At 46.0% G+C, this 243,793-nt stretch overlaps 1 protein-coding gene and 4 non-coding genes across 8 annotated transcripts; 4 read left to right on the forward strand and 1 right to left on the reverse strand.

Annotated features, from left to right (window-relative positions):
* The first annotated feature begins 1,365 nt into the window (after positions 1–1,365).
* TRNAV-AAC (transfer RNA valine (anticodon AAC)) lies at positions 1,366–1,438 on the forward strand. The gene has a single exon. It is a non-coding gene; the product is annotated as a tRNA-Val (tRNA).
* Positions 1,439–8,290: 6,852 nt separating this feature from the next.
* On the forward strand, positions 8,291–8,363 carry TRNAV-AAC (transfer RNA valine (anticodon AAC)). Its single transcript has one exon. It is a non-coding gene; the product is annotated as a tRNA-Val (tRNA).
* Positions 8,364–10,445: 2,082 nt separating this feature from the next.
* TRNAV-AAC (transfer RNA valine (anticodon AAC)) lies at positions 10,446–10,518 on the forward strand. Its single transcript has one exon. It is a non-coding gene; the product is annotated as a tRNA-Val (tRNA).
* A 63,340-nt stretch (positions 10,519–73,858) lies between these two features.
* LOC134936470 (LIM homeobox transcription factor 1-alpha-like) lies at positions 73,859–243,281 on the forward strand. 4 transcript variants are annotated; one of them, XM_063931512.1, is made up of 10 exons: positions 73,859–74,063; positions 75,116–75,261; positions 77,581–77,672; positions 81,257–81,437; positions 186,362–186,594; positions 196,617–196,774; positions 208,035–208,112; positions 216,373–216,490; positions 241,758–241,910; positions 242,746–243,281. In XM_063931512.1, the coding sequence occupies exons 3-10, from the start codon at positions 77,588–77,590 to the stop codon at positions 242,892–242,894; spliced, it is 1,155 nt and encodes a 384-aa protein (XP_063787582.1). In that variant the 5' UTR covers positions 73,859–74,063; positions 75,116–75,261; positions 77,581–77,587; the 3' UTR covers positions 242,895–243,281. The 4 variants fall into 4 exon arrangements, with proteins under 4 accessions (XP_063787582.1, XP_063787583.1, XP_063787584.1 ...); XM_063931513.1 differs by lacking the exon at positions 73,859–74,063 and adding an exon at positions 74,090–74,175; XM_063931511.1 differs by lacking the exon at positions 73,859–74,063 and adding an exon at positions 74,250–74,635.
* TRNAE-CUC (transfer RNA glutamic acid (anticodon CUC)) lies at positions 92,482–92,553 on the reverse strand. Its single transcript has one exon. It is a non-coding gene; the product is annotated as a tRNA-Glu (tRNA).
* Positions 243,282–243,793: the final 512 nt, after the last annotated feature.

A 243,793-nucleotide genomic window follows, 5' to 3' on the forward strand; every position in this document is an offset into this window, starting at 1 on the left:
TATACTGGTGGTCAGCAAACTGTGCAAAACTGAAATGCACCATAGGTATGGATGGATAGTATACTTGACGACACAGAGGTAGGTAGAGCAGTGGCCTTCTGTACCGTACTCCTATATATTATATCTTGGTGGTCAGCAAAATTATGCACTGTACTCCTACTATATACTACAATGCAGCACAGATATGGAGCGTTTTTCAGGCAGAGAACGAATAATACTGGTTATCACTGGTCAGCAAAACTCTGCACTGTACTCCTCCTATATAACACTGCTGGTCCCCAGTCCCCATAATAAAGCAGTGTGAGCACAGATATATGCAGCACACTGAGCACAGATATGGAGCGTTTTTTAGGCAGAGAACGTATAATACTGGTGGTCACTGGTCAGCAAAACTCTGCACTGTACTCCTCCTATAATACTGCTGGTCCCCAGAATAAAGATATTTGCAGCCCTCTGAAAGTTCTGAAACAAAGTGAGAGGACGCCAGCCACTCACTATCATTTCCAATGCACGAGTGAAAAATGGTGGCGACGCGCGGCTCCTTATATAGAATCCGAATCTCGCGAGAATCCGACAGTGGGATGATGACGTTCGGGCGCGCTCGGGTTAACCGAGCAATACTGGAGTATCCGAGTATGCCTCGGACCCGTGTAAAATGGGTGAAGTTCGGGGGGGGGGGGTTCGGATTCCGAGGAACCGAACCCGCACATCCCTACTCTAAACCTATTTATTCCATAATTGTAACTCTTCTTTTCCATCTCTATTCTGTCCTGCCCCAAAAAACTGCTTCCCTCTTTATGTCCATACTGATTTCCTTTTTGACTTTGCCCCTGTTAATTACTTACAAACTTAGATGATCCAAATCACAACTGTAATACACTAAAATGACCTGCTACCTTTAAGAAAATCGATGCACCATGATAGAGCATTGCAGACAATCCTACTCACTCTTTGACTTCCTTCTTTTCAAATTCAAGTTCTCCACTCACAGCTCCTCTCTTTCAAAACAGTCTTACTTCAAATCTGTTATCTCCTCCCAATTCTCCATGCTTAGATATAATTTTGTTAACATCAATGTCCACCTTTCCCTATCCTCCCTCCTCTGTTCCCTAATAAACCTAGTTATTTCAATTAGCTTTTTATTCAAAATTGTTCTAGCCATCGATTTCTATCTTCTTTAAATTCTTGTCCTGCACAAACATTTAATTATGGCCAACCTACCCCTTCATCCTCTTTTGTCACTGGTGACAAATTGTGTCCCCTTTCCATTTGCCCTATTGACCCTTTTCCCTCCCACTTACTCTATTTCCACATCCATGCTAAATACTTGCTACCATTTACAAGAATGCAAAAACTGGGCCATGAGTTTCTGTAGTGTAGTGGTTATCACGTTCGCCTAACACGCGAAAGGTCCCCGGTTCGAGACCGGGCAGAAACAGTTTTTCTTTTTGTATCACAACCAGGCATGTGCTCATTATTTTATTGTATAGATTCGTTCTCATATACCTAGCCTCAATAAACCATGCAGTGCAAGACACATGGTGTTGGTATGCTGCCACATCACGTGCAATGCAACTTACGTTGAGTGACTTTTTTGCATCTTTTTTGCCTAAAAATGCATCTTAGTCACCAGTAAATGTGACAAGCCACTTCATGAGACCACTGGTTAATTTGATATTGGACACTTGCGTATTTGTGTGCGTCTGAGTCTGTATATAAAGCACAAAAGAACATGACATGAAAAAAGTCACAGCTGCTGCATTATGGAACTTGATATACAGGTTCAGACTCAGTCAAATACAGATATACAAGTGTCACATAGCAAATTAATCAGTGGAGTGTCAGGAAGTGATTTGTTGCATCCATGTACGACTAAGCACATTTTCTGATGCAAAAGATGCAAAAGTAATGCTCTTTGCAAGTTGAGTTGCATGGAATCTGGTGCACCGAAAAGGCCTGGTTTACACAACTGCAGCAATTGTGTATCAGGCCACATCTGTATGTAGTGGATTTGAGTGTATGCAAAACAGGGTGCATCAAAGTTAACATTACAATGTCAGTGTTGGCTTACAGCATACTTGCCTACCTGACCCTCTCCATGAGGGAGAAAATGCTCTGTTCCAGGACTTTCTTGGTAATGTATGATTGCCATCACCCATGGTGAGCTAGTTAATTGATAAGAAAGGTGTTTGACCACAGGTGATGGCAATCATACATTACCAGGAAAGTCCAGGAACAGAGCATTTTCTCCCTCATGGAGAGGGTCAGGTAGGAAATTATGGCTTACAGTTTCTGCTACATATTGATAAGGGAGTGGAGAGAGCTTGGAAGCAGCAAGGACCTCAGGGATTCCATGAAACAGCAATGTCAGATATGGTAGTATCAGTCAGCTCCCAGCATTGCAAAACACTTTCTCCTCTCATGCCACAACCCACTCTTCTAGGACTTATCTCACGTGGCGCACCTTCATTGCCCTGGACTCTAAACTAGTGATGTGCACCGGACATTTTTCGGGTTTTGTGTTTTGGTTTTGGATTTGGTTCCGCGGCCGTGTTTTGGATTCGGACGCGTTTTGGCAAAACCTCCTTGAAATTTTTTTGTCGGATTCGGGTGTGTTTTGGATTCGGGTGTTTTTTTACAAAAACCCCTCAAAAACAGCTTAAATCATAGAATTTGGTTTTTTTTTATCCCATAGTATTATTAACCTCAATAACCATAATTTCCACTCATTTTCAGTCTATTCTGATCACCTCACACCTCACAATATTATTTTTAGTCCTAAAATTTGCACCGAGGTCGCTGGATGGCTAAGCTAAGCGACCCAAGTGGCCAACACAAACACCTGGCCCATCTAGGAGTAGCACTGCAGTGTCAGACAGGATGGCACTTCAAAAAAATAGTCCCCAAACAGCACATGATGCAAAGAAAAAAAAAGGTGCACAAAGGTCGCTGGATGGCTAAGCTAAGCGACACAAGTGGCCGACACAAACACCTGGCCCATCTAGGAGTGGCACTGCAGTGTCAGGCAGGATGGCACTTCAAAAAAATAGTCCCCAAACAGCACATGATGCAAAGAAAAATGAAAGAAAAAAGAGGTGCAAGATGGAATTGTCCTTGGGCCCTCCCACCCACCCTTATGTTGTATAAACAGGACATGCACACTTTAACAAACCCATCATTTCAGCGACAGGGTCTGCCACACAACTGTGACTGAAATGACTGGTTGGTTTGGGCCCCCACCAAAAAAGAAGCAATCAATCTCTCCTTGCACAAACTGGCTCTACAGAGGCAAGATGTCCACCTCCTCCTCATCGTCCGATTCCTCACCCCTTTCACTGTGTACATCCCCCTCCTCACAGATTATTAATTCGTCCCCACTGGAGATCCACCATCTCAGGACCCTGTGTACTTTCTAGAGGCAATTGCTGGTGAAAGTTCTCCACGGAGGAATTGATTATAATTCATTTTGATGAACATCATCTTCTCCACATTTTCTGGAATTAACCTCGTACGCCGATTGCTGACAAGGTGAGCGGCTGCACTAAACACTCTTTCGGAGTACACACTGGAGGGTGGGCAACTTAGGTAAAATAAAGCCAGTTTGTGCAAGGGCCTCCAAGTTGCCTCTTTTTCCTGCCAGTATACGTACGGACTGTCTGACGTGCCTACTTGGATGCGGTCACTCATATAATCCTCCACCATTCTTTCAATGGTGAGAGAATCATATGCAGTGACAGTAGACGACATGTCAGTAATCGTTGGCAGGTCCTTCAGTCCGGACCAGATGTCAGCACTCGCTCCAGACTGCCCTGCATAACCGCCAGCGGGTGGGCTTGGAATTCTTAGCCTTTTCCTCGCACCCCCAGTTGCGAGAGAATGTGAAGGAGGAGCTGTTGACGGGTCACATTCCGCTTGACTTGACAATTTTCTCACCAGCAGGTCTTTGAACCTCTGCAGACTTGTTTCTGCCAGAAAGAGAGATCCAACGTAGCTTTTAAATCTAGGATCGAGCACGGTGGCTAAAATGTAGTGCTCCGATTTCAACAGATTGACCACCCGTGAATCCTGGTTAAGCGAATTAAGGGCTCCATCCACAAGTCCCACATGCCTAGCGGAATCGCTCTGTTTTAGCTCCTCCTTCAATGTCTCCAGCTTCTTCTGCAAAAGCCTGATGAGGGGAATGACCTGACTCAGGCTGACAGTGTCTGAACTGACTTCACGTGTGGCAAGTTCAAAGGGTTGCAGAACCTTTCACAACGTTGAAATCATTCTCCACTGCGCTTGAGTCAGGTGCATTCCCCCTCCTTTGCCTATATCGTAGGCAGATGTATAGGCTTGAATGGCCTTTTGCTGCTCCTCCATCCTCTGAAGCATATAGAGGGTTGAATTCCACCTCGTTACCACCTCTTGCTTCAGATGATGGCAGGGCAGGTTCAAGACTGTTTGCTGGTGCTCCAGTCTTCGGCACGCGGTGGCTGAATGCCGAAAGTGGCCCGCAATTCTTCGGGCCACCGACAGCATCTCTTGCACGCCCCTGTCGTTTTTTAAATAATTCTGCACCACCAAATTCAATGTATGTGCAAAACATAGGACGTGCTGGAATTTGCCCAGATGCAATGCACGCACTATATTGCTGTGGTTGTCCGATGTCACAAATCCCCAGGAGAGTCCATTTGGGGTAAGCCATTCTGCGATGATGTTCCTCAGTTTCCGTAAGAGGTTGTCAGCTGTGTGCCTCTTCTGGAAAGCGGTGATACAAAGCGTAGCCTGCCTAGGAACGAGTTGGCGTTTGCGAGATGCTGCTACTGGTGCCGCCGCTGCTGTTCTTGCTGCGGGAGGCAATACATCTACCCAGTGGGCTGTCACAGTCATATAGTCCTGAGTCTGCCCTGCTCCACTTGTCCACATGTCCGTGGTTAAGTGGACATTGGGTACAACTGCATTTTTTAGGACACTGGTGACTCTTTTTCTGAGGTCTGTGTACATTTTCGGTATCGCCTGCCTAGAGAAATGGAACCTAGATGGTATTTGGTACCGGGAACACAGTACCTCAATCAAGTCTGTAGTTGCCTGTGAATTAACGGTGGATAACGGAAACACGTTTCTCACCGCCCAGGCTGCCAAGGCCTGAGTTATCCGCTTTGCAGCAGGATGACTGCTGTGATATTTCATCTTCCTCGCAAAGGACTGTTGGACAGTCAATTGCTTACTTGAAGTAGTACAAGTGGTCTTCCGACTTGCCCTCTGGGATGATGATCGACTCCCAGCAGCAACAACAGCAGAGCCAGGAGCAGTAGGCGTTACACTCAAGGATCCATCGGAGGAATCCCAGTCAGGAGAGGACTCGCCAGACTTTCCAGTGACATGGCCTGCAGAACTATTGGCGTTCCTGTCTAAGGAGGAAATTGACACTGAGGGAGTTGGTGGTGTGGTTTGCAGGAGCTTGGTTACAAGAGGAAGAGATTTAGTGGTCAGTGGACTGCTTCCGCTGTCATCCAAAGTTTTTGAACTTGTCACTGACTTATGATGAATGCGCTGCAGGTGACGTATAAGGGAGGTGGTTAACGTCCTTACGCCTACTTATTACAGCTTGACAAAGGCAACACACTGCTTGACACCTGTTGTCAGCATTTGTGTTAAAATAATTCCACACCGAAGAGGTGATTTTTTTTTGTAATTTACCAGGCATGTCAATGGCCATATTCGTCCCACGGACAACAGGTGTCTCCCCGGGTGCCTGACTTAAACAAACCACCTCACCATCAGAATCCTCCTTGTCAATTTCCTCCTCAGCGCCAGCAACACCCATATCCTCATCCTGGTGTACTTCAACAGTGACATCTTCAATTTGACTATCAGGAACTGGACTGCGGGTGCACCTTCCAGCACTTGCAGGGGGCGTGCAAATGGTGGAAGGCGCCACCTCTTCCCGTCCAGTGTTGGGAAGGTCAGGCATCGCAGCCGATACAATTGGACTTTCCTTTGGGATTTGGGATTTAGAAGAACGCACAGTTCTTTGCTGTGCTTTTGCCAGCTTAAGTCTTTTCATTTTTCTAGTGAGAGGATGAGTGCTTCCATCCTCATTTGAAGCTGAACCACTAGCCATGAACATAGGCCAGGGCCTCAGCCGTTCCTTGCCACTCCGTGTCGTAAATGGCATATTGGCAAGTTTACGCTTCTCCTCAGACGCTTTTAATTTTGATTTTTGGGTCATTTTACTGAACTTTTGTATTTTGAATTTTACATGCTCTCTACTATGACATTGGGCATCGGCCTCGGCAGACGACGTTGATGGCATTTCATCGTCTCGGCCATGACTAGTGGCAGCAGCTTCAGCATGAGGTGGAAGTGGATCTTGATCTTTCCCTATTTTACCCTCCACATTTTTGTTCTCCATTTTTTAATGTGTGGAATTATATGCCAGTATCAATAGCAATGGCCTACTACTATATATACTGCGCACAACTGAAATGCACCACAGGTATGGATGGATAGTATACTTGACGACACAGAGGTAGGTAGAGCAGTGGCCTACTGTACCGTACTGCTATATATTATATACTGGTGGTCAGCAAACTGTGCAAAACTGAAATGCACCACAGGTATGGATGGATAGTATACTTGACGACACAGAGGTAGGTAGAGCAGTGGCCTACTGTACCGTACTGCTATATATTATATACTGGTGGTCAGCAAACTGTGCAAAACTGAAATGCACCACAGGTATGGATGGATAGTATACTTGACGACACAGAGGTAGGTAGAGCAGTGGCCTACTGTTCCGTTCTGCTTTATATTATATACTGGTGGTCAGCAAACTGTGCAAAACTGAAATGCACCACAGGTATGGATGGATAGTATACTTGACGACACAGAGGTAGGTAGAGCAGTGGCCTACTGTAATGTACTGCTATATATTATATACTGGTGGTCAGCAAACTGTGCAAAACTGAAATGCACCACAGGTATGGATGGATAGTATACTTGACGACACAGAGGTAGGTAGAGCAGTGGCCTTCTGTACCGTACTCCTATATATTATATCTTGGTGGTCAGCAAAATTATGCACTGTACTCCTACTATATACTACAATGCAGCACAGATATGGAGCGTTTTTCAGGCAGAGAACGTATAATACTGGTGGTCACTGGTCAGCAAAACTCTGCACTGTACTCCTCCTATATAACACTGCTGGTCCCCAGTCCCCATAATAAAGCAGTGTGAGCACAGATATATGCAGCACACTGAGCACAGATATGGAGCGTTTTTTAGGCAGAGAACGTATAATACTGGTGGTCACTGGTCAGCAAAACTCTGCACTGTACTCCTCCTATAATACTGCTGGTCCCCAGAATAAAGACATTTGCAGCCCTCTGAAAGTTCTGAAACAAAGTGAGAGGACGCCAGCCACGTCCTCCCACTATCATTTCCAATGCACGAGTAAAAAATGGTGGCGACGCGCGGCTCCTTATATAGAATCCGAATCTCGTGAGAATCCGACAGAGGGTTGATGACGTTTGGGCGTGCTCGGGTTAACCGAGCAATACTGGAGTATCCTAGTATGCCTCGGACCCGTGTAAAATGGGTGAAGTTCGGGGGGGGGGGGTTCGGATTCCGAGGAACCGAACCCGCTCATCACTACTCTAAACCTATTTATTCCATAATTGTAACTCTTCTTTTCCATCTCTATTCTGTCCTGCCCCAAAAAACTGCTCCCTTCTTTATGTCCATACTGATTTCCTTTTTGACTTTGCCCTGTTAATTACTTACAAACTTAGATGATCCAAATCACAACTGTAATACACTAAAATGACCTGCTACCTTTAAGAAAATCGATGCACCATGATAGAGCATTGCAGACAATCCTACTCACTCTTTGACTTCCTTCTTTTCAAATTCAAGTTCTCCACTCACAGCTCCTCTCTTTCATAACAGTCTTACTTCAAATCTGTTATCTCCTCCCATTTCTCCATGCTTAGATAGAATTTTGTTAACATCAATGTCCACCTTTCCCTATCCTCCCTCCTCTGTTCCCTAATAAACCTAGTTATTTCAATTAGCTTTTTATTTAAAATTGTTCTAGCCATCGATTTCTATCTTCCTTAAATTCTTGTCCTGCACAAACATTTAATTATGGCCAACCTACCCCTTCATCCTCTTTTGTCACTGGTGACAAATTGTGTCCCCTTTCCATTTGCCCTTTTGACCCTATTCCCTCCCACTTCCTCTATTTCCACATCCATGCTAAATACTTGCTATCATTTACAAGAATGCAAAAACTGGGCCATGAGTTTCTGTAGTGTAGTGGTTATCACGTTCGCCTAACACGCGAAAGGTCCCCGGTTCGAGACCGGGCAGAAACAGTTTTTCTTTTTGTATCACAACCAGGCATGTGCTCATTATTTTATTGTATAGATTCGTTCTCATATACCTAGCCTCAATAAACCATGCAGTGCAAGACACATGGCGTTGGTATGCTGTCACATCACGTGCAATGCAACTTGCATTGAGTGACTTTTTTGCATCTTTTTTGCCTAAAAATGCATCTTAGTCACCAGTAAACGTGACAAGCCACTTCATGAGACTGCACTTGTTAATTTGATATTGGACACTTGTGTATTTGTGTGCGTCTGAGTCTGTATATAAAGCACAAAAGAACATGACATAAAAAAAGCCACCGCTGCTGCATTATGGAACTTGATATACAGGTTCAGACTCAGTCAAATACAGATATACAAGTGTCACATAGCAAATTAATCAGTGGAGTGTCAGGAAGTGATTTGTTGCATCCATGTGCGACTAAGCACATTTTCTGGTGCAAAAGATGCAAAAGTAATGCTCTTTGCAAGTTGAGTTGCATGGAATCTGGTGCACCGAAAAGGCCTGGTTTACACAACTGCAGCAATTGTGTATCAGGCCACATCTGTATGTAGTGGATTTGAGTGTATGCAAAACAGGGTGCATCAAAGTTAACATTACAATGTCAGTGTTGGCTTAGCGCATACTTGCCTACCTGACCCTCTCCATGAGGGAAAAAATGCTCTGTTCCAGGACTTTCCTGATAATATATGATTGCTATCACCCTTGGTGAGCTAGTTAATTGATAAGAAAGGTGTTTGACCACAGGTGATGGCAATCATACATTACCAGGAAAGTCCAGGTACAGAGCATTTTCTCATTTACTCCTATATAATACTGCTGGTCCCCAGTCCCCACAATAAAGCAGTGTGAGCACAGATATATGCAGCACACTGAGCACAGATATGTGGCGTTTTTCAGGCAGAGAACGTATAATACTGGTGGTCACTGGTCAGCAAAACTCTGCACTGTACTCCTCCTATATAATACTGCTGATCCCCAGTCCCCACAATAAAGCAGTGTGAGCACAGATATATGCAGCACACTGAGCACATATATGGAGCGTTTTTCAGGCAGAGAACGTATAATACTGGTGGTCACTGGTCAGCAAAACTCTGCACTGTACTCCTCCTATAATACTGCTGGTCCCCAGAATAAAGATATTTGCAGCCCTCTGAAAGTTCTGAAACAAAGTGAGAGGACGCCAGCCACGTCCCCTCACTATCATTTCCAATGCACGAGTGAAAAATGGCGGCGACGCGCGGCTCCTTATATAGAATCCGAATCTCGCGAGAATCCGACAGCGGGATGTTGACGTTCGGGCGCGCTCGGGTTAACCGAGCAATACTGGAGTATCCGAGTATGCCTCGGACCCGTGTAAAATGGGTGAAGTTCGGGGGGGTTCGGATTCCGAGGAACCGAACCCGCTCATCAGTACTCTAAACCTATTTATTCCATAATTGTAACTCTTTTCTCCATTTCTATTCTGTCCTGCCCCAAAAAACTGCTTCCCTCTTTATGTCCATACTGATTTCCTTTTTGACTTTGTCCTGTTAATTACTTACAAACTTAGATGATCCAAATCACAATTGTAATACACTAAAATGACCTGCTACCTTTAAGAAAATCAATGCACCATGATAGAGCATTGCAGACAATCCTACTCACTCTGACTTCATTCTTTTCAAATTCAAGTTCTCCACTCACAGCTGCTCTCTTTCAAAACAGTCTTACTTCCTTCAAATCTGTTATCTCCTCCCATTTCTCCATGCTTATATAGAATTTTGTTAACATCAATGTCCACCTTTCCCTATCCTCCCTCCTCTGTTCCCTAATAAACCTAGTTATTTCAATTAGCTTTTTATTCAAAATTGTTCTAGCCATCGATTTCTATCTTCCTTAAATTCTTGTCCTGCACAAACATTTAATTATGGCCAACCTACCCCTTCATCCTCTTTTGTCACTGGTGACAAATTGTGTCCCCTTTCCATTTGCCCTTTTGACCCTATTCCCTCCCACTTCCTCTATTTCCACATCCATACTAAATACTTGCTACCATTTACAAGAATGCAAACACTAGGCCATGAGTTTCTGTAGTGTAGTGGTTATCACGTTCGCCTAACACGCGAAAGGTCCCCGGTTCGAGACCGGGCAGAAACAGTTTTTCTTTTTGTATCACAACCAGGCATGTGCTCATTATTTTATTGTATAGATTCATTCTCATATACCTAGCCTCAATAAACCATGCAGTGCAAGACACATGGCTTTGGTATGCTGCCATATCACGTGCAATGCAACTTGCGTTGAGTGACTTTTTTGCATCTTTTTTGCCTAAAAATGCATCTTAGTCACCAGTAAATGTGACAAGCCACTTCATGAGACTGCACTGGTTAATTTGATATTGGACACTTGTGTATTTGTGTGCGTCTGAGTCTGTATATAAAGCACAAAAGAACGTGACATGAAAAAAGCCACAGCTGCTGCATTATGGAACTTGATATACAGGTTCAGACTCAGTCAAATACATATATACAAGTGTCACATAGCAAATTAATCAGTGGAGTGTCAGGAAGTGATTTGTTGCACCATGTACGACTAAGCCCATTTTCTGGTGCAAAAGATGCAAAAGTAATGCTCTTTGCAAGTTGAGTTGCATGGAATCTGGTGCACCGAAAAGGCCTGGTTTACACAACTGCAGCAATTGTGTATGAGGCCACATCTGTATGTAGTGGATTTGAGTGTATGCAAAACAGGGTGCATCAAAGTTAACATTACAATGTCAATGTTGGCTTAGCGCATACTTGCCTACCTGACCCTCTCCATGAGGAAGAAAATGCTCTGTTCCTGGACTTTCCTGGTAATGTATGATTGCCATCACCCTTGGTGAGCTAGTTAATTGATAAGAAAGGTGTTTGACCACAGGTGATGGCAATCATACATTACCAGGAAAGTCCAGGAACAGAACATTTTCTCCCTCATGGAGAGGGTCAGGTAGGCAATTATGGCTTACAGTTTCTGCTACATATTGATAAGGGAGTGGAGAGAGCTTGGAAGCCGCAAGGACCTCAGGGATTCCATGAAACAGCAATGTCAGATATGGTAGTATCAGTCAGCTCCCAGCATTGCAAAACACTTTCTCTCTCTCAGTCCACAACCCACTCTTCTAGGACTTATCTCACGTGGCGCACCTTCATTGCCCTGGACTCTAAACCTATTTATTCCATAATTGTAACTCTTTTCTCCATTTCTATTCTGTCCTGCCCCAAAAAACTGCTTCCCTCTTTATGTCCATACTGATTTCCTTTTTGACTTTGCCCTGTTAATTACTTACAAACTTAGATGATCTAAATCACAACTGTAATACACTAAAATTACCTTCTACCTTTAAGAAAATCAATGCACCATGATAGAGCATTGCAGACAATCCTACTCACTCTTTGACTTCCATCTTTTCAAATTCAAGTTCTCCACTCGCAGCTCCTCTCTTTCAAAACAGTCTTACTTCAAATCTGTTATCTCCTCCCATTTCTCCATGCTTAGATAGAATTTTGTTAACATCAATGTCCACCTCTCCCTATCCTCCCTCCTCTGTTCCCTAATAAACCTAGTTATTTCAATTAGCTTTTTATTCAAAATTGTTCTAGCCATTGTGTCAGGTCTCAGGTTTTTTCTGTCCCTGGAGGGGGCACTAGTGGGTCAGTGTTGGTGCAATGTACAAAGCGTGGAGGCAATATGAATGTACTGTGCATATGCGCTGATGTTTATTAGCACAGAGGTAACAAAGCAGATAGTATAATAATGAATAGTAACTGAAGACCGGCAATGTAGCAAACAATGATTGATAACTGAAACCAAAAGTAACTGAAAGTCTCTTGCAACAAAATATGAAATAACTTAATTGGCTGAATCCAGATGAATAAACAAAACTCCGATAATACTTGAAAGCACAGTCTCTGTATAATATGAAATGAATGGATAACTGAATGCAGATGGAAAAGGCAGAACTCCGGTATTATTTGAAAATACACAGTCTCTATATAGCATTAGTCCTTATGGCCTCACTAGGCCCAAGCAAGAGACAGTCTCAATGCAATTAGTTGGTATTACTGCTGAGATGCACAGGTTGATATACTGATAACGAAGTGCACAGGTAAGGAAATGGATGGAACACCTGAGGAGAGTCTCTTACTGCTGATGAGCTTATAGCTGTGGTTTGAAGTCCAGAGTAAACAGGAGAATTGCAGAGTGATGAATGATGAGAGTAACCACGGTGAATAACTGGAGACAGGAACACGGTAACAACAACGGAGGAATCACTGGAGACAGGAACACGGGAACCAGGAGAACTAGACACACCATATGTGACTTGTTGTCCGAGGCCATGTGAGTGAGCCCCGAACAGGAACTTATACCCCTTGCTCTGCAGTGATTGGTCACAGGGCCCTGGCTAGAAACACAGCGCTGGATTGGATGCCGGGATCAGCTGAGTGTTAACTGGAGCTGGTGATTAACCGGGAGAATAATTCTATAGCATACTTACCGACTTTTTGGCTGATCTCTCCGGGAGAGAGCAGCCAGGTCGGTTCGGCAGGGGGGCGGGCTGCGATGTGAGTGAAGAGGGGGGCGGACCAGAGGCGTGGCGTAGGCGGGCCTGGGGCGTGTCGAAGAATAATTCTATAGACAGTTAATGCAATGCAGTGCTGGTTGCTGGCTGGGATCAGTAGTGCACCGGGAGTTAATGCTGTTTAGCTAGAAGCACTGTGTACTCCAGGCTGCTGGCTGAAACTAGTGGTTACCAAAAGATAGAACTGGTTAGGTGGAGCACAGTGAGCTGTGGGCTGCAGGAGACTGAAGACTGGAACTGCTGGGACCTGTAGTTCCACAGGTCCAATTCACAGGGAATACTCTGAAAACAGAGGACTGAAGCCAGGAGACGCCTGTTCACTGGAAGTGATGCAATGGAGAATGCGGATTCCTGATAGTGCCCCCCCTTTTATGGGTGGGCACCGAACACCCATGCTGGAACTTGGAGGATCCTTGAAAAAGAACTTAGGAATACACAAAATCAGAGGTCCTCAAAAGTCTTCCCAACTTTCATCTTCAGAAGACAGATTTTCCTCGTCAGAACAAGTAGACCATTCATGGTCATTTGAGACAGAATTTACTTCCTGGGAAAAGGCATAGCTAGGAAGGATAGAACCTCCCGTAATGTAACTTGAGTCTTCATCAACAAACTCACTTTCAGAGTCAAAGTCCAGGTCTAGTGTGGTCATGGGAGCCTTTTGTTTAGGAACAACATTATCTGAGACAACCTGTGGACCAGTGAATTTGAAGCTATATGAGACACCAGGACTAGGGGTAACGGCAGCATAGCCAACACTTACATCAACAGATGGTAGACTTTGGACTGGTTTTTGAGCTCTCCAATTCCTGTAATTCTTGAAATCTCTGATACATTGATTAAACAGAACTTGATCATGTTTGGAAAGCGTTGAGTCGAAAAACTGAGAACTGGAAGACTGATCAGAAGACTGAGCAGATGTTGAATCCGGGGAGTCAATACTTTCAGAAGTGTTGCTGTAGGATGGAGACACGGAAGTATATGCAACTTCCAAATCTAAAGTCTGAGAACCTTGTCTTGACTTTGCAGCTTGGAAATCTTTAATAGCTTGGTCTAATGTATCCTGATTTTGCACAGACAGAGATGTTGGAGAGGATTTAGCAGTAGGCCAACTGTTGACAAATTGTCCAGAATACCCAGATGACTTCGAATGGACTAAATTTGGAGCAAACTCCTGTTTTACTGCTTCAAAGAAGGCGGGAAGATCACTCAGTAGCGGATCCTTAGACTCAATGAGAGGATTCGCCCAGTCGAGTGCTTTACCTTTGAAGAACAGGAGGAAGTATCTGATTGCATTGGCTGGAGTAATACTCGCTGAAGATCCTGATTTAGTAAAAGTGAGGTATTGGCTCGCTAATGAACGGAACTGAGCATAGTCACCATCAAAGTAGACTGGAGCTTGTGTATCAAGTGGACACTTGGAAGGCTGAATGTCAATTGAAGTCTCAGAAGACAATGTAGGACACTTGAGAGTAGAGGACTGGAATAAGCATTCATATGCAGGAGTAGAATCAACTTGAAATGCTCTAGGGTGGAGAGAGGACGTCATCTCCTGAATTGACTGCCGGGAGTTCCCAGCTGAGGTTGACCGAACACTAGAAGCTTTATCTTGGGGTGAGATGCTTAGAGCCTCCATCTGAGTTGAGGCAACTGCAATATCTGCAAGAACTGTGGACTCTGGACATAGCGACAGGAGTTGCTTACTTGAAACACTGGAGAGAACCACACCGGGTTCGGAGGAACTGGAATCGGTAGGAACCGACGGCAACTCTGGACAAACGGATGGAACAGGGATTTGTCCAGGACTACTTGAATTGACTTGAACTGAAGGAGGCTGATCTGGACAGACGGATGGGACCGGATTGGGTCCAGAAAAGCTTGTACCGGCTGGAACCGGAGGAGTCTTCGGATTGACGGATAGGACCGGATTTGATCCGAAGATGCTGAAATCGTCTGGAACCGAAGGAGGCTGATCCGGACAGACAGATAGGACCGTATCGGGTCCGGAAGAGCTTGAACTGGCTGGAAACGGAGGAGTCTTCGGACTGACGGATAGGACCGGATTGGATCCGAAGATGCTGGAATCGGCTGGAACCGAAGGAGGCTGATCCGGACAGATGGATAGGACCGGATTGGGTCCGGAAGAGCTTGAACCGGCTGGAACTGGAGGAGTCTTCGGACTGACGGATAGGACCAGATTTGATCCGAAGAGGCTGGAATCGGCTGGAACCGAAGGAGGTAGCTCAGCATTGGAAACAGAGCTACTCGGGCTGGCTGGAACCAGAGGAGGCTGATCTGGACAGACGGATGGGACCGGATTGGGTCCAGATAAGCTTGAACCGGCTGGAACCGGAGGAGTCTTCGGACTGACGGATAGGACCCAATTTGATCCGAAGATGCAGGAATCGGCTGGAACCGAAGGAGGTAGCTCATTGTTGGAAACGAAGCTACTCAGGCTGGCTGGAACCAGTGGAGTCTTTGGACCGACGGTTGGAACCGGGCTAGGTCCATTGACACGTGACTCTGTATAGATAGAATCCGGATGTTCCGATGATCCCTCTTGGAGTGGTACTGAGCTGGTAGCACTCTCTGAAGTTGGCAAACAAAAGGTCATGTCTGTATCTGTGGCTTTAAGAATTCCTCCTGGGATCTTGGCCCTGGATTCCTCTCTTGAGGCTGAAACTCCAAAGACCCCTCCTGGGGTTAATAGATCAGACACACTTCTTTGAGTTGCATGCCCGGATGCCACTTCTGGAACCTGAACATCAGATACCCCTTCTGGGGTCACAACATCAGATGCCCCACCTGGGGCTGTAGACACAGACGCCCCTTCTCGGGCTGTAGACACAGATGCCTCTTCTCGGGCTGTAGACACAGATTCCCCTTCTCGGGCCATAGACACAGATGTCCCTTCTAAGGCCGTAGACACAGATGTCCCTTCTCGGGCCGTAGACACAGATGTCCCTTCTCGGGCTGTAGACACAGATGTCCCTTCTCGGGCTGTAGACACAGAAACAACTTTTTGTTATGGGTAACATAGATAGTCTCTTTTGATTTCCGTACTTGGGATTGGGTCTATTTGTCACAGGACCCCAATCGTAGACTTTTTGGACACTCCTGTCCGAGGTAAAGGAACTTGAAACTGTAGAGGATACGCTGGAAGGTTTGCAGGTGAAAACTCTGTGATGTTGGGACCTGTCACCAACTTTTGAGTTGCAGAAGGAACAGTCCTTAATAAGATGACTAGAATTCCCACAGTAAAAGCAGAGGTGAAGCTGCTTGCGATGCCGGCGTTCAGCTTCCGTGAGTTTGGAGCGCGGCTAGCTTTGGAATCTGCCCTCTCTCTGCATAGGAGAAGAGACTTTAGTTTGAAGGAAGCTTGACACGGAGGTTGCACTAGTCTCAATACTTTGAGCAGGACTCTTGACTGCGTTTAAAGCACCATCCAGGATTTCTGGCATTATTGGAATGATTTTTGTTAGGAGACTTTGAAGTTGTTCCAATAGATGATAAAGAGTGCTTATTGGTTCAGAGTTCACAGCAGACAACAAAGGAGTCTTGAAGCTTTCAAAGGAGGAAGTCGCTCTCTCAGGAGAATTAGCTGTGAAGGGACTGCCATAGGACTGACTTGAGCAAGATCCATCCACAGGAACGGATTGTGCAGGGAAAGTTGAAATGACTGGAGCAGGAGTGGCATGAACAGGAACTGGAGAAACAACAGAACTTGGAAGGGATTGCTGCAAGGTATCCAAATGGATAGACATTCCCTGTAGAAACAGGATCACTTGCTGTTGTGCAGCCTCATAATCATTGAGCCGTGACACCAAACTCTGGAGTGACCCTGACCCTACACTCTGACCACCGTCCGGGTCCATGGGCCTCGGACAAACTGTCAGGTCTCAGGTTTTGTCTGTCCCCGGAAGGGGCACTAGTGGGTCAGTGTTGGTGCAATGTACAAAGCGTGGAGGCAATATGAAAGTCCTGCGCATATGCGCTGATGTTTATTAGCACAGAGGTAACAAAGCAGATAGTATAATAATGAATAATAACTGAAGACCGGCAATGTAGCAAACAATGATTGATAACTGAAACCAAAAGTAACTGAAAGTCTCTTGCAACAAAATATGAAATAACTTAATTGGCTGAATGCAGATGAATAAACAAAACTCCGGTAATACTTGAAAGCACAGTCTCTGTATAATATGAAATGAACGGACAACTGAATGCAGATGGAAAAGGCAGAACTCCAGTATTATTTGAAAATACACAGTCTCTATATAGCATAAGTCCTTATGGCCTCACTAGGCCCAAGCAGGAGACAGTCTCAATGCAATTAGTTGGTATTACTGCTGAGATGCACAGGTTGATATACTGATAACGAAGTGCACAGGTAAGGAAATGGATGGAACACCTGAGGAGGTCTCTTACTGCTGATGAGCTTGTAGCTGTTGTTTGAAGTCCAGAGTAAACAGGAGAATTGCAGACTGATGAATGATGAGAGTAACCACGGTGAATAACTGGAAACAGGAACACGGGAACAACAACGGAGGAATCACTGGAGACAGGAACACGGGAACCAGGAGAACTAGACACACCATATGTGACTCGTTGTCCGAGGCCATGTGAGTGAGCCCCGGACAGGAACTTATACCCCTTGCTCTGCAGTGATTGGTCACAGGGCCCTGGCTGGAAACACAGCGCTGGATTGGATGCCGGGATCAGCTGAGTGTTAACTGGAGCTGGTGATTAACCGAGAGAATAATTCTATAGCATACTTACCGACTTTTTGGCTGCTCTCTCCGGGAGAGAGCAGCCAGGTCGGTTCGGCAGGGGGGCGGGCTGCGATGTGAGTGAAGAAGGGGGCGGACCAGAGGCGTGGCATAGGCGGGCATGGGGCGTGTCGGAGGCGGGCCGGGGGCATGACTACGGGATCGTCCCGTGTAAGCCCCGCCCCCCGCTGTGTAATGCCGCTATTACCGGCATTATACAGCAGGGGGCGTGGCTATGATGACGCAATTCAACAAGAATCGCGTCATCGCCTGCCCAGACCGCCCACTTTACTCGCTAAGTGGGCGGCCGGGCAGGGGGGGACCCCTGTAATCGGGAGACTTGCCTGCTCTTCCGGGGGGCCGGGAGGGTCACCCGATTTTCGGGAGCCTCCCGGCCATTCCGGTAGAGTAGGCAAGTCTGTTCTATAGACAGTTAATGCAATGCACTGCTGGTTGCTGGCTGGGATCAGTAGTGCACCGGGAGTTAATGCTGTTTAGCTAGAAGCACTGTGTACTCCAGGCTGCTGGCTGAAACCAGTGGTTACCAAAAGATAGAACTGGTTAGGTGGAGCACAGTGAGCTGTGGGCTGCAGGAGACTGAAGACTGGAACTGCTGGGACCTGTAGTTCCACAGGTCCAATTCACAGGGAATACTCTGAAAACAGAGGACTGGAGCCAGGAGACGCCTGTTCACTGGAAGTGATGCAATGGAGAATGCGGATTCCTGACACATCGATTTATATCTTCCTTAAATTCTTGTCCTGCACAAACATTTAATTATGGCCAACCTACCCCTTCATCCTCTTTTGTCACTGGTGACAAATTGTGTCCCCTTTCCATTTGCCCTTTTGACCCTATTCCCTCCCACTTCATCTATTTCCACATCCATGCGAAATACTTGCTACCATTTACAAGAATGCAAACACTCGGCCATGAGTTTCTGTAATGTAGTGGTTATCACATTCGCTTAACACGCAAAAGGTCCCCGGTTCGAGACCGGGAAGAAACAGTTTTTCTTTTTGTATCACAACCAGGCATGTGCTCATTATTTTATTGTATAGATTCTAGTGATGTGCACCAGAAATTTTTCGGGTTTTGTGTTTTGGTTTTGGATTCGGTTCCGCGGCCGTGTTTTGGATTCGGACGCGTTTTGGCAAAACCTCCCTGAAAATTTTTAGTCGGATTCGATGTGTTTTGGATTCTGTTTTGTTTTTTTTTTACAAAAAAACCCTCAAAAACAGCTTAAATCATAGAATTTGGGGGTCATTTTGATCCCATAGTATTATTAACCTCAATAACCATAATTTACACTAATTTTCAGTCTATTCTGAACACCTCACACCTCACGATATTATTTTTATTCCTAAAATTTGCACAGAGGTCGCTGGATGGCTAAGCTAAGCGACACAAGTGGCCGACACAAACACCTGGCCCATCTAGGAGTGGCACTGCAGTGTCAGGCAGGATAGCACTTCAAAAAAATTGTCTCCAAACAGCACATGATGCAAAGAAAAAAAGAGGCGCAATGAGGTAGCTGTGTGACTAAAGCTAGCCATACACCAGGACGATATATTTCCAACCAGCCAACTAGTTGGCTGGTTGGAAAGATAATCTGGCAGTGTGTGGGAGCAAACGATTATCAGCCGTTTGCTCCCACACGCTAAAAAACGGTCAGAAACGGTCTGACCAACTAGTTGGAAAAGGAAAAGATAAATATTGTGATATCTGCGCAAAAAATACAGTGTTTGAAGAGCAGCATATACACTTAGAGAAAAAATCACCAAATTTTTCAGAAACAATACAGTACGTGGTAAATAAAATGTACAATTGCGCTTACACTGTATATGATGAAACGGTTCTAGATGTAGAGTTCACATGTAGTCAAACGTAGGAACACTGAATTATAAGGGAATGAACCCTTATGGAATATAACTATAAAAAAGAATAACACAATAGTGCAAATAGGCTAGTAAAGGGTGAGATTTCCTTTAATAATCTGTATGTTCAACTCACAGACACAGGTTTTTAGAGAGCGTGTCACAATAAAGATGGTTCACAGCTAAGGATAGTCAAAACGAATCCATAATTCTTTCTTGTGGTAAGATGGAGACGACTGTAATGGAACAAAAAAGTGCAATAGTGCAAAACCGAATGTGCAAATGAACAATTTAATTAGCACCAAGTACACTCACAAACAAAGATTTTAAAAAAGCTTGTAGAAAACTGGATGGAAGGAGTCACATATACTTATCAAAAGATAAGCGTCCACAGATGTCCCACAGTGTTCCGGATACTAAGGGGAATTTTCTCAGGGATGCTCCGATTCCAAACAGTTCCAGGATAGCCACAGCTGCTTAATGCATTTCGAACTGACGGGTTCTTCCTCAGAAGCGTTTAGTGGCTAGATTAGTTTAGAGGGTGTATATATACCCCCTTTGGTTTCTTTGAACAATTTCAGGTGTTTGCCAAAATGATATCAGGTGTATATTAACATCCATCCCCTTAGTATCCGGAACACTGTGGGACATCTGTGGACGCTTATCTTTTGATAAGTATATGTGACTCCTTCCATCCAGTTTTCTACAAGCTTTTTTAAAATCTTTGTTTGTGAGTGTACTTGGTGCTAATTAAATTGTTCATTTGCACATTCGGTTTTGCACTATTGCACTTTTTTGTTCCATTACAGTCGTCTCCATCTTACCACAAGAAAGAATTATGGATTCGTTTTGACTATCCTTAGCTGTGAACCATCTTTATTGTGACACGCTCTCTAAAAACCTGTGTCTGTGAGGTGAACATACAGATTATTAAAGGAAATCTCACCCTTTACTAGCCTATTTGCACTATTGTGTTATTCTTTTTTATAGTTATATTCCATAAGGGTTCATTCCCTTATAATTCAGTGTTCCTACGTTTGACTACATGTGAACTCTACATCTAGAACCGTTTCATCATATACAGTGTAAGCGCAATTGTACATTTTATTTACCACGTACTGTATTGTTTCTGAAAAATTTGGTGATTTTTTTCTCTAAGTGTATATGCTGCTCTTCAAACACTGTATTTTTTGAGCAGATATCACAATATTTATCTTTTCATTTGTCTTATTATCACTGTTTGTGCCTCTGCTGCAAAGATGTTTACGTACAGGGAGGATAGACAAGAACTCCTCAAACATACTTTTTCACAGACAAATGATATTAGCATATGTGATGAAAATTTAGAGTCTGCTTTTAGAAAATTAGAAACTGTTATGTTAAAAGAAAATAAAATATTCTGGGAAATATCTACGTTAGAGCAATATCAAATGTCCAAAATAATCCCTAAGGGATTAAAAATTGTTAAACCACCATCATTTGCAGTGTCCAGTGATAACTTTAAGAAAGATTGGGAGACTATTTTGGACAATTGCTCTTGCGCTCTCATAGACTTAGTCTTGAAGGAAAGGAGAGAAACACTCAAATCCCTAAATATAGAAATCTCCAATCTACATACAATCGTCCACCCATTTCGGGAATTGGACGACTTTAGAAAGGCGGAGAGTGAATTATTGTATAAAATAAAAAGAAATACTAAAGAGCTTCGTGATAAAAAAAGCAAGAAATACCAGAGGGACTTAAAACTCTTGAATAAAGATTGTGACCAAGAATCTACCATACAGGAAGTAGAACCAATCAATCCCCCAAAAAACTTCAGAACACCCGTTCCTTCAAAGCCAGTAAAATGAGAATAGAACCAAGTCCCAAATGGGAAAGGACTCCCAGAAATTATCAACACAATGATAGATTTCAGTATAACAGACCTAATTTCAATAGAGGGACAAAACATACTCATTGGAATAACAATAGGTCCCAGTATAGAGAAAACTGGAGAACGAATCGTTATCCAATTAATGATACTTATGAGCAGAATACTAAACCGCTGAGAACCTATAATAGGTATCAGTCGTTTAACCCCATCACTCCTCCACGTAACCAATCCCCTTTTCAGTGGGATCAAAGACCGATGAGAATAAGATAAACCATAATCAGACACAAAATATTAACATTCCAAAAATAAAGAATAAAAAAACTAAACGTGGAAAAAGAGCTGGCAAAAAGAAAGTCCAAGTAAAAACTATAACAAAAAATAAAAATAATATATCCAAACAGTCAGAATGTTTAGGAAAAATTTTCAATCTGAGTAGCCGAATTCTAACCCCAATAGAAATAAGGGTATTACAGAAGGGACTCAAATTTGCCCCAACTGGACAGATTGACCCGTTCAATCTATACATAGACACCCAGAAATACATCAGAAAGGTCACCCTAAAAAAGTTTTTTGCATATAAAGAGAATACTTCAGATACCAACACCCATTCGGGCAGGGACAAATTTAAAAATAAATCAAATTTTAACCCCACCTTCGAAAGAGGTAAATTTATTAATTGTTTTAATGAAATTATTAATGATGAAATTGAAAAGTTACTAAAAAGAAAGAAAAGGGTAAAATGTAATCTATCAAAAAAAGAGTATGAAGCAGTTAGGGCTCTAAAGGATGACAAAAATATCATCATAAAACCGGCTGACAAGGGTGGGGGGGTGGTCCTTATGAACAAATCAGACTACGTAGCAGAGATTATGAAACAGCTAAAATCAGGCAATACATATAGGAAATTAAAATCGGATCCAACACAGAAAATTAGCGACGCACTACTTGTGCTAACCACCAAAGCACTACAAGTTGGTGTAATAAATGAAAAGGAACATGAATTTCTCAATATAAAAGAACCTTCTGTTCCAACCATTTACGTTTTGCCTAAAATCCACAAGGACCCCCTCCACCCTCCTGGTCGCCCTATTATATCGGGCTGTAACAGCCTGACTTCTAATTTGTCAGCACTAATTGACTTCTTTTTACAGCCCTTAGTATTAGAAACTCCAGCATACTTAAAAGATACTGGTGATGCCTTGAGAATTATTGATAAATTTACTTACACCGATTCAAGTATTTTGTGTAGTGCTGATGTCAGCACATTATATACGATCATCAGTAAGGAAAAGGGCATTCAGGCTGTGTCCTATTTCCTTAATAAAAGCAATTATAATGAAGTAACTAAGAAATTCATTTTAGATGCCATCTCGTTTATTTTAGATAACAACTATTTTTACTTTGATGGAACATACTACGTCCAGCAGGTGGGCACTGCCATGGGTACCAGATTCGCCCCAGTTATGCCAATCTCTATATGGCATATTGGGAGGACCTTACGATCTTCAAGGAAGACCAACTGGGGACGAGTCTGGTATCCTGGCATCGATATATTGATGATATCTTGTTCCTATGGAATGGCAGTGAAGAAAGCCTTATTGCTTCTCAGACCAACTAAATACTAATGACTATAACATTTGTCTAACTTTTAATAATAGTGTTGATAAAATCTCTTTTTTAGATCTATGTATCTATGTAGAAAATGGCGTCTTTAAAACAAAGACGTTTAGAAAAATAACTGATTCAAACAGTTACATAGAAAGAGAAAGTTCTCACCATCATAATTGGCTGGAAGGTATTCCTTTTAGCCAATTTATGAGAATAAAAAGAAATTGTACTGATTCAGTGGTATGTGAGAACCAAATAAAAGAAACCTCCGAGAGATTCTTATCCAAAGGTTACTCTGAAAGATTACTTGAAAAGGCACAGAGCAAAGTTGATAACATAAAGAGAAGATCTGCTCATACAGAAGCCCAAACAAGTAACTGTTGATGACAATAAGACTAACTGGGCCTTTATAAGCCAATATAATCCTCTTTTTAAGGATATTGAAAACATTTTTAAGAAAAATTGGCATCTTTTAAAAAAGGACCCAATTTTAGGAAAAATGATTCCTGAAGGTCCTACTTTTATATACAGAAAAGCTCCATCGTTGCAAGATAAATTAGTTAGAAGCACACTTGATGATGGGTTTCGAGTCAGCAACAGAACGAAGGGTTTCCATAGGTGTGGACAATGCCTAATGTGTCGGACAGTAAAAAGCCCACAAAATAAATTTGTTAATTTTACTATAAATGGGGAAACCCACAATATTCAAGATTTTATCACTTGCCACTCTAAAAATATTATTTACATTATTGAGTACACTTGTGGTCTTGCATATGTCGGCAAGACAAGTAGGAATCTAAAAACACGTCTTGCCGAACATATATACAATATTCGTAAAGGTCTTGAATCTCATTCACTTTCTAATCATTTTAAAAATCATCATGACAAGAAAGAATGTTTTATAAAAAAATGTTTAGGTATTCAACAGATTAAGCCAACCTGGAAAACTAGAGATATGGAAAGCAGGCTGGCGAAGTCGGAAATTAGATGGATTTTTAATTTAGGTACTTTGCAACCTAAGGGTTTAAACACAGATTTCGAAATGAAGTGGTTTTTAACCTGAAATTTTTATGTGTTTTTTATGTGTTTTAACAAAAAATGTTGTACCTTAGTTTTATTCATTGCACTGTATGTTTTTTCCATCTTGTATCTGAGACCTGTTATTTATTTCTTCTTTTTTGGGTACCACCTACTCGGATACATTGGACTTTCTAACAAATATTTGAGATATGTGGTTCTATCTCTAAATGCCGCTCAGCCACCCGTTTGGAATATCCCTCGCTTTTTTGAAACGCATACATCAGGATACGTGGACATTACCGGAACACTTAACTATATGAGTTAAAAGTATATTTTTGTATTTGTATTGTGTAGTTTTCCCGTAAATTAACAGGATGTGACGCGACGTACGATGGAACGCACACTTTCCATCTGCACTGTGTTCCACGATGTACAGGAAGTGACGCGCCACATGAAGGAGCGCGTCACGTGGGTCCGTAATTTGGAACGCATAACTCCCACCTGCATTGTGTTGTATGAATGCAATGCACAGGAAGTGACGCGCCGTATGAAGGATTTCGTCATGTGGGTCCCTGTGTAACTTCCTGGTACGCCGCGTCTCTGGCCCTGACTCCTGGACAGGAAGTGACGTGTCATGCTGTGGAACGCATGCCGCCGCTTCCTGTCCATGTTATCGATGGATGTTAATATACACCTGATATCATTTTGGCAAACACCTGAAATTGTTTAAAGAAACCAAAGGGGGTATATATACACCCTCTAAACTAATCTAGCCACTAAACGCTTCTGAGGAAGAACCCGTCGGTTCGAAATGCATTAAGCAGCTGTGGCTATCCTGGAACTGTTTGGAATCGGAGCATCCCTGAGAAAATTCCCCTTGGTATCCGGAACACTGTGGGACATCTGTGGACGCTTATCTTTTGATAAGTATATGTGACTCCTTCCATCCAGTTTTCTACAAGCTTTTTTAAAATCTTTGTTTGTGAGTGTACTTGGTGCTAATTAAATTGTTCATTTGCACATTCGGTTTTGCACTATTGCACTTTTTTGTTCCATTACAGTCGTCTCCATCTTACCACAAGAAAGAATTATGGATTCGTTTTGACTATCCTTAGCTGTGAACCATCTTTATTGTGACACGCTCTCTAAAAACCTGTGTCTGTGAGGTGAACATACAGATTATTAAAGGAAATCTCACCCTTTACTAGCCTATTTGCACTATTGTGTTATTCTTTTTTATAGTTATATTCCATAAGGGTTCATTCCCTTATAATTCAGTGTTCCTACGTTTGACTACATGTGAACTCTACATCTAGAACCGTTTCATCATATACAGTGTAAGCGCAATTGTACATTTTATTTACCACGTACAACTAGTTGGGAAAATCAAACCTGTTTGATTTTCCCAACCAATCGTTCAGGTGTAGGGGAAAACTTCCCCCCAACTGAACGATAAGTAGGCGGACACTGGTTGCTAGTGTCCGCCTACTTTTGTCTCGTGCTGCAGGTGACCCTCTGTGCTCCATACCCCTCCGGCCACCTCACCGCCCCAGCCGCAGTGACCCGCCACTGCCCAGCCGCCAGTCCCACCGCAAATTAACCCCCCTCCGCCCGCCAGTCCCTTTCCTCCGCCGGCCGCCCCATCCATCCCGCCAGACTCCCTCAGCCCTGCTCAGCCCGCCCGCCAGCCTCCCTCCGCCTGCACCGGCTGCCACACCGGTAATTCACCGGCCGCCAGCCAGCCTCCCTCCCCCGCATCGGTAATTCACCGCCAGCCAGCCACCCTCCCACCCCCGCACCGCTAATCAGCCGCACCCCCCCCCGCACCCGCACCGCTAATTCGCCGCACCCGCACCGCTAATTCGCCGCACCGCTAATCAGCCCCTGCACCCGCACCACTAATCAGCCGCAGCCCCCCCCGCACCCGCACCGCTAATCAGCCGCACCCCCCCCACCCACCCCGGCCGCCAGCCTCCCTTCGCACCGGCTCCCGCACCGCAAATTTACACCCCGCCCGCCAGCCTCCCTCCGCCTGCACTGGCTGCCACACCGGTAATTCGCCGGCCGCCAGCCCGCCCGGCCGCCAGCCAGCCTCCCTCCCCCGCATCGGTAATTCACCGCCAGCCAGCCACCCTCCCACCCCCGCACCGCTAATCAGCCGCACCCCCCCCCCCCCGCACCCGCACCGCTAATTCGCCGCACCCCCCCGCACCCGCACCGCTAATTCGCCGCACCGCTAACCAGCCCCCGCACCCGCACGGCTAATCAGCCGCACCCCCCCCCCCCGCACCCGCACGGCTAATCAGCGGCACCCCCCCCCCCGCACCGCTAATTCGCCGCACCCCCCCCCGCACCCGCACCGCTAATTCGCCGCACCCGCACCGCTGATTCGCCGCACCCGCACCGCTAATCAGCCGCACCCCCCCCCGCACCCGCACCGCTACGGTAGCACATCACTGCTGCCGGGCTGCCGCTGTCACAGGACACCCAGCAGTGGCACCCCTCCCGCGATACCCCACGATCGCGGCACCCCCCGCACCCCACCCATGATTGCTGCACCCACGCACGCCACCCCCGATCACTGTCACCCCACCTGCGGTTGCGGCACCCCCGCACCCCACCCGCGATCGCGGCACCCCCCGCAGCTTACCCGCAATCGCGGCACCCCCCGCAACTTACCCGCAATCATGGCACCCCCTGCAGTTTACCCACAATCGCGGCACCCGCCGCAACTTACCCGCGATCGTGGCACCCCCCCCCCCGCGATCGCGGCACCCCCCGCTTATCACCCACGATCGCGGCACCCCCGCATATCACCCGCGATCGCGGCACCCCCCGCATATCATCCACGATCGCGGCACCCCCCGCATATCACCAGCGATCGCGGGACCTCTGCTCCCCTCCTGCAGTCACTGCCCCCCAAGATCGCGGCACCCCTTCCCCCTCACCACCACCAGGGCCAGCTCCAGCCCGCACCGGCTCCCGCACCGCTAATTCACCCCCCCGCGGCCCCCCTCCGCCAGCCTTCTGTCACTTCAGACGCGCACGGAGACAATCAGGTGAGTGCCACGGAGTGGCGCTTCCTGATTGGCTGAAGAGACACTTCTGTGACAGCTGTGACCGGGGTGTCTCTGCATTCGTGGAAAGGGTTCCCATGTGTAAACATGGGACCCCTTTCAGTCCGTTTGGTCCGGGTGTTCGGTTTGTTGTTTTGCCAAGTACGTGGATTATAATCTGGACCCTGGATCAGGTGAGTATAATTATCTTTTATTTTCAGGTACCCGTGGATTCTACTTGGAGAAGAGGACCGACTGCTTTGTGTCAACATAGGTAAGTATGTGTGTGTCGACATGTGTGAAATAAAGTTTTACTGTCACGGTGTGTGTCTCCTGTTTTTATTTGGGTATTTTTTTCCCATTAGAACTACAGGTACCAGCGGGCCCGTTTTTCTCCCGCATGCTGGTACTTGTGGTTCTCCAAGTACCAGCTTGCGGGGGAGGCTTGCTGGGACTTGTAGTACTACTGGAAAAAACAATATTCTTTTAATTTTCTCAAGGCTATCAGCCCCCCATCCGCAGCCTTTGGATGGAGGGGACAGCCTCGGGCTTCACCCCTGGCCCTTGGGTGGCTGAGGAGGGGGACCCCTTGATTGAAGGGGTCCCCACTCCCCCAGGGTACCCCGGCCAGGGGTGACTAGTTGGATATTTAATGCCACGGCCGCAGGGCACTGTATAAAAGTGACCCCCGGCTGTGGCATTATCTGTCCAGCTAGTGGAGCCCGATGCTGGTGTAAAAAATACGGGGGACCCCTACTCCTTTTGTCCCCCGTATTTTTTGCACCAGCACCAGGCGCAGAGCCCGGTGCTGGTTTTAAAAATACGGGCGATCCCCTGTCCGTTTTCCCCCCGCATTTTTAGAACCAGGACCGGCTCGAAGAGCCCGAGGCTGGTTATGCTTTGGAGGGGGGACCCCACGCAATTTTTTTTCAGGTTTTTCCCATTCCATTTAAAAAAAAAAAAAAAAAAATAATAATAATAATAATAATAATAATAATAATAATAATAATAATATTTTTTAAAATATATAAATAATACTTGTGCCTCCAAAAAAGACAAACCAAGTACCTAATCCCTTCTAATATAAATAGATATGCTATTACCCACCCCAAAAAAAACATGTTTTTAAAATTTTTTATTAGATTCCGCCAGCAAAGTGTGGCGGATTGAAAATGACCGAAACCGAAACGTTAAGCTGTCAGAACAGGGTCACGTATGTTCTTGATTTTTTTAAAGTCCTAGAGTGCCGCCTATCGTTTGTGATATGTTTGCTTTTTGAAGCTCAGGAGGGCACCAGGCAAGCTGTACATTTTACTACATTGGGAGTGCCGAATATCTACATCTGATATATATATATATATATATATATATATAATTTGCCTTGGCAGCCCAACCATGCTGGTATCCATAGTTCAGTATAAAAACAAGTAAATCTAATAAATGTATGGCGGTGAAAGAAAAGCCCAGTTTCACTGAAAAAAAGACAATTCTGCATGTTTTGAAATGAAAAAAAAAAAAACAAAACTGAAGAACTGTAGGAAGGCACTGTCCGCCTACTTCGGTGACATCACAAGTTGGACAGAAGTTGGTAGGTTGGTTGGTCTGATGAAAAGTTGGTTAGATGTGTGGAGCACTGGTAAAAAGTTGGTTAGATGTGTGGGGCACTGTTTTAGTTGAACAGACAAGTTGGATGGTTGGAAGTTTGGAGTGTTGGAGAAAAGTTGGTCTGAAGTTGGTCTGATGTATGGCTAGCATAAGCTAAGCGACCCAAGTGGCCGACATAAACACCTGGCCCATCTAGGAGTGGCACTGCAGTGTCAGACAGGATGGCACTTCAAAAAAATAGTCCCCAAACAGCACATGATGCAAAGAAAAAAAGAGGCGCACCAAGGTCGCTGTGTGACTAAGCTAAGCGACACAAGTGGCCGACACAAACACCTGGCCCATCTAGGAGTGGCACTGCAGTGTCAGACAGGATGGCACTTCAAAAAAATAGTCCCCAAACAGCACATGATGCGAAGAAAAATAGGTGCACCAAGGTCGCTGGATGGCTAAACTAAGCGACACAAGTGGCCGACACAAACACCTGGCCCATCTAGGAGTGGCACTGCAGTGTCAGACAGGATGGCACTTCAAAAATATAGCCCCCAAACAGCACATGATGCAAAGAAAAAAAAAGGTGCACCAAGGTCGCTGGATGGCTAAGCTAAGCGACCCAAGTGGCCGACACAAACACCTGGCCCATCTAGGAGTGGCACTGCAGTGTCAGATAGGATGGCAGATTAAAAAAATTGTCCCCAAACAGCACATGATGCAAAGAAAAAAAGAGGCGCAATGAGGTAGCTGTGTGACTAAGCTAAGCGACCCAAGTGGCCGACACAAACACCTGGCCCATCTAGGAGTGGCACTGCAGTGTCAAACAGGATGGCAGATTAAAAAAATTGTCCCCAAACAGCACATGATGCAAAGAAAAAAAGAGGCGCAATGAGGTAGTTGTGTGACTAAGCTAAGCGACCCAAGTGGCCGACACAAACACCTGGCCCATCTAGGTGTGGCACTGCAGTGTCAGACAGGATGGCAGATTAAAAAAATTGTCCCCAAAGAGCACATGATGCAAGGAAAAAAAGAGGCACAATGAGGTAGCTGTGTGACTAAGCTAAGCGACCCAAGTGGTCGACACAAACACCTGGCCCATCTAGGAGTGGCACTGCAGTGTCAGGCAGGATGGCACTTCAAAAAAATTGTCCCCAAACAGCACATGATGCAAAGAAAAAAAGAGGCGCACCAAGGTCGCTGTGTGACTAAGCTAAGCGACCCAAGTGGCCGACACAAACACCTGGCCCATCCAGGAGTGGCACTGCAGTGTCAGGCATGATGGCACTTTAAAAAACTGTCCCCAAACAGCACATGATGCAAAGAAAAATGAAAGAAAAAAGAGGTGCAAGATGGAATTGTCCTTGGGCCCTCCCTCCCACCCTTATGTTGTATAAACAGGACATGCACACTTTAACGAACCCATCATTTCAGCGACAGGGTCTGCCACACGACTGTGACTGAAATAACTGGTTGGTTTGGGCCCCCACCAAAAAAAGAAGCAATCAATCTCTCCTTGCACAAACTGGCTCTACAGAGGCAAGATGTCCACCTCATCATCATCCTCCAATTCCTCACCCCTTTCACTGTGTACAACCCCCTCCTCACAGATTATTAATTCGTCCCCACTGGAATCCACCATCTCAGGTCCATGTGTACTTTCTGGAGGCAATTGCTGCTGGTGAATGTCTCCACGGAGGAATTGATTATAATTCATTTTGATGAACATCATCTTCTCCACATTTTCTGGAAGTAACCTCGTACGCCGATTGCTGACAAGGTGAGCGGCTGCACTAAACACTCTTTCGGAGTACACACTGGAGGGAGAGCAACTTAGGTAGAATAAAGCCAGTTTGTGCAAGGGCCTCCAAATTGCCTCTTTTTCCTGCCAGTATACGTACGGACTGTCTGACGTGCCTACTTGGATGCGGTCACTCATATAATCATCCACCATTCTTTCAATGGGGAGAGAATCATATGCAGTGACAGTAGACGACATGTCAGTAATCGTCGGCAAGTCCTTCAGTCTGCACCAGATGTCAGCACTCGCTCCAGACTGCCCTGGAATTCTTAGCCTTTTCCTCACACCCCCAGTTGCGGGAGAATGTGAAGGAGGAGATGTTGACGGGTCACGTTCCGCTTGACTTGACAATTTTCTCACCAGCAGGTCTTTGAACCTCTGCAGACTTGTGTCTGCCGGAAAGAGAGATACAACGTAGGTTTTAAATCTAGGATCGAGCACGGTGGCCAAAATGTCGTGCTCTGATTTCAACAGATTGACCACCCGTGAATCCTGGTTTAGCGAATTAAGGGCTCCATCCACAAGTCCCACATGCCTAGCGGAATCGCTCTGTTTTAGCTCCTCCTTCGATGTCTCCAGCTTCTTCTGCAAAAGCCTGATGAGGGGAATGACCAGTGTCTGAACTGACTTCACGTGTGGCAAGTTCAAAGGGTTGCAGAACCTTGCACAACGTTGAAATCATTCTCCACTGCGCTTGATTCAGGTGCATTCCCCCTCCTTTGCCTATATCGTGGGCAAATGTATAGGCTTGAATGGCCTTTTGCTGCTCCTCCATCCTCTGAAGCATATAGAGGGTTGAATTCCACCTCGTTACCACCTCTTGCTTCAGATGATGGCAGGGCAGGTTCAGGAATGTTTGGTGGTGCTCCAGTCTTCGGCACGCGGTGGCAGAATGCTGATAGTGGCCCGCAATTCTTCGGGCCACCGACAGCATCTCTTGCACGCCCCTGTCGTTTTTTAAAATAATTCTGCACCACCAAATTCAAGGTATGTGCAAAACATGGGACGTGCTGGAATTTACCCAGATGTAATGCACGCACAATATTGCTGGCGTTGTCCGATGTCACAAATCCCCAGGAGAGTCCAATTGGGGTAAGCCATTCTGCGATGATGTTCCTCAGTTTCCGTAAGAGGTTGTCAGCTGTGTGCCTCTTCTGGAAAGCGGTGATACAAAGCGTAGCCTAGGAACGAGTTGGCATTTACGAGATGCTGCTACTGGTGCCGCCGCTGCTGTTCTTGCTGCGGGAGGCAATACATCTACCCAGTGGGCTGTCACAGTCATATAGTCCTGAGTCTGCCCTGCTCCACTTGTCCACATGTCCGTGGTTAAGTGGACATTGGGTACAACTGCATTTTTTAGGACACTGGTGACTCTTTTTCTGAGGTCTGTGTACATTTTCGGTATCGCCTGCCTAGAGAAATGGAACCTAGATGGTATTTGGTACCGGGGACACAGTACCTCAATCAAGTCTCTAGTTGCCTCTGAATTAACGGTGGATACCGGAACCACGTTTTTCACCGCCCAGGCTGCCAGGGCCTGAGTTATCCGCTTTGCAGCAGGATGACTGCTGTGATATTTCATCTTCCTCGCAAAGGACTGTTGGACAGTCAATTGCTTACTGGAAGTAGTACAAGTGGTCTTCCGACTTCCCCTCTGGGATGACGATCGACTCCCGGCAGCAACAACAGCAGCGCCAGCAGCAGTAGGCGTTACACTCAAGGATGCATCGGAGGAATCCCAGGCAGGAGAGGACTCGTCAGACTTGCCAGTGACATGGCCTGCAGGACTATTGGCTTTCCGGTGTAAGGAGGAAATTGACACTGAGGGAGTTGGTGGTGTGGTTTGCAGGACCTTGGTTACAAGAGGAAGGGATTTAGTGGTCAGTGGACTGCTTCCGCTGTCATCCAAAGTTTTTGAACTTGTCACTGACTTATGATGAATGCGCTGCAGGTGACATATAAGGGAGGATGTTCCGAGGTGGTTAACGTCCTTACCCCTACTTATTACAGCTTGATAAAGGCAACACACGGCTTGACACCTGTTGTCCGCATTTGTGTTGAAATAATTCCACACCGAAGAGGTGATTTTTTTTGTATTTTGACCAGGCATGTCAATGGCCATATTCGTCCCACGGACAACAGGTGTCTCCCCGGGTGCCTGACTTAAACAAACTACCTCACCATCAGAATCCTCCTTGTCAATTTCCTCCCCAGCACCAGCAACACCCATATCCTCATCCTGGTGTACTTCAACAGTGACATCTTCAATTTGACTATCAGGAACTGGACTGCGGGTGCTCCTTCCAGCACTTGCAGGGGGCGTACAAATGGTGGAAGGCGCAAGCTCTTCCCGTCCAGTGTTGGGAAGGTCAGGCATCGCAACCGACACAATTGGACTCTCCTTGGGGATTTGTGATTTAGAAGAACGCACAGTTCTTTGCTGTACTTTTGCCAGCTTAAGTCTTTTCATTTTTCTAGCGAGAGGATGAGTGCTTCCATCCTCATGTGAAGCTGAACCACTAGCCATGAACATAGGCCAGGGCCTCAGCCGTTCCTTGCCACTCCGTGTCGTAAATGGCATATTGGCAAGTTTACGCTTCTCATCAGACGCTTTCAATTTTGATTTTTGGGTCATTTTACTGAACTTTTGTTTTTTTTATTTTACATGCTCTCTACTATGACATTGGGCATCGGCCTTGGCAGATGACATTGATGGCATTTCATCGTCTCGGCCATGACTAGTGGCAGCAGCTTCAGCACGAGGTGGAAGTGGATCTTGATCTTTCCCTATTTTACCCTCCACATTTTTGTTCTCCATTTTTTAAAGTGTGGAATTATATGCCAGTATCAATAGCAATGGCCTACTACTATATATACTGCGCACAACTGAAATGCACCACAGGTATGAATGGATAGTATACTTGACGACACAGAGGTAGGTACAGCAGTGGCCTACTGTACCGTAATGCTATATATTATATACTGATGGTCAGCAAACTGTGCAAAACTGAAATGCACCACAGGTATGGATGGATAGTATACTTGACTACACAGAGGTAGGTACAGCAGTGGCCTACTGTACCGTACTCCTATATATTATATACTGGTGGTCAGCAAAATTATGCACTGTACTATATACTACAATGCAGCACAGATATGGAGTGTTTTTCAGGCAGACAACGTATACTGGTGGTCACTGGTCAGCAAACTCTGCACTGTACTCCTCCTATATAATATACTGGTGGTCCCCAGTCCCCACAATAAAGCAGTGTGAGCACAGATATATGCAGCACACTGAGCACAGATATGGAGTGTTTTTCAGGCAGACAACGTATACTGGTGGTCACTGTCAGCAAAACTCTGCACTGTACTCCTCCTATATAATACTGCTGCTCCCCAGTCCCCACAATTAAGCAGTGTGAGCACAGATATATGCAGCACACTGAGCACAGATATGGAGTGTTTTTCAGGCAGACAACGTATACTGGTGGTCACTGTCAGCAAAACTCTGCACTGTACTCCTCCTATATAATACTGCTGCTCCCCAGTCCCCACAATTAAGCAGTGTGAGCACAGATATATGCAGCACACTGAGCACAGATAACGGATAAGGAGCGTTTTTTTCAGGCAGAGAATGGATAAAACTGGTGGTCACTGATCAGCAAAACTCTGCACTGTACTCCTCCTATATTAATAATACAGCTGCTCCCCAACAATGAATAAACGGAGAGGACGCCAGCTACGTCCTCTCCCTAACATTTCCAATGCACGAGTGAAAATGGCGGCGACGCGCGGCTGCTTATATAGAATCCGAATCTCGCGAGAATCCGACAGCGGGATGATGACGTTCGGGCGCGCTCGGGTTAACCGAGCCATACGGGAGAATCCGAGTATGCCTCGGACCCGTGTAAAATGGGTGAAGTTCGGGGGGGTTCGGTTTCCGAGTAACCGAACCCGCTCATCACTACCTATTTACCTAAATAACACTATGTCAAGGTTTTCCTCTACTGCCCACATCACTCAGTGTCTACCTAATCATGTATCTTGCCCCCGTTCACACCTCTATCCTTCCCTCCCCAGTCCCCTAAACCTCTTCCTCTCTCCCCTCCATCCCTCTGTTTCCTTCCCCCTCCTTTCCTGTTACCCCACTTTCATTCACCTCTGCTCCATGGTCCTGCTACTCCACAACTCAGCCCTGCTCCCTCCCTCCCTTTCCTGTCATCTCCCCACACCCCCACCTACATCACACTGACCTCATTCCATGCCCACCTCCTGCAGTTTCCCCTCCTAGCTCAGGCACCCGCACCATCACTACTCTCTCATCATCCTTGCCCTCAAAGTTATCAGCAACCCTGATAATCTCATTCACATCTCTCCCACAGACTCATACCCCCTATCCTGTGCCCTCTGGAATGCCAGATCTCTTTGTAACAAACTGGTCCCCACTCATGACCTTTTCATTTCCAACTCCCTGCATCTCCTAGCCATTACTGAAATCTGGATTACGCCCTCTGACACTACTTCTCCTGCTGCTCTCTCTGCTGGGGGCCTCACATTCTCACACACACCCCGACCTGGGGGTCGCCATGGGAGTGGTGTTTTGAACCTTTTACCTTCTAGTTACTCCTGCCAACTCATACCACCAGAACCGTCCCTTACATTCTCGACATTTGAGGTCCATACTATACGCCTCTTCCAACCAGTCCATCTTAGAGTAGCTGTCATTGCCTCCAAATTCATCGACAACTTTGCTTCCTGGCTTCCTCACTTTCTATCTTCTGACATTCCCTCCATTATCCTAGGTGAATTTAACATCCCTATCGATATCCCCACACAACCCCCTGCCTCTAAACTTAACCTCACCTCTTCACTTGGTCTCTCCCAGTGGACCTCCTCACCCTCCCATGTGAATGGGAGCTCACTAGATCTGGTCTTCACTCACCTTTGTGATATTTCTGATTTCTCCAACTCCCCATTTCACCTCTCTCACCACCACCTGCTCTCCTTTAACCTATCTCTCTCTCTGCTTCCCCATCTCTACCTCCTAAGGCTACCATCACTAAGCGTAACATTGAGGCTGTTGACACATTCCTTTCCTCCCTGTTTGACTCACTTCTCTCTCCTATTCTCTCTCTCATGCCCTGAACAAGCCACTTCCATCTACAATGTATCCCTTACTTCTGCTCATGACTCTGTTGCTCCACCAACCACTATTCACCCTCGCAAAATTAACACCTCAACCCTGGCACACCAAATGCACCAGATTTCTGCAAAAATGCTCACATACTGCTGAGCGACACTGGAGGAAATCACGCTCTAAGGCAGACTTCCTCCATTTCAAACTTATGCTCTCATCCTTCAGTGTTGCCCTTTCCCTTGCTAAACAGTCATACTTCAAGAACCTCATCTCCTTCCAGTCTTCCAACCCCTGGCGCCTCTTTGTCACTCTCAACTCACTCCTCTGCCCACCTCCACCTCGTCTTCCCTCCTCACTCTCTGCTCTTGACTTTGCCACTTACTTCATGTCCAAAATTGACTCCATACATCAGGACATCACATCACACCAGACCATCAGCAACCAGCCTCCTCCCATAACTTACCACCCCTCCCCATCCCTCTCACCAAGTCTTACATCTTTCTCCCATGCATCTGGTGAGGAAGTCATGGCCCTCACTCTCTCCAACTACCGACCTATCTCTCTTATTCCTTTTGCCTCCAAACTCCTTGAGCATATTGTCTACAACCGCCTTACCTCATTTCTTTCCTCACAGTCACTGCTTGACCCATTCCAGTCTGGCTTCCGTCATAACCACTCCACTGAAACTGCCCTTACAAAAGTCTGCAATGACCTCCATGCTGCTAAATCTAAGGGCCACTACTCTCTACTTATTCTTCTTGATCTCTCTGCTGCTTTTGACACTGTGGACCACAGTCTCCTACTGCAAATCCTTCACTCCATTGGTCTGCGAGATACTGCTCTCTCTTGGCTTTCTTCCTACCTCTCTGACCGTTCAGTCTCTGTCTCCTCTCATGACTCCACCTCCCCCTCACTTCCACTAACTGTAGGTGTACCCCAAGGCTCTGTCCTTGTTCCTCTTTTCTCTGTCTGTACATCCTCACTAGGTAAGCTCATTAGCTCTTTTGATTTCCAATATCATCTCTATGCTGATGACACTCAAATCTATCTTTCCACTCCGGACCTCTCCCCTGCTCTCCTCACTCAAATCTCCAACTGTCTCTCTGCTATCTCTGTTTGGATGTCCCAGCGCTTTCTTAAACTTAACGTGTCTAAGACTGAGCTGATCATCTTCCCTCTCTCCTGCATAACCTCACCTCTTACAATCTCATTATCTATTGATGGCACCACTATCTCCTCTAGCCCCCAAGTGCGCTGTCTTGGAGTAATCCTTGACTCCTCCCTCTCCTTCAAACCACATATTCAGCACCTCTCACAAACCTGCAATTTCATCTAAAAAATATTTCCAGGATCAGACCCTTTCTGACCAAGGACGCTACTAAGACCCTTATCCACCCACTGGTCATCTCTAGACTGGACTTTTGTAATCTCCTCCTGACTGGCATTCCTGACAAATACCTCTCTCCATGCCAATCTATCCTCAGTGCTTCTGCCCGGCTCATTTTCCTCACCAAACACACTATATCCACCTCTCCTCTCCTACAAGACCTTCACTGGCTTCCCTTCCCTTTCAGAATCCATTTCAAGCTTCTCACACTCGCTTACAAATTCCTCATCCACTCCTCTCCAATCTACATCTCTGACCTTATCTCCCTTTACTCTCCCACCTGTCCTCTTCGCTCTGCTAATGCACACTGACTCTCCTGCCTATTGATTACTTCCTCCCACTCCTACCTCCAAGATTTTTAATGTGCTGCTCCAATTCTCTGTAATTACCTACCTCTCTCCCTCAGACTCTCCACCTCTCTACAAAACTTCAAACGGGCTCTCAAGACCCACTTCTTCACTAAACCCAGCCAAATCTTATCATAACCCTCTGTTCCACGCTCTTTATGTACCCCGTCAGTGTCACCCCTGTCTGTCTACCCCTCCCCTTTAGAATGTAAGCTCTCACGAGTAGGGCCCTCTTCCCTCATGTGCTTATCCTTTCTCTTACTTTAATAATCTCCAACTGCATCAACCCCAGCAGTCTTCTGCCACCTGATACTTATTTTAGTGTCATCTGCTGATGTAGTTATGTTTATTTACCCTGTATTGTCCTATATTGTCTTTAACTGTAAGTTGCTGTTTTCCTGTTTTGATTATTTATGTACTCTGTAATTGGGTGCTGCGGAACCTTTGTGGTGCCATATAAATAAAGGATAATAATAATAATTTAATATATATATTATATATATATATATATATATATATATATGGCCTCTAACCATCACCCTTCACCCAGCAATTCAGATCACAGCAGCAGCCAGCAACACCCATTACCTCTCAGAAAAGGGGAGAGAGGGATAGAGAATGAGCAGTGTGAGAGAGTGAGAAAGAGAGTGGGGAGAGAGAAAGGAGTGAGGGGGTAGAAAGATAAAAACAGACAGCAGAGTAGAGAAAGCAGGGTGAAAGAGGAGAGATGCAGAGAAATAGAGAGAAGGAGAGAGAAAAAGAGGGGGAGTGAGAGAAGGGGAGCAGGGTGTAAGAGAGAGAGGAAAAGAAAGAAAGAAAGAAAGAAAGAAAGAAAGAAAGAAAGAAAGAAAGAAAGAAAGAAAGAAAGAAAGAAAGAAAGGTGAGACAGAGAGGAATGATGAGAGATAAGGTTGAGAGAGAGAGAAAGAGAGAAAGAAAGAGGTGAGACAGGGCCGAAAGAAAGGGTTGAAAGCAGGAGATGGTGTGGGGGAAGAGAGAGCAGGGCAGAGATAAAGCGTAACAGAAAGAGTGAGAGAGAAGAGAAAGCATGAAAGAGAGAGAGGGGGAGAGAGAAGGAGCTGTGGGAGAGCGGGCAGGGGAGATAGGTGGGGAGAGAGAGAGGGGGGGAGAGAAAGAAAAAGAAAGAAAGAAAGAAGGGGTGAGAGGGTTGACAGAGAGGGGGCGGGCAAGGGGTGAGAAAGAGTGGGAAAGAGAGAAAGAAAGAGGTGAGATAGAGTGGTGGTAACAGTGAAAGACAGAGGAGAAAGAGAAAGGGGGGCAAGAGAGAGAAAGGGTTGGCAAAGAGAGAGTGAGTGAGAGAAGTGAGACAGCCAGCAGGAAAGAGAAAGCAGTATAAGAGTGCAGAGAAAGAGGGAGAGAAAGATAGAGATGGAAGGAGAGAGAAAAAATTACAGAGGTGAGACAGAGAGGGGGTGTGAGAGAGAGGGTTGATAGAGTGGGGGAGCAGAGTGAGGGAGATGAGAGAGAGAGGAAAAGAGATAAAGAAAAAGCATGCAAAAGAAAGAGGAAAAGATGGGAGAAAGAGGAATCGAGAGAGAGAGAGAAAGAAAGAAAAAAAGAAAGAAAGAAAGAGCTGAGACAGAGTGAGGGTGAGAGAGAAAGAGAGAGAGGTGAGACAGAGAGCGAGGATAAGCGATAAGGTTAAGTGAGATGGGGGTGAGAGAAAGGGTTGAAAGAGGAAGAGGGGGCGGAGGAGAGAGAACAGGGCAGAGACAGGAGGGGAGGGCAGAGAAAGAGAGAAAAAGCAAGAGAAAGAATGAAAAACAGAAAAAAAGAAAGATAGAGACAGGGGGTAAATTTAATAAGATGGGAGTTCTATTTAAGATGGGATGTTGCATATAGCAACCAATCAGATTCTACTTCTCATTTATCTAGCACCTTCTAGAAGATAATACCTGGAATTTGATTGGTTGCTATGGGCAACATCCCATCTTAAATAGAACTCCCATTTTAGTAAATTTACCCCAGGGGGTTAAATAGAAAGAAACACACAGCCTGTCCCCTTCAGTCACCCGCCACAAGTCCCCCCTCCCACCCACCCACTTACTTACACATACACACACATGCACACACACAAACATACATGCATGCATTCATACTTACATACATGTTACCTCCAGGTCCCGCGGAGGTAGCAGGCAGGGCTGGGCCACACACAGACAAAAGGCAAAGTTGGAGGCGTTGCCTAATCATGGACCTGCGTGACCATGCCCCTTTAATAAAAAACCACTAACTGCAGCAGGGGCACCTGGGCTGGAAGCGGTGCTGTCACGGAAGAGGAGTCACCGAAGTTGGGATCTGCTACCCAGCACTAGAAGTCAGGTGCCTGCAGCAGGCACACTCATATAACCACTGCACCTGCACTACCGAACAGCACTGCATTTGCCAGGACTGCCAATCAGGAGCACATAGCGCAAGATGCGCTCCCACCGCAACTGCGCTGTGTGTCAGGCACACTGAGCACACACCTAGTTATGGCCCTGCTGTCACGATCCGGGTATCTGGACGCCATTTCTTACCCATCAGATGCCTCCTAAGGCTGGCTCAGCGCTCCAGGACCGGATCCCATCTGTTATCCTGATGTGTACATTCCTGTATCCTCTCCTGTCACTCTGGGATGCTGTCACAGTAAACGCCATATTACACCTGGCATGGCGTCTCCCGCGGCCTCCGCCGCCGTCCCTGAACTTCTGCATGCAGAGTGTCTGAGTGGCGATTACGTCAGCCGCGGCCTCCGCTGTGTCCGCGTGGTTGGATGTGCATCTGTCAGCCTGGCGCCTCCTGTCTCCGGTGGCCGGCGCCGCCATTACTGTTTTCATTACCACATGGATTACAAACCAAACTTCCCTCCAAGTGTCTGCATGGGCGCAGCCATCTTGGATTCTGTCAGCTGATCATTTCCACCAATCTGTTCTCAGTATTGATAATCTGCATAATTGCCTAGCCAATCCCTTCCTTGCTGCAGGTATAAATACACTGTGCCTGAGCAAGGAAGGCGTCAGTGCTTTGGTTGTCAAACCTAGTTCCTGTTTGTCTCTCTCCTGTGATTGTCTTCCAGGTTCCAGCTCCTGTCTCAAGACTTCCACCATAGAGACCCGCACCAGCATTCCACCTGCGGTGTAGCCTGACTCTCCAATCCATTGTGGATCCATCTGTTTCCAGCTACAACTTTACCTGCTTCCAGCTCAGCTTCCAGCAGAGTACAGCTTCCCTTAAAGGGCCGGTGTCCTTTCTACACTTTACCACTCTCCACCGGTATTATTATTTCTCCGCTCTCAAGTTCTACATTTCAGTTCATATTTCATCGCTCCCAAGTTCATTTATTATTTAACTGGTTCCAGCCAGTATCCACTCCGTGCTAACAACAGTCTGGTTCCAGCCAGTATCCACAGCAGCTGTTTTATCTTCAGCAACCCAGCTTTTCCTGGAACACCAGCTGGCACAATCCTGGATTATCTCCATTGCTACAGTCGGGCCTGGTAAGGACTTTCCATCTAGAAGATCATAAGAACTATCTCACACTACCAGTGCCCTGTGGCTCCTGCCATCCTGTAGTACCCAGGAACTGTATTTATTCTTTGCTGACTTTTTACGTTTTCTTTTACTGCTGCTGTGTTGCGGAGTTGTCATAATAAACATCATTGACTTTTATCCAAGTTGTCGTGGTCACGCCTTCGGGCAGTTATTATTCATGTTACTTACATGTCCAGGGGTCTGATACAACCTCCCAGGTTCCGGTACATCTCAGCCCCTACAACTGAGGCTGCCTCCCGTCAGCTCAGGCCCTCAGTTGTGACACCTGCTTTGTATAGAGGTTAAGGGGGTCATTCCGACCCGATCGCACGCTGCAGTTGTTTGCAGCGGTGCGATTGGGTCAGAACTGCGCATGCGCTGGCGCCGCAGTGCACCAGCACATGCCAGATGGCCGAAGGCCATTGTTGCCTAGCGATCCACTCTGCCTGATTGACAGGCAGAGGCGGTCGCTGGGCAGGAGGGGCCGGCAGGGCGGCGTTTGGCCTGCCATTTAGGGGCACGGTCTGGCCAAAGCAGGTGTGGCCGGACTGTGTGGGGGGTGGGCCGCAGTGGCTACGTGATGTCACACGCAGCCGCTGTGACCCAGAGCAGTGACGAGTAACTCCCAGCCAGCCGCAGGAGCTGCGTTGGCCGGGAGTTACTCTACAAGTACAAAAGCATCGCACAGCTTTTGTACTTGTGGGGGGAGGGGGGTGGCCTGACAAGCGGAGCGGACTAGCCCTGTGCTGGGTGTCCCCCCGCATGTCAGTGTAAGTGATCATAGCTGTGCTAAATTTAGCACAGCTACGTTCAGGTCAGAATAACCCCTACGACTCAGTCGAGTTCAGATATACAAGTATCGCATAGCAAATTAATTAGTGGAGTGTCAGTGATGTGTTGTAACCATTTGCGACTAAGCACATTTTTGGGTTCAAAGCAGAGGTTACAGTGGGCCGGAACGGGGTGGAAATGAGTTCCGTCACTTCTAATTTAAGGCAGAACCAGTACTGCCTCTTCCTGGCCACCTCCATTGGGTCCCGGTTGCAGTGTTTTTAAAGCTGGCTGTGGCCGCCAGCCAATCCTGGACCGCAGGCGGACCGACTGCCAATTAAAAGAAGGGGAGGCTTTTTTTTAAAAACTGGCATGAGCTTCTCATTGCTAGGCGGTCTGCGAGCCTTGATTGGCATGCGATTGGCACCAGATTATTTTGATTGGCAGCCAGTCCGCAGGAATGGCTGGCGGCAGCTGACAACTTCAAACAGCACTGCAGCCGGGACCTAGCCAATGCTCCATGCTCATCCACCGTCCAACTCCCAGTGCAGACAGAGGTGTGTCTCAGGGAAATGACAAGAGCAGTGGGTGAGCTGTGGGCGTGAGGCACAGGGGGAGAGATGGGGGAGTGAGGCACAAGGATTGAGATATTGGAATGAGGGTGCAGGGGGTAAGATAGAATCAGAGACTGAAGGGGTAGCAGAGAGTGAGAGGTGCAGGGGGTGAGATGGGGGAGTGAGAGGTACAGGGGGTGAGATGCAGTGGCGTAAGTTCGTCCCAGTTGTCCGGAGGCAAGATAAATATTGGTGCCCCCCCTATTTATTATATTAAGATAAATATATTATATATATATATACACACACACACACACACACACACACACACACACACACACACACACACACACACACACGTGTGTGTGCTGAAAAAAATGTATATACTGTATTTATCTTTTATTTTAAATCACACATTTCTGAGCAGTCATACCCAGGATTAGAACCCATGACCTGTTACACTAACAGCATACTAATGGAGCTATTTGCTCCTGTAGAGGAAGCATGAAAATTCTAACTATATGAAGTTACGTGTAATTGTCAGAGAAGTATTTTCATATAGTTAAAATTCTCATATTTCCTATACAGAACAAATAGCTGCATCAGTAAGGTGTCTGCTTCCTGTGTAATAGGTTGTTGTTTCGGGTTCACTACAATCTGCCGGCGACGAGCATACCAGCGCCGGGAGGCCGGCCGCCGGCTTACCGACAGTGTGGCGAGCGCAAATGAGCCCCTTGCGGGCACGGTGGCGCGCTACGCGCACCACACTATTTTATTCTCCCTCCAGGGGGGTCGTGGACCCCCATGAGGGAGAATAAGTGTCGGTATGCCGGCTGTCGGGCTCCCGGCGCCGGTATGCTGGTCGCCGGGAGCCCGACCGCCGGTATACTGAAGACCACCCGTTGTTTCTAATACTGGGTGTGACACTTGTAAAATGTGTATATTCAGTATAATAAAGAGGCTTTGGCGTTTCTATAATGGGTGCAGGTCCAGGGGGGCCCACCCCGCACACACTGCACCCATTTGCTTAATACGTACGTTTCTGAAGTCCCCCGTCGATGCCATCCCTTTTCGACAGCGCAATAGAGTTTGAACACTAGGGGGTACAAACTCTATTACGCCTGCTGAAAACTCCAGAAAGATGGCACGGCGGCCATTTTTCCGGAGTTTCGCGCATGCGCATTAGCAAAATCTTCGGGAAAATGGCCACCGCGCCGCGTTCCCGGAGGTTTGCGCATGCACAATAGCGTCTGGTCTCAGACTCTATTGCCGCTGCCGCGGAGAAGGATGGCACCGCCCGGGGACTCTGGAGAGGTAAGTATTAAATGCTGTGCATCAGTCAGAGAGGAGGGGGCCATGAAGCAGAAGGCTGCACACGGGCCTCCTCCTCTCTTAAAAAGCACCTGTAAAGAGGTAGAGATGTGCACCGGAAATTTTTCGGGTTTTGTGTTTTGGTTTTGGGTTCGGTTCCGCGGCCGTGTTTTGGGTTCGAACGCGTTTTGGCAAAACCTCACCGAATTTTTTTTGTCGGATTGGGGTGTGTTTTGGATTGGGGTGTTTTTTTCAAAAAACCCTAAAAAACAGCTTAAATCATAGAATTTGGGGGTCATTTTGATCCCAAAGTATTATTAACCTCAATAAGCATAATTTCCACTCATTTTCAGTCTATTCTGAACACCTCACACCTCACAATATTATTTTTAGTCCTAAAATTTGCACCGAGGTCGCTGGATGACTAAGCTCAGCGACCCAAGTGGCCGACACAAACACCTGGCCCATCTAGGAGTGGCACTGCAGTGTCACGCAGGATGGCCCTTCCAAAAAACACTCCCCGAACAGCACATGACGCAAAGAAAAAAAGAGGCACAATGAGGTAACTGTGTGACTAAGCTCAGCGACCCAAGTGGCCGACACAAACACCTGGCCCATCTAGGAGTGGCACTGCAGTGTCACGCAGGATGGCCCTTCCAAAAAACACTCCCCAAACAGCACATGACGCAAAGAAAAAAAGAGGCGCAATGAGGTAGCTGTGTGATTAAGCTCAGCGACCCAAGTGGCCGACACAAACACCTGGCCCATCTAGGAGTGGCACTGCAGTGTCAGGCAGGATGGCCCTTCCAAAAAATACTCCCCAAACAGCACATGACGCAAAGAAAAAAAGAGGCGCAATGAGGTAGCTGTGTGACTAAGCTCAGCGACCCAAGTGGCCGACACAAACACCTGGCTCATCTAGGAGTGGCACTGCAGTGTCAGGCAGGATGGCCCTTCCAAAAAATACTCCCCAAACAGCACATGACGCAAAGAAGAAAAAAAAGAGGCGCAATGAGGTAGCTGTGTGACTAAGCTCAGCGACCCTAGTGGCCGACACAAACACCTGGCCCATCTAGGAGTGGCACTGCAGTGTTAGGCAGGATGGCCCTTCCAAAAAACACTCCCCAAACAGCACATGACGCAAAGAAAAAAAGAGGCGCAATGAGGTAGCTGTGTGAGTAAGCTCAGCGACCCTAGTGGCCGACACAAACACCTGGCCCATCTAGGAGTGGCACTGCAGTGTCACGCAGGCTGGCCCTTCCAAAAAACACTCCCCAAACAGCACATGACGCAAAGAAAAATGAAAGAAAAAAGAGGTGCAAGATGGAATTGTCCTTGGGCCCTCCCACCCACCCTTATGTTGTATAAACAGGACATGCACACTTTAACCAACCCATCATTTCAGTGAGAGGGTCTGCCACACGACTGTGACTGAAATGACGGGTTGGTTTGGACCCCCACCAAAAATGAAGCAATTAATCTCTCCTTGCACAAACTGGCTCTACAGAGGCAAGATGTCCACCTCATCATCATCCTCCGATTCATCACCGTGTACATCCCCCTCCTCACAGATTATCAATTCGTCCCCACTGGAATCCACCATCACAGCTCCCTGTGTACTTTGTGGAGGCAATTGCTGCTGGTGAATGTCTCCATGGAGGAATTGATTATAATTCATTTTAATGAACATCATCTTCTCCACATTTTCTGGAAGTAACCTCGTACGCCGATTGCTGACAAGGTGAGCGGCGGCACTAAACACTCTTTCGGAGTACACACTTGTGGGAGGGCAACTTAGGTAGAATAAAGCCAGTTTGTGCAAGGGCCTCCAAATTGCCTCTTATTCCTGCCAGTATACGTACGGACTGTCTGACGTGCCTACTTGGATGCGGTCACTCATATAATCCTCCACCATTCTTTCAATGGGGAGAGAATCATATGCAGTGACAGTAGACGACATGTCCGTAATCGTTGTCAGGTCCTTCAGTCCGGACCAGATGTCAGCATCAGCAGTCGCTCCAGACTGCCCTGCATCACCGCCAGCGGGTGGGCTCGGAATTCTGAGCCTTTTCCTCGCACCCCCAGTTGCGGGAGAATGTGAAGGAGGAGATGTTGACAGGTCGCGTTCCGCTTGACTTGACAATTTTCTCACCAGCAGTTCTTTAAACCCCTGCAGACTTGTGTCTGCCGGAAAGAGAGATCCAAGGTAGGTTTTAAATCTAGGATCGAGCACGGTGGCCAAAATGTAGTGCTCTGATTTCAACAGATTGACCACCCGTGAATCCTTGTTAAGCGAATTAAGGGCTCCATCCACAAGTCCCACATGCCTAGCGGAATCGCTCTGTGTTAGCTCCTCCTTCAATGTCTCCAGCTACTTCTGCAAAAGCCTGATGAGGGGAATGACCTGACTCAGGCTGGCAGTGTCTGAACTGACTTCACGTGTGGCAAGTTCAAAAGGTTGCAGAACCTTGCACAACGTTGAAATCATTTTCCACTGCGCTTGAGACAGGTGCATTCCACCTCCTATATCGTGCTCAGTTGTATAGGCTTGAATGGCCTTTTGCTGCTCCTCCAACCTCTGAAGCATATAGAGGGTTGAATTCCACCTCGTTACCACTTCTTGCTTCAGATGATGGCAGGGCAGGTTCAGGCGTTTTTGGTGTTGCTCCAGTCTTCTGTACGTGGTGCCTGTACGCCGAAAGTGTCCCGCAATTCTTCTGGCCACCGACAGCATCTCTTGCACGCCCCTCTCGTTTTTTAAATAATTCTGCACCACCAAATTCAAGGTATGTGCAAAACATGGGACGTGCTGGAATTTGCCCATATTTAATGCACACACAATATTGCTGGCGTTGTCCGATGCCACAAATCCACAGGAGAGTCCAATTGGGGTAAGCCATTCTGCGATGATCTTCCTCAGTTGCCGTAAGAGGTTTTTAGCTGTGTGCGTATTCTGGAAAGCGGTGATACAAAGCGTAGCCTGCCTAGGAAAGAGTTGGCGTTTGCGAGATGCTGCTACTGGTGCCGCCGCTGCTGTTCTTGCGGCGGGAGTCCATACATCTACCCAGTGGGTTGTCACAGTCATATAGTCCTGAGTCTGCCCTGCTCCACTTGTCCACATGTCCGTGGTTAAGTGGACATTGGGTACAACTGCATTTTTTAGGACACTGGTGAGTCTTTTTCTGAGGTCTGTGTACATTTTCGGTATCGCCTGCCTAGAGAAATGGAACCTAGATGGTATTTGGTACCGGGGACACAGTACCTCCAACAAGTCTCTAGTTGGCTCTGCAGTAATGATGGATACCGGAACCACGTTTCTCACCGCCCAGGATGCCAAGGCCTCAGTTATCCGCTTTGCAGCAGGATGACTGCTGTGATATTTCATCTTCCTCGCAAAGGACTGTTGGACAGTCAATTGCTTGGTGGAAGTAGTAAAAGTGGTCTTACGACTTCCCCTCTGGGATGACCATCGACTCCCAGCAGCAACAACAGCAGCGCCAGCAGCAGTAGGCGTTACACGCAAGGATGCATCGGAGGAATCCCAGGCAGGAGAGGACTCGTCAGAATTGCCAGTGACATGGCCTGCAGGACTATTGGCATTCCTGGGGAAGGAGGAAATTGACACTGAGGGAGTTGGTGGGGTGGTTTGCGTGAGCTTGGTTACAAGAGGAAGGGATTTACTGGTCAGTGGACTGCTTCCGCTGTCGCCCAAAGTTTTTGAACTTGTCACTGACTTATGATGAATGCGCTGCAGGTGACGTATAAGGGAGGATGTTCCGAGGTGGTTAACGTCCTTACCCCTACTTATTACAGCTTGACAAAGGCAACACACGGCTTGACAAATGTTGTCCGCATTTCTGTTGAAATACTTCCACACTGAAGAGCTGATTTTTTTGGTATTTTCACCAGGCATGTCAATGGCCATATTCCTCCCACGGACAACAGGTGTCTCCCCGGGTGCCTGACTTTAACAAACCACCTCACCATCAGAATCCTCCTGGTCAATTTCCTCCCCAGCGCCAGCAACACCCATATCCTCCTCATCCTGGTGTACTTCAACACTGACATCTTCAATCTGACTATCAGGAACTGGACTGCGGGTGCTCCTTCCAGCACTTGCAGGGGGCGTGCAAATGGTGGAAGGCGCATGCTCTTCACGTCCAGTGTTGGGAAGGTCAGGCATCGCAACTGACACAATTGGACTCTCCTTGTGGATTTGTGATTTCGAAGAACGCACAGTTCTTTGCTGTGCTTTTGCCAGCTTAAGTCTTTTCGTTTTTCTAGCGAGAGGCTGAGTGCTTCCATCCTCATGTGAAGCTGAACCACTAGCCATGAACATAGGCCAGGGCCTCAGCCGTTCCTTGCCACTCCGTGTGGTAAATGGCATATTGGCAAGTTTGCGCTTCTCCTCCGACGATTTTATTTTAGATTTTTGAGTCCTTTTTTTACTGATATTTGGTGTTTTGGATTTTACATGCTCTGTACTATGACATTGGGCATCGGCCTTGGCAGACGACGTTGATGGCATTTCATCGTCTCGGCCATGACTAGTGGCAGCAGCTTCAGCACGAGGTGGAAGTGGATCTTGATCTTTCCCTATTTTTGGAACCTCAACATTTTTGTTCTCCATATTTTAATAGGCACAACTAAAAGGCACCTCAGGTAAACAATGGAGATGGATGGATACTAGTATACTTATGGATGACGAGCGACTGCCGACACAGAGGTAGCTACAGCCGTGGACTACCGTACTGCGTCTGCTAGTATAGACTGGATGATAATGATATAAAAAATATATATATATCACTACTGCAGGACAGGTATATATTGTATAATGACGGACCTGCTGGACACTGTCAGCACTGCAGACTCCTAAACTACTAGTATGAAGAAGATAGAAAAAAAAAACCCACCACAGGTAGGTATACAATTATGGACGAGCGACTGCCGACACAGAGGTAGCTACAGCCGTGGACTACCGTACTGCGTCTGCTAGTATAGACTGGATGATAATGATATAAAAAATATATATATATCACTACTGCAGGACAGGTATATATTGTATAATGACGGACCTGCTGGACACTGTCAGCACTGCAGACTCCTAAACTACTAGTATGAAGAAGATAGAAAAAAAAAACCACCACAGGTAGGTATACAATTATGGACGAGCGACTGCCGACACAGAGGTAGCTACAGCCGTGGACTACCATACTGCGTCTGCTAGTATAGACTGGATGATAATGATATAAAAAAATATATATATATATCACTACTGCAGGACAGGTATATATTGTATAATGACGGACCTGCTGGACACTGTCAGCACTGCAGACTCCTAAACTACTAGTATGAAGAAGATAGAAAAAAAAAAACCCACCACAGGTAGGTATACAATTATGGACGAGCGACTGCCGACACAGAGGTAGCTACAGCCGTGGACTACCGTACTGCGTCTGCTAGTATAGACTGGATGATAATGATATAAAAATATATATATATATCACTACTGCAGGACAGGTATATATTGTATAATGACGGACCTGCTGGACACTGTCAGCACTGCAGACTCCTAAACTACTAGTATGAAGAAGATAGAAAAAAAAAAAACCACCACAGGTAGGTATACAATTATGGACGAGCGACTGCCGACACAGAGGTAGCTACAGCCGTGGACTACCGTACTGCGTCTGCTAGTATAGACTGGATGATAATGATATAAAAAAAATATATATATCACTACTGCAGGACAGGTATATATTGTATAATGACGGACCTGCTGGACACTGTCAGCACTGCAGACTCCTAAACTACTAGTATGAAGAAGATAGAAAAAAAAAAACCACCACAGGTAGGTATACAATTATGGACGAGCGACTGCCGACACAGAGGTAGCTACAGCCGTGGACTACCGTACTGCGTCTGCTAGTATAGACTGGATGATAATGATATAAAAAATATATATATATCACTACTGCAGGACAGGTATATATTATATAATGACGGACCTGCTGGACACTGTCAGCACTGCAGACTCCTAAACTACTAGTATGAAGAAGATAGAAATATAATGAATGACGGACCTGCTGGACACTGTCAGCAGAATGCGTTTATAGAATAAAAAAAAAAAACACCACACGAGTGTTTAACTTTTTCAGGCAGACAATATACTGGTGGTCACTGCTGGTCAGTCACACTGGCACTCTGGCAGCAAAAGTGTGCACTGTTAAATATGTACTCCTGCTATAACTGCTCCCCAGTCTCCCCCACAATTAAGCTGTGTGAGCAGTGAGCACTACTCAGCACAGTCAGATATACATAGATGATATTATCATGCAGCACACAGAGGCTGAGCACAGATATGGTATGTGACTGTGTATCGTTTTTTTTCAGGCAGAGAACGGATTATATTAAATAATAAATAAAACTGGTGGTCACCACTAGTATAACTATCAGCAAAACTCTGCACTCTCTGAGTACTCCTAATGCTCCAGTAAATCAAGTGTCTCACTCTCTATCTAAACGGAGAGGACGCCAGCCACGTCCTCTCCCTATCAATCTCAATGCACGTGTGAAAATGGCGGCGACGCGCGGCTCCTTATATAGAATCCGAGTCTCGCGATAGAATACGAGCCTCGCGAGAATCCGACAGCGGGATGATGACGTTCGGGCGCGCTCGGGTTAGCCGAGCAAGGCGGGAAGATCCGAGTCTGCCTCGGACCCGTGTAAAAAGCGTGAAGTTCGGGGGGGTTCGGATTCCGAGGAACCGAACCCGCTCATCTCTATAAAGAGGGTGTGATTTGTAAGGTGCAGGGACCAGTGAGGAAGTCGGCCACTGAAAGACAGTGGCAACTATCAATTAAATGAATACAATGGTGTCACAGAATGGGAGGAGAGGTGCCCCCCTTCAGAGCAGGAGCCTGGCGGCAGATGACTCCGTTGCCTCCCAGAGTTCTGCCTCTGGTGAGATGGGGGAGTGAGGCACAGAGAGTGAGATGGGGGAGTGAGAGGTGCAGGGGGTAAGATGAGGGAATTAGAGGTGCAGGGGGTGAGATGAGAGGTGCAGGGGGTGAGAAAGATGCAGGTGATCAGACACAAAGGACAGGGCCGATTCTTGCCCTTGTTGCGCCCCAGGCAAAGTATAGGGGTGTGGCTTCCAAATGGGGGCGTGGTCAGTTACGCCCCCATTTGTGCCCCCTGTAGCGCTGAAAGAAAAAATAAAATAAAAAAAGTATACTTACTATCCCCGTTCCTGATCCAGACCGCTGCAGACCTCCTCCGCCGGCGCCACTCTTCTCTCCTCTCCTCTCCTCGATCTATGGGAGAAACGTTATTACGTCTCTCCCATAGAACAGCATAGATACTAGAGGTCAACTATGACCCCTAGTGTCTGTGCCACTATGTTGTGCGGTGCGCGATGACATCATCGCGCACCGCACAGCAAAGGTCCTCTCCATGAAGGGAAACTAGACCGTAGTGTCTAGTTTCCCTTCATGGAGAAGACCTTTGCTGTGCGGTGCGCGATGATGTCACCGCGCACCGCACAACAAAGGTCCTCTCCATGAAGGGAAACTAGACGCTATGCGTCTGGTTCCCTTCAAAGCAGGGGGCACAGCGGGGCACTGCAGGGGGCACAGTGGCGGATCTTGCCATGGTGCGGCGCCCTCCGGAAGGCGGCGCCCCAGGCAAAAGTCCTGCTTGCCCGTGGCAAGATCCGCTACTGACAAAGGAGAGTATATAGGGAGTAAGAGGGTCACCTAGGATGAAGATATGGAAACATGAGGAGAGTGACAGACAAAGGAAACAAATGAAAGCAGAGGGGACATATGGAAGATGTAAGAGGGATGAACAAAGGTTGTTCGACAAATCCTGCTACATTGTGCATCACATCTAAAATTGGGGGGCTGGCACTGCTGCGGGCACTGTTTGTGTAAGCAGTGCTACTACTGAGGGCATTGTGTGTGTAAAGGGCACTAATATGTGAAGCAATGTGAATAAGACTGTGATACTTTGAGGTGTTATTTTGAATTGGGGGTACTATTGTGTGGCCACACCTCCTTTATGTTGGTGCATGCCTTCTGCGTGCTGGTGGCGACGTAGATGAGTTCCCCCACCTCTCCAGGACCACTTGTTCAAAGGATGAAAAATTATGTTCTGTGCAAGTTAAGTCGCATGGGATCTGGTGCACTGAGAAGGCCTGGTTTATGCAGCTGCAGCAATCATGTATTTGGACACATCTGTATGAACTGGCTTTGAGTGTACGTAAATCACTGTGGGGCAGATTTATTAAGCTTGGTGAAGTGGTAAAGTGGAAGGTGATAAAGGGCCAGCCAATCAGATCCTAACTACCATGGCACAGGCTGGGTTTGAAAAATGACAGTTAGGCGCTGATTGGCTGGTCCTTTATCACCTTCCACTTTATCACTTCACCAAGCTTAATAAATCTGCCCCTTTGTATCAAAGTTAACATTACAATGTCAATGTTGGCTGACATACAAGGGGTAATTCAGACCTGATCGTAGCAGCAAATTTGTTAGCAGTTGGGCAAAACCATGGCCCTCATTACGAGTTGTTCGCTCGCTAGCTGCTTTTAGCAGCATTGCAAATGCTAGGCCGCCACCCTCTGGGAGTGTATTTTAGCATAGCAGAAGTGCGAACGAAAGATTAGCAGAACTGCTACTAAATAATTCCTTGCAGTTTCTGAGTAGCTCCAGACCTACTCCTAGATTGCGATCAGCTCGGTCCGTTTAGTACCTGGTTTGACGTCACAAACACGCCCTGCGTTCGGCCAGCCACTCCCCTGTTTCTCCAGCCACTCCTGCGTTTTTACCTGGCACGCCTGCAATTTTTAGCACACTCCCTGAAAACGCCAAGTTGCCGCCCAGAAACACCCACTTCCTGTCAATCACACTACGATCACTCGAGCGTTGAAAAAACATTGCTCGAGCTTGTGTAAATCTCCAAAGTTTTGTGTTAAATTACTAAGTGCATGCGCGCTGCGTACCATGCGCATGCGCATTTTCCACCTAATCACTGCGTTGCGAAAAAATGGCAATGAGCGAACAACTCGGAATGACCACCCATGTGCACTACAGGTGTAGCAGATATAAAATTTGCAGAGAGCGTTAAGGCTCTTACACACTGGCTGATATATCGGCCGTTCTATTGAACAGCCAATATATCGCGGGTCCGTCGGCCAGTGTGTACGGGCGATATGTCTGTGAACTCCATCGTTCACAAACATATTGCGCCGGCCCTGCAGCACAGTCGACGGCCAATATATCTACCGACCGACCGTTCACATGCTGCGGCAGCCAGCAGTGATTGACAGCTGAACTGCTCAGTTCATGACATCAGTCCCCGACGGATCGGGCAGTGTGTATGCATAGCACACTGCCCGATCCGTCCATAGATATATCTGCAGATCAATTGATCTGCAGATATATCTATCAGTGTATACCCACAATTAGATTTGGGTGGGTTATTTTGTTTCTGTGCAGGGTGAATACTGGCTGCTTTATTTTTACACTGCAATGTAGATTTCAGTATGAACACACCCCACCCAAATCTAACTCGCTCTACACATGTTATAACTGCCCCTCCCCCCCCCCCCAGAGCCGGATTAAGGCTATGGGGGGCCCGGGGCACTTCAGACAATGGGGCCCCTAATAAAGAGGCAGGCAGATGAATTATATATATATACATACATATATATAATACACACACACATATACAGTGGTCGAAGTGAGGGTATGGAAAAAATTTTGGGGTATAGTGTCCTCTCCAGGGTGTACTGTTGCGCACATCAAAGGCGTGCGCTCTGAAAAAGGGCCGTGTCCTTAAGAGGCACTGGATGAGAGGGAGGACACATGGCGGAGGAAGGACTGAGGGGGAAGGGGGCATTGGCTGAGATGGGGGATACAGGGTGGGAGGAGGACATATTGGGGATAGGGACACTGGGTGGGAGAGGGACATATTGTGGGGGATTGGGACACTGGGTGGGAGAGGAACATATTGGGGATAGGGACACTGGGTGGGAGAGGAACATATTGGGGATAGGGACACTGGGTGGGAGAGGGTTGCAGGGTGGGAGAGGGGCACCAGGTGAGAGGGGGGATGCAGGGTGTGAATAGGACATATTGGGGAGAGGGAAAGAGGAAGAGAATGGGAGAGGGGCACCAGGTGAGAAGGGGTTGTGCAGGATGAGAGAGGACACAGGATGAGAGGGGTGTCTGCAAGGTGGGAGAGGACGCAGGGTGATAGAGGGGTGGGAGAGAACACAGCGTGAGAGGGGGGTGTGCAGGGTGGGAGAGGACACAGGGTGAGAGGGGGGTGTGCAAGGTGGGAGAGGACGCAGGGTGATAGAGGGGTGGGAGAGAACACAGCGTGAGAGGGGTGTGTGCAGGGTGGGAGAGGACACAGGGAGAGAGAGGGGGTGTGCAGGGTAAGAGAGGACGCAGGGGGAGAGAGGAGGTGTGCAGGGTGAGAGAGGACACAGGGTGAGAGGGGGGTGTGCAGGGTGGGAGAGGACACAGGGTGAGAGGGCAGTGTGCAGGGTGGGAGAGGACGCAGGGTGATAGAGGGGTGGGAGAGGACGCATGGTGAGAGGGGGGTGTGCAAGGTGGGAGAGGACGCAGGGTGATAGAGGGGTGGGAGAGAACACAGCGTGAGAGGGGGGTGTGCAGGGTGGGAGAGGACGCAGGGAGAGAGAGGGGGTGTGCAGGGTAAGAGAGGACGCGGGGGAGAGAGGGGGTGTGCAGGGTGAGAGAGGACACAGGGTGAGAGGGGGTTGTGCAGGGTGGGAGAGGACACAGGGTGAGAGGGGGGTGTGCAGGGAGGGAGAGGACACAGGGTGAGAGGGCAGTGTGCAGGGTGGGAGAGGACGCAGGGTGATAGAGGGGTGGGAGAGGACGCAGGGCGAGAGGGGGGGTGCAGGGTGGGAGAGGACGCAGGGGGATAGAGGGGGTGTGCAGAGTGAGAGAGGATGCAGGGGGAGAGATGGGGTGTGCACGGTGAGAGAGGACACAGGGTGAGGGGGGTGTGCAGGGTGGGAGAGGATGCAGGGTGATAGAGGGGTGGGAGAGGACACAGCGTGAGAGGGGGATGTGCAGGGTGGGAGAGGATGCAGGGTGATAGAGGGGTGTGCAGGGTGGGGGAGGATGCAGGGTGAGAGGGGTGTGTGCAAGGTGAGAGGGCGGTGTGCAGGGTGGGAGAGGACGCAGGGTGAGAGGGGGTTGTGCAGGGTGGGAGATGATGCAGGGTGAGAGGGGGGTGTGCAGGGTGGGAGATGACGCAGGGTGAGAGGGGGTGTGCAGGGTGGGAGAGGATGCAGGGTGATAGCGAGGTGTGCAGGGTGATAGTGGGGTGTGCAGGGTGAGGGGGTGTGTGCAGGGTGAGAGGGGGTGTGCAGGTTGGGAGAAGATGCAGGGTGATAGGGGGGTGTGCAGGGTGGGAGAGGAACATATATGATGTTTTTGATTTAATATTAAAGCCTACCAGTAAGTTCACTGTGTGGCTCCAGTGGCAGCAGAAACCGGGTGCACCGTGCACCGTGCACCCCATGTGAGAGCCCGGCGGCGGCAGGAAAAAGAACAAGAAGCACCGTGGGAGGCCGGCAGCAGTAGATACGAGTGCCGGGCTCATCGCACGTGGGCGCCCGGCGGAGCTACAGCAGGGACAAGAGCAGCATCTATGAGTCCTGTCCTGACTTCTATGCGGCGCCGGCGGCTACGAGTATGCCTGCCAGTGCTGAGGGGATCCTGGAGCGCTGCAGATCGGATCGGTAAAGATCCGACCTGTGGCGGATGGCAGGGGGCCCTTTTAGAAAGGGGGGCCCGGGGTACTTACCCCCAGGAACCCCCCCCTTAATCCGGCTCTGTCCCCCCCCCCCCCCCCCCCCCATGGTTTTGCCCAACTGCCAACAAATTTGCTGCTATGATCAGGTCTGAAATATCACCACAGTTTCTGCTACATATTGATAAGGGAGTAGAGAGAGTTTGGAGGCAGCAAGGACCTCAGGGACTGCAAGAAATAGCATTGTCAGACATGATAAGCATCTGCCAGCTCCGAGCATTGCAAGACACTCTCTCTCTCATTCCACCACCCACTCTTCTAGGACTTATCTCACATGGCGCAACTTTGTTGCCTTTTACTCTGAACCTATTTCTTCCTTAATTGTCTCTCTTTTCTTCATCTCTACTCTCTCCTTCCCCAAAAAATGGCTACTCTCTTTAAGTCCATACTGATTTCCTTTATTACTTTGGGCCTAATTCAGATTGGATCGCAGTGTGCGCTCTAACTGCACATTTTGAGAAAAAGATGCGGGCGCATGCACAGCGCCCGTCCTGCGCATGTGCCCACTTTCTGCGGGGGGGCTGCAAAAAATGCGATCTCGCCTCTGCCTGTCAATCAGGCAGAGGCGATCACGAGGTGGGCAGCGCTCCATTTCCAGGGAGGAGACGGAGCGTTGCGGCGCAAATGGGTGGGGGGCGGATACGGGCAAATGGGGGCATGTCGGGGACGTGATCACGGCGGCTGCTTGATGTTACACACAGCCATCGCGATCAAGAACATGGCTGCGGGTCTCTTGAGGGCGCAGCTAACCTGTGCCGGCAGGAAGCTTTCTCAGTTTCTGTTAACAAGCAGAAATTGTGATGCGTTTGCAATTTCTGCTTGTTCAACAGGGGAGGCATCGGTCAGCATGCTGGGCAGCCTTGCCAGCGATGGGCGGCCCACCAGCATGCGATCCAAAGGATAGCAAATTCTGCTAATTAACAGAATTTTCAATCCTTACTGAATTAAGCCCCTTTGCTCTTTTGATTACTCACAAACTCAGATGATCCTAGACTGACCTGCTACCTTCAAAAATATTGATGCACCATGATATCATAGAGCATTGGAAAAAATCCTGCTCACGCTCTGACTTCCTTCTATTCAAAATCAAGTTCTCCCCTCACAGCACCTCTCTTTCTTTCTCAAAATAGTCTTACTTAAAATATGTTATCTCCTCCCAATCCTCAATGCTCAAACAGAACTTTGTTAACTGCAATTTCCATATCCCCCTACCCCCCTCCTCTGTTTACTAATTGCCCTAGTTATTTATATTTACATTTTCTCCAAAATTGTTCTATCCAGTGCTATTTTTGTTGATAAATCGATTCAGGATCTGTTGGCGGGGCAGAAGTGAGTGGTGATGTGGGTGGAGCTACAAAAGGGGTGGGGCATCAGTTGCTGCATAAACTTTTTTTTAAAACACATAATGCCCGAAGCAATGCTCGATATACACATAATGCCCTCAGCAGTGCCATATATAGACATAATGCCCCCAGCAGTGCCATATATACACATAATGCCCCCAGCAGTGCCAGATACACAATGCCCCCCAGCAGTGCCAGATACACAATGCCCCCTAGCAGTGCTGTATATACACAATGCCCCCAGCAGTGCCAGATACACAATGTCCCCCAGCAGTGCCAGATACACAATGCCCCCAGCAGTGCCAAATTCACAATGCCCCCCAGCAGTACCATATATACACAATGCCCTCAGCAGTGCCAGATGCACAATGCCCCCCAGCAGTGCCAGATACACAATGCCCCCCAGCAGTGTCAGATACACAATGCTCTTAGCAGTGCCAGTTACACAATACCCCTGCTGCTGCTCCTCCTGCCACTGCTTCCTGTGTCTGAGGGGGGGGGGGGGGGGGAGCGCAGGGGGCATCTGTCCTGCACCCTCACTGTGTCCCTGTTTCCTGCAGCTATTTAAAATGTTGCTGGGCTGTCAGCCAATCAGATCTTGCGGGCCGGTGCCTGATTTGCTGCCGGCCCACGAGCTCTGATTGGCTGACGGCCCAGCCACATTTTAAATGGCCGCTGGAGACCTGGACGCAGTAAGGGGGCAGGAGAGATGCACGCTGTGCTCTCCTCCCCTCTGACACGGGAAGCACCAGAGGTGGTGACAGCGGCAACAGAAGGGCAGGCCAGGTAGCAGACATCCCGGAAAGCCATTTCTGTTGATGTCATTTTAGAAGAGACCTTCAGGAATGGCATTCTGGGGCATTCCAGCCCCAAAATAGCCAGAGTTCTATCCATCAATTTATATCTCCCTTAAATCCTTCTCCTGCACAACATATTAATTATGGGCAACCTACACTTTTATCCTCTCTTGAAATTGGTGTCAAATTATGTCCTCCTTCCATTTGCCGCTTTGACCCTATTCCCTCTCACCGCCTCTATTTCCGCTTCCTCTGCAAACACTTTCTGCCACTTACAGGAATGCATAAAACATGCAATGAGTTTCTGTAGTATAGTGGTTATTGTGTTTGCCTAACACATGAAAGGTCCCCGGTTTGAAACTGGGCAGAAATGGTTTTTCTATTTTTATTACAACCAAATATGTGCTCATTATTTTAATTTACAGATTCGGCCTCATATACCTAGCCTCAATAAACCATGCAGCGCAAGACACATGGCGTGGGTAAGCTGCTAGAATACATGTGATTCGACTTGCTCCAAATGACTTTTTTGCATCTTTCTTGCCTGAAAATACATCTTAGTCACCAATGGATATGACAAGACACTTCACGAAATTGCACTGATTAATTTGATACTGGACACTTGTGTATTTGTGTGCATCTGAGTCTGCATATGAAGCACAAAAGAACTTGACCTGAGATAAAGCCGCAGCTGCTGCATCATGGCACTTCATATACAGGTTCAGACTCAGTCAAATCCAGATATACAAGTGTCACATGGCAAATTAATCAGTGGAGTGTCAGGAAGTGATTTGTTCAATCCATTTGCAACTAAGAACATTTTTGGGTGCAAAGGTTTAAAAAATGATACTCTATGCAAGTCGCATTGCATGGGATCTGGTGCGCCGAGATGGCCTGGAGTGCTCGACTGCAGCAATCGTATATGAGGCCACATCTGTATGTAGTGGATTTGAGTGTATGCAAATCACTGTGCATCAAAGTTAACATTACAATCTCAATGTTGGCTGACACCAGTGGCGGAACTACTGCCAGTGCAAGCGGTGCCATGCACTGGGGCCCGCCACTGTCAAGGGGCCCAAAGCTAGCGCAGCATGTAATGAGTCAAACTGACTCATTAAATGCCGATGTGTGCTGCGGGCCACCGCCTCCCGCTGAGGAGAGGAGCAGCAGGGACGCAGCGGTCACAGGGGGGAAGGAGGAGGAGGGAGGTGGAGGAGGGAGCAGCAGCAGTGCAGTGTAATTGGTGGTGGCGCTGCTGCAGCTGTCCCTCTCCTTCCACATAGGCTGTCCTCCACCGCTGTGAATGCTGGGATGCGCTTCCCTCATCACAGCGGTGGCGGGCAGCCTATGTAAAAAGAGAGGGACAGCTGCAGCAGCGCCTCCACCAATTACAACGTGCTGCTGTGGCTACCTCCTCCACCTCCCTCCTCCTCCTTCTCCTCTGCCCGGGATCTGCCAGAAGAAGCTGCAACGAGGAGTCTGACTGCCAGCGGAGACAGTAAGTATAATCTATTATATCTTTCTGTCTATCTATCTATCTATCTATCTATCTATCTATCTATTCTGTCTGTCTGTCTTAATGTGTAAAAAGGGGACGCTGTCTGCCGTTATGTGTAAAAAAGGGGACGCTGTCTGCCGTAATGTGTAAAAAGGGGGACTGTCTGCTGTAATGTGTAAAAAGGGGACTCTGTCTGCTGTAATGTGTAAAAAGAGGAAACTGTCTGCCGTAATGTGTAAACAAGGGGACGCTGTCTGTCGTAATGTGTAAAAAGGGGAAGCTGTCTGCCGTTTTGTGTAAAAAAGGGATTCTGTCTGCCGTAATGTGTAAAAAGGGGACGCAGTCTGCCGTAATGTGTAAAAAGGGGACACTGTCTGCTTTAATGTGTAAAAAAGGGGATGCAGTCTGCCGTAATGTGTAAAAAGGTGGACTCTGCCATAATGTGTAAAAAGGGGGCGCTGTCTGCCGTAATGTGTAAAAAGGGGACTGTCTGCCGTAATGTGTAAAAAGGGGACGCTGTCTGCCGTAATGTGTAAAAAAGGGGAATCTGTCCGCCGTAATGTGTAAAAACAGGATGCTGTCTGCCGAAATATGTAAAAGGTGGACTCTGCCGTAACGTGTAAAAAGGGGACGCTATCTGCCGTAATGTGTAAAAAGGGGAATCTGTCCGCTGTAATGTGTAAAAGGGGCCCTACCTGGTGTAGTGGTGCTACTGTAAGAGGGTGGCGATGCGGTGTAGTGCCTTCTGCCGTGCAGGTGTAGACTCACTACTTACCAGCGCCTACTCTCTCACCTTCAGGTCACGGAACCTTCAACGGTCCTGGAACCTTCAGTCGGACCCGGACACGATGACCTAGGGGGAAGGAGATTGCTGAGTGCCGTTCCTACTAACTGTGGACCGAAACGCCATCAGAATCCAAGGAAAATAGAGCTATCTGGCTGGGTGAAGGTCATCCTGGGCGCACGGCCTCAGAGCCCGAAGTTCACCTATCGGTACTCTCGCACCAGGTGTAAATTCAACCTTGCACCTTCGTGCAAGGTTCACCGTTCGCCCTGAAGGAAGGGAGACAGATAGAGACCAACACACATCGAAAGGGACACACGGACAGAGGTGTTACTCACCACTGCAAATCTTGCACTGCGATCTTCACCACTTACAGGTCCCTATAAGGAGGCAAACAAACAAACAAACAGCCGTGCAGGGCCTAACTCTATCCTGGTGTAACACCACTACACTAACCAGGGGCGGATCCAGAAAAAAATTACAGGGGGGGCACCATAAGGGGCGTGGCTTCGTTGGAATGGGTGTGGCTTCATTGGAATGGGCGTGGTATTGCAGGAAAAGACTACCTTATACCCCAGTTTTGCAACCTGCACGCCCAGACGTTGGCCACCACAGGAAAGAAAAATAATCCTGATTCATGCCCCTTACATTATTTGTCATTTTTCCTCCTTATAGAAATGCCCAGTATACATTATGCCACATACTGCAATGGCCCTTAGACATTATGCCACACACAATAATGCACATGACACAGTATGCACACACCGTAATGCCCCCGACACATTATGCCACACACCGTAATGCCCCCGACACATTATGCCACACACTATAATGCCTGTGACACATTATGACAGGAATTGCAATGCCCGTTATACATTATGCTACACACTGCAATGCCCCTGATACATTATAGCACATACAATGTCTGTGACACATTATGACACACACTGCAATGTCCGTGATACATTATACCACACACTGCAATGCCCGATACATTATAGCACATACAATGCCTGTGACACATTATGCCACACACTGCAATGACCTTGAGACATTATACCACAATGCCCGTGATATAGTATACCATACACCGTAATGCCTGTGACACATACCGCAATGCCTGTTATACCCTATGCCACACACCGCAATGCCCGTTATATATTATGCCACACTGCAATGACCCTGAGACATTATACCACATACCACAATGCCCGTGATATAGTATACCACACACCGTAATGCCTGACACATTATGACACACACCGCAATGTCCGTGATACATTATGCCACACACTGCAATGACCCTGAGATATTATACCACATATCACAATGCCAGCGATATAGTATACCATACACCGTAATGCCTGTGACACATTATGACACACACCGCAATGTCCGTGATACATTATGCCACACACCGTAATGCCCATTACACATTAAGTCCTACAGTAAGGCTTCTAATTACTTTTCAAATACCTGCTCGTTGTCAGGGTGTCACGATCCGGGTATCTGGACGCCATTACTTACCCTTCAGATGCCTCCTAAGGCTGGCTCAGCGTTCCAGGACCGGATCCCGCTGTTCCTGAGTTTCCACATGCAGAATATCAGAGTGGTGATTTCATCAGCCGCGGCCTCCGCTGTGCCCGCGTGGTTAAATGTGTGCTTGTCAGTCTGGCGTCTCCTGTCTCCTGTGGCCGGCGTCGCCATTACTGTTTCAATTCTCACATGGATTACAAACCAAACTTCCCTCCAAGTGTCTGCATGGGCGCAGCCATCTTGGATTTTGTCATCTGATTATTTCCACCAATCTGCTGTCTGTATTGTTGATTTGCATAATTGCCTAGCCAACCCCTTCCTTGCTGCAGGTATAAGTATGCTGTGCCTGAGCAAGGAAGGCGTCAGTGCTTTGGTTGTCTAACCTAGTTCCAGTTTGTCTCTCTCCTGTGGTTGTCTTCCAGGTTCCAGCTCCTGTCTCCAGACTTCTGCTATAGAGACCCGCACCAGCATTCCATCTGCGGTGTAGCCTGACTCTCCGATCCATTCTGGACTCACCTATTTCACCGCTCTCAAACAATCACCTGCTTCCAGCCCAGCTTCCAGCAGTGTATAGCTTCTCTTAAAGGGCCGGTGTCCTTTCTGCAGTTTACCACTCTCCACCGGTATTATTATTTCACCGCTCTCAAACAATCACCTGCTTCCAGCCCAGCTTCCAGCAGTGTATAGCTTCTCTTAAAGGGCCGGTGTCCTTTTCTGCAGTTTACCACTCTCCACCGGTATTATTATTTCACCACTCTCAAACTCCAAACTTCATTATTATTTCATCGCTCTCAAGTTCGTTTATTATTTAACTGGTTCCAGCCAGTATCCACTCCGTACCAACAACAGTCTGGTTCCAGCCAGTATCCACAGCAGCCATTTTATCTTCAGCAACCCAGCCTTTCCTGGAACACCAGCTGGTACGATCCTGGGTTCTCTCCATTGCTACAGTCAGGCCTGGTAAGGACTTTCCAACTAGAAGATTACAAGAACTGTCTCACTCTACCAGTGCCTGTGGCCCTTGCCACCCTGTAGTACCCAGGAATTGTATTTATCCTCTGTTGACTTTTATGTTTCCTTTACTGTTGCTGTGTTACGGAGTTTGTCTTAATAAACATCATTGACTTTTATCCTGGTTGTCGTGGTCACGCCTTCGGGCAGTTATTCTACATGTTACTTACATGTCTAGGGGTCTGATACAACCTCCCAGGTTCCGTTACATCTCAGCCCCTACAACTGAGGCTGCCTCCCGTCAGCTCAGGCCCTCAGTTGTGACACAGGGGTTTCATGCACTGGGTGTCATGCTCGTTGCCAGGGGTTTCATGCTCTTGGTTCCATGCACGGTGCCAGGGGTTTTCATGCTCAGGGTGTCATGCTCGTTGCCAGGGGTTTCATGCACTGGGTGTCATGCTCGTTGCCAGGGGTTTCATGCACTGGGTGTCATGCTCGTTGCTAGGAGGTAGTCCTTGTTGCTAGGGCTGTGCTCCCTGTGCCACATATGTCCCCAGTGCCAGATATTCCCCCACGGTGCCAGGTACTCACATGCCCCCAGTGCCAAATATAGCCCCCCCCCATGTGCCAGGTACACATATACCCCCCCAGTACCACATATGCCCCCAGTGCCAGATATTCCCCGACAGTGCCACATATGCCCCCAGTGCCAGATACCCCCCCCAGGGCTATATATGCCCCCAGTGCCACATATGCCCCAGTGCCAGATATTCCCCCCCAGTGCCACATATGCCCCCAGTGCCAGATATCCCCCCCCCCCAGTGCCACATATGCCCCCAGTGCCAGATATTCCCCCCCCCAGTGCCATATATGCCCCCAGTGCCAGATATTCCCCCCAGTGCCATATATGTCCTCAGTGCCAGATATTCTCCCCCCCCCTCCCTGCCAAATATGCCCCCAGTGCCAGATATTCCCCCCCAGTGCCAGATATGCCCCCTCAGTGGGTCCCCCCCGCTTCCTCCGCCGCCGCCACTCCCCCCGCTCCCCTGCTGTTAGGAGGGACACGGAGGGCACAGTGCACGCCTCTCTGTGTCCCTCCTGTGTCTCCGGCGGCCGCGGGTCACTCTAATAAAGGAAGTGCTCACGAACGGCACTTCCTTTATGAGACCCGCGGCCGCCGGAGACCCAGGAGGGACACAGGGAGGCGTGCACTGTGCCCTCCGTGTCCCTCCTAACAGCAGGGGAGGAAACGAGACCACAGACTGACATGCGGACGCTCGTCCGCATGTCAGTCTGCACTAAATCAGTGGTGCCCCCGCACTGCCCGCAGCAATACAAAAATCAACTAAAAATGACAGGGGGGGCACGTGCCTTGGTGCCCCCCCCCCTAAATCTGCCACTGACACTAACTACAACAGTAGAGCCCTCAAACTAGCTCTGTGTGTGTGGTGCGTCAAAACTAAACAAACTATAGACAACCTTGGCCCTGCACGGAAACAACATACATCCCAAATATCACAGTACAAGGTTAAACGGTGCTGTCCCTTTAAATCCCTACCTGCTCTCTGTGGGCGCCGTACAGCTTACCCACCTCCTGTACACTTACTTTTATGGGGCTCAGGCCAAGCGGGCCTGCCTATCTATACACCTCAGGGTGTCCTGGGCCTAGTGCCCAGTGCCAACTTTATTCACCTTGGGGGGGAAGTAACCCTCTATTTGCTGGGCCTAGTGCCCCCTATTTATCCATAGGCCCGAGGCCAGACTTTACCCTTGGGCCTAGCACCAACCTAACTTGGGGCCCATTGGGTGACCTGGGAATAATGCCCAGGGACACCTTATATCCCTAGCGGCCGCAAATGAACTAGGGCCTAATGCCCTCTAATATCCCCGCAGGCCTAATGCCTGATGTTGCACACGGGCCTAGTGCCTGCCTACAGTGCCACAGGCCTGTGGCCTGACTGTGCCCAAGGGTCTAATGCCTGAACACCCGGTGGTCTAGGAAGGAGAGAGGGAGGGGGGGGGGGGGGTGACAGGCGCCCTCACCAGGGCCTACCTGTCCTTTGGGAGAGGCACCAGGGGGAGCTTCGTTAGCTCTTTTGCATTCCTCCCCTGGTGTCCTCTCCAGATCTTCAGCCGCACTCTTCTGCCGCTGGCCCGTCCGTTCTTCTCAGCATCCGCCGCTGGATCCACCACTGGATATCTTCTCCCAGGAGCCCGGCGTCTTCTGGCCTCTTACGCGGCCTCAGGAACTCCCTCCGCAACGTCCTCTTCTTCCTGGCGCCACCTTACTCTTCACCGCTCATCGGCGTGGCATCTTCTGTCTTCGGCTCCTGCCCGGCGTCTGACGTCACACGCCGGTGGGCGGAGCCTATGACACTCAAGCGCCAATTGGCTCGCCGTGCCCGCCTCTGATTGGCTAGTGCCTGGCAAGCCATGATTGGCTCGCGGACGGCGCTGGATTTAAAATCGGCGCAAAGTTTAAAGCACCGCTGCTGCGGCGCTGCCCGACGGCGCTGCCAGTCTGGTGCAGGGAAAAATCTGATCCCTGCACCGGAAACCCACCACTGCACTTCTGATGTGCCCTGTGACACATCTCTACACTACTGTGTGGCGTAATTCCCCATGAAGCCACGCCCCTATGTTTTTTGTGCGTATCATAGGCGCGCACTGCCCCTGTTTTACATAGCTCCGATGCCGTTTCTTGCACACAGCGCTAAAATGTCTAGTTACGGCACTGTTGCTAGGTATCCATTTCCCTGGCCCTGAGCAGGTCCCCCCCACCAGAACCTCTCCAGGGGTGAGGGGGTGGACTTGGACGGGATTGGGGGGGGGGGGGAAAGCATTTTGTCGCACCTGCGCCCACCGCTCGCTAGTTCCGCCACTGGCTAACACACAGTTTATGCTATATATTGATAAGGGAGTGGAGAGAGCTTGGAGGCAGCAAGGACCTCAGGGACTGCATGAATCAGTAGTGTCAGATATGGTAGGCATCTGACAGCTCCCAGCATTGCAAGACACCCTCTCTCTCTCTCTCTCTCGCTCTCTCTCTCTCTCTCATTCCACAACCCACTCTTCTAGGACTTTTCTCACGTGGCGCACCTTCATTGCCCTGGACTCTAAACCTATTTCTTCCATAATTGTCTCTCTTTTCTCCATCTCTACTCTGTCCTGCCCCAAAAAAACTGCTTCCCTCTTTATGTCCATACTGATTTCCTTTTTGACTTCGCCCTGTTAATTACTTACAAACTTAGATGATCTAAATCACAACTGTAATACACTAAAATGACTTGCTACCTTTAAGAAAATCGATGCACCATGATAGAGCATTGCAGACAATCCTACTCACTCTTTGAATTCCTTCTTTTCAAATTCAAGTTCTCCCCTCACAGCTCCTCTCTTTACCTCTTAAAACAGTATAAAGGGGGGTACACACGAGAGATCTGTGCGTAAATTCTAAGCAATCTGACCAGATTGCTTAGAAATGAAGCACACATCTCTCAGTGTGTATGCCCTATAGTGATAGCGATGCGCGGCCCGGTTTGTCACTATCGCTGATTGTAGATTGGCCTGCATGCGGCTACAATCTAGTTAGATCGCTCACTTCACCGCTGGGTGAAGTAAGTGCCCCCCTGTCCCCCCTCACTCAGCACACTTCGCGCTGTGTGCCGCACGGGGGGAGAGATGTGTGCTGAGTATACCGTGCTAGATCGCCCAGCACGCATCACTACGTGTACCCCCCTTTACTTCAAATCTGTTATCTCCATCCAATCCTCCATGCCCTGATACAACTTTGTTAACTTCAATTTTCACCTCCCCCTACACCCCTCCTCTGTTCTCTATTAACCATAGATACTTCTGTTTACTTTTTATTCAGAATTAATCTATCCATCAATTTATATCTTCCTTAAATTCTTGTCCTGCACAACCTTTTAATTATGGCCAACCTACCCATTCATCCTACTCTGTCCCCCTTTCATTTGCCCCACTGACTCTATTTTCTCCCATTGCCTCTATTCTGTGATAAACACTTGGTACCACTTACAAGAATGAGGAAACCATGTCATGAGTTTCTGTAGTGTAGTTTTTATCATGTTCACCTAACATGCAAAAGGTACCTGGTTTGAAACTGGGCAGAAAAAAGGTTTTTTTTTATTACAACCAAACATGTGCTCATTATTTTATTGTAAAGATTCATCCTCATATACTTAGCCTCAATAAACCATGTGGCACAAGACACATGGTGTGGATAAGCTGCCAGATCACGTGTGACTCGAACTGCGTCAAGCCAATTTTTTGCATCTTTTTTGCTTGAAAATGCACCTTAATCACCAATGGATGAGACAAGCCACTTCATGAGACTGCACTGATTAATTTGATATTGTACAGCTGTGTATTTGTGTGCATCTGAGTCTGTATATGTAGAACTTGATTGAAAAAAAATCCAAAGCTGCTGCATCATGGCACTTAATATACAGGTTCAGACTCAGTCAAATACAGATATACAATTGTCACATAGTAATTTAATCAGTGGAGTGTAAGGATGTGATTTGCTGCAAACCATCCGTTTAAGCACATTTTCGGGTGCAAAAGATGCCAAAATGATGATCTTTGCAAGTTGAGTCACATGGGTTCAGGTTAGTGATGAGCGGGTTCGGTTCCTCGGAAACCGAACCCCCCCGAACTTCACCCATTTTACACGGGTCCGAGGCATACTCGGATACTCCAGTTAACCCGAGCGCGCCCGAACGTCATCATCCCGCTGTCGGATTCTCACGAGATTCGGATTCTATATAAGCAGCCGCGCGTCGCCGCCATTTTCACTTGTGCATTGGAAATGTTAGGGAGAGGACGTGGCTGGCGTCCTCTCCGTTTATTAATGTTGCTGCAAATATTTGTGCTTATTGCTTAATTGTAGGGACTGGGGAGCAGCTGTATTATATAGGAGGAGTACAGTGCAGAGTTTTGCTGATCAGTGACCACCAGTATTATACGTTGTCTGCCTGAAAAACGCTCCATATCTGTGCTCAGTGTGCTGCATATATCTGTGCTCACACAGCTTTATTGTGGGGACTGGGGACCAGCAGTATTATATAGGAGGAGTACAGTGCTGACAGTGACCACCAGTATATATAGCAGTATGGTACGGAAGGCCACTGCTCTACCTACCTCTGTGTCGTCAAGTATACTATCCATCTAGATTCTATACCTGTGGTGCATTTTAGTTTTGCAGTTTGCTGACAGTGACCACCAGTATATATAGCAGTACGGTACGGAAGGCCACTGCTCTACCTACCTCTGTGTCGTCAAGTATACTATCCACCTAGATTCTATACCTGTGGTGCATTTTAGTTTTGCAGTTTGCTGACAGTGACCACCAGTATATATAGCAGTACGGTACGGAAGACCACTGCTCTACCTACCTCTGTGTCGTCAAGTATACTATCCATCTAGATTCTATACCTGTGGTGCATTTTAGTTTTGCAGTTTGCTGACAGTGACCACCAGTATATATAGCAGTACGGTACGGAAGGCCACTGCTCTACCTACCTCTGTGTCGTCAAGTATACTATCCATCCATACCTGTGGTGCATTTCAGTTGTGCGCAGTATATATAGTAGTAGGCCATTGCTATTGATACTGGCATATAATTCCACACATTAAAAAATGGAGAACAAAAATGTGGAGGTTAAAATAGGGAAAGATCAAGATCCACTTCCACCTCGTGCTGAAGCTGCTGCCACTAGTCATGGCCGAGACGATGAAATGCCATCAACGTCGTCTGCCAAGGCCGATGCCCAATGTCATAGTAGAGAGCATGTAAAATCCAAAAAACAAAAGTTCAGTTAAATGACCCAAAAATCAAAATTAAAAGCGTCTGATGAGAAGCGTAAACTTGCCAATATGCCATTTACGACACGGAGTGGCAAGAAACGGCTGAGGCCTTGGCCTATGTTCATGGCTAGTAGTTCAGATTCACATGAGGATGGAAGCACTCATCCTCTCGCTAGAAAACTGCAGTGCCACTCCTAGATGGGCCAGGTGTTTGTGTCGGCCACTTGGGTCGCTTAGCTTAGTCACACAGCTACCTCATTGCACCTCTTTTTTTCTTTGCATCATGTGCTGTTTGGGGACAATTTTTTTGAAGTGCCATCCTGTCTGACACTGCAGTGCCACTCCTAGATGGGCCAGGTGTTTGTGTCGGCCATTTGTGTCGCTTAGCTTAGTCACACAGCGACCTTGGTGCGTCTCTTTTTTTCTTTGCATCATGTGCTGTTTGGGGACTATTTATTTGAAGTGCCATCCTGTCTGACACTGCAGTGCCACTCCTAGATGGGCCAGGTGTTTGTGTCGGCCACTTGTGTCGCTTAGGTTAGTCACACAGCGACCTCGGTGCGTCTCTTTTTTTCTTTGCATCATGTGCTGTTTGGGGACTATTTTTTTTAAGTGCCATCCTGTCTGACACTGCAGTGCCACTCCTAGATGGGCCAGGTGTTTGTGTCGGCCACTTGTGTCGTTTAGCTTAGTCACACAGCGACCTTGGTGCGTCTCTTTTTTCTTTGCATCATGTGCTGTTTGGGGACTATTTTTTTGAAGTGCCAACCTGTCTGACACTGCAGTGCCACTCCTAGATGGGCCAGGTGTTTGTGTCGGCCACTTGTGTCGCTTAGCTTAGTCACACAGCGACCTTGGTGCGCCTCTTTTTTTCTTTGCATCATGTGCTGTTTGGGGACTATTTTTTTGAAGTGCCATCCTGCCTGACACTGCAGTGCCACTCCTAGATGGGCCAGGTGTTTGTGTCGGCCACTTGTGTCGCTTAGCTTAGCCATCCAGCGACCTCTGTGCACATTTTAGGACTAAAAATAATATTGTGAGGTGTGAGGTGTTCAGAATAGACTGAAAATGAGTGTAAATTATGGTTATTGAGGTTAATAATACTATGGGATCAAAATGACCCCCAAATTCTATGATTTATGCTGTTTTTGAGGGTTTTTTGTAAAAAAAACACCCGAATCCAAAACACAGCCGAATCCGACAAAAAAATTTCAGGGAAGTTTTGGCAAAACGCGTCCGAATCCAAAACACGGCCGCGGAACTGAATCCAAAACCAAAACACAAAACCCGAAAAATTTCCGGTGCACATCTCTAGTTCAGGTGTACCGAGAAGGCCTGGTCTCCACAATTGCAGCAATCGTGTATGAGGACACATCTGTATGAACTGGCTTTGAGTGTATGCAAATCACTGTGCATCAAAGTTAACATTATAATGTCAATGTTGGCTGACTTATACCAATTATGCTACATTTTGACCAGGAGCGGTTTTCGGTGTGGGCAAGCAGGGCGGCCTCCCAGGGTGTGCGGTCACAGTCACCCTGCAGGTACCTGTCACCTGCACCCTACAAACCAGATGCAGCAGGCGCCGTGTGCCTCGTGGGAGCCCACTGCAGCTGACAACATTGAGGGAGACAGTCAGATGCTAGAGGTCCCACTTGACCTCTAGCATCTGAAAGAAGCAGGGATGCAGATGATAGAGGTCAAGTGGGACCTCTAGCACCTGACTGTCTCCCTCAATGGTGTCGGCTGTCATGGGTTCCCACACAGCCCACGGCACCTGCTGCAGCTGGTTTGTGGGGTGCGTGTGGACGGGTGGCAGAAGATGCTCAACACCGTGACAACAGGTAGGAATCCCCTGGCAACAAGAGCATGAAACCCCTGACAATGAGCATGAGATCCCTGGCAATAAGCATGAAACCCCTGACAATGAGCAGGAAACCAGTGGCATCAAGCATGGAACTCAGAGCATGAAACCCCTGACAACAAGCATGAAACCCATGGTAAAGAGCATGAGACTCCTGGCAACAAGCAGGAAAGCTCTAGCAATTAGCATGGAATCCAGTGCAGGAAACTCTTGGCAATGAGCATGAGTCCCCTAGCTATGAGCATTAGACCCCTGGCAATGAGCATGGAACCCAGAGCATGAAACCCTTGGCAATGAGCATGACGCCCCTGGCAATGAGCATTCGACCACTGGTAATGAGCATGTAATTTAAAAGTAATTAGAAGCCTTACTGTAAGGCATAATTTGTAAGGGACATTATTGTGTGAGGGGTATAAAATGGTATCAGGGGCATAACTGTATGTGGCCTAATGTGTAATGGGCATTACAGTGTATGGCATAATGTGTGACATTATGTGTAGTGGGCATTACAGTGTGTGGCATAAGTTGTAATAGGCGTTACAGTTTGTGGCATAACATGCAATGGTTATTACGGTGTGTGGCATAAGTTGTAATAGGCATTACGGTGTGCAACATAATGTGGAATGGGCATTATGATGTGGGGCATAATGTGTAATGGGCATTACGGTGTGCGACATAATGTGGAATGGGCATTACGGTGTGCGGCATAATGTGGAATGGGCATTATGGTGTTTGGCATAATGTGAAATGGGCATTATGATGTGTGGCATAATGTGTAATGGGCATTACAGTGTGTGGAATAATGTGGAATGAGCATTACGATGTGTAGTATAATGTGTAATGGGCATTACTATAAGGAGGAAAAATGACAAATAATATAAAGGGCATGAATCAGGTTTTTTTTTTATTTCCCTGTGTTTTTGTTTTTCCTGTGTTGTATAAGGAGCTCTACCTGGCGTAATGTGTATAAGGGGTATGACTGTGTGGTGTAATGTGACTGACAGACACTACTGTGCGGTGTAATGTGAATTGGTACTAATATGTGGCCATGCCCCTTTCCCATGAAGCCACACCTCTATTTTTGATGCACACCTTTGGCACACACTAACCCTGTATGGAAGGCTTCACAGTTGGAGCAGAACAGTGGGTTTGGTTTAAGTATGAATCCATTTTAACCAAATGAGCGCTCATCCTCCTCACAAATAAAAATTTCCCAGGTGATTGCCTGACATTTTTCCTGAACCTTTCAGCAGAGCTGTACAATAGGTGAAATTGCAGCTGCAGGCTAACTGTCTACTGTACATCTACATACAGTAGCACAAACAGACAAGTGTGGCATGCACATGAAAGAGCACTGTAGGTAAACATGAGGGATACTAGAAATGGCTCATTAACATTGACGTCATTACGCAGGCGCTGACATTGTTGAAAACACACGGACTGGTCCAGGGGTGCTTTCACAGAGAAGGAGGCCCATGTGCAGCCTACTCCATCTGCTCCACCCTCCCCCTTATCTGCCATCAGCGCTGTAAAGTCTAAGCTCTAGAGGGCTCAAACTCTAGTGCGCATGCGCAGATCTCTGGGAAGATGATGCAGCGGCCATTTTCTTAGCAATTTCTCTACTGTGTATGTGCAAAACTCTGTGAAAATGTGATTGTTACAGCTCTGGAATCCGAAAGGGTAAGTATTCAAGAAATGGGTGCAGAGTGTGTGATGTGGACCCCAGTGCCGTAACTAGGCATTTTAGCGCTGTGTGCAAGGAACGGCATTGGCGCCCCCCATGCAAGATAGGGGGCGTGGCTTTGTGGGGGAAGGGGCGTGGCCACAAAATAATACCAATTCATACTACGGTGCACAATTGTCTCCATTATCCAAATTACGCTGCACAGTAGCGCCACTACACCAGGTAGAGCCCCTTTTACACATTACGGCAGACAGCGTCCCCCTTTTTACACATAACGGCAAGCAGCGTCCCCCTTTTTACACATTACGGCAGGCAGCGTCCCCCTTTTTACACATTATGGCAGACAGCGTCCCCTTGTTACACATTACGGCAGACAGCGTGCCCTTGTTACACATTACAGACAGATTCCCCTTTTTACACATTACGGCAGACAGCGTGCCCTTGTTACACATTACGGCAGAAAGCGTGCCCTTGTTACACATTACGGCAGACAGCGTGCCCTTGTTACACATTACGGCAGACAGCGTGCCCTTGTTACACAATACGGCAGACAGCGTGCCCTTGTTACACATTACAGACAGATTCCCCTTTTTACACATTACGGCAGACAGCGTCCCCTTTTTACACATTACGGCAGACAGCGTCCCCTTTTTACACATTACGGCAGACAGCGTCCCCTTTTTACACATTACGGCAGACAGCGTCCCCGTTTTACGCATTACGGCAGACAGCGTGCCCTTGTTACACATTACAGACAGATTCCCCTTTTTACACATTACGGCAGACAGCGTCCCCTTTTTACACATTACGGCAGACAGCGTCCCCTTTTTACACATTACGGCAGACAGCGTGCCCTTGTTACACATTACGGCAGACATCGTAGAGCGCAGAGTAGGGAGCAATGTTGGTGGGTGAGTGAGGGTAACAGAGAGGGTGTAGGGATCAGTGAGGGTGAGAGTAGGGAGTAGTGAGGGGAGCAGAGAGTGGGTGTAATGAACAGTGAGGGACATCAGTGTGGACTGTGAAGGCGCTGAGCAAAGTATGTGTTCCCAACTTCCAGCTGTAACCACCCCACCCCACTCTGTGACTCACCCCATGCTGCCTCCGCTCCTGTGCTGGACTTTTCCTCTGGCAGGCCATGTGAGCGACACTGCTGAGTGCAAGGTCGCACAGCAGTTCTCTCAGGTGGAAGTCAGGAAGGGGGGGATGCAGTGCCGCAGCGTTTGTAGCCACTCCCAACGCCGAGATGTGCTGCTGCAGTGAGCTGCTGGCTGCTCCTCTTCTCCGTTCTCCCGCTGCTGCTCCCAGAATGCCATGCGCATCCCCGGCTTGAAACGCTGGGAGCGCAGCGTGGCACTGCTGTTTCCAAATTTGTCTGACAGCGACGGGGGATGACGGCGCCTACAGGGTAAATACTAATACCCTGCTTGCCCGCTTCCTGTGTGTGCTAGCGGGTGCGCCCCCAGTGCACATGAGCTGTGTGCAACGCACCGCCAGCACACACCTAGTTACGGCACTGGTCGGGGGTGCTACGGATATAGAAAGGGAGGGGGGGGTTAGAGCTGTGAAGAGAGAGAGCAGGAGAAGGGAATCTGGGTGGGGGACAGGGGGGCGGGGATTCCGCGGATGGAGGAGGGGGTTGGAGCTGTGAGGAGAGAGAGCCAGCAGAAGAGAGGAATCTGGGTGGGGGACAGGGGGTCGGGGGTGTTATGGATGGAGGAGGGGGGGAGAGGGCGTTTAGACATGTGAAGAGAGAGAGCAGGAGAGGGGAATCTGGGTGGGAGACAGAGGGTCGGGTGCTACGGATGGAGAAGGGGGGGTTAGGGGCTGTGAAGATATTGATTTGGGGGGTGCATACGATAACACACACATATACATATATATATATATAGTACATGCATACACACACACACACACACATATCAATATACCATACACACATACATATATAACACTCACACACCTCCTCACTCACCAAGCAGGGGATCAGCTGCGTCCAGGTCAGGACAGGACACCATTCGATTAGGCTCCGCCCCCAAAATGCCGCGATTTTCGGGTCTTCCGAAATTTGGGCTGATGGGACCACAGAGACTCTGCTTCCTGTCACTGATTGTGGTGCTGGCAACTCTGGAGTCGATGCTGGGGGGACTGGTGACTGGAGGAGCTCCACAAATTCCTCCAAACTGCAGGCCTCTGGAAGCTGCCGGCATACTGTATAGCATGGTGACTGACGTGCTACTGGGGGCGGGGCCACATATAGCATTCGGTCCCTCCATCCTGCTGGCTTCTCCTCCTATAATTCCGGTAAGGGAGAAGGGGGGGCAGTGAGGGGAGCCACATGCAGTGGGGGGAGCCACATGCAGTGGGAATCCGGGGGTTGCTCGGCACTCTGACAAAACACGGGAGCCTCCCGCCGGTAGGCAAGTCTGCTTGGTGGGTGGTGTGACACTCCGGAGTCCGGCAGCATTTCCCCCCCCGCAGCCCGCCCCCTTTCCTTTACAGTCTGCGCTGCCGCTGATAGAAGCTCTGCCCACGCTGTTACACAGCAGACACAGGCCAGCCAGAGTGCTCACCTGATCCGTAGCTGCTGCCGGCTGCCTCTCCCCCCCAGCTAACCCCACAGACCTCCCGGGCGTCCGCACCCGCAGCGGAACACACGTCTGCCCAGCGGGGGACTCGCCAGTGCTGCCACCTTAATACACAACAGGGCAGCCAATCGGGGGTCAGCGCACATTGCGCCTCCTTCACAAGTGCGCTGTGTGCAATGCCCACTCTGCACACACGTGGTTACGGCCCTGGTGGACCCCACTGGACTCTGGGGTCTGTGTGCAGTGTACCACACACACTGCACCCATTATAAATACGCCAGTGGACTGGTCAGTATAGGCCTTATCTGGAGATGAACATACAGTATGCCAGTTTTCAGAGTGTTCTGGTGTTTTTGCACTGCGCATGCTGCAGATATGAGCTGCTGCTTTCCGTCTCTGCCTCAGGCCCAATGGGCATAACTAGAATCGACCAAACATATCTACACATATATAGTTATTCTGTATGGCTGGATACATTTATCATTCTTACCGATCTGTTTTGCTCAAATGAATAAACACATGATAAACAGCTGTCTGTATTGTAAATGGGGTTTGCAGTGTAAAAAGCACAATTTAAAATGGTGTATATATGCACTTTTATCGAATAGAAATGACATTGGAAGATGATTACCAATTTTCTATACGTTATCACTGATCTCTGTGATTAACCCTCTATTGCCTAGAGAGCAGTGAATATCTGAACTGCACTTCTAACCAGCCCTGTTTTATCCTTCACTCCTCCCATTTCTTTTCTCTGCTTTTCAAAAGGATCAGTCAGATGATGGATGCTGCAAGTTCTTATGATGAACTGGTAAAGATTTCTGCTTTTGGGAAAGAATATTAAATACCTGGCAAGAAACGAAGATCAGAACTTACATTCCAGAACTAAAAAAACAGCATATCTGGGGAGAAAGGTAAGAACCATACCCTCACCAGTCTTTCATAGTTCTTTTGTCACTATTACTGATGCTTCTGACTGCCATCATATGTACATAGTTCATACTCACTAATTAAAATTTGTAAATGAGTACTTTTTTGTGTGTTACACACAAACTTCCTCTAACTCTTAAATTGTGTTGATTTCAAAATACAAAGTACATTCCTTTCTTTCTGTTTTATAGATTGAGTAAAATGTGTAAGGTGTATGTTTTATCTTCTTAAATCTTCAATTTAACAAACGTTCACAAAGAAATTATGTTCTCGTGTGTTAAAGTTGTTGCCATTTGAATGCTACATGCTTTGGGTGATATAGTGCCATTCACACTGTCTTGCTGTAGTAGATGGTTGTTATTGTTGAAGTGTGAGATCAGACTATACCCTAGGGCTAATGTGTTTTAATCAGTGAAGAGACAACAACGCAAAATAATACTGAAATAGATTCTTTGTGAAAATACTGAATAGGTAGTTAAATAATAAAACAGGACTATTTGGCAAAATAGATGGATTCTGTGATGTTTGTACAGATAAGAGCAACCTAACATGTTATCTAAAATTATTGTAACAACACTGACAACTATAAAATATATAAATAAAAATAAGATAAAACTACTTTATTGTGTTATATTTCAGATCTATATTTTATGCAAAATGTAAAAAAAAATACATCAATGGATTCATATTCTGACAATTCTAAAATATATTTAGAAATACTAATAATAATTTACAGCAACTAAAAACTACCACAGATTAAATAACCAGCTCCGATACCAATCGTAATCATCTGAATGATGAGAATTGTAGCTAATGTGTAGCAAAGCAAAAAATAAAAATAAATGTGACTATACACAAAATGCATACATTATTGTACAGATTCATTAATTTAAAGATGGATTCATGTTTGTACATTCTTACATTTACATATTTAATATGTAATTTTACTTCATCCAAATCAGTAAATGTAAAATATCTTATACATTTATGAATACATATAACGTAACAATATCAACCTACATCCAATGCATGTTATCATCATCATCATTTAAAAAAAATAAATTAAATTTCCAGATTCCGTTTTAGCGATTGCTTTGTTGTTCACTGGTATGTAAAAAGATAATATAGCTAGCACATATTATTTGGATTTATCAAACATTAAGAAAATATTAAAATATAGAAAAATATGCTTGTATAATGCTGTATAATGATGATGATAATGATTAATATTATCATAATTTTAAAAGTCAAACATTGTAAAAGATGTTCAGTGCCTTCAGAAAATACAGAGAAATAAAAAAAAGATCTTTCTTTAAATTATCATCCTTCAGAAATTAATTTTGTAATGATAAACTTTTTTTTATATAAAATAAACAATTTGATATGTTAAAATTAGAAACATTAATGGTGTAAATATACAGTGTTACTATTCTGTAACAGCCTATATATGTATTTAACAATGTATATTACATTTGGAAAAAGGGTTCTAATAGCATTACTTTAATTTTTAGTATCATCCATAATGGACATTTCATGTAGCCTACAAGATTTGTATTTGAAAATCCTAGCATAATAAGAAACACTAGCAAGATTTCACTAGTTCGTACTTTGGGATACAGGTGACATATTAAGTGATTTCTTTTAAAACTACAATATACGAATACATTATTTTTAGTGCAGCTATTTCCATTTTATTTTGCACATTACTAATGGCTGGAAAAAAAGAATTGAAATAATTTTTATGCAATTAAAAAAAGAAATAATTGATACTGAATGAGGCTTCAGTGGAGCATGATTTTTTTAAAGTAATGCAGTATTCTTTATTAATGGGTTCTAATTCATACTGATTTATACATTATTTACTCCATACTAATTGTATGCATATCTTCTTTTGTATTTATGTATGTACACATTTTTTGATTGGAGCTCCTAGATGTGTAAACACATTAAATTCTATCTATCTATCTATCTATCTATCTATCTATCTATCTATCTATCTATCTATCTATCTGTCAATTATCATATACCTATGTCTTCCCTGATTGACAACACAGAGGGATATATATGATGACCTACCGATAAAGTACTATGTTAGTGCTCATACAGACTGCAATATAGGCGTTTCAGGGCGTACAAGAAAATGTATGCAGAGTTTATATTAGGTTTTATAAGCAATAATGAAAAGCCTGTCTATAATATTAATGCCAAACATTATACAGGTATTACCAAAACACCTGATCTGAAACATTCAAATGGAGTATATCCCGTTTATCTTCTTGCCCACATACTGCACTATTTTTCAGGTGTTGAATGTTATCACCGCATGAATACTTTATCATGAAGACAGAAAATACACCCTCGTCATGCCAAGGACATTCACCTTATCTGGGGCTTGGTGAGTAAATTCCTCACAATTTAATACTTCATCTGTAAAATATAAATTATATTAATACTGTCATTTATTTATGATATCAGTGGTAGACTCACAGCTTATGGTCAATCTATCCTTGGTTAATTTGTCTGTTTTTATTATATATATATCAATATATATATATCAATATATATATATATATATATATACTGTATATATATATATATATATATATATATATACTGTGTATATATATATATATATATACTCTGTATGTATATATATATATATATATATATACTGTATATATATATATATATATATATATATACAAGCTCCATTGGATCGGCACTCACCCCATCCACAGTTGTCGTGCTCCGGTGCTCTCTGGAAAACATGTTTATACTATATCCAAGCAAGCATTGGCACTCAGAAACTTGTAACGGTAAATAAAAACCTGGTGGTTTAGTTCATAACAAAGCAAAAACAGGCCAACGTTTCGAGGCACAACCACCCCTTTGTCAAGGTGAAGCAAAAGACTATATTTATATATAGAATAGATAGATAGATATTTATATATAGAGCTATGTTACATATGCAGTCATGCTAGAAGTGTTTCTTCTGTAAACACTTTTACATTTCATTGATCGCTCAATTTGAGATCATCCTCTCCTCTCTTATATACTGTTTATCATGTTTAGTGTCACACTACTGATCATTAAAATATGGGTATACAACTTTCTGCTCAGTAAAACTTCACACAATTCCATATTTGTACAACATTTTGGGTTAACGTTCTCTAGCACTAGAAGAGTGCAAGATATTGATCAAGCTGACAAATATGCCCTGTACGAAGTTGTTTTGTTCTCTAGACATATAATTTTACAGATATCTTCACTTTATTTGCTGAGGTATTTGGGAAATATAAACATAATGTCCAAGTATCTTACCTGACTGACTAGTGTTTGCAGTCAGGGATTGTAAATAGACTACAACACAATATAGAAATATTCACTTATTGGCATGATTGATTGCAGAATACACAGTTTATAATAATTTTGAGAAACAATCAATTGCACTTAACGAGACACTTTGCAAAACTAGAACTGGAGTGAATTTTATGGAGGGCTGATATTTGCCTTATCTGACAACACCAAATGTGGTGTTTACCATAAAAGCCACAGATCCTATGTCAGAGGCTCTTGGATATCTTTTGGCACAAGAACTCAGAATAAGTATAGTAGAAAAGCTTCAAGACTCATGTTTCAGTTTTCAGTTTATTATGTATGCTCTATTAATTAATATACTGTGTCAATTAATATACTATTAATAGGCTAATTTAAAATAAAACCAACTGTGAACAAATGTGGTTTTCATACAATCAGATTATAAATGATTGCAATGTTTATGAGCTGGATTTAATTTTGCAAACAGACATTTATAGAGTTCCACCCACGGACACGGTTATCTGTTGTTGGGTACTAACACATGTAATGAACCCCTTAGCTGACTAGGTGAAAACATGTCCCACATTAACCATGTTAAGCTTGGTCCACCTAAATTCATGCAAGGGTTATCATTACATGATCTGCCCACACTCCCCATGAGTTTGACAATCAATTTAGACTGAATTGGCAACAAATTCATGAGTGCCTGTACCCAAAATATACAACAATCGTCATGAAGGCTTGATTAGGATCACTTAACAATCGTAGCTTAGCTGTGAGCACTGACCATGATGGGACAGTGTTTGTGGTCTTCATTTGACTTTCTGATTTTATACACCATGTATGGACAATCTGCGTATGTATAGACAGATTGGATAAGGATTTGTCAACAGGTGCTTGGGCAGGGTTTACCCTTCAATGTAATAACTAGTTACAAATATTACAAATATTTTTATATTAAAACTTCATCAACTCATGTGATGACTTTTTTTAAATTAATAAACACTGTTTTTACAAAAATATCACCTACATATAATTTTTGCAAATCATCATCATCATCATCATCATCATCGTCATCATATCAAGACTATGTACAATATTTTCGATTTCATGCTTAATCAGAAACACAATAGAAAATAAAGAATTTAGGGGTCTGTTTACTAAGCCCTGGAGAGAGATAAAGTACCAGCCAACCAGCTCCTAACTGTCATTTTTCAAACCCAGCCTGTGACATGGCAGTTAGGAGCTGATTGGCTGGTACTTTATCTCCAGCCACTTTATCTCCATCCAAGGCTTAGTAAATAGACCCCACACTCAGTTAATCCCTATTGCTTGGCAAATAAAACGCTGTATGAATGCAACAAAAACATGTTTGTGTCAGTGCCTACCCAAACTATTGCAAATCTGTGTGTACTGTATCTAGCAAAATTAAGGTATGAGGTATTTGTTCATATTTTGATGGGAATATTTAAGCATGGAATCCACCGTATGGATCGCTCCCCTTATTGGTTACTATTATGAAATCAAAATGCCTGTATTAAATGCAGGCAGTGCAAGCGGCAATCCACTGCACAGCAGATGCTTCAAGGAGTTAACAGTCCCGGGGTTACAAAGTTGAAACTCACTCCAGTTGTGTTTGCACTGAAGATTGACTTTATGAAGGTCAAGTTTAGCCTTGTGTACATAGGATGGATAGTCTCTCTGCCTCCACATTTCAAATGCTTAATCGCTAACTTTGAAGGAGTGCCAGAGATGAACTAGCAGATAAAATCAGATACAAACCTACATGCTCTTATTTCCTGTGGTAAACAGATGTGTTTGGGTTTTACATTGAGAACCAGAGAATAATATAAGGAGAGTGAGTCCTGGGGAATACTTCTTGTGCAATGTATTAACAGATACAGTCTGTCAAGGATGGCATGCAAGTCTACTGTCCCTAACTTCAAGGGACAGTACCAGATTTTAAATATGTCTAGAATGTTCTGATTGTTCAGTATTTTATCATATTCTGTAACATAAAGACAACTATAACTACATACTGTATCTTCTGTTCTTCTCTTTTCAAGTTATGTATTATTGACTAGGGGAATTTAAAATGCGAACTAAGGGCATTATTCAGGTTTGTTAGCAAACCCAAACAGTTAGCAATTGGGCAAAAGAATGTTGTGCTGCAGGTGGGGCAGATGTAACATGTGCAGAGAGAGTTAGATTTCCATGGGGTGTGTTCAAACTGAAATTTAAATTGCAGTGTGAAAATAAAGCAGCCAGTATTTACCCTGCACAGAAACAATATAACCCACCCAAATCTAAATCTCTCTGCAAATGTAACATCTGCCCCACCTGCAATGCAATATGGTTTTTGCCCAATTGCTAACTTTTTTGGTTTGCTAACAACTCTGAATTACCCCCGAAGCTAAGTATTCCTGCTATGATGTGGATGTGGATCCCCAGAAAATAGATAAATTAATGAATACAAGTCTTGATAAGCCCACAGCCAGCAAGGAAGATGAGACAGTAGAACAGACATATATGTCTGTTGCTTTATTTTTTTAAACAATGGTTTTATTTTTTATTTTTATTTGTTCCATTGAAATGAATGTCTGACAGTAGTACAAGTAAATATTGCACATTCATTGGCTATTAATCTCCATGTAATTTCAGATCCCAAAATGAATGAAATGTGTGCCGGTTGCAGCAACGCCATCTCTGACAGGTTCCTGCTAAGAGTAAATGAGAGCTCATGGCATGAGTGCTGTGTCAAGTGTACGGTGTGCTTGCAAATCCTCTCTGGGACCTGTTATTATCGGAACCGGCAACTGTACTGCAAAGAGGACTATGAAAAGTAAGTGGACAAGTGCATTGGGTGTAAACATCACCAGCACTTATTTTCGTGTACGTGAAGTTCAGCAAGACAGTCTACTCAATGTTATAAAAAAAACCGCCATATTAATAAATAAGTGGTGCCCCATAGTATAATGCTGAGTACACACTAGGCAATATACATATCTGTCATTCAAGTGAACGGCAAATATATTGCGAGGAGCGTTGGGTGTATGCAAACAATATGTCTGTGAACGAAGTCTTCAGATACATCAGCACACCTGGGTGTGTGTATGGCCGGTCTGCCAACCACCCGCACACTGGCTGCAGGGGCTGACGTCACAGCTGGGTGGCCCACCTGGATCACAGGAACTGACATATTAAGCAGCCACTCGGTAAGTGTGTATGCTTACCTAGAATGGCCGCTCTGTCTCCAGCATCAAGTCGTGATGGTATGTACCTAGCCTAATGGACACTAAATCATTACTGACCCAGTACAAGAAAGACTAATGAAACCAATATTGAGATTGACTTCTGTTAATCATCGTCCTGTGAAGGTTTTCTCTTATATACAGCCTAAACACAGCTGCAGGGCAACCATTGGGGGAGACTGCGGGGACTGGAGTCCCGGGCCCTTACAGAGAGGCGACCCCACTCCTGGCTCCTACCGCCAATACCTGAAGAGCTACACCAGGCTGCGCAACAACAGCAAGCTCATAAGACTTCTTAAAACAAACCTTCCCTGTGCATTTCCTCTCCATGAATAATTCCTGCAGTTCCTCAACGCTCCACCTGTATGTAACGTCACAATGTGTGACATCACATAGGGGTGGAGAGGTGCAGCAGTCCCGGGCCCCGCAATTTGTAATGGCAGCCCTGTTGGCTACATATTAAATATATCATTTGGGCGTCCCACGCAATTTCAGACACATAGAGCAATAATAAGTGTTATGCGACTTAGTCATTTGCATTTATGCAATTGCACCACCCCCAGTGCTGCGGGTGCCATCACTAGAAACAACCCTCACTCTTACCCCATGCTGTATGCAGAAGGTAAAATTGAAAATGGAGTGCACCTCACAGTTGCTACCCAGTTATCAGTGGCATATTTATAATGGGTGCAGTGCACACATACCCTGCACCCATTTTTTTCAAATACTCACCCTCCAGAGTCCTGCGTCTGCAGCAGCAGCGCTGTAGGAATCACCATGAAAATGGCGCAGTAAGAAAATCTGCGCATGTGCACTAGACTCTGGGACAGCACTAGGGTCCCCTAGTGACCCTAGTGCTCAGAGTTACAGGGCTGCTGGCAAGAGAGGACGGGGCCCATACGGATCCTGCACACGGCCACTGTGTCGGACTGGAGCATGTAGGGCCCACCGGGGGAATACAGTGGTAGGGGCCCATGTTTAGGGGTGTGGTCAGTCTGCAGAGGGGGTGTGGCCTGCCACCTCATTAGTTTGACTAACCATTAGAGAGTGCAACGTCTGGGCCCCTTCATAAATATATACAGTAAATTCAGCTGCTGCATGCATGGTAATGTACCAGATTAATATCAGATTAATAACAGCAATGCACTGTAGAAAATACACCATAGTTCAGTATAAGGTAACATATGTATATTGTATAATTCAAGTGCACAGTCTGGAACCTGATCCTTAGAGCAGAAAGTGGGGCCCCAGGCAGTAGGGCCCACCAGTGGTTTCCCCTGTACCCCTGCGGGCCAGTCCACCCCTGCACGGGCATCCTCCTCTCTTGATATGCCCCTGCAAGTAATGCCCACTCAGCGATCGTTGAGACGCAACTGCCATGCATAGGACTAAGGATCAGACCCTTTATGAGTAACTGAAGACATCCAGGATTACTGAAAAACATCAAGAAGAGTAGTTCCCTAAAGGTCTACAAATAGATGAAATCAGTATCTTCCAGGGACAGTGGTATTTCCCTTCATTTGAATGTTCTCAAACTAATCGTTACCTCTAGGGGAAATTTCAAACATATGAACATGATGGGGATCAATAAAGGTGGGCACATGTGCGCTTAGATTGTACGCAGAGAAAGTACACAGACATAAAAAGTATATTTACCTGAATATATACAGTCAGACACATTTCAAGATGTATCCAGCTAAACAGTAATATGTTCTATAGATGAACGTCAAGCATGCTTGTGTATGTACTTACATCCCACAATAATGTAGACAAAGCAGGGCCGGACTGGCTATCTTGCACTTCTGGCAAATGCCAGAAGGGTCGATGGCTTGTTGGGCCAGTTAGGCCACACAGAGAGCCGGGATGGCCGCGCAAAGCATGACCTGTGCTTGTTGCCTAGAAATATGGGGGCGTGCTTTAAGTCCACCCCCCCCCGACTCGCAGCATGCCCCAGTGAGCAGTGTCCATTTTGGGGGGCACATGCAGAGGCGTCACCGGGTGTGGTGACACCCAGCGTGCACCCTTCATATGCCAGTGTGCCCGCGGCGTGCTCGTGGCAAAAGGGGCATGGCTGCAAAGAAAGGGGGCGTGGCCTCACGGATCGTCACTCTGGGGGCGTGCTCAGCATCTCCGGAGATGCTGGGCTGTACTGGGCTGCCCCCGAAGACTGTCTGCAGCGCTGTCGGCTCCTCTTATAACAGGAGCCAGGTGCTGTAGGCGAATTTCACACTGCAGCACCTGGCTCCTGTCACTGCAGCGGAGCCCACAGATTGGTGTCACCCCTTCTAGGAGTCACACCCGAATGCAGGCCGCACCCCCCACACCCACCTTGTGACGCCACTGGGCACATGTACTAAGCCGTGGGGAGAGATAAAATACCAGCCAGTCAGCTCCAAACTGCCATATTACAAGCTGTGTTTGAAAAATGGCAGTTAGGAACTGATTGGCAGTTACTTTATCCCTCCCCACTTGAGTAGGATATAATGTCTGTCTAACACAGTAATAAATAAGTCCCTATACACACAGATGTGATATTTAGACATCTTTACCACTGGTCTTCAACAGCTAATAACATTGCGTATTGTGTAAAATTCTGATATTTCAGTAATTTGACCAAGGGAATTATAGTGGCATTTTTTTTCCCCTTCAAATCAAAACTAGATTGCTGTGTTAAATTCCATTAAAAAAATTGCAAAAAATTCTGCACTTTTGCAAAGTCGAACTATATTTCTCTAACGTCCTAAGTGGATGCTGGGGACTCCGTAAGGACCATGGGGGATAGTGGCTCCGCAGGAGACTGGGCACATCTAAAGAAAGCTTTAGGACTAACTGGTGTGCACTGGCTCCTCCCCCTATGACCCTCCTCCAAGCCTCAGTTAGATTTCTGTGCCCGACGAGAAGGGTGCACACTAGGGGCTCTCCTGAGCTTCTTAGTGAAAGTTTTAGTTTAGGTTTGTTATTTTCAGTGAGACCTGCTGGCAACAGGCTCACTGCATCGAGGGACTAAGGGGAGAAGAAGCGAACTCACCTGCGTGCAGAGCGGATTGGGCTTCTTGGCTACTGGACATTAGCTCCAGAGGGACGATCACAGGCTCAGCCTGGATGGGTCCCGGAGCCGCGCCGCCGGCCCCCTTACAGAGCCAGAAGAGCGAAGAGGTCCGGAAAAATCGGCGGCAGAAGACGTTCCTGTCTTCAATAAGGTAGCGCACAGCACTGCAGCTGTGCGCCATTGCTCTCAGCACACTTCATACTCCGGTCACTGAGGGTGCAGGGCGCTGGGGGGGGCGCCCTGAGACGCAATAAAACATGATAAAAATACCTTACATGGCAAAAAATACATCACATATAGCTCCTGGGCTATATGGATGCATTTAACCCCTGCCAGAATATACAGAAAAACGGGTGATAAGGCCGCCGAAAAGGGGGCGGAGCCTATCTCCTCAGCACACTGGCGCCATTTTCCCTCACAGCTCAGTTGGAGGGAAGCTCCCTGGCTCTTCCCTGCAGTCACTACACTACAGAAAGGGTTAAAAAAAGAGAGGGGGGCACTAATTAGGCGCAGTATTAAAACATACAGCAGCTATAAGGGGAAAAACACTTATATAAGGTTATCCCTGTATATATATATAGCGCTCTGGTGTGTGCTGGCATACTCTCCCTCTGTCTCCCCAAAGGGCTAGTGGGGTCCTGTCCTCTATCAGAGCATTCCCTTTGTGTGTGCTGTGTGTCGGTACGTTTGTGTCGACATGTATGAGGAGAAAAATGATGTGGAGACGGAGCAGAGTGTCTGTAACAGTGATGTCACCACCTAGGGGGTCGACACCTGAGTGGATGTACTGTTGAAAATTACGTGACAGTGTCAGCTCTGTATAAAAAAAAAACTAAAAAAAAACAGTGGTTGACATGAGACAGCCGGCTACTCAGTTTGTGCCTGTCCAGACGTCTCATAGGCCGTCAGGGGCTCTAAAGCGCCCGTTACCTCAGATGGCAGATACAGACGCCGACACGGATACTGACTCCTGTGTCGACGGTGAAGAGACAACCGTGATTTCTAGTAGGGCCACACGTTACATGATTGAGACAATGGGAAAATGTTTTATACATTTCTGATAATACGAGTACCACCAAAAAGGGGTATTATGTTCGGTGAGGGAAAAACTACCTGTAGTTTTCCTGAATCTGAGAAATAAAATGAGGTGTGTGATGATGCGTGGGTTTCCCCCCGATAACAATTGATAATTTCTTAAAAAGTATTGGCTGTATACCCTTTCCCGCCAGAGGTTAGGGTGCGTTGGGAAACACCCCCTAGGGGGGATAAGGCGCTCACACGCTTGTAAGAAAAGGGCTCTACCCTCTCATGAGATGGCCGCCCTTAAGGATCCTGCTTATAGAAAGCAGGAGGGTATCCAAAAATGTATTCACACACATACTGGTGTTATACTGCGACCAGCAATCGCCTCAGCCTGGAGGTGCAGTGCTGGGTTGGCATGGTCGGATTCCCTGACTGGAAATATTGATATCCTAGATAAGGATAGTATATTATTGCCTATAGAGCATTTAAAAGATGCATTTCTATATATGCAGGATGCACAGCGGAATATTTGCCGACTGGCATCAAGTATAAGTGCGTTGTCCAATTCTACCAGTAAAATGGTCAGGTGATGCGGATTCCAAACGGCATTTGGAAGTATTGCCTTTGAAAGGGGACATTTGGGGTCGGTCTTTTAGACCTGGTGGCCACGGCAACAACTGGGAAATCCACGTTTGTACCCCAGGTCGCCTCTCAAAATAAGACGCCGTATTATCAGGCGCAGTCCTTTGTTGGCAAGCGGACAAAGGGTTCCTCTTTTCTGCTCGTGACAGAGGGAGAGGAAAAAGGCTGAAGAGATTACCCAGTTCCCAGGAACAGAAATCCTTTCCCGCCTCTGCAAAGCCCTCAGTATGACGCTAGGGCCTTACAAGCTCAGGCACGGTGGGGGCCCGTTCTCAATGAATTTCAGTGCGCAGTGGGCTCACTCGCAAGTAGACCCCTGGATCCTTCAGGTAATATCTCAAGGGTACATATTGAAATTCGAGACGTCTCCCCCTCGCCGTTTCCAAAAGTCGGCTTTACCGACGTCTCCCTCTGACAGGGAGGCAGTTTTGGAAGCCATTCACAAGCTGTATTCCCAGCAGGTGATAATCAAGGTACCCCTCCTGCAACAGGGAACGGGGTATTATTCCACACTATTGTGGTACCGAAGCCAGACGGCTCGGTGAGACCGATTCTAAATCTAAAATCTAAAATCTTTGAACACTTACATACAGAGGTTCAAATTCAAGATTGAGTCACTCAGAGCAGTGATTGCGAACCTGGAAGAAGGGGACTACATGATGTCTCGGGACATCAAGGATGCTTACCTTCATGTCAAAATTTACCCTTCTCACCAAGGGTACCTCAGGTTATGGTACAGAACTGTCACTATCAGTTCAGATGCTGCCGTAGGGATGGTCCACGACACCCCGGGTCTTTACCAAGGTAATGGCCGAAATGATATCCCTTCGAAGGAAGGGAATTTTAGTTATCCCTTACTTGGACGATTCCCTGATAAGGGTAAGATCCAGGGAACAGTTGGAAGTCGGTGTAGCACTATCTCAGGTAGTGTTGCGGCAGCACGATTGGATTCTCAATATTCCAAAATCGCAGCTGGTTCCGACGACTTGTCTTCTGTTTCCTAGGGATGTTCCTGGACACAGTCCAGAAAAAAGGTGTTTCTCCCGGAAGAGAAAGCCAGGGAGTTATCCGAGCTAGTCAGGAACCTCCTAAAGCCGAACCAAGTCTCAGTGCATCAATGCACAAGGGTTCTGGGTAAAAATGGTGGCTTCCTACGTAGCAATCCCATTCGTTAGATTCCACGCAAGAACTTTCCAGTGGTACCTACTGGACAAATGGTCCGGGTCGCATTTTCAGATGCATCAGCGGATAACCCTGTCACCAAGGACAAGGGTATCCATCCTGTGGTGGTTGCAGAGTGCTCATCTTCTAGAGGGCCGCAGATTCGGCATTCAGGACTGGGTCCTGGTGACCACGGATGCCAGCCTGCGAGGCTGGGGAGCAGTCACACAGGGAAGGAATATCCAGGGCTTAGGGTCAAGCCTGGATACATCACTTCACATAAATATCCTGAAGCTAAGGGCCATTTACAATGCTCTAAGCTTAGCAAGACCTCTGCTTCAAGGTCAGCCGGTGTTGATCCAGTCGGACAACATCATGGCAGTCACCTACGTAAACAGACAGGGTGGCACAAGAAGCAGGAGGGCAATGGCAGAAGCTGCAGGGATTCTTCGCGGGGCGGAAAATCATGTGATAGCACTGTCAACAGTATTCATTCCGGGAGTGGACAACTGGGAAGCAGACTTCCTCAGCACGACCTCCACCCGGGAGAGTGGGGACTTCACCCAGAAGTCGTCCACATGATTAAAAAACTCGACAGGTATTGCGCCAGGTCAAGAGACCCTCAGGCAATAGTTGTAGACGCTCTGGTAACACCGTGGGTGTACCAGTCAGTGTATGTGTTCCCTCCTCTGCCTCTCATACCCAAGGTACTGAGATTGATAAGATGGAGAGGAGAAAGCACTATATTCGTGGCTCCGGATTGGCCAAGAAGGACTTGGTAACCGGAACTTCAAGAGATGCTCACGGAGGATCCGTGGCCTCTACCTCTAAGAAGGGACCTGCTCCAGCAAGGACCCTGTCTGTTCCAAGACTTACCGCGGCTGCGTTTGACGGCATGGCGGTTGAACGCCGGATCCTGAAGGAAAAAAGGCATTCCGGATGAAGTCATCCATATCCTGATCAAAGCCAGGAAGGATGTAACCGCAAAAACATTATCACCGCAATTGGCGAAAATATGTTGCGTGGTGCGAGGCCAGTAATGCCCGATGGAGGAAATTCAACTGGGTCGATTCCTACATTTCCTGCAAACAGGAGTGTCTATGGGCCTGAAATTGGGGTCCATTAAGGTTAAAATTTCGGCCCTGTTAATTTTCTTCCAAAAAGAACTAGCTTCAGTCCCTGAAGTTCAGACGTTTGTAAAAGGGGTACTGCATATGCAGCCTCCTTTTGTGCCTCCAGTGGCACTTTGGGATCTCAATGTAGTTTTGGGTTCCAAAAGTCACATTGGTTTGAACCACTTAAATCTGTGGAGTTAAAATATCTCACATGGAAAGTGGTCATGCTGTTGGCCCTGGCCTGGGCCAGGCGCGTGTCAGAATTGGCGGCTTTATCCTGAAAAAGCCCTTATCTGATTTTCCATTCGGACAGGGCGGAATTGAGGACTCGTCCTCAGTTTCTCCCCAAGGTGGTTTCAGCGTCTCACCTGAACCAACCTATTGGTGGTGCCTGCGGCTACTAGGGACTTGGAGGCCTCCAAGTTGCTAGACGTTGTCAGTGCCCTGAAAATATATGTTTCCAGGACGGCTGGAGTCAGGAAATCTGACTCGCTGTTTATCCTGTGTGCACCCAACAAGCTGGGTGCTCCTGCTTCTAAGCAGACTATTGCTCGTTGGATTTGTAGTACAATTCAGCTTGCACATTCTGTGGCAGGCCTGCCACAGCCAAAAATCTGTAAATGCCCACTCCACAAGGAAGGTGGGCTCATCTTGGGCGGCTGCCCGAGGGGTCTCGGCTTTACAACTTTGCCGAGCAGCTACTGGGTCAGGAGCAAATACGTTTGTAAAATTCTACAAAATTGATATCCTGGCTGAGGAGGACCTGGAGTTCTCTCATTCGGTGCTGCAGAGTCATCCGCACTCTCCCGCCCGTTTGGGAGCTTTGGTATAATCCCCATGGTCCTTACGGAGTCCCCAGCATCCACTTAGGACGTTAGAGAAAATAAGAATTTACTTACCGATAATTCTATTTCTCATAGTCCGTAGTGGATGCTGGGCGCCCATCCCAAGTGCGGATTGTCTGCAATACTTGTACATAGTTATTGTTACAAAAATCGGGTTATTATTGTTGTGAGCCATCTTTCAGAGGCTCCTCTGTTATCATGCTGTTAACTGGGTTCAGATCACAGGTTATACGGTGTGATTGGTGTGGCTGGTATGAGTCTTACCCGGGATTCAAAATCCTTCCTTATTGTGTACGCTCGTCCGGGCACAGTATCCTAACTGAGGCTTGGAGGAGGGTCATAGGGGGAGGAGCCAGTGCACACCAGTTAGTCCTAAAGCTTTCTTTAGATGTGCCCAGTCTCCTGCGGAGCCGCTATCCCCCATGGTCCTTACGGAGTCCCCAGCATCCACTACGGACTATGAGAAATAGAATTATCGGTAAGTAAATTCTTATTTAAACTCCCCTTGTGGTCGTCGTATAATAAATGGTATTCACGAGCAGGGCCTTCCTACCTCTATGACTGTTATCACCCAGTTTGTTATTGTTATTTCAAATTGTAAAGCGCAACGGAATTTGCTGCGCTATATAAGAAACTGTTAATAAATAAATAAATAAATAAATTCACATGCTCACAAGTGAGTGAGAAGAGTAATTGTTATCTTTGGTGGGTACTGTGGTGTAAGAGGTGCAGTATTGTTGACCTGGTACTGGGAGAAGGGGTGGCCAGGCCCCCTCTTTACAAAATATAAAAAAATACTCTTTTTTTTTTGTGCAGCAGCGTGCTCCGCAAAGGGGGGGACACCAGTGACAGATCCAGTAGGTGTGTGTGTGTGTGGGGGTGGGGTGGGGTGGGGGTGGAAATGTGCTTTCCCCTCCCCCGGCACATCACCCAGGAAGAGAGAAGGCTGACTGTGAAGTGCTGAGCTCTCAGTCCAGGTAAATAGTACCCACCCCTCCAGGGTTGGACTGGCCCACAATGGTATTGCGCCCCCCCCCCCTCTGATGGGCCCCACTGCCTGGAGACCCCCCTCTTGGTGCCACCGATTGTTGAGAGAGGTACTGTTTTGACTGTGTGTAAAATCTCTATGCAAGTATTGTAGGAAAGGGCAAATGCAGGATTGCTGGAGGGGGGTTTTCCAAATGTTTGGTTTAAGAGCATTTGTCGCCAGCCCATGAAGTAGGAATAATTATCATGTAACAAGCTATAGTCTACCCCAAATAAAGTGCAGTTTATGTAATGCAGTACATCCAACATATGAAGGCCCAATGATCATGGTAAGCCACTTACCAGATTCTCTCTCTGGTGCGATGACACACACACACGTGCACACACAGCAGACATGAACACTGGACATTTCGTCTTTCATGCTGCATGTAGTGGCTGCTGACCAGGCTGTGGGGGAAGGGGGATTCCGTAAAACTGGAAACCCCCCTGCATTTGCCTATGGTAGGGATATCTTAAAAATCACAAGAATCATAACAAAGTTTTAAATATAATTATAAATAAATATTGCTTTAAAATAACTCGGTTTAAAAACAAAACATTTTCTAAGAGTCATTAAGGCTGTCTCTCTTTTAAGTGGGAATTAAAATCTAAGAGGTGTGCAATATACAGTACTGCCGACATTGCATGTTTACCTAGGTACTGCTATGGGGTGTGAAGCAATAATTAAAATGTGGATGGATGGCCCCAACTGTGTTGAGTTTGTATATTCTCCCTGTGCTTGCCCGGGTTTCCTCCAACACTGCAAAAGTATACTGGTGAGTTAACTGACTAGTGACAAAAATGAACCTGTGTGTGTGTCACGTGGTAGAGAATATAGGGCCTGATTCTGTTACACTGCACATGTGCTGCAATGGTCTGGTGTGTAAAGTGATTGACAGCCAGGGACATTTGTGGGTGGCAACATGTGTGTGGCTACTCATACGCAGGTGTGTCATGGTCGTTTTTCGGGGAATGTCTCAGCCTGTGATCCCATATGCAGTAGAAAGGGCTCTGGTGTCTTACTTCCTGCGGCCATGCTGCATGACCATGACCGCAGAAAACCAATAATCAAATTATTTGCAACGTATGCTGCATCTTTGTGCGCAGATGCTGAGATTTGCGAGGCTGTCGGTGGATGTCTCAATATATTTCCAGGTGAATACAGCCTTAGCATATTTTCACACTTTAGTTGTGTACAAATATACAGCTGTGAATGCATTAGCATACCTTCCAATTGTACCTTTTTGGCGGGTACAGTACCTTTTTTTTATGGTCTACTCTTCCGAGTTTTGGCTCTCCAAACTTCCATTGAAAGTATCGGAAAAGGGGCACGGCCACTCCCCCTTTACTTGTGACCACGCCCCCTTTCCTAATTTGTACCGATTTTTATGTGTTAAATGTTGGAGAATATGCACTAGTATACATCTCTAAATGAGGCCCATAGACTGTAAGCTCCAATGGGGCAAGGACTGATATGAATGACTAAATATTCTCTATAAAGCACTGTGGAATATCTATGTGTCATAAAAATAGATGGCAATAAATAATGTTTTCAGGTATGTAATTAAGTCTAATGTAAGTAAGAATATATCAGAGTTTTGTCAATAGAGAAACTCATTGGCACTCACACAAAGTTACATATTTCACAGTCCCATCACTAATGCTATTTATACCGCACTACAACTATCAATCAGAGTCATGATGTTTGTATGACAGATGTAGCTCATACTTGCCAGCATATATAATATAATACGGAAATGCAGTAAAACACATATTCCCTGACCGGGAATCGAACCCGGGCCGCGGCGGTGAGAGCGCCGAATCCTAACCACTAGACCACCAGGGAAGTTGTAGCAGGCTGCAGGAGTAGCAATACTTGTATGTAATGTAGTGTGGATGCATTTTGGGTTTACATAGAAACCGAATTTGACGGCAGATAAAAAACACTTTTTTTTTATCCTTTTTAGGTAATCTCAACCCTTTTTGAACCTTAATTCATTGTAAGGATATTCATATGCCCATCCCAAGCATGTTTAAATTGCTCTACAGTCTCTTTCTTCTTGTCCTTAACTACTTGGTTTGCGAATAGTTTATTTCCCCAGAATGACAGAGGAATCATTGTAAAGTTCCTGATCCTGGTAGACTCACTGCAAGTAACTGTAAAGGCCCATACACACTGGGCGATTTGAGCTCAATGTAGCTCACTTTGGCATTTTGAGCTACTTTGAGCTCAAACTCGTCCAGTGTGTATGGGCTAGCGGTGAGCGCTGATGCGCGCTCCCGCATCATCGCTAGCCGCCACCATCCTTCGGCCTGTTTGTACAGGCGAGTGAAGCACTTTCCACAGTCTCCTACTGTGGAAAGTGATTCATCCCCCCCGCCCCGTGAACATTGCCCTTTTGGCACCCCTGGTGGGAAATAGGGGCGTGGCTTCATACAGGGGGCGTGGTCACTTACGCCCCCTGCACAGTAGAGTAGCGCCGCTGAAAAAAAAAAAAGAATACTTACTATCCCCGCTCCCGACCGCTGCAGACCTCCGCCGGCGCCGCTCCTCTCCTCGGATCTGGCATAGACAGACACTAGAGGTCAATAATGACCCCTAGCGTCTGTTTCAGTCCCACAATGCTGTGCAGTGCGTGATGACGTCATCGCGCACCGCACAGCAAAGGTCCTCTCCACGAAGGGAAACTAGACGCGTAGCATCTAGTTCCCTTCACAGCGGGGAACCAGCGGGACCTGCGGGGGACAAAGCGGGCAGCGGGGGAACAGCAGTAGTGGATCTTGCCATGGTGCGTCGCCCTCCGGATGGCTTGCCCGATGGCTTGCCCGTGGCAAGATCCGCTACTGCTTAAGTTAGCAACGTAAGCATCTATATGTACACATTTTTCTTATATACATGATTAAACAAACAAAAACAAAAATATATATATAAAAAATATATCGCTATAAAAATGTATAAATAAATAGCTATCAAATCAATGTATGTAATTTTGCTACAAATTATAAAATAATTTACTTGCCAGTCAGCAAGCATAGTAACTATTTAATTCACCGTGATACAACCTAGATAAGAAGCAAATACATTATAAAAACAAAAAAAAACTTTCTTGTGGTGTTTTGCAATTCCCAAACTGTGGTTGAATGAAGGTTTGTGGGAGGGAAACTAGGAAGATAAACCAACAGCTGCATCGTGGCCTTACAAGTAAGATGTAATGTGGGGCGATGAAATGCTTTAATCCCATACTTGGAACCCCTTCCTCTCCTTTCGTCCCAGTCCACAGACTTTCCTTGGCACCTGAATTAAAGTGCGAGATCCTTGAACGCCCAGACTGTGCCTTATCACAGTGGGAGAAGGGATGGTGGACTGTCAGAAAGCATTTGTTCATCCAGCCCTCCTCCACACTGAAATACTTTGAACACAGTTTTATTTTTTTTAACAGATCAAATTAACAATTTTTCACAGATATTATATGTTTGCCATATTTATAGAGTATAGCATTTAATTCTGTGCATATTCAATGTGCATTTTTAATGGAATCTCTAAATAAAGTATATATATACTAAATAATAGAAATAATTCCATTGCACCAGACTAGTGATAATATAGGGGGTACTTGGGGCGTATTTGCAAAGTGTCAGATTGTAAAATCCAGAGCTTCTTATTAAGTTTGAGGGCCTAATTCAGAGTTGATCGCAACAGCAAATTTGTTAGCAGTTGGGCAAAACCATGTGCACTGCCGGGAAGGGGGGGGGGGGGGGGGGGGGGGGGACAGATATAACATGTGCAGAGAGAGTTAGATTTGGGAGGGGTGTGTTCAAACTGAAATCTAAATTGCAGTGTAAAAATAAAGCAGCCAGTATTTACTCTGCACAGAAACAATATAACCCACCCAAATATAACTCTCTCTGCACATGTTATTTCTACCCCCCCCCCCTACAGTGCACATGGTTTTGCCCAACTGCTAACAAACTTGCTGCTGCGATCAACTCTGAATTACCCTCTATGTCCAAAATTTTAGAGGGCAATGATTTTGTTAGAAAAATACAGCTAGGAAAATCATTGCCCTTTTAATGTACAGGCATGAAAAAAAGCGCTTACTAAATACCCCCTTAGTTTCATAAAATTATTTCTCAGATTTTTAGAAATCTGATTTCAGCAGAAACATTATTTTAAATGCACATTCGGTCTATTGGCCTGATTCAGACTTGTATCCGATGGATAGTGTACAAGTCCGATGGTGGGGACACTGCGCATGTGCAGAACAGGACCTGAGACGGAAATCTGAGTAATCTGAAGGTTACACAGATGACCGATGGTCTCGCAGAGTGACCTGATGGTGCATCTTGAGATGCAACAGTGGATCATGGAAGAGGGCAGGAAGCGTCTATTTACACCAGACGCCACCTGCTGCATTAGAATATTAGCTGTACGGTATTGCACAGCCATTTCTCTGCGGCTGTGCAATATCGTTCAACTCTGAATCAGGCCCTATGTTAGGGGACTACTTTTGTTTATGCTGCAATAGATTTTCTGTCACCGCTATTTAAAATCTTGCTGAAAGTTCTCATTTAAAGTTAGCTGGGGTAGCCCTGTGATGAAATTGCTGGGTAACACATGGCCACTACAGTGGAAGTCAGGTCTTAGATTCAATAAAAATAAAATAATACAGGTTGAGTATCCCTTATCCAAAATGCTTGGGACCAGAGGTATTGTGGATATGGGATTTTTCCGTATTTTGGAATAATTGCATGCCATAATGAGATATCATGGTGATGGGACCTAAGTCTTAGCACAGAATGCATTTATGTCACATATACACCTTATACACACAGCCTGAAGGTAATTTTAGCCAATATTTTTTATAACTTTGTACATTAAACAAAGTGTATCTACATTCGCACAATTCATTTATGTTTCATATACACCTTATACACACAGCCTGAAGGTCATTTAATACAATATTTTTAATAACTTTGTGTATTAAACAAAGTTTGTGTACACTGAATCATCAAAAAACAAAGGTTTCACTATCTCACTCTCACTCAAAAAAGTCCGTATTTCGGAATATTCTGTATTTCGGAATATTTGGATATGGGATACTCAACCTGTAATAACAGAAAAACTAGAACCCATCCCCATAAAATAGTTGCAAGTTAGAAGACAATTAAAAAAATAAAAATAACTCATGTAAAAAAAATAAAAAAAAATGCTTTAAATGAATATGTTTTTTCTGCTCTCTACTGCCCCTTCTATGAATATCTTGAGATGGCAATAGTGATAAAAGAATTGCAGAGGTGCATATACTACCACAAAAAACGTACAGGTACCGCCGCATTCCTACTTAAATAACTTCCTTATACATACCACACAATAGGTTTGGGCGGCTTTGTCGCTTGTTAAAATAGGAGAAGTCCTATCTTCAGCGTTAGCTGCCATTCTTCCTATGATAAATAAACCCCGCAATCCAGTGACACCTACTTTAAATAACATCTGGGTATATTTACTAAACAGCAGCTTTTCGAAGCTACTGACCCTTTGTCTGCCGTATTTAAAATGGCGATAATGCTACATCAGGCTTGTGCCGCCTTCATCGCTATTACTGGTGTAAATCCATCAGTCACACTCACAGCTGCTGTTAATCGGAAACTTTGAAACTCACCGTATAGTAAATACACCCAGTTGCTGTATATGATGTGCTTAAGCTCACTTTAACTGACAGCACAGTTTAACAATATGAATTAATTGGGATGGGGGGAGGAGGTGGTGGTGGTGGTGGTGGGGGGGGGGGGGTTCGGGAGGTGGGGGGGGGGGTCGGAAGGTGGTGGTGGAGGGGTCTATTGTATATTCTCAGTAATCACACTGTATCAAATCAACCAGTGAGAGCTGCTTACTGTATATTAGGTAAAACTTAAAAAATAAATAAAAATGCTATCTATCTATCTATCTATCTATCTATCTATCTATCTATCTATCTACCTATCTTTCCAATTACTAATTGATTAAAAAATATGCACTGATTTCTTCAGCCTGATATTTAAATATTTCCTTATGATTGAATTTATTTTTGTTTGACTTCCTTTGTAACCTCTTCCAGATTTTAATCCTGCATCCTAGAAATGTAATTAAACGCTCCTCATACATGTTTAATATCTTCCCTCTCCCGCTGACTTTATTAAAGCTGTAATAAAAGACAATTTTGAGAATGGTCTCGTGGGTATCCCGTCTTCCTCATGGCAATAGCCCCTGGCATTTCAGCAGAAGGCACCTACACAGGATATTGAGTTTGTCTTAGTCCTTTATTGATATGTGGGATAAAAACGTATTTGTACATAAAATTCAAAAACAGAGCTCTGCTTATAATATAGAACAGATTCAGAATAATATATATGAGGTGTTCTGCTTACAACAGACCTTGGACATTGTATCAGAGATTCTCTGCTTATAGCCATATCAGAACAATATGGATTTGATTTAAAGTTTGAATCACTTTGTACCTAACTGTAGACAGTTGTGGTCTGGTGTGTGTATTTTGAATCGCAATCTTAAAATACACTCAGCACAATACAGAGCAGCATCCGGCATCAAGTTTTAAATATAAAAGTAGCATTAACCAATTTGTACACAGTCTAATATAATGAGCAGCCGGGAGTATTTAAAAAATTAGGAGACTTATTCTGGCCCACAGAGGTACAGGGGAAACCACCGGCAAGGAGGCTCGGACTGTCCCACAGAGGTACAGGGGAAACCACCGGTAGGCCCCACTGCCTGGGGGCCCCTCCTCCTCTAGGGATCAGGTTCTAGACTGTGCAATTGAATTATATATTATACTTATGTTACCTTATACTACACAGGATTATGATGTATTCTCTACAGTACATTGCTGTCATTAATCTGGCACATTATCATGCATGCACTAGCATTAATTACTATATAAATTATCAAGGAGTCCAGACCAGGCAGGGACGGATTAAGCCCTTGGGGGGCCCAGGGCACCAAAGACAGGAGGGCCCCCACCAGCAACCTCCCCCCGCAGGGGCAAACGCAGGATTGGGAAGGGGGGTTTCCTTTGATGCACGCACGTTTGTTTGTTTGTGTGTGTGTGTGTGTGTGTGTGTGTGTGTGTATATATTTATATATATATATATATATATATATATAGATATATAGATATATAGAATGAACGACTGCTCCGGCACTCCATATAGTCCAATGCTGGACTAGTCTTGCTCTGGTGCCCTCCCCGACCGGGAACCGGTGGCATGCAGGGAAAGAATTGAGGCGGCACTCAGAGGCTTGAAACAGCATTCATATATTTGTGCAAATAGTGCAAATCAAATCGACGTTTCGGGGACCTATTCCCCTTCTTCAGGTTCCTGAAGAAGGGGAATAGGTCCCCGAAACGTCGATTTGATTTGCACTATTTGCACAAATATATGAATGCTGTTTCAAGCCTCTGAGTGCCGCCTCAATTCTTTCCCTATATAGATATATAGATATATATATATGGTGCAAAACGACCCGCCACTCATTAGTCCCTTGTTGAAAAGTATGGTGCTCACGGTGCCTTCCCACAGGGTTGCAGCCCAGCAATACAGAAAGACAGAACGGGCGGCACTCGGAGTCTCAGTCTCAGTAATAAAAGTGCAGTTACTTTATTGTCAACATAGACTTCAACGTTTCGGGGTCGCAGCCCCGTCGACGGGGCAGCGACCCCGAAACGTTGAAGTCTATGTTGACAATAAAGTAACTGCACTTTTATTACTGAGACTGAGACTCCGAGTGCCGCCCGTTCTGTCTTATATATATATATATACATACACACAGTATATAATACACACACACACGTTACATAGAACGCATATACACAAATGCACACATAGACACATACCCTCCAACTGTACCTTTTTAATAGGTACAGTACCTTTTTTTCATGGTCTGTACCGATTTTTGGCTCTCCAAACTTCCATTGAAAGTATAGGAAAAGGGGCGTGGTCACGCCCCCTTTACCCGCGGCCACGCCCCTTTCCCGGATTTGTACCGATTTTTCAGTGTAAAATGTTGGAGGGTATGTAGACACCCACATACACACAAATACATACACATGAAACACATATGCACATATAGCAAAATATACACACATACATATAAACGAATAGAACATATACACAAATACATTTACACACAAACACACACACATATAGAACACAAACTGTGTGCACACTTACACTCCCTGAAGCCTGCCCTGAGGAAAGGGGTGAGGATGACGCAGGACATATTGCTGGGAGGGAGCCAGGGGCACAGGTCACCATTCTGCCGTGAATTGCGGCACACGACCACGAGGGGGGCGGGGCTCCGAATTCCGGTCGAAGGACCATGGCCATTGAAAAAAAAACCCCGCGCGCGCACGCACGCACACACACACGCAGACAAATCAGCGGGGAGGAGAAAGACTCCCGGCTGCCGGGGAGGGAGGATTCCGCACTGCCAGCGGGCGTGCAGTGTTTCGCTCGCGACTGTGCGTGCGGCTCCCTCCTCGCGGGCAGCACGGGTCAGGGACTGATACAGGCAGCAATCTCTAGCCTCCGCTGCTGCCAGGAGAGCTGCTGCTGGCGGTGGAGGCTGGAGATTGCTGCCTGTATCACAGCGAGACGTAGCAGCTTTGGTAGGGGGGCCCCTTATGACGGGGGGCCCGGGGTACTGACCCCCTGGGCCCCCCCCTTAATCCGGCTCTGAGATCAGGTACTCTATAATGGTTATCCAAACTTCTGTGGTGGCTGGCCATAGCCCCTTTGGTGCCTGGCCACACCTCTACCCATGGGCCCCTACCACTGCATACCCCCGGTGGGCCCTTCATGCTCCAGTCCGACACTAGGCTTGTGTGAAAGTTTTTTGCATGGACCCCATCCAGCAGGTCCTCTTCAGGCTCTGGGTGTGCACCCTACAGCCAGTGACCCACTCAGGGCATTCCTGCCCCCCCCCCCCTTCCTTCCTCTACCCGGGGTGTATATAACATCATTTCCCCCTTAGTGTATATAACATCATGATGTCACATGTCCAGATTGGTACAGAGTCCAAAGGGACAATGTACTTTGCCTTGTAGACAGATAAAGTGGAGAGAGATAAAATACCAGCCAGTCAGCTCCTAACTGCCATGTTACAAGCTGTGGGGACTATTCACGAAGCAGTGAAAAGAGTAGAGAAACAGACCAGTGGAGAACATGCCTATGGCAACCAGTCAGCATCTCCCTTAGATTTTGCAGGCTGTATTTGATAAAGGCTTCCTTCAAAGCTGATTGGTTGCTATAGACAATGTCTCCACTGGTCCTTTTCTCCACTCTTTTCACTGCTTAATGAATAGACCCCAGAGTTTGAAAAATTACAGTTAAGAGCTAGTTGGATGGTACTTTGGGGTCTATTTATTCATGAAGCAGTGAAAAGAGTGGAGAAGTGAGCTAAGATAATGCACAGTCCCTGATTGGCTGTCCGCTATTAACTAGCTTAACAAACATTGTTATAATGTTATAATGGACAGACATATTTTTAACATTGCTATGTAGAGCCCCTCTAAAAGTATATAATCATATGCTGCTAGATTAAAACAACTGGCACAGAAATGTGATTATGGTGTATTAGAAAGAGCTCATCGGGGACAGGATTCTATGTGGGACTTTGCTTGAGCACATTTACTACTTGAGAAAGAATCAATACTAGACACTGCTATGCATGCTACATGAGTAGTCCAATAAAAGTGCAATTGAGTTCAACAGAGATTCGTACATATGCAACCTCTGGCAGCACATGCTGAAACAAACACGCTGTATGAATTGCTCTAGTCACCATTCCAGTGAACACCACAAATGTCCTACTTTCAATAAATGTTGGAATGCTTGTGACACAATAATTTAGCATTGCATTCAAGTTTAAACCTTACACTAAATGTGCCAGCAGCCCACCACATCAATTACACACTGTGGATGCTCTGCCAGAAAACCCAGACACTGGTTTCCAAAGCAAAAGTATTGACCTCAGGGCAAACAATTGTGAAATATTTACCACATTAATAGATAAGGAGACAAATACTACCATCAAAATAAAAACTCACACTGGCACCAGTTGTAACATCATGTTACATGAACTCCTCCAGTGCACAAACTCCAAAATACCTATTGACTGTTATCACACTGTGCATCTAATTGCTTGACCAGGAAATCAAGACCATAAGGGGAAATGTAATAGGGTGTGAGAATCAGGAAGAGAGAGATTTTGTAAGAGTTCTACTGTTCTTTTATTTGTAAGTGGCAATCATTTACATGGCAAAAAAACAGCTTGATTTTGCCATGTAAACAATTGCACTTTAAAAAAACGAGAGATCTCACTAACTATTACATTCTAGGCCCCTAGAATCGTGGGGCCCTGGGCAACTGCCCAGTGTGCCTATACGTTAAGCTGGTCCTGTCTGGTACTCTGCATTGAACCTGTGAATCTGAACAAAGCTCTGATAAGACCACAACAACCTCTCAGTACTGTTAAGTAAGAAACAATTGATATGCGTAATTCAAGAACTGAAAAGGAATGATCCCTGTTCAACAACATTTATGTTACCGATGGGCAGGTAATCCTTCCTCCTTATGCCATACGGCATATGCACGGCCAGTGAGGTATTCCAATGTTGCATGCAGCATCTCTTCAAGAAATACCCATGTGAGAATATTGTGATGAGTCGATGACATACTTGTTTGGTGTCGTACCATGGAAGAACACAACATGCACCTCTGCAAGATCCTCCAAATAATCTGTGTAATCAAAGAGCAGTTAAATCCTGACAAATGTAATTTCAGAGTCATTGAGGTCCCATATGTTGGCCATCTTCTACCTTCAGAAGGTGTTAAATCAGATCCTGGCAAGACACAGGCTATTCAACACATGCCTATCACCACAGATAAGATAAGCCTGCAGCACTTTTTGGGTATGACCAACTACCTTTCAAAATTTCTGCCACACTACAGCGAGGTCACAGCCATGCTCTGACAGCTTTTGCACAACAACGTTAAATGGTGTTGGTTGGATTAGCATGCTGCAGCTATCTGTCGCCTCAAGGCTATGCACCCTTCCAACCAATTTTTTGATGTACATGGTCCTATTTTGATCTCTGCTGATGCCACTCAGCATGGTCTTGGTGCTGTCTGCCTGCAGCATAACAAACCCATCGGTTTTGCTTCCAGGGCCCAAATTTTTTCTTGTCAAAAGTTTCATGAGTTCATCTATGGGCATCAAGTGCTGGTTAAAAATCCACCCTGATACTGCCTCAGCACAAATTCAATGTTTCATGCTTATTCGTCAAAGGTACCATCTGGATGTGGTATATAAGAGTGGCAATTACAGTACCGCCATGTCGTTAACACCTTATCACATGCTCATCTTTTGACCTGTGAAGGTCTTATTATTATGATGACCTGGATGTCAAGGAGTTTGATGTCTACTCCAGATGTAAGGAAGAGCTCTGTTATGTGACATTCAGGGATGACTTCTGCCAACTGTTGTCTTTTTGTTGACCAGCATGGCCGGCTTTCTTCCTTTAGGACCTCAAGTATTTATTTGCCTTTCATGATGAATTAACCCTCTCAGATAGCATCATCCTGTGTGGTCAGCAGTTTGTGATACCTTGTGCCCTTTACAGTTTCTGTGCTCAGCAGGATTAATAGGAGCACCCCAGATAAGAGGCTACCATATGGATAGCTAAGAGGATGCCCTGTTTTGGCCCTCAATGGCTTCTGACATTGGGGGTAATTCTGAGTTGATCGCAGCAGGAACTTTGTTAGCAGTTGGGCAAAACCATGTGCACTGCAGGGGAGGCAGATATAGCATGTGCAGAGAGAGTTAGATCTGGGTGTGGTGTGTTCAATCTGCAATCTTAATTGCAGTGTAAAAATAAAGCAGCCAGTATTTACCCTGCACAGAAACAAAATAACCGACCCAAATCTAACTCTCTCTGCACAAGTTATATCTGCCCCCCACCCCCACCCCCTGCAGTGCACATGGTTTTGCCCAACTGCTAACAAAGTTCCTGCTGCGATCAACTCAGAATTACCCCCATTGAGCGGTTGTCTCTGCCTGTGCCGCTTGCAATGCTATATGGGCCAATCATGCCTATGAACCACTCAAATCTCCATGAGGTCACTGATCTCACTTGATAATCGATGCTGCAGATCTCTTTAAATAGAGTTGGGAAGACTACCTTGTGTAAGTGGATTCATATTTCACTTGGTTCGAGATAGATTATTTTCTCAACTGACAAGTGCTATAATCATCAAAAACAGAGACTATTCTGCACATAGCATACCACTCAAGCTACTTACAGACAATGCTATGCAGAGTGGTGAGTACCAGACTTTCACCAGTAAAAAAATAGAACATCTCACATGTCACCAGTAATCCACACTATCCACAGTGCAATAGAGTAGCAGAAAGGTCATTATGTTCTGCAAAGCACCTGTTAGACAAATGTTATAGAGATGGTACTGACATGTGTACAGTATGGTGATCCTCAATCTGAGAAATACTCAGAGCTGGACTTTCTTCTTCCACTGAATGCCTTTTGTCCAGGTGCACCTACAGCATCATTTCCACTATGAAGTTCAGCATATTGAGAACAACATGCAAGATGATCTGAAGAAGTCCATGTTGCAGCTCAAAGCCACTCATGATAAAACATCCCATCAGTTAAGACCATTGTAAGACCGTCCGCATCCTGACCCTTTCAGTTTCACAGGGTCAGGACTGTGCAGGGATTTTCCAACAGGCCCAACAGCTATGTGGTGCAATCTGACTGTGCAACAGATGCCACTTTCTAGTAAAGATGTGCGGCGGGCACTTTTTGTGTTTTGGTTTCAGTTCTGGTTCCATGCTCGTGTTTTGGATCTGGATTGGTTTTGCCAAAACCACCCTTTCGTGATTTGGTTTTGGTTTTGGATCTGGATGATTTTTGAAAAAAACATAAAAATAGCTAAAATCACAGAATTTGGGGGTAATTTTGATCCTACGGTATTATTAACCTCAATAACATTCATTTCCACTCATTTCCAGTCTATTCTGAACACCTCACAATATTGATTTTAGGCCAAAAGGTTGCACCAAGGTGGCTGTATGACTAAGCTAAGCAACACAAGTGTGCGGCACAAACACCTGGCCCATCTAGGAGTGGCACTGCAGTGGCAGACAGGATGGCACTTAAAAAAAACTAGGCCCCAAACAGCACATCATGCAAAGAAGTAAAAGAGGTGCAATGAGGTAGCTGTATGACTACGCTAAGCGACACAAGTGTGCGGCACAAACACCAGGCCCATCTAGGAGTGGCACTGCAGTGGCAGACAGGATGGAACTTAAAAAAAACTAGGCCCCAAACAGCACATCATGCAAAGAAGTAAAAGAGGTGCAATGAGGTAGCTGTATGATTAAGCTAAGCGACACAAGTGTGCGGCACAAACACCTGGCCCATCTAGGGTTGGCACTGTAGTCCCACTGCACTAATGGTGGATACCAGATGCACGTCTAACACCAATATAGCTGTCAAGGTCTCAGTTATCCGCTTTGCAACAGGATGACTGCTGTCATATTTCATCTTCCTCGCAAAGGACTGTTGGACAGTCATTTGCTTAGTTGAAGTAGTACAAGTGGTCTTCCGACTTCCCCTCTGGGTTGACGATCGACTCCCAGCAGAACAACAGCAGCGGCAGCAGCAGCAGTAGGAGGAAGTGGTTCTTGATTTTTCCCTATTTTATCCTCCAATTTTTGTTCTCCATTATTTTTCTGGAGTTATATAACAAAATGTAGCAAAGGAGAGCATACCTCTACACCACATAGGGCAAACCCTGTAAAAATTATTTGGATTAAATATTAATAACCCCTTTATTTGGAGTAAATAATATACAGCACAGGACTGCACCACTGAAGTTATATGGCAGCACCACTGGCCTGGACTTATACGGTAGTACCACTGAACATATACAGTAGTATCAGTGGATTTTTACAACAGTACTACTGGACTGGATTTATACGGCAGTACCACTGGATTTATACGGCAGGACCACTGGATTAATACGGCAGGCCTACTGGAATTATACGGCAGTATCACTGGAATTATACGACAGTACCACTGGAATTATACAGCAGTACCACTGGAATTATACATCAGTATCACTGGAATTATACGGCAGTACCACTGGATTTATACAGCAGTACCACTGGACTGGATTTATGTGGCAGTATCAATGGAATTAGACGGCAGTACCACTGGATTTATACGGTAGTACCACTGGACTGGATTTATACGGCAGTATCACTGGAATTATACAGCAGTATCACTGGAATTATACGGCAGTATCACTGAAATTATATGGCAGTACCACTGGACATATGCGGCAGTATCACTGGATTTATACGGCAGCACCACTGGACATATATGGCAGTATCACTGGACTTATACGGCAATATCACTGGACTGGATTTATACGCCAGTATAACTGGATTTATACAGCAGTACCACTGGACATATACGGTAGTATCACTGGAATTATATGGCAGTACCACTGGTCACATACGACAGTATCACAGGATTTATACGGCAATACCACTGGACATATACGGTAGTATCACTGGAGTTATACGGCAGTATCACTGGACAATATACGGCAGTATCACTGGACATATACGGCAGTATCACTGGACATATATGGCAGTATCACTGAACTTATACAGCAGCACAGGGACACCACCACTGGACTGATGCAGGACAACACAGCACCACTGCAATGTACTGGACTTATACAGCAACACTGGACATATGGCAGCAGAGGACACCACCACTGTGACTGGACTGATGCATCACACTACACCACCACTGGACTGATGCAGCACCACTGGACTGAACTTATACAGCAGCACTGGACATATGGCAGCAGAGGACACCACCACTGTGACTGGACTGATGCAGCACAAAACACTACCACTGTACTGATGCAGGACAACACAGCACCACTGGACTGGAATTATACAGCAGCACTGGACATATGGCAGCAGAGGACACAACCACTGTGACTGGACTGATGCAGCATAAGACACTACACTGGACTGAGCAGCACAAGACAGCACTGGAATCGCCACCCCACTTTCCCTCCCGCACAGACACGTCCTCTCGCTACACTCTCCAATCTCAGAGTGAAAATGGCGGCGACACGCGGCTCCTTATATGGAATCCAAAACCCACGAGAATCCGACAGCGGGATAATCACGTTTTGCCTCGTTCTGGTTTCCGAGTCAGGTGGGAAAACCCGAGCTGGGATCAGATCCGGGCTCGGGTAGTGAAGTTCGGGGGGGTTCGGTTCTCAGGGAACCGAACCCGCTCATCTCTACTTTTTAGGGGTGTGTTAGCCAACACCTCCATCTCACCTGACACAGACTGAGAATGTCAGAACAACCATCATCATCATCATAAACAAATCTGCAGAAGTACCTATTGGGGTGGGAGACAGTTAAATGCCTCTGCCTATTCAGACACCAGACACACCACTAGCCTTTGTCACCAGGTCTGATAGAATTTCCAGACCTAATCCAAAATTCCAGGACTATGGGGTCTATTTATCAAACCTTTGATGGAGATAAAGCTCCTACCAACAAGCTCCTGTCATTTTTCAAATACAGCCTGTGAAATGGCAGTTAGGAGCTGATTGGCTGGTACTTTATCTCCGTCCAAGGCTTAATAAATAGATCCTAGTTTCTTAACATCCCATTTTTTTCCAGTTTATTCTTTTGTTGAACATTTGGTCATATTTGGACTTGAAAAGCAAAGCAAAATAGGAAGCAACTGGGCAATCCATGTTGCACTGCAGGAAGGGTAGATGTAACATGTGCAGCGAGATTTAGATTTGGGTGGGGTGTGTCCACACTGAAATCTAAATTGCATTGTAAAAATAAATCCATACCTCCCAACTTTCCTCTTTATGAAAGAGGGACACACGTGCTCCCGACAAGGGGGCGTTGCCTATAAAAAGGAGGCGTGGCTTCGGGGGAGGACCCGCGATCGCGAGCCTTGCCCCGTTTTCGTCAGTGAGGGGGCATGCCCAGCGCTCCGTGAGCTGCTATCATGCCCCCTCTCCTCCTGTCTCCACTGAATAGACGCTGTGTACATGTGCACAGCGTCTATTCACTACTGCTCTGCATAGCAGAGCAGAGAGTGCAGGAGCCTTCCAACTGCCCCCCCCCCTCCCCCACCGCGGGACACTGCGGCCCACGGGTGGGACAGCAGGACTGTTAGGCGCCGAGGGTCCGCTCGTCAGTGCGGCCGGCGCCTAGCAACGGGGACGCCACTGTCGGATCGTGTTCCCCGTTGCTGGGTCTAAGTTTATATCATCACTGGTTTCCTGGCTGTGTAGCATGCAGCTGCACGGCATGTTGTAATTATCACTCATCTGTTTCCCTGGCCATGCAGCTTGTCAGCTGCATGGCATTTAATCCAATCAGCCTCCAAACAGCTGATTGGAAGACTCTCGGTTAAAAGTACTCCCAGGACTCCTCACAGACGCCGGTGATAGCTTCCTGTTTGCCCTGATTCTGCTGCAGAGAGAGTTCCCAGTCCCGGTCTGTTCGTTTGTTCCTGTTCTCAGTGATCCAGTACTCGGAAGTTACCATCTGTTCCTGGAGTCTGACCGAGCACCTTTAACATCTGGTGGTGTTCGTGAGTCGCGGCGCAGCCGTGTGTTGCGGCTTGTCCGCTACTATTTATTATTGTGTTTATTTTGAGTTCTGGTGCTTTGCGGAGGATTCCGCTTCCACAAGATCCACTCTGGTGTCCAGCGGTGCCGGATAGGAGTGTCGGATCCGTGGATCCTTGGTTGTCCTTTTCCCTGGCGGCTAGTCCGCACATACCTTTTGATTTAGTTAAGTTAGCTTGTAACCCCTGGCTTGGTTGCTTAGTCAGAGGGCCCCTTGTTATCTCCCTGTCTCGGACTTCCCCTTGTCTCCCATTAAGACCTGCGGGGGCATCGGGGTTGGGCAGACATAATCCGCCCTTCGAACGCGGCTGCCATTGGCTCAAGCAACCATAGTCTCGCAGGGGATTTCTGATAACACGGGCGAGACAACGGAGTTAGGGCGCCAGGGGTTACTAGGCTCTCCAGCTCCCACAACCTGTATTTCATTCCTGTACTCAGATCTCTGCCATAAGATCTTCTCCAGTCTGGAGTACAGGAATCGTAACATTATCACCGGCCAGACAAAAGAAAAAATTTCAACAGGAGTTAATTTTTTCACTTATCCAGTAGGGAGAATTTTGTCGGCCTCATGAATCCCACCGGTGTTGGGCCAAATCCTGGCCAGTTTTTGGTTAGTCAGATTCAGGAACTTACCCAGATGGTTCAGGATCTGTCCCTCCGGGTGAGCTCACAGGAAGATCTGTTACGGACTTCCCCGAGGGTCATCCCTGAACCAAAAATGCATCTGCCTGACCGTTTTTCTGGGGATAGAAAACAGTTTTTTAATTTTAAAGAGTCTTGTAAACTGTATTTTCGTTTAAGACCAGTTTCCTCAGGTACGGAGGCTCAGCGGGTTGGAATTATAATTTCTCTGCTTCAGGGGGATCCTCAGACCTGGGCTTTTGGTTTAAAGACAGACGATCCGGCCTTATCGTCTGTAGACGCTTTTTTGAAATCTTTAGGGCTATTGTATGACGACCCTGATAGAGAGGCATCCGCAGAAAGTCAGTTGCGTGCTCTAAGACAGGGTAGGAATCCTGCAGAGAATTATTGTACGGAGTTTCGCCGTTGGTCGAACGACTGTGGCTGGAATGATCCTGCCCTGCGCAGTCAGTTTCGCCTCGGCTTATCTGAATCTATAAAAGACAGCCTCCTTCAGTATCCCGCTCCTGAGAACCTTGATAAACTCATGGAGCTCTCTATTAAAATAGATCGTCGGCTCAGAGAGCGGAGGACTGAGAAAGGGGCATCTGTAGTTTCTTTTCCCTGTGTTTCTTCCGTTCCGATAGACATGGAGGAGCCTATGCAGATTGGTCTCTCCAAATTGTCTCCGGAAGAAAGAACCAGGAGGCAAAATTCTGGTCTGTGTTTGTACTGCGGAGGTAAGGGACATTTTGCCCGTAGTTGCCCAAACAAGTCGGGAAACTTCCTGACCAAGTGAATAGTGAGGGGGTTCACTTTGGTCTACAGCTCATCTCCTCAAATAATTCACTATTGGTTCCTGCCAAAGTCTCTTATGACAGCCTCTGTTCCTCGGTCTCTGCTTTTGTGGACAGTGGAGCTGCAGGAAACTTTATGGACTTAACATGGGCCAAGGCCTTAGGTATTCCTCAGTTAACCTTAAGTAGGTGTATCACCATGCATGGTTTAGATGGGAGTCCCTTATCCAATGGGGTTATTTCTCTATGTACACCTCCTGTTTTGCTCTCGGTGGGAGCTCTACATTCTGAAAAGATTGAGTTTTTTCTTACCCATTGTCCAGCAGTTCCTGTGGTTCTGGGTCACCCTTGGCTGGCCTTTCATAATCCCATCATAGATTGGCAGTCTGGGGAGATTCTACAATGGAGTACCATCTGTGATAAAGAATGTATTACACTTCCTATCCGAGTAGCTGCTGCCAGGCCCGCACATATTCCTGGAGAGTACCAAGATTTTTTGGATGTGTTTTCCAAGGGCAATGCGGATATTTTGCCTCCCCATAGGCCTTATGATTGTACCATTGAGTTAATTCCTGGTGCCACGTTGCCTAAAGGAAGGTTATATGCATTGTCTGGTCCTGAAACTGTGGCCATGAATGAGTATGTGAAAGAAAGTCTTGAGAAAGGGTTTATCAGGCCATCTAAATCCCCTTTAAGTGCAGGTTTTTTCTTCGTAGAGAAGAAGGATGGTTCCCTCAGACCCTGCATTGACTTTCGAGCCCTGAATAAAATCTCAGTAAAGAATACTTACCCTCTGCCTCTGATCTCTGTCCTCTTTGATCAGCTACGTTCGGCTGTTATTTTTTCCAAGATTGACCTGAGAGGAGCATATAATCTCATTAGAATCAGATCGGGGGATGAGTGGAAAACGGCATTCAGTACTCAATCAGGTCACTATGAGTATCTGGTCATGCCTTTCGGCCTATCTAACGCTCCGGCAGTCTTTCAGGATCTCATTAATGATGTGCTCCGTGAGTTTCTGGGAAGATTCGTTGTGGTCTATTTAGACGACATTTTGATTTATTCTGACTCTATAGAACAACATGTTACCCAGGTGCGTCAGGTACTTAAGAAATTACGTGAAAATCACTTGTATGCCAAACCGGAGAAGTGTGAATTTCACGTCACGGAGGTATCCTTTTTAGGGTACATTATTTCCCCTCGGGGATTCCGAATGGAACCTAAGAAGCTCCAAGCCATCCTGAGTTGGGCGCAACCCACCAACTTAAAAGCAATTCAGCGCTTTTTAGGGTTTGCGAACTACTACAGAAGGTTTATTCACTCTTTCTCTGACATAGTTGCTCCCATTGTGGCACTCACTAAGAAGGGAGCAGATCCTACCAATTGGTCATGTGAAGCTAAAGTATCTTTTCAGGCCTTGAAACAAGCCTTTGTCTCAGCCCCTGTCCTTAGACATCCCAACCCAGAATTGCCTTTCATCGTTGAGGTAGATGCCTCGGAGGTTGGTGTAGGGGCTATCCTTTCTCAGAAGGATCCAGATTCCCTTGAGTTACATCCTTGTGCCTTTATGTCCAGGAAATTCTCATCTGCTGAATCCAACTACGATGTTGGTAATCGGGAGTTGCTGGCTATTAAATGGGCTTTTGAGGAGTGGAGACATTGGCTTGAAGGAGCGACCCATACCATTTCTGTTTTGACAGATCACAAAAATCTTCAATACATTGAATCAGCTAAGCGACTGAATGCCCGACAGGCTCGTTGGGCTTTATTTTTCACTCGTTTCAAATTCATTATCACCTTCAGACCTGGTTCCAAGAATACCAAGGCAGATGCCCTCTCACGCAGTTTTCTTCCCGCTCAAGACAACAGTCCTGTTACTCTCATACTTCCGCCTTCAGTCATTCAGGCAGGTCTCACACAGGATGTTTTTTCTCAATTGAAGCTGCTTCAACATCAAGCTCCGGGAAATACTCCTGCTGGTCGTCTTTTTGTTCCTGAGTTTTTGAGAGCAACTGTTTTGGAGGAATTTCATGATAGCAAAGTTGCAGGGCATCTGGGAGTCGCTAAAACTTTTGAATTGGTATCCCGCGCAGTGTGGTGGCCTGGTCTTTCTAAAGACATTAAAGAGTTTGTTTTTTCGTGTCAGGTCTGTGCACAGCATAAAGTTCCCCGTTCTTTGCCTATTGGTCAACTTATGCCATTGAATGTTCCTCTTAGACCATGGTCGCATATCTCCATGGATTTTGTGGTGGATCTCCCTCTGTCAGCTGGATGCACAGTCATATGGGTGGTAGTGGACCGTTTTAGTAAGATGGCTCATTTTATTGGTCTTCCCCGATTGCCATCTGCCCAGGGATTGGCAGTCTTGTTCCTCCGTCATGTTTTCAGACTCCATGGGTTACCCACTGATATTGTTTCTGACAGGGGTCCACAATTCATTGCACAGTTTTGGAAGTCTTTTTGTGCTTCGTTAAAAATGAAATTATCATTAACCTCCGGTTATCATCCACAATCAAATGGACAGACTGAGCGAGTGAACCAATCCTTAAAACAATATTTGCGTTTGTACTCGGCCAAACTCCAAAATGACTGGTCTGAGTTTCTTCCATTGGCAGAGTTTGCTTATAATAATGCCTGTCATTCCTCTACCAATGTGTCTCCATTTTTTGCAGTTTTTGGTTTCCACCCCAGAGCTAATTCATTTTTCCAACATTCCTCTGTCTCCTCTCTGGCCCTGACCTCTCATCTTAAACTTATTTGGAAAAAAGTGCACATAGCTCTCAGAAAAGCAGCTTTCAAGGAAAAAGATTTTTCGGACAGGTTCCGGCGGCCGTGCACTTTTAGAGTAGGAGACAGGGTGTGGCTGTCGACTCGCAATATCAAACTTCGACAAACCTCAGCCAGATTGGGTCCTAGATTTATTGGACCATTTCTCATTATCAAAAAAGTCAATCCAGTTGCTTTCCGGTTACAGCTACCAAAAACGTTACGAATCGGAAATACCTTCCATTGCTCTTTGCTCAAACCATGTTTCATCTAGCAGATTTCCTCGTAAAAAACCTCAGGGGAGATCACCAGTTAATGTACAGGGTCAGCAGGAGTTCGTGGTTGAGAAGGTTCTCGATTCCAAGCTGTCCCGGGGTCGGCTTTATTTTTTGGTGCATTGGAGAGGTTATGGTCCTGAGGAAACGTCGTGGGTCCTAGATGAGGACCTTCATGCCCCAAGGCTCAAAAGGGCATTTTTTCAAGAATTTCCTCAGAAACCCGGATTTAGGGGTTCCTTGACCCCTCCTCAAGGGGGGGGTACTGTTAGGCGCCGAGGGTCCGCTCGTCAGTGCGGCCGGCGCCTAGCAACGGGGACGCCACTGTCGGATCGTGTTCCCCGTTGCTGGGTCTAAGTTTATATCATCACTGGTTTCCTGGCTGTGTAGCATGCAGCTGCACGGCATGTTGTAATTATCACTCATCTGTTTCCCTGGCCATGCAGCTTGTCAGCTGCATGGCATTTAATCCAAACAGCTGATTGGAAGACTCTCGGTTAAAAGCACTCCCAGGACTCCTCACAGACGCCGGTGATAGCTTCCTGTTTGCCCTGATTCTGCTGCAGAGAGAGTTCCCAGTCCCGGTCTGTTCGTTTGTTCCTGTTCTCAGTGATCCAGTACTCGGAAGTTACCATCTGTTCCTGGAGTCTGACCGAGCACCTTTAACATCTGGTGGTGTTCGTGAGTCGCGGCGCAGCCGTGTGTTGCGGCTTGTCAGCTACTATTTATTATTGTGTTTATTTTGAGTTCTGGTGCTTTGCGGAGGATTCCGCTTCCACAAGATCCACTCTGGTGTCCAGCAGTGCCGGATAGGAGTGTCGGATCCTTGGTTGTCCTTTTCCCTGGCGGCTAGTCCGCACATACCTTTTGATTTAGTTAAGTTAGCTTGTAACCCCTGGCTTGGTTGCTTAGTCAGAGGGCCCCTTGTTATCTCCCTGTCTCGGACTTCCCCTTGTCTCCCATTAAGACCTGCGGGGGCATCGGGGTTGGGCAGACATAATCCGCCCTTCGAACGCGGCTGCCATGGGCTCAAGCAACCATAGTCTCGCAGGGGATTTCTGATAACACGGGCGAGACAACGGAGTTAGGGCGCCAGGGGTTACTAGGCTCTCCAGCTCCCACAACCTGTATTTCATTCCTGTACTCAGATCTCTGCCATAAGATCTTCTCCAGTCTGGAGTACAGGAATCGTAACAAGGACAGACCCCAAAAAACGGGACTGTCCCGCGAAAATCGGGACAGTTGGGAGGTATGATAAAGCTATCTAACATTTGTAGGCTACATGCAAAAGCAGCCGGTATTAACCCTGCACTAAATAAAAATATATATATATATTGCAAAATGTTTTGTTCCATATACAAATTTACGTGCTTTTTTTTGCCTTTCTTCCAAATCCGAATCAGGCCATTGTTCAATCATCCACCAGCTGTCACACTATCTAACAACCACACACCTGTTTATTGTTATATATGATAAATAAGGGGGATGTAGATGTATGCTGTATGTGGATGGTGGACGTTACATCAAAGCATCCACTTGTTATACAGAAAGTGTTTGTTTGTTTGTTTGTTTGTTTGTTATACAGGAATTTCCATTGCAGCCATTGTTCAGCATGACTGCAGCTAGTAAAGGCACATTTCTGCAGCTCTACAGAATCTTGTGGGGATTTGCACACAGATCACTTTGCAGCCAGTTTTACGAAAATGGAGACTGCTCAGAGAAAACTTCGGTTTCTGATGGCTGAGGTCTTAGGTACAATTACATTCTCCCAGTGCTTGTGTGGGTTTCCTCTGAATCAGGGGCATAGCCAGAGCTTTGTGGGCCCCATAGCAGCAATGTGAAGGGGCCCTATACCCATGCTTCTGCCTTCTAGACACACCTCTATGCAGCAGTTGATAATTTTATGCCATATAATAGTGCCTTAGTTAATTTTATGAACCATAGTAGTGCCCCAGTTCACATTATGTCGCATTTTAGGGCACAGTACCCCCACATTATGACATATAGGGGGAGATTCAAATGTTTGAAAAGTCAGTTGGGAGTCTGTTTATTCCTATCTAATAGACAGGAAAAAAACAGACACCCAACCAACTTTTCAAACATTTGAATCTCCCCCATAGTGTCCCTAGTTCATATTATGACACATTACAGTGCATCCACTTCATATTGTGCTACGCTATAGTGCCCAGTTTATATTACAGTATGAACACTATAATGCCGCCCAGTTAATTTTCTACCTCATTACAATGAGCAGGTTCAAGGGCATAACTAGATATATTGTAGGCTCCAAAGCACCAGTTTGTAATTGTCCCTATGTACCACCCAGTGGTGAAAAATGTATATAGGCCCTCATTCCGAGTTGTTCGCTCGCTAGCTGCTTTTAGCAGCATTGCACACGCTAAGCCACCGCCCTCTGGGAGTGTATCTTAGCTTAGCAGAATTGCGAATGAAAGATTAGCAGATTTGCGAATAGAAAATTCTTAGCAGTTTCTGAGTAGCTCCAGACTTACTCAGCCATTGCGATCAGTTCAGTCAGTTTCGTTCCTGGTTTGACGTCACAAACACACCCAGCGTTCGCCCAGACACTCCCCCGTTTCTTCAGACACTCCTGCGTTTTTCCCAGAAACGCCAGCGTTTTTTCGCATACGCCCAGAAAACGTCAAGTTTCCGCCCAGAAACACTCAATTCCTGTCAATCACAGTGCGATCATCAGAACGATGAAAAATCCTCGTTATGCCGTGAGTAAAATACCTAACTTTTGTGTAAAATAACTAAGTGCATGCGCTCTGCGAACCTTGCGCATGCGCAGTAAGCGACTAATCGCAATATAGCGAAAATCGGCAACGAGCGAACAACTCGGAATGACCCCCATAGCCAGTGGCAAATGCAGGATTTCTAGAGGGGGGGTTTACAAATGTAATCCACAGTCTACCACTCTGCAGAACATGGAATACAGTATTACATTAATATGTAACACTATAGACTGTATCAAACATTTAAATAATATAAATAAGATAAGTGGTCATGAAAAAGGTTAAACTTACTATAATAAATAAACACGCAAACACAATGGAACCAGTACTACACTTTCTAAGCACACATTCTCCCACCTCATGGTAAGGCTCCTGTCTCTTCTTCCTGGTAGCTACTCTCTGGTCCAGTGCACTGATTGAGTGCTCAGATCCACACACTGCAAACTTGATAGATGAAGCTAATATCACTGGGCATGTGTAACATGCCTAATCTGTCTATTAACTTATATGATGTGGCAGCAGCTCTAGTAATCGTATTATATACCGTTGGTATTGTCAAAATTTGAGGCGAGAAGAGGGGTTTCCGGGCAACCAGAAACCCCCCCCCCCCCTTGCGTTTGCCTATGATAGCACATTTAACTGTGACAGTGAAGGTCTCTCAGCTCTGGGCCCCATAGCAGCTGCACTCCCTGCACCTATGGTAGCTGCGCCCTTGCTTCGAATACTCCAATTTCTTGTCATAATCCAAAAATATACTGGTAGGTTAACTGTATTCTTGCAAAAATTAACCCTTGTGTGTATGTGTGTGTACATCTGGTAAGGAATATAGATTGTAAACTCTAATTGGCAGGGGACTGGGCGGGGGCTTTTTAATCTGCTCATGCACCTGTGTAGCACCACGCATGCGTCCCAATGGTGTTTGGACAGATTCGGATGCAGGGAAGCAGAAATGTAAAGGCAGCATATGGGACATTCCAAGGTGATCAGGGCAGCAGAGAGCCTGGCTGGGCCCAGGTACTTTTCAGGGGCGCTGTCTAATCACAGGCAGCATGGTCATTCACCCTTAGAAAAAAATACTGAATTTTTTTTATATTTTAAGCACCGCCATGGCCACACTGCAGCCCAGCACACAGCAGCGTGTGCTGGGCTGAAGAGAAGAGCTACAGCTGCTGCTGCTAGGTAAGGGGGGTGGGGCTCTAAAAAGTGTTATATTAAGTATTGCAATTATGATGCCCAAAGAAGCCCAGTGACACCAGCCGAAGGGGCTCCACACCCCAAACCCTTTCCCAATAGTGACATATTATATAAATTGTCTAAAACTTCGGGTCACACAATTCAGACATAAGCTAGTCATTGACCTCGATCACAACACTGGCCCTCATTCCGAGTTGATCGGTCGCAAGGCGAATTTAGCAGAGTTACACACGCTAAGCCGCCGCCTACTGGGAGTGAATCTTAGCTTCTTAAAATTGCGACCGATGTATTCGCAATATTGCGATTACTAACTACTTAGCAGTTTCAGAGTAGCTCCAGACTTACTCTGCCTGTGCGATCAGTTCAGTGCTTGTCGTTCCTGGTTGACGTCACAAACACACCCAGCGTTCGCCCAGGCACTCCCACCGTTTCTCCAGCCACTCCTGCGTTTTTTCCGGAAACGGTAGCGTTTTCAGCCACACGCCCCTGAAACGCCGTGTTTCCGCCCAGTAACACCCATTTCCTGTCAATCACATTACGTTCGCCGGAGCGATGAAAAAGCCGTGAGTAAAAATACTTTCTACATAGCAAAGTTACTTGGCGCAGTCGCAGTGCGAACATTGCGCATGCGTACTAAGCGGATTTTCATTGCGATGCGATGAAAAATACCGAGCGAACAACTCGGAATGAGGGCCACAATTCAGACATAAGCTAGGTCATTGACCTCGATCACAACACAATTCAGACATAAGCTAGGTCATTGACCTCGATAGGTCTGTTGTGTCTGGCATGCAAGCAAGGGGTCGGTGGCGGGGTGGTCAGCATGTCTGGCGTATGCAGGGGTGGTTGGTGGCGTTTCCATGAATGGCCAGCAGTGAGGGAATGGCTGCAAAGCAACACCAACATCGTCCGTCATTGGTCCCTGACACGGGTGACATCAAGACATCACTACAGGGCCGGAATATTCCGTTTTTCAGGTGTCCGGACATGGGAGACCAGACCTGTATTTATTTACACAACTTGCATTGCAACATGGTTGGTCAAAGTGCACAGAAACGTGCTGTTTTTTTCCTTTTTACCTGTCTTGGAATCAGTTCCGATATGCATACAGTATACGGAGTTCAAGTTTAAACCACTAAAGGATCAAAAAAATTAAATCACTCTGTTCAAGAGGGCCACATGAGACATACAATTAATGAAAGCAGGTTTAAACAAATTGTTCTGGGAGGAGTCCAATGAGATAAAATAAAAAAACACCCAGAATGTTTACCCTTCTTCCATACTCTTTTTGCTATACCGTGGGGACTCGCTCACGTGGGGACTCGCTCCGTAGGGACAGTCATCCCCATTCCCATCTCCTCTTCCTGCACAGGGGCACACGCAGGATTTTCATGGGGGTGTCTCTGTACGTGTGTGTGACATGGGATCCGGTCTTTAGGTCGACAGCACTTAGGTCGACACTCATTAGGTCGACCGCTATTGGTCGACATGGTCTATAGGTCGACATGGTCACATGAGTTTTTCACATTTCCTTTAATTTTTTTAACTTTTCCATACTTTGCGATCCACGTTGACTACGATTGGGAATAGTAACCTGTGCCGAGCGCAGCGGTAGTAGATCAAAGCACCTTGCCTGAAGCATGGCGAGCAAAGAGTCAAACTAGTCAGAGTCAATAGTGGTCGACCTAATGACTGTCGACCTAGTTACTGACGACCCTTTGATCTACACCCGTGTGACATGTAGCAGCAAATGGAAATGGTGGCACTCTGGGCTATTCAAACCAACTCATAACACAATGAAGTGTTAAATCAACATTTCAGCTCTTTAATGCTCTTTTTTCATGTTCTATTAATCTTGAAAAAAGCTCATTAAAGAGCTGAAACATTGGGGGTCATTCTGAGTTGTTCGCTCGTTAACGATTTTCGCAACGGAGCGATTAAGGCAAAAATGCGCATGTGCATGGTACGCAGTGCGCATGCGCTAAGTATTTTAGCACAAAACTTAGTAGATTTACTCACGTCCGAACGAAGAATTTTCATAGTTGAAGTGATCGGAGTGTGATTGACAGGAAGTGGGTGTTTCTGGGCGGAAACTGACCATTTTCTGGGAGTGTGCGGAAAAACGCAGGCGTGCCAGGATAAAACGCTGGAGTGTCTGGAGAAACGGGGGAGTGGCTGGCCGAAAGCAGGGCGTGTTTGTGACGTCAAACCAGGAACGAAACGGGCTGTAGGAGTAAGTCTCGAGCTACTCAGAAACTGCTAAGAAATTTCTGTTTGCAATTCTGCTAATCTTTCGTTCGCAATTCTGCTATGCTAAGATACACTCCCAGAGGGCGGCGGCCTAGCGTGTGCAATGCTGCTAAAATCTGCTAGCGAGCGAAAAACTCGGAATGAGGGCCATTGATTTAACACACCATTGTGTTCCGAGTTGCTTTGTAATAGTCCAGAGTGCAGCCATCTCTGTTAGCTACTATATAGAGTTTATATTTGCCTACCTGCCCCGGAGGCTCCCAAAAAAAGGGGGCACATCTTCTGCAGCAGCACAGAGCCTCACAAACACCCCTCGGCTGCCCACTTACAGAGCACAAATGGGCAGTCTGTGGGGACCCGATGACGCGATTTGGCTGAATTGCGCCATTATAGTCCTTCCCCGCTGTGCAATGCCTGTCATTGCGGCATTGTATAGCAGGGGCATGGCCACAAGGATGCGACTGCAAATGCCATGTTCCCTCTAAGGCCTCTTTCACTGTGTCACGACCCCGCCATGCCCCTAAGCCATATCACGCCTGCCCGCACCGCCCCCTGCAGCACAGAGATGGCTGCTCTCTCACCTATTGTACACTACCCCCACCCCCCCTGGCAGCCAGGAGTCTTTTCTCCTCCCTGCTGCAGAGTGGGGCCCTTCCCCCCGTCAGCTCCTGTAGCCGGTGGCTGGCCTTGTTGAGGTGGTGGTGGTGGTGTGGGAAGGGGTGGGGGGGTAGCGAGCAGCACGGGCCGGGCACAGATGTTAGGGACAGAAGATAGGTGTTTTCTCTAGTTTGCTAAATAACCATCACTAGTTCAAAGAGTTTTGACACCTAGGGGTAAATTTACCTAAGATGTGAGTTCTGTTTGAGATAGGATGTTGCCCATAGCAACCAATCAGATTCTAGGTATTATCTTCTAGAAGGTGCTAGATAAATGAAAAGTAGAATCTGATTGGTTGTTATGGGCAACATCCCATCTTAAATAGAACTCCCATTTTAGTAAATGTACCCCCTAGTGTGATCTCCCCCATTCATGTTGCAAAATATATAGCACGATTTAGTGGCAAATTCAGGGCAAGACATTTGGATCAGTGTATGATAACTTTAATATGATGCCAAATCTCTCTCTGTTCATTGATGTTATATTTGCAAAAAAAAAAAATCAGTTTATTGAAAGGGATAATAACAATTATTATATACTGTTTTAAGTGCTGGTTATTCACTCGTGAGCACAGAAATTGTCTTCAATGAGTCTCCTAGGGTGGTATTAGCAGAGGACGGCATGTTTTGGTGGTAGAGACTCTCATCTAGAGCAAGTCCCAGAGGGAGAGACTTTTATTAGCATCCAGCAGCAATAAGACTGGCCGCTGAGGTTTCTGGGAAATTTTAATAAAGAAGACAAGGCTGTGAAATGTAATCAAATGTCTGATCAGATTACCTGATGCCTCAGAGTCACAGATCTCATAAAAATCGCAGGGACGTCACTTACTCAAACACTCCTGTGACAAAGGCAGGGAGGTCTGGTGCTCAGCAAAGTATTGCCCACTCCAAAGATACCCACGTTCCCTTTAGGATACCTTCCGTGATCCGCAGGTCTTTATAATTTCTTTTAACCCCTTCACAGTTCAGAGGGGTTATTAATGCAGAAAAGGGCAGAAAAGTATAAATGCATTGCAGTGCACATCCTCCTTCGCTTGGTAGAAAAGCATCACATATACAATATTAACAGTCTAAAAGGCATGTTTCTGTATGGAAAAGATACATAAAAAAACAAATGTAAACGTGAACGACTAATAAAACCATAGATAAACAGTGGCTTTTACTGTCAGGAGTTTGCAAGCTTTACAGAGGCACTTTGTAAATGTGTTTATAGATAGACGTGGAATAGAAGGAAGGATAGATATATAGATAGATAGATAGATAGATAGATAGATAGAACCTCTCATCCTAAACCTCTGTTCCATGCTCGCTGTCTACCCCATCTGTGTGACCCCAGTCTGTCTGCCTCTCCCCTTTAGAATGTAAGCTTTCACAACCAGGGCCCTCTGCCCTCATGTGCTTTCCTTCTCTTACTTATGCTGCTTTCACATCGCAAAACCTGCTTTTGAAACGGCCTCCCGGAAGAGCAGGCAAGTCTCCCGATTTGCGGGGTCCCCCCTGCCCGTCCGCCCACTTAGTGTGTAAAGTGGGCGGTCCGGGCAGTTGATGACGTGATTCTTGCTGAATCGCGTCATCATAGCCACGCCCCCTGCAGTGTAATGCCGGTGATCGCGGCATTACAGGGTGGGGGTGTGGCTTAAAGGAGGCATCACCATGACCCCTCCTAGGCCCATCCTTGCTCCGCCCCCACCCCGCCCTTGCTCCGCCCCCATCCCACCTCCGGCCCACCCCCTCCTCTACGTCACAGCCTCCCCTGCCCACCTTCTGAACCGACCTGGCTGCTCTCTCCCGCAGAGAGCAGCCAGAATGTCGGTAAGCATGCTGTGGGCGTACCATCTGGCAGCACCACCTGCACGGCCGCTGCCTGCCGCCCACTCTCATTGCCTCCCGCCGGCCGCGCTGCAGTGCTGAACCCTCCCTGAGGGAGACAGAGACACCTCTGCCTCTGTCTCCTTTAGTGATACCCGCAGCCCTGAAGGCCCCTGCACTGACCGTGCCCTCCCTGTAGAAGCCCTGTCATGTAGCCACCCAGCGGAGGCGGAGCGCAAATCAGCATAAGCGCTGCGCTCCACCCCGTGACCCGTCTCTTCCATAGGATTCTAAGGGCCTGTGTGTGTGTATGAGACACTGCTCCATCAGCTCTCTCCTCTGACTAGATTCTACCGCCACCACCCTGGACAGCCGCGCCGATAGCATCCATGCCCCCCTCCTTGCTTGGACCAATGGCTGTGCCGAAAATAGAGGAGACAGGAGAGAGCTGGTGGATCAATGTATTGGAGGCAGATGAGCGTAGTGCAGCGCAGTGTCTCACACACACACTGAGGCTGACGGAATCTGACTGAGTTGCGCCTGCACGCACAGAGCCCTGGCCGGCAGCAGCAGCAGCACCCGGAGCAAGGCGGGGGAGATCACCTCAGGGAAGCTGGTGTAGAAGAGAATTAGAGAGAAAAGCTCAAAAAGTGAGTTGTTGTCACCTGGGAAGGAGAGCTGGGGGCAGGCTGTCATTAGGCGTCAGTGCCCAGCAACATCTCTACAGGTGACCGTATGTACAACACTGCTATTTATTCTTCAATTATACTATACTGGATATACAGTAAGACTTACCATTAGCATGAACTGTGGGGCCAGTATGCGCTATGGTGGAGTGGGCAAGCAGACTGGCTACAGGTCAGTTATCCATTCCCCCCATACCAATGTTCCTTCTACCCCAGCCCACCCCGACCTCACTGCCCCTCCCCACTCATCCCATTGCCTCCCTCTTTTCCAGCCCAGCGTCCCCTACCATATTACTGACACCCCTATGAACCAGTGTCTCCCACCCTGCCAGCTCAGAGTCTTTCCCCTTCCCTCCCCAACCATCCCACTTCCCCATCTCACTGCCCCCTCACCTAGCACCCCTGAGATCCAGTCCAGTCACAGTGACCCCCCCCTCTCATTCAACCTAATAACCGCTCTTCTCCGGTTTACTTTTCTCCCTCCCGCCCCCATCTCACTATCCCTCTTCCCAAACAGTCCTGTACCCCCCTTCTCCCCATTGGAGGATGTGGTCGTAAAGATAGAACAAAGATAGAACACCCCCTACTGCCTGTGGGACATCACAGTCACCGCCGATAGCACCGTCACTCATCACCCACTGGAGGTTATTTTGTTATTTTTCATGTGAAGCCAATGGGTGTGTAAGTGGTGCTGCTGTTCGGTATAATTTGAATAATGGAGACTACTGTGCAGCGTAATATATGAATTGGCATAATTTTGTAGCCACGCCTCTATGGGGGGGCGCCGATACTGTTTCTTGCACACAGCGCTAAAATGTCTAGTTACGGCACTACGTAACTGCATACCTCTAGATCAGGGGTGGCCGGACTTTTGGGATATGGGATCTACTTTTCGTTCACTTACTTACCGGTGATCTACTAGCGTCAAATAACACCAATAATAATATGCAAATGTAAAAATGGCATTAAGAATGACAACATCAAATAACCCCCTCTGTGCAATAAAATAGCGCGCCACCGTGCCCGCAGCGTGGCGAGCGCAGCGAGTCCGCAAGGGGCTCATTTGTGCGTGCCACTCTGTCGGTATGCCGGCGCCGGTATGCTGGTCGCCGGGAGCCCGGCCACCGGCATACCATACTACACCCTAATAGACCCCTGTACAATAATTCCCGCTGTGCAGATCTTCCACCCTTTGTAGATCCCCACTTGTGTAAAAACAAAAACAACCCTTTGTGAAGATACCACACTCTGTGCAGACCCTCGCCTTTGCAGATCGCCTCCCGCTGGCTACTTCTCCTGTTGTCGCCACCGCCGGCTAGATCAAAATGGATCCAACTAGCGCTCAGGCTCCTCACATCGCGGGTGATGTCGCACAGGCACACTGCATCCCTGGGAACTGTGAAGAGAAGCAGCGGCGGCAGGTTCCTTACAGTTACTTTCTGTTATGTATGTTGTGATCTACCAGCAGATGCTCCGCAAGCTACCGGTAGACCGTGATCTACCTTTTGGCCACCTCTACTCTAGATAGATGAGATATACATGGAATAGATAGATAGATAGATAGATAGATAGATAGATAGATAGATAGATAGATAGATAGATAGATATGGAATAGATGATAGATAGAGAGATAAAGACACACAAACACACACACAGTAAAGATATTGCTGTCAGATTCCTGTTAGTGTTTAATCCTGAAATAATTTCATTGCGCTCCTCTGTTGATACAGGGTTACACAGCAGAGATTTATTATGTGCTGGCTCTGGTAATCCAGACATTATTACATCGCCTTAACTGGATTCCAGCTATATTAAAAAGAGAGGCTATTCAGGCGTTCCCGACGCTACAACCGATACAAAGGCCTCATGGCGTAATGTAGGCTGACATGGTGTTTATTAGCTGGGAGCTTCTTGTGCTGTCTAATTACAGTTGGGAAGCACATATATGCATCCAGGCATCGGAGAAGAAAGCTTTCCTTTTGTTAACCATTTTTCTGCCAGGCTCCTACAGGAACTAATAAGTATACAAAATATAGAGGACACTATTTCTACCTTAGAAGATTTTCCTATACACAATTATTTTGTAACTATTGAATTTGTAGATTTCCATACTATAAAATGATATTATCAATGCAAGTACAAAGTAAATCCCTTCTTTCCCAGGGAATTTTGGCCTAATTCAATAAGGATAGCTTATGCTTATGTAATCCTTACTGCAGTTTCCCGATGGTCGGCGCATGTGCAGAACAAGTCCAGCGATCACATAGCAGGGATGTGAACGCCTCTGCTTGATTGACAGGCAAAGGCGTTCGGAGGAACGGAGGTGGGCGGTGTTGGGGAAAACGTGGGCATGCCGCCGCCATTTTCCGGGAGTGCCGAGGCAGAGGACTGTGTCGCGTACGTAGTTTCCTTGGACCCGCAAGCCGCACTGCAATGGCAAACCTGAGTAAGCTCAGGCTTACTGAGCCTGCCATCGCAAATGAACATCGCAACCGGTGGTCGCAATGTTCATCACAGATGTGATTGCATCACAAATGCTGTAAGAAGGTTGTAGCATTTCTTCCTGCATTTGCATTGCAAAAGATGCATTTGCAAAGTTGTAGCAAGTAGCTTTGCAATTGCAATTCTTACTGAATTAGGCCCTTAATATAAAAAATACACTAGCTATTTATGAACTAGAATTACCTATCAAATTAGTTACACCACCAGGTAGGGCCAGAACTTATATGGAGATGGTAAAACTGTTCACATGTTTTGTCACCAATGTTTGAGTAGCAAAATTATTACATCAAAGTGAAGCATGTTTACATGCACCAAGGCAGTGATTCCAAGCCTTGGTCCTCAATGCATATTAACAGTCCGGGTTTTAGTCATTTATTTATTTACAGTTTCTTATATAGCACAGCATATTCCATTGCGCTTTACAATTGGAAACAATGATCAGACTTATTGGGTAATAACTAGTGATGTGCACCGGACATTTTTCGGGTTTTGTGTTTTGGTTTTGGATTCGGTTCCGCGGCCATGTTTTGGATTTGGACGCGTTTTGGCAAAACCTCCCTGAAATTTTTTTGTCGGATTCGGGTGTGTTTTGGATTGAAGTGTTTTTTTCAAAAACCCCTCAAAAACAGCTTAAATCATAGAATTTGGGGGTCATTTTGATCCCATAGTATTATTAACCTCAATAACCATAATTTCCACTCATTTCCAGTCTATTCTTCACACCTCACAATATTATTTTTAGTCCTAAAATTTGCACCGAGGTCGCTGGATGACTAAGCTAAGCGACCCAAGTGGCCGGCACAAACACCTGGCCCATCTAGGAGTGGCACTGCAGTGTCAGACAGGATGGCACTTAAAAAAAATTGGCCACAAACATCACATGATGCAAAGATAAATTAAAGAAAAAAGAGGTGCAAGATGGAATTATCCTTGGGCCCTCCCACCCACCCTTATGTTGTATAAACAGGACATGCACACTTTAACAAACCCATCATTTCAGCGACAGGGTCTGCCACACGACTGTGACTGAGATGACTGGTTGGTTTGGGCCCCCACCAAAAAAGAAGCAATCAATCTCTCCTTGCACAAACTGGCTCTACAGAGGCAAGATGTCCACCTCCTCCTCATCGTCCGATTCCTCACCCCCTTCACTGTGTACATCCCCCTCCTCACAGATTATTAATTCGTCCCCACTGCAATCCACCATCTCAGGTCCCTGTGTACTTTCTGGAGGCAATTGCTGGTGAATGTCTCCACGGAGGAATTGATTATAATTCATTTTGATGAACATCATCTTATCCACATTTTCTGGAAGTAACCTCATACGCCGATTGCTGACAAGGTGAGTGGCTGTACTAAACACTCTTTCGGAGTACACACTGGAGGGGGAGCAACTTAGGTAAAATAAAGCCAGTTTGTGCAAGGGCCTCCAAATGACTGCTGTGATATTTCATCACCCTCGCAAAGGACTGTTGGACAGTCAATTGCTTACTGGAAATAGTACAAGTGGTCTTCCAACTTCCCCTCTGGGATGACGATCGACTCCCAGCAGCAACAACAGCAGCAGTAGGCGTTACACTCAAGGATGCATTGGAGGAATCCCAGGCAGGAGAGGACTCGTCAGACTAGCCAGTGACATGGCCTGCAGGACTATTGGCTTTCCTGTCTAAGGAGGAAATTGACACTGAGGGAGTTGGTGGTGTGGTTTGCAGGAGCTTGGTTACAAGAGGAAGGGATTTAGTTGTCAGTGGACTGCTTCCGCTGTCACCCAAAGTTTTTGAACTTGTCAATGACTTCTGATGAATGCGCTCCAGGTGACGTATAAGGGAGGATGTTCCTAGGTGGTTAACGTCCTTACCCCTACTTATTACAGCTTGACAAAGGCAACACACGGCTTGACACCTGTTGTCCGCATTTCTGTCAAAATAATTCCACACCGAAGAGGTGATTTTTTCGTAATTTGACCAGGCATGTCAATGGCCATATTCGTCCCACGGACAACAGGTGTCTTCCCGGGTGCCTGACTTAAACAAACCACCTCACCATCAGAATCCTCCTTGTCAATTTCCTCCTCAGCGCCAGCAACACCCATATCCTCATCCTGGTGTACTTCAACAGTGACATCTTCAATTTGACTATCAGGAACTGGACTGCGGGTGCTCCTTCCAGCACTTGCAGGGGGCGTGCAAATGGTGGAAGGCGCCACCTCTTCCTGTCCAGTGTTGGGATGGTCAGGCACCGCAACCGACACAATTGGACTCTCTTTGGGGATTTGTGATTTAGAAGAACGTACAGTTCTTTGCTGTGCTTTTGCCAGCTTAACTTTTTTAATTTTTCTATTGGGAGGATGAGTGCTTCCATCCTCATGTGAAGCTAAACCACTAGTCATGAACATAGGCCAGGGCCCCAGCCGTTCCTTGCCACTCCGTGTCGTAAATGGCATATTGGCAAGTTTACGCCTCTCATCAGACGCTTTTAATTTTGATTTTTGGGTCATTTTACTGAACTTTTGTTTTTTTGATTTTACATGCTCTCTACTATGACATTGGGCATCGGCCTTGGCAGACGACGTTGATGGCATTTCATTGTCTCGGCCATGACTAGTGGAAGCAGCTTCAGCACGAGGTGGAAGTGGATCTTGATCTTTCCCTATTTTACCCTCCACATTTTTGTTCTCCATTTTTTGATGTGTGGAATTATATGCCAGTAATATATCAATAGCAATGGCCTACTGTACTGTACTGCTATATATATATATATATATATATATATATATACTGGTGGTCAGCAAAATTCTGTACTGTCCTCCTATATACTGCGCACAACTACAATGCAGCACAGATATGGATAGTATACTTGACGACACAGAGGTAGAGCAATGGACTACTGTACCGTACTGCTATATATATACTGGTGGTCAGCAAAATTCTGCACTGTCCTCCTACTATATACTGCGCACAACTACAATGCAGCACAGATATGGATAGTATACTTGACGACACAGAGGTAGAGCAATGGACTACTGTACCGTGCTGCTATATATACTGGTGGTCAGCAAAATTCTGCACTGTCCTCCTACTATATACTGCTCACAACTACAATGCAGCACAGATATGGATAGTATACTTGACGACACAGAGGTAGAGCAATGGACTACTGTACCGTACTGCTATATATATACTGGTGGTCAGCAAAATTCTACACTGTCCTCCTACTATATACTGCGCACAACTACAATGCAGCACAGATATGGATAGTATACTTGATGACACAGAGGTAGAGCAATGGACTACTGTACCGTACTGCTATATATATACTGGTGGTCAGCAAAATTTTGCACTGTCCTCCTACTATATACTGCGCACAACTACAATGCAGCACAGATATGGATAGTATACTTGATGACACAGAGGTAGAGCAATGGACTACTGTACCATACTGCTATATATATATACTGGTGGTCAGCAAAATTCTGCACTGTCCTCCTACTATATACTGCGCACAACTACAATGCAGCACAGATATGGATAGTATACTTGACGACACAGAGGTAGAGCAATGGACTACTGTACCGTACTGCTATATATATACTGGTGGTCAGCAAAATTCTGCACTGTCCTCCTACTATATACTGCGCACAACTACAATGCAGCACAGATATGGAGCGTTTTCAGGCAGAGAATGTAGATATTTGCAGCACACTGAGCACAGATATTTGCAGCACACTGAGCACAGATATTTGAAGCACAATGAACACAGAAACTGAGAGAACACAGCCACGTCCTCTCGCTATCATCTCCAATGCACGAGTGAAAATGGCGGCGACGCGCGGCTCTTATGATGACGTTCGGGCGCGTTCATGTTAACCGAGCAAGGCGGGAAGATCCGAGGATGCCTCAGAACCGTGTAAAATGGGTGAAGTTCGGGGGGGTTCGGATCTCGAGGAACCGAACCCGCTCATCTCTAGTAATAACAGACATACACAGAGGTAGAAAAGCCCTGTTCGCAAGCGTACAATCTATAGGGAAACAGGAAGGATACACATAGGTGCTATATATAGACAGGGCCGGTGCCAGGTCTCTCGGCACCCTAGGCAAAGCTTCGACCTGGTGCTCCCTAACCTGCAACCCTCCTGCAGGAGGTGCATCAGAGCAATGAGGAGCGGCCGTGAGGGCACCCCTTGGGAGCCATAGTTACATCCGCCTCCTATGTGCCTTCACATGACTTGATGTTACACGTGTCGGCACAGAGGAAGCGCTGAGACACTATGTGGTACTGCCTGATAGTAGGGGCTGCACATGATTAGACCCACAGAAGCAGCCAGCGCAGTGTAAAAGGAGGAGGCTGCATACAGACACATCCTTCAGTTTTTTGCTAGATTAATTCAGTGGAACCCTTCAGGGTCTGGAGCCCCTAGGCAGCCGCCTAAAGCTGCCTAATGGTAGAGCCGGCCCTGTATATAGAATAGTGGTCCCACCAGAATGCAAAGACAGTCTTGATGGGATGTAATCAGTAGAGATCTGCGGCGGGCACTTTTCGTGTTTTGGTTCTAATTCAACTTTCGTGTTTTGGATCTGGATTGGTTTTGCCAAAACCATCCTTTCTTGTTTTCGGATCTGGATGATTTTTGAAAAACAGCTAAATTCACAGAATTTGGGGGTAATTTAATTAACCTCAATAACATTCATTTCTACTAATTTCCAGTCTATTCTGAACACCTCACAATATTGTTTTTAGGCCAAAAGGTTGCACAGAGGTAGCTGTATGACTAAGCTAAGCGACTTAAGTGTGCGGCACAAACACCTGGCCCATCTAGGAGTGGCACTGCAGTTACAGACAGGATGGCACTTAAAAAAACTAGTCCCCAAAAAGAACATGATGCAAAGAAGACAACTTTTCGGGCCATCGACAGCATCTCCTGCACACCCCTCTCATTTTTCCAAAAATTCTGCACCACCAAATTAATTGTATGTGCAAACATGGGACATGCTGGAATTTGCCCAGATGCAATGCACGCACAATATTGCTGGTGTTGTCCGATATCACAAATCCCCAGGAAAGTCCAATTGGGCTAAGCCATTGTGCGATGATGTTCCTCAGTTTCCGTAAGAGGTTGTTTAACAAAAAGGGAGGTAATCTGCGCACTGGGGTGGTTTTACTGTATGGGATGTGCTGCTAGTCAAAAGGGTGTCCTTGCCCTTTGGTTCAATATGGATATCTGGTTTTCACCTGACTGCGCTCATCCCCTACAGTTTGAGTACTCGTGAAATGATGCAAATGGATACTTATATAAAGGTGTGTTTTACTTTCACATGTATCCAATATGACACTCAATATAATGAAACAGTGCAGATAATATTGTGGAACATGAAAAAGGTGGTAATCACAATGTGTGCTCCACGGGGAGCACCTTTTTAACTCAGTCCTTTAATCACTCAAATTGGTGATTAAATCCTTTAGGTTCTTGGCGTGTGTGTTCTGACACAAAGGCCAATGGGCTGGAAAAAATATATATATGTAATGATTAAATCTGGCTGTGTTGCTTTAAAAGTCAAATATAGATTTTCCAGTGGAAATGTCTCTAGTCCTGACCGGACTGTGTGGGCTTTAAAAATCTGTCTTTAGTAATTAGATAGGCTCTGTTTAGATCCTGCGGCTGAGCTCCCCCCCCCCACGCGAACACGACCAACCCAGCGAGCGGCGTAGGCACACGGGGAGATTCCTAACAGGACGAACCGGAGAGCGGGTGCGCGAGCTGAGGGACGAGTCTGTCCGGAGCCGCCAGGAGGTTCCCGCTGCCCCCCTCACCTGTACATCTTACAAGTACGGCCGCAACGATAGTGCACGAATACCTGACTTCCACACGCAGAGGTACGGGACGCCGTCCTCTGCAACTATATGAATCTAATTACTAAAGACAGATTTTTAAAGCCCACACAGTCCGGTCAGGACTAGAGACATTTCCACTGGAAAATCTATATTTGACTTTTAAAGCAACACAGCCAGATTTAATCATTACATATATATATTTTTTCCAGCCCATTGGCCTTTGTGTCAGAACACACACGCCAAGAACCTAAAGGATTTAATCACCAATTTGAGTGATTAAAGGACTGAGTTAAAAAGGTGCTCCCCGTGGAGCACACATTGTGATTACCACCTTTTTCATGTTCCACAATATTATCTGCACTGTTTCATTATATTGAGTGTCATATTTAATACATGTGAAAGTAAAACACACCTTTATATAAGTATCCATTTGCATCATTTCACGAGTACTCAAACTGTAGGCAATGAGCGCAGTCAGGTGAAAACCAGATATCCGTAAGAGGTTGTCAGCTGTGTGCCTCTTACGGAAAGTGGTGATACATAGCGTAGCCTGCCTAGGAACGAGTTGGCGTTTGCGAGATGCTGCTACTGGTGCCGCTGCTGTTAATGCTGCGGGAGGCCATAAATATACCCAGTGGGCTGTTACAGTCATATAGTCCTTAATCTTCCCTGTTCCACTCGTCCACATGTCCGTGGTTAAGTGGACACTGGATACAACCGCATTTTGTAGCCTGCCTAGAGAAGTGGAACCTAGATGGGATTTGATACCGGGGACACAGTACCTCAAACAATTCTCTAAGTCCCACTGAACTAATGGCGGATACCGGACGCATGTCTAACACCAACATAGCTGTCAAGGCCTCAGTTATCCGCTTTGCAAAAGGATGACTGCTGTCATATTTCATCTTCCTCACAAAGGACTGTGGGACAATCAATTGCTTACTGGAAGTAGTACAAGTGGTCTTCAGACTTCCCCTTTGGGATGACGTTGGACTCCCAGCAGCAATAACAGCAGCGCCGGCAGCAACAGCAGGTGTACCACTCAAGGACCCTCTGGAGGAATCCCGATTAGGAGAGGGATCCTCAGTCTAGACAGTGACATGGCCTGCGGGACTACTGACGTTCCTGACTGAGGAGGAAATTGACGTTGAGGGAGTTGGTGGTGTGGTTTGCAGGAGCTTGGGTACAGGAGGAAGAAGGGATTTAGGTGTCAGTGGGCTGCTTACGCCCTTACCCAAAGTTTCAAAACTTGACACCGACTTCTGATGAATGTGCAGCAGGTGGCGTATAAGGGAGGATGTTCCTAGGTGGTTAACATCCTTACCCCAACTTATTACAGATTGACAGAGGCAACAGATGGCTTGATACCTGTTGTCCGGATTTGTGGAGAAATAATTCCACTCCGAAGAGGTGGATTTTTTGGTAGTTTGCACGGGCATCACAATGGGCTTCTTCATCCCACAGACAACAGGTGTCTCCCCCGGTGGCTGATTTAAACAAACCACATCACCATCAGAATCCTCATCGTCAACTTCCTCCTCAGTGCTAGCAACACCCATATCCTCATCCTGGTGTACTTCAACAGTGACATCTTCAATTTGAATATCAGGAACTGGACTGTGGGTGCTCCTTCCAGCACTTGCAGGGGGCGTGCAAATGGTGGTAGGAGCCACCTCTTCCCGTCCAGTGTTCGGAAGGGCAGTCATCGCAACCGCCGACACACTTGGACTCTCCTTGGGGATTTGTGATACCGGTTGAGTATCCCTTTTCCAGAATTCAAAAACCCACATTTTGGGTCCCCTACTGAGATAATGACATATATATTATATATTATGTGTATATACAGATATATTATATAGATATGTAATATAATATAATATAATATAATATATACATATGTGTGTCAATATCTCAATAGGGGAACCAAAAATGCGTGATTTGAATTTTGGATAAGGGATACTTAACCTGTACCATCTCAGAATGCACAGTTCTTTTCTGTGCTCTTTCCAGTTTAACTCTTTTAATTTTTCTAGTGAGAAGATGAGGGCTTCCATTGTCATGGGAAGCTGAACCGCTAGTCATGAACATAGGCCAGGGCCTCAGCCGTTCCTTGCCACTCCGTGTCGTAATTGGCATATTGGCAAGTTTACGTTTCCCCTCAGACCATTTAAATTTATTTTTGGGGGTCTTTTACTGAATTTTGGCTTTTTGGATTTTACACGCCCTCTACTATCACAGTGGGCATCGTCCTTGGCAGACGATGTTGATGGCATTTCATCGTCTATGTCATGGCTAGTGGCAGCAGCTTCAGCACTAGGAGGAAGCGGTTCTTGATATTTCCCTATTTTATCCTCCAAATGTTTGTTCTCCATTATTTTTCTGGAGTTATATAACACAATATGCAGCACAAGAGAGCGTTCCCCTACACCTCACAGGGTAAACCCTGTAAAAATTATTTGGATTAAATATTAATAACCCTTTTATTTGGTGTAAATAATATACAGCACCGCTGAACTTTTATGGCAGCACCACTGGACTGGATTTATACAGAATTATATGGATTTATATGGAATTATATGGCAGGATAACTGGAATTATACGTCAGGATTCCGAGAATTATACTGAACTTTTGTTTTTTTGATTTTACATGCTCTCTACTATGACATTGGGCATCAGCCTTGGCAGACGACGTTGATGGCATTTCATTGTCTCGGCCATGACTAGTGGAAGCAGCTTCAGCACGAGGTGGAAGTGGATCTTGATCTTTCCCTATTTTACCCTCCACATTTTTGTTCTCCATTTTTTGATGTGTGGAATTATATGCCAGTAATATATCAATAGCAATGGCCTACTGTACTGTACTGCTATATATATATATATATATATATATACTGGTGGTCAGCAAAATTCTGTACTGTCCTCCTATATACTGCGCACAACTACAATGCAGCACAGATATGGATAGTATACTTGACGACACAGAGGTAGAGCAATGGACTACTGTACCGTACTGCTATATATATACTGGTGGTCAGCAAAATTCTGCACTGTCCTCCTACTATATACTGCGCACAACTACAATGCAGCACAGATATGGATAGTATACTTGACGACACAGAGGTAGAGCAATGGACTACTGTACCGTGCTGCTATATATACTGGTGGTCAGCAAAATTCTGCACTGTCCTCCTACTATATACTGCTCACAACTACAATGCAGCACAGATATGGATAGTATACTTGACGACACAGAGGTAGAGCAATGGACTACTGTACCGTACTGCTATATATATACTGGTGGTCAGCAAAATTCTACACTGTCCTCCTACTATATACTGCGCACAACTACAATGCAGCACAGATATGGATAGTATACTTGATGACACAGAGGTAGAGCAATGGACTACTGTACCGTACTGCTATATATATACTGGTGGTCAGCAAAATTTTGCACTGTCCTCCTACTATATACTGCGCACAACTACAATGCAGCACAGATATGGATAGTATACTTGATGACACAGAGGTAGAGCAATGGACTACTGTACCATACTGCTATATATATATACTGGTGGTCAGCAAAATTCTGCACTGTCCTCCTACTATATACTGCGCACAACTACAATGCAGCACAGATATGGATAGTATACTTGACGACACAGAGGTAGAGCAATGGACTACTGTACCGTACTGCTATATATATACTGGTGGTCAGCAAAATTCTGCACTGTCCTCCTACTATATACTGCGCACAACTACAATGCAGCACAGATATGGAGCGTTTTCAGGCAGAGAATGTAGATATTTGCAGCACACTGAGCACAGATATTTGCAGCACACTGAGCACAGATATTTGAAGCACAATGAACACAGAAACTGAGAGAACACAGCCACGTCCTCTCGCTATCATCTCCAATGCACGAGTGAAAATGGCGGCGATGCGCGGCTCTTATGATGACGTTCGGGCGCGTTCATGTTAACCGAGCAAGGCGGGAAGATCCGAGGATGCCTCAGAACCGTGTAAAATGGGTGAAGTTCGGGGGGGTTCGGATCTCGAGGAACCGAACCCGCTCATCTCTAGTAATAACAGACATACACAGAGGTAGAAAAGCCCTGTTCGCAAGCGTACAATCTATAGGGAAACAGGAAGGATACACATAGGTGCTATATATAGACAGGGCCGGTGCCAGGTCTCTCGGCACCCTAGGCAAAGCTTCGACCTGGTGCTCCCTAACCTGCAACCCTCCTGCAGGAGGTGCATCAGAGCAATGAGGAGCGGCCGTGAGGGCACCCCTTGGGAGCCATAGTTACATCCGCCTCCTATGTGCCTTCACATGACTTGATGTTACACGTGTCGGCACAGAGGAAGCGCTGAGACACTATGTGGTACTGCCTGATAGTAGGGGCTGCACATGATTAGACCCACAGAAGCAGCCAGCGCAGTGTAAAAGGAGGAGGCTGCATACAGACACATCCTTCAGTTTTTTGCTAGATTAATTCAGTGGAACCCTCCAGGGTCTGGAGCCCCTAGGCAGCCGCCTAAAGCTGCCTAATGGTAGAGCCGGCCCTGTATATAGAATAGTGGTCCCACCAGAATGCAAAGACAGTCTTGATGGGATGTAATCAGTAGAGATCTGCGGCGGGCACTTTTCGTGTTTTGGTTCTAATTCAACTTTCGTGTTTTGGATCTGGATTGGTTTTGCCAAAACCATCCTTTCTTGTTTTCGGATCTGGATGATTTTTGAAAAACAGCTAAATTCACAGAATTTGGGGGTAATTTAATTAACCTCAATAACATTCATTTCTACTAATTTCCAGTCTATTCTGAACACCTCACAATATTGTTTTTAGGCCAAAAGGTTGCACAGAGGTAGCTGTATGACTAAGCTAAGCGACTTAAGTGTGCGGCACAAACACCTGGCCCATCTAGGAGTGGCACTGCAGTTACAGACAGGATGGCACTTAAAAAAACTAGTCCCCAAAAAGAACATGATGCAAAGAAGACAACTTTTCGGGCCATCGACAGCATCTCCTGCACACCCCTCTCATTTTTCCAAAAATTCTGCACCACCAAATTAATTGTATGTGCAAACATGGGACATGCTGGAATTTGCCCAGATGCAATGCACGCACAATATTGCTGGTGTTGTCCGATATCACAAATCCCCAGGAAAGTCCAATTGGGCTAAGCCATTGTGCGATGATGTTCCTCAGTTTCCGTAAGAGGTTGTTTAACAAAAAGGGAGGTAATCTGCGCACTGGGGTGGTTTTACTGTATGGGATGTGCTGCTAGTCAAAAGGGTGTCCTTGCCCTTTGGTTCAATATGGATATCTGGTTTTCACCTGACTGCGCTCATCCCCTACAGTTTGAGTACTCGTGAAATGATGCAAATGGATACTTATATAAAGGTGTGTTTTACTTTCACATGTATCCAATATGACACTCAATATAATGAAACAGTGCAGATAATATTGTGGAACATGAAAAAGGTGGTAATCACAATGTGTGCTCCACGGGGAGCACCTTTTTAACTCAGTCCTTTAATCACTCAAATTGGTGATTAAATCCTTTAGGTTCTTGGCGTGTGTGTTCTGACACAAAGGCCAATGGGCTGGAAAAAATATATATATGTAATGATTAAATCTGGCTGTGTTGCTTTAAAAGTCAAAATAAGAATTTACTTACCGATAATTCTATTTCTCGGAGTCCGTAGTGGATGCTGGGGTTCCTGAAAGGACCATGGGGAATAGCGGCTCCGCAGGAGACAGGGCACAAAAGTAAAGCTTTTACAGGTCAGGTGGTGTGTACTGGCTCCTCCCCCTATGACCCTCCTCCAGACTCCAGTTAGGTACTGTGCCCGGACGAGCGTACACAATAAGGGAGGATTTTGAATCCCGGGTAAGACTCATACCAGCCACACCAATCACACCGTACAACTTGTGATCTAAACCCAGTTAACAGTATGATAACAGAGGAGCCTCTGAAAGATGGCTTCCTAAACAATAACCCGAATTAGTTAACAATAACTATGTACAAGTATTGCAGATAATCCGCACTTGGGATGGGCGCCCAGCATCCACTACGGACTCCGAGAAATAGAATTATCGGTAAGTAAATTCTTATTTTCTCTATCGTCCTAAGTGGATGCTGGGGTTCCTGAAAGGACCATGGGGATTATACCAAAGCTCCCAAACGGGCGGGAGAGTGCGGATGACTCTGCAGCACCGAATGAGAGAACTCCAGGTCCTCCTTTGCCAGGGTATCAAATTTGTAAAAATTTACAAACGTGTTCTCCCCTGACCACGTAGCTGCTCGGCAGAGTTGCAATGCCGAGACCCCTCGGGCAGCCGCCCAAGATGAGCCCACCTTCCTTGCGGAATGGGCCTTAACAGATTTAGGCTGTGGCAGGCCTGCCACAGAATGTACAAGTTGAATTTTGTTACAAATCCAACGAGCAATCGACTGCTTAGAAGCAGGTGCACCCAACTTGTTGGGTGCATACAGTATAAACAGCGAGTCAGATTTTCTGACTCCAGCCGTCCTTTAAATGTATATTTTTAAGGCTCTGACAACGTCCAACAACTTGGAGTCCTTCAAGTCGTCTGTAGCCGCAGGCACTACAATAGGCTGGTTCAGGTGAAACGCTGATACCACCTTAGGGAGAAAATGCGGACGCGTCCGCAGCTCTGCCCTATGTCGAATGGAAAATTAAATAAGGGCTTTTATAAAACAAAGCCGCCAGTTCAGATACTCTCCCGGGCGAAGCCAGGGCCAGTAACATAGTCACTTTCCATGTGAGATATTTCAAATCCACATTCTTTAGTGGTTCAAACCAATTGGATTTGAGGAAATCTAAAAACTACATTTAGATCCCACGGTGCCACCTTAGGCACCACAGGAGGCTGTATATGCAGTACTCCTTTGATAAAAATCTGGACCTCAGGGACTGAGGCCAATTCTTTTTGGAAGAATATTGATAGGGCCGAAATTTGAACCTTAATAGATCCCAATTTGAGACCCATAGACAATCCTGATTGCAGGAAATGTAGGAAAACGACCCAGTTGAAATTCCTCCATCGGAGCACTCCGCTGCTCGCACCACGCAACATATTTTCGCCAAATACGGCGATAATGCTTCGCGGTGACTTCCTTCCTTGCCTTTATCAAGGTAGGAATGACTTCTTCTGGAATGCCTTTTCCTTTTAGGATCTGGCATTCAAACGCCATGCCGTCAAACGCAGCCGCGGTAAGTCTTGAAAAAGACAAGGACCCTGCTGAAGCAGGTCCCTTCTCAGAAGTAGAGGCCACGGATCGTCCGTGACCATCTCTTGAAGTTCCGGGTACCAAGTCCTTCTTGGCCAATCCGGAGCCACTAGTCTTACTCCTCTTTGCCGTATAATCCTCAATACCTTTGGTATGAGAGGCAGAGGAGGAAACACATATACGGACTGGTACACCCAAAGTGTTACCAACGCGTCCACAGCTATTGCCTGCGGATCTCTTGACCTGGCGCAATAACTGTCCAGTGTCTTGTTGAGGCAAGACGCCATCATGTCCACCATTGGTTTTACCCAACGGTTTAATAGCATGTGGAAAACTTCTGGATGAAGTACCCACTCTCCCGGGTGAAGGTCGTGTCTGCTGAGGAAGTCTGCTTCCCAGTTGTCCACGCCCGGGATGAATACTGCTGACAGTGCTATCACGTGATTCTCCGCCCAGCGAAGGATCCTGGCAGCTTCTGCCATTCTGTTTCTTGTGCCGCCCTGTCTGTTTACATGGGCGACTGCCGTGATGTTGTCCGACTGGATCAACACCGGTCTTCCTTGAAGCAGAGGTTCCGCCTGGCTTAGAGCATTGTAGATTGCTCTTAGTTCCAGAATGCTTATGTGAAGAGACTTTTTCAGGCTCGACCACACTCCCTGGAAATTTCTTCCCTGTGTGACTGCTCCCCAGCCTCTCAGGCTGGCATCCGTGGTCACCAGGATCCAATCCTGCATGCCGAATCTGCGGCCCTCCAATAGATGAGCCTCCTGCAACCACCACAGAAGGGATACCCTTGTCCTCGGCGACAGGGTTATCCGCAGGTGCATCTGAAGATGCGACCCTGACCATTTGTCCAACAGATCCCTTTGCATGGAATCTGCCGAAAGGGATTGCTTCGTAAGAAGCTACCATTTTTTCCCAGGACTCTTGTGCATTGATGTACAGACACCTTTCCTGGTTTTAGGAGGTTCCTGACCAGGTCAGATAACTCCTTGGCTTTTTCTTCGGGAAGAAAAACCTTTTTCTGAACTGTGTCCAGAATCATCCCCAGGAACAGCAGACGAGTTGTCGGCATTAATTGGGATTTTGGAATATTCAGAATCCATCCGTGCTGCTTTAGCACCTCTTGAGATAGTGCTAAACCCATCTCTAGCTGTTCTCTGGACCTTGTCCTTATTAAGAGATCGTCCAAGTATGGGATAATTAATACGCCTTTTCTTCGAAGAAGAAATATTATCTCGGCCATTACCTTTGTAAAGACCCGAGGTGCCGTGGACAAACCAAACGGCAGCGTCTGAAACTGATAGTGACAGTTTTGTACAACGAACCTGAGGTACCCCTGGTGTGAGGGGTAATTGGGACGTGGAGATACGCATCCTTGATGTCCAAGGATACCATAAAGTCCCCTTCTTCCAGGTTCGCTATCACTGCTCTGAGTGACTCCATCTTGAACTTGAACCTCTTTATGTACAGGTTCAAGGACTTCAGATTTAGAATAGGCCTTACCGAGCCATCCGGCTTCGGTACCACCAAAAGAGTGGAATAATACCCCTTCCCTTGTTGTAGAAGAGGTACCTTGACTATCACCTGCTGAGAATACAGCTTCTGAATGGCTTCCAAAACCGTCTCCCTTTCTGAGGGGGACGTTGGTAAAGCCGACTTCAGGAAACGGCGAGGTGGCTCTGTCTCTAATTTCAACCTGTACCCCTGAGATATTATCTGCAGGATCCAGGGATTTACCTGCGAGTGAGCCCACTGCGCGCTGTAATTTTTGAGACGACCGCCTACCGCCCCCAAGTCCGCTTGCGAAGCCCCAGCGTCATGCTGAGGCTTTTGTAGAAGCCGGGGAGGGCTTCTGTTCCTGGGAAGGAGCTGCATGTTGCTGTCTCTTCCCTCGTCCTCTGCCTCGTGGCAGATATGAATAGCCCTTTGCTCTCTTATTTTTAAAGGAACGAAAAGGCTGCGGTTGAAAAGTCGGTGCCTTTTTCTGTTGGGGAGTGACTTGAGGTAGAAAGGTGGATTTCCCGGCCGTAGCCGTGGCCACCAAATCCGATAGACCGACCCCAAATAACTCCTCTACGCATCGCCTGTCCACTGTCGTGTCCATAAAGCTCTTCTGGCCGAAATGGACATAGCACTTACCCGTGATGCCAGTGTGCAGATATCTCTCTGTGCATCACGCATATAAAGAAATGCATCCTTTATTTGTTCTAACGACAGTAAAATATTGTCCCCGTCCAGGGTATCAATATTTTCGATCAGGGACTCTGACCAAACTACCCCAGCACTGCACATCCAGGCAGTCGCAATAGCTGGTCGTAGTATAACACCTGCATGTGTGTATATACCTTTTTGGATATTTTCCATCCTCCTATCTGATGGATCTTTAAGTGCGGCCGTCTCAGGAGAGGGTAACGCCACTTGTTTTGATAAGCGTGTTAGCGCTTTGTCCACCCTAGGAGGTGTTTCCCAGCGCTCCCTAACCTCTGGCGGGAAAGGGTATAAAGCCAATAACTTCTTTGAAATTAGCAGTTTTTTATCGGGGCACCCCACGCTTCATCACACACGTCATTTAATTCTTCTGATTCGGTAAAAACTACTGGTAGTTTTTTCACACCCCACATAATACCCTGTTTAGTGGTACCTGTAGTATCAGCTAAATGTAACATCTCCTTTATTGCCAAAATCATATAACGTGTGGCCCTACTGGAAAATACGGTTGATTCGTCACCATCACCACCGGAATCAATGCCTGTGTCTGGGTCTGTGTCGACCGACTGAGGCAAGGGGCGTTTTACAGCCCCTGACGGTGTTTGAGGCGCCTGGACAGGCACTAATTGAGTGTCCGGCCGCCTCATGTCGGCAAACGACTGCTTAAGCGAGTTGACGCTATCCCGTAATTCCACAAATAAAGGCATCCATTCTGGTGTCGACCCCCTAGGAGGTGACATCCTCATATTTGGCAATTGCTCCGCCTCCACACCAATAACGTCCTCATACATGTCGACACACACGTACCGACACACAGCAGACACACAGGGAATGCTCTATACGAAGACAGGACCCACTAGCCCTTTGGGGAGACAGAGGGAGAGTCTGCCAGCACACACCAAAAAGCGCTATATATGACAGGGATAGCCTTATGATTAAGTGCTCCCTTATAGCTGCTTTTATATTGATATATTGCCATTTATTTTGCCCCCCCTCTCTGTTATACCCTGTTTCTGTAGTGCAGTGCAGGGGAGAGACCTGGGAGCCTTCCTGACCAGCGGAGCTGTGACAGAAAATGGCGCCGTGTGCTGAGGAGATAGGCCCCGCCCCTTTTCCGGCGGGCTCGTCTCCCGCTATTTAGTACATTTAGGCAGGGGTAAATATCTCCATATAGCCTCTGGGGCTATATGTGAGGTATTTTTTAGCCAAATAGGTTTTCATTTGCCTCCCAGGGCGCTCCCCTCCCAGCGCCCTGCACCCTCAGTGACTGCCGTGTGAAGTGTGCTGAGAGGAAAATGGCGCACAGCTGCAGTGCTGTGCGCTACCTTAAGAAGACTGCAGGAGTCTTCAGCCGCCGATTCTGGACCTCTTCTTGCTTCAGCATCTGTGAGGGGGCCGGCGGCGTGGCTCCGGTGACCATCCAGGCTGTACCTGTGATCGTCCCTCTGGAGCTTCATGTCCAGTAGCCAAGAAGCCAATCCATCCTGCACGCAGGTGAGTTCACTTCTTCTCCCCTCTGTCCCTCGTTGCAGTGATCCTGTTGCCAGCAGGAATCACTGTAAAATAAAAAAACCTAAGCTAAACTCTCTAAGCAGCTCTTTATGAGAGCCACCTAGAATTGCACCCTTCTCGGCCGGGCACAAAAATCTAACTGGAGTCTGGAGGAGGGTCATAGGGGGAGGAGCCAGTACACACCACCTGACCTGTAAAAGCTTTACTTTTGTGCCCTGTCTCCTGCGGAGCCGCTATTCCCCATGGTCCTTTCAGGAACCCCAGCATCCACTTAGGACGATAGAGAAATATAGATTTTCCAGTGGAAATGTCTCTAGTCCTGACCGGACTGTGTGGGCTTTAAAAATCTGTCTTTAGTAATTAGATAGGCTCTGTTTAGATCCTGCGGCTGAGCTCCCCCCCCCCCACGCGAACACGACCAACCCAGCGAGCGGCGCAGGCACACGGGGAGATTCCTAACAGGACGAACCGGAGAGCGGGTGCGCGAGCTGAGGGACGAGTCTGTCCGGAGCCGCCAGGAGGTTCCCGCTGCCCCCCTCACCTGTACATCTTACAAGTACGGCCGCAACGATAGTGCACGAATACCTGACTTCCACACGCAGAGGTACGGGACGCCGTCCTCTGCAACTATATGAATCTAATTACTAAAGACAGATTTTTAAAGCCCACACAGTCCGGTCAGGACTAGAGACATTTCCACTGGAAAATCTATATTTGACTTTTAAAGCAACACAGCCAGATTTAATCATTACATATATATATTTTTTCCAGCCCATTGGCCTTTGTGTCAGAACACACACGCCAAGAACCTAAAGGATTTAATCACCAATTTGAGTGATTAAAGGACTGAGTTAAAAAGGTGCTCCCCGTGGAGCACACATTGTGATTACCACCTTTTTCATGTTCCACAATATTATCTGCACTGTTTCATTATATTGAGTGTCATATTTAATACATGTGAAAGTAAAACACACCTTTATATAAGTATCCATTTGCATCATTTCACGAGTACTCAAACTGTAGGCAATGAGCGCAGTCAGGTGAAAACCAGATATCCGTAAGAGGTTGTCAGCTGTGTGCCTCTTACGGAAAGTGGTGATACATAGCGTAGCCTGCCTAGGAACGAGTTGGCGTTTGCGAGATGCTGCTACTGGTGCCGCTGCTGTTAATGCTGCGGGAGGCCATAAATATACCCAGTGGGCTGTTACAGTCATATAGTCCTTAATCTTCCCTGTTCCACTCGTCCACATGTCCGTGGTTAAGTGGACACTGGATACAACCGCATTTTGTAGCCTGCCTAGAGAAGTGGAACCTAGATGGGATTTGATACCGGGGACACAGTACCTCAAACAATTCTCTAAGTCCCACTGAACTAATGGCGGATACCGGACGCATGTCTAACACCAACATAGCTGTCAAGGCCTCAGTTATCCGCTTTGCAAAAGGATGACTGCTGTCATATTTCATCTTCCTCACAAAGGACTGTGGGACAATCAATTGCTTACTGGAAGTAGTACAAGTGGTCTTCAGACTTCCCCTTTGGGATGACGTTGGACTCCCAGCAGCAATAACAGCAGCGCCGGCAGCAACAGCAGGTGTACCACTCAAGGACCCTCTGGAGGAATCCCGATTAGGAGAGGGATCCTCAGTCTAGACAGTGACATGGCCTGCGGGACTACTGACGTTCCTGACTGAGGAGGAAATTGACGTTGAGGGAGTTGGTGGTGTGGTTTGCAGGAGCTTGGGTACAGGAGGAAGAAGGGATTTAGGTGTCAGTGGGCTGCTTACGCCCTTACCCAAAGTTTCAAAACTTGACACCGACTTCTGATGAATGTGCAGCAGGTGGCGTATAAGGGAGGATGTTCCTAGGTGGTTAACATCCTTACCCCAACTTATTACAGATTGACAGAGGCAACAGATGGCTTGATACCTGTTGTCCGGATTTGTGGAGAAATAATTCCACTCCGAAGAGGTGGATTTTTTGGTAGTTTGCACGGGCATCACAATGGGCTTCTTCATCCCACAGACAACAGGTGTCTCCCCCGGTGGCTGATTTAAACAAACCACATCACCATCAGAATCCTCATCGTCAACTTCCTCCTCAGTGCTAGCAACACCCATATCCTCATCCTGGTGTACTTCAACAGTGACATCTTCAATTTGAATATCAGGAACTGGACTGTGGGTGCTCCTTCCAGCACTTGCAGGGGGCGTGCAAATGGTGGTAGGAGCCACCTCTTCCCGTCCAGTGTTGGGAAGATCAGGCATCGCAACCGCCGACACACTTGGACTCTCCTTGGGGATTTGTGATACCGGTTGAGTATCCCTTTTCCAGAATTCAAAAACCCACATTTTGGGTCCCCTACTGAGATAATGACATATATATTATATATTATGTGTATATACAGATATATTATATAGATATGTAATATAATATAATATAATATAATATATACATATGTGTGTCAATATCTCAATAGGGGAACCAAAAATGCGTGATTTGAATTTTGGATAAGGGATACTTAACCTGTACCATCTCAGAATGCACAGTTCTTTTCTGTGCTCTTTCCAGTTTAACTCTTTTAATTTTTCTAGTGAGAAGATGAGGGCTTCCATTGTCATGGGAAGCTGAACCGCTAGTCATGAACATAGGCCAGGGCCTCAGCCGTTCCTTGCCACTCCGTGTCGTAATTGGCATATTGGCAAGTTTACGTTTCCCCTCAGACCATTTAAATTTATTTTTGGGGGTCTTTTACTGAATTTTGGCTTTTTGGATTTTACACGCCCTCTACTATCACAGTGGGCATCGTCCTTGGCAGACGATGTTGATGGCATTTCATCGTCTATGTCATGGCTAGTGGCAGCAGCTTCAGCACTAGGAGGAAGCGGTTCTTGATATTTCCCTATTTTATCCTCCAAATGTTTGTTCTCCATTATTTTTCTGGAGTTATATAACACAATATGCAGCACAAGAGAGCGTTCCCCTACACCTCACAGGGTAAACCCTGTAAAAATTATTTGGATTAAATATTAATAACCCTTTTATTTGGTGTAAATAATATACAGCACTGCTGAACTTTTATGGCAGCACCACTGGACTGGATTTATACAGAATTATATGGATTTATATGGAATTATATGGCAGGATAACTGGAATTATACGTCAGGATTCCGAGAATTATACTGCAATATCACAGGAATTATACAGCAATATCATAGGAAATATATGCCAGTATTCCGAGAATTATACAGCAATATCACAGGAATTATACGCCAGTATCATGGGAATTATATGGCAGTATCACAGGAATTATACGACAGTATTCTGAGAATTATACGGCAATATCACAGGAATTATACAGCAATACCATAGGAATTATACGCCAGTATTCAGAGAATTATACGGCAATGTCACAGGAATTATACGCCGGTATTCTGAGAATTATACAGCAATGTCACAGGAATTATACGCCAGTTTTCCGAGAATTATACGGCAATGTCACAGGAATTATATGCCAGTATTCCGAGAATTATATGGCAATAACACAGGAATTATACGGCAATGTCACAGGAATTATACGGCAGTATCACAGGAATTATACGCCAGTATTACAGGAATAATACGGCAGTATTCCGAGAATTATATGGCAATATCACAGGATTTATATGGCAATATCATAGGAATTATACGACAGTATTCCGAGAATTATACAGCAATGTCACAGGAATTATACGCCAGTATTCCGAGAATTATATGGCAATATCACAGGAATTATACGGCAATGTCACAGGAATGATACGCCAGTATTCCGAGAATTATACAGCAATGTCACAGGAATTATACGACAGTATCCCGAGATTTATACAGCAATGTCACAGGAATTATACGACAGTATTCCGAGAATTATATGGCAATATCACAGGAATTATACGGCAATATCATAGGAATTATACGCCGGTATTCAGAGATTTATACAGCAATGTCACAGGAATTATACGCCAGTATCCCGAGATTTATACAGCAATGTCACAGGAATTATACGACAGTATTCCGAGAATTATATGGCAATATCACAGGAATTATACGGCAATATCATAGGAATTATACGCCGGTATTCAGAGATTTATACGGCAATGTCACAGGAATTATATGCCAGTATTCCGAGAATTATACGGCAATGTGACAGAAATTATACGCCAGTATTCCGAGAATTATATGGCAATATCACAGGAATTATACGCCAGTATCACGGGAATTATATGACAGTATCACAGGAATTATATAGCAGTATCAAAGGAATTATATGGCAGTATTCCGAGAATTATATGGCAATATCACAGGAATCATACGGCAATATCAGAGGAATTATATGGCAGTATTCCGAGAATTCTACGGCAATGTCACAGGAATTATATGCCAGTATTCAGAGAATTATACGGCAATGTCACAGGAATTATACGCCAGTATTCCGAGAATTATATGGCAATATCACAGAAATTATACGGCAATATCATAGGAATTATACGCCAGTATTCCGAGAATTAAATGGCAATGTCACAGGAATTATACGGCAGTATCACGGGAATTATACGCCAGTATCACGGGAATTATACAGCAATATCACGGGAATTATACGCCAGTATCACGGGAATTATACGCCAGTAACACTGGATATATGGCAGCAGAGGACACCACCACTGTGACTGGTCACTGGACTTATGCTGCACAAGACACAATCCTGGTCTAATGCAGGACAACACAGCACTACTGAAAGGGACTTATACAGCTACACTGGATATATGGCAGCAGAGGACACCACCACTGTGACTGGTCACTGGACTGATGCTGCACAAGACACTACCCCTGGTCTGATGCAAGATAACACAGCAAAAATGCAAGGAACTTATACAGCAGCCAGCAGCACTGGGGACATATAGCAGCAGAGGACATCAACACTGTGACTGTCTGGACTGATCCAGCATAAGACACTGACTACACTGGACTGGACTGAGCAGCACAACACAGCACAAGACTCACCACCCCACTTTCCCGCCCCCACACAGACACTGAGGAGGGGGACACATCCTCTCACTACACTCTCCAAGACTGGAGTGAAAATGGCCGCGACACGCGGCTCCTTATATGGAATCCAAATCCCGCGAGAATCCGACAACGGGATGATGACATTTTGCCTCGTTCGGGTTTCCGAGTCAGACGGGAAAACCGAAGCCTGGCTTGGATCCGGACTCGAATGGTGAAGTTCGGTACGGTTCGGTTCTCCGAGAACTGAATCCGGTCATCTCTAGTAATTAGATATGAATGTTTCTGAAGGTTATATGGGCGGTTCTGGAATTTGATAGGCTTATCTGAAGAGGTGAGTTTTCAGGGATTGCTTGAAAGTTTGGAGGTTAGAGGAGAGTCTTAGGGGGGAATTCGAATGTTTGAAAAGTTGGTTGGGTATCTGTTTTTTCCTGTTTATTAGATAGGAAAAAACAGACACCCAACTGACTTTTCAAACAATTGAATACCCCCTTATTGTGCGTGGGAGGACATTCCATAGGGTGGGTTCTGCCCCAAAAAAGTCCTACAATTGTGAATGGGAGGGAGTAATCCGTACGGATGAGAGATGCAGATCTTGTGCAGAGCGGAGAGGTCGAGTTGGGAGATATTTTGAGATAAGTGAAGAGATGTGTTAGTGTAGTTTGGTAATAGCTTTATATGTAAGTAGATGTATTTTATATTGAATAAGGTAGAATACGGGCAACCAATGGAGGGACTTACAGAGTGGATCTGCAGTCGAATGTCTTGCTAGGAAGATTAGCCTCACAGCTGCATTCAAAATGTATGGATTGTAGTGGTGACAGTCTCTTCTTGGGAAGACCAGTAAGGAGACTATTGCAATAATCAATGCGGGGGATAATGAGAGCGTGGATTAGAGTTTTTTTAGTGTCTTGTGTAAGATACGGTCATATTTTGGATATGTGTTTTAGATATATGCAACATGATTTAGAGACAGATTGAGGGCGGGATGTACTAAAGCAAAAATGCTGTAAAACCCCCGAAAACGGGGGTTTTGCCGCATTTTCATATTTACTAACACCCTACCGCCGCGTTTTCGGCGTCCAGGGTATCGCCATCTCTGGATGGCGATACCCTATAGAAGCCTATGGGCTTCTTTTCGCCGACCGTCGCAACCCGCCGACACCGTCGACACCACCGCAGACGCCTCCCCCCCTCCCCCCCAGCTTACCTTCCTCCTGTTAGGTTCCTGGTGCTCAGAACAAGGGAGATGTTCATGAAGTGAGTCCAGAGCACCAGGACATAACGCTGGGAAAGGGGAATGGAAAGGGAATAGCCCCTGGCGCCCTAACTCTGTTGTCTCACCCGTGCTGTCAGAAATCCCTTGCGAGACTATGGTTTCTTGAGCCCTTGGCAGCCGCGTTTGAAGGGCGGATTATGTCTGCCCAACTCCGATGCCCCCCGGTCTTAGTGAGAGACAAAGGGAAATCCGAGACAGGATGATAACAAGAGGCCCTCTAACTAAGCAAACAGGCCAGGGGCTACAAGCTAACTAAAAACCTAAAGTATGTGCGGAGAAACCGCCAAAGGAAAAGAACAACAAAGGAAATGCTGATCACACGCCGACACAATACCTTTGTGTACCGGCGGTGACAGCATAAGCAGAACCCACTGCAAAACACCAGGGACAGAAATAATAATGGAATACAGCGGCCTAGGCCAACGGACGCAGCAGAGCCGCTACTCACGGAACTGGTACGAATACTGGCAAACGGACAGGAACCCTCAATGATGCCGACACACACTCTCAGAACTGGAGGACAGGCAGAATCCCAAACGACAGACCGGTGGACACCAGGAAACCAGGAACTTGATCAGGGATAGGCAAAGCCACTGGACATCAGGGCAGGAACGCCTCACAGCAGGACACGGGCTCAGACACAGGAATCGACACAGGGACTGACACAGGAATCAACACAGGAAGCAGCTAGTCAGATACTGCTATACAGGAGCTCAGGGACTGGCAGGAACCAGGTCAGACTTCAAGCAGACTGAAAACCAAGAAATATCACCAGCATCTGTGAATTGCAAACAGCCAGCATATAACAGAGAGGCCTAATTAATAATCCCAGGCAGCTGCCCTGTTGCATGACTCAAAACTGACAAGATGCAATTAGCAGCCAGGTGAGGCTGAACACATGGGAACAAGCTGCAATTACACAGACTCACCAGCGGCAGCAGACAAGAGTATTCTAAAACAGAGCAACTGGAAATCCTGGCATGCAAGACAACTTTATAAACATAAAATAGGAATGAACCACTACCTGTGGTTCATAACAGTATCCCCTCCTTAAGGGTGAGCTCCGAGCACCCCATGACACCCACGGGGAACATAAACAGAAGTATAACATAAAATACAGAACAAAAATGCAAAACAGGAATGAGCCACAGCCGTGGCTCATAACACCTCCATGATGCCCCGGACCCAGAAGGTAATCTCCTCCTCCCCCTAGCAACGCAGCCGGACGTCCTTCCGGCTGCAGGGGGGAGGAGGAGGCGCCGGGGGCAGCCTGCTGCTGCTTCCCGGCATCTAGCCTGTGTGGGGACCCCATGGAGGTGATGGAGACCCCCCCGCAGACCACCTAACAGGTATTGCGGGGGGCCTCCGTCACCGCATCGCGATGTTGATCACATATATTAGTACATACGCGATCAACATCGCTGCGGTAACCGACGAGGTGCGGCGATGTATGTTAATACATCCCGCCCTGAATGTGGGGAACAAAGGACAATTCAGGGTCAAGGATAACACCTAGGCAGCAAGGGGGTAGGACAGATTGTCGAGTTCGTCATATCCATGCTTCAGTATAAATGGTTAAATAAAAATAACTCAGGTACTAATCCTTAAAACCTTAAAGGTGCATACACACTGGGCATTTTTGCCCAGTGTGTATGCACAGCGATGATGGCTGACATTGCTGGGCAGAGAATCGCTTAGTGCATACACACTAAGCACTTTTCCCCCCTGTCCAGCATGTCAGCGGACACTATGGAAAACCATCCACCCCGCCGTTCATCTGCTGGTGATACCAGCAGACGAACGGCGGCTAACGGCAATGAAGCGGGAGTGCGTATCAGTGCTCATCGCTGGGGCATACACAGTGGGCGGTTTTGAGCTGAAAGCAGCTCTAAACACCAAAAGTGAGCTGCTTTCAGCTCAAAATCTCCCAGTGTGTATAGGCCTTAAGTATGACTGTCCTTAAACCCTGGACTGTTACTGTGCCTTGAGGACTGTGGTTGGAAGCCCTGCACTAAGGCAGGGTTTCCCAAACTCCGCCATTAAAGTCCAGTTTTTAAGAATATCTATGCCTTGAGTTCAGATGGTTAAATTAAACGGACTGAGTTAGTAATTAAGTCACCTGTGCTCAAGCATGGATATCCTTTAAACTTGGACTGTAATGGATGAGTTTGGGAAACTCTAAACTAAGGAAGAATATGATCCCCACAGAACCTGCTACCACAGAAGCAAAATCGTGCAACCCCACTGATTAAACTTTATGTGTAGAATTATAATTATTATTAAATTTATCTGTAATAATATTTATTTAAGAAGTGAAGCCCAGATGAGAGATGCAGCTGACTGGAGGTGGGGGTGGGGCGTGCTTGCCTACTTTTGAAAACTTCTTTCAGGGAGATTATGGGGTTTATACATGAAGCAGTGAAAAGTGTGGAGAAGTGAGCCAATGGAGATGCTACCCATCGCAACCAATCGGTATTGAAGCAACATTTATAATTTGCATACTATACAATTGTATGGAGCAGGTGATTGGTTGCCATGGGCAACTTCTCCGCTGGCTCACTTATCCACTGTTTTCACTGCTTCATGAATAGACACTTCTATCCAATAGTAGAATGCACTGCAGGAAGCGACATTGAGGGGACCTTTCATGCTCTTCCCAAAGGGCATGTCTGACTCCTCCTATGGGCGTAACTATTGCTACTCAGGGGATTGTCCTGCAGTGGCAGGTGAAAACTATAGTACTATGATGAAGACATGGCTGTTGCCACTTGATAGATCTGTTGGTCAGGAGAATACGGAGGTTTTAATTAACTTTCCATGGCAGCATTAGACTCTACACTGAACCGTGAGTCTCCCGCAGGATATGGGAGAGTAGGGAAATATGCCCCTTACCCATACAGTGCCCAGCATGCACCAGTCTTACCCACACAGTGCCCAGCATATGCACCCCCCAATACCCATACAGTGCACAGCATGCACCCCTCATACCCAGTTTCCAGCATGCACCCCCCCCCGTACCCATACAGTGCACAACATGCATGCCTTATCCTCACACTGCCCAGCATATGCACACCCCATACCCATAGTGACCAGCATTTACCCCCAATACCCACAGTGCCCAGCATACAACCCCCATACCCACACAGTGCCCAGCATACACCAATGACTGAGGCTGGAAAAGCTGGCTATGTACATTTACTCTGTAATGGTTACTGGACTGCGATCATCCTGACAAAATAAAACCATGGTAAAGAAGTCCAGAGTCAGTGTGTGCTTCCACTACACCATACCTCCCAACATTTGAGCCAGGGAAAGAGGGACATCTGTGCGGCGCAGCCGCACCCGATTTTGGAAAAGGGGTGTAACCTGTAAAAAGGGTCGTGGCTTCGCGGGAGTGCCGCGATCGCGTGCCATGCCCCCCGAATCCGTCTCTGAGCTGCTTGCATGCCCCCCTCTCCTCCGGTCTCCAGTGAATAGATGCTGTGCGCATGCACACAGCGCCTACTCACCGCTGCAGAGCAGCAGTGGCAGGAACCTCCCAACTGCCCCCCCATTGCGGGACACTGTGACCCACGGGTGGAACAGCGGGACAGTCCCCAAAAAACAAGACCGTCCCGCGAAAATCGGGACAGTTGGGAGGTATGACTGCACAGCTTCTTTATCACAGGAGTTAACAAAGTTCAAGACCCCATGGAAGCATGTTTTGATGAAATTTTCACCAAAGCGCAACAAAAAAATTGCCTGGGGGAAAAATTAGCATTTTGCAACAAACACAGATTTGGGTGTAAATGTGAAATGTGGGTAGCACATTAACCATAGTTGCCTACCCTCCCTCATTCTGCAGGAGACTCCCTGAAATAGTAGCAATCTCCCTGATTCCCTGAATAGTCCCTCAATCTCCCTCATTACACCTTATCCCCATTATGCAGCTGTTCAATTTTTTGGGGGAAAAAGAAATCAGAGATACATGCATTCAAATGGGAACATCAGTGCCATTTCCCTGTATTGGTTATGAGGCACAATGATCCCTTTGGCTACATGCATTTTAAAGGTTTCTTGTGTCCACTTACAGTATATGGAACATGCTTACCGACATTCTGGCTGCTCTCTGCGGGAGAGAGCAGCCAGTTCGGCTCAGAGGGTGGGCAGGGGAGGCTGTGACGTAGAGGAGGGGGTGGGCCGGAGGCGGGATGGGGTCGGAGCAAGGGCGGGGTGGGGGCGGAGCAAGGATGGGACTGGGCGGGGTCATGGTGATGCCTCCTTTAAGCCACGCCCCCACTCTGTAATGCCACGATCACCGGCATTACACTGCAGGGGGCGTGGCTATGATGACGCGATTCAGCAAGAATCGCGTCATCAACTGCCCGAACCGCCCACTTTACACACTAAGTGGGCGGACGGGTAGGGGGGACCCCGCAAATTGGGAGACTTGCCTGCTCTTCCGGGAGGGTCACCCGATTTTCGGGAGCCTCCCGGCCATTCCGGGAGAGTAGGCAAGTATGGCCCACAGTGCAGTTGCGCTGTGTGCAATGCCCCTCTGGCACACACCTAGTTACGGCTGTGCAGTTACGTTGCCGGCAGTAGGGATCAGGGCAGTCAGGACACCGATGCCAGGATCCCGACCTCTGAAAATGCCGACAGGCTAAATCCCGGATAACGGGCTATTCCCACTTGTGGGTGTCCATGACACCCATAGAGTGGGAACTGAACCTGTAGCGAGCACAATCCACCGAGCTCGCAGCGTGGCGAGTGCAGCGAGCCCGCAAGAGGACTCGTATCGCTTACCCCGCTGCCAGCATACTGACGATAGAGATGCCGTTGTCGGTTTACTGACGGCCGGCATTCTTATTGGTTGGTAAATCCTACTGATCCCAATCTAGCTATCGTATATGTTGTTATTATTATTTATTTTTATTATCCTTTATTTGGCGCCACAAAGGTTCCGCAGCACCTAACAAATTACATAAACAGATGAGCAAAACAAGTAAACAGCGACTGACAGTGCAAGACATTGCAGGATAGGGGGGGTGGGCCGAAGGCGGGGCGGGGGCGGAGCAAGGGCAGGCAGGGGCGGACACCTCCTTTAAGCCATGCCCCCCGCTCTGTAATGCCGCTATCACCGGCATTACACTGCAGGGGGCGTGGCTATGATGACGCAATTCAGCAAGAATCGCGTCATCAACTGCCCGGACCGCCCACTTTAAACACTAAGTGGGCAGACGGGCAGGGGGGACCCCACAAATCGGGAGATTTGCCTGCTCCTCCGGGGGGCCGGGAGGGTCACCTGATTTTCGGGAGCCTCCCGGCCATTCCGGGAGAGTAGGCAAGTATGATATGGAACCTCTTGTAAAACACAATACAGAAACAAATCCTGCAAAATATCTGTGTCTTTTCTTCAACAAGTAAATCTTACTAACTTTGGGGCTCATTTACATTTGGATGTAAGTAATTTTCATGACAATCCTCTCTGATGTAGCAGTACACGTCCGCGCTGATAAGTGTTACTTTCACAATCTCCCTGAAATTCTTTTTCAAAAGTAGGCAAGTATGACATTAACCTCTTTCCCCCTGCATATAATAAGAGTAGATAGGCCAGGACAGTACGGATGGTGTAATGGTAAGCATTACTGCCTCACAGCACTGAGATCATGGGCTTGATTCTCACCATGTCCCTAACTGTATGGAGTTTGTATATTCTCCCTGTGCTTGTGTGGGTTTCCTCTGGGTACTCCGGTTTCCTACAATAATACCAAAAAATATACTGGTAGGTTAATTGGTCCTAACAAAAAAATGAACCATGGTAACATAGGGGGTAATTCAGACCTGGTTGTAGCAGCAAATTTGTTAGCAGTTGAGCAACACCGTGTGCTCTGCAGTGCGGGCAGATATAACATGTGCAGAGAGTTAGATTTTTGTGGAGTGTGTTCAAACTGAAATCTAAATTGCAGTGTAAAAATAAAGCAGCCAGTATTTACCCTGTACAGAAACAATATAACCCACCCAAATCTAACTCTCTCTGCACATGTTATATCTGCCCCCCCCCCCCCCTCCCCTGCAGTGCACATGGTTTTGCCCATCTGCTAACAAATTTGCTGCTATGATCAGGTCTGAATTACCCCCATAGCTTCTCAGGTACAAAAAAAAAAAAAGACAATTTGTCCATCGAGTTCAATCTGTTAGTGATCTCCTACACTGAAATATTTTTAAGACTAATTTCAACTGTGGTGAATGTTTAACCATAAACTAAAATACTCCTTTGATGGTTTTTTTTGTTTTGTTTTTATTACTATAGTACATGATTTACCAACCATAACCCTGTATATTCTTATCCAGTAGGAATTTATCTAGCCTATTCTTAAAAGTAATGAACAAGTCCACCATTACTACTCTCTCAGGCATGGAATTCCAAATACGTATTGTCCTTACTCTGAAGAAACCATTCTGTCTCTGTGTGCCAAATCTCCTCTCTTCTAACCTAAGCGGGTGTCCACATGTCCTTTTTGATGATCTTACCAAAAACAAATCCCCCACTAGCTCTGTGCATTGACCCCTTATATATTTGTAAATGTTAATCATGTCCCCTTTTAATCTCCTTTTGCCTAGTGTAAACATGCCTTTCCTCGTATTCTAGTGTCTCCATGCCCTTAATCAATTTGGTCGCCTGTCTCTGACGCTTTTCTAGTTCCCGGATATCCTTTTTTGTAGTATGGTTCCCATAATTGTGCACAGTGGAGGTCATTCCGAGTTGTTCGCTCGGTAAAAATCTTCGCATCGCAGCGATTTTCCGCTTAATGCGCATGCGCAATGTCCGCACTGCGACTGCGCCAAGTAAATTTGCTATGCACTTAGGAATTTTACTCACGGCTTTTTCATCGTTCTGGCGATCGTAATGTGATTGACAGGAAATGGGTGTTACTGGGCAGAAACAGGCCGTTTTATGGGCGTGTGGGGAAAAACGCTACCGTTTCCGGAAAAAACGCAGGAGTGGCCGGAGAAACGGGGGAATGTCTGGGCGAACGCTGGGTGTGTTTGTGACGTCAAACCAGGAACGACAAGCAGTGAAATGATCGCAGATGCCGAGTAAGTCTGGAGCTACTCAGAAACTGCTACGAGGTGTGTAATCGCAATATTGCGAATACATCGTTCGCAATTTTAAGATGCTAAGATTCACTCCCAGTAGGCGGCGGCTTAGCATGAGCAAATCTGCTAAAATCCGCTTGCGAGCGACCAACTCGGAATGACCTCCAGTATTCGATATGTGGCCTCACTAGTGATTTATATAATGGGAGTATAACACTCTCAGCCCTTGCATCAATTCCCCACTTAATGCATGCTAATACCATTTTTTTGCTGCATTCCTACTTTGGGTACCACTGTTAAGTTTGTTATCTATGTGAACACCTAAATCTTTTTCCAGTACAGAGGGCCTAATTCAGCAAGTATCACAAAGCAGCAAATATCGCAGAAAATGTGGAAAATCGCAAAATCTGCACAATATACCACAAAAACTGGGGTGAAAAAATGCAATTTCTGAGATGAAGCAAAAACTTTGTATGCACTATGAAAAGTAGGCATGTAGGGGGTGTACTAAAGGGCTGGACTCGCAAAAACTACGAGCAGGCCAGCAGGGTGTGTTGTGGGGCATGTTGTGGGCGTATGCTGTTGTTCGGTGGGTGGTGCATATGCAATTTTTACAACTGATCGCACATTTATGGTGTGCAGTTTCTGATGCTGCATTCAGAACGCAAATGCCGGATCCTACCCGGTAAGAGAAACGTGTACTTACCGGGTGGGATCCGGCATATGGGCTCCGTTGTTGGCTTTCCGACCCGGCAATATACCGGGTGGGTTGCCATAGCAGCGGAGGGCGCAGCAGCAGCAGGGGCGGGGGTGGAGGCGGCGCTGGGAGATGAGCTCATCTCCTACGCCGCCTCTCCCTATGCTGTGAATGGGAGCCGTGTCGCATCGGAACGGCTCCCATTCACACTGCGCCTGACCCGGTAATCAACCCGGTAATAACTAGTGATGAGCACCGGAAATTTTTTCGGGTTTTGTGTTTTGGTTTTGGGTTCGGTTCCGCGGCCGTGTTTTGGGTACGAACGCGTTTTGGCAAAACCTCACCGAATTTTTTTTGTCGGATTCGGGTGTGTTTTGGATTCGGGTGTTTTTTTCAAAAAACCCTAAAAAACAGCTTAAATCATAGAATTTGGGGGTCATTTTGATCCCAAAGTATTATTAACCTCAATAACCATAATTTCCACTCATTTTCAGTCTATTCTGAACACCTCACACCTCACAATATTATTTTTAGTCCTAAAATTTGCACCGAGGTCGCTGGATGACTAAGCTCATCTAGGAGTGTCACTGCAGTGTCACGCAGGATGGCCCTTCAAAAAACTACTCCCCAAACAGCACATGACGCAAAGAAGAAAAAAAAGAGGCGCAATGAGGTAGCTGTGTGAGTAAGCTAAGCGACCCTAGTGGCCGACACAAACACCTGGCCCATCTAGGAGTGGCACTGCAGTGTCACGCAGGATGGCCCTTCCAAAAAACACCCCCCAAACAGCACATGACGCAAAGAAAAAAAGAGGCGCAATGAGGTAGCTGTGTGACTAAGCTAAGCGACCCTAGTGGCCAACACAAACACCTGGCCCATCTAGGAGTGGCACTGCAGTGTCACGCAGGATGGCCCTTCAAAAAACTACTCCCCAAACAGCACATGACGCAAAGAAGAAAAAAAAGATGCGCAATGAGGTAGCTGTGTGACTAAGATAAGCGACCCTAGTGGCCGACACAAACACCTAGCCCATGTAGGAGTGGCACTGCAGTGTCACGCAGGATGGCCCTTCCAAAAACTACTCCCCAAACAGCACATGACGCAAATAAAAATGAAAGAAAAAAGAGGTGCAAGATGGAATTGTCCTTGGGCCCTCCCACCCACCCTTATGTTGTATAAACAGGACATGCACACTTTAACCAACCCATCATTTCAGTGACAGGGTCTGCCACACGACTGTGACTGAAATGACGGGTTGGTTTGGACCCCCACCAAAAAAGAAGCAATTAATCTCTCCTTGCACAAACTGGCTCTACAGAGGCAAGATGTCCACCTCATCATCATCCTCCGATATATCACCGTGTACATCCCCCTCCTCACAGATTATCAATTCGTCCCCACTGGAATCCACCATCTCAGCTCCCTGTGTACTTTGTGGAGGCAATTGCTGCTGGTGAATGTCTCCACGGAGGAATTGATTATAATTCATTTTAATGAACATCATCTTCTCCACATTTTCTGGATGTAACCTCGTACGCCGATTGCTGACAAGGTGAGCGGCGGCACTAAACACTCTTTCGGAGTACACACTTGTGGGAGGGCAACTTAGGTAGAATAAAGCCAGTTTGTGCAAGGGCCTCCAAATTGCCTCTTTTTCCTGCCAGTATAAGTACGGACTGTCTGACGTGCCTACTTGGATGCGGTCACTCATATAATCCTCCACCATTCTTTCAATGGGGAGAGAATCATATGCAGTGACAGTAGACGACATGTCCGTAATCGTTGTCAGGTCCTTCAGTCCGGACCAGATGTCCGCATCAGCAGTCGCTACAGACTGCCCTGCATGACCGCCAGCGGGTGGGCTCGGAATTCTGAGCCTTTTCCTCGAACCCCCAGTTGCGGGAGAATGTGAAGGAGGAGATGTTGACAGGTCGCGTTCCGCTTGACTTGACAATTTTCTCACCAGCAGTTCTTTGAACCCCAGCAGACTTGTGTCTGCCGGAAAGAGAGATCCAAGGTAGGTTTTAAATCTAGGATCGAGCACGGTGGCCAAAATGTAGTGCTCTGATTTCAACAGATTGACCACCCGTGAATCCTTGTTAAGCAAATTAAGGGCTCCATCCACAAGTCCCACATGCCTAGCGGAATCGCTCTGTGTTAGCTCCTCCTTCAATGTCTCCAGCTTCTTCTGCAAAAGCCTGATGAGGGGAATGACCTGACTCAGGCTGGCAGTGTCTGAACTGACTTCACGTGTGGCAAGTTCAAAAGGTTGCAGAACCTTGCACAACGTTGAAATCATTCTCCACTGCGCTTGAGACAGGTGCATTCCACCTCCTATATCGTGCTCAGTTGTATAGGCTTGAATGGCCTTTTGCTGCTCCTCCAACCTCTGAAGCATATAGAGGGTTGAATTCCACCTCGTTACCACTTCTTGCTTCAGATGATGGCAGGGCAGGTTCAGGCGTTTTTGGTGGTGCTCCAGTCTTCTGTACGTGGTGCCTGTACGCCGAAAGTGTCCCGCAATTCTTCTGGCCACCGACAGCATCTCTTGCACGCCCCTGTCGTTTTTTAAATAATTCTGCACCACCAAATTCAAGGTATGTGCAAAACATGGGACGTGCTGGAATTTGCCCAGATTTAATGCACACACAATATTGCTGGCGTTGTCCGATGCCACAAATCCACAGGAGAGTCCAATTGGGGTAAGCCATTCCGCGATGATCTTCCTCAGTTGCCGTAAGAGGTTTTCAGCTGTGTGCGTATTCTGGAAAGCGGTGATACAAAGCGTAGCCTGCCTAGGAAAGAGTTGGCGTTTGCGAGATGCTGCTACTGGTGCCGCCGCTGCTGTTCTTGCGGCGGGAGTCCATACATCTACCCAGTGGGCTGTCACAGTCATATAGTCCTGAGCCTGCCCTGCTCCACTTGTCCACATGTCCGTGGTTAAGTGGACATTGGGTACAACTGCATTTTTTAGGACACTGGTGAGTCTTTTTCTGAGGTCTGTGTACATTTTCGGTATCGCCTGCCTAGAGAAATGGAACCTAGATGGTATTTGGTACCGGGGACACAGTACCTCCAACAAGTCTCTAGTTGGCTCTGCAGTAATGATGGATACCGGAACCACGTTTCTCACCGCCCAGGATGCCAAGGCCTCAGTTATCCGCTTTGCAGCAGGATGACTGCTGTGATATTTCATCTTCCTCGCAAAGGACTGTTGGACAGTCAATTGCTTGGTGGAAGTAGTAAAAGTGGTCTTACGACTTCCCCTCTGGGATGACCATCGACTCCCAGCAGCAACAACAGCAGCGCCAGCAACAGTAGGCGTTACACGCAAGGATGCATCGGAGGAATCCCAGGCAGGAGAGGACTCGTCAGAATTGCCAGTGACATGGCCTGCAGGACTATTGGCATTCCTGGGGAAGGAGGAAATTGACACTGAGGGAGTTGGTGGGGTGGTTTGCGTGAGCTTGGTTACAAGAGGAAGGGATTTACTGGTCAGTGGACTGCTTCCGCTGTCGCCCAAAGTTTTTGAACTTGTCACTGACTTATGATGAATGCGCTGCAGGTGACGTATAAGGGAGGATGTTCCGAGGTGGTTAACGTCCTTACCCCTACTTATTACAACTTGACAAAGGCAACACACGGCTTGACAAATGTTGTCCGCATTTCTGTTGAAATACTTCCACACCGAAGAGCTGATTTTTTTGGTATTTTCACCAGGCATGTCAATGGCCATATTCCTCCCACGGACAACAGGTGTCTCCCTGGGTGCCTGACTTAAACAAACCACCTCACCATCAGAATCCTCCTGGTCAATTTCCTCCCCAGCGCCAGCAACACCCATATCCTCCTCATCCTGGTGTACTTCAACACTGACATCTTCAATCTGACTATCAGGAACTGGACTGCGGGTGCTCCTTCCAGCACTTGCAGGGGGCGTGCAAATGGTGGAAGGCGCATGCTCTTCACGTCCAGTGTTGGGAAGGTCAGGCATCGCAAACGACACAATTGGACTCTCCTTGTGGATTTGTGATTTCGAAGAACGCACAGTTCTTTGCTGTGCTTTTGCCAGCTTGAGTCTTTTCATTTTTCTAGCGAGAGGCTGAGTGCTTCCATCCTCATGTGAAGCTGAACCACTAGCCATGAACATAGGCCAGGGCCTCAGCCGTTCCTTGCCACTCCGTGTGGTAAATGGCATATTGGCAAGTTTACGCTTCTCCGACGACAATTTTATTTTAGATTTTTGAGTCCTTTTTTTACTGATATTTGGTGTTTTGGATTTTACATGCTCTGTACTATGACATTGGGCATCGGCCTTGGCAGATGACGTTGATGGCATTTCATCGTCTCGGCCATGACTAGTGGCAGCAGCTTCAGCACGAGGTGGAAGTGGATCTTGATCTTTCCCTATTTTTGGAACCTCAACATTTTTGTTCTCCATATTTTAATAGGCACAACTAAAAGGCACCTCAGGTAAACAATGGAGATGGATGGATACTAGTATACTTATGGATGACGAGCGACTGCCGACACAGAGGTAGCTACAGCCGTGGACTACCGCATATAAAAAATATATATATGTCACTACTGCAGGACAGGTATATATTATATAATGACGGACCTGCTGGACACTGTCAGCACTGCAGACTCCTAAAGTAAACTACTAGTATGAAGATGATAGAAAAAAAAACACCACAGGTAGGTATACAATTATGGATGGACGAGCGACTGCCGACACAGAGGTAGCTACAGCCGTGGACTACCGTACTGCGTCTGCTGCTAGTATAGACTGGATGATAATGATATAAAAAATATATATATATCACTACTGCAGGACAGGTATATATTATATAATGACGGACCTGCTGGACACTGTCAGCACTGCAGACTCCTAAAGTAAACTACTAGTATGAAGAAGATAGAAAAAAAAAAACACCACAGGTAGGTATACAATTATGGATGGACGAGCGACTGCCGACACAGAGGTAGCTACAGCCGTGGACTACCGTACTGCGTCTGCTGCTAGTATAGACTGGATGATAATGATATAAAATATATATATATATCACTACTGCAGGACAGGTATATATTATATAATGACGGACCTGCTGGACACTGTCAGCACTGCAGACTCCTAAAGTAAACTACTAGTATGAAGAAGATAGAAAAAAAAAAACACCACAGGTAGGTATACAATTATGGATGGACGAGCGACTGCCGACACAGAGGTAGCTACAGCCGTGGACTACCGTACTGCGTCTGCTGCTAGTATAGACTGGATGATAATGATATAAAAATATATATATATCACTACTGCAGGACAGGTATATATTATATAATGACGGACCTGCTGGACACTGTCAGCACTGCAGACTCCTAAAGTAAACTACTAGTATGAAGAAGATAGAAAAAAAAAACACCACAGGTAGGTATACAATTATGGATGGACGAGCGACTGCCGACACAGAGGTAGCTACAGCCGTGGACTACCGTACTGCGTCTGCTGCTAGTATAGACTGGATGATAATGATATAAAAAATATATATATATCACTACTGCAGGACAGGTATATATTATATAATGGCGGACCTGCTGGACACTGTCAGCAGAATGCGTTTATAGAATAAAAACACCACACGACGAGTGTTTAACTTTTTCAGGCAGACAATCACAATATACTGGTGGTCAGTGGTCACTGGTCAGTCACACTGGCAGTGGCACTCTGGCAGCAAAAGTGTGCACTGTTAAATATGTACTCCTGCTATAACTGCTCCCCAGTCTCCCCCACAATTAAGCTGTGTGAGTAGTGAGCACTCAGCACAGTCAGATATACATAGATGATGCAGCACACTGAGGCTGAGCACAGATATGGTATGTGACTGTGTATCGTTTTTTTTCAGGCAGAGAACGGATTATATTAAATAATAAAAATAAATAAAACTGCACTGGTGGTCAGTCACTAGTATAACTATCAGCAAAACTCTGCACTCTCTGAGTACTCCTCCTAATGCTCCAGTAAATCAAGTGTCTCACTCTCTATCTATTCTAAACGGAGAGGACGCCAGCCACGTCCTCTCCCTATCAATCTCAATGCACGTGTGAAAATGGCGGCGACGCGCGACTCCTTATATAGAATCCGAGTCTCGCGATAGAATCCGAGCCTCGCGAGAATCCGACAGCGGGATGATGACGTTCGGGCTCGCTCGGGTTAACCGTACAAGGCGGGAGGATCCGAGTCGCTCGGACCCGTGTAAAAAAAGGTGAAGTTCGGGCGCGTTCGGATTCCGAGGAACCGAACCCGCTCATCACTAGTAATAACCCTTCTTTTTTACCTGGTTGAATTACCGGGTCAGGCGACCCGCTAATTCTGAAAAGGAGCTTTCACATCGCACACTGACCCGTTTCGACACGGCAATATGCCGTGTCGATACCGGGTTTTTAGTGCGATGTGAAAGGGGTATGAGTGACTACAAGTCTACCTTAAAAACTGCACAAGCTTACCTCAGATGTAAACTGTTCGATGTATACTACAATCATTGCTTCATTACACCCAGCTGAAGAATCTTACACCTCAGACCACAAATCACTTCATTCAGCTGTATTGAAACTTCTAAACATGTAAGGGAGCTTTAAACTCTGTAACACGTTTATTTATAAAATATAGGTTAGGAACCTAATTGTTTTTACACTTACTAACAATCGAGGTTTGACAAACACACTATTTTTTAAAATCAAACATTATTTAACATTTCCAAAGATTTTGTTTTGTAGGATCTGCTTAATGTCTTTTAGCTTCCTAACAGTATTTTTAATGCTTTTAGCAACCAACACATTTTTTGTTAACAAAACATACCGACATACATTTGGGGTTTTTTTGGGGTTTTTTTTTATCGCTACACACACAAACATATGTTCAAGAACAGTAACACCATTTTTTTTCCTTTTTTTGGCCCGGAAAGTAGGTAGTGCAATATTTGGGGTTAAAATACAGTTGTTTGCAAAAATTGCAACATCAGAAACATGTAAGCAAAAAATGCGTACAATTGTAAATTTATACACAAATAATGCATATTTTTTTAGGTCTTCGCAATATTTACACATTTCACAAGCCCACCTTCTTTTTGTAACATTAAATTATTGTTGCAATTTTGCGATTGCTTGCAAATTAGTAATTTTTACAATCCTTACTGAATTGGCCCCAGAATCCCTTAGTTTCTCACCATTTAGAATGTAGGTAGTGTTCTTGTTCTTGCTGCCGAAGTGCATTACCTTACATTTGTCTATATTGAAGCTCATTCTCGATTTTGAAGCCCATGCCTCCAGATTAAATAAGTAGTTCTGAAGAGACTCAGCATCCTCCACCGAATTTATAACCTTAAACAATTTGCTATTGTCTTCAAAAACTGACACTGTGCTCTCTAGACCTACTTCTAGATCATTTATGAAAATGTTGAACAATAGTGGTCCAAGTACAGACCCTTGTGGCACACCACTGAGTACCTCAGTCCATTTTCGAAAAAGTTCCATTTTACACCACTCGCTGCTCCCTTTTATCGAACCAATTACTTACCCAAGTGCATAATATGCTCCGTATCCCAAGTTCTCTTAACTTGTAGATTAATCTCATCTGAGGTACTGTATTGAAAGCTTTAGCAAAGTCTAAAAAAATTACACCCACCTCTTTACCCTGATCTAGGTTTGCACTAACTGCTTCATAAAAGTCTATTAAGTTAGTTTGACATGATCTTTCCTTCACAAATCCATGTTGGTTCCTATTAATAACCTTATTGGTTTCAAGAAACGCCCGCATTCCATCCCTTAAAATACTGTACAGTACTATCCCCACTATAGATGTAAGACTTACTTGTCTATAATTACCCGGTTCAAATTTACTTCCCTTTTAAATATTGTCACTAAACGCCAGTCTTTGGGAACCATGCCTGATGTAAGTGAGTCAATGAAATATAGGGGTATTGCTAACTCGGAGTGTAGCTCCATGAGAACCCTTGGTTGAATTCCGTTGGGACCAGGTGACTTATTAATCTTAATTTTTTTTTAATTGGTCACAGACTACTTCCTCACTTACATAAGCATTTAGCAGTAGGGCATTCTCATTGCTGAGGTTATACATCAGTGTGTAAGTGAGATCATGTACATCTGACAGGCAAAGGCATTCAGGGAGAGGGACGGGGCCGCCAACATTGCCAGAATCAGATGTGTGACACCCTTATTTTACAAGACTGGTGAGGCCAAGGACTGCATTGTGAGATAAAGTTTCCTTGACCCTGCAAGCCATCCTGGGACGGCCAGCCTGAGTAAGTTGAGTCTTACTCAGTTTACCATTGATCGAGATGACGATCCTAGGCTGTGACGCTGTTGCAGCTCTGGGATAGCAAATGCAGCAAGGAGGTGTGCAACATATCCTACTGCATTTGCATTGGTAAGGATCGCATTTGCAAAGCTGCCTGGAAGCATCTTTACAAATGGGATCCATGCTGAATAAGCTCCTCTGTTAAGAGTAATAGGCCCTACCCACTGGGCGATATGAGTGAAAGATATGAACGATCTCGTTCATTAATGAACGAGACACCGTTCCTATATTTCAGTGTGAAGGCACCAGCGATGAACGATGCGCGGCCCCACACTTGTTTATCACTGGTGCCCCATCGCTTGTGCATCCATATTTGCCTGCACTGCTATGGAGCCGGATGACAGGGGGAGTGAAGAAACTTCACTACCCCCATCACTGCCCCCCCCCCCCTCCCCCACAGTCGGGATGCCCGATGGGCGTATCCGCTCAGTGTGTGGGGCCCATTACTCTGTGTACTGCCACTGCTATCTGAGAACTCGCACAAAGCTGGGGGAAAGCCACTCTAATAAACAGCACAAATCCTAATTTCTGGGGAGTTTGTAAGTGGTGAAGGTGAGCACGTATGAGCTCTCCAAGTCAGAAGAGAACATTTTACAGCTATAGCATACCTCCCAACATGGCCCATTCCAGGAGGGGCAAAATGCTCTGTTCCTGGACTTCCCTCTTAATTTAAGATTGCCATCACCTGTGTTGAAGCACCTTTCTTGTCAAATAACTAGTTCAATGCGGGTGATGGCAATCATAGATTAAGGCAGGCATGTCCAAACTGCGGCCCTCCAGCTGTTGTGAAACTACATATCCCAGCATGCCCTGACACAGTTTTGCTGTCAGAGAATGCTAAAGCTGTGTCAGGGCATGCTGGGATGTGTAGTTTCTCAACAGCTGGAGGGCCGCAGTTTGGACATGCCTGGATTAAGGGGTCTATTTACTAAGCCTTGGATGGAGATAAAGTGGATGTATATAAAGTGCCAGCCAACCAGCTCCTAACTGTCATTTTCCAAACACAGCCTGTAACAAGGCAGGTAGGAGCTGATTGGCTGGTACTTTATCTCCATCCACTTTATCTCTGTCAAAGGCTTAGAAAATAGATCCCTATGAGAGAAGTCGAGGAAGAGAGCAGTTTGTCCCTCTTGGAATGGGTCATGTAGGGAGGTATGGCTATAGTTTAAAATGTGCTATAGAGCAGTGTTTCTCAACCTCGGTCCTCAAAGCACACATAGGGGAGGAATTCAAATGTTATTGCCCGCAACCTCCTATCTAAAGTGACGGGAGTTCGCAGGGGGGCGATATTCCTTAGATGTTCCCTATGGTGCTGATCGCGCCCATTAGTGTTGGGTTTAGCTGAGTAAAGTAAACTAAAAGGCGCAATCTGGAAAAGGACCATTCGGGCTTCCAACCCCCAGCGGATGCGAGCTGACATGTAGATGCCGGCAGCCGATCACGCCCGAACAGAGCTATATTTGTATATCTCCGTTTGGTGCCATCTAGTGGTTACCGGCGTCTAAACGATTTGAATTCCGCCGTAACAGTCCAGGTTTTAGTGATATCCATGCTGTTAAAGCTGATTAACTTTCAGGAAGAAAAAGCAATGCCTAAATATATATCTGTTCAGGCTGCTGCGACCGCTAAGCATGTGTGAAACCCCTAACAGATGCGTACATGTTGCGTAAGCATGCTGTCACGCTGTAAGCATGTTGTAGCTACACGTGAGGCGGAGTACACTTTATAACCCCTAGCAGGAAACGAACACCACACCAATTGTTTTTAAAATGTTGGGATCCGACCCACCAACAGTTATTTACTAAAAAGGGGGTTACAACAATAATACAATTACATAAGAGATACAGGCTACAATCAATGGATACATGCGTTTGTTCGCTAGCGCCACCCGGTTCCGGTCCTCAGTCAATCTGGAAAGATGACCTTCAGAGAATGTGACTGACCGGCCAGGAGGCTTGGCTTTTATACAATATTCCAAAGCATGAAACAATAGAAACTGTATGCTCTTCTTCCATTGGTTCGGGGGTGGGACATATCCTGTGCACTGGGGATCATTGGTCAGCTCCAGCGGTGGGCGATGGCTAAGTCTTGAGATGTGATTTCTGCTGTTTACATCTGAGTTCCCACACCAAGACCAGTTAAACCCACCACATTAATCATACATAAATCCGGTATTACTAATAACTTATTGCTGCAATATGCAACAATATCCTCATACCCACCAGATTACTGCTTATGTGACCTTGAACAATATGATCCCACACATGATATGTTTATCCATTTCTATCCTTGAGATATACATATATATATATATATATATATATATATATATACACACACACACACACATATATATATATATATATATATATATATATAAGTACTGTAATACAAAGTTCTGCATGAACTTTTCCAGAAGGCACCTGAGCAATTTACTCATATCCAGGAGAGTGCCGATCCGATATCAGCTGCTATATATATATATATATATATATATATATATATATATATACATACATTCCTGCTATTACAATTTGTTATGAAATATATATATTTCCATGAGTTTAGACTATAAATGTTATACCTCTGATATCTAAATGTCTGGTATGTAATTTGTCAGCTATTTAGTAATTTGTAGAAGCAAGGCTTGTGTTTTGTGTAGGATAATGTCTTCTTGTTTGTCCTGGCTTCTAGTAAAACAATGACAGTCCAGTATCTGTTGTCTTAATGTACACTTTAAAACAATGGGGGCAACCAAAAGTATTTACCTTCCTCATAGAGTCAGGGTCCATGTTCCATGATTACAAAGCTTTGCGTAAACAAGACAGTCTGATACATTCAAGGCACTGTTTGTGATTGAGTTTCTGGAAGAATCACCTTTCTATGCGTATGAGTGGTTTGATTAATTTGTGTGTGCACAGTAACTTGCTATTGAAGGATGTACAGACAGTGGGGGAAATTTACTAAGCTCCCGATTTTGACCGAGATGCCGTTTTTTCATCAAAGTGTCATCTCGGTAATTTACTAAGCACTAATCACGGCAGTGATGAGGGCATTCGTAATTTTTTGCAAGTTCAGGTAAAAAATTACGAATGAATACACCATCGGTCAAAACGCGGCTGTTTAAGTATGAATCTCGGTCATTTACTAAGAAGTGCAAAGCAAAAAAAGAACAAACACTGCCGTGAAAAATTACAACTCGTAAAAAAGTGCTAAAAAAAAACAGACCTTTTTTTTTTATTCGTGATTGGATAGGCATGCACGGATCCATGAGATCCGTGCATGTATATCAGTGGGAAGGGGTGGGAAAGTCCTTATTTTTTTTAAAAAAATTGCGTGGGGTCCCCCCTCCTAAGCATAACCAGCCTCGGGCTCTTTGAGCCGATCCTGGTTGCAGAAATATGGGGAAAAAAATGACAGGGGTTCCCCCATATTTAAGCAACCAGCATCGGGCTCTGCGCCTGGTCCTGGTCCCAAAAATACGGGGGACAAAAAGAGTAGGGGTCCCCCGTATTTTTAAAACCAGCACCGGGCTCCACTAGCTGGACAGATAATGCCACAGCCGGGGGTCACTTTTATATAGTGCCCTGCGGCCGTGGCATCAAAAATCCAACTAGTCACTCCTGGCCGGGGTACCCTGGGGGAGTGGGGACCCCTTCAATCAAGGGGTCCCCCCCCCAGCCACCCAAGGGCCAGGGGTGAAGCCCGAGGTTGTCCCCCCCCATCCAATGGGCTGCGGATGGGGAGGCTGATAGCCTTTGTTGTAAAAGAAAAGATATTGTTTTTAGTAGCAGTACTACAAGGCCCAGCAAGCCTCCCCTGCATGCTGGTACTTGGAGAACCACAAGTACCAGCATGCGACGGAAAAACGGGCCCGCTGGTACCTGTAGTACTACTACTAAAAAAATACCCAAAAAAAGACAAGACACACACACCGTGAAAGTATAATTTTATTACATACATACACACATACATACATACTTACCTTAAGTTCCCACGCAGGTCGGTCCTCTTCTCCAGTAGAATCCAAGGGGTACCTGTTGAAGAAATTATACTCACGAGATCCAGGGGTCCAGGCTCCTCGGGAAATCCAGGGGTAATCCACGTACTTGCATAAAATAAGAAAACGGAAAGCCGAGCCACGAACTGAAAGGGGCCCCATGTTTTCACATGGGACTCCTTTCCACGAATGCCAGAAACCCACTCTGACTGATGTCTAAGTGGGTTTCTTCAGCCAATCAGGGAGTGCCACGTTGTAGCACTCTCCTGATCGGCTGTGTGCTCCTGTACTGAGTGACAGGCGGCACACGGCAGTGTTACAATGTAGCGCCTATGCGCTCCATTGTAACCAATGCTGGGAACTTTCTGCCCTGCGGTTGACCTAAAGTGACGTCACCGCTGAGCAGAAAGTTCCCAGCATTGGTTACAATGGAGCGCATAGGCGCTACATTGTAACACTGCCGTGTGCCGCCTGTCACTCAGTACAGGAGCACACAGCCGATCAGGAGAGTGCTACAACGTGGCACTCCCTGATTGGCTGAAGAAACCCACTTAGACATCAGTCAGAGTGGGTTTCTGGCATTCGTGGAAAGGAGTCCCATGTGAAAACATGGGGCCCCTTTCAGTTCGTGGCTCGGCTTTCCGTTTTCTTATTTTATGCAAGTACGTGGATTACCCCTGGATTTCCCGAGGAGCCTGGACCCCTGGATCTCGTGAGTATAATTTCTTCAACAGGTACCCCTTGGATTCTACTGGAGAAGAGGACCGACCTGCGTGGGAACTTAAGGTAAGTATGTATGTATGTGTGTATGTATGTAATAAAATTATACTTTCACGGTGTGTGTGTCTTGTCTTTTTTTGGGTATTTTTTTAGTAGTAGTACTACAGGTACCAGCGGGCCCGTTTTTCCGTCGCATGCTGGTACTTGTGGTTCTCCAAGTACCAGCATGCGGGGGAGGCTTGCTGGGCCTTGTAGTACTGCTACTAAAAACAATATCTTTTCTTTTACAACAAAGGCTATCAGCCTCCCCATCCGCAGCCCATTGGATGGGGGGGGACAGCCTCGGGCTTCACCCCTGGCCCTTGGGTGGCTGGGGGGGGGGGACCCCTTGATTGAAGGGGTCCCCACTCCCCCAGGGTACCCCGGCCAGGAGTGACTAGTTGGATTTTTGATGCCACGGCCGCAGGGCACTATATAAAAGTGACCCCCGGCTGTGGCATTATCTGTCCAGCTAGTGGAGCCCGGTGCTGGTTTTAAAAATACGGGGGACCCCTACTCTTTTTGTCCCCCGTATTTTTGGGACCAGGACCAGGCGCAGAGCCCGATGCTGGTTGCTTAAATATGGGGGAACCCCTGTCATTTTTTTTCCCATATTTCTGCAACCAGGATCGGCTCAAAGAGCCCGAGGCTGGTTATGCTTAGGAGGGGGGACCCCACGCAATTTTTTTTATTCTTTTACAGTGTTTAATTAAAAAAAATAAAAAAAATAAACCCCAGCACGGATCACACAGATCCGGCCGAGATTGATTGTAAAAAAAGTCGGCAGTGTTTTGCTAATCACTGCCGTAAAAATAGGTAAAAAACCACAAATGACATCGACATCGGAAGAAAAGAAAAACCCGAATACGACAGCTTAGTAAATCCATCGTAATCAATTCAAAAAGTTGCAGTTTTACACTGTCGATGTCATTCGTGATTGAACTTTGACCTTTTTTCGGAAATTACGAATCTTAGTAAATTTACCCCAGTGTGTGAGTTATGCACTATATGGATAAAATATTGAATATGGCTTTTGTGGCTTTTCTATGCAAATGCGTATGTTACCATATTTACTCATACCACATGCTAATACGCAGGGCTTCACGAGCCAATGTACGCAGCGTCCGGGTTTGCGCATGCACGGCTGGTACGCAACCGCACAGAGGCCACTCTTAATGGTGTTTGTATGTGATGCGTGTGGCTATAATATTTTAGACTTCAACAGTCCACCCTTTGGCAGTCAACAATAACTGCTATACATTACCAATAAAACTGAAAATATTACCTATACATTATATACAAAGTTCGGATGACCGGGGGAGAGTTGTAGGTGGGAAATGTATAGCCTAGTGGGATAGAAAAAAACATGTATGTATGAATTAATGTCTGAGGGGCATGTATCATTGTGCCATATATGTTCTAAGTAAGCTTCGAGGTATTGCAAATTATACATTAACTCCTTTCCTAGCCCGTATTAAGGGTCTGTAAATGGGCAAACAAACACTACCGAGCTCTTTCTAGGCAAGGCCAGTAGCCCTCACCTTTCCGGCTTCTTATACCAACAAATGGGGAGCACATTTATCTGATGATACATGGCGGGGAAACATATGTGTGTGCTACTATATGTAGATAATGTTTATCAACTATGTGTGCCAATAAATGAGGGTTGCAGAGATGAAGGTAAGACACATAAAAATATACATTCACATAAAGTTTGGGTATAATTGACGTCTTTTCCGGTTGTATGTTTCTGGTAGAGGGGGAAACAGAGAGAAAATGGTGAAAGAAACAGGCCATGAAATTCATTTGCAATCCTTATCATAACACTGTTTCTACAGATGAGTCATAAATCAAATCTGCTGCTGTAACAACGCCCTTGCTCCTTAGACTCATTAAATTTGTGCTGTGCTTGCGCCGCGTCAGAATTTGAACACACCTGAATATCAGACCAATAATTATGACGACACCCAGGATACACAGGAGAAACTTTCCTATACTTGCAATTACATTCTGCGCCCACTCTCCTAATCCAGAAAACCATTTGAGTGGGTTCAACCATGAGGCCCAGCCGGTCAATTCATTACCCACAGCCGTCAAGGTTAGGTTGTGTTTCCTCCTGAACTCCCACTTCAACTGCAAGATCTCGTTCATCTTCTGATCGATGATCTCCATGGGGTCATCAGTGCTATTCATAATATACATACAGCACTTCACACCATATTGAGTTGCTAGAGTAACACAGTAACCACCTGTCACAGCCGTAACATAATTAAGGACCATTCTGTGCTGGACCAGCTCCTTCTTGTAGGCTTGTAACTCCCTGCCTGTATACCTGAAGGCGTCATCATACATCTCTGTGATATTGTCTATCAAGTTCGCTAGCGCATGGATATACCTATAATTTATAGTACCTCTGGCAGTATGGGTGATGTCTAATGCAAGAAGAACTTGAATCCCGGTGGATTCATGGATCAAATCAGAGGCTGCGTGCTCTGTCCTATTTATGAGGTGTCTCTTGATGATGTGTTCATAGTGGGTATGAGTATAAGGAGTCTGCGCGTTGCGGTGAATGTCTTTCATTTTGTCGTGTGCTATGGTCATGACCTCTGGTAGTACTCTCCCAATATAACATAACCCTTCAGAGCTCAGAGTAAGCCACTTGTACGCTTTCCTCCCACATATGAAATATGCATCATCTGGGAGAACATAGGGGACAAAATGCAACAACACCATATCACATATCTTCCTTATGAAGAAACCAATCCCCAGTTCTCTCATTTGCTCAGTACAAGTATCGGGCTGGATGATGTGGGCACAATACCCCTGCGATACTTTTCCAACCCACATGGTTTTAATCCCACGTGTATACCTGTACCGAAAATACTTCCCACTGGTGGCTATCTTGCGTACAAGTTCAGAGTCGATAGGGATCTTATCAGCTCTGTGTGAAAAGGTCATTGTCTGGTTATTCCATGTCACCTCCCAATTTCCTGGTTTTCAGAAATTGGACACATTAAAACATAACAGTGACCTATCTACGTGGTACTGGTGGAGCTTCAAGCTAGGGAGCCTAGATATATTGAATTTCTTGTCCACCGGTCTCCCACCCCATAATTCGAGTACCTCATCTATCGTTAAAGGATATGGCACTAATCCCGACTTACTCTGTCCTTGAGGTACTTGAGAGCACACCCAGCATTCCGTTTGGTTTAAGACCGTACCCACTAATGAGTGGTAATCACTCAAAGGATGTCGGCCAATGTCAATATTACTGTTTGACTGACATCTCTGGATGCACCCATCTTCGACTATGTTTTCGCAATTTCTACATATACAATATTCATCAGACAATAACCCTTCACATTGCCTCTAAGCTCCGTGTCTACCAGATCGCTTACTGATACCAGCCTTTACTAGAGTGATGTGCTGCTCCTGAGATCCTGCAAATCCGTACTCGCCATCAGAACCCATTCTAGATCCTTGCTCAACATCTCTGGGACCCTCACAAAAACAGATTGTCCTGATCAAAAACGGAATCACCAGAAAAACCCGAAACACAGTCTCTTGAGGTAGATCCATTTCGTTAAGGAGCAAAAGGAAAAATAAGGAGGGGGTAAAAAAAAATGCAGTGGGGGGGGGGGGTTTAAAAAAAAATGGTACGACAACCGTCCTTGATTTTGTTGTTCTCCGCGCTCAGGTGCCGTTCAACAGTCCTGCCTCTCAGCTTTCCCGGAACAAATTCTCTAGTGATACGAGGTTCTCTTCACCTTGCTCTTTGTCACAAGTTTTCTCCGGGTCAGCAACCTTCTTGCAGTGGGACGAGTGGACCCAAGTCTCTCGGCAACCTTTAGTGCTGTTGTGCTGGTCAACAAAACTTGATACGGTCCTTCCCACCTGTCTATGAGGCAACCTGAGTGTAAAAATTTTTGAATCATCACATAATCCCCAGGCTCAATGTCATGACAATAACTGCTTGGTAGGTCAGGAATCGCCAGTTTTAGATTCCTTTGTTGATTTCTTAGTTGCTGGCTCATCCTAACCAAATATTGCACAGTTATTTCATTATTGCACTTCAAATCATCCTGGGGGTTTATCATTACATGGGGTTGTCGACGAAAAAGAATTTCGAAGGGTGATAAGTTAAGCGGTGACCTGGGAGTGGTTCTGATGCTGTACAATACTAATGGTAAGACCTCTGGCCACAACAATCCAGTTTCAGCCATCACTTTGCTCAGCTTATTCTTAATAGTGCTGTTCATTCTCTCCACCTTCGCACTTGCCTATGGCCAGTATGGAATATGCAGCTTGCTATTAATACCCATCAGTTTGCACATGACCTGAAAGACTTCACCTGTAAAATGGGTACCCCTATCACTTTCAATCATTCTAGGGATACCATATCTGCACACAAATTCCTGCACGGTTTTCTTTGCAGTGAACACAGCAGTATTTGTGGCAGCGGGGAATGCTTCTACCCAGTTTGAAAAGACATCGGTACAAACTAACATATATTTCAAATTCCTACAAGGTGGTAACTCTATGAAGTCGATTTGTATTACCTGGACAGGTCCGTCTGTAGGAGGGATATGGGATGGCTCTGTTGGTATTGCTTTACCAATATTCTTCCTCAAGCAAGTAAGACATGTCATTGCTTTCTTACCTGCATGAGAAGAGAATCCTGTGCACTCCAGTAGGCTCTTACCAGTTTGCACATACCTTCCTTACCCAGATGAGTCAGATCATGTGCCGCCTCAGCTAGACTTGGGATATATGCTCTGGGGGCCACTGGCTTACCGTGTCCATCTGTCCAAAGTCCCGAGGACTCCTGACCATATCCCTTCACCTTCCAGACTGTCTTTTCCTATAGGGAACACAAATTTTGCATTTCAATTTTTTTAATGTTGTGTATTTGTTTTGTGGAGTAAAACCATCTCTAGAAGAGAGAAGAGAAGAGAGAATAAGAAAAAGAAAAATGTCAGGTTTGCGTTCACCAACAGGCTGTCACACCATCATGCATATCAGTGTCCGTACACAATCTCCCTTCACCAGTATTCCCATTATCCACCCTTTGTGCATGACAAGGCACACTGCAGTCATACTGGTGTCAATATGCTGGTGAGATATACTGGATTCAGGCAGCACTCTGAATCTCCGATAAGGTGTATGACTTATAATCGGGTCCATGTATTGTACTCTCCTGTAGGTGAATGCAAGCAATGAAAAAAAAAACTTTGGAGGAAAACCACATATAGGTTGGTATTTGGTAAGTTTTCAGAGGTAAAGATAATTTTATAAAATTTGACAACTAGATTGGGCACTACAGGGAATAACTCTCTACTTGGTCTACTCCCCTTAAAAATCTGTGTTTGTTGTATCACTACTGGGACTATCCCAGCCATCAATCCAGTGTCCTGTCCATCCTAAGTTCATAGGGAACCCGGTATCTGTGAGATAATTTCCTCTACCTGTGATGAACATGAATCTAGAACAGTGAAATGCAACGTTAGTCTTTGTGGGTGTCTAACATACTTTGAACCTCCTGAGCGGGAGCACACTATATGTAAATCATATTTAACAAAGTTTCTGTTACGTTAGTCAGGGGCCATTTCTGATAGGAAAAGAAGTAAAGGTTTAGCATCATAGAGGCCCCATCTTAATCTCAGCAAGTTTTTGTCAAAGGGTAACATTGCATTTATTTTGTTCTTCCCATTAGCTGAATCTGTGTTTTCTATATGGCTTTTGAATCCTTACTATATGTCCCTTGGTCCCGTCTATGTGTTTAATAATGTGGCTCGTGTTCTGGTCTAGGGGGTCTATATTTACTATGTGTCCCATTACTCCTACAATCCCTGGCAAAATGCCCTTTCTTTATACAAATGTAACATAGTTTTGATTGTGATGTACCATCAGGGGTCTGGGGTTTAGGCTGATGGGACTTTAATGTATGTGCCTGTATACGTACCGTCCTCAACCTCTCCTCCTGTTGTTCTCTGCGTCTGGAGATATTCTTGTGATGTTCAATAACGCACTCTCTGATATTATCTACTGTGACCCCTCTCCAATTAGGCAAAGAGGTCTGCACCTTGACCCTCAATGCCTTATTGAGCCTGTCCATTAACACAGAGACAGCCACCTCCCTATAATTCGCATTGTTACTTATATCCAATACCCCAGTGTATCTAGCCATTATTTGTAAGGCCCTATGGAAATATTCAGATGTCATTTCATTTTCTCTCTGTTTTATGGAGAAAATTTTGCTCCACTTAACAGCAGTAGGGAAATACAATCCTAGTTGTATGTTAATTCGTTCCACGTTCTCCTGATTGTGTTTGTCAGTCAGGGGATCGTCTGACTCTAATTTACAATCCGTAATAAATGTTTGGGTGTCAATATTAGGGGGTAGGCACGCTTTCAAAAGTATCCGCCAATCTTTGTTTGCAGGTTCATGGGCATTACCCAGATCCTTGATATACTTCTGACATCTGGCTAAATGCTTCCGGGGATCGGGGAATTCTGAAATGATTGACCGCAGCTCGGATCTGGTCCACGTGCAATACACTTCATTATTCCTGGTGAGGGTTACTCCCTGACTATCGGTCCTCCTATTGGGAGTTATTATTTCCAAGACAGGATGTAACCCAACTATTCCATTCCTAATTTGCTCACTGTGAGGTGTTATTGTAATGAACATACTCATACTTACCAATGGCTGTGATCTCACCAGTCCTTTCAGGGGGAGACACCATCACTACTCTTGTTGGTTGGTCCGTGCCCACCTGAGTTTCCTGCAAGGTGACTGCCTGGGTGAGGGCTGAGAGTAGGATGGATGCATCATCTTCCTCCGACCTATTACCTTGGAGAGAACTTAGAACAGGGTACAATATGCATTGGTTAGGGTTAATACATTTTACATGACTGTCCCATCATTTGCCAATGCACCATTGATTGTAGCCATTTTCTCCCCTTCGACCTGTGTCGGTAATGGTGTGCTCATACTCACATTCCTGTCAGGTTTGGGCTGGCTGGGCGAGCCAGTTCCCTTTGCACCTCCCCCTCTCGTTGCCATATTTTTAAACAGTCATTATGTCTGATCCTCTGTTTTCTAGATTTGATCAGACATATTCTAATACCTACATTCTGCATTACCTCTGGTTCAAAGCTACCCACCCTAGGGAATGATGCCCTATCTTCAGCAGTCATTCGTACCCATTCATCGCAATAAGCTTCCGAGTGTGGACCATATTTCCCACACATTATAAACCGAGCTTAACCTCTTGGCCGTAGCTCTCCTGCCTGAACCCTGGCTGCTGAACGTCTCTCACTTGAGCAACTGGCTCCCATTGTGGGTCCTCTACCACAAACACCAAAATACACAATGCAAGCAGACGATGAAAGTTCTCTGAGTGCTCTTCACCCGCTCTCGCCCACGCTGGCCAGTACAACGATACACTGTCGATAGTGGATCGCAATGTACCCAACTTAGGGCTCCTATCAGACCTTACAGCACTGTCATTTCTATCGGTGGAGGTTCTGTTAGAATATTTTCCTGAGAGAGGCAGCGAAAAATTCCATTTCGGTATCTTTCCACCGGAATTTTTGTAGGGTGAAAAATAGAAAACTTCAATAACTATTGCTCACCCTTTCCAATGGACTTCCACCAGGGAGATTTCCTGACGTAATCAGCGAAAACCCCCTTGTTTACACAATCACGTCTGCGTATGCTTTCCACAGCACTTATGACACAATAGTATCATGTTGTGCTGTGTAGAACACACGGACGTGCGGTTCAATTGCACAGCCTATAGATACTTGTTATCTATATGCCGTACGATCGCGGTAGTTGAATTCACAAGCTGCGCTCCTCAGCCGGAGCGTAACAAAAAATCTTTACTTCAATTCACAATTCTATCACAATTCACAATTCCCTATCACGCTCCTGTGCAAGTCTCCTCAAGACTTGCGTATTTCTCTATTTATGTATTCACGTAAGGTAGCAAACCTTACGCCACCGGACCTCTACTAACCCAGTGTTTCCACAACAATCCGATTTTTCCACGGGGTTCAATACATCCACTCCTACTTTCACTCACTCAAACACACAGTGTTTTTCTTTTCTGTACAGAAAATATCACTACCTTTGATTGGTTACTTTACCCCAGAGGTAGTACAGTTTAAACAACATATTATATTAATCTGCTTTTGAAATCGGATAGTTATGTGCTATTGTATTAAATGTAATCCCACCTTAAATTGAACAGCTATCGTGTGGTTATATCTTGCGCCCACAACTCTACGCAACCTTGCGTAAACACGCGACCGCGCGTGTCTCTATGCCACATGCGCACCTCTGTATGCTATCCTCACGTTCCGTACCAGGGTGGTCATTCCGAGTTGATTGCTCATTATTTTTTTTCGCAACGGAGCGATTAGTCGCTAATGCGCATGCGCAATGTCCGCAGTGCGACTGCGCCAAGTAACTTTGCTATGCAGTTAGGTATTTTACTCACGGCATTACGAGGTTTTTTCTTCGTTCTGGTGATCGTAATGTGATTGACAGGAAGTGGGTGTTTCTGGGCGGAAACAGGCCGTATGAGTGTGTGGAAAAACGCTGCCGTTTCTGGGAAAAACGCGGGAGTGGCTGAAGAAACGGGGGAGTGTCTGGGCGAACGCTGGGAGTGTTTGTGACGTCAAACCAGGAACGAAACTGACTGAACTGATCGCAGTTGCCGAGTAAGTCTGGAGCTACTCAGAAACTGCTAAGAAGTATCTATTCGCAATTCTGCTAATCTTTCGTTTGCAATTTAACTATGCTAAGATTCACTCCCAGTAGGCGGCGGCTTAGCATGTGCAAAGCTGCTAAAAGCAGCTTGCGAGCGAACAACTCGGAATGACCACCCATGTGTACTAACGTGCGTTCGCAATTTAATAAACCACACTATATCGATAAAAGTGAGCAATAAAACTACTATCGCTCACTAACACAACACACAATTTTTTTCCATATAAACCTAAACGACTAGGCCGGAACTGCGTTTTGTGTTTTATAATTACACCCTTAACACACTTTCAAATATCTATATAGCAAACAAATGTATCCAATTTCACACAGATCTATAATGACTGTAAACCTATGGCAACAATATGTGAGAGAGTATGCAAAGTATCTATACGCTTTGTGTACGCTTTTCACACCAAGAAATTTACACAGATTTTAAACAGCTTTTTTCCTGTGTCCTTTGGATTACATCAGCACCTCTCTAGACTAGACAGAACAGACATGATCTAATAGCACAGACTGGTTTTAGCACAATGCAAGGTTATTTAACATGCGTCTCCATTATTTAACCGGACGAGCAGCCAATTGTTAAAGCTGATTAACTTTCAGGAAGAAAAAGCAATACCTTAACTATATATCTGTTCAGGCCGATGTGACCGCTAAGCGTGTGTGTGTGAAACCCCTAATAGATGCGTACATGTTGCGTAAGCATGCTGTCACGCTGTATGCATGGTGTAGCTACACGTGAGGTGGATTACACTTTATAACCCCTAGCAGGAAAGGAACACCACACCAATTGTATTTAAAATGTTGGGATCCGACCCACCAACAGTTATTTACTAAAAAGGGTTACAACAATAATACAATTATATAAGAGATACAGGCTACAATCAATGGATACATACGTTTGTTCGCTAGTGCCACCCGGTTCCGGTCCTCAGTCAATCTGGAAAGATGACCCTCAGAGAATGTGACTGACCGGCCAGGAGGCTTGGCTTTTATACAATATTCCAAAGCATGAAACAATAGAAACTGTATGCTCTTCTTCCATTGGTTCGGGGGTGGGACATATCCTGTGCACTGGGGATCATTGGTCAGCTCAAGCGGTGGGCGATGGCTAAGTCTTGAGATGTTGTTTACATCTGAGTTCCCGCCCCAAGACCAGTTAAAACCACATTAATCATACATAAATCCAGTATTACTAATAACTTATTGCTGCAATATGCAACAATATCCTCATACCCACCGGATTACTGCTTATGTGACCCTGAACAATATGATCCCACACATGATATGTTTATCCATTTCTATCCTTGAGATATACATATATATATATATATATATATATACACATACACACACACACACACACACACACACACACACACACACACATATATATATATATATATATATATAAAGGCACTCGCTTTTCCAGCTCATTGGAAAAAGCAAAACAAGCCAGCACTCACGGTTTAGATGAGAAAACGAAGAAGATTTATTCCATATCAAGTCGACAAGTGTACATACAGGCACAGCCCATCAGCTGTTTCAACTGATACAGGTCTTCCTCAGGGGCCTGTATGTACACTTGTCACCTTGATATGGAATAAATCTTCTTCGTTTTCTCATCTAAACCGTGAGTGCTGGCTTGTTTTGCTTTTTCCAATGAGCTGGAAAAGCGAGTGCCTTTATGTTATTTTACTGCCTTGCACCGTCTATTCATTCTGTACTATGGTTTTGAGTGCTGTCATTTTTGCTCTTTTATATATATATATATATATACATACACATACATTCCTGCTATTACAATTTGTTATGAAATATATATATATTTCCATGAGTTTAGACTATAAATGTTATACCTCTGATATCTAAATGTCTGGTATGTAATTTGTCAGCTATTTAGTGATTTGTACAAGCAAGGCTTGTGTTTTGTGTAGGATATTGTCTTCTTGTTTGTCCTGGCTTCTAGTAAAACAATGACAGTCCAGTATCTGTTGTCTTAATGTACACTTTAAAACAATGGGGGCAACCAAAGGTATTTACCTTCCTTATAGAGTCAGGGTCCATGTTCCATGATTACAAAGCTTTGCGTAAACAAGACAGTCTGATACATTCAAGGCACTGTTTGTGATTGAGTTTCTGGAAGAACCACCTTTCTATGCGTATGAGTGGTTTGATTAATTTGCGTGTACACAGTAACTTGCTATTGAAGGATGTACAGACAATGGTCGTCATTCCGAGTTGATTGCATGTAAGCTGCTTTTAGCTGCATTGCAAACGCTAGGCCGCCGCCCTCTGGGAGTGTATCTTAGCCTAGCAGAATAGCGAACAAAAGATTAGCAGAACTGCTACTAAATAATTCCTTGCAGTTTCTGAGTAGCTCCAGACCTACTCCTAGATTGCGATCACCTCAGTCCGTTTAGTTACTTGTTTGACGTCACAAACATGCCCTGCATTCGGCCAGCCACTCCCCCATTTCTCCAGCCACTCCTGCTTTTTTTCCTGGCACGCCTGCGTTTTTTAGCACACTCCCTGAAAATGGCCAGTTTCCGCCCAGAAACACCCACTTCCTGTCAATCACACTACGATCACTCGAGCGATGAGAAAACGTTGCTCGAGCTTGTGTAAATCTACAAAGTTTTGTGTGAAAGTACTTAGCGCATGTGCTCTGCGTACCATGCGCATGCGCATTTTTGCTGTTTTTTTACGTAATCGCTGCACTGTGAAAATCGGCAGCGAGCAATCAACTCGGAATGACCACCAGTGTGTGAGTTATGCACTATATGGATAAAATATTAAATATGACTATTGTGGCTTTTCTATGCGAATGCGTATGTTACCGTATTTACTTATACCACATGCTAATACGCAGGGCTTCACGAGCCAATGTACGCAGCGTCCGGGTTTGCGCACGCACGGCTGGTACGCAACCGCACAGAGGCCACTCTGAATGGTGTTTGTATGTGATGCGTGTGGCTATAATATTTTTGACTTCGACAATGCTTATGCACAGATGGTTAAATTATAATAACTGACCTCAGGGAACCCTAACAGAGCATATTATCCAGATCTCCTAGCAGGTGCACAGGTGTAGTCATTACTGACCATTATAATCTATGCAGGGGCATAACTAGAACTTTGAAATCCCCATAGCAAAATCTTGAAAGGGCCCCCTCCATTGTCACTACAATGTCTCTTATTGAAGCAGGAGAGAGAGACGAGTGTCAGGGAGAGAAAGAGAGAGAGGAGCAAGAAAGAGAGACTGAGAAAGAGAGACAGTGTCAGGGAGAGAGATAGACAATGTAAGAGAGAGGGAGAGAAAGACAGTGTCAGGGAGAGACAAAGAGAGAGACTGTAGCAAGAGAGAAAGTGTCAGGGAGAGAGTGAGGGTAGAGAGGGGGGGAGCGAACAGGAGATACATTACCTGCTACAGCAGAGGTCTCTGATGGGGGTGGGGCTTTATGACATTAGGCCCCATCCCCTAAATCCCTGCACTTCTATTGGTGCTCAGAGCCTGACAGGTAGGGCCTCCCCAACCCCCATGCCACATCCTCTGCAGATGCAGGGTGGTGCTCAGGGGTGCCAAGTTATATGGTTGGGGGGGCATGGAAAAAAAACTAGCACTCCCCCAATGACTACATCTACCCCCACCCCCCACATGCGGGGAGCGCTTACTGCCGGATCACTGTGGAGAGCCGGAGACTCCAGTCCTACTTCGGAAAGTCTTCCGCCGCTGCGTGCTGCCCATGTCCTGACCGGCTCTTTACACAGATGCATGACTGGGAGTAGGCGGGGATGTCCCAGTAGGCTCAGCATGGGCACAGGACATGGGGCAGCACTCAGCAGTGGCAGACTTTCCAAAGTAGAACTGGAGTCTCTGACTTTCCATGGTAATCCGTCGGTAAGCGATCCCCCTCCCCAGCGCCTCTGTCAAGTTTTTTTGGGGGCATGCTGCCCCCCCTTCATTTTGACGCCCTTGGTGGTGCTATCAGCGGCAGCCGCGTATCCCATGGGCAGAGGTGAACAGGGAGTGGCAGGACTCAGAGGTCCCAGTGGCAGGGTGAAGGGGGGAGCAGCGGGCTCTGGGAGCAGCCAGGGCCCCACAGCAGCTCCACCCCCAGTAGTTACGCCACTGAATCTATGTATATTGCTGTTCCTATCACATGCTACAAAAAATTTAATGAAAATGTAAAAATAAGAATTTACTTACCGATAATTCTATTTCTCGTAGTCCGTAGTGGATGCTGGGGACTCCGTAAGGACCATGGGGAATAGCGGCTCCGCAGGAGACTGGGCACAAAAGTAAAGCTTTAGAACTACCTGGTGTGCACTGGCTCCTCCCCCTATGACCCTCCTCCAAGCCTCAGTTAGGATACTGTGCCCGGACGAGCGTACACAATAAGGAAGGATTTTGAATCCCGGGTAAGACTCATACCAGCCACACCAATCACACCGTATAACTTGTGATCTAAACCCAGTTAACAGCATGATAACAGAGGAGCCTCTAGAAAAGATGGCTCACTACAGCAATAACCCGATTTTTTGGTAACAATAACTATGTACCAGTATTGCAGACAATCCGCACTTGGGATGGGCGCCCAGCATCCACTACGGACTACGAGAAATAGAATTATCGGTAAGTAAATTCTTATTTTCTCTAACGTCCTAAGTGGATGCTGGGGACTCCGTAAGGACCATGGGGATTATACCAAAGCTCCCAAACGGGCGGGAGAGTGCGGATGACTCTGCAGCACCAATGAGAGAACTCCAGGTCCTCTTTAGCCAGGGTATCAATTTTGTAGAATTTTACAAACGTATTTGCTCCTGACCAAGTAGCTGCTCGGCAAAGTTGTAAAGCCGAGACCCCTCGGGCAGCCGCCCAAGATGAGCCCATCTTCCTTGTGGAGTGGGCATTTACAGATTTTTGGCTGTGGCAGGCCTGCCACAGAATGTGCAAGCTGAATTGTACTACAAATCCAACGAGCAATAGTCTGCTTAGAAGCAGGAGCACCCAGCTTGTTGGGTGCATACAGGATAAACAGCGAGTCAGATTTTCTGACTCCAGCCGTCCTGGAAACATATATTTTCAGGGCCCTGATAACGTCTAGCAACTTGGAGTCCTCCAAGTCCCTAGTAGCCGCAGGCACTACAATAGGTTGGTTTAGGTGAAACGCTGAAACCACCTTAGGGAGAAACTGAGGACGAGTCCTCAATTCCGCCCTGTCCGAATGGAAAATCAGATAAGGGCTTTTACAGGATAAAGCCGCCAATTCTGACACGCGCCTGGCCCAGGCCAGGGCCAACAGCATGACCACTTTCCATGTGAGATATTTTAACTCCACAGATTTAAGTGGTTCAAACCAATGTGACTTTTGGAACCCAAAAACTACATTGAGATCTCAAGGTGCCACTGGAGGCACAAAACGAGGCTGTATATGCAGTACCCCTTTTACAACGTCTGAACTTCAGGGACTGAAGCTAGTTCTTTTTGGAAGAAAATTGACAGGGCCGAAATTTGAACCTTAATGGACCCCAATTTCAGGCCCATAGACACTCCTGTTTGCAGGAAATGTAGGAATCGACCCAGTTGAATTTCCTCCGTCGGGCCTTACTGGCCTCGCACCACGCAACATATTTTCGCCAAATGCGGTGATAATGTTTTGCGGTTACATCCTTCCTGGCTTTGATCAGGATAGGGATGACTTCATCCGGAATGCCTTTTTTCCTTCAGGATCCGGCGTTCAACCGCCATGCCGTCAAACGCAGCCGCGGTAAGTCTTGGAACAGACAGGGTCCTTGCTGGAGCAGGTCCCTTCTTAGAGGTATCCCTTCTCCATCTTATCCATCTCAGTACCTTGGGTATGAGAGGCAGATGAGGGAACACATACACTGACTGGTACACCCACGGTGTTACCAGAGCGTCTACAGCTATTGCCTGAGGGTCCCTTGACCTGGCGCAATACCTGTCAAGTTTTTCCCAACGGTTTATAATCATGTGGAAGACTTCTGGGTGAAGTCCCCACTCTCCCGGGTGGAGGTCGTGTCTGCTGAGGAAGTCTGCTTCCCAGTTGTCCACTCCCGGAATTGCTGACAGTGCTATCACATGATTTTCCGCCCAGCAAAGAATCCTTGCAGCTTCTGCCATTGCCCTCCTGCTTCTTGTGCCACCCTGTCTGTTTACGTGGGTGACTGCCGTGATGTTGTCCGACTGGATCAACACCGGCTGACCTTGAAGCAGAGGTCTTGCTAAGCTTAGAGCATTGCAAATGGCCCTTAGCTTCAGGATATTTATGTGTAGTGATGTCTCCAGGCTTGACCATAAGCCCTGGAAATTCCGTCCCTGTGTGACTGCTCCCCAGCCTCGCAGGCTGGCATCAGTGGTCACCAGGACCCAGTCCTGAATGCCGAATCTGCGGCCCTCTAGAAGATGAGCACTCTGCAACCAACACAGGAGGGACACCCTTGTTCTTGGTGACAGGGTTATCCGCTGATGCATCTGAAGATGCGACCCGGACCATTTGTCCAGCAGGTCCCACTGGAAAGTTCTTGCGTGGAATCTGCCGAATGGGATTGCTTCGTAGGAAGCCACCATTTTACCCAGAACCCTTGTGCATTGATGCACTGAGACTTGGCTCGGTTTTAGGAGGTTCCTGACTAGCTCGGATAACTCCCTGGCTTTCTCCTCCGGGAGAAACACCTTTTTCTGGACTGTGTCCAGGATCATCCCTAGGAACAGAAGATGAGTCGTCGGAACCAGCTGCGATTTTGGAATATTGAGAATCCAATCGTGCTGCCGCAACACTACCTGAGATAGTGCTACACCGACCTCCAACTGTTCCCTGGATCTTACCCTTATCAGGGAATCGTCCAAGTAAGGGATAACTAAAATTCCCTTCCTTCGAAGGAATATCATCATTTCGGCCATTACCTTGGTAAAGACCCGGGGTGCCGTGGACCATCCATACGGCAGCGTCTGAACTGATAGTGACAGTTCTGTACCATAAACCTGAGGTACCCTTGGTGAGAAGGGTAAATTTGGACATGAAGGTAAGCATCCTCGATGTCCCGAGACATCATGTAGTCCCCTTCTTCCAGGTTCGCAATCACTGCTCTGAGTGACTCAATCTTGAATTTGAACCTCTGTATGTAAGTGTTCAAAGATTTTAGATTTAGAATCGGTCTCACCGAGCCGTCCGGCTTCGGTACCACAACAGTGTGGAATAATACCCCGTTCCCTGTTGCAGGAGGGGTACCTTGATTATCACCTGCTGGGAATACAGCTTGTGAATGGCTTCCAAAACTGTCTCCCTGTCAGAAGGAGACATCGGTAAAGCCGACTTTAGGAAACGGCGAGGGGGAGACGTCTCGAATTCCAATTTGTACCCCTGAGATATCACCTGAAGGATCCAGGGGTCTACTTGCGAGTGAGCCCACTGCGCGCTGAAATTCATTGAGACGGGCCCCCCACCGTGCCTGATTCTGCTTGTAAAGCCCCAGCGTCATACTGAGGGCTTGGCAGAGGCGGGAGAGGGTTTCTGTTCCTGGGAACTGGCTGATTTCTGCAGCCTTTTTCCTCTCCCTCTGTCACGGGGCAGAAATGAGGAACCTTTTGCCCGCTTGTCCACGAAAAGACTGCGCCTGATAATACGGCGTCTTCTCATGTTCCAAATGCCGTTTGAAAACCGCATCACCTGACCACTGTCGTGTCCATAACCCTCTACTGGTAGAAATGGACAACGCACTTAGACTTGATGCCAGTCGGCAAATATTCCGCTGTGCATCACGCATATATAGAAATGCATCTTTTAAATGCTCTATAGGCAAAAATATACTGTCCCTATCTAGGGTATCAATATTTTCAGTCAGGGAATCCGATCACGCCAACCCAGCACTGCACATCCAGGCTGAGGCGATTGCTGGTCGCAGTATAACACCAGTATGTGTGTAAATACATTTTAGGATACCCTCCTGCTTTCTATCAGCAGGATCCTTAAGGGCGGCCATCTCAGGAGAGGGTAGAGCCCTTACAAGCGTGTGAGCGCTTTATCCACCCTAGGGGGTGTTTCCCAACGCACCCTAACCTCTGGCGGGAAAGGATATAATGCCAATAACATTTTAGAAATTATCAGTTGTTATCGGGGGAAACCCACGCATCATCACACACCTCATTTAATTTCTCAGATTCAGGAAAACTACAGGTAGTTTTTCCTCACTGAACATAATACCCCTTTTTGGTGGTACTCGTATTATCAGAAATGTGTAAAACATTTTTCATTGCCTCCATCATGTAACGTGTGGCCCTACTGGAAGTCACATTTGTCTCTTCACCGTCGACACTGGAGTCAGTATCCGTGTCGGCGTCTATATCTGCCATCTGAGGTAACGGGCGCTTTAGAGCCCCTGACGGCCTATGAGATGTCTGGACAGGCACAAGCTGAGTAGCCGGCTGTCTCATGTCAACCACTGTCTTTTATACAGAGCTGACACTGTCACGTAATTCCTTCCAACAGTTCATCCACTCAGGTGTCGACCCCCTAGGGGGTGACATCACTATTACAGGCAATCTGCTCCGTCTCCACATCATTTTTCTCCTCATACATGTCGACACAAACGTACCGACATACAGCACACACACAGGGAATGCTCTGATAGAGGACAGGACCCCACTAGCCCTTTGGGGAGACAGAGGGAGAGTTTGCCAGCACACACCAGAGCGCTATATATATACAGGGATAACCTTATATAAGTGTTTTTCCCCTTATAGCTGCTGTATCTTTAATACTGCGCATAATTAGTGCCCCCCCTCTCTTTTTTAACCCTTTCTGTAGTGTAGTGACTGCAGGGGAGAGCCAGTGAGCTTCCCTCCAACGGAGCTGTGAGGGAAAATGGCGCCAGTGTGCTGAGGAGATAGGCTCCGCCCCCTTATCGGCGGCCTTATCTCCCGTTTTTCTATGTATTCTGGCAGGGGTTAAATGCATCCATATAGCCCAGGAGCTATATGTGATGCATTTTTTGCCATCCAAGGTGTTTTTATTGCGTCTCAGGGCGCCCCCCCCCCCCGCGCCCTGCACCCTCAGTGACCGGAGTGTGAAGTGTGCTGAGAGCAATGGCGCACAGCTGCAGTGCTGTGCGCTACCTTGTTGAAGACAGGACGTCTTCTGCCGCCGATTTTCCGGACCTCTTCTGTCTTCTAGCTCTGTAAGGGGGCCGGCGGCGCGGCTCTGGGACCCATCCATGGCTGGGCCTGTGATCGTCCCTCTGGAGCTAATGTCCAGTAGCCTAAGAAGCCCAATCCACTCTGCACGCAGGTGAGTTCGCTTCTTCTCCCCTTAGTCCCTCGATGCAGTGAGCCTGTTGCCAGCAGGTCTCACTGAAAATAAAAAACCTAAAACTAAACTTTTCACTAAGCAGCTCAGGAGAGCCACCTAGTGTGCACCCTTCTCGTTCGGGCACAAAATCTTAACTGAGGCTTGGAGGAGGGTCATAGGGGGAGGAGCCAGTGCACACCAGGTAGTTCTAAAGCTTTACTTTTGTGCCTAGTCTCCAGCGGAGCCGCTATTCCCCATGGTCCTTATGGAGTCCCCAGCATCCACTTAGGACGTTAGAGAAATACTGTGACTGTGCATTGCACTGGCCAGGAATGGTACTGCAGGCTCATTTAACAGGTACCAACAGGTCAGATGAAAATTCATGGTTCGGTGCATTTCCACTTATCACCTTCTCCTTAAATGTCTATGTGTTCATCCCTTACAGGCTATTTGCCACTAAGTGTAACAGCTGTCTGAAAACAGTGATGCCATCAGAACTAATCATGCGTGTACTCAACAATGTTTACCACGTGGCCTGCTTCTTCTGCTGTGAGTGCGAGCGGAGGCTGGAGCGAGGAGATGAGTTTGTCTTGAAGGAGGGTCAGTTGCTCTGTCGCAGTGACTATGAAAGGGAGCGAGAGATGCTCAGCACATTCAGTCTGACACCAGCTGGATCAGGTAGGTTGCAGTTATTAGACATTCAAAGACTGAAAAATATATGTACAGTTATAATGAGTATCCCAGCCTGCACCTATACACAGAGGAGACAGCCGTCTTACTGGCTAAACCAATGTTCATGAGATTGTGGACCATGGGCCCAATTCAGCATGGTTCGTAGATGTGCGAAAAATTGCACATCTACGATCCTTTTCTCTAGCCCAGCACAGGGAAAGTCCACCCCGCATGCAAGATCCAGCCCCCCCTTCCTGTAGACATGCAAAAGAATCGCACTGCGGCAATGCTTTCACAAGTTTAACATAGTAACATAGTAAAATAGTATCTATGGTTGAAAAAAGACAATTGTCCATTGAGTTCAACCTATTTGTGGTCTCCTATGCAGGATTATTTGGTATAAAATTTTGACTGATGTTTATGACTGCCGTTACGTTCTACCCCTCTTTTTTATAATAACTATAGTGCGTGACTGCACGATAACCCTGGATATCCTTATCCATTAGGAATTTATCTAACCCATTCTTAAAGGTGTTGACTGAGTCCGCCATTACAACTCCCTCAGGCAGGGAATTCCAAACACGTATCGTCCTTACCGTAAAAAAGCCTTTACGCCGTATTGTGCGGAATCTCCTTTCCTCTAACCTGAGCGGGTGTCCACGAGTTCTCTGTGTTGATCTAACCAAAAACAGGTCCTGCGCAAGATCTGTGTATTGTCCACTTATATATTTGTAGATGTTTATCATGTCCCCTCTTAGTCTCCTCTTTTCCAGTGTAAACATGCCTAGTTTTGCAAGCCTTTCCTCGTATTCCAGCGTCTCCATACCCTTAATTAGTTTAGTCGCCCACCTCTGAACCTTTTCTAGCTCCAGGATATCCTTTTTTGTAGTATGGTGCCCAGAATTGTACAAAGTATTCAAGGTGTGGCCTCACAAGTGATTTATATAACGGGAGTATAACACTCTCGTCCCTAGCATCAATTCCCCGTTTTATGCATGCTAATATCTTATTAGCCTTCTTTGCTGCAGTCCTACTTTGGGTACTACTGCTTAGTTTGCTATCTATGTGGACACCTAAGTCCTTTTCCAGTACAGAATCCCCTAATTTTACCCCATTTGGTATGTAGGTGTAGGCAAGTTTAGGGTAACTCTCTTCCTTTGAAGCCTAGCTGCGAAATCAGATGGCTACCTGCCATGTTTCTGGTCGCAGCAGTTGCGTGTGACATCACGCAGCCGCCGTGGCCCAACCCCACAAGCGATCCAGACATGCCTGCGTTGTCCGGACCGCGCCCCAAAAATGCAGCCGACATGTCCCCTTCCGCCCTGCGAATGCCTCTGCCTGTCAATCAGGCAGAGGCATTCACACAAGTGAGATGCAATTGCATCTCGCTGTGTGCGCATGCGTAGTGCGGCTGCCGCGCGTGCGCATACTTCACTGGGCTTCAAAATGCGAACATGCTGCAACAGCGTTCCATGCTTAATTAGGCCCTATGATGGAAATGTAATAGCCTGCAACTTGCAGGCATCAGCAGAGGTGGATATAGAAAACTTATTGTCTGCCTACTACCGCTGGCAGCTATATAGCAGAGCATGCTGTCTCGGGAAGGGGGCTGCTTATGCTAAGCAGCTGTAGTCTTTGCTCTCTCCCTGCTGCGCTTCTATATAGTGCCCAGCGGTAGTAGGCATTGGAGAAATGTTACAGAGGGTGTATCCATCTTTGGACGGGAGCAAGATTCCGGCAAGTCTGCACAATGTTTTAAAGTGGCAATCGTTTGATAGGGTGTGGTATGCAGTGACATGCGGTGAGGTCATTGGCTGGGGAGGCACTGAGATTATATATATATATATATATATATATATATTTATACATATATATATATATATATATATAGAAGTCGTCCGGCGGCACTCACGGCAATAAAGACAAACAAGCAGCTCCAATCAGCTGCTTGTTTGTCTTTATTGCCGTGAGTGCCGCCGGACGACTTCTATACATGTGTGGGGAACCGTGCAGGTTCTTTATGGAGGGCACCGGCTGTTAATGTTCATTACACAGGGGAAGGAGTGCCGCTTGACTGTGTTACTATATATATATATATATATATATATATATATATATACATACATACACACAGTGGACGAAGTGGAAATTTTGAAGTAGGAGTATGAAAAAGTGAAGGTTGCAATTATGCACGTGCCTCCGGAAAAGGGGGCGTGTCCTTCAGTGTAGTAGGACCCCTTATACTATCTAGTACTGGTGCTCCTTTCACCGTATACCACACAGTATGAGCCGAAATTTACATTACAGCACACGGTATGAGCCGAAATTCACATTATAGCACACAGTATGAGCCGAAATTCACATTACAGCACACGGTATGAGCTGAAATTCACATTATAGCACATGGTATGTGCCCAAATTCACATTACAGCACACGGTATGAGCCGAAATTCACATTACAGCACACTGTGTGAGCCGAAATTCACATTACAGCACATGGTATGAGCTGAAATTCACATTATAGCACACGGTATGAGCAAAAATTCACATTACAGCACACGGTATGAGCAGAAATTCACATTACAGTACACGGTATGAGCCAAAATTCACATTACAGCACACGGCATGACCCGAAATTCATATTTTACCACACGGTATGAGCCGATATTCACATTATAGTACACAGTATGAGCCGAAATTCACATTACAGCACACGGTATGAGCCAAAATTCACATTACAGCACACGGTATGAGCCAAAATTCACATTACAGCACACGGTATGAGCCAAAATTCACATTACAGCACACGGTATGAGCAAAAATTCACATTACAGCACACAGTATGAGCCGAAATTCACATTACAGCACACGGTATGAGCCAAAATTCACATTACAGCACACGGTATGAGCCAAAATTCACATTACAGCACACGGTATGAGCAAAAATTCACAATACAGCACACGGTATGAGCAAAAATTCACATTACAACACACAGTATGAACCGAAATTCACTTTATAGCACACTGTATGAGCCGAAATGCACATTACAGCATACGGTATGAGCCGAAATTCATATTACAGCGTACGGTATGAGACAGAATTCATATTTTACCACACGGTGTGAGCCGAAATTCACATTATAGCACACAGAATAAGCAGAAATTCACATTATAGCAGACGGTATGACCCACAATTCAGGGACAGGGAGAGAGAGTGACAGCAGGGACTGAGAGAGTGAGAGCAGGGACAGAGAGAGTGACAGCAGGGACATAGGGAAGCAGAGGAATATTACCTGATATGTGCAGCGGAGGTGCGGAAGGAACTGTGGTAGGCGGCGGCAGAGAAGCCCATTGTCTGCAGGGGATGCGGCGATACTAAGCTGTCCTTCGTTGCTGCGGCATTGATGACCCTCTGACCACCGCCAGTTGTGGTCTGTGGTGGACAGCTTTCAGTGGCGGTGCAGCGTGCGGCAGTAAGCCTTGGTCAACGGTGGGCGGCTGTGATATAAATATATAATTTTTTTACATTTATTTTACTTATTCCTCCCTGTCCCTGCAGTCCAAGTGATCTGGGGGTGAACTGCAGTCCAAGATCACTTGGACTGCAGCTCACCCCCAGATCACTTGGACTGCAGCTCACCCCCAGATCATCTGGGGGTGAGCTGCAGCCAAAGTGATCTGGGGGTTTCGAGCTACCCAGTCACTTTCCACCTAGCCCAACTGCCCCCCCCCCCCCTCTCGCTTGGGTGGTCCCAGAGGGAGCAGGTGCTGCCAGTGATGCTGTTAGAACAGACGGAGAATAGAAGCAGCAGCAGCGGCGGTCTATCCCCCTTCTCCCCCGCTGTCTCCTGTGTCCTCCCCCCTTCCCCCTGCGTTGGGCGTCCGCAGGAAGGAGGCTTCTCCCGGGGAAGTCTTGCGGTGCTGCCGGGCTCCCTCCTCCGCCTCCCCCCAGGGCAGCAGCAGCGGTAGTGGCAGAGCGGAGGAGCAACACGGGCAGGTGACAGAGCGGCGCAGTCAGTGGGCGTCAGGTACACGGAGAGCAGAAGCAGCGGAGGAGGGGCCATCTGCAGAACAGGCAGTCCGGCCCTGCCCACTGCCCAATGACTTCTGCTCTAGTGACAGGGGCGTGCTTTCATATGGGTTGAAAGCACGCCTCTGTCTCAAAGAGGCACTTCTACTAGTGCCGCTCAGAGGGATTTCTGAATGGGTTATTACTGGCCGATGCTTGGCCACGCCTCCCCCTCTCCAGCCATTTCTCAATGGCAGCAGGAGGCACCGAGAGCGGTGCCTCCGAAACACAGAAAAACATATCTTTTAACAGAATAAAAATAATTAAAATAATATAAAGGGGTGAATCATATACTTATGACACAGTAGCTCTGTCATAAGTATCTTCTTTGTATTATTTTAATTAAGAATGACAGGGGAGGCACTGCCTCCCCTGACTGCACGTCCCTGGTGGTATGGTATGCCGGCGGTCGGGCTCCCGGCGACCAGCATACCGGCGCCGGGAGCCCGACTGCCGGCTTACCGACAGTGTGGCGAGCGCAAATGAGCCCTTTGCGGGCTCGCTGCACTCGCCACCCTGCGGGCACGGTGGCACGCTATTTTATTCTCCCTCCAGGGGGGTCGTGGACCCCCACGAGGGAGAATAAGTGTCGGTATGCCGGCTGTCGGGATTCCGGCGCCGGTATATAGTGCCGGATCCCGACAGCCGGCATACTGAAGACCACCCGTTTGAAAGGCGTAACCAAGGTTTTGCCTTTTAAATGATTGCTACTTTAAAGCATTGTGCAGACTCACCGGAATCTCGCCGATGTCTGCAAGTCCCAGGATATCACATTTCACCCTGTGACTTCACTAGGAACTAGTGACATCACTGAGTAATGAATGTGAATGCATCCTGTCAAGTCCCTAGGTTTAGAGCTGTTGGGAGATCTTTCATGTCTTGCGTGACCAAACATATAGGAGTGTGATCATAGCCCATCATGAATGCCTGGGACTTCCGTATATATGATGAACCACCCCTGAAGTGGGTGATTCCAGGGCCAGATTAACATTGGAGCATATGGGACTCTAGCGCCAGGCCTTCACAAAAAAAAAAAAAAGGGCCATCATCATGTTGATAATCCGTCAACCATAAGTCATAAGAATATTATTGCCTCTCAAAATTATGCATATTTATGGAGACATTGGGGCTGATGGTGTGATGCACACGCCCACATGGCTCTGGCCACACCCACACAGCACTGCTATTCTCTCAATAGGCTATTGAATGTTTTTAACCCCAGGCTGATCTTCACTCCTGCCCTTGGTGAGGTTACACAATCTTGGTTAGGGTGCTTGCCTCCCTGGCAGACATAAGCCCCCAGACAGGACCAGGTACTTTGTACCCACCCTCATCTGTGCTCCACTGGCTAGGAGTGTTGGCATGCTGCATTAGCATGACTATAGAGTATCTTTGCTGTGGGTAGGCAATGGGTTCACTTTAATGACACAAGTATTATGACAGCACAGCTCAGTTAAAATCAATGTATCACTATCACTGGTGAAACAAATCTTCATGTTCCACTGAATTCATTATGCTGTGTAGTTGGGGTATGGTTGTCTAAGTCAACCTGGAAAAGGTTGACAGTGCAGAGGTCGACTCCAAAAGGTCAACTGGCTCAAGGTCGACACAGGAAAAAGGTCTACGTGGAAAAGGTCGACACAGGAAAAGGACGACATGAGTTTTAAAAAAAATTGGTGTAGTTTATTCCGTAAAGTAACCAGGAACCCCAATTAGTGTGCTGCGTCCCCACTCCCCTCGCATGACTCGCTTCGCTCGCCATGCTTCGGGCAAGGTTACCATTTCCAATCATAGTCCACGTGGGTCGTAAAGTATGAGAAAGCTTAAAATATGAGAATTTTTTTCAAAAAAACTCATCTAGAACCTTTTCCTGTGTCCACCATTTACATGTTGACCGTTTGCTCATGTAGACTTATTGACCATGTTGACCTATTGCCTGTCGACCATTAGTGGTCAACCTAATGACTGTCGACCTAAGTCATGCTGACCTAGCATCCGGATACAGTGTAGTTGTGGGAGGACTGACAACACTTAAATCCAAACTTCATCAGCGAAATGTGCCGAACTCTAAGTGCACATAAGGGGTATCCGTTCAGATGGTCGACAATGTTAAGGTCGACATTCACTAGGTCAACCACTATTGGTCGACATTGACATGGTCAACATTGGACAAATGGTTGACACGTGAAAATGGTCGACACATGAAAAGGTTGACATGTCTTTTTTTTAAAAAAAAAATAGATTTTTAACTTTTTCATACTTTACCATCCACGTGGACTACGATTGGGAATAGGAACTTGTGCGGAGCGCAGCGGTAGTGGAGTGAAGCACCTTGCCCGCAGCTTGCTCGCCATGCAAGGGGACGCGGTACACTAATCAGGGTTCCTGGTTACGGGAAAAATTACACCAAAAACAGTTCAAAAGCCATGTCGACCTTTTCATGTGTTGACCTGTCCCGTGTCGACCATTTTCATGTGTCACCCATTTGTCCATGTCAATCAATAGTGGTCAACCTAGTGAATGTTGACCTTAACACATACCAGAACCCTTATAAGGATTGAACATTTCTCTTAATGTTACTATGCAAAAACAAAAAAGTGTAGGATGCACTTACAAAACAAAAAAGTATGACACCAAGGGTTTCATTCAGAGGTGCATTATGCCAATGCTATGGCCGATTCTCAGCCTACATCATTGCACCATAGGTTGCAACACTGAACACCGCAGCAGCCCTATGGCAGGTGCAGTTTTGCTGTCTGAACGTGGCCTCCTGTGTCAGCGCTGTCAGTGACTGGCCCACATCTGGCTAGTCACCCCCTTTTAAGCCTCCCTGGAACACTCACTGTAAATCGATCTCACTGTGTGCAATTGCAATCTGCGTCCCAGAGCGGTAACCACCGGGACTCATGTGCAGTGAGACTCGGATGCATGCACAGACTTAAACATTGGCCGCTTGCGTCCGCCATCGCCCTGCAGGCACTCGCACTCCTAAATCAGGCTCCAAGCTTGAAGTAGAAGGATAAATCACTCTCTGCTGTCAGATATTAATTGATTACATAATATTGATCCATTTGCTGTAATATACTTTATTAAACCCTGGTGCAGTCAGTTGTCTTCAGATGCCACATAATAAAATCACTGGATCCCACCTGTGTACATTTAAGCGGTTCAATTGATTTCACAATAAATTCATCCATCTACTGTATGTTAGGTCCCAAAATTGGTTAGTGTAATTCCAAAAATAGTATCAATATAAAAGGCCACAGAGCATTAAAATTACATTTAAAAAAAAAGGATGCCTTGTATAATATTATAGTATGCAAATTATAAATGTTACTTCAATGCTGATTGGTTGCCATGGGCACTTCTCCACTCTTTTCACTGCCTAATACATCTTCCCCTGAGGGGTAAATTTACTAACTGTTGGTTCCATTACAGTATAGATGGCATGTTAAAAAACCAGAGGGTGGTGTTAATCTGTGTCCAGGGCGCGTAAAACATGAAATGAAAATGAAACTAAATACATCCCTTATGAATGGGCATGAAGAGTCTTCTCCGAATTGTGTTGACTGGGAAGTTCTTTCATTCAAAAAGGTCTTTTCTTTGTGGATAACTCCCAGTCCATGTCAAAAGATAAAGACAAAAAAAAACAAATGTGTAGCACTGTTTTCAACAATCAGGATGAAAATTTCCACACAATGAAACTATGGGCGTACCCCACTCACACAGAAACAAGTAAGTGGGTTCCCGTAAAGGTATCTTTATTGCTGTCTTTATAATCCCCTCAGATTCAATTTGTGTAGTTGAACATATCCAGATCTCACACAGAGAATTAATTCACAAAGGGATATCTGTCAGACCAATGCGGATGCGTACCCCAATTTACACAGCACAAAGGTGAAACATTCATATAACAGTATCTTTACAAGGACAAGATTCCTCTGATGCGTACCCCAACTCACTCAGTATAAAGCGTGAGACTCCTATAAAGGTTTCTTTAACCAAGGCTCTCTGGTGTCCCCTTGAAGGGTCAGGGGGGGGGAGGTAATTTCTTTTCCAAGGTACCAACGGATGAAAGATGATAACTCATTTTCTCTAAAACAGGTTTTTATTCCAGACACAGTCCAATGTTTACAAAAACACCACACAAGTTGGTGACATAAATTTTAAATTTTTTTAAAAATACCCCCCAAAAAATATAGAGATAAAATAACCAGCGTGGTTTTTTCCTTTTTCCAAAAAAACAAGACTAGAGTAGTCTTGTTTTTTTGGAAAAAGGAAAAAACCACGCTGGTTATTTTATCTTTATATTTTTTGGGGGGGTATTTAAAAAAAAAAAATTAAATTCATGTCACCAACTCGTGTGGTGTTTTTGTAAACATTGGACTGTGTCTGGAATAAAAACCTGTTTTAGAGAAAAGGAGTTATCATCTTTCATCCGTTGGTACCTTGGAAAAGAAATTACCTCCCCCCCTGACCCTTCAAGGGGACACCAGAGGGCCTTGGTTAAAGAAACCTTTATAGGAGTCTCCCGCTTTATACTGAGTGAGTTGGGGTACGCATCAGAGGAATCTTGTCCTTGTAAAGATACTGTTATATGAATGTTTCACCTTTGTGCTGTGTAAGTTGGGGTACGCATCCGCATTGGTCTGACAGATATCCCTTTGTGAATTCATTCTCTGTGTGAGATCTGGATATGTTCAACTACACAAATTGAATCTGAGGGGATTATAAAGACAGCAATAAAGATACCTTTACGGGAACCCACTTACTTGTTTCTGTGTGAGTGGGGTACGCCCATAGTTTCATTGTGTGGAAATTTTCATCCTGATTGTTGAAAACAGTGCTACACATTTGTTTGTTTTTTTGTCTTTGTCTTTTGACATGGACTGGGAGTTATCCACAAAGAAAAGACCTTTTTGAATGAAAGAACTTCCCAGTCAACACAATTCTGAGAAGACTCTTCATGCCCATTCATAAGGGATGTATTTAGTTTCATTTTCATTTCATGTTTTACGCGCCCTGGACACAGATTAACACCACCCTCTGGTTTTTTATGTATTGTTTTGTAAAATTGGTGATTTTTACTTAGGTGTTTGTCAGTGGACGGGCAGCGGTGCGCCATTTTGGTAAAACCTCCCTTCTCTTCTTTTTCTGTTTAGCCCTATAGATGGCATGTTGCCTACAAGTCCCATGAAGCCTGCCTCACCATGATGGTACTTGTCAAACCAATGCCAGCATGCCTGGACATTAAGGGCCCATTACCACCTGTACTAAATTATATTTAAAAAAAGACAGAACACGGACACAGACTGTTGTATAAGACTACCCCACACATTCCTCTTTTTCCAATTTGATGGTGGTTCCCCCATGTGCAAGGTTATGCAAACGGCCTGCAAACTCCCTCCATTGCGAACATTTGTGTGGTCATATGTGCAAGAAGACCACTTTTAGTGCCCGTGCATGCTGTAATACCGGTTGAGGGGTCATTAGACACAGGCAAGTCTTACATAGTTTTGGTGATACAATGGCAGCCACAGCTATTTACAAAGTTGTAGATGCATTGGAACTTCTATAGAGGACAAGTGGAGAATCTGCTCATAGTAACCAGTTGGATTGAACCTATTGATCTAGGGGCTGATTCAGAGGTGGATGTCATTAGTATCATGGCTGCATTTATGTATGCAGATGTTGTGCTGGATGATACAAAAAGTAAAAAGACGCCCACTGCCGGCTTCTGTAATCCACTGCTGCGCCCGGAGACCCTAGTACTGGCCCTAGTACGTTCTACAAAATGGTAGTTAGAATCTGATTGGTTGCTATGGGTTACATTGTTACTAGTTGTCTCTACAAGGTTTGATACATCTCCAAACTAAACAGAAGAGATTTTCCTTTAAGAACAGTATTCCAGTTTGTCATGTATGTGTGTATAACATGTTTATTTAATCTGTGAAAACAGTTAAAAGTGAAGACGAGGATGGGAGTAATCTCAATGGAAAAGGAAGTGATGAAGCAAAGGAACTAAAGCGATCGAAGAGGCCAAGGACAATACTTACCACACAGCAGCGCAGGGCATTCAAAGCATCATTTGAAGTGTCTTCCAAGCCATGCAGAAAGGTAACAATCAAAACTAAGACCAGCCAATCAGGCTACATTTTGAAATGTTAAACCCATGACATGACATTTTTACAAGCCACAAAATTCACTACTTCCCATTCACTTTAATGTTACATTGATTGGGTCTATGTTTGTTTCAAAGAGCCATGATATCCTGATCAGGTAACTGTGGCATTCTAGAATGTCCACATGACAGTGTCCTAAAAGTAGAAACACAGCTGTTAGATTGAGGAGCAGGTGCTACAGTACTAGCAGGCTCCAACCTACAGCTATCCTAATGTGTAAGGCTGTATACACCAGAGATTCTGAGTAAGGGTCACATAACAAAACCATGCAATTTTTTTTGTGTGTGAAGCCAGTAAAGGGAACATGTTCAATTGACATAATCCCTTTATTTTATTTTGCATAGGAATTCAATACCTTGTTTTTCTTCTTTGGTTGTCTGACAGTCCAGGGGATTTATTTTATGAAGAGTTGGGTTGTTTAACCTGGTGCTTCTGAGAGTGTTTATGCCCAATATTTAAAAGGGCAATGTTTTTATTAGCAAGACACAGCTGGTAAAATGATTTCCCTTTTATATATTAGGCATAAACACACTCAGGGGTAAATTTACTAAGATGGGAGTTCTATTTAAAATGGGATGTTGCCTATAACAACCAATCAGATTAAACTTCTCATTTATCTAGTACATTCTAGAAGATAATAACTGGAATTTGATTGGTTGCTATGGGCAATATCCCATCTTAAATTAAACTCTCATTTTAGTACATTTAACCCATAGAATCAGTTTTGTAAATAACCCCGCAAGTCACATGAATATAGGAGGCACTTCTGAAACAGAGATAACATTTTAGATAAATAGGCCATAAAAAAGTTTGACTGTAGCACATGCTTGCTAAATTTGCCTGTCTCCTCTCCACCCCATCAAGGGAAAATGCTATGATTCGTAGGTTCTTGGAAAGGGGACAAAATGATTCAATACACAGCATTCATCCCCGCCCCTTCACATGGTGCTATATTCCCTTGATTATATCCCCATCGTGCCTCTTCACTGGGAAGCGGAAGATCTGCCTACTCTTCCAGGGGTGCTGGGGACTACACGAAAGATCAGGACTCTCAGGAGTCTCCCGTAAGTGCTCGGAGAGTATACAAGTATGCTGCAGTGTCCACCAGTCACTTGTAGACAATCTACTTTGTTTAGGAAATTATCTCCAGCCACAGCTGTATCTTTAGAATCATCAAGTTTTGACACATGTATTCATGAGTGGAATAAGAAGCTCTTTCATAATAATAATAATAATAATAATAATAATAATAATAAAAACAAACATACATATTAGATATATAGTGATCCTTTAAACAGGAGATAAAACTGAGCAGTCACAGGCATTATTTTCCTTTACAGCAAATACTAAGGGGTGTGAATCATTAACAGATTAAAAATAGAACCTGTTCTTCTTACAGTCAAGTTCAGTGTGTGTGTTAGTATGTGAACAAGGAGAACAGTTTGCCATAGAGAGTACTTATCCCTCTGACTACTTTATTTTGTCTACAGTTTAACAGCCATCTAAGACTCATCATCAAACATATATCCAGCATGAATATATGGAGAGCCTTATTGAAAGTGCTTCTTTAAGTTGCATTTCACATCATCTGTTACACCTCCCAACTTTTGACCCTATGGAGTCGGGAAGTGCCACGACAAAAGCGCAGCAGAAAAAGGGTGCAGGGCCTTTGGAGGAGTGGGAGGGGCCTCGGGTTTTCATCATTTTGGGGGCATGCCCAGCGGCCCCTACGCAGCTGGCCAGTCCCCGGCTAGCCGTCCCTGCACTGATAGATATCAGTGATCACTGGCTCTCCCAACCTGCCCCCCCCCCGCCCCCCCACACCTGCGGGACACGGCTTCCCGGGATGCAGCGGGACAGTGTCAAATTAGCGGGACTGTCCCACTGAATTCTGGCCAGTTGGAAGGTATGCCATTATACCAGACATAATAGTGGGTGGTGTAGCAAACCTTGGAGAGAGATAAAGCAGCCATATTACAGGCTGTGTTTGGAAAATGATAGTTAAGAGTGGATTGGTTGGTATTTTATATCTCTCCACTTCATGTCTTTCTCTAAGATTTGATAAATCCTCCCCATAGTTACCCTCCAGGGCTTCATGAACACCCCACTAAACTAAACCCTTGCTTTAAAAAGTCACAGTAAAACAAAAAAATATGAAATATGTAATAATATATCAGAAAACACTTTAAACCACTTACTTTCACATCATTTTACAGGATTGGAATAGTTAAATGAGAAAACACAGGCAGGGGTGTATTTACTAAAAGTCGAGTTTAGTCGATTCTGTGTTTAAGGGTCTAAATAACACATTTACTAACAGATTATTTTGAACGTTTACAAAAAATTTTTCAAAAATCATCTATTAGTAAATGTGGAATTTATACCCAGAAAAACAAAACCATCCAAACATCGACTAAAAATCATCTAAGATTTCTTTTTAGTAAATATCCTGCTAAATACCACATTTACTAACATGATTTTTTAAATATTTTGTTAAAAGGATTAAAAAAAAATCATCTGGTAGTAAATGTGTGATTTAGACCCTGAAACAGAAAATTGATTAAAAATCTACCCAACATCAACCAAAAAGCAATCAACATCAACCCAAATTGACATTTAGTCAGTTTACGCCCAAGACTTTTTCTTAAAGAATCTTAGAGCACATACAAGCGAAACCCATAATTAAGACAGCACTGGTGCCATCTTATACTCTTGACTTATGTGAAACATTTAATATTGTCATGAATGCAATTATCTATGTTGGAACCCATACATAACAGCTGACAATGAGAAGACCAGTGAGGTGACATCAAGATGGCCTATATTGCATGTGTCACTATTTGTGTCTCATTTCTGCAGAAGTGCAAAATACCTCCAATTCTAAGTACTGGGGTCAGGGTCTTAACTAGTCATTTGTGGTCCTCATAGCAACATACTGTATATTAAGGCCCCATGTACCAACGGCAAAAAAAGGTTAAATAATAACATGGGACAGACAAGGAAGACCACCCTCCCCTCAGCTGTGGGCCCCATAGCAGCTGCACCTGATATGCCTATGGTAGCTGCACCTTTTTCTGGGATGCGATCTGTTTTTCATAATTTCTGAGGCACCAAACAGGTCAAGTCACTCACCTGCAGATGCCGCCATTTTCATCTATATTCAATGAACTTACCACCATGGGTGCCTTTGTGCAGAGTAGGTGTGTGACAGAGAGTACAAAGAGTACAAAGATAGAAACCTGGCGCTGATATGGTAAATGCAAAAAACAAGCTTACAGTAGGCTGCTTTCATTTGAGGGATAACTTGACCCTCATTTACAAGAACAAGAAAATCACTAATAAGAAGTGCAAATATCAGATATTTTTTAAACATTTCCCCACCTCCCTGTCAGTATCAGCGGCTTCCTCAGAAGGTAACCTTATACGGACGTGGAAACGGAGAAATGCGCTAAGGCTGTACTTTTGATCACCAGTTGGTTTCTTTCCATTGCTTGCCCTAAAGAATCCTGTGGTGACTTGGGACTGATCCCTCTGGAAAAGGCTGCACTCAATGGACTGCACCAGCAGCTGCTAGATGTGTCAGTATTACTCTACCCACTAATACCCCTTTTGTACCTACTGAGGCAGGTCGCACCCAGGAGCCTGACACGGGTGCTTCCTGGCTGCAACCCGTCTCAGGCCCCTTGCTACCGCTATTTCCAACTTGGCATATATGGGTTGGTGACGTCACTGGTGACGCGGTGGTGGGGGCAGAGCTTAGAGAATAAATGATCTCCAAGCGCTGCCCGTCCACACAGAGTGAACGGAAAACAGGCCACATTGACAAGGCTTCCCGTTTACACATCACAGCAAGCTGGGTTGAACACGTGTTCAACCCTGCTTGCTACCCGAGTTGGGATACCGGGTTGATCGACCCGGATTATACCAACTGGGCCCTTTTACACCGCACAACAGCATGGGTTATGGGCGCTCATGTGCAATAACCTTTGTTCAAAGCTGGCGGTGTAAAAGGGGTATTAGTGCACCAGAAGCACTAAGGAATCAATTACTAAATGCAGGCTTACTTACTGTATCTCATTAACTAAGTTACATTTACTTGGCAAGGAAAGGACTTAAATCAAATGACCAGTAAGTACTACCATATCCCTTAGTGTACTAATACCAGAAACATTTTTGGAGGATACTTACCTTACTAAACAAGGTTTTACACTAATGAAGAAACTGTTTTTATTATTTAAAAATATTTTTTTATTACTTAACACTATTTTATTGAGTATTTTTTTATGGATATCTTTTGAACGTATATATATATATATATATATATATATATATACCAGATATCCGAGACCAAAGAGATCTCAAAAGAGGGCACTCACCAGTCCAATAAATTAAAAGGCTTTTATTAGTTCATCGCAGTCATCAATAAATAGTCTATTATAGACTATTTATTGATGACTGCGATGAACTAATAAAAGCCTTTTAATTTATTGGACTGGTGAGTGCCCTCTTTTGAGATCTCTTTGGTCTCGGATATCTGGTATATGTGAAACTCTCCTTGGGGTTTTTTGAGGAGCACCCCTATATATGGATTTTTCTGATGTGAGTGCGGACTTTCAAAGAAATTATATATATATATAATAAGAATTTACTTACCGATAATTCTATTTCTCGGAGTCCGTAGTGGATGCTGGGGTTCCTGAAAGGACCATGGGGAATAGCGGCTCCGCAGGAGACAGGGCACAAAAAAGTAAAGCTTTACTAGGTCAGGTGGTGTGCACTGGCTCCTCCCCCTATGACCCTCCTCCAGACTCCAGTTAGGTACTGTGCCCGGACGAGTATACACAATAAGGGAGGCATTTTGAATCCCGGGTAAGACTCATACCAGCCACACCAATCACACCGTACAACTTGTGATCTAAACCCAGTTAACAGTATGATAACAGAAAGGGCCTCTTAAAGATGGCTCCTTAACAATAACCCGAATTAGTTAACAATAACTATGTACAAGTATTGCAGATAATCCGCACTTGGGATGGGCGCCCAGCATCCACTACGGACTCCGAGAAATAGAATTATCGGTAAGTAAATTCTTATTTTCTCTATCGTCCTAAGTGGATGCTGGGGTTCCTGAAAGGACCATGGGGATTATACCAAAGCTCCCAAACGGGCGGGAGAGTGCGGATGACTCTGCAGCACCGAATGAGAGAACTCCAGGTCCTCCTTTGCCAGGGTATCAAATTTGTAAAATTTTACAAACGTGTTCTCCCCCGACCACGTAGCTGCTCGGCAGAGTTGTAATGCCGAGACCCCTCGGGCAGCCGCCCAAGATGAGCCCACCTTCCTTGTGGAGTGGGCTTTTACAGTTTTAGGCTGTGGCAGGCCTGCCACAGAATGTGCAAGTTGAATTGTGTTACAAATCCAACGAGCAATCGACTGCTTAGAAGCAGGTGCGCCCAACTTGTTGGGTGCATACAATATAAACAGCGAGTCAGATTTTCTGACTCCAGCCGTCCTTGAAATGTATATTTTTAAGGCTCTGACAACGTCCAACAACTTGGAGTCCTCCAAGTCGCTAGTGGCCGCAGGCACCACAATAGGTTGGTTCAGATGAAATGCTGATACCACTTTAGGGAGAAAATGCGGACGAGTCCGCAGTTCTGCCCTATCCGAATGGAAGATTAGATAAGGACTTTTATAAGATAAAGCCGCCAATTCAGATACTCTCCTGGCAGAGGCCAGGGCTAGTAACATAGTCACTTTCAATGTGAGATATTTCAAATCCACCTTTTTCAATGGTTCAAACCAATGGGATTTGAGGAAATCTAAAACTACATTTAGATCCCACGGTGCCACCGGAGGCACCACAGGAGGCTGTATATGCAGTACTCCCTTGACAAAAGTCTGGACCTCAGGGACAGAGGCCAATTCTTTTTGGAAGAATATTGACAGGGCCGAAATTTGAACCTTAATGGATCCCAATTTGAGACCCATAGATAATCCTGATTGCAGGAAATGTAGGAAACGACCCAGTTGGAATTCCTCCGTCGGAACACTCCGATCCTCGCACCACGCTACATATTTTCGCCAAATGCGGTGATAATGTTTCACGGTGACTTCCTTCCGTGCCTTAATCAAGGTAGGAATGACTTCTTCTGGAATGCCTTTCCCTTTTAGGATCTGGCGTTCAACCGCCATGCCGTCAAACGCAGCCGCGGTAAGTCTTGAAAAAGACAGGGACCCTGCTGTAGCAGGTCTCTTCTCAGAGGTAGAGGCCACGGTTCGTCCGTGAGCATCTCTTGAAGTTCCGGATACCAAGTCCTTCTCGGCCAATCCGGAACCACTAGTATTGTTCTTACTCTTCTTTGCCGTATGATCTTCAATACCTTTGGTATGAGCGGCAGAGGAGGAAACACATACACTGACTGGTACACCCAAAGAGTTACCAGTGCGTCCACAGCTATTGCCTGTGGATCTCTTGACCTGGCGCAATATTTGTCCAGTTTCTTGTTGAGGCGAGACGCCATCATGTCTACAATTGGTCTTTCCCAACGGTCTATTAACATGTTGAAGACTTCTGGATGTAGACCCCACTCTCCCGGATGAAGATCGTGTCTGCTGAGGAAGTCTGCTTCCCAGTTGTCCACGCCCGGGATGAACACTGCTGACAGTGCTATCACGTGATTCTCCGCCCAGCGAAGAATCTTGGCAGCTTCTGCCATTGCACTCCTGCTTCTTGTGCCGCCCTGCCTGTTTACATGGGCGACCGCCGTGATGTTGTCCGACTGAATCAACACCGGCTTTCCTTTCAGGAGAAGTTCCGCCTGGCTTAGAGCATTGTAGATTGCTCTTAGTTCCAGAATGTTTATGTGAAGAGACTTTTCCAGACTCGTCCATACTCCCTGGAAGTTTCTTCCTTGTGTGACTGCTCCCCAGCCTCTCAGGCTGGCGTCCGTGGTCACCAGGATCCAATCCTGAATGCCGAATCTGCGGCCTTCTAATAGGTGAGCCTTCTGCAACCACCACAGAAGTGACACCCTTGTCTTTGGTGACAGGGTTATTCGCAGGTGCATCTGCAGATGCGACCCTGACCATTTGTCCAACAGATCCCTTTGGAATATTCTTGCATGGAATCTGCCGAATGGAATTGCTTCGTAAGAAGCCACCATTTTTCCCAGGACTCTTGTGCATTGATGTACTGACACCTTTCCTGGTTTTAGGAGGTTCCTGACCAGATCGGATAACTCCTTGGCTTTTTCCTCTGGAAGGAAAACCTTTTTCTGAACCGTGTCCAGAATCATTCCTAGGAACAGCAGACGAGTTGTCGGGATTAAATGGGATTTTGGAATATTCAGAATCCACCCGTGTTGTCTTAGCACCTCTTGAGATAGTGCTAAAGCTGTCTCCAGCTGTTCTCTGGACCTTGCCCTTATTAGGAGATCGTCCAAGTATGGGATAACTAATACGCCTTTTCTTCGAAGAAGAATCATCATCTCGGCCATTACCTTGGTAAAGACCCGAGGCGCCGTGGACAATCCGAACGGCAGCGTCTGAAACTGATAGTGACAGTTTTGAACAATGAACCTGAGGTACCCCTGGTGTGCGGGGTAAATCGGAACGTGTAGATACGCATCCTTGATGTCCAAGGATACCATAAAGTCCCCTTCTTCCAGGTTCGCTATCACTGCTCTGAGTGACTCCATCTTGAACTTGAACTTTTTTATGTAGAGGTTCAAGGACTTCAGATTTAGAATAGGCCTTACCGAGCCATCCGGCTTCGGTACCACAAATAGAGTGGAATAATACCCCTTTCCTTGTTGTAATAGGGGTACTTTGACTATCACCTGCTGAGCGTACAGCTTGTGAATGGCTTCCAACACCCTCTCCCTTTCGGAAGAGACGGTTGGTAAAGCAGACTTCAGGAAACGATGAGGAGGATCCGTCTCTAATTCCAACCTGTACCCCTGAGATATTATCTGCAGGATCCAGGGGTCTACCTGCGAGTGAGCCCACTGCGCGCTGTAATTTTTGAGACGGCCGCCCACTGTCCCCGAGTCCGCTTGAGAGGCCCCAGCGTCATGCTGAGGTTTTTGCAGGAGCCGGGGAGGGCTTCTGTTCCTGGGAAGGAGCTGCCTGTTGGTGTCTCTTCCCTCTTCCTCTGCCTCGTGGCAGGTACGACAAACCCTTTGCTCTCTTATTTTTGTAGGAGCGAAAAGGCTGCGGTTGAAAGGTCGGTGCCTTTCTCTGTTGGGGAGTGACTTGAGGTAAAAAAGTGGATTTCCCGGCAGTAGCCGTGGCCACCAAGTCTGATAGACCAACTCCAAATAACTCCTCCCCTTTATACGGCAAAACCTCCATGTGACGTTTTGAATCCGCATCGCCTGTCCACTGTCGTGTCCATAAGGCTCTTCTGGCTGAAATGGACATAGCACTCACCCGAGATGCCAGTGTGCAAATATCCCTCTGTGCATCACGCATATAGATAAATGCATCCTTTATTTGTTCTAACGACAGTAAAACATTGTCCCTATCTAGGGTATCAATATTTTCAATCAGGGATTCTGACCAAACTACTCCAGCACTGCACATCCAGGCAGTTGCTATAGCTGGTCGTAGTATAACACCTGCATGTGTGTATATATTCTTTTGAATAACTTCCATCTTTCTATCTGATGGATCCTTAAGTGCGGCCGTCTCAGGAGAGGGTAACGCCACTTGTTTAGATAAGCGTGTGAGCGCCTTGTCCACCTTAGGGGGTGTTTCCCAGCGCGCCCTAACCTCTGGCGGGAAAGGGTATAATGCCAATAACTTTTTTGAAATTATCAACTTTTTATCAGGAGCAACCCACGCTTCATCACACACGTCATTTAATTCTTCTGATTCAGGAAAAACTGTTTGTAGTTTTTTCACACCATACATAATACCCTGTTTTACGGTATCTGTAGTATCAGCTAAATGTAACGTCTCCTTCATTGCCAAAATCATATAACGTGTGGCCCTACTGGAAAATACGTTTGAATTTCTACCGTCGTCACTGGAATCAGTGCCTGTGTCTGGGTCTGTGTCGACCGACTGAGGCAAAGGGCGTTTTACAGCCCCTGACGGTGTTTGAGGCGCCTGGACAGGCATTAATTGATTGTCCGGCCGCCTCATGTCCTCAACTGACTGTTTAAGGGAAGATAAACCATCACGTAATTCCACAAATAAAGGCATCCATTCTGGTGTCGACCCCCTGGGGGGTGACATCTGCATATTTGGCAATTGCTCCGCCTCCACACCAATATCGTCCTCATACATGTCGACACCCCGTACCGACACACACCGCAAACTCACAGGGAATGCTCTAATGAAGACAGGACCCACTAGCCCTTTTGGGGAGACAGAGGGAGAGTCTGCCAGCACACACCACAAAGCGCTATATATACAAGGGATATCCTTATATTAAGTGCTCCCTTATAGCTGCTTTAATATATAATATATATATATATAGCCATTAATGTGCCCCCCCTCTCTGTTTTACCCTGTTTCTGTAGTGCAGTGCAGGGGAGAGACCTGGGAGCCGTCCTGACCAGCGGAGCTGTGACAGAAAATGGCGCCGTGTGCTGAGGAGATAGGCCCCGCCCCTTTTTCGGCGGGTTCTTCTCCCGCTATTTTTCCAGTCAGGCAGGGGTTAAATATCTCCATATAGCCCCTATGGGCTATATGTGAGGTATTTTTAGCCTTGTATAAGGTTTATATTTGCCTCTCAGAGCGCCCCCCCCCAGCGCTCTGCACCCTCAGTGACTGCCCAGTGAAGTGTGCTGAGAGGAAAATGGCGCACAGCTGCAGTGCTGTGCGCTACCTTATGAAGACTGAGGAGTCTTCAGCCGCCGGTTTCCGGACCTCTTCACGCTTCAGCATCTGCAAGGGGGTCGGCGGCGCGGCTCCGGGACCGGACTCCACGGCTGGGCCTGTGTTCGATCCCTCTGGAGCTAATGGTGTCCAGTAGCCAAGCAGCAAATCCACTCTGCATGCAGGTGAGTTTACTACTTTCCCCCTAAGTCCCACGTTGCAGTGATCCTGTTGCCAGCAGGACTCACTGTAAAGAAAAAAAACCTAAACTAAACTTTCTCTAAGCAGCTCTTTAGGAGAGCCACCTAGATTGCACCCTTCTCGTTCGGGCACAAAATCTAACTGGAGTCTGGAGGAGGGTCATAGGGGGAGGAGCCAGTGCACACCACCTGACCTAGTAAAGCTTTACTTTTTTGTGCCCTGTCTCCTGCGGAGCCGCTATTCCCCATGGTCCTTTCAGGAACCCCAGCATCCACTTAGGACGATAGAGAAATATATATATATATATATATATATGTGTGTGTGTATATTGCTTGTTACACCAGCAGGTGTATAAACATATGTGCATATTTTATACCTCCACAAAAGGACTGAAGGACGGTGTGAATAAACTTATTGTATGTAGATATTAGGTAAACTATAAACTTCATTTGCATACTCAAACCCAATTATTGTATATTTTTAAGTATTTATGTTTGTCATAATAAAAAAAAAAAGGCTGAAATTGATCTATAGCACAGGTTCTCAAACTCAATCCTAAAGGGCCCTACACACTTGGCGATAACGATGATACATATGAACGATATTGTTCAAAAGTGAACGATAAATTGCTCATTTCAGTCAGAGTGTACTTATCGCCGATAAGAGATGCGTGGCCCCGCGATCATTCATCGATCTATCCTCATTTATACATGCAAGTCAATTTGGACACTATAGATGTATGTACTCTCATATTGTCCAAATCGTCCATCAATATTGTCCAGCCTGTAGGCAAAAAGTGTTGGAGAAAAAAAATCATCCAACGATAATATCGTTGGTCGATAACATCGCTAAAATCACCAAGTGTGTAGGGCCCTTTAGGTTCTCACACAGTGCATGTTTTGCAGGTCTCCTCACAGAATCACAAGTGAAATAATTAGCTCCACCTGTGGACCTTTTAAAATATGTCAGTGAGTAACAAATACACCTGTGCACCTGCTGGGTTGCTTGAAAAATGTTGACTGTTTGGGGTCCTGAGGACCGAGTTTGAGAACCTATGATCTATAGTTATCTGTCATCTGGGAGTACAATTGTTACACCGCTGGGTTTCTTCTTGATAACATGTTTCCTCTCATGTCATAGTAACTGAACGCTTATTTCTTTGGCAGGTGAGGGAGACACTGGCAGCAGAAACAGGTCTGACCGTGCGTGTTGTTCAGGTTTGGTTCCAGAACCAAAGAGCCAAGGTACAGCCACGGGTGTACTGTACAAACGCTCCTAAATCGTTATTGGAGCCTCACCTAATTCCCAAAGTGATTGCACTCTTATCCCTTTGCCTGACCCACCATGTACCAAAGTGATTTGCAGATCAATGATTCACAGGCTTCAAAACAATGATTTAGAGTAAAATAGGCCATCATTTTACAAATTGTCAATGTTGTACATGTGCAGTCCCAACAGGTGCATTTCATGCAGCGTATAGTGCCTACTGCATTCATTATATCACCTACTATTGCATTCATTTCTTTCTTCAAAACTAGGAACAAGTGAGCAATTGTAGAACAACCTGTAGCCAATCAGAGCATAAGCAAGCTTGAACTTGGAGGGGAAGGTCACTATATAACCATACCTTGGAATATTTGGGAGTACAGAATTGGTACAGGGACGAGGATGCAACACATTGGGGGGGTGTCCATGTCATAGCCAAGCACACATTTGGCACTTTTTGCAAACAACCCCCCCCCCCCCCTCTCAGGGCAGGTGCATGGTCTCTCTGCACCCTAGGCAAAGCTTCAGCCTAGCATCCCATAACCTGCAAACCCCTGCAACATTTTTTGTCTTTGTGACAATATACTTTCACTTTAAAAGTCTGTGAGTGCCCTCTATTCCTTATATACTGTATAATACCGTATATGGGGTCTGGTGGGGATATTTAATTGGGATTGGGTACAGGATGCCACCAGTCAGAATACCGCCAGCGGCATCCCGACCACCATACTGACATTTTGAATTAAAATAACCTTACCCTACCCTCTGTCCCCGCAGCCAAAACTCCCCCCCCCCCCCCTCCCCCCGGCATACTAACATTCAGGATGCCAGCTGTCGGAAATGAACACTGGGATGCCAACTACATCCCTTTAATTGTATGTATATACATACAAATATACACAGATACATACATACTGTACATTTGTATGCTCTTTACTGTGTTCCATCCCCCCATCTGTAAGTTAATTACTGACCCACATACAGAGACATCCTTCAATTTTTTGCTGGATGAATTCAGTGGTGCCTTCCAGTGGTCGGCGTCCCTAGGAAGCCGCCTACAGCTGCCTAATGGTAGAGCCAGCCCTGCCTCCCCCTCCTCAAAAGACAAACACGTATCACATTGTTAAAACCGCACAACACATCGGGAGAATAGAGATAATATATATATTATAATTATATATTATATAATAATAATTATTAGTTTATTGATACAGGGCTCAAGGCGCTTGACCATTTAAAGCACTTAAACAGAAAAAAACCTGCAATTTATAATGTGAGGCTCCTGCCAAACTGATGCAAGACAATTGTGGCATCAAACATACCTCTATTAGGCACAGAGTTCAAACTTTAAACTTGTTCATATCATAACACTTATATAAAAAGATATTTGAAAATCACAAAGTGGATTCACAGGTAAATTTACCAAAGCTTCTAAAATGGAGATGCTGTTTATCATTTCTCTATTGCCTTATAGAAAATTATAGACATCTGATTGGTTGCTATGGGCAACATCACCAACTCTCTGTTTTAGAAGCTTTAGTAAATTTACCCCACAGCATTGACATAAATTCTTATTAGAATGTAATTCATTTACACAGCTGCTTAGTTGTACTATTCTGTAACATGGAATTAATCCATTGGCTCAGTTTATGACTGTGAATATAATCTCCCCTAATTAAAGTAGGCACAGGACCAGCAATGGATTTTTTCAGAAGAAATCCAAATGCACAAATCCCAGCTACAAAATATTCCCTCTGTGATTCCCTTACAGAACATACTATTCTTTACTAATGGTGATTTATGTGGGTGTGGATCATTAGATCGACAATGTCTAGGTCGACCACTATAGGTCGACAGTCACTAGGTCAACAGAGTTGGAAGGTTGACAGGATTTCTAGGTCGACATGTGCTAGGTCGACAGGTCAGAAGGTCGACATGAGTTTTTTTGGGGGGATATCGTTTTCTGCACACAGTGACCGGGAAGCCAAATTAATGCACCGTGTCCCCTCGCATGGCTCGCGAGCTTCGGGCATGGTGCCTCACTCCGCTACCGCTTCACTCGACACAGATTACCGTTCCAATGGTAGTCCACGTGGATTGTGAAGTATGAAAAAGTTCAAAAAAAGAAAAAAAATGGGGAAAACTCATGTCGACCTTTTGACCTGTCGACCTAGAAACCCTGTCGATCTAGTGCCTGTCGACCTATAGTGGTCGACTTAAACATTGTTGACCTAGACAGTGTCGATCTTCAGACCGGATCCCGATTTATGTATACATACTGCCACTCATGTATCTTCTGCTCCTAGTGATTTATATTCTTATGGGCCCTACACACTTAAAGAGCTAAGTGAACGATATGTACGTTCCCATTCATTAATGAACAAGATGCCGTTCATATCGTTCAGTGTGTAGGCACCAACGATGAACGATGCTCGGCCCCGCGCTCGTTCATCGTTGGTGCCGCTTATACATGCATGGCAATTTGGACAATCTTGTCCATATTAGCATGCAGAGCTATGGGGCCGGATGACGGTGGAGTGAAGAAACTTCACTTCCCCCATCACTGCCCCCCCCCATCCCGCCGCCGGGTCGCCTCGGTGGCCAATCGCCTAATGTGTAGGGCCCATTAGGGTCTGAGTTAGAGCTGGCTTTAGGTACATATGTACATCATAATTTAGCTTGTCACTGTCCCTGTGCGCAAGTTTGGCCACAGCTTTGATTTGTATGTATCACGTTACACCATACTTTTCAGCTGGCTTCTCTGGGAGGGGGTATCCATGTGGGAGATGCAGGGGGCATGATGTCAAAATTCCATCATTGTGGCCTCGACCTGCTGTACAGTGAAGTGATTAAACAGCTTTGTTCAGCAGGGATGGGGCCAAAATGACACAATTCAGCATAAATCGCTTCATCAAGTTGACCAGACTGCCCACTTCACTCAGGAAATAGGCACCATAGTGTGTGGTTTCTGGGAGATGCCCACATTTCTGGTCATCCAAGAGAGCCACCCAAGATTCAGGAAACTAAAATCTTTAATTTTATAAAAAATCACCGAAACTAGCTCTGGCACCCTTGCGCCCCTCATAGGACTAATTAAGCAATTGGAAGTTTCCAAATGGATTAATTACTCAGTAATTACTTTCCAAAGTGTTGTCTTCATCTACAGTGTCAGGATTCGAACTTGTGCAGCAGCGACGAGTATGTGAGTGTATGTGTGTCTGTGAGTATGCAGTGTGTGTGAGTGAGTGTGACGCCACCCCAGGGAGGCAGAGGCAGGGAGAACTGTATCTCCCAGCAGACCCCTCCCCAGGAGCTGTGGAATGCACTGGAGACCACCATAGTGAACCTGTGGAGAAGTTGCACATAGCAACCACAGCATCTACAGTACCAATCATTTTATAAAATGTACCTGATAAATGTTACCTTAATGCTGATTGGTTGCTATGGACAACTTCTCTGCAGGTCCACTTCTCCACTATGGTGGAGACTACAAAAGTTCCTACTCAGTAAAAGAGCTAGGTTTAAATATATAAGGCCCCTACCTGTTTTTGCAGGTCAAAAGGCCGACATGAGTTTTTTTTGGGGAATATCATTTTCTGCATACAGTGACCGGGAAGCCGAATTAATGCACCGTGTCCCCTCGCATGGCTCGCGAGCTTCGGACATGGTGCCTCGCTCCGCTACCGCTTCACTCGACACAGATTACCGTTCCAATGGTAGTCCACGTGGATTGTTAAGTATGAAAAAGTTCAAAAAAAGAAAAAAAATGGGAAAAACTCATGTTGACCTTTTGACCTGTCGACCTAGCTCATGTCGACCTAGAAACCCTGTCGATCTAGTGCCTGTCGACCTATAGTGGTCGACTTAAACATTGTCGACCTAGACAGTGTCGATCTTCAGACCGGATCCCGATTTATGTATACATACTGCCACTCATGTATCTTCTGCTCCTAGTGATTTATATTCTTATGGGCCCTACACACTTAAAGATCTAAGTGAACGATATGTACGTTCCCATTCATTAATGAACAAGATACCGTTCATATCGTTCAGTGTGTAGGCACCAACGATGAACGATGCTCGGCCCCGCGCTCGTTCATCGTTGGTGCCGCTTATACATGCATGGCAATTTGGACAATCTTGTCCATATTAGCATGCAGAGCTATGGGGCCGGATGACGGTGGAGTGAAGAAACTTCACTTCCCCCATCACTGCCCCCCCCATCCCGCCGCCGGGTCGCCTCGGTGGCCAATTGCCTAATGTGTAGGGCCCATTAGGGTCTGAGTTAGAGCTGGCTTTAGGTACATATGTACATCATAATTTAGCTTGTCACTGTCCCTGTGCGCAAGTTTGGCCACAGCTTTGATTTGTATGTATCACGTTACACCATACTTTTTAGCTGGCTTCTCTGGGAGGGGGTATCCAGGTGAGAGATGGAGGGGGCATGATGTCAAAATTGCATCATTGTGGCTTCGACCTGCTGTACAGTGAAGTGATTAAACAGCTTTGTTCAGCAGGGATGGGGCCAAAATGACACAATTCAGCATAAATCGCTTCATCAAGTTGACCAGACTGCCCACTTCACTCAGGAAATAGGCACCATAGTGTGTGGTTTCTGGGAGATGCCCACATTTCTGGTCATCCAAGAGAGCCACCCAAGATTCAGGAAACTAAAATCTTTAATTTTATAAAAAATCACCGAAACTAGCTCTGGCACCCTTGCGCCCCTCATAGGACTAATTAAGCAATTGGAAGTTTCCAAATAGATTAATTACTCAGTAATTACTTTCCAAAGTGTTGTCTTCATCTACAGTGTCAGGATTCGAACTTGTGCAGCAGCGACGAGTATGTGAGTGTATGTGTGTCTGTGAGTATGCAGTGTGTGTGAGTGAGTGTGACGCCACCCCAGGGAGGCAGAGGCAGGGAGAACTGTATCTCCCAGCAGACCCCTCCCCAGGAGCTGTGGAATCCACTGGAGACCACCATAGTGAACCTGTGGAGAAGTTGCACATAGCAACCACAGCATCTACAGTACCAATCATTTTATAAAATGTACCTGATAAATGTTACCTTAATGCTGATTGGTTGCTATGGACAACTTCTCTGCAGGTCCACTTCTCCACTATGGTGGAGACTACAAAAGTTCCTACTCAGTAAAAGAGCTAGGTTTAAATATATAAGGCCCCTACCTGTTTATGCAGGTCAAAAGGTCGATGTGAGTTTTTTTTGGGGGGGATATCATTTTCTGCATACAGTGACCGGGAAGCCGAATTAATGCACCGTGTCCCCTCGCATGGCTCGTGAGCATCGGGCATGGTGCCTCGCTCCGCTACCGCTTCACTCGACACAGATTACCGTTCCAATGGTAGTCCACGTGGATTGTTAAGTATGAAAAAGTTCAAAAAAAGAAAAAAAAATGGGAAAAACTCATGTCGACCTTTTGACCTGTCGACCTAGAAACCCTGTCGATCTAGTGCCTGTCGACCTATAGTGGTCGACTTAAACATTGTCGACCTAGACAGTGTCGATCTTCAGACCGGATCCCGATTTATGTATACATACTGCCACTCATGTATCTTCTGCTCCTAGTGATTTATATTCTTATGGGCCCTACACACTTAAAGATCTATGTGAACGATATGTACGTTCCCATTCATTAATGAACAAGATACCTTTCATATCGTTCAGTGTGTAGGCACCAACGATGAACGATGCTCGGCCCCGTGCTCGTTCATCGTTGGTGCCGCTTATACATGCATGGCAATTTGGACAATCTTGTCCATATTAGCATGCAGAGCTATGGGGCCGGATGACGGTGGAGTGAAGAAACTTCACTTCCCCCGTTACTGCCCCCCCCCTTCCCGCCCCCCCCCCCCCCCCCCCATCCTGCTGCCGGGTCGCCTCGGTGGCCAGTCGCCTAATGTGTAGGGCCCATTAGGGTCTGAGTTAGAGCTGGCTTTAGGTACATAATTTAGCTTGTCACTGTCCCTGTGCGCAAGTTTGGCCACAGCTTTGATTTGTATGTATCACGTTACACCATACTTTTTAGCTGGCTTCTCTGGGAGGGGGTATCCAGGTGAGAGATGCAGGGGGCATGATGTCAAAATTGCATCATTGTGGCTTCGACCTGCTGTACAGTGAAGTGATTAAACAGCTTTGTTCAGCAGGGATGGGGCCAAAATGACACAATTCAGCATAAATCGCTTCATCAAGTTGACCAGACTGCCCACTTCACTCAGGAAATAGGCACCATAGTTTGTGGTTTCTGGGAGATGCCCACATTTCTGGTCATCCAAGAGAGCCACCCAAGATTCAGGAAACTAAAATCTTTAATTTTATAAAAAATCACCGAAACTAGCTCTGGCACCCTTGCGCCCCTCATAGGACTAATTAAGCAATTGGAAGTTTCCAAATGGATTAATTACTCAGTAATTACTTTCCAAAGTGTTGTCTTCATCTACAGTGTCAGGACTCGAACTTGTGCAGCAGCGACGAGTATGTGAGTGTATGTGTGTCTGTGAGTATGCAGTGTGTGTGAGTGAGTGTGACGCCACCCCAGGGAGGCAGAGGCAGGGAGAACTGTATCTCCCAGCAGACCCCTCCCCAGGAGCTGTGGAATCCACTGGAGACCACCATAGTGGACCTGTGGAGAAGTTGCCCATAGCAACCACAGCATCTACAGTACCAATCATTTTATAGAATGTACCTGATAAATGTTACCTTAATGCTGATTGGTTGCTATGGACAACTTCTCTGCAGGTCCACTTCTCCACTATGGTGGAGACTACAAAAGTTCCTACTCAGTAAAAGAGCTAGGTTTAAATATATAAGGCCCCTACCTGTTTATGCAAGTCTTAAGTGTTTAACCAAATGAGTGCACTTTAAGGTACAATGTATCCTTATCCTATAGCCCTAAATGGAATAGGAGGAAACAAACAATGGAATAATGCTGGTTAGAGCTGTACTGGTTCCTGAATCCTAAGTAAATTTAATCAAAGTTAAAAAATAAACTAACATATAAAATTATCCTCAAACATTAGGATTTATAAGTAGACTTTAATTAATAAAACAAAGTAATGTATAAATCAACAACTTAAGGTGTGTACACACGGTAAGATCTTTTCTTCCGATTCTGACTATATAGTCAGAATCGGAAGAAAAGATAGTGCAGATCGCAAGGTGACAGTCACCTTGCGATCCCGATCCGATGCGCGGCCCCGCGCGGTCGGCATCGGCCGAAAAAATAGGCTGGGCAGGCAAGTCAATCCTGACTATCTCTATAGAAGAGATAGTCAGGATTGACACTTAGCCAAAATCGCACAGAACCAGGATCGCAAGCACACTCATTATGTGCTTGCGATACTGGCTAAGTGCCGACCCGGCCCCCCGTCGCACAGTGAGAATCGGATAAGTCCAAATCTCACCGTGTGTACACACCCTTACACTACTCTTGACTCAACCCTGGTCTGTTATCATTAGCATGTAAGAAGGGCTCTCTCTGTTCTATGTTTTCATGTTTGCATGTATTTGTCTACCTTTTATGTTCCTGTTTAATGTATACTCTACTTTCCCCACTGTTAGGTGTCACAAAGCACTGTAGCACGGGTGTGGTATGTTGTCGACAATCCAAATGCCAACATGGATATTATGCTGACGTGACATGCTGACATAGCTTTTTTACAGTGCTTTAATCCAAACATGCACTATTATCTATGACTGTCAACATTATGTCCATGTTGACGCTGTGAATGTCAAAATACTGTCATTATTCTGAATGTTGACATGCAGACCATGTTGCCTTAATGAATGTATACCAAGTAGCATCAAATAAATCACAGATATTAATAATAATAATAATAATATATTATAAAAATAATAATAAAAACAACAGTCTAATTGATGATCAATTGATTATAATCTGTCAATATTTCAGTAGGCTGCCTCACTAATTTAAGGAAGATGATAGATTAGTATGTCCCTACTTCTGGCTGAACATCTGAAAACCCATTCTAGATTAATGATATCCCATGACATTGACAAATATAACCGCAGTTGATACCATTGTACCATCATGGCATAGCAATTCTTCTGTACCAGGTGCTATTTCATTGGAAGCTCATTCATATCCCATGCCATCCTGGATGATTAGCTACAGTAGAGCTCTCTATGAAGTTCTCATCTGTATGAGCAATATGTACTAACTACACTGAGCCCTCCTAACAGTCCCATGTTGTCTAGATGAAGAAGATAGCCCGGAGACAACAGCAACAAGACCATGAACAGCTAGGAGCACAACGCCTGGGGTCTGCATGCGGGAATCGCGGGAACAGTAGACAAAGTAACGATGATAGTGAAGGTGAGAAAACCAACAATAACCACAATATAGTACAGGCTGGTAGTATTCCCATCTTCTGTGAGACATGGGGTCTATTTACTAAACCTTGGGTGGAGATAAAGTCGACGGAGATAAGGAACAAGCCAACCAGCTCCTAACTCTAATTTTTCAAACCCAGCCTGTGAAATGTAAGTTATGAGCGGATTGGCTGGTACTTTATCTCCATTGAGTTTATCTCCATCCAAGGCTTAGTAAATAGACCCTATGGATACAAAGCTTATTATTATTATTTATTACCAGTTATTTATATAGTGTGCACTTATTCCACAGCGCTTTACAGAGAATATTTGGCCATTCACATCGGTCCCTGTCCCAGTGGAACTTACATTCTATATTCCCTACCACATGTACACGCGCACACATTCATACTAGGGTTAATTTTGTTCGGATACAATTGACCTACCAGTATATTTTTGGATTGTGGGAGGAAACTGGAGTACCCGGAGGAAACCCACCCAAGTACGGGGAGAATATACAAACTCTGCACAGGTAGAGCCATGGTGGGAATCGAACGCATGACCTCAGTGCCATGAGGCAATAATGCTAACCATTACACCATCCGTACTGCCCCAAAGCTTCTGCGTGGGCCCACAAGCCATGTGACATCACAAGCTGTTAACTGAGGACATTCTGCCTATCTCAAACAGATAGTGTCCTGTTACATGAGCAAATATTTGTTTATTATAGTGTGTGGAACTGGCTAGGTACAGGAGGACCACAAAGTCCCTAGTTGAAGGCGGGATGGAATTCAAACAAACAAGTTCCCAGTTGTGGTTTGTGTGATAATTGTGATTAGTAGCCAGCATTCCTATTGCTTAATGTTGCATAAATAGACAGAAGATTCTGAAGGTGATGTAAATGATCATCCACTACCTTTAATGGAACAACATATGCTCAGGACAGAAGAATGTCATACAATATGCAGATTAATATGCTAAAGTGTCCACATACTGTACACCTGTCCCCATTTAAGCCGTATGGCCACATTATCTATGCAATGGAATCTGAAAAGTAAAAAAAAAAATTGTTAATCCATACAATCGCTACTCATGGTGCAGCGTCTTAGCCATGCTAAGCATTTCATGAAAAATAAAGCAAAGAGGGAAAGGTGTATGAGGACCTGTCTTTACATACACGCCAAAGTAAGAGGTGATCTGCAGACTTGGAATAACATTTTTGCACTCCATTTCTATAATATAGGGAATCCAGCTACAATTAAACCTGTTGCCCCTTCAGGTAATATGGATCGATTGATCTATCTATTATATTATATATACAGAATAGTCCATCAAGCAGAGTGCAAGGCCCATAGAATGGTAATTTCAATTATATGAAATGAATAGCCAGCTACATCCAATGCAAAAAATAGGATTTCAATTACCTACAAGTAAATCCTTTTCTCGTAGTCCGTAGGGAATACTGGGATCTATTAAGTACCATGGGGGTATAGACGGGTCCACTAGGTGCCATGAGCACTATAGAAGTTTGTTTAGGTGTGATGGCTCCTCCCTCTATGCCCCTCCTACCAGACTCAGTCTGTGCCCGAGGAGACAGACATACTTGAGAGAAGGATATAGAAAAAGGAAAGTGGCGAGATTTCGAACCAGCACAACTAGAACAAGAGGAAAGCCATGCTAACCAAATATGTAAACAGGAACTGCAACAGCTGAACCAAACAACATAACTTAACCAAGTAACAGTGCAGGAAGAACGTAGCACTGGACGGGCGCCCAGTATCCCCTACGGACTACGAGAAAAGGATTTACCGGTAGGTAATTAAAATCCTATTTTCTCTTACGTCCTAGGGGATACTGAGAATCCATTTAGTACCATGTGGAAGTACCAAACCTCCCAAACCGGGTGGGAGGGGGCTGAGGTTCCTGCAGAACTGATTGATCAAACTGAAGGTCCTCAGAGGCCAAAGTATCGACCTTGTAAAACTTAGCAAACATGTTCAAACCAGACCAAGTAGCTTCTCGGCAGAGCTGTAAAGCCGAGACACCCCGGCAGCCGCTCAAGAAGAACCCACTGACCTAGTAGAGTGGGCCTGTACAGATTTTGGAACCGGCAATAGAGAACGAACAGCGAGTACGATTTCCTGTGACGAGCTGTTCTTTTTACATACACCTTCAAAGCCCTCACAACATCTAAAGACTTTGAAGTAGCAGAGGTGTTCGTAACAACCGGAACCACAATAGATTGGTTTATGTGAAACACGGACACCACCTTACGAAGAAAGTGCTGACGAGTCCTGAGTTCAGCTCTGTCCTCATGGAAAATTAAATAGGGGCTCTTGAAAGACAACGCCCCCAACTCTGACACACGTCTTGCTGAAGCCAAGGCCAACAGAGTGACGGTCTTCCACGTAAGGTACTTTACGTCTACCTCCTGTAACGGTTCAAACCAGTTCGATTGGAGGAACTTCAGAACCAAGTTGAGATCCCAAGGTGCCGTGGGAGACACAAAGGGAGGTTGGATGTGCAGAACACCTTTCAAGAATGTCTGTACCTCAGGGAGAGAAGCCAATTGTTTCTGAAAGAAAACAGACAAGTCCGAATCTGGACTTTTATGGAGCCTAGACGTAGGCCCACATCCACTCCCGACTACAGAAAAAGTCCCAGATTAAATTCCACCACAGAATATTGTCTGCTCTCCCACCAAGAGACATATTTCCTCCAGATATGGTGGTAATGTTTAGACGTTACCCCCTTCCTAGCTTGGATCATAGTCAGAATGAACTTGTCAGGAATCCCTCTCCTGGCTAGAATCAGCCGTTCAACTTCCATGCCGTTAAACGTAGCCATGGTAAGTCTTGATAGACGAACAGGCCCTGTTGCAGTAGATCATCGCGAAGAGGTAGAGGCCACGGATCTTCAAGGAGCAACCCGAGAAGATCCGCATACCATGCCCTTCGTGGCCAGTCCGGAGCAATGAGGATTGCTTGAACCTTTTCCCTGTTTATTCTTTTTAGAATTCTTGGGAACAGAGGAAGTGGAGGAAACATAGAATTTGAAACATAGAATTTGACGGCAGATAAGAACCACTTGGCCCATTTAGTCTGCCCCCTTTTTTTTTTTTTTTTTACATTATTTTTTTCTCTAACCTTGTTTGATCCTTATTTCTTTGTAAGGATATCCTTATGTCTATCCCATGCATGTTTAAATTGCTCCACTGTCTTAGCCTCTACCACCTCTGATGGGAGGCTATTCCACTTGTCCACTACCCTTTTCTGTAAAGTAATTTTTCCTCAAATTTCCCCTGAACCTTCCCTCCTCAATTCTCAGTGCATGTCCTCGTGTCCTATTGCTTCTCTTCATTTGGAGACTGTTTCCCTCCTGGACTTTGTTAAATCCCTTGATATATTTGAAAGTTTCTATCATGTCTCCCCTTTCCCTTCTCTGCTCCAAACTATACATATTGAGATTTCTTAGTCTTTCTGTGTATGTTTTGTGATGTAGGCCATGCACCATTTTAGTTGCCATTCTTTGTACAGTTTCTAATGTATTAATATCCTTTTGAAGATATGGCCTCCAGAATTGAACACAGAATTCTAGATGAGGCCGTACCAATGACCTATACAGTGGCATTATTACTTCTTTCTTTCTGCTGCTGATTCCTCTCCCAATGCAGCCAAGCATCTGACTAGCCTTCCTCATTGCTTTGTTGCATTGCTTACCTGCCTTTAAGTCACCTGAAATAGTGACTCCTAGATCCCTTTCCTCCTCAGTAGTTTCCAGTATTGTGCCATTAAAACTATATTTAGCCTTTGGATTTTGAGACCCAAGTGCATGATTTTGCATTTTTTGGCATTAAACTGTAATTGCCAACTCTTGACCATTCCTCTAGTCTACCTATATCCTCAATCATTTGTTTTACCCCACGTGGTGTGTCTACCCTGTTGCATACCTTTGTGTCATCTGCAAAAAGGCATACTTTCTCTTTAATGCCATTTGCAATGTCACCAATGAAGATATTAAAAAGCACTGGTCCAAGTACAGATCCCTGCGGTACTCCACTGGTAACATTTCCCTCCTGTGAATGCACTCCATTTACCACAACTCTCTGTTTTCTATCCTTCAACCAAGATCTTATCCATTCAATAATCCTAATATCCAATCCCAAACTTTCAAGTTTATTTAGCAGTCTGCAATGTGGAACAGTATCAAAAGCCTTACTAAAGTCTAGATAAGCTATATCCATGGCTCCACTTTATCCATCACTTTAGTCACACAGTCTAAAAAGTCATTAAGATTTGTTTGACATGATCTCCCCCCAGTGAATCCATGCTGTTTGGGATCCTGTAAATTGCCGGATTTGATATAATCTACAACTCTTTCTTTTAAGAGTGTTTCCATCAATTTCCCTACTACTGATGTAAGGCTCACCGGTCTGTAGTTGTTTGCATCTTCCTTGCTTCCACTTTTGTGCAGTGGGACTACGTTTGCTCTTTTCCAGTCCTCTGGAATTACTCCTGTAGCTAATGTCTGGTTGAATAATTATGTCAATGGTGCTACCAGCTCCTCTTTAAGTTCTTTTAGTATCCTTGGATGTATCCCATCTGGCCCCATAGATTTGTCCACTTTCAGCTTTGAGAGTTCTGTTAGGACCTTCTCCTCTGTAAATCTACTTGTTCATTTTCCTGAATATCCCTGCAACTTAACTGTGGCCCCTTCCCCTTTCTTTCAGTAGTAAATACTGAGCAAAAATAATTATTAAGATGATCTGCTATTACATTGTCTCCCTCAGGAAACAATGTAAACATGTACACTAGCTGGTAGACCCACGGAGTTGTCATAGCGTCTACTGCCACTGCTTGTGGGTCTCTCGACCTGGAACAATACCACTTGAGCTTCTTGTTGAGTCGAGAGGCCATCATGTTGATTTGTGGATATCTCTATCGACGTGTCAACCACTGGAACACCTCCGGGTGAAGGTCCCATTCGCTCCACCATGTCGGTTTATGTACGTCACTGCCGTCACATTGTCTGACTGGACCTGAATAGCCTGATTCTGAAGAAGAAATGTGGCCTGCTCAAGGGCGTTGTAGATAGTCCTGAGTCCCAGGATGTTTATTGGAAGGACGACTTCCTGACTTGACCATCTTCCCGATGACTGTACCCCAACATCTGAGGCTTGCGTGTGTGGTTAGCAGAATCCAATTCTGAATCCTGACCCTCCGACCCTCGACTAGGTGAGAAGTCTGCAGCCACAACACATAAAGGAGATCCTAGATTTTGGAGACAGACGAATCCTCCTGTGTATGTGAAGATGCGATCCGGACCATTAGTCCAACAGATACAGCTGGAAGGGCCTTGCATGAAACCTTCTGTACGGAATCGTCTCATAAGAGGCTACCATTTCCCCCAGAAGGCATATACAGAGATGCACAGAGATCCAGTTGGTTTCAGGACAGCCCGAACCATTGACTGGATTAATTTATAAACAAGAAAAGGTAGGATGGAACCTACTGTTGGCGCAAAGTTAAGATGATAGTTGTATTTCACCGTGGGATCACTGTCCAAGAATGATGGTGAGGAAGTTCTTTAATGTTCCCAAAACGTGTTCTTCGTGGAAATTGCTTTCAAACGATGTTACATGTAGAGAGAACACAAATGGTGTACAAGGGTTCAGTGAGATTTCCAAAAAAGTTAATTTGAATGAGGGTGACTTCTGCCCGGACTCTGTGAACTATGGTGATACGGGGAAGTGTAGAGGTATCCTGTAAGGGTTCACCCTGGTGTTTTGAGATAGGCGTGGCTCCTCACATGTGTGCTTACTTTCATACACTTGGAGAAAGCCTATAAAGGTTTCTTTAAAGCCTCTAAGTAAATACTCCAGGTGTCAAAAAATGGGTGTGCCCCAAATATTCACATGCAGATACTTCTAGATGATGCTCACATCTATGCTTACTTCAGCAGATGCCGTACTTTCATGTAACGGTTTCTTTTTTTCAGCAGGCTGGATGATCGTCCTCATTCACTCCCTGACTCCGTATTAGGCTCGGTATTAAGCACAAACACGAAGTGGTGTGTGAGGTTTCATATACATTTATTATAAAAATTAATTAATAAAAACAAATTCTGGATTGCATACCACAACAAACAGTCTCATGGATGTTATTCAGCAAAATCCAACAGTGAAAAGTAAAAAAAAAAAAAAAAGTGAAAAAAGTGAAAGTACGGCGTCTGCTGAAGTAAGCATAGATGTGAGCATCATCTAGAAGTATCTGCATGTGAATATTTGGGGCACACCCATTTTTTGACACCTGGAGTATTTACTTAGAGGCTTTAAAGAAACCTTTATAGGCTTTCTCCAAGTGTATGAAAGTAAGCACACATGTGAGGAGCGACGCCTATCTCAAAACACCAGGGTGAACCCTTACAGGATACCTCCACACTTCCCCGTATCACCATAGTTCACAGAGTCCGGGCAGAAGTCACCCTCATTCAAATTAACTTTTTTGGAAATCTCACTGAACCCTTGTACACCATTTGTGTTCTCTCTACATGTAACATCGTTTGAAAGCAATTTCCACGAAGAACACGTTTTGGGAACATTAAAGAACTTCCTCACCATCATTCTTGGACAGTGATCCCACGGTGAAATACAACTATCATCTTAACTTTGCGCCAACAGTAGGTTCCATCCTACCTTTTCTTGTTTATAAAGTTGTCTACAGGTGTGTGGTGACACATCAGGAAGGGACTTTACACTGGGCAGCAAAGAGAGTGCGCAGGAACATACCTTACATTTTCATTGACTGGATTACCATTGCCTTTTCCAAGGGAAGGGATACTTTCTGAGAATCTGTGTCCAGTATCATTCCTTTGAAAGGAAGCCTCTGTGTTGGTTCTAGGTGAGATTTTGGTAGGTTCAGAATCCACCCGTGATCCAGGAGTAGTCTGGTTGAGAGACCAATGTTGTCCAACAACAGCTCCCTGGACGGTGCCTTTTTCAGAAGGTCATCCAGGTACAGAATTATGTTCACACCTTGTTGCGGAGTAGTAACATCATCTTTGCCATCACTTTGGTGAACACTCTCGGTGCCGTGGAGAGACCAAATGGCAGGGCCTGGAACTGGTAGTGACAGTCCTGCAGTGCAAACCATAGATAAGCCTGATGAGGCGGCCAGATCGGAATATGAAGGAATGCATCCTTGATATCCAGAGACACTAGGAATTCCCCCTCCTCCAGACATGAGCTCACCGCTCTCAGAGGCTCCATCTTGAATTTGAACACTTGTAAGTACGGGTTCAACGATTTGAGGTTCAGAACCGGTCTTACCGAACCATCCGGCTTTGATACTACAAACAAGCTGGCATAGTAACCCTTGTTTTTTAGATGAGGTGGAACTGGAACAATGACCTGGGTCTGTAACAGTTTTTGAATGGCGTACTGTGAAGCTGGTAAGACTGATTTGAAGAATCTGTGAGGTGGGAGCTCCTGGAACTCCAGTCTGTAGCCTTGGGATATAAGGTCTATGACCCAGGGATCCTGGCATGATCTTGTCCAGATGTGACTGAAGAATTTTAGCCGGGCTCCCACTTGACAGTCATCCAGGCATCGCGGTCCACCGTCATGCGGAAGGTTTTGAGGAAGCAGAGCCTGAACTCTGTTCCTGTGAACCGGCAGTAGCTGGTTTCCGTGGTTTACCTCTAGCACCTCTGGCGGCGGCAGAGGAACCTCTGGCCTTGCCCCTAAAGTTGGTCGTCCGAAAGGACTGTAAGTTGGATCCTGAGTAGGCTTTCCTAGCTGGTGGAGCTGCAGAAGGTAGGTATGTGGACTTACCCGCAGTAGCTTTGGAGATCCATTTGTCTAGTTCATCTCCAAATAAGGCCTTGCCTGAGAAAGGTAGGCCTTCCACGCCTTTCCTGGAGTCCGCATCCGCAGTCCACTGGCGTAGCCATATACCCCTGCGTGCAGACACTGCCATAGCCGTAGTGTGTGCATTAAGCAAGTCTATTGCTTTTATGGCTTCCACCATAAAGTTCGCAGAGTCCTGTATATGTTGCAGTAGCAAAATAATCATTCCCCTAATGGAGTCCAGCCATGCTGGCTCTGCCCCACTAGCCTGGGAAGGGATACTACACTGAGTACACACTAGTGAACCACCTGGAGAAGAGGAACACTGTGCCTTACATGAAACACAATCTTTGCCTGACATACTGTAACAGTGACAGCACACACACACAGGAAAATGTTAAATGCACAATTAACCCACAAAGAGCTCTTCCAGGGAGACACAGATAGAGTATGGAACAAGCACACGGCATCCTTATTGCTAATGCCAAGCTTAGCCGGGTCTCAGACTAAGTACCTAGATTAGGGACTTAGTACACCATTAAGCGCTCCCCCCATACTACGACCCCCTTGTACCGCTGAGGCAATCTTGAGTCTCTCCGGAGGAGCTGCACGTCCCTGTCAGTCAGCGTCTGTGTCAGCTGCAGTAGCGAAAATGGCGCTTGTGAGCTGCTGGATCCGCTCATAGTAAAGCCCCGTCCTTTCAATGGCGCGCGGTCTTCCCGCTCTTCTTTATACTGGCTGTATGTGTCTATGTGCATAAAATGGAGACAGACTCCGTTTATGGCTTTGTTGCTAGTCTGGATACTGTGTCCGCTGTTATGTACACAGTCGGAAGACGCAGTCTGCCCCGTTTAGAAGCCGTGTGTCTCCGTATCCACATGCCGCCATAATGGCTGGTGACACGCTAAACGGGACGCCGGCCTAGTACTCACCACTCTTCATTCCTCTGGCTCTGTTAGGGGTGGTGGCGTGCTGCGGGAATGTACGCTCGCCGTGGTGGGGCTTGCAAATAATTTCCTCAGGAGCTAGCGTCCTATCAGCAGGGAATGAGACCATTAACCCTGATAGGTTGGGCTGTTCCCCCCCACTAAGTCCCACGAAGCAGGCAGGCTGGTTCCATCCAGTCCTGTCTGAAAATAACAAACTTATAAAATAAATGCAGAAAACTCTTCAGGAGCTTCCAGAGATGTGACCGGCTCCTCCGGGCACATTTTCTAAACTGAGTCGGTAGGAGGGGCATAGAGGGAGGAGCCAGCACACCTAATCAAACTTCTATAGTGCCCATGGCTCCTAGTGCACCCGTATATACCCCCATGGTACTAAATGGATTCCCAGTATCCCCTAGGACGTAAGAGAAAAGTATCAATAGTTTATATCCATATAATGGGCCCATGATTAAGGTGTTGGAGCTGTAACTGTTTTAGCAGGATGACTGGCACTTGAAATAGTACTTGGGCAGTCTCCTTTATGATGTTACCACTATGCACTTTATTTTTGGATATGCAAGTTTTTCATATGGGATATTTGGGCGATATTCAATTGTTACATTGCAGCTGATCTCCCGTCTAAAGTGAAGGGAGATCATGGGGCGATATATTAAATTGATTTTTTTTTATCCTGTCTGTTGCATCAGTAGAGGTAAAAGCGGTTAAACCCAATTAAACTAATGGGCGCGACGTAAAAAGTCCTGTTTGGGTGCCCAAACAAGTCAATTTTGCGCATTTAAGATCTCCACCCCGTGGGGGGTGCTATCTGAAATGCCGGTACCTGCAGCCATCGTGTCCGAACGGAGCAACAATTGAATTGCTCTGTTGTGCACCATCTAGTGGCTGCTGACGCGATGACAACTGAATTTCACCTGAACCAGTGGTTCCCAAACTTTTTTTAATCATGGCCCCCTAGAGTATCAGAATTTTATCATGGCATCCCGAGGCCAAAAGTTTCTTTGAGAATTTTAGAAAACAATAAGTAAATTATGTTTATGAGTCATCCTTAGTTTCTATAGTGTGTTACAAGATAATATTTGCTTCTGTTTGTCCTCATATTTTATAATTGGCATCCACAAGCATTCGTTTTGTCTGTTACTTTGACCAAAAATAGTTTGAATTGGTCGTGGACTACCAATCCAAGGCACCCCTGCTAGTGTCCTGAGGCATTACAGGGTGTCTAGGCACACAGTTTGGGAACCACTGGCCTAAACTATTGATACTTTATAAAAAGGAGATTTATGGTAGACTTACCTTTGTTAAATCTCTTTCTGCGAGGTACAATGGATTCCACAGGGAATAATATCGGGGGTTGAAGAGTTGGATCTTTATCCGAGGCACCAACAGGCTAAAGCTTTGACTGTTCCCAGAATGCATTGCATCTCCTCTATAACCCCGCTTCCAGGCACTGGAGCTCAGTTTCGTTAACCAGTCCAATGCAGTAGCACGCAAAAGAGACGGTAGATTTTAGTCACATAGACCCACATTCTCACGACAGGAGAAGGGACTAGCGGCTAATGCCATACAAACCCAAAGAAGCTAAGTGCGTCAAGATGGGCGCCCTGTGGAATCCAGTGTATCTCGCAGAAAGAGATTTAACCATGGTAAGTCTACCATAAATCTCCTTTTCTGCAGCGGGGTACACTGGTCTTCCACAGGGAATAACAATGGGGATGTCCTAAAGCAGTGCCTCATGGGAGGGGATGCACTGTAGCGTGCACAAGAACCCAGCGTCCAAAGGAAGCATCCTGGGAGGAGGTAGTATCAAAGGCATAGAACCTAATGAACGTGTTACAGAGGACCACGTAGCCGCCTTGCACAATTGTTCAGCGGACGCGCCTCAGCGCCAGGTAAAATGGGCTTTGATAGCAGCAGGAGCTGGGAGACCAGCCTGTGCATAAGCTTGTGCAATCGCCATTCTAATCCATCTGGCCAATGTTTGCTTATTCGCAGACCAGTCACGTTTGTGAAAACCAAAAAGTGCAAAAAGGGTATCTGACCTCCTGAGGGAGGCAGTCCTCTCTACGTATATACGGAGAGCCCGTACCACATACAAAGACCACTCTTTGCAGGACAAACCAGAAGAGATAAAGGCCGAAACCACTGTCTCTTGGTTAAGTGAAAAGATGATACCACCTTAGGTAGATAACCAGGGCGAGTACGAAGAACTGCCCAGTCATGGTGGAAAATCAGAACAGGTGGACAACAGGACAAGGCGCCTAAGTCCGACACCCTCCTAGCAGAGGCAATAGCCAGTAAAAACACGACCTTAAGTGTAAGACATTTAAAATCCACAGACTCAAGAGATTCAAATGGAGACTCTTGTAGGGCATATAAGACAACAGACAGATCCCATGGAGCCACAGGAGGGACATAGGGAGGCTGAATCCGTAAAACGCCCTGAGTGAAAGTATAAACATCAGGAATAGACGTAATTTTCCTCTGAAACCACACTGACAAGGCAGATATATGTACCTTGAGGGAGGTCAGACGAAGGCCTAAATCTAGGCCTTGTTGCAGAAAAGCCAAAAGCCTAGCAGTACTGAACGAATAGGCATCATAATTCTTAGCAGCATACCATGTGAAGTAAGAGTTCCCTACCCTGTAATAAATCCGTGCAGAAGCTGGCTTGCGGGCCTTCAACATAGTTCGAATAACCGCCTCGGAGAATCCCTTGGCTCTCAGGAGTGAAGCTTCAAGAGCCACGCCATCTAAGCCAGTCTGGCCAGGTCTGGATAGACACAAGGGCCCTGAACGAGGAGGTCTGGGTGTTGAGGAAGTAGAAGAGGGCGCTCTATCGATAGACCCTGCAGGTCTGAGAACCAATGCCGTCTGGGCCACGCTGGAGCGACTAGAAGTAGTATTCCTCTTTCTTGCTTGAACTTCCTTAGAACCTTGGGCAGGAGTGACACTGGAGGGAACACGTAGGGCAGCCAAAAGTTCCATAGAATTGCCAGTGCATCTACGAACGCTGCTTTAGGATCCCTTGTCCTTGATCCAAAGACCGGAACCTTGTGATTGTGTCAAGACGACATCAGGCCTACATCTGTTAGGCCCCACTTGTCCACTAGGAGTTGAAAGACTTTCGGATGAAGATTCCACTCTCCGGCGTGAACGTCCTGACGACTGAGGAAATCTGCTTCCCAGTTGAGGACTCCGGGGATGAACACTGCCGATATTGCTGGCAGATGGCGTTCCGCCCAATGGAGGATTTTTGATACTTCCAGCACTGCCATGCGGCTTCGAGTGCCGCCTTCATTTATGTACGCCACTGTGGTGGCATTGTCTGATTGTACTTGAACAGGACTGTTCTGTACTAGAAGCAGGGCCAGTGTCAACGCATTGAGCACTGCCCGCAATTCCAGAATGTTTATCGGGAGGAGAGATTCCTCCCTGGTCCACCGACCCTGGAGAAAGTGATGCTCCAACACCGCACCCCAACCTCGCAGACTGGTGTTCGTTGTCAGGAGGACCCAGTTGGAGTTATTGATTTTTAAATGCTAGTAAATGTGTGTTTTAGCCCCTTAAACAAACATCAATTTACATAACTTAATAATTGTCAAAAATCAACCTTTAGCAAATATACCCCTAGAGGTATGGGCAGTGCCGTAACTAGACATTTTAGCGCTGTGTGCAAGAAACAGAATCGGCTATCTATTGGCTGTGACTCTCAGATTAATAATTTTTAAATCATATTTATTTAAGATGACAGCAAATAGGTCCAGTCCAGTGTCCATTAAAAGGTGTGTGCACACGGTGAGATAAATCTGTAAGATTTTGAGTATATAGTCAAAATCTTATGAAAAGTTAGTGCATATCTCAAGGTGTTAGACAGCTTGCGATACAGACCATACTTGCCTACTTTTGAAAAAGCATTTCAGGGAGATTGTGAAAGTGACACCTATCAGCGCGGATGTGTACTGCTACATCTGAGAGGAGTGTCATAAAAATGACTTACATCCAAATGTAAACGAGCCACAAAGTTAGTAATGTCTACTTGTTGAAGAAAAGATTTTTTTCAAGATTTGTTTGTGTATTGTGTTTTACAAAAGCTTCCATATACTGTAAGTGGCCATGAGAAAACGAGTTTTATGGTAAGAACTTACCTTTGTTAAAACTCTTTCTGCGAGGTACACTGGGCTCCACAAGGAATGGACAATGGGGTGTAGAGTAGGATCTTGATCCGAGGCACCAACAGTCTCAAAGCTTTGACCTTCTTCCCAGAATGCATAGCGCCGCCTCCTATATCACCCCGCCTCCCTGCACAGGATCTCAGTTTTTAGTTAACCAGTCCAATGCAGTAGCAGGAAAAGAGACGACAACGGTTAGTAGCCAAAACACAGCATTCTCACGACAGGAGACGTGTCAGTGGCTAATGCCATACCAACCCAAAGAAGCTAAGTGCGTCAGGGTGGGCGCCATGTGGAGCCCAGTGTACCTCGCAGAAAGAGTTTTAACAAAGGTAAGTTCTTACCATAAAGCTCGTTTTCTGCTGCGGGGTACACTGGGCTCCACAAGGAATGGACAATGGGGATGTCCTAAAGCAGTTCCTTATGGGAGGGGACGCACTGTAGCATGCACAAGAACCCAGCGTCCAAAGGAAGCATCCTGGGAAGCAGCAGTATCGAAGATATAGAACCTTATAAACGTGTTCACAGAGGACCACGTAGCCGCCTTGCACAATTGTTCAAGGTCGCACCACGTTGGGCCGCCCAAGAAGGTCCAACAGACTGAGTAGAATGGGCCTTAATGTGATCAGGAGCAGAGAGACCAGCCTTCACATAAGCATGTGCAATCACCATTCTAATCCATCTGGCCAGAGTTTGCTTGTGAGCAGGCCAGCCCCGTTTGTGAAACCCAAACACAACAAAAAGAGAATCAGATTTCCTAATAGGAGCAGTTCTCTTCACATAGATACGGAGAGCCCATACCACATCCAGAGACCGCTCTTTGGGAGACAGATCAGGAGAAACAAGTGCCGGAATTACAATCTCCTGGTTAAGGTGGAACGAAGAAACCACCTTAGGTAGATAGCCGGGACGAGTCCTAAGAACCGCCCGGTCACATTGAAATATCATATATGGGGAACGACAGGACAAGGCACCCAAATCCGACACTCTTCTAGCTGAAGCAATAGCCAGCAGAAATACCACCTTAAGGGAAAGCCACTTAAGGTCAGCTGAACCAAGAGGTTCAAACGGAGACTCTTGTAACGCCTCTAAAACCACTGACAAGTCCCAAGGAGCCACAAGCGGGACATAGGGAGGTTGGATACACAACACACCCTGAGTAAAGGTATGCACATCAGGTAAGGTCGCAAGGCAGATATTTGAACCTTGAGGGAGGCCAGACGCAGGCCTAAGTCCAGGCCCTGCTGAAGAAAAGCCAACAACTTGGCTATACTAAACTTGGAAACGTCATAATCGTTAGATGCGCACCAAACAAAGTAAGAATGCCAGACCCTATAGTAAATCCGAGCAGAAGCCGGTTTCCGGGCCCGCAACATAGTTTGAATGACCGCCTCAGAAAACCCTTTAGCCCTTAAGACGGAAGCTTCAAGAGCCACGCCGTCAAAGACAGCCGGGCTAGGTCCTGGTAGACACAGGGGGCCTGAACGAGGAGGTCTGGGCGTTGTGGAAGTAGAATTGGACGCTCTGATGATAGGACTTGCAGGTCTGAGAACCAGTGCCGTCTGGGCCACGCTGAAGCTATGAGAAGCAGAATTCCTTTTTCTTGCTTGAACTTCCGAATTACCCTGGGCAGGAGTGACACCGGAGGGAACACGTACGGCAGCCGAAACCTCCACGGTACCGCCAGCGCATCCACGAATGCTGCTTGAGGATCCCTTGTCCTTGCTCCGAAGACCGGAACCTTGTGATTGTGTCGAGATGCCATCAGATCCACGTCTGGAAGGCCCCACCTTTCCACTAGGAGTTGAAACACTTCTGGATGGAGGCCCCACTCGCTGGCATGCACGTCCTGTCGACTGAGAAAGTCCGCTTCCCAATTCAGGACTCCCGGAATGAATATTGCCGATATGGCCGGTAGATGGCGTTCTGCCCACTGTAGAATCCGTGAGACTTCCTTCCTTGCTAGGCGGCTTCGAGTGCCGCCTTGATGATTTATGTAAGCCACTGGGGTGGCGTTGTCCGACTGTACTTGAACAGGACGGTTCTGAATTAAATGCTGGGCTAGGTTCAAGGCATTGAAGACCGCCCGCAACTCCAGAATATTGATCGAGAGGAGGGACTCCTCCTTGGTCCACCGCCCCTGAAGGGAGTGTTGCTCCAGCACCGTGCCCCAACCTCTTAGACTGGCATCTGTTGTCAACAGGACTTAGTCGGATATCCAGAATGGATGGCCTCTGCACAGTTGGTGGTCCCGGAGACACCAGAGCAGCGACAGGCGGACCTCCGGAGTATATGAGATCATTCGAGACCTGATCCGGTGAGGCAGGCCGTCATATTTGGCTAAAATCAGCCTCTGGAGAGGGCGAGAGTGAAATTGAGCGTACTCCACCATGTTGAATGCTGACACCATGAGGCCCAGCACCTGCATCGCCGAATGTATCGACACTTGCGGACGAGATAGGAAGCAACAAATCCTGTCCTGAAGTTTCAGGACTTTCTCCTGAGACAGGAACAACCGCTGGTTGTGAGTGTCCAATAGTGCTCCCAGATGCACCATGCTCTGAGCAGGGATCAGGGATGACTTCTTCCAGTTGATGAGCCACCCGTGGGCTTGCAGAAACCGGACCGTCACATCTAGATGACGCAGGAGAAGTTCTGGGGAATTTGCCAGGATTAACAAGTCGTCCAAATACGGCAGTATCCTGACCCCTTGACGGCGGAGTACCACCGTCATCACCGCCATTACTTTTGTAAAGACTCGTGGAGCCGTTGTTAAACCAAAAGGTAATGTCCGAAACTGGTAATGGCAGTTGCCAATCGCAAATCTCAGGTATTGCTGATGAGACACTGCTATAGGAATATGCAGGTAAGCATCCCGTATATCCAGGGAGACCATGAAGTCCCCAGGTTCCAATGCCAGAACTATAGAGCGAAGGGTTTCCATCCGGAACTTTGAAACCTTCACAAACCTGTTCAATGCCTTGAGGTTGAGAACGGGCCGGGAAGACCCATTCGGTTTCGGGACTAGAAACAGCGGAGAATAGTACCCCCGGCCCCTCTGCGCAAGAGGCACCTGTACTACGACTCCTGTATCCAGGAGGGTCTGTACCACCGAATGTAGAGTGTTTGCCTTTGTCTTGTCCAACGGGACATCTGTCTGGCAAAATCGATGAGGGGGTCGGTTTTTGAAGGCTATGGCGTAACCTCGAGTGACGACTTCCCGTACCCAGGCATCTGAAGTGGTCTTCAACCATTCCTGGGTATACCCTAGAAGCCGGCCCCCTACCCTGGGATCCCCCAGAGGGAGGCCCGCCCCATCATGCGGCAGGCTTATCTGTCTTGGAAGCTGGTTGACGGGCCGCCCAGGCTCTTTTGGGCTTCGGCTTACCAGGTTTGGAAGTGCGGGCCTGCTTGTTGTACGCCTGACCTTTTGCTTTACCTGAAGGATGAAAGGGGAGAAAGGAAGTACCTTTAGCCTTCGACACAGAAGGAGCAGTACTTGGCAGACAGGCAGTTTTGGCAGTAGCCAAGTCAGCCACAATCTTAGTTAAATCCTCTCCAAACAGAATATCTCCCTTAAAAGGGAGTACCTCCAGGGTTTTTCTAGAGTACAGATCCACAGACCAGGATCTCAGCCACAATATCCGGCGAGCCAGGACTGACGTAGTAGAGGCCTTGGCTGCCAGGATGCCAGCATCAGAAGCCGCCTCTTTAATATAACGAGAAGCTGTGACAATATGAGACAAGCATTGTCTAGCATGGTTAGAGGAGATTTCAGCATCTAACTCCCACGGCCCATGCTTCAATGGCCTCTGCAGCCCAAGTAGCTGCAATAGTGGGCCTTTGTGCAGCACCCGTGAGGGTGTAAATCGCTTTCAGACAACCCTCCACACGTTTATCTGTAGGCTCTGTTAGAGACGTGACGGTGATGACCGGTAGAGCTGAGGAAACCACCATCCTAGCCACATGTGAGTCCACTGGAGGAGGCGTTTCCCAATTCTTAGACAGCTCCGGCGCGAGGGGGTAGCGAGCCAGCATCTTCTTTTGAGGCACAAACTTCGTACCTGGGTTTTCCCAGGGTTCCTGATGTATATCAATTAGGTGGTCAGAGTGGGGTAAAACTTGTTTAATCACCTTCTGACGCTTGAACCTATCTGGTTTCTTAAGAGGAACGGATGGCTCGGGATCATCCGTAATCTGTAAAATTAACTTAATAGCCTCCAAGAGATCAGGAACATCCACATGTGAACCACCCTCCCCATCAGCCGTATCTGAGTCAGAACCTGTGGGGTCAGTGTAAGTGCCGTCTTCATCCGACGAGGTGTCAGTGACAGCAGTGGATTGTGAGGAGACAAGCCCTCGCTTAGAAGACCCCTTGGACGTAGGCGAGCGACGGTCAGACTTTTTAGTAGTCAGGGACTGGTTCAACTTCTTTATTTGAGCAGATAAATCGTCCGCCCACGGCGGGTTAGCTGCAAGGACCACAAACGGTTGCACCGGCATTGGGGGTCCCATAGGGGGTGTTAGTTTATGAACTAGCGTATGCAGAAGCGTGGAAAAAGCGGCCCACGGCAGGTCATTATTTGCCCCTGTTGCCACCGTCCCACTGGGGGGCAAGGAGCCCTCAGAACCAGAGCCCAAAGCTGCTATATTCTCCTCATAGGTATCTGTGGCTTCAGCAACACCGACAGTGTGTTCAGCCCCAGAACCGTTACCCTCAGAAGCAGACATGATATAACTTACAGTATCAGGTAACACAGTACAATTTGTCAGCAGCACAATACCTCTAGCCCAAACCCCTGCGCAGTGTAGCCAGCACCAGCAGAGATAAAGGAGAGATATGGTGACTAAATCACAGAGAAAAATATGTAATACAGTATATCTTTGTGAAAATCCTATATTAGATAAAACCTGACGCACCAAGCCCCCTCAGGTTATAGAATATAGAGATAGCAGGTTGAGTGAAAGACACAAAATGGACACCACTCAGCTATCAAATGCACACACAAATAGTCACAGTCTGTACAATGCAGAGGTTATTACTAACAATAATACTGCACTGGACTAGCTTACACAGCTATATAACAATAGATAAAACAGTACACAGTAAGAACTGGATGTATATCACAGGGTAATTGTACTAGGAAACCCTGACTAAGTGCACTCTTTCTTAACTAACACTGACTAAAAAAGGCAGGTAGAATACTTAAGTGTCTTGTAAAGTCACAGCACTGACAACCAGGCGGCTTTACATAGGAGGATTTGCCCAAGCATTCCCAGGAACAGTGAGCTGAGGGATAATGGCGCCGCAGGCACTGCCAGGGAGTGACAGATATGCAGCTCCAGGGCGGGAACATTTGCAGAAAATGGCGCCCTGGGGCTGAGGGAGGGGCTTCAGGTCCAAGCTCTATCCCCCTGCTGTCAAAACCACTGGGTACTGCGGGCTCTAATAAAACGGTTTATAGAGAAAACCTGACCTGTCCCATGCCCTGGTGATTTAGTGGGATAGCATGTACTGCCACAGTGTCCACCGCCAGCGCGCGCGGCCCGCCTCCCACTGACCGCGCCGGATCGCGATAAAGACCGGGTCCCACAAGCAGGACCCACTTACCACCTCCCGAAGCGCGGCCACGCGATCCCGGAGAGCCCCCATCGTTTGTGCCTGACAAGAAGAAAACCGGAACTTCCTGCTGTAGTTACCCGGCAACCAGGGCTCGGGAGTGTACAGCGCCGCTGGGGAGAGCCGGAGCTGCAGCCGTGAATGTCCACTGACATGTAACACTGCTGCTGCCCTTGAAGTCTTCACTTTTTTCCTCAGAAAAAAAGCTCTTTTTAGGGCTGCCTGGAGCAGCCCCTCTGTTAAATGCCTGCTACTGCAGCACCAACTACAAAACTGAGATCCTGTGCAGGGAGGCGGGGTGATATAGGAGGCGGCGCTATGCATTCTGGGAAGAAGGTCAAAGCTTTGAGCCTGTTGGTGCCTCGGATCAAGATCCTACTCTACACCCCATTGTCCATTCCTTGTGGAGCCCAGTGTACCCCGCAGCAGAAACCTTATTTAAAATGCATGTAGCCATAGGGATAATTGTGCCATATAACCAATGCAGGGAAATGGTGCCGATGAGCCCATTTGAATGTATATATCTCTGATTTCTTTTTTTCCCCCAAGAAAGTAACAGCCGCATAATGGGAGTAAGGTGCAATCAGGGAGATTGCTGGACTATTCAGGGAGTGAGGGAGATTGCTGCTATTTCAGGGAGTCTCCTGCAGAATGAGGGAGGGTAGGCAACTATGATACAGATTTGATCCCAATGCACGCTCCCGTGAGGTTGGTATCGCAAGTCTAGATACACTATGCAGGTAAGTCAATCTTGACTATCTAGTACAAAGTATAGTCAAAATTGGCACTTAGTCAAAATCATACATAGACAAAATCTCAAGCACAGATAGTCAAAATCTGTACTATCTGGGCTCTGGGGAGTTCAAGGGAAATCACATAGTTAAAATCGGACATAGCAAGGATCTCACCGTGTGTACACACCTTTAGTATAGTTTGCATCCTAGCTCAGAGATCTGTACAAACAGCATTCTATCTGATTGTGACATCACTAAGAACTTCCTGTATGTCTGCGCTGGTAGGGATGGAGAGGTGGGAGTTTAAAATAAAAGTTAACAAAACGACTAATTTCTGCCTTGCCAAATGTAGCATTTCTACTGTAAATAACAAACTATTACACTTCTGAGTAATTTTTGGACATTGCTCAAATATGTTAAATTAGTGTAAAAGTAAAACAAGTACTAGTGGAAACCCGTCAAACTCAGCGTTTTTTGTTTTTTTTAAATGATCCCCTTTGCAAGGTAAATAAAGCAGAGGTGTGTATTACAGTGCACTGGTGTTAATAACAGACCGGCTCCTCTGATCCATTCTTATGGTCAGCTGGTGCTGGCTGGCTGTCTCCTGATGAAGGGCTGCCCCCAAATCTGAATATTGCTGATTTTCTACTCGGTTGGAGGGTGAACTTAGGGCCTGACACATCGCTGGAGGGACTGTCCTCCTGTCTGCACCTGTAAGTGTGCTCTGGAGGTAGTAAGTGGATACTTGTACTAAGCAACTCTCTGCAGCCGTTCCTTCTGGCAATCTCTGTGGCAGCACTTCAAACTCTCTGCCCGGGCAACTGTCAACCATCCTGACCCCCAGGCTTCAGACCAGCCGGCTGCTACTGCAGCTCTCTCCTCTCCTTAACAGACTGCAGCGGCAGTTAGCTCTCCTTTAGCCATTACTCCTTCCTGTCCTACTGGCATGTGGAGCTTATCTCATAGACTTTACATGGGAACTTTGCCACAACGCCCAAACCATTGCCCCAACCTAATTTTTCTTTTAGACTGTCACTTCTACATGGTAAGACCTTTATTTTGATACCTCATACATATTTTTACGGTCAACCGTTCTCTCAAAGTAAAAAACCTTACAGAATATATAGATTCATCCGAATATTTCACTAATTAATTGGTGTTAAATAATTTTTTTTTAGAAACCCGTATTTATCCAGTAAAAAAAAAAAACAAAAAACTGATTTGGTAGATTATGAACTTCAAATGTAATTTATGGCAAAACAGATGTCATGCAGTCCCACAGAAAGAGCACTTTATGAGATGTAAACAAATTCTGTATTTAATGTATAGCTTGATACTTTACATATGTATATTAGGGATGTGCGGAGGGCACTTTTTCTGTTTTGGATCTGGATCTCTGCTCGTGTTTTGGATCTGGATAGGTTTTGCCAAAACCACCCTTTCGGGTTTTGGTTGTGGATCTGGATGGTTTAACCCCCCCCCCCCCCCCCATAAAATTAGCTAAAATCACAGAGTTTGAGGGTAATTTTGATCTTACTGTATTATTAACCTCATTAACATAAATTTCCACTCATTTCCAGTCTATTCTGAACACCTCACAATATTGTTTTTAAGCCTAAAAGTTGCACCGAGGTGGTTGTATGACTAAGCGAAGCGGCACAAACACCTGGCCCATCTAGGAGTAGCACTGCAGTGGCAGACAGGAAGGCACTTAAAAAAACTAATCCCCAAACAGCACATCAGCTGTATGACTAAGCTAAGCGACAAAAGTGTGCGGCACAAACACCTGGCCCATCTAGGGTTGGCACTGCAGTCCCACTGCACTAATGGCGGATACCAGACGCACGTCAAACACCAACATAGCTGTCAAGGCCTGTTATCCGCTTTGCAACAGGATGACTGCTGTCATATTTCATCTTCCTCACAAAGGACTGTTGGACAGTCATTTGCCTAGTTGAAGTAGTACAAGTGGTCTTCCGACTTCCACTTTGGGATGACAATCGACTCCCAGCAGCAATAACAGCAGCAGCAGGAGGAGGGGAAGTGGTTCTTGATCTTTCCCTATTTTATCCTCCAAATTTTTGTTCTCCATTTTTTTTCTGGAGTTATATAACAAAATGCAGCACAGGAGAGCGTACCTCTACACCACAGAGGGCAAACCCTTTAAAAAATATTTGGATTAAATATTAATAACCCCTTTATTTGGAGTAAGTAATATCCAGACAGGACAGCACCACTGAACTTATATGGCAGTACCACTGGACTAGATTTATATGGCAGTACTACTGGACAAATACGGCAGTATCACTGGACTGGATTTATACGGCAGTACCACTGGACATATACGGCAGTATCAGTGGACATATACGGCAATATCACTAGAATTATACGTCAGTACCACTGTACTTATATGGCAGTACCACTGGACATACACGGCAGTATCACTGGACATATACGGCAGTATCACTGGACTAGATTTATATGGCAGTATCACTGAATTTATACGGCAGTATCACTGGACTTTTATGGCAGTATCACTGGAATTATACGGCAGTATCACTGGACTGGATTTATACGGCAGTACCACTGGACAAATACGGCAGTATCACTGGACTGGATTTATACAGAAGTATCACTGGATTTATATGGCAGTACCACTGGACATATACGGCAGTATCACTGGACTTATAAGGCAGTACCACTGGACATATACGGCAGTACCACTGGAATTATATGGCAGTACCACTGGACTGGATTTATACGGCAGTATCACTGTACCGGATTTATACGCAGTATCACTGGACATATACGGCAGTACCACTGGACATATACAACAGTATCACTGGACATATACGACAGTAGCACTGGAATTATACGGCAGTACCACTGGACATATACGGCAGTATCACTGGTATTATATGGCAGTACCACTGGACTGGATTTATACGGCAGTATCACTGGACTGGATTTATACGGCAGTACCAATGGACATATATACGGCGGTATCACTGGACTGGATTTATACCGCAGTACCACTGGACTGGATTTATACCACAGTACCACTGGACTTATATGGCAGTATCACTGGAATAATATGGCATTACCACTGGGCATATATGGCAGTACCACTGGACTTATACAGCTGTAGCACTGGACTGGATTTATACGGCAATACCACTGGACTTATACGGCAGTATCACTGGACATATACGGCAGTACCACTGGACTGGATTTCTACAGAAGTATGACTGGTTTTATATGGCAGTACCACTGGACATATACGGCAGCATCACTGGATTTATATGGCAGTACCACTGGACAGATACTGCAGTATCACTGGAATTATACGGCAGTACCACTGGATTGGATTTATATGGCAGTACCACTGGACATATACGGCAGTATCACTGGACTGGATTTATCTGGTAGTACCACTGGATTGGATTTATATGGCAGTACCACTGGACATATACGGCAGTATCACTGGACTGGACATATACAGCAGTATCACTGGAATTATATGGCAGTACCACTGGATTTATACAGCAGTATCACTGGACTTATACAGCAGTATCACTGGACATATACGGCAGTATCTGGAATTATATGGCAGTACCACTGAACTTATACCGCAGTACCACTGGACTTATATGGCAGTATCACTGGACATATATGGCAGTATCGCTGGAATAATATGGCATTACCACTGGGCATATATTGCAGAACCACTGGACTTATACGGCGGTAGCACTGGACTGGATTTATATGGCAGTACCACTGGATTTATACGGCAGTACCACTGGACTGGATTTATACAGAAGTATCACTGGAACCCGCTCATCTCTAATGTAAATGCTATATTATACCTGGAGCTGCTTACTTCTAAATATTGTGGAGCTGCTCCCACACCTCTTGATCTGTGGCTGGTTTCTACAGACTGATTACTTGGAACAGGGCTGCAGGGGTATTAGCCAGAGTGTTTACACAAGGTGCAGAACAAGGGAAACAGCTCTAACATGTAGATCACAGGATTACGGCATGCAATATGCTTCATGGTAGATCCTGGAAGCAGAAATGTTGTTTATTGCCATAGGCCACCTTAACAAAGACTGCAACACATCAGTATCTGTTACAAATGATTCATCCAAAATTACAAGATGGTGCATACAGGAGCGGCTCTTGCCACGGGCAAGCAGACTTTTTGCCCAGGGCGCCACAATCCTGAGGGCGCTGCGGCCGCCTGACCCTCTCACATGCTCCCTGCTTCTCCCACATGCTGCCGTGCGCACAATGCAGCGCACCGTACGGCATTGTGGGAGCGGCTGCAGACGCTAGAGATCATAATTGACCTCTAGTGTCTTTTTGCCGCTATGGAAGAGACGTCATGACGTCTCTCCCCTAGATCCGAGGAGCGGCGGCTGAAGATGGAGGACAGCAGCAGCGGTCGGGAAGCAGGAGCGGGGCTGGTGATTATTTTTTTTTTAAGCGGCTACTAGGGACATAACTACAGGGCCACATCTACAGGGGGTACATCCTACAGAGGGCACAGCTACCGAGGGCACAAAACTACTGAGTGCAAAACTACTGGGGGCAAAGCTACAGGGGGCATAACTACTGAGGGCACAGCTACAGGGGGCAAAACAACTGGGGGCACAGCTTCAGGGGGTAAAACTACTGGGGGTACAGCTACAAGGGGCACAACTCTACTGGGGTGCGCAACTACAGGGCGCATAACTGTGGCCACACCCCTTCCCTATTTTTTGCAGCGTGCCTGTGGCACGCACTAACCCTGTTTTGCCTGTTGGGGGGGGGGGGGACTTTTGCCCTGGGCGCCACAGGGTCTAGAACCGACCCTGGGTGCATACAAAACACAGAAACATGAGCTCTTTACATCAAACTAAACCCAGTCTCTACTCCTGCCATACATTCAAATAAGCAGGGGACGTTTCAGGAGGGTGGACAACCTGGGAGAGGGTTATGCATTAACCCAACCAACCAACCAACCAACCAACCAACCAACCAACCAACCAACCAACCAACCAGGCCAATAGCCACAGTCATGAAGGTTGACCTCCCTTCTTTCAAACAGGCTAAGCTTCCATCACAGTGATTATTACATAATAAAGCTTAGCAGGTTATTTCCTATTGAGATAGGTGTACATTCAAATGAAGGAATGTGCTAGTCAATCTTACACTATCAAAGTTTTACATATCCTTGTTGTTGGCATACTATCTAAGAACTCAATACTTTTTACATTTACAACAATATACACTAGATATGCTGTGCTGATAAAGATGTAAATAATGATTTATTCCAATTTTTTTGTGGGAAAATCTGGCCACGCGTCTCATAAAATGCTGGACACATGGATTTAATAATCCTTGTAAATTTAGTGAAACCTAATTATTATATTTTATTGTAAACAGAATTAAACAACGTGACTAATGCTGGGTACACACTAGTAGTTATATCTGCAGATATATCTATGGACAGACATGGCAGTGTGTTATGCAAACACACTGCCCGATCCGACGGGACTAACGTCACAAACTGGGCGGGCGTTAACATGCGCCTGCCCAGTTCAACTGTCAATCACCGCCGGCGTCTGCAGCAAGTGTACGGGCGGTCGGCTGAAAGCCCGTACTCAGCACAGTGTACCAATATATTGCTAGATATATTGCCCGTCGGCTGCGCTGCAGGGCTGACGCAATATGTCTGTGAATGACGGCGTTCACAGACATATCGTTCATACACATTGGTTGACGGACCCGCGATATATCCGCTGTTCAATAGAACGACCGATGTATCGGCCAGTGTGCACTCACCATAAGACACAAGTGTTTTGAGAGTGTTAAAGGCATTGAAAAGAAAGAGAGAGAAAAAAGGAATGTCCTACTATGAGCCTTTAGCTATTAAACAACTTTCCTAATCCTGCAATGTATGTGACCCATTAGATGGTGGCAGTGGGATAGAAGGTGTTATGGTGCCATATTCCAGAATGCCACAGCAGACACTCCTTCCATTGGATCAAGCCGTCTACAGCACAGATCTCTACAGACAGGGTCTCACACCTCCTCAAATGCCTGGTGACCATTTACATCCATATGGTGAGTGTTTCATGTTTCAAGGTTTTATTGGACTATATAAAATGTTGCAATCTCGGGTACCAGTAGCAAAGTTTGCAGTTAAACTCTTCGGTGCCATGGGGTTAAAGTTTTCTGGGAGAAGTGACAAATGCAATATTAAGTGGGAACTACATGAAGGGTCTTGGCCGGAGGAGAACTTCTGGATGTTAACTGCTTGGGGGAAGATCTGCTAGAACGTGGTCTTTTGTTTTGAACAATTTTTGCATGGCATACAATGTAATCTGCAGCAAGAGCTATAAAAGAGGTCCTTGAAAAGGTCTCTGAATATTACGTTGCTCCTTCTAAATTCCCGAGAAACTCAGTAGGCTTACTGTAGGTGCATAGAAAACACAATCCATGTTTTGATGATTGTCACTAATTACTAATACCGAAGTATGACGTTGCACCTAGGGAAGATCCTTTCAAATTTATTCAATAGGCACTTTATATCAATGATGGCATAAGTTCCAAGCGAATGACCACACATTGGTTTTCTTTATTTAAGCAATGGGTGCAATGGGCACTGCAGGTATTTTGGAAGTGGTGTTTAACAATAAATCCAGACTGAGGTCTAGTACTTTTTTTTTTTTTTTTTTAAATATGATGTCAATCCAGATCCAACATAGATTTTTAACTGCCATAAGGTGTTTAGTACAGGACAATATTTCAATTACTGCTAGTGTTAAAAAGGTTATAGGTAATAATAATAATACTAATAATTAAAAAAAAAACATAAAAGGGATGTTCTATTCTAGAGGAGAGATGAGGTACTAAATGGTACAAGTTTATACTCCAATAGAATTTTCTCCCCCAACAGATGCAGATGTTTTTCACGACATGGACAATGATGGTCTCAATTATCTAGGTGGCTCTTTACTGACATCCTCCAACTCCAACAACCTACAGGCTTGTGCTGGGCCCATTGATCGCTTGTACTCCATGCAGAACTCTTACTTCGCCTCCTGACCACGACAAGTAACAAATGCAATTTTCACAGATGTTCTTGGTGTCAACACGTAATCATTTCAGCTAACATCCAAACTATCAGGACATGAAGAATGTAAAGTCCGATTTATGGACAACATAAGGAGACGGCCCAAACGTTATCATCAGTGGCATCTTCTTCAGGCTGAGAAATACAGTCCTAATACATCCAACTACTTCTACAAAATATTGATGTTATTTATATAGTTTTTTCCCCCCTCATTCTGTTATTTAACTGTGCAGCTGAAATGTACAAAATAATTTCTTCAAAGAGTTTTATATGGCATGCTATCTTTGGAAAGCTTTTGATGTAAACAATAGATTTATGTTCCAGGATCCATTTAGCTGCATAAAATCACCATTTTGCCATGGCTTGAGTAGTTTACTTTTAGCTGTAAAGTATTACAGCTAAAAAAAACATGTATGAAAATGTATAGGGGTTGCACACAAACATTATATGCATATATTCCTTTATGAGACATTTGCAAAGCATAAAAAAAGGGGTCCACTCAGCAATTCTCTAACATATACTGCATATGGTCCAATCATGACTTAAAGCAGTCCTGGAGAGGTGATGGAACTCATTTAACCCACCACCTAAACCCCCCCCCCCCACACACACACACACATACATACACCTTCTCTCATATTAAGTGGAGCCAGGGACACTGCTAGTGTTTTTGGCACCCCCCTGCAAACTATGAATTAGTGCCCTACTTCTCATACTTTATAAAGAGACATGGATCTCACAAAGATGCAGCGTGGTCACATAATAGTACCTCCAATTGAAATTGCACCACACAGTTGCACAATCTTATTCACATTACACCGCATGTAGTGCCCCTGATTCATATTACACCACATAGTAATGCCCTCCTATG

Source organism: Pseudophryne corroboree, chromosome 6 (assembly GCF_028390025.1).
Source record: "Pseudophryne corroboree isolate aPseCor3 chromosome 6, aPseCor3.hap2, whole genome shotgun sequence".
Taxonomy (NCBI): domain Eukaryota; kingdom Metazoa; phylum Chordata; class Amphibia; order Anura; family Myobatrachidae; genus Pseudophryne; species Pseudophryne corroboree.

Coding starts and splice junctions, on each gene's coding strand:
- LOC134936470 (XM_063931512.1), top strand. CDS start 77,588: ATGTTATCACCGCATGAATACTTTATCATGAAGACAGAAAATACACCC. Junction 81,438..186,361: donor TGCAAAGAGGACTATGAAAA/GTAAGTGGACAA, acceptor CATCCCTTACAG/GCTATTTGCCACTAAGTGTA. Junction 186,595..196,616: donor TCTGACACCAGCTGGATCAG/GTAGGTTGCAGT, acceptor CTGTGAAAACAG/TTAAAAGTGAAGACGAGGAT.